We start from the raw sequence: 288,358 nt of genomic DNA on the forward strand, positions 1-288,358 counted from the left end.
CACCGAGATCCATTGGGGAATTCTCTGACATCCCTACATCATGTTTGCACGTGTGAAAATTCATATGCATTTTTGTACACAGTTTCCCCTAACGTACACATTTTGGCAAGTGGTTTTCCCTAATAGATGCCCTTTTATATACAATTTTCCCTACTGCACACATATTTTTATCAGATAATTTCTTGAAAGAATAATTATTCTCCAAAGAATAATTGATCCAAATGAATTTCACCAGCATCCCTACTTCTAGGAGCACATACCCTCCAACATGTCACAGATGATAATAGGCAGACATTTGTGATGTTGTTAAGCCTTCTTCAGACAAAAGCTCAGCTGCATATACAATGAGTGACTATGGCAGAACCAGCTAACCATGACCCAAACATCAGCTTACTTCCTTTCCCGTAACTACAACAGTTATGTGTTCAGTCAAAAAGTTAAGAACGTTAAAAAAAATATATGGAGAGCTGTGCTGGATCAGACCAAAGGCCCATCTAGTCCAGCATTCTGTTCACAGAGTGGCCATGGGAAACCCACAAGCAGGACATGAGTGTATCAGCACCTTCCCAGCCATATTCCCCAGAAACTTGAAAGGGGTCCTTACACGCATTTAGTGACATGCCTTATAGAGGCTTCCATACACACAATCAGGAACTCTGCATGATTGGGTTTCTCAATCAAATCGAAGCTGTATGCATGTAGCAACTTCATTTGTGTGTTCAACTGAATGAGTGGATGCTGAGAGCATGTCAGTGTGTCAGTATCACAGGCTGTAGTGCCAATGTCAAGGGCATGGTTAACTGGAGTGACCCCAGGCCCTATGCACATACTGGAATAAATGTGTACACTCTTGTCTGTCAAAGATCACTGACAAAGGCACTGATATTGCTGGGGTGACATGGTTTGCTAGGGATGTACGAAAGTCACTCATCTTTTCACAGATTGTGTTCGTGGGGGGGGAGGCGCTCCGTCCCTCCCCCCGGAATCCTCGACGGGGGGGAGGCTATCCGGTCCTCCCCCCTGGAATCCTGCCCAGCCGGCTCTGCTCTGTGGTGGCTCCGCAGAGCAGCCGGCCAGCCAGGGCCGTCCGCAGCCGGATTTCTGGCCGCGGACTGGCTGGTGCGGATGCAAATGGTGGCCGCCGTAGCAGCTGCCATTTGTCTCCAGCCAGGCAGCCGTGATAGGCTACATAAGAATTTACATAGCTATCATGGCTAATCCCCCCCCAAAACAAAACGGCGTATGCAAATGGCAGCAGCTACAGCGGCCGCCATTTGTGTTCCCTATTTTTCGCCGTTCTAGCTTACGTAAATATTTACATAGGCTTTTATGGTGAAAAAAAGGGAACCACAAATAGCGTAGTGGGCACTATTTGCAGTTCTTTCTTTTTTTGCCGTAAAAGCCTACGTAAATATTTACCTAGGCTTTTATGGTGAAAAAAAGGGAACCGCAAATAGCGTAGTGGGCACTATTTGCATTTCTTTCTTTTTTTTCCGTAAAAGCCTACGTAAATATTTACGTAGGCTAAAACGGCAGGAAAAAAAGAACGCAAATAGCACCCACTACACTATTTGCGGTTCCCTTTTTTTTCCCCGCCGTAATTGCCTACATAAATTCTTACGTAGCCTATCACAGCTGCTAAGACGCCAATGGCGGCCGCAGCAGCCTAGCCGCGGCTGGCCAGGAGACCGCCAGAACCGCTGCCGCCGAATCCATGGTGGAACCATCGCCGCCGTTCTGCCACTGATTCCGGGGGGGTGGATTCTAAAGAATCCGGCCTCACTGGAATCCGTGGTGGAATTCTCTGCCATCCCTAGGTTTGGCTGATGGTAGGACCTGCCGCTTCTCCTGGTGTCATTGCTACAGATGTGTAAGGATGTCTGTTTGCCCTTGTTTCAAGAAGTGACAAGAATGTGAAGAAGAAGAAGAAGAAGAAGAAGAAGAAGAAGAAGAAGAAGAAGAAGAAGAAGAAGAAGAAGAAGACATGTATGAGAATCTCATTTTGTTTCATTTTGTACTCACGTTATTTGTCCTGTTTGTACCTCAAAACATGTAAGGGAGCACATTTTTAAGGAAAAGTTTGCATGTTCCCAAACTTGTGATTGCATTTAAAAAATGTGCACTTTAAAAATACACACACCGCACAAACACACCCCAATACACATTCTCAGGCTTTAGTCTGTGGTGTGTGTGGGGGAAGTGCACACGTGGGTGCACACTTTCAAAAGTGCTTTCTGAAATGCACAATTCCCCCATTCAAATGAAAAGAAAAGGTCATAATCGAAATGAAAGCTAGGGAGACCATTCTTTGAGGAAGAACTCGGAGAAACTGGACAAATGCAAGCCTTTCTGATTCTCCCATCCATCATCATCATCAGAATATGAAACACAACTTCATTATTCTCTCTCTCTCTCTCTCTCTTACACACACACACACACACACACACTTAATGTCATGTCATATTGGAAAGCCTTGCCTGTATTAGCTAGAGTAATAGCCTCTTGGAAAAGATATTATTAGCAGGAAATGTTCCTCTTGGAACAGGTGGCATTAAGATGAGATGCCCTGGCTATTATGCTGTCAATTTGTTTAATGGTTATTAGAGAAGCAGGTGATTTCTATTAAAGAGAACTGACACACTGCCCATTAGATGTAGATGCATGTTTATTAAACTGGAAACTGGGAAAGAACAGAGCTGACTGGGTCATTTGCTTCCAAACTCCTGGCTAACCTCTTTATTTTTTTAATCTAGAAAGTTCAGGTGTCATTTTTTTTTTTTAACAAATTGGGTATGAAGGGAGAGCGCTTAGCCACATTCATTTTATGTCTATATAAATGGATATTGTCAGCAGGTATTTTCTTTATTCTATTTTTCTTCCTGGGCCTGATCAAAACACCTTGGGATCTTTTGCTGTCCCCTTTTCTGGAGTACCACAAAAGTTAGATTATAGGAGGCCTCCAGTCGAAAATGAGATGGGCCATCAGGAAATATCTATGGCTAGGTTTTTGCAAATTCTTGTCCACATGAGTGCACAGTAAATCTGTCATTTATGACAGATAACTGATACAACGTGGCCACTTTCTCTTGCAATTCTTTTATGGTGAAGACTCCCCCGTGTGGGAGCAACTTCCTCTGACCATGGAACAGCATCACTTAGTTCCAGAGGTTTCTTATTACTCCGTGGTTACCGTAGGGAAATGACAAGGGCCTCTGGCCTCTGCACAAACTCAGATAATCTCTGTCATTTACAGAACATGAGCAAAGGCCCATCAGGTGTACAAGGTAGGGGAAGGAAGGACAGACCTAGTCATTTCACCCACCCCACTCACAAGCCACCATCAGCCAAGCTTGACCCTGCCACATGATCAGTCTACTACAGTGGCAATGGCTACAATGAAGATGGAAGCATGAGGTCAGATGGAATAGTTCCTCTTCTACCCATCACCAGTTCTCCCATCCACCAGAGAGGCCATTGCCATGGGCAGAGCAAGGAATGGAGCCAAGCCTGATGTTTCATTACTAGCCTGGCTTCCTCTGGCCCTAAACCAGGAATTCAGAACCTCAGTATTGGGGGCCAAAACCATCCCTCTAGATGTCCCAATCTGGCCCTCCTGGGTTCCCCAAAAGGCCATGAGAGCCAGTGTGGTGTAGTGGTTAGAGTGTTGGACTGGGAGTTGGGAGATCCAGGTTCTAGTCCCCACTTGGCCATAAAGTTCACTGTGTGATTGGGCCAGTCACAGACTCTCAGCCCAACCTACCTCACATAGTTGTTGTTGTGAGGATAAAATGGGGAGGAGGAAGATAATGTAAGTCAACTCGGGTTCCTTGCAAGAGGAAAAAAGGTAGGATATAAATGCAATCAATCAATCAATCAATCAATGTTTCCTGCCCCAGGTCCCACCACCTTCCTCTGATGACTGGTGTATTTTTGTTGTTGGTGGTGTTTTTTGGCAATTCTCCAGGTTTTGTCAGCCCCCTGCCCCTGCATTACGAAAGGCTGCAATGCTTCTGCCAAGGCCTAGTTACTAGCTGTAAGAGCTTTAAATTAAAATATCCTGGTAGTTGTGGTATCCCACCCCCCACCCCTTTTTTTTTGCCTTTGGCCCCAAAGAGCTTCTCTGAAATGGAATTTGGCCTTAGGGATGAAAGCGTTTCTACACCCCTGCCCTAAACCATGCACGTGTCCTGGATGAAGCCACCAAAAAGGGTGGCATGCAGGGGACACTTTCCCCATTCAAACAAGCTGAAAAACAAGTTGAAAACAAAACTGGAGGTGAGCCAAAATGAGCTTCAAAGTGAATTTTGGAGAATTTTGGTAAGTTCAAAACTCACTAGTTCTCCCATCTTTACCCTTGCAGAGTAAAATCAGAGTTGTCTGAGGCACGAATAAATCACGTGCATTTCCCCTTGCCCCCTTCCTCCTTGTGTGTTTGCTTTGTGTCTGTGATTTGTGACTGGCTTATTTGCACTGAAAAAGGAACACTAATGGCATCGGCACGGCACTGAGTAGTATAGGTGGGCATTTGCTGCCATCCGGTGGTGATCTCTATGCATGGCATCCTCCTCCCTCCCTCCAAACAGGCATCCAGATGATCCTTGTGACTAGAAAGTGAGAAGAATGTCCGTATATTGTTATTAAAAGTGGTACTGTGCTGAAAAGTCTTCCACACTTTTTTGACTATTCTCATTCAGTGTGATGGGGGAGAGAGCTGCTTTCCAAAGAAATTCAAAGGAGAAATTATCATGGGATGAGTAAGGGATCCTTGGGCTTTCCTTAATTATGAGGTGGCCAAGGAGTGTGTGCAAGGGTCCTGCCTGCATAACACTGCCCCCATAACACCTGCAACGGGGCTTTCAGGGAAGTAGTAGTATTGTAAGCATCTGCATAAGAGACAAGATGAATCCACGATCACCCTTTTAAATACAAGAGTGTCAACTACGGCTGAGCCAAAATTTCTCAGAAGACATTTTTCTCAGAAAAGTTGTAAGATTTTTTTTTCTTATCCCCCTAGAAACAAAAGGCCATGATGCAGAATTCTCTCCAGAGAGAAATCCACCATTTCAAGTGTGCGCGGTGGTCCCTTCCCTGAAATGATTCTAGGTACGAGGCATTGTGGAGGATCCAAAATGGGGACCAGGTTGCCGACACAGTTGCTGCTCTTCCCACTAGGGATGCAATTTTTTTCTTTTAGGATTGTGGCAAGGATGGAAAGAATTAAGTTCCCCATCCATCCCCTATGATTGTGAATGTCAGGAATGAGTCTGAGCATGTGGAGATGTCTGGCAGCTCAGATTCAGAATGGGAACACCAAGAACAGAAGGAGGCACTCTCTCTAGTGAGGCTAGACATGGTGAGACTTTCTTCCCAAGACCTTAGCACACAGATGGCTCAGGCTGAACTGCTCTTCTATTTTTCTACCATAGGAACTTAAGTGGGGGGGGGAGGAGGAGGGCGAGGGGCATGACTTGAGGGATGCTAGGGTCCATTGCAGAGTGAAGTGGGAAAAGTTAGAGGCAGGGCTCGGATGCTCCACGAGATTGGCCACTTGTGGAAGGCAAAGTTGGAAGGAGCCGCCCTAAGGGAGGGCATCCTTGCAAAGCTTGTCTGGCCATGAAGTTCATGCCCAGACTGCTGGCAACTTCTCTAACTTCCACTTCGTGTCCTCTACTGATATTTGTAGAGGTGTGGAATAGCTAGTTCTATGCAGTCTGAGAGTTTCCTAGAATCTGCATTTGTAAAGAAGCTGGTCATTTACTAATAAAGTAGCATTGGCCTGAAGTGTGTTGACTGTGAAGGGAGAGGAAGAAGGAACGTGACACTGAGGCTGCAGAAGGTGACCTCCAGCTGCTTTTTACATAACAAAACCTGTGCTAAGGATATTGATTGTGCAAAATCTGTTCTGTCTGTGTTTCATGGATTGTCATAGAATCATAGAATACTAGGGTTGGAAGGGGCCTACAAGGCCATCGGGTCCAACCCCCTGCTCAATGCAGGAATCCAAGTCACAGCATTCCTGACAGATGGCTGTCCAGCCTCATCTTGAATGCCTCCATTGTGGGAGATCCCACCACCTCCCTAGGTTGTTGGTTCCATTGCCATATTGTTCTAACAATCAGGACATTTTTCCTGATGTTCAGGCACCTTTCATTCCACTGTCTGCCCATTGCCGGAATAATTAAAAAAAAAAAAAAAAGTTGCCAAATTTGCACATATGTGCATACGCAAAAAACCCACACATTTCCCAAAAATGTGCATTTTCACTCTTAAGCCTATCGGGGAAATACACTCCCCCCCTTTTTCTTCCTATTTTGCCTATTTTCCTACAACAGAACTTGTGCAAAATTTGGGAAAGTCCGTAGAATCTGCCTGACAGAGGAAAAAATGGTCTGCTGCAGAATCCATGAGTCAGATTCATAAAAATGCAAACTCATTTGGTTCTGTTGTGGATTTCTCTGACATCCCTACTTGCCATCTGCAGTGGCAATGCAAACCAAAAACAAAAACCCTTTGGAAAAAAGAAAGAAGCTGTTCTGCGAGGCCTCCTAACAGTGAGCCCTACCTGTGAGAAGTTACAGGAGAATTTCTCCCTGAGCGCCACCTGGAAAAATTTGTTAAAATTGTCCCCTCAGTTCCTCTCCCCACAAATAGGATGGATAATTTTCAGAGGACTTTGGGTACAGGTGCAATTAAAAGGTGAACACTACTGATAGTGGTGGCTGAATAAGCAGAGTTCTGCAAGTTGGAGGGTTGTAAACAGAAGGTTCCTGGTTGTAGGCAATTTATAGGGATTGACAGATCAGTCTATTTGCCATCTGGGTCAATTTCGCATGGGCTCATTTAAAAGTCTGATCCATTCTGATCTTCATGTGCAATGTTTAAGAGAGTGCAGTATGTACAAAAAGTCGTATGTACCTAAATATGTATTTTGAACATACTTTCTCCAAAAATACCCAATGTACTGACGTATTTTGAATCAAGGTACACTTGTTAATATGTATTTTTTCCTAAAATACACATTTTTGAATGCCTTGAATTTTTTGATACATTTTTTTTAACCAAGAACTGCAGTGTAAAATTTGAAAAGTTGCAAACCTGGAAGGATAATTATGTTCCAATCCACACATTAGTCTGGAAGGTAAAGGATCTGTTCAGCTTGCAAAGGAATGTGAAATCGCCACATTCCTCCAGTGTTCCTAGCTGGTTTGCAACATTTCATTAACACTGTGTTGCAACATTTTGATGACACAGGAAGGAATGGTTCTCCTCATATGGTTCTTTTAGGGATGGCGGAGAATTTCTCCACGAATCTCCGGGAGGCTGAATGCCAACACATTCGGCCCCCCGAAATTAGTGGGGAAATTCTCCGCCAGCCCCCCATCCCCCCCCAGGATGGGACTTACCGTGGCCGAATGTCCCTCTCGGCGGCGGGTCCCAGCGGTGTTTCGGAGGCGTTTCGGCGGGGGCGGGGGCAGCGGCTGGTCTCCCGACTGGCTGCCGCCATTACAAAATAGAAAAGTAAAGTTAAAAAACACACACACACACACCCATGATAGGCTATGTAACGATTTACATAGCCTATCATGGCTAGATTTCCAAAGTCAGCCATGATAGGCTACGTAAATCATCACGTAGCCTATCATGGGTGACTTTGGAAAAAAAAACGCGTACGCAAATGGCGGCGCCCATGGGCGCCGCCATTTGCATTCCTTATTTGGACAGGGGTAGTCTACGTAAAGATTTACGTAGACTACGGCGAAAATAAGGGAACGCTATTTGCGTTGCCCTTATTTTCGCCGTAGTCTACGTAAATCTTTACGTAGACTAGACGTTCCCAAATAAGGAACGCAAATGGCGGCGCCCATGGGCGCCGCCATTTGCATACGCACTTTTTTTTTTTCAAAGTCACCCATGATAGGCTATGTAACGATTTACATAGCCTATCACAGCTGACTTTGGAAATCTAGCTGTGATAGGCTACGTAAATCGTCACATAGCCTATCACGGGTGTGTGTGTGCTTTTACTTTACTCTTTTTTTTCGCGGCCGGGGAGACAGGGCGCTCCTCCTCGGCCTGACTTTCGGCAGCGAGGGATGGGGTGCCTTCCCCCCGGCCTGAATTTCAGCCAGGCGGGGCAGGGCGCCTCTCCCCCCTTGCCTGAATTTTGGGGGGAGAACCGAAGCACCTCCCCCCACCGTGAAGCAAGCTTCGAGAACAGGTAAGGGACTTTCGTCCATCCCTAGGTTCTTTATGTTAGGAGTGTTAGTTTAAAAGTTCATTTTACTTCAGAATTATCATATATTCATATGCAAATGTATACATATTTCATTGTAAATTAATCAGTGAAAACCCTTGCTGTATGAACCGACTAAGAGGTTAGCTGTGTGGAATGTTGAGTCCTGAACTATTTCTGTATGAGAATAAAGTCCGTCTCACATCTTTCTTTAAAGCTAAGATGGGAAACACATTCCCCGCAGGGAATACTGCAGCCTTGGGTGTGGCCCTCAGCATGGCAAAACACTTTTTTTTTTTAACTAAAATATGGCTGTGTTGTTGCTATGGGCCACTAAACGGGCTAAATTTAGCTTGTTCAGTAGACACTACTGAGCATGATGTGAGTCAAATTTAGCTTCAAAACAAGCTAAATTTGGCATATTTAGCACTCAGTAGTGCTAATGTGGTCATTTGTTTTGTAAATGTTTGCGGAGTGCCCTGTGGCCCATGGGGTGTATGTGAAAAAATCCCCCCCCCCCAGTAATCCCCTGAAGTTGTCTACCCCTGCTTTAAGAACTGCCTCCCCTTTCATGAATCTGGCTCTGGCTCTGAAGGCAAGGTGGATGTCATGCCGACAGACACTTCCCTTGAAAAGCAAATTTCAGCTTTGAAGAGGTGATTTATTTTCAGGATTGTGGCAAGGGAGGAAAGAATTAAGTTCCCCATACATCCCCCATGATCCTGAGGCTGTAAAAGCTGCCCTTCATCTGCTATTCACATACTGGAATCTGTGCACATTAATTCCACTCATGCAATTAATGGCCTCTCTAGTTTGGCCCTAGGGATGGGTGAACCTATCTTAGCCCGCCTCACGCGATGCTTGCCAGACCCCCGCTGGCACCTGACCCTGCTTGCTGTATGGGGTGAACTGCCGGGTAGTACGCAGGTGCCCAGCAAGCAGTGCAGGACCCCTGGCTCCCTTGCCAAGCTGCCGTTTTCTGTAAAAATGGTGGCTCAGCCTTCTATGTGCAAGGCAATTTTGCACAAATGGTGGCCAAAAAGAGGCCCATTTATGCAAAATTACAGGCAAGTGCTGGGATCTGTGAACTGGTGTTGGGGGGGCAAGGTAGCAAGAGATTGCCAAGCTTTGAGCCCTGACTGGATGCCTGCAACATCCCTATTTGGCCCTAACTCTGGTTGACTGGTTTATTTTGATGCTTCTCTTATGGATGTAGTCTGAAGCATCAGCCAGGACTTGTATATGGAGGGGAGTTGCTGGTCAAGTCCATCTCTCACCTGTATCCCCAGCAGAGGAAAGAGACCCAGCCTTTGACCATGAAACTTGAAATTGGCAGCCTAGAACCTGAAACCTCCTTAGTAGGGCCACCAGAGTGAGCTCCTCCTGAGCCTGACACCCTTGAAGAGCCAACTCCTGTCATGCCAGACACCTCCTTGGAAACAAATGAAAGGCACCAAACATGATCAGCTTTAGCCCAGAAGACTGTTCCTTTAAGAATCTTTACTGTTTACTCCACAGCCATGGGGGGGGGGGGAGCCTGGGAAACATAGATTCTGGAAGTATATATGAATTATTTGGATATAGGGTTCTTATAGAGTGAGTTCCTTGCACCCAGTCATCTGCCCAAGGTGCTGCAGCCCTTATATTTTACCTTCTTGCTTCTCTTGAGTGGGCTGCCTGTCAGGATCCTAGTGGAAAGTCCTCTTCACTAATCCAGATTCTTCTTATCAGCCCAGATGGCTGGCTGGACCCCTTGCCTCCCAGGCCATCTCTGGGGCTGTTCTGCCTCAGAACAAGAAAGCTTTGCATTTTGACTCCATATAATTGCATGTTTGTAATAGTCAATGGGCTTCTAACTATGATTTTGTTCATTTCAATGTCCTTCATTTTAGATTTGATCTTAGGAACATAGGAAGCTGCCTTAGACTGAATCAGATCCTTGGTCCATTTAGCCCAGTATTGTTGACAATGACTGGCAGTGGCTCTCCAGAGTTTCAGGCAGGAATTATCTCCCCCTCTGCCCCGAACTACCGGAGATGCCAGGGATTGAACCTGAGACCTTCAGTATGCAAAGGCTATGCTCTACCACTGAGCCACAGTCCCTCCTAGGGTCTTGATATGTTCTTGTTATACCTTATGGAAAAAATGGGAATATACATATAAAGATAGAAAGGCTAACGATAGAAGTGTGTGCATGTGTGTGTGTGTGTGTGTGTGTGTGTGTGGTGGGTTGGATTCCACCCTCATCAGTAGCTGTGCTGTTAAAATTCATAGCTACTGATAATAATCAGTTGTTCTGTACTCATCAAGGAGAGAAGGGTCAGTTGTTCTTTAGAAACCTGAACAAGCAATCTCTGTGTTGTGTGCTAAACCTCTAGTCATGTTTGTAGTCACACAGTGAAGTATATCTCTTAGTAAATAGCTTTTATTATGCAAGCCAGAGCCAAATCAGCCACACTTCAGGTTACAGAGGAAATCTGCAAACAGCAACACAGAGCTAAGTTCTCTAATCAACTTTGCATAATTCTAATTAGACTACAGGAAGCTACCTTTGATGAATACACTATTTTAGAAAGTTGCAACCAGCTGACAGTATGAAACCTGAGCTTTTCTAGTCCTGCATCTGGGGAGGGTCTTCTTCTAGGAACCTCTTTTGAGTGCCCAACACTTTAGAACAGTTCCCGTCCCAAAGTTGTTCCTCCTTCCTCAGCCAACATCTGATTCTTGGGTCTGTCACTCCCAACTCTTCCCTCACAATAAGACCTCACATGGAGATGTCTCTGGCTGGCTTTGATCCAACCGATTAACCAGCATCTGGAAAGGTTTCTCTCTGCCAGACTGCCACTGTTACTTTGCCCTGTCTCTAGAGACATCGATAGCTCCACCACCCCTTCTCGCTCTTTCTCACCTGACTCTGAATCTGTGTCCATGTCTTCTTGGAGAGCTCCTGAAGAGATATTGAGCCCAATCCTCTCTCTCTCTCTCTCTCTCTCTCTCTCTCTCTCTCTCTCCCCCTCCCCCCCACCGAATCCTTTTGGGGACTGCACTTCCTATATGCAACAACAGTATCATTGAGAAGTACACTGCAAAAACAAGTAAGAATCACATTGCCCAAGTTACAAAATGGATGCCATTGGCACATAGTTGGATTTCCATTCACACTGCAACCCAGATGCACTGACTGCAATTGGACCCCTTTGGCTTTCAGAGGGGGAAGGATGGACATTCAATAATTACAGCACTTACAGGCCACAATACTGCATTCTCTGCTCACCAGCCCACATGCCAGTGAGGTGTTGTTTTGCTACTTAGTTTTCCTGGGCATGTGTTCCCTTTTCAGACAAAATCACCACTCAGCTGTTCTGATTGCATGAAGAGGAACTTGATTGTGTTATTATTCATCCATCAGCTTCATAAAAGATTTTTTTTTTAAAAAAAAAGAAAGAAAAGAAAGAAAAACTCTTGAGGAACCCTAGAGGTTTTGATGAAATTATATTGCAGTGGGGAGTGAACTGTTGAGCTAACTAGCTACATCTGATCACAGCAGCTGCAGACAGTAGTGGGTTGCTTGGCCTGAATGAGGGAAAATGGGCTGTGGTGTTTTAGAGAACAATTTTCAGAATATAGTACACCATTTGTTGTTGTTGTTTTCTTGGTTGCCCTTTCCCTCTGTCCAAAGCCTAGACCAGGAGAGCCAAATTGGATGTGATATAGGAGGTCTGTGGGATCTTTCTTTACTTCTAAGGGGTATAGCTTGACTGGGAAAGTAGAGCTAGGAATTATCCTCCCCCCCATATTATTTTTCAAATGTTGCTATTAGATTGGGATGCATGAGAAATTTGTTTCAGTTCATTTGTTTTTACCCAGTTCTCTCCTTCTGGACTGAACACAGACTCAGACACAAGATGTGGTTGAAGTCCATCCATTTCCAAGCTTGCAAGGTGATTCATGGATGAAAAACATGTGTTTGACAACATGCATGCATTTGGAAAACATGCATGAAAAATGATACTTTTGCAAAATGCACACAAATAACCTTTAATCAATGGGAGAAGAATAGGGATAGGAGAACTTACCACTGTCTGGGTCATGTACCACTCACCAGACATCCGCCGGCTGCCCACAGCTGCTCGCCACACCCTGCAAGTCACCCGGTGGTCTGCGAGCACTGAGTGATCAGCCTGTGGCCACCTAATCCATCACCAAGCTGCCATTTTGCACAAATGCCTTTTTTTGTAAAGGCAGATTTTAAATAAATGGTGGCTGAAAAGCAGCCATGTATGCAAGGTTACAGGCGTAAATGGCCATTGACACCTGTAATCTTGCATAAATGGTCACTTTAAGGCCCCTATTTGCATAAAATCAGCCTTTACAAAAAAGGGCATGCTACCATTTTGCAGCTTGGTGAGGGATCATGTACATGCCAAGTTGGGCAAGCATGGGGATCTGCAGACTGGTGTCCAGGCAGGCGAGCTGGCATTTTCTTTCCCGGCCTTGAGCCCCAGCTGGATGATTGCAACATCCCTAGAGAAGAATGTGTACATTTCAAAGACTGGCACAATTGATGTGTACATTTGGGAAAATACACACAGATTTTCATGCAGAGAGAAACCAAGACAACGAAGCTCGCAAACTGATAGGAACTTGAGTTGGAACGAGTTTTGAGATGGAAGTTTGAGAACATGGATGAGCTTGAGTTTTGCTGTTTTGCACATCCCTACTTTTAGCCACCTTTGGGGTGGAGGTTCTTATTTTCCCACTCTCAAAATGGTAGGCAGGTGGTGAGAAGTAGATTTGCCCCATTCTCTCCTTTTATTGTTCCATGGTTTTGTTCTACCCTGCATTGTTGTTTTAACTGGGAGAATTTCTAAAGTTCCATATTTGAAGCATGACCATTCTCTTCCCCTAACCTGACAAGGACCACTCTCTGCCTTCATCAGGCATTGTTATGCTCCACCCCTTTATCTGCCACAGATCAGTCCTGCATCTCTAGGACTCCTTCCCCTGTATCCCTCTGAATCTTTCCCCTGCATCACCCCCTGCATTCCTGAACCTCAGGAGATCTGCCAGCCCTAGTTAACCTTCTTTCTTCATATTTCTAGGCACAATCAATCCATATTGTTACTACTGTGGTTAAATATCAGAAGGTTTTGAGTTGATTATAGTTTCCTTAAGTGTTTTTCCTTAGCCCTCTGTGGAAATGGTTGAACCTCTGCTCTGGGTTTGGGGTGGGGTGGGGGGATGAAGAAAATAATGATTGGTGATCAGGAAAAGGGGACCAGGGGAATGATATATGGTCATCTGGGAAAACCCAGAGAGCTGGACTTGCCCTCTGAGCCTGAGGTTCTTGTTCTTCACCCTTGATATAGCAACATACTTTCAAAAGAAGAGAGCTGAACATTCATGGGAAATATCTGGAATATCCTTAAAGGAGTTATGTCCCAAATCTAGCCACCATCTAGTTGAGAGACCTGTTTCCTGGTCCTTATACTGAGGAGGAATTTGTTCCTCTCCATCTGCTGTGGGTTCCATGTGAGGTCTGCAGCCTCCAATTCACCACCCACACTAAGAGTGACATCATAGCCTGTATGCTGGCTATGACATCACAAAGATTCTTCAAAGGCATGCTATCTCTTAGAACACCCTAAATGAACAGTAAGAAAGCAGAAGAAACAGACATGAAGGGGGGAGCTCATTCTACTCACATGGATGACTGGATGGAGGAGATTGGAAGCCACTGCACTGATTATGTCCAGCTGGCCTTTATCACCTCCTGTCTGTCCATTTTTGTGGGAGGAATCCTCATCATCTTGATGGTCCGGGTACTCGAGTATGTGCTGTGCTACTGCTTCTTTGAATATGTCAACAGATGTAAGGTAAACCTACAAGGAGGGGCTGGGAAGGGAAGGGTTGTGTACTTTGAACATACAAAGTCTTCAGGTAGGACTACAAATGAAGTTAAAATTTATTGTAAACCTATTGTAAACCTACAAAATCTATTGTAAACCTACAAAGAGGGGCTGGGAAAGGAAGGGTTGTGTACTTGGAACATACAAAGTCTTCAGGTAGGACTATAAATGAAGTTAAAATCTATCTAGATTTATTTTGTTGATGGAGAAGAAGACATCCTGTTTTTACACTGCACAACTCAAGGAGGCTTTAATGCCAAGGTGGGGGTGGGGGTGGGGCTGTGTCAACTGAGGCTTAATTCCATCCCTATGAATTAGGGACTCCTTCAGTCCAACTTGCTGTGAAAGCTGAGACAGTCCTGTTCAAATCAGCTCCTGCTTAGTATATGCTCAAGAAATTAGAGGTGTATATCCATAGAAACATAGAATCATAGGGTTGGAAGGGGCCTGTAAGACCATTGAGTCCAACCCCCTGCTCAGTCCAGGAATCCAAGTCAGAGCATCCCTGACAGGTGGCTGTCCAGCTTTGTCCTGGATGCCTCCAGTGTGGGAGAGCCCACCCTCTCCCTAGGTAATTGGTTCCATTGTCATATTGCTCTAACTGTCAGGACATTTTTCCTGATATTCAGCCAGAATCTGGCTTCCTGTAACTTGAGCCCATAATTCCGTGCCCTGCACTCTGGGAAGATCGAGAAGAGATCGGTTATGCATGGCATGGAGAAAGTGGATAGGGAGGCATTATTCTCCTCAACTTGTTCATGTTAAAACATGGGGTCATCATATAAAGCTGAGTGGTGGGACCTTCAGGAAAGATAAAAGGAAGTACTTCTTCACACAGCAGATAGTTAAACTATGGAATTCACCACCACAAAGTGTAGTGATGGCCACCAGCTGGGATGGCTTTAAAGGGGGATTAGACAAATACCTGGAGGATAAAGCTATCAATGGCTACTAGTTCTGATGGCTATATGCTACTCCCATATCAGAGGCAGTATCCCCAGTTGCTAGGGAACATGGGTGGGAAGGTGTTGCTGCATTCATGTCTGAATTGTGGGTTTCCCATGGGGTCCTGGTTGGCCACTGTGTGAACAAAATGCTGGACTAGATAGACCTTTAGTCTGATCCAGCAGGGCTCTTCTTATGTTCTTAATTTCTTAATTCAGTCTTTACCAATTGATACGTACTGACTTGGTCTGCCCCACATGGACTACTGTGGAGAGCAAAACATATTCATCCATCAACCTTTGCATCTCTTGAATATTCTAACACTGTTCTAGCTAAAATGGGGAAAAAATGTCAGGGGGGCATATCGGAATATGCTTAGAAATGTGTATTTTGAGGGGAAAGATTTTAGAAGTCCATATTTAAATAAATACATAATGCAAAACATAATTATCATGTTTTGCTTTTTAAAATTGGATATTAATGGAGAAATGGGATGGGACTGACTTATTGGTGAACACATGAGAAAGTGAAATGGACCAGAAATAGACTATAATTCACCAGTCCCTATTGATTATTAGCATTATTTTTTTTCTTTATTTGGATTTAAAATCCAGAGGTATGCTGTTCCTTGCTGAAAGGCTCAAGATGCATCACTCTAGAAACTCATCCCCAAAACTGAATCCCCTTGGGTGCAGGCTCCTCTCTCTCCCTTCGTAGTTGATGGACTGGTGGTTTTGCTGCTTTTTGTCACACTGTCCATTTGCTTCCAATAAGCTCTGCCTATATAGTTCTAAATAAAAGAGGCATGACATCCAGTTCCCCAACTTTGCGTGCCCTTTGTTGAAACAAGCCATCTTCATAATCCATGGCTTGAAGTTGGATTGTTTCAAGCAAACCATAGTTAAGAGACACACATTGTGGTTAACTGAAAACAGCAGCAGAAACTTCCGATCTCCTCCTCAAGGCCACACTGGAGAAGAGGAGGAAGCACAGAAGCCAGAGACTCACTGCAGCTTGTTCTTGTCTTGATAAACCATGATGTATCATGTCTGAACCAGCTCTTCGAGTTTTTAATGGATCTACTTCTTCTAGTGAATGCAACAGCTTTTCAGACTTCTTCAAGCACTGCCTCCACAGTCACCAGCAGAAGCTGGCCTGAAAGTTATTACCTTACATTGTCTCCCTTGTATTATGGTGCTAAGTTAACACAACAAATAAGCCTAAACCTATTAAAGCATCATATTAGGATGTTTTTTAGAGACAGGACTGTACACGCAAATATTTTATTTAACGTAATTAAAATAATTTTAGGCCTCCTTTCAGGGCAAAGGCTGCTCCTAGGATTTCACATCACTTAGGATGGAGTGGGTGGGGGGTGGGTGAGGGGAGGATATAACAATAATATGAGAGATAATGGTGTCCTGCTCAACTGCAGTCCCAAACAGAGCTGCACAGTTTTGATCCTGATAAAGGCTACTTTGGGGTCATGTGCAAGATGCACACAGAGGGAAAGGGATTCTCTTACCTCTGACAATGCAGGATAGCAACATAGACTCCAGCAATTTTCAAGGCCTGCATTTTCTTTTACCTTCCATAGCTTTTTACTCTAAGACTCCCCATGCTGAGTCGCTGGAAGGGACACTTCCAAGACTGGGTGGTGATGATGATCTCAGCTCAGACCGCTGTAGGACGTATACTGGTGAGTGGTTTGATGATGCACTGGGGCTGGGAAGAACAAACAATCCATAGGTGCAACCCCAAAACAGGGGAAGCAGCACTGCAAGATGATTGAATCACTCCCTCTGATTCTGAAGTGCAGGCCTGAGTGCCAGTGCTAACATAGCCAAAATGACACCATCCATCTACCCATCTATCCATCTATCCATCTATCCATCCATCCATCCATCCATCCATCCATCCATCTATCCATCCATCCATAAGAGGGGGATATCAGACAGCAGTCCCAGCAGGGCCCTGAGGTTTTGTTTTTTGGTTGGTGTTGTTGTTGTTTTAATTGAAGGGCAGGATGTAAATAGCATTGAATTAATTAAATAAATAATCTGGTGGGAAGAAAAGCAGGGACACCGCCCACCCCACCCCCAGCAGCCAAGCAGCCCAGTGGAGACTGACAGAATGACGACTAGTTGTGGGGGGGGGAGGGAGCTAGGGATGTGCACATCAGAAAAAAAAGAGCTTGCCAAAGTTCTCCGAATTCCATCTCAAAGCTCGTTCCAACTCTAGTCCGTATCAGATTGTGAGCTTTGGTTTTTTGCTTTATGCATGAAAATCCATGCATATTTTTTTATGTATTTCCCCCCCAAATGCTCACATCAATTGTGTGTGTCTTTGATTAAAGCATATTTATGTGCATTTGCAGCATTTCTCAAAAGTTTCATGCACATTTCTCAAATGCAAGCATGTTCTCAAATACATTTTTTTTGGGGGGGGGGGTTCATGAATCACATTACAAGCTCAGAAATGTATGGACGTGGGCTGCAGATTGTGTCTGAACCCATTGTCTGTTCAGATGGTGCAAACTAGGGAAATCCTGATCAAAACCAAGCTGAATGAATTTCTCATACAGAAAACTGAAAACTGGGTGGAAGCAGGAATGGAATGGAGCATCATGCAGGAGTAGATGGCTTGCTGACTGTAACACTAAAAAGGAGCAATCCAGGCAGCAGCTCCTTGTTGCAGCTCTCACTTGTTATTCTAATTAGTGAAAAGCCCTTCTTTCAGATTACCATAACAAGGCCCAGAAGCTTGTACTAGGCATGTCTGAACCAAATGAGTTTGGATTTTTGTGAATCTCACCTGCAGATTCTGCCACAGACTGGCTTTTCCCCTGTCGGGTAGATTCCGCTGACTTGCGGACTGATTTTCTACATTTCCCAATTTTTGCACAAATTTTGTTTTAGAAAAATATGCAAAAGTTTTAAAAAGCCAAAAATGCACATTGTCCCCAAAGGCTAAATTGTGAAAATTTTCATTTTAGCAAATTTGCACATTTTCACATGTGCAAAATTCGTAAACAAAAAAAAATCAGAAACACCCCCCACTTCTGCTGAGTGGTGGATGATGGAACAAAAGCCACCTAACAGTCCACGAAACACAGACGGACTGGATTTTACAGAATCCATTCATCCCTAGCTTGTATGCAGGCCCAAGCCCAGCAAGGGTTGCAAATCTCTAATGACAAAATGAAGTCATCCAAAGTGTTCAAAGGCTACAGCTGCAATGTACATCAGGAGATGGACAGGTCATGCTCACATCCCTGATCCTAAGCATATTTTACTTTGAAAGAAGCTCCACAGATTTTACTTCCAATTTAGTGTTCTCGAGATTGAAGCCTCTGGCCTTACATCTATTTGCTTGGAAGAAAGCTCCATTGATTTCATAGGATCTGGTTTCTATTCTGAATGTTAGGATGTTTTCATGTTAGGATCAGAGGGCAACAGAGTGTTCATGGCCCCCCACCCCCGCACCCAATATATGCCCCACATCCTCAATGGAGTCACTGATTAGTGAACCATTTCCAGCTTCATGGAATTGAGGTCATATTGAGGATCATATCAAGACTGCCTTCGGTTTAGTGTCCTATCAATGCATGCATACAATTGGGAGAGGAGGGAAGAAAGATGCCAAGGATCTGAAGGAACAGAAGTGGGAATCTGTACATGTTCCAGTCTCTTTTAGAAATGCCACTTGTTAAACCAGAATTCAGCAGGAATGCAGGGTAAAGAAAACCAGAGAAACCACAAAGTAATGGAACCAGGGGAAGTCACTCATCCCTCATTTATATTTATTTGTTTATTGGTTTATTTAAAGTATTTTTATCCTGCTCCTCTTCAAAAAGAGGAGAGGCTGGCATATGATCAGTAAAATAAGAAAAGTCCCTGCCTGCAGGTTTACAATCTGAAAAGACATCACATGGGAGGAAAAGGGAATAGGGAGGGAAGAGGAAAACAAATCACGTCTTTCAAAAGGGCCCTGCTTCCCCCTCTCATCTCCTTCAGTACAGCCTGATGGAATAGCTGCTGGTGGTGACAATTATATGAAATGGGTGTTGCATAAAGAGAAGGGCAAGTGCTCATGATGCCTCCACTGGGTGGAAGTTTGCTTCAATTCACCCCAGGAGTTTATCTGCATATGGTTATTGTTAATTATTATTAATATGAATTATTATATTAGGCCATCTATGTCCATGATGCTTGATAAAGAAACAGGTTTGGCAGGTTGTCAAGGTTCCCCTTATGATCTGGACCTCTTGCCTCCTTATGATCTCTTGCCTCCTTAAGAGTCCCACCTTCCTTCTTTTAAACTTCCCCTTCCCAGTAACATGGGGTTTAGTCTGTGGATGTGGAGTGAAACTCCAGACACTTGGGTGTTAACAGTTAACTGGTAACTTAAAGCAAGCAAATAACAACTAAAGCTATTTACAGAATAAAGCTGAGTGATACAAAAGGCAGTAAGAGAAAATAAAGGTTGCAAAATGCAAGTTCCTTTACCCTGTTGTTGTTGTTCAGTCATTAAGTTGTGTCCGACTCTTCGTGACCCCATGGACCATAGCACGCCAGGCCTTCCTGTCCTCTGCACTCTCTCGGAGCGTGCTCAGGTTCATATTCATTGCATCAGTGATGCTATCTAGCCATCTCATCCTCTGCCGTCCCCTTCTCCTTTTGCCTTCAATCTTTCCCAGCAATAGGGTCTTTTCTAGTGAGTTTTCTCTTTGCATTAGGTGGCCAAAATATTTGAGCTTCAGCTTCAGTATCTGTCCTTCCAATGAGCAGTCAGGGTTGATTTCCTTTAGGATTGACTGATTTGACCTCCTTGCAGTCCAGGGGACTTGTAAGAGTCTTCTCCGGCACCACAGTTTCCTTTACCCTAGCTGTACTTAAACTTCTCCAGGCTGCTTCTTCCTGTTCCCTCTTCAGGCTCTGGTCTCCCTGACTCTGCTCTTACTGTTCTCTCTCTTTATATACCCTCCTCCCTCAAAACCAAAAGTACTGTTTCAAACCTGAAGAAATGAAACTTAACTGGGGAAATGAAACTAATTCTCTCAGAGATACCCCTCCCAACAGAAAAAAAACCCTCCAGGCCTCTAGGCCTCACCTTTTTTTCTTTTCCTTGCCTCTGTAGGCCTCAAACCTTCACAGGGGAAAACTGGATATTGGGGGGGGGGCATTCTGATGGGCAGGGAAGTAGTGGCAAAATAATTAGGGGATCCTAACCCTCCCAGCCCCTGATCATGCCCCTGATCCAGGAAAACATTTTGATGTACTCAAGAGCTTCTGCTCCTTCTTCTTGCTTTGGTCTTCCTCTCTTGCTCCCCTGGCTCTCTCTCCATTTTTATCTCCCAAAAATGACAGTACAGTAGTGAGTTTCAAACCTGAAGAAATGAAACTTAACTCAGGAAAATGAAACCCAACCAGGGAAATGAAACTACTCTTCTCAGAGTTACCCCTCACAACAACAACAACAACAACAACCAGGCTTCTGACTTTTTCCCTTGCCTTTCTAGGCTTCAAACCTTCACACAGATCCATACCCCAAAGGGCTTACAATAAAACAAGATAGGCACAAGGAAAGCAACAGACTATGGGGATGGACATGTGTGTTGTTTAAGACATTTGTCACGTGGATTATGTCTGATGGGAGCAGCTGCAGCAGTGGAACTGGGAGAGGGCTATTTCCCCTTCCCCTTCTGCTGACCTAGTCCCCCCACACACACATTCAAATTCTGCGGGGAGGGGGGACACCTTCCAGAGCACATTTTCAGCCAGTGCAGAGGGTGGGGTGGCGGGTAGGAGAGACAGAAAGTCCCATGACACTAAAGGATAGATCTGGACAAAAGGAGGTCACAAGTTGGGATGTAAAGATATATATTGCAGGGAAGATGGGGTTGGGGCAAAGCCACAGAGTTTTGAAGGTAAGGATGAGTAGCACTTTCAGGCTCTGGGAATGGACAGGAAGCCATTTAAGGATGGGTGTCACATGGTCAGAGAGATGAAAGAGGAGAGTGATTTTGGCAGCAGAAGTGCAGTAGTCAAGATGAGTGCTGAGGAAGTCTGTAGTAGTCAAAATGAGAGGTGACTGGGGCATGAACCAGTGTTTTTACTGAGAGGCAGTAGGGAAAGTCATACTTTTGTAATATAGTGAAGGCAGAAACAACACAACTGGGCAGCAGGCAAGTGGGGGCAAAGGAGGGAGAGAGAGAAGTCAAAGAGAAAACAAACTCTTTATAGCTGATCAACAGGGTAGATGGTCATATCACCAATGGATGAGGAGAGTGAATGATGCAGGGAACTCAGGCTATTTCTTCCAGAGTGCCTGAAACCTCCAAACAACAGAAAGTCCCCAGATGTATGGGGGGGGGGGGAACCCTCCTGAAACGTGTGATTAACCCCTGCTTGCAGCCAGCAAGCTGCACCCAACATAAAGAAATATAAAGCAGCCTCCATAATAAAAACCAAAATATGTGCCCCCACCCTTCATACTGAGAGATGTTTTAAGGAGATAGCATTGGCTTTGTAGGTTGATACATGAATGGCTTAATATCAGGGCACCAGCTTGATTCTCTGTTGTTCATATCTGTTATCATTGATGCAGCATGCATTTCCGTTATCACTGATGCAGCATGCATTTCTGTTTTAGGTTATACTGGTGTTCCTGTTTAGTATTGGATCGCTCATCATTTACTTTATCAACTGTTACAGGTAATGGAAACCCAGTTGTTTCTCCTAAAGTTTCTCTCTTTTTTCTTGTTGCTTTTTAAATAATTTATGTCTGTATTTCAAATATGTGTATCCCACCTTTTTAGTGAAATAACCGAGGTCGCCAATGATATAATCAGATAATGAACAAACTCAAAATTACAAGAAACATCAGCTTCACAATTCTTAAAACCACTCAGCAATTCATCAACCTCATTTAATCACCAACACTCAAAACATTTTTGGAAGCAGCACCTCGGAAATGTCCACTGAAAATGGTATATCTTAGTTGACTGTTGAAAGGTGAGCAAACAGAAGGCTAGGTGGGCTTCCCTTAGAAGGAGGTTCAAATCCCTCAGGACCACAAGAAAGGCTTCATCTCTTGTATTTTCTTGCTCAATAGCACAATGGTAAATAACATACTTGGCATGCAGAAGGTCACAGGTTCAATCCCCAGCATTTTCAGGTAGGGCTGGCAAGTTCCCTTCTGAAATCCTGCAGAGCCACAACCAGTCAGTGTAGACAATGGACCAACGGTCTGACTTAATATAAGGCATCTTCCTTCATATGTTCCATATTTCGAATGGTGGATTTCCAGTGGTGGAGAGACCTGGAACATGATTCAGAGGTTGACTCATAAGAAATTCCATTATGCTTTGTCAAACCATTGATATGTCTAGCGCCTTTATTGGCTACAGTGATGGGCAGCAGCTCTCTCAGATGTTTTCAGACAGGGCCTGTCCCAGCCCTACCTAGATATGGCAGGGATTGAACCTGAGTGTTTTGCATACAAAGCATGCGTGCTATCAATAGCTTGAACTTGCGCCGTTACTGAGGCAAGTTTGTATACACGAATGTCATTATATAACACCCAAGTGAATATGGGCCCAGGGCCCTACATCTTCTGAGCTGTGCCCTGGATCTTTAGAGCTGACCCAATTGCCATCATCTGCCTTAATACAAGCCTGCTTCTTCTCTCTGAGCTCAGTAGCCTTGCTGAGACTAGATGGTTCTTGGAATACTCTGGTCCTAGGGTGGTTTACAAGAAAGAATTTGGTTTACAAGAAAGAAACAGTTGAAACGCACAAACATGTGTATATATGTTTTATCCATGCATTAAGGCTGCCATACAAAATGTGCTTACTAGGGAATAAGCCCTATTGAATATAGTGAGTTTTTCTTCTAAGTAAACATACATAGGATTGCACTACATGTGAATGTGGATATAGGGCTAAAGTATAAGCACAAAGGAATATCCATGTATTTTAATTTCGTCAATTGAAATGAATGGAGAAGCTGTTGCAGGCAGGATAATTCTGTGAGTATTCCTAGATTTCCAAAGACCTTTTATCACTTGTGGGTCTGGAGCAATGAAATCTGATAATGTTATGTCTTATTTGACTTCTTAAATCCTACATATTTCTTCCTCTGACATACTCCATAGCTTTTTTTAAAAGAAGTATCAATCTATAGAAAGGGAAAATTAAAACCCTTCAATGCAGAATTTTGACAGTACATAAGCACTATATATATATATATATATATATATATATATACATATATATACACACACACACACACACACACATACACACACACAGTATATATATATATATATATATATATATATATATATATATGAGAAGAGAAGACTGAGGAGAGATATGATAGGGCTCTTCAAGTACTTGAAAGGTTGTCACAGAGAGGAAGGCCAGGATCTCTTCTTGATCATCCCAGAGTGCAGGATATGGAATAATGGGCTCAAGTTACAGGAAGCCAGATTCCGGCTGAACATCAGGAAAAACTTCCTGACTGTTAGAGCAATATGACAATGGAACCAATGACCTAGGGAGGTGGTGGGCTCTCCCACACTGGAGGCATTCAAGATGAGGCTGGACAGCCATCTGTCAGGGATGCTCTGACTTGGACTCCTGCATTGAGCAAGGGATGGACTCGATGGCCTTGTAGGCCCCTTGTTGTTGTTGTTCAGTCGTTCAGTCGTGTCCGACTCTTCGTGACCCCATGGACCATAGCATGCCAGGCCTTCCTGTCCTGCGCTCTCTCCCAGAGTGTGCTCAAGTTCATATTCATTGCATTGGTGATGCTATCTAGCCATCTCATCCTCTGCCGTCCCCTTCTCCTTTTGCCTTCAGTCTTTCCCAGCATCAGGGTCTTTTCCAGAGAGTTTTCTCTTCGCATTAGGTGGCCAAAATATTTCAGCTTCAGCTTCACTATCTGTCCTTCCAATGAGCAGTCAGGGTTGATTTCCTTTAGGATTGACTGATTTGACCTCCTTGCAGTCCAGGGGACTCGTAAGAGTCTTCTCCAGCACCACAGTTCGAAAGCATCAATTCTTCGGCACTCAGCCTTCCTTATAGTCCAGCTCTCACAGCCATACATTACTACTGGGAAAACCATAGCTTTGGTTAGACGGACCTTTGTCGGCAAGGTGATGTCTCTGGTTCTTACTATGCTGTCTAGGTTTGCCATAGCTTTCCTCCCAAGGAGCAAGCATCTTTTAATTTCATGGCGACAGTCACTGTCTGTGGTGATCTTGGAGCCCAAGAAAGTAAAATCTGTCACTGCTTCCATTTCTTTCCCTTCTATATGCCAGGAAGTGATGGGGCCAAATGCCATGATCTTCGTTTTTTTAATGTTGAGTTTCAAACCAGCTTTTGCACTCTCCTCTTTCACCCTCAACAAGAGGCTCTTGAGATCCTCTTCGCTTTCTGCCATTAGGGTGGTATCGTCTGCATATCGGAGGTTGTTGATAATTCTCCCAGCAATCCGACCTGTGATTCATCCAACCCGGCGTTTCTCATGATGTACTCTGCATATAAGTTAAATAAGCAGCGTGACAATATGCAGCCTTGTCGTACTCCTTTCCCAATTTTGAACCACTCGGTTGTTCCATGTCTGGTTCTTACTGTTGCTTCTTGACCCTCATACAGGTTTCTCAGGAGACAGGTAAGGTGGTCTGGTATTCCCATCATGTTAAGGATTTGCCACAATTTGTTGTGATCCACACAATCAAAGGCTTTAGTGTAGTCAATGAAGCAGAAATAGATGTTTTTCTGGAATTCTCTTGCTTTCTCCATGATCCAGCAAATGTTGGTGATTTGATCTCTCATTCCTCTGCCTCTTCGAAACCCAGCTTGTACTTCCGGTAGTTCTCGGTTCGCATACTGCTGAAGCCTAGCTTGTAGGATTTTGAGCATCATCTTGCTGGCATGTGAAATGAGCGCAATTGTGCGGTAGTTTGAACACTCTTTGGCATTGCCCTTCTTTGGAACTGGAATGTAAACTGACCTTTTCCAGTCTTGCGGCCATTGTTGAGTGTTCCAAATTTGTTGGCATATTGAATGCAGCACTTTAACAGCATCATCTTTTAGGATTTTAAATAGCTCAGCTGGAATACTGTCATCTCTGCTAGCTTTGTTGTTACTAATGCTTCCTAAGGCCCACTTGACTTCACTCTCTAGGATGCCCGGCTCAAGTTCAGTGACCGCACTGTCATGGCTATCAGGGACATTCAGATCTTTCCTGTATAGTTCTTCTGTGTATTCTTGCCACCTCTTCTTAATCTCATCTGCTTCTTTTAGGTCCCTGCCTTCTTTGTCCTTTATCATGCCCGTCTTTGCACAAAACGTTCCCTTGAGATCTCCAATTTTCTTGAAGAGATCTCTAGTCTTTCCCATTCTGTTGTTTTCCTCGATTTCTTTGCATTGTTCATTTAAGAAGGCCTTCTTGTCTCTCCTTGCTATTCTCTGGAACTCTGCATTCAGTTGGATATATCTTCCCCTTTCTCCTTTGCTTTTTGCTTCCCTTCTTTCCTCAGCTACTTGTAAAGCCTCATCAGACAGCCACTTGGCTTTCTTGCATTTCTTTTTCTTTGGGATGGATTGAGTTGCTGCCTCCTGAACAATGTTACGGACTTCCGTCCATAGTTCCTCAGGCACTCTGCCTATCAGATCTAATCCCTTAAATCTATTTGTCACCTCCACTGTATATTCATAAGGGATATGATTTAGGTCATACCTGAATGGTTTATTGGTTTTCCCTACGTTCTTCAATTTAAGCTGAAATTTTGCAACAAGAAGCTCATGATCTGAGCCACAGTCAGCTCCAGGTCTTGTTTTGACTGACTGTATAGAGCTTCTCCATCTTTGGCTGCAAAGCACATAATCAATCTGATTTCGATATTGACCATCTGGTGATGTCCATGTGTAGAGTCGTCTCTTGTGCTGTTGGAAAAGACTGTTTGCTATGATCAGTGTCTTCTCTTGGCAAAACTCTATTAGCTTTTGTCCTGCTTCATTTTGTTCACCAAGACCATGCCTGCCTGTTATCCCGGTGATTTCTTGACTTCCTACTTTAGCATTCCAATCCCCTATGATGAAGAGGACATCTTTGTTTGGTGTTAGTTCTAGAAGGTGTTGTAGGTCTTCATAGAACCGATCAACCTCAGCTTCTTCGGCATCAGTGTTTGGGGCATAGACTTGAATTACTGTGATGTTGAATGATTTGCCTTGGATTCATACTGAGATCATTCTATCGTTTTTAAGATTGTACCCCAGTACTGCTTTTCCCACCCTTTCATTGACTATGAGTGCTACTCCATTTCTTCTAAGGGATTCTTGCCCACAGTAGTAGATATAATGGTCACCTGAATTAAATTCACCCATGCCTGTCCATTTTTGTTCACTGATTCCCAAGATGTCGATGTTCAATCTTGCCATCTCATGTTTGACCACCTCCAGCTTACCTTGATTCATTGATCTGACATTCCAGGTTCCTAAACAATATTGTTCTTTACAGCACTGGACTTTCTTTTCACCACCAGACACATCCACAGCTGAGTGTCCTTTCGGCTTTGGCCCAGCCGCTTCACTCTTTCTGGCGCTACTTGGAAATACCCTCTGCTCTTCCCCAGTAGCATATTGGACACCTTCCGACCTGAGGGGCTCATCTTCCGGCGTCATCTCTTTTAGCCTTGTGATACGTTCCATGGGGTTTTCTTGGCAAGAATACTGGAGTGGGTTGCCATTTCCTTCTCCAGTGGACCACATTTTGTCAGAACTCTCTGCCATGACCTGTCCATCTTGTGTGGCCCTTCATGGCATAGCTTATGGCTTCACTGTGTTACGCAAGCCCCTTCGCCACAAGAAGGCAGCGATATGATTCTATTTTATTTATTTATATATATATATATATATATATATATATACACACATACACACACACACACACACACACACACACAAATAAAACCCTGCTGGATCAGACCAATGGTTCATTTAGTCCAGCATCCTGTTTCCTACAGTGACCACCCAGATATCTCTGAGTAGGCCACAACCAGGACTTGAAGGCAATAACCTTCTCCCATTGTTGCTTCCAGCAACTGATATTCAGTGGCATACAGCCTCTGTCTAAATATGTTGTATTGTAACCATCATGACTAGTAGCCACTGATTGACCTATCACATCCCATCACCCACATCTTCTGGCAGTGAATTACATAAATTAATTGCATGCTGCGTGAAGAATTCCTTTCCTTTTCCTTGCTGAATTTCTCACCAACCAGTTTCACCGGATGACCTCAAGTTCTAGAATACAACACCACCCTCTGCTTTTTGAATTGAATTGTGACTCAGCAACATTGTTCTGTAAATTTTAAAAAATCAAATAGCTTTCTTTTAATGAATTGCCACATGCTGATTTCAATGATTATGTCAAAAGTAATATCTCACTATAAATGATGGATCATTTTCTACCCTCTCCAGTGTTAAACAGTTCTGTCTCTCCTTTGAAGACCAGACAATTATGATTGACCTGTTCTTCAATATATTCTTTCTCCTTTACTTTGGATTGCGGGTAAGAGATCTTTGCAATAATTAAAACACATGGAAAGATATGACCATTTAGAGACAAGCCTGTAGCCAATGGTATGTTATTGGGCAGAACTGAGGAGAAATATATTTCCCCAGCACAATGGCATAGTTCACATAAACAGCAGGTGAATTGGTAAACCTGTCTTGGTAGTATCACTTCAGACTGTAGCCCAATCTACACATATAGCAGAATGAGTTGATAGAATGGACTGTATCATTTCAGATTGTAGGGCAGGGGACACACAACACACACTGTTGAATATCTATGGGAGGGAAACCTTGCAAGAAGAAAACGAATGTAGTCAAGAATGTGCTGTGGAAGTAGCCATCTCAATGACTTTTCTTTCTTTCTTTCTTTCTTTCTTTCTTTCTTTCTTTCTTTCTTTCTTTCTTCCTTCCTTCCTTCCTTCCTTCCTTCCTTTTTTTGTCTTTTCTTTTTTCTTTTGAAGGGGGGGGGGTATTTGGGAGAACATCCAAAAAGTGGCACCCCGGCCTGTGGACTGAAGTGGTACAAACTATTCATATCACCTCTAGATTACACACCTCATTCTGGTGCGACTGTAGATCATCTTTGAGCACTAGGCCTAGAAATGGGAGGATATGATCAGCTTTATACCTTCTTACTCATTTGGGGGGATATCACATCATCTCATCTGCTTCTAAATATATTTCTGTGTGTGCAAGAAAGAGAGAGAAGGAGGCAAGCTCTTTTTCAGGGAAGAGATTCAGAGAAGGGTGTTCAGTTTGGGGAGTTAAGACATTTATCAGCTTTTTGTTTTGCCCATCAATGAATTTGCTATTGAAGTGGTTGGGCTGTTCCCATGATACAAAAGGCTCCTGTCAAATGATCACTCATGAATGGTAAACCATAAGTGTCCAATTGAAGGCACTTCCTTTCTTCTCCCAGTACTGCAGATACTAGAGTGGCCATGTGTCCTATTTTACTGAGGATAGTCCTCCATTTGAAGGAAGGGCTGTTAACGGGACAGTTCTCTGTTCAAAGGTGTCTTCTATTTGTTGGGCTGTCCAGTCCAATTCCCATTAAAGATAAGGAACCATAAGGAGTGAGAGCAGGGCTTTTGTTTGTTTTTTTGAAGTTGCCCATCAGCAGTTAGCCCCTGGACAGCCGACTGAGCAGATACACAGATCACGTGGTCACAGTCTTCCCTGCTGTGGTGAGATGTGTTGTATTTCTATTTAAACTATAGTAATTGTTATTAAATATGCATCAAATACATATACGTAGAAAACGTAATGCAAATCGGTGTCCTTCTTTGTCCTTTGATGATGATGAAGATGAGTGGTCGCTCTAGCAGATACTCTGGGATAAATTTTACTTGCGAATGAGACCACACTAGTTTTATGTTTTGAGCCAAAATGCCCCATTCCAACTCAATCTCGCTCTTCACAAGCTGAGAAAGTGTGTGTGTGCGCGCGTCCACACATGTGTGCACACGTATATGTGTTGGGGGTTGTTGTCAGCAATTTAGGGGTGCACAGACAGGCAAAATATGGAGGAAATGTCTGATGGAGGCCATCATACTCACAACATACTGGGCACCATTTTGTTTTTTGATGATGATGATGATGATTAAAGTCCAGAAGCAAGGCCATCATAGAGGGTAGGCATGGTTGGCATCTGCTGAGAGCCCACACCCCAGCAGGGGCCCACTTAAAAGAGCCCCCGAATCTGCTTCTCCCCTTCACCATTGAAATCTGATTGTTCATCTGTCTCTCACTACCTGGCCCAGACAATGGAGGTGGCGAGAAGGAGGAGCAGTAGATGCCCCAGCCTATTTGCTCACTGGCTCTCTGCATCATAAACAAGCAAGTGTTAGCAATGATGAGAAAGAGGAGGAGAGCAATAGCAGCTGGTGGCACTCATGTTCAGAAGGTCGACACGCTGAGGGAGGGGAGCATTGAAGGGATCTTGCCCTAAGGCCCCCCAAAGCTTGGAGCCAGCACTATCCACATGCATATGTAATGAGGACAGGAAACCTTATCTTCACTCTAGAGTCATGTGGGTAAAAGAAGGAAAAGGAGTTTGGTGATGAGGGGGAAAAAGGCAGCCAGCAGCCAGGATATGATATAACCATATCTCCAAAGGTTAACAAAACAGGTGGTTTCATGAAACTATTAATGTCCTTCCTCACAACCTGCTGAGCCCCCATCTTCAAGCTGCAGAAGTTTGTTTGTTTGTTTGTTTGTTTGTTTGTTTCATTTCTATACCACCAATAGCCAAAGCTCTCTGGGCAGTTCACAAAAATTAAAACCACAAAGCAAGCACACAGTAAAACAATATAAAATAGTTCTAAAACAAACTTTCAGCTCAGTGTACTGGTTTGTTGTCCTGAAATGGATTCTGTGAAGACCATGTCAGGGCCTGAAGCTGGTCAGGGGTGACCCTGCCATATGGTAAGGGGAATCACAAACAACTGCCAGATTCCTTTCATCTTTACAAAGACACCAAGGGCCAAAACAGGCATTACTTTCAATGAGTGTCTAGCAGCTATGTGCCACCTCCATTTTTACTCTAGAGTAGGTGCAGGGTCCCATTCCAGATTGGGACTCTAACATGGGGATTAGGGCAGGAGAGTAAGGTCTGGACTGGCACACTGAACTTACTCTAGAGTAAAAATGGGGCAGAGGAGGCATAGCTGTGAGACACACATTGACAGTAATGTTTGTTTTGGCCCTATGATATGTTCTATTAGATTCTTGCTCACACAACTGCCCTGTCCATCCATTAGCTGAGTGAAAGGCTAATGGATGAATAAGGTCTGCAGGGACACTGCTCGCCCAGCCTCAATGTCACACATGCTCACACAGCTAGGGATGTCAGACGATTCCACCATGGATCTCAGTGAGCCCGAATGCCAGTGCATTCGGCCCCCCAAAATCTGTGGTGGAACGAAGCCCACCCGCACCACCACCCCACAAAAGGTGTGAGAAATGGAGCACCTACCTGGTGCCGTTTGCACTGTTTTGCGAATGGCGCTTCCTCATTTTTGCCGTGATAGGCTACGTAAATACGTAGCCTATCACAGCAAAAAAAGGGAACACAAATGGCGGCAGCTACGGCAGCTGCCATTTGCATTCCTGTTTTTTTTGCCGTGATAGTCTATGTAAATATTTACGTAGCCTATCATGGCAAAAAAACAGGAACGCAAATGGCGGCCACCGTAGCCGCCGCCATTTGCGTCTGCAGGCTCCTCTCGCCTGGGAATGCATTTGGCCGGTGGCTCCGCAGAATTGCCGCAGAGCGGAGCTGGCCAGGTTAGGATTTTGGGGGGAGGTGCGGAGCTCCTCCCCCCCACCGCAAATCACTCCTTCGAAAAGGTAAGTGACTTTTGCACATTGCTACACACAGCTCCAAACCCCTGACCTCTTCACATTAGCAAAGGTCTGGGGAGAGGGGGGCAGAGGGGCTTTCTACTTGAATAGGCTTCTCAATGTGATTTGCTTGGTGAAGCCTCCACAGACTTCCCCCTTCAGACCTGCCAAAGTATGTGGGGGGGGGGTATACCAATGTGCTGAAGTGGTTAGAATGTTAGACCAAGACTGGGGAGACTCCGGTTCTAATCCCCTCTTGGCCATGAAACTCATTGGGTGACATCAGGCCAATCACTGACTCTCAGCCTAACCTACCTCACAGGGTGGTTGTGAGGATAAAATGGAGAGGAGAAGTTCATGTATACCACCATGGGCTCCTTGGAGGAAAGGCAGGATATAAATTTTACAAATAATATAAATAAATAGAGCTGGGCTGACATGCAATGTTGGTGATGGAGATGGAAGGCATGGTCCCACCAAACTAATGACAGGATGGGGATATTGTTTTAAAGGGAAATGGTGTGTAAGTAACCAGGGTGGAAGGGAGGGGAGGGGAGGGAAGTTAGACAGATATGGTTCTTGTGTCATCTGATTTTGTGTAGTTTTCCTAGTTCTTGGCAGCAAGTGACAAGCTGACATTTTGGCTTGAGCTGAATTCCATCGTGGATTTCTTCACCATCACTCCAGTCTGTGTATCCTTCTATATAGGAAGAAACTGGCTTGGTGAGTCCACACAGAACTCATACTGTTGCTCAGGATGGGGGGAGAAACTCATTTAGTTCACATTTTAATGTGAACCTACCTAACTTCACACTTTCAAGCCACTATGCAAACCAAAACCTTGTCCTTTGAAACTTGACTTCTCTTCCTTTTCCTTCAATGATAACCACAATTTCTCCAGTTATTCCTACGCTGTCCAATATATCATGATATTTGTATAGGGGTGTACATATTAATAAAATGGGTATAGTTTTTATTAAAAGGGTGTTGATGACTGGAGGAATCTTTGGCTATTATCACTGAAGAACTAGATGCATCTCAACTTGGCAACCTCTGTCAGTCCCCCACCCCACCCCACCCCACCCCACACCACCCCACCCCCATACACACACACACACACACACACACACTTTGAACTTCTTTGTACAGCAACTTTTTGAAGACTCTGCATAGCTGAAACAGAATTTTACCTGTACTTTGTCATTATTGGAGTCTGAGACATGGGTTTCTATTGTGCATTTTCACCTATATATATTGATGTATTCTGATACAGTATTTGTATGTGTATTTTCACTTTTTTATTAATCCATGTCTCTATATATTCAGTAGAGAAAGTAAATATATTGTGTATGCATATTGGGTCTTTGTTTTGGTTGGATTCAAATTAGTGCTGAACCAAAGATACTCAAGCAAGAACTCTCACCTTGAATTTTGCCATGGGGAAAGGGGGGATCAAAATCCACTGACAAATTTCAGAGACAAGGGTGGAACACCCCATCACCAGACCTCTTCTCCCAATGGCTGCTAGGACATACTTCTATTTGTGTCTAATTCAGAAATAAATGCCAGCGGCCAGCAGTGAGTTCCCTTCACCAGTTCCCTCAAACTTCACCCCCACCCCCAATGGCCTTCAAATGGGTTATCAACATGAAGAAACATTTGGGGTCATCTCAGTAAATACTAAATACCTCTGGAATGCTCCTCAATACACAATATGTTCAGATACTCATAGAAACATAGAATAGTAGGGTTGGAAAGGGCCTATAAAACCATTGAGTCCACCCCCCCCTCGATTCCAACCCCTACGAAACAACATTACACATCAGCCACGCAGCACTACCAAACACCCATGCATACCAACCATCAAATATTGCCAACCAGCATTTGGCTGCTCCATTCCCAGAAGTGCTTCCATTAACAGTCATTGCACCATTTTATTGGGGGAGGGGGGGTTTGAAGCTGCTGTCAAAAACAATTAATGGTGGACACTTATTTTTGTCAATTCAAATTCATTTAATGAATTCATCTAATTGATTAATACATTAGCAGAGCAATCCTTTATGTGTCTATTCAAAAGTAAGCCCAACTGAGTTAAATGGGACTTACTCCCAAATATGTGAGCATATTGGACTGCAGCCTAAAGGTTGCAGCCTTAATGATAAGAGGAATATACACACACATGATCAATAGTGCAGGAACATTTATCTCTCTGTCTCACCTCATTCTCTCACCTGCCACAGGTTTACGGTTCTTGAGAGCACTCCGACTGATGGAGCTTCCCAAAATATTACAGTTCCTCCACATCACCACAAGTGGGTAAGCCAAATTTGCATGGTATCATTTTTCTCATGAACAATCTGTCTCCCTACTCTCACTCCCCATTGAGTGTTTGTTGGGGAAGCAGGCAATTTGTTTGATCTGATGTTCTGTACATTGGGATGGGGGGAAATCCATAGAGTCTGCATTTGAATTAGTGCTGTGCTGAAATTTGTGTCCTACTTTCCCCCCAGCCATTTGAAGGGGTAGGGGGAAATGACAAGTCATGTCAAAAGAAAATGCATGAGAAAATCATGGGAAAGGTGTGAGAATGCATAGGGTGCACTGGCTATAGTTGGTTCACGTGCACTTGCAAAGCTCCTTCTTTCCCTGCTCAGGCATGGAGGTGGCTGATGCCCCTACCCTCCTGACCAGGGAGATTGCTTTGCAAGCACAAGGCATGCTGGCTGTAGCTAGCATCCCTGAGCTTCCAAAGGTCCTTCACTCCCTGCTCAGGCAGAGAACAGCAGCAGCTCTCACACACCACATACTGTAGTTAAACTATGGAATTTGCTACCACAGGATGTAGTAATGGCCACCAACTTGGATGGCTTTAGCAGGGGGTTAGATAAATCCCTGGAGGAAAGGGTTATCAATGGCTACTAGTCCTGATGGCTAGGTGCTACCTCCAGTATCAGAGGCAGTATGCCTACGTACACCAGTTGCTAGAGAATATGGATGGGAGCATGCTGTTGCGCTCGTGTCCTGCTTGTGGGTTTTCCATGGGCAGCTGGTTGGCCACCGCATAAACAGAATGCTGGATTAGATGGACCTTTGGTCTGATCCAGCATGGCTCTTCTTATGTTCTTATACCTGACCAGGGAGAGAATGCTTCAACCAAGAGTTTCCAATAGGAATGTAGGAGAATTTCATTTTACTAATCATGTGAGGATATCCTGTTCAAAGCTCCAAACATGAATGTGAGCATATGTCCGCCAACACCCCCCCCCCATAGAATGTTAAACATGTGCTCATGTTCATCTCTTTCCTGATTTCCAGTTTGATTTGCACAAATTTCCTCTGTGGACTGAATCATCCCCACTGTGCACATTAGGAACTTTGAGCAAATCTCCTGTTTGATTGCTCCTTGGTTTGTGCAAGTTTCCCATTCATGCACAGTGAGCAGCAATTGCAAATAGGGATGTACGAATTGTGTATTTTGCCTGCCGCTTGACTTCCACAGTTTGCGGCCAGTGCTCTGTTCCACTGTTCACAAGCCCCTGGAATTCTCCTCTTTTTTTCCACTCCAAAAATTTCAAAGAGAAATCTGTACCAACAACCATAATTTCGGTGCCCAGCTGTCTCCGTGAGTCTGCATAACTTCTGTAAGGATAACTATTTTTCATAAATATTTACTTAAAAAAAAAATTGAAATCCTCCATCTCCGTTTACTTTCAGACAAAACTTAGGGTGTACGAAACCCCACTTACCTTGCTCTGCTGGGGTCTGCGAGGGGGAGGAGATCTGGTCCTCCCCCTGGAATCCTCAACGTGGGGGAGAGGCAATCCGTTCCTCCCCCCTGGAATCCTGCCTGGCTGGCTCTGCTTCGCGGCCAGTCTGCAGAGCCACCAGCTGGGCCGATCCACAGCAGGGCCTCCATCCACTGCCAGGCTGCTGCAGATGCAAATAGCGTTCTGCATAGGGGATGCCAATTGCATCCCTACACTAGGCCATGATAGGCTACATATTTATTTACGTAGCCTATCACGGCTAAAACAGGGACGCAAATGGCATAGGGGATGCCATTTGCGTCCCTGCTTTAGCCATGATAGGCTACGTAAATAAATATGTAGCCTATCATGGCCTAGCGTAGGGACACAAATGGTGGCTGCTACGCCGGCCAACATTTGTGGCCGCAACAGCCCAAGTGGATGGACCGGTCGGCCAACACAAGGTAGGTCCGTTCCGGGGGGATTTCGGGGGTGGGGGGTAGTCCTCTCCACCACGGACTCCAGGGGGCCGGATTCTTTAGAATCCAGCCTTACTGGAGTCCGTGGCAGATTTCTCCACCATCCCTTGCCAAAACACTTCCTCTTCCTTAGGGATGGTGGAGAATTCTGCCACGGATCTCAGTGAGGCTGAATGTCAGTGCATTCGGCTCCCCGAAACCCATGGCGGAACGAAGCCCCCCACCCCCCCACCCCATGAAAGATGCACGAAACGGAGCATTCACCTGCTTCACCATTTTACCTGTGATAGGCTACATAGATACTTATGTAGCCTATCACGGCTAACACAGGGACACCATTTTCATCCCTGCAGAGGTGGTGATAGGCTACATAAATATTTACGTAGCCTATCACAGCAAAAAAAAGGGACGCAAATGGTGGTGGCTACGGTGGCCGCCCTTTGTGTCCCTGCACAGCCCAGCAGCGGCCAGATGTCGCTGTGGGCTGCCCCGGCTGGCGGCTCCATGGGGTCATCACGGAACAGAGCCGGCCATCGAGGATTTCGGGGGGAGGGACAGAGTGCCTCCCCCCCCACCGCAGATGTACGAAACGAAACAGGTAAGTCGTTTCATACATCCCTATTCTTCCTAGGGGCTTCCCAAAGGAAGGCTGTCTTATGTGTGCCTGAGCGATAAATTATTTGTTTAAAGCAACACTGTTTTAAAGAAAGAAAAAGTCTTTTAAAATGGCCATGCTGCTTCAGGACTGGCATGGTCATTTTAAAAGGTTTTTTCTTTCTTTAAAACAGTGTTGCTTTAAACAAATAGTTTATCACTGAGGCACACCAAAGACAGCCTTCTTTTGGGAAGCCCCTAAGAAGAGGAAGTGTTTTGGCTGAAAGTAAAAGGAGATGGAGGATTTCAATTTTAAAAGAAAACCCACAAACAAGGCGGTGAGCACAATTCATTTTTTTTTTAAAAAAAACTTAAGTACTTATTATCGGAATATACTACACTGCGTTTTTATTTAAGAAAATTTCATGACTCTTTGTGGATGACGAAAAAAAAGCCGCATGACTGCTGGCTCCGCAGGACCTCGTGGTGCCATTCCGCAGAGGATTCTGTGGCACGGACTGAAGGGAATTCAATCCCATTTCAGTCTGTGGTGGAATTCTCTGATATCCCTAATCGCAAATGGGAATCTGGCATTAGTAGAGATGTCAGAGAATTCCATGACAGATCTCAGTGAGGCTGAATGTCAGTGCATTCGGCCCCCCAAAACCCGTTGCGGAACGAAGCCCCACCCCCCAACCCACGAAAGGCATGCAGGATGAAGTGCCCACTGCCCCCACCCCATGAAAGGCGCATGAAACGGAGCACCTACCTGCTCCCGTCTGCGCTGCTGTGTGAATGGTGGCCATCCTGCAGCCGCCATTCGCTTCCTCCTTCTTCAGCCGTGATAGGCTACGTAAATACTTTAAATATTACGTAGCTGTGATAGGCTACGTAAATACCATTTGCATCCCTGCGGAGGCCATGATAGGCTACGTAAGTATTTATGTAGCCTATCACGGTGGGGGGGGAAACCCGAGCGTACGCAAATGGTGGTGGCTACCGCCATTTACGTACGCTCAGGTCCCCCCCCCCCCACCGTGATAGGCTACGTAAATACTTATGTAGCCTATCATGGCAGGGGGAAAAAAAACCAGCGTACGCAAATGGCGGCGGCTCCGACAGCCGCCATTTGTGTCCCTGCAGGGCTGCCCAGCGGCCGGATGTCTGGCTGTGGGCAGCCGGAGCCGGCCGGCAGCTCCGCAGCTTGGCCGCGGAGCCAGCCGGCCAGGATTCCAGGGGGAGGGACAGAGCGCCTCCCCCTCCAGTGGAACCTGGCGGAGCCAGGTAAGCGTCATTTCGTACACCCCTGGGCATTAGTCAAGTGGTGAGAAGATGTTTAGGGAATGTTGGCAATTTTGAACATTGCTCATTCATACATCCCTAGGGATGTATGAGAAATTTATTTCACTTTGTTTTTGATCAGGAGTTTATCCAATGTGCACCTTCTAGATGGAAAACAGACTCAAACACAATATGCGGTCAAAGTCCATACATTTGCAAGCTTGCTATGTGATTCATGGATAAACAAAAACAACAACAAAACAAAATAACAACCATGTATTCAACCATGTGTTCAACCATGTGTATATTTCAAAATGAGTATATTTCAAAATGAGTATATTTCAAAAATATCCACAAATACATTTTTATCATGGGAAAAGAATGTGTACATTTCAAAAATGCACACAATTGATGAGTACAGTTTTGAAATACGCATGGATTTTCATGTAAAAAGAAAGAAAAAAGCAAAGCTTGCAATCTGATGGACTCAAGTTGGAATGAGCTTCAAGATGGAATTCAGAGAATTTTGGCAAGCTTGAGTTTTGCTGATTTGCACATCTCTACCTATCCCTAGTTTCCAATGCTGCAAGCAGGAAAATTACTTTTCTAAAGTTCTAAGTGGTTTACAAAAGGTTCGTTCTTGCTTGCAGCAGCAAAGGCCCTTCCCAACATAGGCTTTCAGCCCTGAGGCAGTTCATGAAATGCCCATGTGACCACACAGCATTAGCCATTCCAGAACTGTTGTGGTGCTGAAAGCCTGTCATGAAGTCTTGCAAGTAAGGAAGTGGGGTGCGGGGCCATTTAAAAGTAAAAAAAAATGGGTGGAAGACTCTCCAGCCACCACATCCACTGGATAAGGTAAACAGTTATGGAACTCTTGTCTCCATACTCCTCATTAGACATTTCTTTGAAATTTCCCCCCTTCCTGTGAAGGAGGCAGAAAAACAATGATTCTTTTACAGGGAGGAAAAAAATTCATGGAAGTATGGGACAGGATTTGGCACAGCACTAATTTAATGTGACCTTACGTACTTTAACACTATTATACAAACTGAAACTGAGTTCTCTTTTGAAATTCACAAGATAGCTCATACCTTAGAACAGAGGTGGGCAACATGAGGCCAGGAGCATTCATGCCCCCCCCACCATGGCCTTAAGTGTGGTCCCCACCAACCCTGCTCTGCCCTCGCAATACTAAAATGTTGCATGCAGTAGCAAAGAAACCATGATATGTTTGTGTTCAAGCAGCATGTGGATGTTTTGAGTCTCCATTGTGGTTTTGTTTGTTGCTGCTGCTGTGGGTGGTGTAGCAAGGGGCTTGGCCCACGACCGTGTCCAGCAACTAGGGATGTCAGAGAATTCTGCCACGGATCTTGGTGAGGCCGAATGCCAGTGCATTTGGCCCCACGAACTCCGTGGTGGAACGGCCTGCCACCCCCCCACCCCCCCGCAGATTCCCCCTGGGATGAGACTTACCTGGGGTGGATCATCCGGGTGGCAGCAGCTCCGGCGGCGGCAGCAGTGGCGGCTGGTCTTCCAACCGGCTGCCGTGGCCGCCATTTCCAGTGTTGTTTAAAAAAAAAAAAGTGATAGGCTACGTAAAGATTTATGTAGTCTATCATGGCTAGGTTTAAAAAAACACACACAACGTGATAAGCTACGTAAATCTCTATATAGCGTATCATAGCTGGGTGGGTTTTAAAAAAAAACTGCGTATGCAAATGGCGGCAGCTACGGCCGCCGCCATTTGCGTTCCTCATTTTTCGCCGTCTTAGTCTACGTAAAGATTTACGTAAAGATTTACGTAGGCTAAAACGGTGAATCAAAAAGGGACGCAAATAGCGCCCGCTACGCTATTTACATTCCCCTTTATTTTCGCTGCCATAGTCTATGTAAATATTTACGTAGATTCAGACGGCGAAAAATAATGAACACAAATGGCGGCGGCCGTAGCTGCCGCCATTTGCGTACGCAGTTTGTTTTTTTCCCAGAGCCCTCCACGGCCGGAAATCTGGCTGCGGATGGCTCTGGGCTGGGCTGGGCTGGGCCTGGCCGGCTGCTCCGCAGAGCTGTCGCGGAGCACAGCCGGCCATCGAGGATTCCTGGGGGGAGGAATGAATCGCCTCCCCCCTGTCGAGGATTCCAGGGGGAGGACGGAACGCCTCCCTCCCACCATCAACATAACCCGTGAAAGGTAAGTCACTTTCGTACATCCCTACCAGGAACTGGAAATTCACTCCCGGATCACCTGAAGTTGGCCACCCCAACCTTATAAGAGAAGCAAAATTTTAAATGATTTTGATAGGTTGGAAAGCTGGGCAGAAAATAACAGCATTAAATTTAACCATGACAAATGAAAAGTTCTTCATTTGGAAAAAAAAAAACCAATCAAATGTACAGTTATAAGATGAGGATATCTGGCTTGCCAGTACTGTACATGTGAAAAGGATCTTGGAGCGGTATCATAGAATCATAGAGTTGGAAGGGGCCTATAAGACCATTGAGTCCAACCCCCTGCTCAATGCAGGAATCTAAGTCAAAGCATCAGCTAGTTTATCACAAGCTGAATGTGAGTCAGCAGAGTGATGTGGCAAATGCAATTTCAGGTTGCATCAACAGAAGTATAGTTCCCCCAAACACAGGAAGTAATAGTTCCCCTCTGCCCTGGTCAGACCTCACCTCAAATACTGTGTCCAGTTCTGTACACCACACTTTAAGAAGGATTCATGTAAACTGGAACGAGTTCAGAGAAGGGCAGCAAAGATGATCAGGGGACCAGAAACGAAGTCCCATGAGGAAAGATTGAAGGAACTGGGTATGTTTAGCCTTGAGAAGAGAAGACTTGGGCAGAGTGCTGGTGGTGGTGGTGGAATAGGATAGCACTTTTCAAGTACCTAAAGGGTTGTCACACAGAAGAGTGCCACAACCTGTTTTCTATCATCCAACACTGTAGGACATGCAATAATGGGCTTAAACTACAGGAAGGCAGATTTTGGTTGAACATCAGGAAAAACAACAACAATAACAACAACAACAACAACAGCAACAACATCCTAACTATGAGAGCAGTTAGGCAATGGAACCAACTGCCTAGGGAGGTGGTGAGCTCTCTGTCATGATGGGAGGTATTCAGGCAAAGACTGGACAGTCATCTGCCAGGGATGCTTTAAATAAATGATATCCCTGCACTGATCAGTGGGTTGGACTCAGGGGCCTAAATGGTCCCTTCCAACTCTATGATTCAGTGATTCTATGAATATCTAAGAGCACAATCCTATGGATTTTTAGACAGAAAAAAAGTCCTACAACTCCCAGCATTCCCTACCCAGGGAGTTCCAGGACTTTTTTCTGTCTAAACATGCATAGGATTGCACCCTAAATGCATTAGATTCATTTTAGATGGACGGGCAGGAAACGGGGAAATCCAAAATCTGGGGAGGGATTAGAATGAACAGCATTTTGGAAGCATCTCTCAATATTATTAGAAATGGTATACATACGTTACAATTATCATGTATTAGTCATTTTGGGGAGCTACAAAGCAGGATGGGAAATATAACAAAAAAATGAATCCACATCTATTTCTAATCAGACTAACGATGACAACAAATTAGCAATCCACAGACCAACTGGGAGCCAGGTAATTGAGAGAGGTGATCTGGGCACTTGTCACTGTTTCATTACTCTTACCATGTCTTTCCCTGCCTGCTCAGTACTGCAATCAAGCTGTCCAAACTGCTGGCTGTCTTTGTCAGTACCTGGCTCACTGCGGCAGGATTTCTTCATTGGGTAGGTACGGTGAGGCCTTAAGCAAATGTCAGTGGGAGCTAGTGTCTTGTAGTGTAGTGGCTAGGATAGATTTCCCTTTAACATTACTGGCTAACAGTTGTTTGGGGCGCAATTCAGACTGCTATTTTGACTTTGAAAGCCCTCCATGGTCTAGGATCAAGATAGCTTTTATGGCTAATTAAGGGTGCAATCCTATGGGAATAGGCGGCCGCCTCCGAACTCGAAGGCGACCACCTATCCAATGCAGGGCAGGAGAAGCATGGAGGGGATCATTCCTGCCATGATTCTCCTGCCCTGAATTTGTGGCTAGACAGCTGATTTTGGGAAGGTGGAGTGGGGGAGGAGGCTGCCAGATGACACAGAGGATGTGTCATACCGGCCTTTCCACCTTCTCCACCCCAGAACGCCCCCTGGAATGCCCCATTTTGGCCACTACATGCTCATCTTGTGAGTGCAGACCATGGGGCTGTTCCACGCTGCCTGTGAGGCAGCATGGAACAGGGCGAGGTCAGTTCTCTGGGAACTGACCTTGGAGTGCAGGCTCCAAGGTTAGTTCCCAGAAACCCACATATCCTATGGCTGTCTAGCCACTGACTAGCGGCCACACGAATGCTCCTAGGGATGTACAGATTCCCCACCATCCGTTCCAGTGGGGAATCCATTCCCCCCCCCCGGAATCGACATGGAGCGGCTCCACTCAATGAGGATTCCGCAGAGCCGAGGCCTGCTTATCTGAATCAACCGGAGCCCTTCGCCTCCGCGCCAATCGCCATTTCTTTTTTAAAAAATGGCAATCGGCAGGATGTCCCCATAGACTTATACACAAAATAGATCCATGAATCTTGTGTAGAAGCCTCTGGACACATAGACCTATATGCAACATTCATGGCTCCATTTTGTGTATAAGTCTATGGGGACATCCTGCCGATCGCCATTTTTAAAGAAAGAAATGGTGATTGGCGTGGAGACGAATGGCTCCCGGTGCAACAAGCAGCTATGCCATCCTGTGTGGAATCCTCCAGGAGAGGAGGTAAGTGGGGCCAATCCTCCGTGGATTCCTGAGGCCAGATTCCAAAGAATCTGGCCTCATTTGAATTCGCGGCGGATTTCTCTAACTTCCCTAAATGCTTCCTCCATGTGTTCATTATATAAAAGCAAAAATGCAACTATCATACAAATACCAAAGGAAAATGTGTATATAGTATACTAATAAGTATTGACAAACAGAGAAAAGATTTAATCTTACATGAATATGGAATATCATTATTATTATGTTTGTTTATTATATAAATATTAGTAATATTAAAAAATACCAAAAATACAAATACGAACAGAAAATACTTATATAATAATAACATATATTAATGGAAAGATTATGATGATGATGATGATGATGATGATGATCATTGCAAGAGGACATTTACAATAGACATCCCAATAGTGGAGAAATGATTCTTTCCCATTTTTTTTTTTAACTTCTTAGAATTAATACTTCCTTCCAAGATTTGCACTTTCAGATCAGTAGGGGTGGACGAAAGTCACTTACCTTTTCTCGCAGCTTGTTCGCGGTGGGGGGGAGCGCTTCGCTGCTCCCCCCGCGAAATTCAGGCCGGGGGGGGAGGCTTCCCGCCTCGCCCGGCCGAAATTCAGGCCGGGGAGGAGGCGCCTCGCCTCGCCCGGCCGCGAACGCGAAAGTAAAAAAAAAACACCCCCTGACAGGCTACGTGACGATTCACGTAGCCTATCACGGCTAGATCTGCAAAGTCAGCCATGATAGGCTACGTGAATCGTCACGTAGTCTATCACGGGTGACTTAAAAAAAAAAAAAGCGCGTACGCGAATGGCGGCCCCCATAGGGAGCCGCCATTTGCGTTCCTTATTTAGTTGCTGTAATCTATGTAAATGTTTACGTAGACTACGGCGAAAATAAGGGCAACGCAAATAGCGTTGCCCTTATTTTCGCCATAGTCTACGTAAACATTTACGTAGACTACAGCGACCAAATAAGGAACGGGAATGGCGGCTCCCTATGGGGGCCGCCATTATCCGTACACACTTTTTTTTTTTTTAAGTCACCTGTGATAGGCTACGTGATGATTCACATAGCCTATGACGGCTGACTTTGCAAATCTAGCCGTGATAGGCTACGTGAATCGTCACGTAGCCTATCAGGGGACTTTTTTTTTTTTATTGCAATGGCGGCGGCGGCAGCCGGTCAAAAGACCGGCTGCCGCTTCCGCCCCGCTCGAACACCCGACGAACACCGCCACCGGGAGGGACATTCAGGGAAGGTAAGTCCCGTCCCGGGGGGGGGGTGCGGAGGATTTCTCCCCGAAACTTGTTTGGGGGGCCGAACACGTTGGCGCTCGGCCCCCCGAAGTTTCGGGGAGAAATTCTCCGCCATCCCTACAGATCAGGGCCAGGAGGCATTGGAGATCAGGAAGATAGCAACTCAAGCTGCCTCATCCAATCTTGTAAAGAAAAGCACTAGGTGAAGGAGGTAGCAGTAACTCTTGCCCTTGTCTTCCTGGTCTCCAATGCCTTCAGGTCACATCTGAACATGCACACTGGGAGTGGGGACCGGAAAAGTGTGGTGGGGTGAGGTGTGTGAGTGTGGTGGGGGAAGGGGAAACGGAGAGACCAGGACTGCAGCAGAAAGCACATAGTAATCAATAAAGCATACACACAGACTTCACTTTTCCACAGGATCTGGAAAAAAGTCAGATCAAGTCAATTTAAAACAGGTCTTCTAAGATTTATTTTAATGATGTGTGTGTGTGTGTGTATTCTATGTAAAAAAAAATCATGCAGAATCAGGAGGATCTATTTTTCATTAATGAGATCCGACTTCTACCTTCCTGCCATTTTGTGACTAGACAGACATCCCACAGCAACCATTTTGTGACTGGCCATACTCCAATAGCAGCCATTTTGTACCAGCATCCAATGTGTTTTCTCCAAATTCCAAATGTTCCCATAAGCCCAGAAAAGATTGGTGGCCCTTGCTGTGCCACATTGGACATAACCATTGTGATCCATCCTGAATTGTGATAGCTGCTTCCATTCTCACATGTATAATATATAATACTGTATAATACACACGGACAATGAAAATTGCATGCATGTGTGGAGGGGAGTATCTTGGCATCTTGGCTGTGAACACAATCACAGGGAAGGAAGATTAATTCATTTCAATAGAACTCTCATTTGCACTGTTATTGTCCATCTCCATGCAAGTGGGCCAAAAGGGAGATGTGAATTCTCTACTGTTACCCCTCTCTACTTTACCAGTGAGTACTAGGGATGGCGGAGAATTTCTCCATGAATCTTCGGGAGGCTGAGTGCCGACGCATTCAGCCCCCTGAAAGTGTTGGGGAAATTCTCCGCCGGCCCCCCACTCCCCCCGGGATGGGACTTACCTTCGGCGAATGTCCCTCTCGGTGGTGGGTCCTGGCGGCGGTTCGGTGGCGTTTCGGTGGGGGCGGGGGTAGCGGCCGGTCTCCCGACTGGCTGCCACCACTACCATTACATTACAAAATAAAAAAGTACAGTAAAAAAAACAGACACACACACCCGTGATAGGCTACGTGACGATTTACGTAGCCTATCACGGCTAGATTTCCAAAGTCAGCCGTGATAGGCTACGTAAATCATCACGTAGCCTATCACGGGTGACTTTGGAAAAAAAAAAAAAGCGCATACACAAATGGCGGCACCCCATGGGTGCCGCCATTTGCGTTCCTTATTTGGACAGGGGTAGTCTACGTAAAGTTTTACGTAGACTACGGCGAAAATAAGGGAACGCTATTTGCGTTGCCCTTATTTTCACCGTAGTCTACGTAAACCTTTACGTAGACTAGACGTGCCAAAATAAGGAATGCAAATGGCGGCGCCCATGGGGCACCATTTGTGTACGCGCTTCCCCCCCCCCAAAGTCACCCGTGATAGGCTACGTGACGATTTACGTAGCCTATCACGGCTGACTTTGGAAATCTAGCCGTGATAGGCTATGCAAATCGTTACGTAGCCTATCAAGGGTGTGTGTTTTCGTTTTTTTTTTACTTCTCTTTTTCGCGGCCGGGGAGACGGGGCGCTCCTCCCCGGCCTGAATTTCGGCCGGGCGAGGCGGGGCACCTCCCCCCCTCGCCTGAACTTTGGGGGGAGAACCGAAGCGCCTCCCCCCCACTGCGAAGCAAGCTGCGAGACAAGTTAAGTCCCTTTCGTCCATCTCTAGTGAGCACTGGTTCCTTCTGTGGTGGTGTTTGCTGCTGCTGTTTGTACTACAGTGGCTTTTTTGCACTTTTTCTGCAAATACACATTGCTGATGTAAAAGTGGGGGTGGGATTTAGAACTCAGAAGTCCAATGGGAAATTTGAATGAGGACAATTTCAGGAGCACCAATATTCTGCCCGTGGGATGAGGAGGTCAATATAGGACTCAATAGAGCCCTACTGCTTCCCCCTCCCTCTTAGGCTGCACAAGTGGTCACAGTGGGTTGGCCACTGCAGTGCTCAGGATCTATAACCAGCAGCCCATTTCTCTGTTCTCCATGGCTTCACCTGGAAGTGATTTCATAGGAATATTCCTATTTGATGGCCAGCGCTCTGTAATCCATATGCATCTGTGCATGAAATGGTGTGATGTGTGTGCTGATTAGTGTGCCAGACTAAGACTGGGTAGACCCAGGTTCAAATCCTATTCAGCCAGGAAGGTTACTCTTTCTCATGCTCACCTATCTCAGGGGGATGGGAAGATCAACTGCAACCATGTATTAGTTGAACCATGTATTTATTTATGTAAAATGTTTATATATTAAGGTCAACTACAGAGGCCCTCCTCAGATGCCCACAAGTATGGTCAATTTAGTTGGCAGTCACGATAAATAGAAACTACTCAATGGTGGCCCTATGGTTGTGGAACTCCTTTCCAATGTTGTCTATTTGTTCCAGTCTGCTTTCTTTAACAACACGTTTATGCTGCTAACTCCTGAGACTTGGTGCTTCCTTATGATACCAGATTCCAGTGTTTTTGACCATTTAAATGCATCTCAAGTGGATTCCCTTTTATTCTATGCTGAAACAGCATTTATATACTTTAAATGAATACTAATTACACTTCCTGCTGTTTATCAATGATTTTAAGGCATTTTTATACCATCTTGCACACTTTAGAGAAAAAAAATGAGATATAAATGTGATAAATAAATCCAATGCATGTATGGACAGGGACAGGAGTGGCTTCCTTTAAGTGCTACACCCACTTAGGAATGGATTCTGTCCTTAGCATTTCCCTCATTCTGCTTCAGCAACTATTAGGTATAACTGATTGGTAAACACAGCCTGATGTTCCTGTTTTCTAGGGGGAAATAATTTACAACTCAATATATTTGATTTTACCAAGGATTCCTTTCAGCAGTGCCAGTTTTATATCTTACATTGTGTCTGCTGTTTTTATTTTATTTTATTGCTTTTCGGCCAGATGGAGAATTCTGGAGATCCCTGGATCCAACAGAAAAATTACCAAAACTTGACTTACTTTGAGTGCTTGTATCTGATCATGGTGACGATGTCTACAGTTGGGTATGGAGATGTGGTGGTCAAAACCAGCTTAGGACGTGCATTCATCCTTTTCTTCATAGTTGGTGGCTTGGTAAGAAACTATATTAAGATTTGTATGAAAGCACAGCACTTTTAAATCTGCTTTACTTGACACATTTCCTTTGTCCTCTCCAGAATCCTATGTCTGAGATTGTTAATCCCATTTAGTATGGAGGTTGGGGAGTGAAACTGAGAGAGCAGATTGCTTAGGACTTCCTAGTTGTCAAGACTGACAGACCCAAGGCATTCACAGTGTAATGTATTGATAAGGCCCATCAAGAATAGTTTGTGTTTGCATGGGGTTTTAACTATTCAGGATTGATCACATTTTAAGTGCATTTCTGGACACTAAATATATTTACATGTTTTGAAGACAGGCTTCCTTATCTTAAAAAAAAACCACTTTGGATGTCATTCATGTGTGTGTGTGTGTGTGTGTGTGTGTGTGTGATTTATTTGCAAGACAAAGAGCATTAATAAAAACTATGTAAAATTACAAAATGTATGATAGGAACTAAACAGATTAAAAATACCTCATTGAATCCGAACCAAAATACATCTATGGCTTTACATCAAAGAATCAGATTCACAGTTAACTGTGATGAAAGTTAGAGCTTTAGCATGAATTTTTGAAGGTGCTAAGCAGGGTCACTATATATCCTGCCAGATGGTGCCTAAAGAAGCAAACCAAAATAATTTAAAAGCGATAAATCAAAAACAATATAATGCATTATAATGCTCCTCATCATGACACAATGGGTGTTCTGGAGGAAGAGCCTATGCATCGGAGATTCGGAGTGAGCCCAGCACATGGACACATTGCACCTTCTTTTGGCTCCTTGTTAGTGAATACTAAGCTACCCACACTTGCAGGTGGTAAGGGTTTTTTTCCCTACTGGAACATTGTCATCAGATTAGGGAGGTTGGAGAAATCCACAACTGCAACAAATGAGTTTGGAGTTCTATGAATCTGACCCATGGATTCTGTAGCAGACCAACGTTTCCCAAGACACATGGATTCCATGGACTTGGAGACCATTTTGTTTATTTTCCAGAATTTTACACAAATATAGTCGTAGAAAAATACATAAACTAATTTAAAAACAAACAAACAAATCATCAGCTGAAAATGTGCATTTCCTCCACAGGCTAAAGCATGAACATGTGCATTTTGGGGAGATTTGCACATTCAATTAGGAATCCAGTTCCACCAATGAGCTCATGATGGAACAAAAGACACCTGACAATCCACAAAATGCAGGCCGAATGGATTTTACACAATCCATACATCCCTGCTTCAGATGCCTATCTTTGTTACATTGTGCTGACTTTTTCTAGCTAATTATTTTTGACTATTGGTTGAGAGGAGGGGTGAAAAGTAATTGCATCCAAAAATTGTGGGAAGGGGTGAGAATTTCAGATAATTGTTTCAGTGTGCAGGGCTTCAGTGCTTGCCTTACTCTGATGAGGTTGCTGGCGTGTGTATGTGTGCTCTTTATTTAACAACTTGTGATCAATTATCCAGTCCTTTGCAACCTCCCTGGCTTTGCAGTCCTTGGAAAGCCCCCTAGACAGCTTAACTATGACTTCATCACTTGACTCTCATGACTTCCTCCACTGCTGTTATCTGCTCATATTCTGAAAGTGGAGCGAGGTTTGTTGTTGTTTTCATTGCCCTGAAAAGCACAGGATGATGGGATGTAAGTCATAAAATAAGGAGTACCCCTTTCAGCCCCTTATTACAGTGAGATAGGGATTAGGGTAGAGGTGGTGCAGGCATCCAGGAATCTGGAAGATCTGTCCCTGCCTGCAACCCCAAGCCCCACTCACCAAGCCCTTGCCTCTGCTTGGCCCCTTCCCATGCTTGGTGAATTGCTTGCACTCACCCTGGTGGCCTTGTTGAGCTTTTTGAGAAATAAAATGCTGATAGCAAAAATGCTCATTTTTGCAAATGTGCATATTTGCATATGTGAAAATGCTCATTTGTGTGAATTCACGTATTTATGTATATGCAAAAATTTGCACTTTTACACATATGCAAATATGTGCATTTTGCGATCCCCATTTTATTTATTTATTTTTTTAAAAATGGCAACCACAGACAGAGCTCAATGAAGATGCTGGCTGAGTGTGGGATGTTCACTGAGTGCAGGAGGGGCTCGAGCATGGTCCTGGGAGTGGTGAGTAGCGGCCGGGGCTGGGCAGGCACCCGGGGAACTCAGATGGGGGGATTTGCACATCCCTACTTTAGAGAGAAATTAATTCAGTTTGCATTTTTATGTGAACTTACCTAATTTTGCACTTTCAAACCACTATGCGAACCAGTACTCAGTTACCCTTTGAAAGTTGGACTTCTCTGAATTTTTCAATCTTAAAAATGTATAAAAATCTGTATATTTGGGAAAGTAGTGTCAAAAAGCATTACGTTGGGAAACTTCCTTGAAAACATATGTATATTAGCAAGACTACATACAATTGTTTTTTTATATTTTTGCTATCAGCATTTTTGCTATCATTATTTTATTTCTCAAAAAGCTCAACAAGGCCACCGGGGTGAGTGCAAGCAAAGTGAACTTTAAAAACCCCTGAAAATTCAGGATGAAGCAAAGTTGAGGCTGTAGAAATTCTCAAATTTAGTTCAGAGAGAGAGGAAAAAAACTGAGAGAAATCAAAAATTGACAGATGTTCCATTCTTATAGTAAGGCAAGCAGTGAACCCTGCATGTAAAGAAATGTCCCTGAAGTTCTCAAAAATCCTTGCAAAGGAAGCAGAAAAATGATCACCTCTTTTGCAGGGAAGTAAAGAGGCTGAGAAAGGGCAGGAGATGATTTGGCATGGTGCTTATGCAGTTTTTGCAAAATGGTCCTTTCAGGGAATGTGTTGAGGTGGAAGCTCAATCTTGTGTCATCCTTGGCATCCATGACCATCGAAAGTGTAACAGTGACCCTGTTGAGATTAGGGATATATAAGAATATCATGTTTTGCTTGCAAAAAAATGTGAGCATGCCCCACTCAAATATCCAAATGTGAGGGGGAGCACATGTCCACTGGAAATATTCACAAATTGTCCATCACATGCTCAGACTTGTCTCATTCCCTATTACCAGTTTGATTTGTGCAAATCTCCTTATTTGCACAAATCTCCTCAATGGACTGATTCAGCATCACTTTAATCTATGGAGAAAATTTGCACAAATTGGAAAATTTGCACACATTTGTTCACTGCTTGATTTGCACAATTTTCCCATTCACACAGAGTGAGGAGCGATCACAAGCATGAATAGGAATCAGGTATGAGATGAATGGTGAGATGATATTTAGAGAATCCTAACAGAACAACTTGGTTGTTCAGGCAGGCATCTGGGGTGGGTTAGTATATTTTTAAACAATGTTTTAATGTGTAATTCTACTGTTTTAAATTGTACTGTTGTACATCACCCAGAGGGGCCGAGTGACCAGCCAGACGGGTGATTAAGAAATTAAATAAATAAATAAATAAATAGCAGTCTAGAACATCGCCTGTTCACCCAACCCTAACCAAGATGTAACAACAAGCCATGTTTTTTTGTTATATGAATGAACTGGCATATAAGCATCAGGCCTGTGTGCTCCTTCTTTCCTTTATGTGCAAAGGGAGGAACTGTAAACCTTCCATATTATTTGCCAGTGAAAAGAGCTACATTTTGATTTTTTTTTGCCAAATTTTAGTTTATCTTCAATTGGATTTGCTCTTACCTTTGTTTGTCTTACAAACAAACAAACAAACAAACAAACCATAATGATGTAGGCAGTGCCTTTCCTGAATTTCTACATAGGCTGTAAAGGGTATTGTTAAACCTGGGAAATTAATTGAGCTTGTATATCCATTACCCTAGATCCTCTTTGCAAATCTGGTGCCTGAAATAGTAGACATTGTTGGAAGCACTAAGATCTACAAGGGTTCCTATATGTCTGTGAAAGGAAGAAAGTGAGTGGTTTTGATTTCATATTCATTGCAGATTTGGTGTTGTTGTTTTTAAATAACTTTGAATGTGAAAATTTGCCGTAATTCGCATCACTTGATTATCTCATATGAGAGAGAGAGAGAGACTATATCAATCTGTTTTTCATGATCAAATGTACCCCAAATGTACCCCAATCCCCTATCACGGCTAAAGACATGGACGCAAATGGTGGCAGCTACGGCGGCAGCCATTTGCATTCCTTCCTATTGCTGTGATAGGCTATGTATATATTTACATAGCCTATCACAGCAAAAGACAGGGGCGCAAATGGTGGCCGCTATACCATTTGCGCCCATGTCTTTTGCCATGATAGGCTGCGTAAATATATATGTAGCCTATCACGGCTAAAGACACAGATGCAAATGGCAGCGGCTATGCCATTTGCGTCCCTGCTCTGAGCTGTGATAGGCCACGTAGATACTTATGTAGCCTATCACGGCTTGCCAGGGACGCAGATGGTGGCCGCTGAAGTGGCCGCCATTTGCGGCCGCAGCCCAGCAACGGCTGGAGCCGCTGGAGCTGCCGCTGCTGCCGGCCGCCGCCGGAGCTGCCGCCACTGTCAGTGCCACTGCCGCCACCACTGAAGCCACCACTGCCGGAGCCACAGCTATGTAGGCTCCGTTTCGCAGGGCTTCCGTGGGGTAGTGAGGTGGGTTGCTCTGTTCTGCCATGGATTCCGGGGGGCCGAATTCACTGGAATTCAGCCTCCCTGGGATCCGTGGCGGAATTCTCTAACATCCCTAGGCACTGCCTTCTTCCCCTCTCTTTGCTGAGGGAGCAGGTGCCTGAGCTCTTGCCTGACTCAGCACGCTGCGAGTTGGGCAAGAGCTCAGGTCCATGAACTGGTGTCTGGGGGACCGAATTGGCAACTTCTCACTGGGCTTCGAGCCCCAACCAGATGCTCGCACCATCCCTACACACTACCGAGCTGTCTGCTGAAGCAATATCCACAGCCCTTAGCCAATTGCCTCAGTCTGTGACTTTTAAACATAAAATATGGTTTTAGAACATCATGCTGGCTGTTATGACCATCAGGTTTGTAATGGGGTGACTGTGCTACATTTGTCAAACAAAGAAAATGACTGTTGGGCTTTTTGTTTTCTTTCCCTAGGTATATTGTTGTTTGTGGTGATATCAATCTGAACAGTGTAACTGCTTTCCTAAGGGACTTCCTAGCCCAGGCTACAGGAGGAGTTGCCACTGAGATCCTGTTTCTGGGAGAGTAAGTATTATCTGTTGTCTGTGATATATCATATTGATGTCCATTGATAAATATTACATACCACCCAAATTTCAAGAGTAGAGACTAGGGACTGATGGACCATTTTGTTTCTTGTTCTGGACAATTTTGTGTTCATTCATGATTCTGTTCCACCCTGTTTCTCCATTAATCTAAAATTATTATTATTATTATTATTATTATTATTATTATTATTATTTACATTTCTATACTGCCCAATAGCCGGAGCTCTCTGGGAGGTTTACAAAGATTAAAAACATTAAAACTACAATATACGGAGATTAAAAACCATTTACATAAAAAACACATGAACAGACAATATACAAAAAAGAAACATATATCTAAAACAACTTCAAACAACAATCTCAAAAACAAACAACCATAAGACATTCCAGGATTGATTAAACACTTATACTGCCAAATGCCTGGGAAAAAGGTCTTAACCAGGCCCTGAAAAGATAACAGTGTTGGTGCCAGGCAGGCCTTGTCGAGGAGATCATAATTTGGGGGCCACCACCAAAAAGGCCCTCTCCCTTGTTGCTGCCTTCCAAGCTTCCCTTGGTTAAACGCACACACACTCCACTGCATGAGAATTTATATTTGAATATGTATTTTTGAATGTGTATTCTCACAAAGTACTCACAAGCATATTTCATCTCAAGTTGTTGTTGTTGTTGTTATCATTTCTATACTGCCCAATAGCCAAAGCTCTCTCAGGGCGGTTCACAGCAATTCATAAAAAACACAACAACATTATACAACATTACAAGCATGTATTTCTTAACATAGCTTACCCTAACACAGGCATTTTTAAAATGCATTTTGAAATATTTTTGAGCTGAGAACTGCACTGCAACATCCAGAGAAGTGCACACTCTAAAGATAATTATGTTCCAATCTGCACGGTCGTCAAGGAGGTATAGATCAGGTTCATTCACACTGGAATTTGCAAAGATCAAGTTCCTCAAGCATCCAAAATGATGACCGCAAGTTTCATTTTGTTTATTTTATTTCTATACCACCCAATAACCAAAACTCTCTGGGCAGTTCACAGAGAAGTTCTTGTAGCTGCTGCTATCATTCTAAAATCCTTTGCATTGTGTAAATATGTGCAATAATGTGGGATATGAACATTGGTTTAGGGCTGCACTAAATGTTCAGGGGGCCAACATTTTTGGCATGGAAAAGCACTGACACACTGAACCTTCACTGACCCTTTCCTAAAGTTTATCTTTGCCATGGACATTGTCCATACTGGCAGTTTCTTTGGAACTACCACTTTTAAAGCAATGAGTTGGATCCAGACATAGTTAGGCTTAGAGGAGAACCATTGAAATCAATGGGACTTGTTAGATTTGGGTCTGTGTCCAGTGCTGGGAGGTGCAAATTGGGTAAATTCTGGTCAAAAACAAACTGAAATTAATTTCTCATAGATCGCTACATCTGCCGAATGGATTGACTGCCCAGAGAGCCAAATGAGGTGTTTTTAAAACCCAGGCCATTAACTAATACACTACCCTGGTTTACATTAGTGTATGACAGGGGGAGGAAATGAATTGCCCAGGGGCACCAATGTGCCCCTGGACACCTTTCTTGCTGCTCAGCAAGGTCCAATTACTACCATTTTCATTTGCCATGAATGCCTCTGGACTAAATAATGGGGCTCAGAAACATTCTTATAAATTGAAGATGGCGGGGGGGGGGGATAGATGTGTGTGTATGTGAGTAAGAGCGTGCAGCTATGAGTGGTGATCCAGAGCGAGAGAGAAAAAGAGACCAGGAGGAGACTATGTTGGCTGGCAGAGCAAAGGGGTGGGGGGAAGAAAAAAAAAGTTTGCCTGCTGTGAAATAGATTTCTGTTGGTGCTGAGAACTGTGGGTCCAAAGGAGTTGGTTAGTGTGTTCTTGCTCAGACCCTGTCTCTGCTTTGTTCACAGTAATTTGGGAAGGTTGCTTGTTCTTTGTGACTAGCTACACCATTCATGACAGCCATTTTGTGCTGGTGCCCATGACAGTTTCTCATATTGCCAAATGTGCCCATGGACCAAAAAGGTTGACTACTCCTAGTCTACAAGGTAGCTGAGGATTGTTTCTCTCCTTGTCATCATCATCCTCGTCCTGCTTCTCCCTCCTCCTTCAGACTGTGAGACATTCCACAACCACCATTCCCATGGCCATTCTTACCCCTCCCTGCTCAAGAAACACATCCAGCAGCTGTGCTGTTGTCATGAGTGGCCACGAAAGAGAGACACAGAGAGAGAGAGCACTAAGGGCTGGATGTGCCTGATCTTGTCTGATCTCAGAAGCTAAGCAGGTTCAGCCCTGATTAGTACTTGGAGGGGAGACTGCTTGGGAATCAGGCTTCCTGCATTCAGCAGGGGGTTGGACTCGATGGTCTTGTAGGCCCCTTCCAAACCTATGATTCTATGATTCTCAGAGAGGCAAAGACAGAGACAGAGAGGCTAGTGTAAAATATCACAACAGCAAGACAACAAGGAGGCTTTGGATCCACTGTGGAGGAAGTCAGTCTTTAGGTAAAATGGAAGACCATCAACAGAGTATTCAAAAATATATATTTTTAAGCTAAACATTGTAGCTTCCACCTGTGCTACAATGTAGCTGTGCTTTTAAAGGATGAATGAGGGCAGAAGCCAAAACGTTTTAGCTTAAAATATATATTTTTGAATACCCTGTTGTTAGTCCTTCTATCAGCAAAGTTCCTGACTCTCCTTCCCAGGGAGGGGCCTGAAAGGCACATGGGATCAATGTTATATGATGTGTAGTATAGTTCCCATGGAAATTCTGGCTCATTTTTCCCCTCCAGCAAATGCAGCTGGGAAGCCTGTAGAAAGCCTCCCTTCTTTCTTTCTTTCTTTCTTTCTTTCTTTCTTTCTTTCTTTCCTTTTACACAAGGAGGAGGAATAGGAAGGGGAGGAGGAGGAAGAGGAGGTGGAGGGGAAGGAAACACATGCCTTATTTTATTTTGTCTTATTTAGAAATCCCCCCAGCCTGGAACTGGAAACTATATTCAGATGTTATGCTGCCTATACCAGTTTCTTCCAAGGTACTGTCATGAAGAGTGAAGATCTGCACAGAGTTCAGGTGAGACTCCCATGCCATCTCTAAGGGCAGGCTTTAATATGGCATTGGCTCAGCTATGAATTTGCTTCTGTGGAAACAAAAGAATGGCAGGAGGCTGCCTTAAACCAAGACCAAGCTAAGCCATTAGTCCATCTAGCTCATCATTGTCTAACTGGACTGGCAGTGTTCCTACCTGGAGATGCTGGGGATGCAAGATGTTTTGCATGCAAAACACAGGCTCTACCATTAAACAACAGTCTGTCCCTCCTGTTAGCAGGGAGGCTGGCAAAGTTCAAATTGCAGAGGCCCATGAAATGTGAACTTCCCACATTTGGAACGGCGCAGTCTATTTCAGGTTGAGCACAAGCCCTTTGAGCAGGGCCAGCATCAATGGTAGATAGGGATGGATGGACTCACCTCCGTTGGTCCCTGCCAGGTGCTCGCTAAACCCCTGCCAACACCTTCTTGCCATGTTGTGCAAGCTGCTGAACAGCCTGGCAAGCACCCAGTGGCCATCCATCCCCTTAGCAAGCCTCCATTTTGTGTAAAAATGGAGGCTCGGAGTTTTCCATAAAAGTAACATTGTATAAACAGCAGCTGTAAAGGGGCCATTTATACAACATTACAGGCATAAATGGATGATTTATGCCTGTAATGTTGCATAAATGGCTCCTTTACAACCGCCATTTACGTAAGTAATGTTACGGAAAACCTTGAGCTGCTTGGTAGGCATGAGGTGGTTTGGCAAGTGGGGTCTAGGAGGCTGGGGAGTCCACCAGACTCCAACCCCCTCTTGGACTCCTGCAACATCCCTTAGGGTAGGCATAGTTGAGCTCATCAACAGTTAGCACCTGGACAGAAGGCTAAACAGGCAGACACACAGGTCAGCTAGTCACAATCTTCCAAAGTATGATGAGATGTACTGCATTTCCATATATATTACAGTAATTCCTTCTGAATTTGCATCCATCCATACAAATTAGCATGTGCACATTCTGTACAAATCTGTATCCTTTGGCCTCTTTTTTGGTGGGGCATATCCTCAGGGTAGGCTTGGTTGGGCAGCTGTCAAGGACCCATGGTCCAGCTTGGGGCCATGGACAAGAGCCCTGTGGACATGTTCTTCCTCTTTGCCATTGCAATCTGCTTGTTTACCCACTTCTTGCACTGGCCCAGACAACAGTGATGGCAAGAAGAAAGAGCAGCAGATGTGACTACCTATTTGCTCACTGTCTCTCTGCCTGTCAAGCAAACAAGTGGTAGCAATGATGAGAAAGAGGATGAGAAGCCACAGCAGTTGATGACAATAGCAATGAGAACTGGACTCACTGAGAGACTGGGGCCATTGAGGGTGTTTTAATCAGTGGCCCTCAAATGCCTGGAACCAGCCTTACCTTTGAGTCTTGTGCCAAGTTGAAAGAAGGTTCCATTCAGACACAGTTCAGAAAGGTCTTTTTCCAAGTTTCTCTAAGGAAACTTGGGTGGTAACTACACAAACAGCCAGTAACAATGGGTTTATTAGAACCAAGACACAGTATCAGCTGTTAGAACTTCTCTTGGTTCCTGTCTGTACATAAGTAACAACTTTTAACAACAAAAATGGAAACTGTAACTACACTTAAGCAAGTGTTTTGCCCCCTAATGGGCAATATCAAAATAAGTATATAGTTATAATAGCTCTACAATTGTTTGTGGTGGTAGCTTTCTAAACTTTCCCCCTTTTTTAAGGAAAGGGTGGGGTCATAGTTAGGGATGGTCATTGCTGGGAAATCCAGCCTCTTTTTTAAGGAAGGGGAGGGGTCACAGCTAGGGATGGTCATCACTGGGAAACCTGACCCTTTTTGTGCTCACCAGATTTCCATGGTGCCCATGGCTCAGCATGCATTTGGAAGCCGAGATCCAGGTTTCTTCCCGAAATCCAGGCATTTGGGGGGAAAAGGTGTTAAAAGCAAATTGCACAAATTGCAGCCACAATGTGTGCAATTATGTGAATTATGGCTACAATTTGCACAAATTACAGTCACAAATTTGCATGATTTGTGCAAATTGCTATCTATGTATTTTTTTAAAGAAAATCTATGAACTGGCCTGACTCGATGCAGACAGGGATGGGCGAACTCACCATTTCTCACCCTGCATGCCACTCGCTAGAGCCCCGCAGTGCAAAACAGCCATTTATGCAACATTACAGGTGTAAATGGTCGATTTACACCTGCAGTGTTGCGTAAATGGCTGCTTTACAACCACCATTTGCACAAATGATAATTTAAGAAAAAGGCCAAGCTTCCATTTTTATGCAAAATCTCAGTTTGGTGAGGGAGGCAGCGGCTGCGCGCTTGCCCAACTCAGTGCATGCTAAGCTGGTGAGAAATCGCTGAGCATCTAGCCCAAACCAGATGCCCACGCCATCCCTAGATGCAGGTCAAGTCAGGTCAGCTTGTGTGACAGGAAGTCAAAGCTGGAGTGGGGGGAGGCAAGCTGATAAAAGCTCGGCGAGCTTCACTGGATGGATCTCTAGTCATGGCTCAGTGGTAGAGAACATGTTTTTCATGCAGGGTTCAGTCTCTGGCATCTGCTGCCAGTCAGTATAGACCTTACTGTGTCAGATGGACAAATGGTCTGACCTGGCATAAGGCAGCTTCTTTTATTCAGTAAGGGAACATCCCCCAATCCCCCATTTTCTAACAATGATAATTGAACAACAGTGAACAATTTTGGTTGTATAGGCTTCTTTTTTCCAGAAGTGAGATGACTTTGGATCTTGGGAACTGACTGAGTGTTTTGGGAAAGGGGGGAATTGCAGTCCTCACAACCCCCCTCCCCCCAGCAGCTGCATTTCTCCCAGAATGCCATGAAACACTACTAAATTGTCCAGAGCATTTTGGGAAGGGGGTAATAGGGGCCAACTGATGGTAGCTACTGAGATGGTAGACACAGCAGTGAAGCTTTAAAAAAGGGGTGGGGGAGAGTTTTAAAACAAAAAGATGACAAGCAATATCACCAAGCCTCCCTACCCACAATGCTTTGAATAATTTCATCCCTCGTGAAAAAAGAAATCAGCAAATGTCCCCCTCCTTTGCTTCATGTTCATGGGATTTTACATTTGGGACAGATTTCTTTCTTTTTTTCCTGTTTTTTTTTATTCTCAGCCATTTCTTTGTGAAAGGTGGTGGGGTTATTAGTGAGGGGTGGGTAGTAACAGAAGCATAGTTCCCATCCTGCCTCAAGTCAGACCCACCTCAAAGGGGGCTGGACATGAATCGAAAAGGGCCCAGACTTTGGGGGAAAGGGTGAGGAAGTTTTTATTTCCACCCCCTCAAAGCCTTGTACCTAGGGATGTACAAATCCCTTACCTTCTTCCGGTCCAGGGCATCCGTGGGGGGGGGAAGTGATCCGTCCCTCCCTCTGGAATCCTCCCCACCTGACTCCACTCCATGGCAAGGATGTGGAGCCACCGGCCAGGGCCAGCTGCAGCCGGACTTCCGGCCACTGCCAGGCTGCTGTGGCCGCAAATGGCGGCCATCGTAGCAGCCACAATTTGCGTCCTTGCATTAGGCCATGATAGGCTTCTTAAGTATTTACGTAGCCTATCATGGCCTAATGCAGGCATGCCAATGGCAGTTGCTATGATGGCCGCCATTTGCTGCCGCAGCAGCCCGGCAGCGGCCAGAAGACAAGCCAGAGCTGCCGCTGCCTCATCCACCACAGCATCTGCCGCCAGGTAAGTCCATTCCGGGGGGGATTTCAGGGGGTGACGGGGGGGAGGCCGTTCCGCCATGGACTCCGGGGGTCCACTGGCGTCCGTGGAGGAATTCTCCAACATCCCTACTTGTACCATGATTATTAATAAAGACTCAATTGCTTTGGAAACTAAATGTGTCAGAGGAGGAATTAACAGTAATACATATGAAACTCTGAGACTGTTCAGGTTTCTTTGGGAGCTTGCCCAACTGAACACAGATAGTCTTATTGCTGAGTAAATATGCACCAGATTGGATTGCCAACTTACTCCCAATATTCCCCCCCCCCTTTCTCTCTCTCCCCTTGGGAAATAGATGGGTAATGCTGAAGCATGTCTCATCTTAGCTGACACGTGTTCTGCTCAGCCTTACATTGAGGATACTTCAAACATCATGAGGTAAGGCAGGAACTGACAAGTAGTTTTTCAGCCCTGGATTTGTCTGTTCAATCAATGAGGACACTTAGAACCCAGCCAGGAAATAAAATGGCTTTGCCCTGGTGCCCCCTTACAAATTTCTCTGTTGGTGGAACTGGCAGGTAAGGTTATGTAATTCTAGATGCTTTCATGGAGGATAAAGCTATCAGTGGCTACTGGTCATGATGTCTATATATTACCTCCAGTATCAGGGCAGTATGCCTCTGTATGCCAGTTGCTGGGAACGCACATGGGTGGGTCCTGTTGCATTCATGCCCTGCCTGTGGGCTTCCTATTGGGATGTCTGGTTGGCCATTGTGCAAACCGAATGCTGGACTAGATGTTCCTTTGGTCTGATCCAGCATGGCCCTTCTTATGTTTATATTCAAAGGATGGAGGGTAAGGGGGAAATTGGGATTGCATCCACTATCAAAGCTCCCAATTGACGTATGTTTGCCTGAATACTGTCTACAAGTTATGCAACCAAATAGGAAACCTGCAGTCACAAGTGCAACACCTCCAGATGTTCAGATGAACACATGGAGCTCTGGATCTTGGAGAGCAGGCATGACTCCAATTCCACCAAAAAAAAAAAAACAACACAGAGGCCCAATCACAGCCATCGAGAGGGGTGAAGACACTAAACAGAAAGACAGATGCACACGTTTACAAAATTTCCGATGTGCTTAATGTGCAATGTGCATAATTCTTAATATATGCTTGGAGCAAAATGGGATGTTGCAGCATTAGGGATATCACTAGCACCTGACTGGGTCTGGGAATCTTTCAGACTCCCCCTCCCCAACACACACACACTGCTCACCTCCCTCAACCCCACTCAGCAAGCCACCAGCCCTGCCCACCAAGCTGTGTGAGCTGCCAGGACTTACTGGACCCATCTGCTCACACCTGGGAGCGTCCCTTCCTCCATGCGAGCCACCATTTTAATGAACGATGGGGGTGCTAGTTTTTCGTATATGTTGCACACAACGGTGGCTGTAAAGGGCTATTTCTGCAATGTTAGAGGCCTTGAGGACACAGAATGCGACCCATCTCATTAACGAAATTCATACATTTCCAAGGCTTGAAATAAAATGCTGCCTTTTTTGGTGGAAAGGCGGGATATCAATGTAAGAATAATAAATAACACTGGGTTTGGGGGTGGGGATGGGTACAAAAGGAATGTGTATGTTGCAGTTGTGCATACAAACAACATGTGCATATGAAAAAAAAACTGCACACAAAATTGCTTTTTTTTGTTCAGTGGGAAAATGCATAAATTTAAAAAACATGTACAAACATGGCCCTACCATTAGACAGAGTGATGTGGTCATTTCAGGTTGCAGATGCTGGGAGACAGCGGCAGGGTGTTGGAGGAAAGAACTATGGGCCAAGCAACCTGCCCTGTACTCCCTAAGTTAGCCAGCTGCTTTCAGGGGTAGTGGATGCTGTGGAGTGTTGAACAAAGATTCAACTGCCAGTCCAGTCACTTTTTGTAAATGGAATAGGAGGGGGTACCATCTTGGCATCTTGTTATTTGCATCAGGCAGCAAAATGTCTTGGGCCAGCCCTGTGTACATATAATGCATACATTAAGAAATAAAATGAGCAAGAAAATCCACATGGATTTCCATGCAGAGGAAAACAAAAAGGGGTGTGTGTGTGTGTGTGTGTGTGTGTGGTGGGAAGCTTACAATACAATGTTGACCCAGGTCAGAAGAACCTTGGCAGTGGAAAAAATGAGCACCCTGATGTGATCAAGCTTGACAGATTCACCCAGCCCTGGTAGGGACATTTCCTCATGGTCCACAGATGCCCCCTATAGCTCCCTGTAACATCTGCTACCTCTTGGTGCAAGCTGCAGTTGGTCATCATAATGAATGCTTGCTGCTGTCAGAATGGATCTCAGAACCAAAAAAGAAAAGAAATTAAAAAAAAATGTGTTATACAGAACATCATTAGTTCCTTTTGGACAGTCTTTGGATGTAGAAAAAAAAAAAGCAAGGTTTTCTATTACACATTTGCTCAGGAAAAAAAAGGGGCAGCTGTTTTCAGCTGTATTGAGTGCAAGACTATTGAATGAAAATACTATGATGGGTCACTTTAGGCAGCTAGCGTTGTTAATGTCTTCTAATTGTCTGGCTGCAAAATGCATACCGCTCAATAGCTTTATGTTTTATGCAGGGTGCTCTCCATCAAGAATCACTTCCCACACACTAGAGTCATAATACAGATCATCCAGTCTTCTAACAAGGTTGGGATTTATTTGTTTGTTTCTTTCTTTGAGGATACATTATAGCAGAGTTGGAGTTTTGAGGCTTGGATCTAAAGGCATTACAACTGTGTGAGTAGAAGGCACTTCTGCTCATGGAAGGGTTGTGTCTTCCATTTTCACTCATCCCTTCTTCCTGCTAAATTGCCCTGCACCATATTCCCCGCTGTTCTGTAGGGTGCCCTAACAACGAAGAGTGTTCTCTAGGAGGGCATATGAGGTTGCAAAGGGAAGGTGGAGGTGGGAATGTCACATTGAGGGTGCAATCCTATAGCTGCTAGATGGTGTTTAGATGGCCATAGGATTTTTCGGTTTCTGGGAACTGAGCTCAGAGCCAGGGCTCCCAGAAATCTCCCTCCCCTCTCCTTCCTCTGCTGCCTTGTAGGCAGCATAGTTCATCCCTGGCTCTGCACTTGAAGGAACAGCATGGAGCGGGTGAAAAGCAGGTATCCCTGGGGGCAGGGAGGGGAGGAGAATGCAGAATTGTCATTACAATGCTTCCTATATGCCATCCGGCCTCCCCCCCTGGACTCTAATATGCCCCAGCTGGACAGCCAAAATCATACATCTAGCCACAAATGCAGGGTGACTGGAGCGTGGAGGAGAGGATCCCTTCTGTGCTCTGATCACCCTACATTTAGGATCTTGGGGAGGCCGAATGCCAGTGCATTTGGCCCCCTGAACTCCATGGCAAAATGGCCTGCCACCCCCTGCCCCCAGCGGATCCCTCCCGGGATGAGACTTACCTGGGGCGTATGTTCCGGACAGCGGCAGCTCCAGCAGCGGCTTCGGCGGAGGTGGCGGCGGCGGCGGCTGGTCTTCCGAATGGCTGCCGCTGCCGCCATTTGCAGTCTGTTGGTTTTTTTCTTTCCCCATTCATGATAGGCTACATAAAGACTTACGTAGCCTATCACGTCTGGCTTAAAAACAAACAAACAAACAAACGCGTACGCAAATGGACGCGGCTACGGCCGCCGCCACTTGCGTTCCTTATTTTTGGCCTTATTTTTGGCAAATAATATTCCTTATTTTGGGCAAAAATAGTGGACGCTATTTGCGTTCCCCCTTATTTTCGCCGTCTTAGTCTACGTAAATATTTACGTAGACTAAGACGGCCAAAAATAAGGAATGCAAATGGCGGCGGCTGTAGCCGCCGCCATTTGCCTACGCTTTTTTTTTTTTTAAAACCAGACATGATAGGCTATTTAAGTCTTTATGTAGCCTATCACAGGTGACTACAGGGACACAAACAGCGGCTGCTATGGCCGCCACCATTTGCGTCCCTGCTAGCCAGCGGCCGGATGTCCGGCTGCTGGCGGAGCTGGCTGGTGGCTCCGCGGAATCCCCGTGGAGAGGAGCCAGCCAGCGAGGATTCCGGGGGGAGGGATGGAGTGCCTCCCCCCCCAGCGGAACCCGGCGGAGCCAGGTAAGGGGGGTTTCGTACATCCCTACCTGCATTGGATCGTCAGCTGCCTCCAAATTTGGAAGTGGCCAACTATCCCCATGGGATTGCACCCTCCATGACTGGAAAGTTTACAAATGTTAGAATTACTTCCTCCAATAGAAACATCAGGTGGTGAGCACCAATAGAAAAGGAAGCAAAGCAGAGTAGGGATGTGTGATACTGGGAATCCCATTCTGTTCTGTTTCAGCCCGATGGGTTTTCTCAGTGTTTCCTTTCTGATAAGTGGTGGTGGAGTGTAACAGATTTTTTTTTCTGATTCTAGAAATGTTTGTATGGTTTTCCACACATTAAACAGACACTTTTTTTTTTAGCTCCAGTGATTTCCATAAATGGGATAGCGGGTGGTTGTTGTTGTTGTTGTTAGGGTCCATTGATTTGTGCAAATGGGATATTTTTCTCTCTTGGGGGGTCTTTGAATTTGTGCAAATGGGAATATATATATATATATATATATATATGGGGTCTTGTGCAAGTGCACACTTGTGCAAGTCTGTCTGTCCACTCTGTAGATCCACAGAGGCATATTTCCTTTCTAAATTCTTGTCAGTGTCATGATCTCCACATTCTACTTCATTTACTCCACCAGACCCATATTCCATACTTCTCAAGTGATTTTATTCTGACAAATCTGTTCTACAGACAGAAGAACTTGATGGTTAAAAAACAAACAAAACCCATGGATCTGTTTAAGCAAAATCAGTTTCTTCCCTATATCATCCACTTTAAATTATCTCTACTTGTAGCTGCTCCTGGTGGGGGGGGGGCGAGAGCAGACAAGACACTTGAGGGATATATTAAGCCATCTTCTTTGAGTGGTCTCTGCAAGACAGAACTTGCAGAGACAAAAACAGTCACAAGAAGTTGCAAAGGGGGAAAGTGTTCCCAGTTTAAGGCAAGAATGGTATTAGTTCAGGATAATGCTGCTCCTAGGAAGGGGGTGGGAGCAAGAAGGTATTTGTGGGAGGGGGATCCCCTTTGGGTATGGAGTTGCCTGTTGCAAGGGGATGTCCGGTTGGCCCTCCTGTTTCTCCTCTGGATAGTTCTCCTCTGGACATTTGTGCAAAGTTAAAGACTCGAAAAAAATCCCCTTTGTGCAAATTGCCGCCATTAAAAGCAAACTTAAATCTGCATATTGGATCAATTCACTAGAGATTGAGTCAATGCTAGCAGGGGGAAACGGAACAACATCAGGGCTGAACTGGTAAAATCCATTGAGATTTCACTTCAGAATGGGATTCTTATACATCCCTAAAGCAGAGCCACTGAGAAATAGGAGGAAAGTACCATCAGGATAACCTCAGTGTTTGCAGAAGTACAAAAAGACATTGAGCAACAACAAACACACCCAAACATAGCCCACAGAATGTATCAATTGATTTTTTTTTTAAAAAAAAGGAAAACCAGTTGGGGGAATGGAATGGAATCACATGAAGGAAGACATGAATGGCAAGCTGGAATCCTGAACAGAGCATTCCTATCAGATGGTTAAGACACACTGCAACATTTTGCTGCAAGCTCCAATTGTCCAAGACTTCCTCAGCTTTTAGGCCAGTTGCATTGCCTTCTCTGTGACTGTGCAAGATCAAATAGCTTAGGAATCAAAATGTGGAGTGATCTAGAAGACTACTCCCCCATTACATAAATATTTCAGAACCTTGAAATAATGGGTAATTATCCTCCCATAATAAACCAGACTTCGCGGGGAGTAAAGTCTTCTCTGCTGGCTGGGTGTGTCGCTGTTGCTGTTGTTTTAACCGGAGACTTATTATTCTGCAATTTCTCATCTTTTTGTATCACCCCCTACCCCATTTTCTCCTGAAACAGGTCTACCTACCAAAACTCCCCAATTGGGACTGGAGGAGAGGGGACAGTATTATCTGCTTTGCTGAACTCAAGCTTGGGTTAATAGCTCAGAGTTGTGTGGTGCCAGGTTTGACCACACTGTTGACCAGTCTGTTTGTTAGGGAGGATGTTCAGGTAATTCTATATTTCTCCTATTTTGGGGCCTGTTGCTGTAATCAGAGTCTTCCTTGATGCAGAGTTATTAATGCAGCTGTTCCATCTGCTTAGAGTTAAAGAAATATACACACACTGGGTTGGACTGAGAGTTGGATTCAGAAGAATCTGGAAGTCAAGAATTGTAGAAGCATCCTTAATGTGTGTGTGTGTGTGTGTGTATCTATCTATCTATCTATCTATCTATCTATCTATCTATCTATCTATCTAATCTTCCTTTACCCTCCCAGAGTTTTCCCTAGTCATAGCTAGATATTAATTCTTTGGTCCCTAGACAGTAACCCAGTGGCCATAGGATTGTTCAGAACCCTGCCCCCCTCCAAGGCTGTAAGAAGAGCTACAACCACAGAAGTTTTTTCCCCCATGCTGGGGCCTTCTTTTTGACTCCTCCCAGCCTCTCTGGTGGCTTCCTCTACAAGGTTCAAACTCTATTTTGTAGAGAGGGATGTCAGGGTTCCCCTTATGACCTGGATCCCCTGAGCAACTCCTTAAGGATCTCTTGCCTCTTTAAGAGTCCCACCTTCCTTCTTTTAAAATTCCCCTTCCAAATAACATGGGGTTTAGGCTGTAGGTGTGGGGTGATTGGCATTTCAGACACCTGGGTATTAACCACAACAGTTTACTGGTAAATTAAAGCAAGCAAATCACAACTAAAGGTATTTACACAATAGAGCCGAGTGATACAAAAGGCATTAAGAGAAAATAAAAGTTGCAAAATGCAAGTTCCTTTACCTTAGTTCTACTTAGACTTCTCCAGGGTCCTTCTTCCTGTTCCCTCTTCAGGCTCTGGTCTCTCCGACTCTGCTCTTACTGTTGTCTCTCTCTCTCTTTATATACCCTCCTCCCTCAAAACCAAAAGTACTGTTTCAAACCTGAAGAAATTAAACTTAACTGGGGAAATGAAACCACTCCTCTCAGAGATACCCCCTTCCCCCTTCAAATAAACCTCCAGGCCTCTAGGCCTGACCTTTTTCTTTTCCTTGCCTCTGTAGGCCTCATAGGAGGAAGGAAACTGGAGGAAACTGGATATCTGAGGGCATTCTGATGAGCAGGGAAGTAGTGGCCAAGGAATTAGGGGATCCTAACCCTCCCAGTCCCTGACCATGTCCTTGATCCAGGAAAACATTTTGATGTGTTCAAGAGCACATCTAAGTGTTTACCTTCCACTGCTGGCTGTAGGAGACAGATTTTTCTTCTGTCAATGGATGGAAGGAAAATACAAGAAGCCCTGCCTCACTCTTGACTTCTGCCCTCTTAGCAAGGGCCAATAGGGCATGCAAAGAAAGGAGCCTTCAGTATGACAGGCTCTGCTCTGGGAACATAGGATTGCTATCTTGGGATGTAGCCCTATGACTTACTCCCTTAAGAGCGTCCAGTGCAGAGCAGGAGGAGTGGCGCAGGTGATCGCCACCTCTGCCAGTCCTCCCACTGCATTTTCTTTGCCCATCTAGCTGGGGCATTCTGGGGGGCAGGGAGGCTGGAGAGGCCTTGGGATAGCTCATATCCCAGCCTCCCCAGTCCCCTCTTCTCCCTGCCCACTGGAACACCCCCTTTACTCCATTTCCAAGGTTGAGTTCCTGACCTTGGAGAGGCAGCCAGCATGGTTCTTTCCATGCTGGCTGTGAAGAAGGAGGGTGGGGGAGAGCACAGATTCCCAGATCTGAGGTCAGAGCACTATCTCCAAGCTTGGACTCAGGAATCCAAAGTATTCTATTCCCACCCACCCACCTCTGCTGTCTAGGGAGCCATAGGAATGTCCCCTTAGTAAAGCAATCTCAGTAGTGAAAGAAATAAGCACAATATATATCAGTAAAACTGAGAGGGTATTTTTAAATTTAATCTAATGCATCTCCACTGCATCCACTGGAGAGTTAAGCATACATGACGTTAATGACTTTAAGGAACTTATAATTAGCTGCTGTACAGGCATTATATTGCAGTTCATTTCCATTGCATTTCCCAGTGTACCAAATACCTCACAGTTATTTTCTCATTTATCCTTGCTATGAATCTGGGGGGGAGAGAGAGAGAGAGAGAGAGAGCATATTATCCTATTCAGCTTTTATGACCAGATTGGGCTTTGATTCTGAACCTTGCATATTCAGTTCCCGTTGTCCATTGCACCACAGAAGGGAAATGGGAGAGGTCAAAAATAAAGATCCTTTGGTAGTGAACATTGCTCTGTGTGTGCATGTCCTGGAGGCAATAGACCCTTGAAGCTTATGAAACCCCAACCTTGTCTGGAGAAGCCTATATGAGTCAATATAACTCCCAGTTCCACTTTCAGCTTCACAGTGCTTGCCGTTGTTCTCGTTGCTGCTTCTGCTGTTGCTGCTGCAAAGCAACATGGAACTAGAGATGGGCAATCTCTCACGTCAGATTCACTCCGGATAGGGATAGATGGATGCCACTGTGTCTGTGCTCAGTGGGTGCTCCAGCCACCATCATGCTGGAGGGCTGTGTGAGCCTCTGGAGGGCTGGAGGGCTTTCTGCCCGTGTCCCGGCCTGGCTCGCCCGTGACTTTCCTCCACCCGCGCTCCTTTGCAGCTGCCATTGTAACGCAAGATGGGGGCTCTTGTTTTTCATAAGTCTATTGTCGCACACATCAGTGGCTCTGTAGGGCCTTTTCTACAACAACGGACCTACAAAAAACAAGAGCCCCAATCTTGCATTAAAATGGTGGCTGCAAAGGAGGACAGGTGAGGAAGGCTGTGCATGAGCGGCTGGGCCCAGTAAGTCCTCTTGCCTTGCCAGCACTGCTGCCACCATGGTAGCATGGGGTGGGGGGAGGAGAAAGGAGTGCCGCTCACCCCTCCTCTTTCCTCCATCCCAGCTACCACAGCAGCACCAGCTCTGTAGAAGGATGACGAGAGAGATGGCCCTCTTGTCATTGAACTGGGAGGGGGAGAAGGAAGCAGCGGTGCTGGCAGCACAGCTTGGCAGTTTGCAGTGAGGGGCAAGCTGATCCCTGGTGCTGCCAAGGCCTGGGGTGCTCAGTGGCCAGGGCTGTCAGCGCCCCACCCAGGGGGCCAAGCACAGGAGAGTCCGCAAGCCTCCCAGATTCAGTTGGGCACCTGCAACAACCGTCTCAGGAATAATGCATTTTCTTGGGGGGGGGGAAATATGGAGGAAATGGTTTTATCTTCCTGAGATAATCTGAGAGCTCAGAACCCCTGCCATTCCTTGCCATTGCTGATCCCCCCACCCCCCCCAAAAAACAGCTCCCATGGTGCAGCCTTCTGGAGAACTACATCTCCCTTGGTTCTTGCTGAAGGGAGGAAAGGGGTTACTCTGGCTCCCAGCAGTGACGGAAGGGACTGGTGGTCCTCTTGTCAAACACCAGTCCAGCAAAGGAGGCTGCCACAACCCCTTAGATCCACCTCAGCTTGAGCCAGGGGACTCAAAGACTTTACAACAGGACACTCCTAGTACTCAGGAATGGGAGGTCAATCTGGCTACCTCTATTTCAAGCCATAGTCCTGGAACTTCAAACAGTATCAGTGAACTCAGCAGAAGGCTCTGGCTTTAGTGCAAAGACTTACTTGTAAGGAAGCACACACAACTTTCAAGGTAGAGGTGAAGTTTATTAACAGAAGGGGAAAGGGAGTGAAAAGAAATACAGGAATTGGGATAACCTTTGTAAACAATACTTCAGGCAAAAAATAACAAAGAAATACCTAAGCTGCCCTAGACATTATCTAAGTATGGGCCTTCCAATAGGACAGGGCCCAGTCCCTAAACCAAAGACTCACAAGCCTGAAAGTAAGTTGCAGTATAATGATACTGATGAAGATGAAGACAAGCCTCCTGTTTTATGCTCAGCCTCCTCACAACATAAGGAATATTTTAGCCAGTCACCATCCAGCTAACACAGTGTTCCCCACCCGAGAGGAAAGTGGGAGGTTCCCACAAGAATGTAGCTGAGATCATTCAATCCAATTAACTGAATACAGCTCTGGCATTAAAAGCCGAGGCCTCTTGAGATAATAGGCATGCAGATATTTGCAACCCTACATGCCACTCCAGCCTGTTCAGATGGCACACATGACATGGAAAAAGATGGAGTTCCAATCCTGACAGTCCCCCAGGGGCTTTGTACCCCAGCATGCAGCTAATCCATGTGTGAGAGTGAAGGAGAAGGAGCGGAGACAACATCCCTCTTCTCCTTAGGGATGGACGAAAGTCCCTTATCTTATCCTGCAGCTTGCTTCGCAGTGGGGGGGGAGGTGCTCCATCCCTCCCTCCGAAATTCTGGCTGGGGGGGAGGCGCCCCATCCCTCCGGCCGCGAATCTCATCTCCTGCTGGGACGCAAATGACGGCGGCCGTAGCCACCGCCGTTTGCATCCCTGCAGTCAGCCGTGATAGGCTACGTAAATCCTTACGTAGGCTATCATGGCTGACTTTGGGGGGGAAAAAAAAAAGCGCATACGCAAATGGTGGTGCCCATGGGTGCCGCCATTTGCATTCCTTATTTGGGCACGTGTAGTCTACGTAAACATTTATGTAGACTACGGCGAAAATAAGGGCAACGCTATTTGTGTTGCCCTTATTTTCACCATAGTTTACATGTTTACATAAACATTTACGTAGACTACACGTGCCCAAATAAGGAATGCAAATGGTGGCGCCCATGGGAGCTGCCATTTGCGTATGAGCTTCCCCCCCCCCCAAGTCAGCCGTGATAGGCTACGTAAGGATTTACGTAGCCTATCACGGTGTTTTTTGAAAATCTAGCCGTGATAGGCTACGTAAATCTTTACGTAGCCTATCACGTTTGTTGTTGTTGTTGTTTTTTACTGGGAAATGGCGGCGGCCGGTCAGAAGACCGGCTGCCGCCTCTGCTGCACCACCGCCGGGAGCCACCGGGAGCTGCCAGAGCCAGGGACATTCGCGCAAGGTAAGTCCCATCCCGGGGGGTGGCGGGGGGTGGCGGCGGACCATTTCTCCACCAATTTCAGGGGGCCGAATGCGTTGGCATTCGGCCTCCCAGAGATTCGTGGAGAAATTCTCCAACATCCCTACTTCTCCTCCCCTATCTGCCTGCTGGTCCTGCTACTGTCAAGAAAAGGCATAAGGAAATGTAATTGGGGGTGGGGGTGGGGAGAATGACAACAGTGGGGCATGGTGGGATGGAGAAGGGAAGTTGGCAGTTATTCTATAGCTCCAAGCTAGAGAAGAATCTGGGGGCTTGTAAAACAAACCTCTCCTTTGAGGAGAGCTTTTTGTTTCCCCAACATTCTTCTCCTGGTTACCAATGTGGAGAAATACACCAGCATCCCTAGATGAAACCATCCTTCAAAAGAAGTCTACCAGAACTAGGAGCTCAGTCTATTTAAGTGGGCCTTCAAAGCCTTTACAAAAATCATATTAGCTTTTGTCTGCTGGATATGTCGGTTAGAGCTGCAATTACCGTTTGCCACTCCTGTTGGAAATCATTTGATTGCCTTTGCTATTTATTTGACATCTTTATTGATTTTATGATTGCTACTTGATTGATTATGTTCTTGCTTCCTACTTCAGGGTGATTTTCTTGAAAGGCAGGTTAAACATGTTCAGTGCAATCCTAGATGTCTCTACTCAGAAGTAAGTCTCATTGAGTTCAGTGGGGCTTACTGCCAGGTAGCTGGGGGCTAGATTATATTAGATAGGAATTGAAACCTAGATGAATAAAATGAAGTGTAGTATTGCAGCTAAGAGATTAAGCATTTCCTGTGCTTTTAAATCCCATCCTCAGAATTATTTGCAGATTTGGGGTCTTCTGCAAATCTGATGAATTGTATTCTTTATTCCAGAGGTGGGTAACTTCTAGCCCTCCAGAGGTTTTGGCCTACAACTAAGGAAGTTGAAGAAATCCACAATGGAATCAAATGAGTTCAGATTTCTATGAATCTGACCTTTGAATTCTGCAGTGGACTTGCTTTTCCTGACTCGCACCTATTCCACAGACTTGTGGACTGCGGTTTTGTGTTTTTTTTCTAACTTTCTGGAATTTTACACCACTTTGGTCGTAGGAATATATATATATATATATATACACAGACATATACATATATATAAAAACTGGCTGAAAATTTGCATTTTCCCCATAGGCTAAAGCATAAAAATGAACATTTGGGAGGGGAGGTTGCACATTTTCACAAGTGCAAATGTGCAGAAATGTGAATTTGCACAAATCCAGCAACCTGGACAAAATCTAATTTCATCAATGAGTAGACAATGTAATGAAAGGCACCTGACAATCCACAGAACACAGATGGTAGGGATTTTACAAAATCCATACATCCCTAGCCACAACTCCCATGATCCCTCACCATTGGCTATGCTGGCATGGGCTGATGGGAGCTGTAGGCCAAAACCTCTGGAGGGCCACAAGTTGTCCAGCCCTGCTTTATTCAAGGCTTTCATTATAATGTCAAACATATGCAGTATCAGGACTACCCCAGCAGAACATCACTTGCCACTCAATGTTTATTTGTTCCCAATTAATCTTTGGGTGGATGTGTAAGACATCTCCAACGCTCTAGCTTTTCTGGGAGAATGGTAGGTTTGCATCTCACAGTCCTCTCACAGCAAGAGGGGAAATACATGTGCAATTCAACACTTTGGGTGATACTTTTTCCAAAAAGTAAATAAATATGAGTATGTTTAATAGTAGTTCCTTGTAGCCAACAAATGTTGTATTCACTCATGAAGCCATTATATGGAACCATATTTTAAATAAAACCCTCCCCAAATCAAGGAGAATCAGCATGATGTAGTGGTCTAAATGTTGAGTTCAGATCCCCTGTTGGCTTTGAAATCTACTAGGTTATCTTGGCCTAGTCTCTTTTAGCCCAACCTACATTGCAGCCTTGAAGGTAAAAGGGAGATAGGAAAACTATGTGCACTATCCTGAGCTCTTTCCTGGAAGGGCACAATGAAAATGTAATAAAATAAAGATAAATTATAGCTTACTTTGGAGGGGGGGGAGGTCCCCACCAGTTTTATTTGTATTTATTTTCCCTTTTATTAAGTGCTCATAGTAATGCTCTCAAAGCAATTAAACAAAACAATAAAATAGCATTACAAAACCATCATAAAATGACATGTAACATCCAAGAAAAAGACAGATTAAAACAACAAGCAAATGACAACAACAGCTGAACCAAAAGTTCTGACTTCTGAGGCATCATTTTCCTCAGAACATTTCAGAGATATCTATTTTTCTCACCCCCACAGAAAAAAGGAAAAGAAGACCCTTTTCCTGAATTTACTCGAAATATGCTCCACTGTATTTTAGGGTAGCCACCATTTTCTCCCTACAATGCTTTGAAACAAAGATAGATATGGGGCATTGTGAATGAGGTGAAATGATGGCCAGGCAGGCTTCAGCATCAATAGACAACAACAAAACCACAAACACTTAGTGCGGGGCTGGGGTGTTAGAAAGAAGCTGCAGTGTTGCCACTGCTAATGGTGAGCCTCACTCAGAGCAACTTTTGGATAATTTCTAGGGATGTCAGAGAATTTTACCACGAATCTTGGGGAGGCCGAATGCCAGCGCATTCGGCCCCCCAAAATCGGTGGCAAAATGGTCTGCCCCCCCCGCCCCCCCCGGGACAGGACTTACCTTGGGCAAATCTTCCTGGCGGCGGCGGTTCGGCTGCGGCGGCCAGTCTTCCGACTAGGGATGTATGAAAGTCACTTACCTTTTCGCAGCTTGGCTTCGTGGTGGGGGGTAGGCACTTCCCTTCTCCCCCCAAAGTTCAGGCGAGGGGGGGGAGGCTTCCCACCTCGCCCGGCCGAAATTCAGGCCAGGGAGAAGCGCCCCATCTCCCCGGCCGCGAAACAAAAAGTTAAAAAAAAGACCCCTTGATAGGCTAAATGACGATTTACATAGCCTATCATGGCTAGATTTCCAAAGTCAGCCATGATAGGCTACGTAAATCGTCATGTAGCCTGTCACAGGTGACTTTGGGGGGAAAAAAGCGCGTACGCAAATGGTGGCTCCCATGGGGACCGCCATTTGCGTTCCTTATTTTGGCACGTCTAGTCTACGTAAAGATTTACGTAGACTACGGCGAAAATATGGGCACGCTATTTGCGTTGCCCTTATTTTCACCGTAGTCTATATAAATCTTTACGTAGACTAGACGTGCCAAAATAAGGAACACAAATGGCGGTCCCCATGGGAGCCGCCATTTGCGTACACGCTTTTTTTTTTTTCCAAAGTCACCCATGATAGGCTACGTGACGATTTACGTAGCCTATCACAGCTGACTTTGGAAATCTAGCCGTGATAGGCTACGTAAATAGTTACGTAGCCTATGCACAGGTGTGTGGGGTTTTTTTTACTTTAGTTTTTTTTTTTTGCAATGGCGGCGGCGGCAGCCGGTCGGGAGACCGGCCGCTGCCCCCGCCCGCGCCGAACCACCGCCAAACCGCCGCCGGGACCCGCCACCGGGAGGGACATTCACCAAAGGTAAGTCCCGTCCCAGGGGGGCGGGGGGGCAGAGAATTTCACCGCCAATTTCGGGGGGGCGAATGTGTTGGCGCTTGGCCCCCCAAAGATTCGGGGAGAAATTCTCCACCATCCCTACTTCTGACCAGCTGCCGCTGCCGCCATTTCCTGTAAAAAAAACAAAAAAACGTGATAGGCTATGTAAAGATTTAAGTAGCCTATCATGGCTAGATTTTTAAAAAATCCCGTGATAGGCTATGTAAATGTTTACGTAGCCTATCATGGCTGATTTAAAAGAAAAAAAAAACACGCGCGTATGCAAATGGTGGCGCCCATGGGCCTTTCCTTATTTTGACATGTCTTAGTCTACGTAAACATTTACATAGACTACAGGAAAAATAAGGGGAATGCAAATAGTGTAGACGCTACGTTATTTGCGTTCCCCTTATTTTCGCCATCTTAGTCTACGTAAATGTTTACGTAGAGTAAGACATGTCAAAATAAGGAACGCAAATGGTGGCGCCCATGGGTGCTGCCATTTGCGTACGCGCATTTTTTTTCTTTTAAATCAGCTGTGATAGGCTACGTAAACATTTATGTAGCCTATCGCAGCTGACTGCAGGGACGCAAATGGCGGCGGCTACGGCCACCGCCACTTGCGGACCCGGCCAGCCAGGATTCAGGGAGTGAGGGACAGAGCGCCTCCCCCCCCCCGCCAGCATTTCAGGGGAAGGGGCAGAGTGCCTCCCCCCCACTGCAAATCAATTTCATTAAAAGGTAAGTGACTTTCATACATCCCTAATTAATTTCTCCTCTGGAGAAATTTGGTAAAATGGTCCCCTCACATTCTTCTGCTTGCAAATACGGTGGAGAAATTTGAGAAGCTATTTGCATATAGAATAATAATAATAATAATAATAATAATAATAATAATAGCAGCCAGTGTGGTGTAGTGGCTAGAGAGTTGGACTGGGAGCTGGGAGATCCGGGTTCTAGTCCCCACTCGGCCATGGAAGCTCACTGGGTGATTTTGGGCCAGTCACAGACTCTCAGCCCAACCCACCTCACAGGCTGGTTGTTGTGAGGCTAAAATGGAGAGGGGGAGGATCATGTAAGCCTTGGGTTCCTTGCAAGAGGAAAGGAGGTGGGATATAAATGCAATAAATAAATGAGTGAGTGAGTGAGTGAGTGAGTGAGTGAATCTGTGTGGAAGATTCGATGCTTTCTTTGAACACCTAAGTAATTGAATCCAGGGAGACAACATATTTTTCAAGAGGTTAGTAAATTAGTAGCAATTCAAATCACAAGAGAGTAGGGTCTTATGGCTGAACTAATCCAGACTGAGTACAACACACACACGCACCATGTAGAGATTTTTTTTCCCCTGAATTTGGCTTGAACATGAACCAATAACATACAGCGTGGTCTTATCCATAAGGACTGGCCTCTGAGGACCAACTGTGATGTGACAGATTGACTCCATGAATCAAACCTAGGGATGTGCAAATAATAGGGGTGCATGAAAGTCACTTACCTGGTCTCTCAGCTTTTCGTGGTGGGGGGGAGGCGCTTTGCTGCTCTCCCCCCGAAGTTCAGGCCGGGTGGGGAGGCTTCCCGCCTCGCCCGGCCGAAATTCAGGCCAGGGGGGAGGCTTCCCGCCTCGCCCGGCCGAAGTTCAGGCCAGGGAGGAGGCGCCTCGCCTCGCCCAGCCGCGAACTAAAAAGTTAAAAAAAAAACGCCCCCGTGATAGGCTATGTGACGATTAATGTAGCCTATCACGGCTAGATTTGCAAAGTCAGCCGTGATAGGCTACGTAAATCGTCACGTAGCCTATCACGGGTGACTTTAAAAAAAAAAAAAGCACGTACGGCTAATGGCGGTCCCCATAGGGAGCCGCCATTCACGTTCCTTATTTGGTTGCTGTAGTCTACGTAAAGATTACATAGACTACGGCTAAACTAAGGGCAACGCTATATTTGGAATGGCGGCGGCGGCAGCCGGTCGAAAGATTGGCTGCCGCCCCTGCCCCTGACGAAGACCCAACGAACCGCCTCCGGGACCCGCTGCCGGGAGGGACATTCGGGAAAGTTAAGTCCCGTCCCGGGGGGGTGCGGGGGGAGTGCCGAAAATTTCTCCCCGAAACTTCTGCGGGGGGCCGAACACATTGGCGCTCGGCCCCCCGAAGTTTCGGGGAGAAATTCTCCGCCAACCCTAGCAAATAAGCAAAACTTGGCCACACCTAAGTTCTCTGAATTCCATCTCGAAGCCCGTTCTGACTTGAGTCCAAGCTTTGTAGGTTTTTCCCCCTCGTGAAAAATAAACCCATGTGTGTTTTCATGTGTGTATGTGTGATTATATATATTAATGTATGCTTCAGTTGTGCGTATCTTGAAATGTATGCATTCTCCCACTTATTAAAGTGTATGTGTGTGCATTTTTCAAAAGTACGTATTTTTCCATGTGCATTTTTCAAATGTAAGAAAAAAAAAAGGAAAGGTTCCTCCTGTGCAAGCACCGGGTCATTACTGACCCCTAGAGGGACGCCGCTTGCGCTGGCGTTTTCATGGCAGACTATAGTGGGGTGGTTTGCCATTGCCTTCCAAATGCCTTTTGGGGTGTTCCACAAATCACAGTGTAAGCTCAGAAATGTACAGACTTCGGCCGCAGATGGCGTCTGAGTTCATATTCAGTCTGGAAGTTGCGAACTGGGTAAATCCTGATCAAAAACAATCGGAAACAAATTTCTCATACATCCTTAGTCAAGCTTGATGTGACAGACAAATTAATTCTGAGGGTCAAACCTGAGGTGTACAAGCATGTAGAAAGCACAGAGGAGCATGAATTGTTAACAGCGAAAAGGGTGAGTAAATGAGGATATCAGAACCCTCTCCTGGCCTGCAGCTTAACTCCCCATAGTTTTTTACTCCACAAGTACTTTCCCCTCTGCTCAGGCCCTAGAGCCCAGCTGGGAGAAAGCACTCACTCAGGATACCACTTGCAAGGAGGTAAACAGTTGGGAATATTCTGCATTCCTTACCCTTCTTAATTTTAGACCCCACCTCTTGCTGTTATGTGGCAGGGGCAGATCTGTGCTTAAGTACCAGATCTGCTGCCATAACTTCTTTTTTGGCTCTGGTCCCTCAAATATGGGGCCATGAACCTCCAGGGCTCCTGATTCAAGCAGAAGCTACAGCCTGAAGTCTCCAAATAGGACTGAACTCATAACTATATTTGTTACAGAAAGTGAACACTTTGAATAAGCACCAAGAAGAAATAGAAGGCCAGGAGTATAAAGTGATGACTCAGCTTCTCTCCAATACTTTCATTGACATGACCTTCAAAGATGTTTGCAGGTATGTAATCCCCCTCCCCGCTGCCCAATTCCTTAGCCCCCACTCAACCCTACCTCTGTCAATTGCTTACATAGCCCCTCTTACCTGGATGACTTTGTCTGGCTTTTCAACGCCTGGGACACTTGCTGGTCCAGACTTGTTAGTTCAGGACCAAGTCCACCCAGGGATGTCAGAGAAATCTGAAACAGATTCAAATGACTTCAGATTTCTATGAATTCAACCTGCAGATTCCATAATGGACCAACATCTTCTGAATTGCATGGATTCTGCAGACTTGCAGCCTGGTCATTTTCGTCGCAGCCTGGTGATTTGTTTTGTTTTGTTTTAATTTTCTGGTACTAAATGAAAATTAGGGATGTCTGTTGCTGGGAAAGCTGGCCTCTTGGGGCTTGGTGGAGTTCCATGGCTTGCCCAACTTGGCTTGCATCCACGAGCCAAGCCGCCAGTTTCACCTGAACTCCAGAAACTTTTGCATATACTGTTGTGTGCATCAGCCGTAATTCGCGCAAATACAGATTTGTGCAAATTATGCTTGCAAATTGTGCAAATCACAGCTGCAATTTGCATAATTTGCACAAATTATGGCCAGAAGGTGGGTAATGTGCACAAATTATAGCCAAAATTTGCATAATTTGTGCGAATTAAAATCCACTAGCTGGCACGTTTTCCTGCAGGCTGAGTCAGCCTGAACTAAAGGTGGGGGGCGAGCTGCTGAAAGCTTGCCGAGCTCCACCTCCAGCTGTATTCCTCTGACATCCCTAATACAAATTTAGTCATACAGACATTGGGCATCAAAACTCCAGCAGGGTTAAGGACTGTTTAGTTTTCAACAAGGTGGTGCCCTGAATAGGGACATCAGAGAAATTCATTGCAGATTCAAATAAGGCCAGATTCTTTGGAATCTGGCCTCTGGAATCCATGGCGGAATGGCTCCACTTACCTCTACTCCATGAGGATTCCTCGCGGAACGGCACTTGGCTTTAGGCTTAACTGGATCCGTTCACCTCCGCACCGATCGCCATGTTGCTTAAAAAAATGGAAACCAGCAGGATGTGCCCATAGACTTATATGCAAAATAGTGCCATGAATCTTGTGTATAAGTCTATGGGCACATCCTGCCGATCGCCATTTTTTAAAGACTTATATGCAAGATTCATGGCTCTATTTTGCATATAAGTCTATGGGCATATCCTGCTGATTGCCATTTTTTTAAGCAACATGGCGATCAGCGTGGAGGCGAATGGGTCCAGGGAAGTGGCCCTCAAGCCGGGCGGCTCCACGGAATCCTTGCAGAGCTGAGCAGCTCCAGAGGATTCCGGGGGGGGGGGGAGGAATGGATTGCCTCCCCCCCCCCGGTGGATTCCCCACCGGTATGGATGGTGGGGAATCCGTACATCCCTAGCCCTAATCCCCTGGCTTTCCCTTTACATTTGTTTTCGTGTTTCCTATGTTTTTAACAGGCACTCCTCCTCTCTTTCCTTAGATTGTGCTTTGTGAAGCTGAATCTCATACTGCTTGCTATCGAATTTCGATCTGGCATTCATGGAAATAGGTGATCAACCACAATTTGAACACTTCCATCTATCAGGATTAACAAAGATAATAACACACATACCCCCTTAAACCCCCTTTGGTTGAAATTAGGTATGCACGCAGAACCCTTGCTTTGACTTTGATCCCAAGTCAGTGCTTCAGAAAATGGCCCATGTCTTCTCAGACCAATTCAGAGTTGGTCCTCTTCGACCTAGTACTGAATCTGAGAAGATGTTCAGAAATCTGATGCTTCATGCTACCATGGGCAATCCATAAACAGCTTTAACCGTTGTTCTCTTGGTCATGATTGGATGACTTTTGCAAGGAGCTCCTAAAGAAGTTTACTCTTGCCAAATGTCAGAAAAATAGGTTTAGGAGGTTTTGTGTTACATGCCTTTATATTGGGGGGGGGGCTGCCAATAAGTTAAAACAAATTGTTTGCATAATTGGATGAAAATTTTAGAGATAGGTGCCCCTTCTGAAGGGATCGTTCCTACCGAATTTCAAAGCAATCACTGCAGAGGTTTTTGCACAAGAGCAGCCTTGACATGCTGATGATCTCCAAAAAAAAAAAAAGAAAAAAGGATGTGATTATCCCTCTTTGTTCCTTGCAGAACATTCTTCTAAAAATGACAGAAATCCCAGAGTTGTCCCTAAGGAAGAATCCTGCAAAGTTTCAGAAGGATAGAGGTGGTTGTTGATGTGGAAGGCGGGCTCTCCAATTTTGTGTGGCAGGAATTAATTCACTTCCCTGACACACACACATCATGTTTTGGGGGTGATTTGTATGAAAATGGCACACCCCTTGGAGGTGTCCACAGGCAAGAAACCTGACAAGTTTCATAGAATCATAGAATAGTAGGGTTGGAAGGGGCCTACAAGTCCACCGAGTCCAACCCCCTGCTCAATGCAGAAGGACAGGTGCAAGGGCTAGGCAGTTAGGATGACTGAAAACCAATTTAAGGGCTTTTTTCATTATGAAGCCTTGTGGCATTGGAATGGCCATCTCATGGTCCCATCCTTGCCCTCCTTCAAAGCACAGTTATTGGAGCCCATGGTAAAATGGTGACCTAGGATTAGAAGGGGGACATGTCAGTCATTCAACTGCACTGCTTCCCACCTCCCCTGCAGCGTTTACAGAAATGAAAGCAAGACATGCTATTTGGAGACATAAAGTCCCGTGCATCTCTGAACATGAGGTGCTGATGAAGCTTCATTCCTGGGCAGCTTCAGTTCTGTTGGCTTCAGAAGGAAATCTGCTTTACCTTGCGAACCAACAGAGCTGGAACAAAGCCGCCCACTTCTTTTCAGGCTTCTGAATTTGTCTGAAACCAATCCACATCCCTAGTGGAAATGTACCTGTGGCCAGAGCAATCTGTAAGGAATCTGAGCTGGACAGATTAACAATACTGACCACTATATGTTTCTAAAGATGCTTTTGCATGGGACCTGTTTCTGCTCCACTCAAGCCCTAAGCAGTGCCCTGCACACAGGTGTAGTGCAATGCATGAGGCCCCACACCCCCACATTGTTGTTGTGGGACATGGCACTTCTCCTTTGGCATTGCCATGTTGTATTAACATATCAAGCTGCCTTATACAGAATCAGACCAATAGTTCACCTAGCCCAGTTTTTGCTACTCCGGTTGGGAACAACTCTGCAGGTTTCTCATAGAGGTGTTTCCCAGCCCTGTCACCCAGGATCATTTAGGTGAAGGTGCCAGGGATTGAACCTGGCATCCTCTGCATGTAAAGCAGGAGCTCTAACCATTGAGCAATGACCTATCACATCTGCATTAAAGGGCTTACAATAAAGGGCTGTCAAATCTTCATTTAGAAGTATTTGGTACTACCCATCTAAGACAGCACTTTCAAGAAGGAACTGAAGCTATTCCCTGGGTTAACAAAGGGAGAATGCCCTTACTTGCCAATAAACCTTTTTATGGCCTTCAACTAGAGGTGGGGGTCAACACAAATTAATTAGCATCTCCTCCTCCTCCTCCTCCTCCTCCTCCTCCTCCTGACATAGCTAGAACTCCAGGCCAGAATCATTTCAGGGTTGTCCTCAGTGGTCTCGCTATTCCCACCACCATTCATCAGGAAATCTCCAAATTCTCCTTCTCTTTGGTTATTTTTTCCTTCCCTCTTGTCCTAAGCCAGTGGTAGATCGTGGTCTACTAATAGATCTCTGGGTTATTTGCAGTAATTACCAGTGGTTCTACCTTTCCCATTGCCTATCAAGTATCGATACCAACAACTAAAAAGCTCCCCCACACAACACACACACACACACACACAAATTAGATTGCTGAAAAAGAATGTGTGTGGGGGAAACGAGGAATGGATTTTTTTTGTGTTAAAGGACTTATTTATTTATTTACAATATTTATATTCTGCTACATATCTAGAACAAATTTTGGAGTGGTGAACACAAAAGATAAAACAGTAAGAGAATAAAAAAATTAAAACACCACATTAAAATTATACTTCTTTAAACACACATGCAGTGCCAATAAAAACCATAACTGGCCAATTAAGGAATGCCTCCTGGAAGAGTGCTGTTTTCAGGAGGTGCCGGAAAGTACACCACAGTGTTGGCGCCTGCCTGATCTCCAGGGGCAGGGTATTCCAAAGAAAAGGGGCTGACACACTGAAAGCTCTTCTCCTGGTGGACTCTAATCGGGCCATAGGTCCATCTGGAACCACCACAACCAACCCCTCCAATGACCTCAGTGACTGTGCACGTTGGTAAGGGAGAAAGTGCTCTCTCTCAGCTATTCTAGTCTCAAGTTGTTTAGGGCTTTGACACTAGTGCTAAAACCTTAAGCCTGGCCCAGTAGCGAATAGGCAGCTAACTTGTGAGCTTCTAGTACTGAACACACATTCCTGGGCTGAGCATGTACTCAGAAGCACCCCTGATTTCACCCACTCATTCCTTTTGCTCTAAAGATCAGTCTGCCCCATCACCACCTGTTTTCTACATGGAATAGATATCTCAGTAGCTATTTTTAGACAGTGAACTAAGGGAGCCTAAACATACATTTATTGTTATTTTCAAACTATTTAACAATAGCATCCTGATCAACCCAACCTCGACAATAAGACTCCATTTCAACACAATGGGTTTCTTCATTGCCAAATCGACAAAGGAACTGAGAAGGTAATTTCTTTAACTATTTGGATTCAAGATTGAATATTTGGATTACATTCCAAATGGTTAATCTTTGGGGTGGATTTCAGCCTTAGGGCTTCCATGTGTGCGTTTGTGTCTGCGTCCATGTCTCTGTGTGTGTGTGTGTGATGCAAGCAAGTTTCATCCCCCCCCCCCAAAAAAAAAAGAAGAGGGAGAAGAGACCCTTGAATTGTCAGAGGTCTAGTTATACTAGTGATGACTCCAAAGACGGTGTAATGGTCGGAAGAGGGAAGGGAAAAAGTATGAGAAGGGAAGAGGGTGAAAAAGAGGAAGGAAGCTTATCCTCTCCCCACCACCATCTGCCTTTCCTCTTATGCAGGAGTAGGCAATGCGGTGCATGTGAGCACCAAAGCACCCCTCGAAAGCTTTCTTGGTGCCCACCCACGCTTAAACAACAACAGCTATTATTATTATTATTGCTGTTGTTGTTGTTGTTGTTGAGCCAGTGTGGTGTAGTGATTGAGGTATTGGATGGGAGGTCCAGGTTCTAGTCCTGACTTGGCCATGGAAGCTCACTAGGTGACTTTGCACAAGTCACAGATTCTCAGTCCAATCTACCTCACAGGGTTGCTGTTGTGAGGATAAAGTGGAGAGGGGGAGGATTATGTACACCACCTTGGGTTCCTTAAAGAGTAAAATAGGCAGGATATAAATGTAATAAATAAATAAATAAATAAATAAATAAATAAATAAATAAATAAATTTCTTGCCGGCAGCTGTGATTACTGTGGAATGGGATTTCACTGGTATTCATTGTGTTTAATGTGTTTGGGCTCAGACACCACCTCTGCTTTGTAGTCGGACTTTTGGGCATGTTACTTGTCCCTTGCCATGCCTCCTATGGCAGCCATTTTGTGGTGGTGCCCAGGATAGTTTCTCAAATTGCCAAACGTGCCCACCACCCAAAAAGCATGCCTACCCTACTCTGAAGTCACCTTCTGTCACATAATTAAATGTGTTTCCACAGATGCACTCACAAATTCACATCACTTTCTCACATGTACCCTCACATCTTCAATAAATACATACCCCATCAGAATTCAGAACACACATACGTACACACTACAGTGTGTTAGAGTGGCCACTTCAGTATACAGATGTACAGATAGTGTAAAATCCACTCTTTCTGTGTTTCACAGATTGTCAGGCACCTTTTCTTCCATCATTCACTCACAGACAGATGTGAATTATTATTTTTTGTCATGCAGAAAAATACACTAATAATTACATAAGAGGTTTCATAACAATTTATATAATTTACCTTAAGATGTAGCATTTAACATATTGTCTCCTAGTCTATTCAACTTTTCTTCAGCAGAAACTTGCATATTTTTCTATGAATAAATATGCATAAATTATGGGAAAGTAAAACAACAACAACAACACATACACATCCAAAAGTCCACTGCCTCCGTGCGGCCTGAGGCGGTAACTCCGCAGTGGATTCCATAGGCTGGATTCTTAGAAATCTGAGCTCATTTTAGTCCATCTCGGATTTCCCCCCCATCTAAGGATGGGGGAGAAATCCTCCATGGACCCCAGTGAGGCTGGATTCAAAAGAATCCGCCCCCCTGGAGTCCGTGGAGGATCAGAAGACTTATTTCCACCTTCTGGAGGAATCCTCGCTGGCCAGATCCTCCCTGCTGGCCAGCCCCAGAGCGCCAGCGATATAGTCGCCATTGCCATATCGCTGGCTGGGTGAATTGACTGCGGACGCAAATGGTGTCCACTATGCCATTTGCGTCCCTGTTTTTTCACACAACAGGCTACGCAAATAGGCTATCACGTGAAAAAGCAGGGATTCAAATGGTGTCCACTATGCCATTTGCAGCCGTAAAGGTCTTAGTTAAGCTAAATGCAGCCATTTGCGGCTGCATTTAGCTTAAACTAAGACCTTTATGGCCACAAATGGCATAGTGGATGCCATTTGCATCCACAGTCAATCCACCTAGCCAGCGATACAGCAATCAATGGCGGCCATATCGCTAGTGCTCCGGAGCCAGCTGGTGGCTCCATGGAATCGCCGCAGAGCGGAGCTGGCCAGCTAGGATTTCAGTGGGGGGAAGGATAGATCGCCCCCCCCCCCGTAGACACCTCCTGGACCTGAAGGTAAGTGATCCGCCCATCCCTACACCATATCCCTACTTGGGAATCCTCCAAAAGAGGACAAAAAGGTTACAGATTTGCATAAATATGCATATTCTAATGTATATGTATAGATACGTATGGGAGGGAAAGTGGGGGGAAATTCTGCTTGATCAACCCCCCCTCCCCCAACCACACACCTGCTGCCTGGCCAGTGCAAGCCAGCAGGACGTTGGAAATGGTACATATTCAACTACTTACCCCCGCTATGCACACATACACACACCACAATACAGACCCCACTTAGGATTGCTGGGCCCACTATTTTTGTCATATTTCTTTACTGTTAAGTGTAATTCAATCATTTTGCCTCTATTTTTGTTGTCCAGGGCCCGTTATTATTGTAAACAGTGCCACAGTGACATCAAGAATCCGGACCAAATTGGAAAGTGCCGTTGCAAAGGGAATGTGAAAAAAACATTTTCGGTTTCCGGTAATTTTACTCTTTGTTTTAGAGGGGCCTAGGGTCAGAGATGGAACACAACGCTGGCATTTTGGCCCATTACCTCTCAACCCAGTGCACATTACTGAGGGGCAAATTGTAGGAGTGGCTGAAGCCAAGCATGGGAAAAAGGACTCACCGTTTTTATGATCTTAGATACTTGTGCTCTCATAGGTGCAAACTTTAGCAATGTCAACAGGCATGGCAAAAGGCAGTTTATACTGGTACTGCCAACGCTATGCTCTTGAGTGATGTACATGTGGATCATAGTTCCAGAGGATAAGCCATGATAGTCTCTTCCAGCAAAGGGTCTTGTGGGACATTAAAGTTTAGATTAACATTTATTGTGGCATAAGCTTTCACGGATATATACACTAGAGATGCTGGAGAAATTCGTGACAGACTAAAAGGAGGCCGGATTTCTAAGAATCCAACCTGCAGAATCTGCTGTGGAACAACCTCCTCAGGCTGTGCAGAGTCCGTGGACTTCCGGATGATTTTTTTTACTTTCCTGAAATTTACGTATAGAAATTTGTAGGAAAATACGTAAGTTGCTGCTGAGGAAATGTTGAATGGAATGGGGGACAATATGCTAAATGTTACGTACTAAGGTAAATTATGTAAATTCTTATGAAACCTCTTACATAACTATTTGCGTATTTTTCCGCATGACGGAAAAAAATATTCGCATCTGTCTGTGGGTGGACGATGGAACAAAAGGCACCTAGCAATCCATGAAACACAGACGGATAGGGATGTACGAAAGTCACTTACCTTTTGCAGATTATGTTGATGGTGGGGGGGAGGCGCTCTGTCCCTCCCCCCGGAATCCTGGATGGGGGGAGGTGCTCCATTCCTCCCCCCCGGAATCCTGGCCGGCCGGCTGTGCTCCGCAAGGATTTTGTGGAGCCACCAGCCGGCTCCGCCAGGAGCCCGACATCCGAACAGCAAATAGCGTTCCCCTTATTTTCGCCGTAGTCTATGTAAATATTTGCGTAGACTACACGTGAGAAAATAAGGAACGCAAATGGGGCAGCCATGGGCGCCACCATTTGTGTACGTGCAGTTTTTTTTTTCTTTTCACTCAGCCGTGATAGGCTACGTAAATATTTACACGGTGTTTTTTTTAAATCTAGCCATGATAGGCTACGTAAATCTTTACGTAGCCTATCACATTTTGTTTTTTTTTAACTTGGAAATGGCGGCAGCGGCAGCCGGTCGGAAGACCGGCCTCTGCAGCCACTGCCGCCGCACCGCTGCAGCACCGCCGCCAGAGCCGCCGCCGCCAGGGACATTCGCACAAGGTAAGTTCCGTCCCGGGGGGTCAGGGGGGCAGACCGCTTCTCCACCAATTTCGGGGGGCCGAATGCGCTGGCATTTGGCCTCCCCGAGATTCGTGGTGAAATTCTCTGACATCCCTACATTACATGCATATGATGAAGTGGGTTCTGATTCATGAGAGGTTATGCCACAAGCAAACCTGGTTTAGGCCCATAATCACAGGCTTTAAAACAATGATGTTGCCCAGCAAACAGAAAACAGAAATATATGTTCTAAGGCATTACTTTGCACCACCAAAAGAAAGTAAAAGGTAGAAACAAAAACAGAATGAGAAGCATTGCATAGCATCACAAAACGGATGCCAAACATGGGCCTCAATTCATTAATTAAAGCAAGGATGATAGAAGATAAAAACAGGCCCAGATTTAAAAGAAGTTCAACCTACCAACCACCAACCACCCCCATTTATCCAGAATAGCCACACAGAGAAAGCAATTTCTGGTAGAGGCCACTTAAGAAAGATTGGAAGGGTGGCGGGATCTCTTTCTCTCTGTCTGTCTGTCTGTCTGTCTGTCTGTCTGTCTTTCTGTCTCAAACACACACACACATACACACACCAGTTTCTAAAGCATATGTACACAGAGAAAGCCCTTTGTTGAAAAGCCCATTTCTCTAAGATAGCAAGCAAAGGGGTGGGGGAGAACAATACACCCATTCTACACTCAGGACAACTGAAGCATCAGGCAATCAAAGTCAGCCCTGAGTTTGGGTTATATAATCACAGCCGAACTAAGACAAAGCAGTTTTTAAAAAATAGCCCATGTGTTTTTCTACACAACCCCCCCCCCCTTGCAGAATTGAGGTTGGAGGGCTTGAGACACACGGGGGAGGGGGGAATGTTAGGAAAAAGACTCCAGACACAGGCCAAAATGAATTATTTTTTTCCGCACAACCTAGTTGCTTTTTTCCAGTCTTTGAGGGGAAGGGGGGGAGAGAGATGGTTTAAACAAGATGGGAACAAAGAATTTTCTTGCATTTTACACCCTAGCATCACCTATGAATTTCTCCAAACATCTGGAGGGCACCAGGTTGGGAAAGGCTGCACTATTGTGTATAGGGAGGGTCCAGTGTCCCTTGGCATCTCCAGATAAAAGGCATGTCAAGTAGCAAGCAAGGGAAAGTCCTGTCCCAGAGACCTTGGAGGGCCACTTCCAGTCAGCATAGACGAGTGTTCTCCAATCATCCAAAAAGCCGAGAGCCAAACTAGACATGACGTTAACATGCCTTGCATTTAAATATATAAAAAGCATTTCCTGTCATGAGGAGCTGAGCATTATTGGAAGCACAGCAGGAGTGGAATATAACCTTTTCCTTCCCTGCTGTGGCCCTGAGGAAAATATCTCCAAATTCTCCTCCCCCTGGAGAAATTCTCCCCCTGCCCAATTTCTAGGGATGTACGAAAGTTCCGCCACAGATCTCGGGGAGGCTGAATGCCAGCACATTCGGCCCCCTGAAATCGGTGGCAGAACGGCCCGCCATCCCCCCCCGGGACGAGACTTACCTTGGGTGGATCTTCCTGGCGGCAGTTTGGCAGCGGCGGCTGCGGCAGCCGGTCTTCCGACTGGCTGCCGCTGCCGCCATTCCAGTTAAAAAAAAAAAAAACGTGATAGGCTACGTAAAGATTTACGTAGCCTATCATGGCTAGGTTTAAAAAAAAAAACGTGATAGGCTACGTAAATGTTTACGTAGCCTATCACAGCTGACTTTTAAAAAAACCAAAAATAGCGCGTGCGCAAATGGCGGCGGCCATGGCCGCCGCCATTTGTGTTCCTTATTTTGGCACGTCTTAGTCTATGTAAACATTTACGTAGACTAAGATGGCGAAAATAAGGGGAACGCAAATAGCGTAGCATCTACGCTATTTGTGTTCCCCTTATTTTCGCCGTCGTAGTCTATGTAAATGTTTACGTAGACTAAGATGTGCCAAAATAAGGAACACAAAAGACGGTGGCCTTGGCCGCCGCCATTTGTGTATGCGCTTTTTTTTTTTTTTAAGTCAGCCGTGATAGGCTATGTAAACATTTACGTAGCCTATCACAGCTGACTGCGGGGACGCAAACGGCGGCGGATACGGCCACCGCCATTTGCATCCCTGCTAGCCAGCGGCCGGATGTCCGGCTGCTGGCGGAGCCGGCTGGCAGCTCCGCAGAATTGCTGCAGAGCACAGCCGGCTGGCCAGGATTCCGGGGGGGGGAGGAATGGAGCGCCTTCCCCCCCATCCAGGATTCCGGGGGGAGGGACGGAGTGCCTCCTCCCTCACCATCAGCATAATCCGTGAAAGGTAAGTGATTTTCGTACATCCCTACCAATTTCTCTGCTCACAAATAGGGTGGAGAATCCCGAGAAGCCCTTTGCACACAGCTCTCTCACCCAAGTACCCTTTGCCTCCAGCACTGTCTCCTGGTAGTGAGAAGTATGAGAATTCTCCTCCTGATGGTTACTGGGAATTCCCCTCTCCTGCTGAATCAGCCCTAAGCGTCAGCCGATAGTTCTCATTACTGAACCACTTCAGCAGCAACTGGGCTAGGCATGTGGCCAGTTGTGTCTTCCTTCCTTCTGCCAGTGAGACCCATGATACATGAGCTGCTGTATCAACATCGAGGCCCACCAAATAGGGACTTATATCTCCTACACCATTTGAAGTTATAGGAAAGGACCACTTCGCTGTGTAGAGAACTGTTGCTCTGCAGTACTGGCTATATAGTCCTTCAGCCATACACTTTTCAGTTTATTATTCTGAAATTTATCTTGATCTCTCATCTGAACAGCAGATGGCAGGCAAGCCCCACTGCCAACTTGGCTGTGCTAATGTCTCCTTTGTAAATTGCACAGAGCCCGAACAACAGAAGCATGCGTCAGCTAGTGAGATCTCAGAACCACTCTCTGGTGGACTTGTTCCCACATCACATTCATGACAGATATCTTGATGGCCTTCTGAAGAATGTAGCTGTGGTTATTTCTCTCTAGTGTTCACACAATGTGTTTGTTTATATCAATTATGGTTAAACAACATGACACAAACATCCTTAGGAATGTTGTGGCCCATGGGTGCCTGACTGGGCCTGGGAGTCCATTGGACTCCACTTGCTTGTGCCCCCAAACCCAAGCTCAGTGAGCAGTCACCCCCACCTTGCTGAGTCACACAAGTAGCCAGGACTTAATGGACTTGTCCGCTCGAGTCTGGGAGCTGCCCGTCCTCTGTGTGAGCCGCCATTTTAATGCAAGACCAGGGCTCTAGTTTTTTGTATCTACTGTTGCGCACAGCGGTGGCCGTAAAGGGCCATTTCCACAACCTTAGAGGCCTCTAAAGTTGTAGAAATGGCCCTTTGTGGCCACCATTGAATGCAACATTAGATATATGAAAAACTAGAGCCCCCATATTGCATTAAAATGGCAGCTCACATGGAAGATGGGCAGCTGCAGAGTGCTCCCAGACTGCTCCCTGAGCCTTTCAGGGGCTCCCGCAGCCCAGCTTGCATGGGTGGGCAGCAGCAGTGGCTCCTTGAGTGCCTGCCGATCTTGGACATGGGTGAGTCCATCTATCCCTAAACATCCTCCATGTAATTACACAGAATGCAACTGAAGGTCATATGAACATCAGAAGATCCATGCTGAATGAGACCAACGGTCAATCTGGTCCAGCATTCTGCTCACACAGTGGTCAACAAGGTGCCTGTCAAAAGCCCACATGTAGGAAAGGAGTGCAATAGTGCCTTCCCGCTCATGTTCCCCAGCACCTGGTGTGTATAGGCATGCCACCTCTGATACTGGAGGTCGTATAGAGCCATCATGACTATTCACCATGGATAGTCTTCTCCAGCATGAATTTGCCGAATCCCCCTTTGAAGCCATCAAAAATGGTGGCTATCACTACATGTTGTGGTAGCAAATTCCATGGTTATGGGTTTGTCAGATATTACATGAGGAATACAAAGCATATAGTCTACGTGAAGTACCAGATTGTGTCCTATGCAAGCTAACTGGAGGGACGTTACCACAAAACTCTGTCAGTCAAAGACTGTGGGGTTCATCATTTGAAAATATTTGATGTTTTGTTTTCTACCATACTGTATAAAACAACCCAAGCTATATTGGAAAATGTTTTAGTTGATTTGGTGAATACCAGTGTTCTATATTAAGTGTGTTTAATTGTTCTCCAACTATGGCAAGTTTGCTGCTTATACTGCTGCAAAATTTGTTGTGGCAGTTCGGGAACATTTTCTGTCTGTCTGTCTGTCTGTCTGTCTGAGTGTGTTCATACCAATTAACCTTTAATCTTTTCTTACTCTATCAAATTGGAACGATGTTGCTAGGGATGTCTGAGAATTTCATTTTTGCTCGCAAAACATGTGAACATGCCTGTTCGAAGCCCCAAACATGAGTGCAAGCGCATAACCCTTGAACATATACACAAATTGTCAAACACACACTCGCGTTCTTCTCATTCCCAATTCCCAGTTTGATTTGCACAAATCTCCTCATTATATTAAATCAGCCCTGCTTTAGTTTATGGAGGGAATTTGCACAAATTAGGAGATGTGTGCAAATTTGAGGACATTTCCATACATTTGGGGAGATTTCCACAGATCTCCCATTCAATCACTGCTCAATTTGTGCAAGTTTCCCATTCATGCAAAGTGAGCAGTGATTGTAAATGGGAATCGGGCATGAGATGAGTGGTGAGACGATGTTCAGAGAATCCTAGCGATCTCCAACATCACTCATTCACCCATCCCTAGATGTTACCATTACAAGCAGTGATCAGCTGTAATACTGTAGTGTTCTTTTCTAATATTTGAATGGAATTTTGCGATGGTGACCTCAGCCATAGGAGCATAAGAAGCTACTTCATAAAGAGTCAGGTCATTGGTCCCTCTAGCTTGATATTGTCTACATCAAGGGTAGGGAATTAAGTGGTTGGACTGCAACCCCTGCCATCCCTCACCATTGGCTATGCTAGCTTGGGCTGATGGGAGTTGCAGTCTACCAACATCTGTAGGGCCACATATCACCCACTTCTTGTTTATTCGACACTGACTGGCAGTGACTTTCCAGGATCTCAGACAGGAGTCTTATGCAGCTCTAGCTGAAGATGCCAGGGACTGAACCTAGTAGATGCAAAATATGTCCTCAGCCACTGAAGTACTGGTGCTCCCTCTCAGTAGGTCTACCTCTCCCATACCATCATTATCACCAGTTGCTGAGGCTCTTCCTACTCCTCCTCGCCACTGTAACTGCCTGCTTGTGTGCCAGTAGAAAGCTATTGAGCAACAAGGCAAGGGTACCTGCTGCTTTTTCTCCTCACCAGTGCCGTCATCTGCTTGTGGATCCTTTTTGGCCCAGAGTACAGTAGGTGAGAAAGAAGGTGTAGCAATGGTGGTGGTGGTGGTGAGGAGGAAACTGAAGTCTAGAGAGCTCTTGTCAGTGGGTCCATTGATGGAGTCTGGGCCTCACCTCAGTAGATGCCTGACCATGTCAGACCTTAATGCCAACCTGAGATGATCTAAGCAGTTGAACAATAACATTTCACTTGACTTGGCTGCCACCATGAGCTGCTTCATGGAATTGCTTGCTTGAATGGGGAGGTGACCTTCAATTCACTCTAGGCTATTGAAACTGGGCAACTGAGAAAATTAAGAGCGAGAAAAATGCCTTGTTAATTATTATTATTATTATTATTTCAGATAAGTTGAAAGAATATCTGAGCCTTCGGGAACAACATCCAGTAAGTTCACGGTCCCTTGGGATTCTCCCTCTCTTGCATTTGCCTGCAGATAGTGAAAGGTAGGACAGTCTGAGCTCTGCATATGTTGCACACACATTTCCTGGTCTGGATTTTGTGGACAATTTGGGTGGGAGGAAAATAAAAGAAGGGTGGTTCTCTTGCATATGTTGCACACACATTTCCTGGTCTGGATTTTGTGGACAATTTGGGTGGGAGGAAAATAAAAGAAGGGTGGTTGTCTTTCTCTAAGGCTATCAATTTAAAGCTCTTTGGTGTCTTGCTTCAAAAGGGGGTGGATTTGTCTAGAAGACCTTTATCATTAGCGATAAAGAAGATGAAAATGTAGGAATTCCATACCATATTACAGGCTGAGGCCAGATCAAACTGAGAATGAGTAACTGGAACATGGTCACCCATTTAGAGATGCGATGTTCAAGCTCATTGATGTTCTCCAGATTCCTCTTCAAAGCTTTGGGGGGGGGGCTTGTTTGCATTCCTAAATGTGTGTTTTCCTTCTTCTTTTTTCCAAACTGGAAAAATTCACATTTTTAGTAAGAAAAATGCATTAAAAAAAAAGTACGCATTCGAAGTGTGCATCCCCACCCCACAGTAACCTAAAGTATGAAAATGTGGATTGGGGGAGGGGGGATTTTCAGAAGAGCACACTTGCATGAGCGTGCACTTCTGAATACTAACACAACTTCGGGGAACTGCAAAAATCTCTTGAGAACTGCGCTTCCGCTTGCATTCACAACTGGGGTGGACGAAAGTGACTTACCTGTCCTCGAAGGTTGTTCGCGGTGGGGGGGAGGTGCGTCGCTGCTCCCCCCGTGAAGTTCAGGCCGGGGGGGAGGCTTCCCGCCTCACCCGGCCGAAATTCAGGCCGGGGAGGAGGCGCCTCGCCTCGCCCGGCCGTGAACTCCAAAGTTTAAAAAAACAAAACAAAACGCCCCCGTGACAGGCTACGTGACGATTAACGTAGCCTATCACAGCTAAATCTGCAAAGTCAGCCGTGATAGGCTACGTTAATCGTCACGTAGCCTATCACGCGTGACTTTAAAAAAAAAAAGCGCGTACGCTAATAGCGGCCCCCATAGGGAGCCGCCATTCGCGTTCCTTATTTGGTCGCTGTAGTCTACGTAAAGATTTACGTAGACTACGGCGAAAATAAGGGCAACGCAAATAGCGTTGCCCTTATTTTCACCATAGTCTACGTAAATCTTTACATAGACTACAGCGACCAAATAAGGAATGGGAATGGCGGCTCCCTATGGGGGCCGCCATTATCCGTACGTGCTTTTTTTTTTTAAAGTCACCCGTGATAGGCTACGTGACGATTTACGTAGCCTATCACGGCTGACTTTGCAAATCTAGCCATGATAGGCTACGTTAATCGTCACGTAGCCTATCACGGGGGTGTTTTTGTTTTTTTTTTCTTTTCTTGGAATGGCGGCGGAAGCAGCCGGTCGAAAGACCGTCTGCCACTCCCGCCCCGCACGAACACCCGCCGAACCGCCGGCCGGACCCGCCGCCAGGAAGGACATTCGGCAAAGGTAAGTCCTGTCCCGGGGGGGGGTGCGGGGGCGGGGGGGCGGAGAATTTCTCCCTGAAACTTGTTCAAGGGGCTGAACACGTTGGCTCTCGGCCCCCCAAAGTTTCGGGGAGAAATTCTCCGCCATCCCTATTCACAACAGGGATTCTGGACAGCATGATTTGTGAACTAGAATAAAATTCTCATACATCCCTACCCCCAGTGATCATGTATGGCTGTGTGGGGACTGGAACCTGGGTCTCTGTCATGCTAGTCCAGCCCTTCAAGCGCTGTGACATATTGGGCTGTTGTTGGTGGTGTGAGTGTGTATATGTTTTAAGGAATACCTTCATACTCTCACAAAACTCAGCAAAATATATCCCAATGAAAACTGTAGACCCTTCCTCCTATGAGGAGATGGCAATCTCTGTAATCCTGAACACAAATAGGGCTTGAGCAGCCTAACAGAGTAAAGGATTGCAGCTGGAGTATGTAATGTTATACACATTTACTTGGGACACCATCTCATTGGACTCAGTAGAGACTGCTTCTGAGTTAAAGGAAATAAAGTTTACAGGTCTGGGTAATATTACTGCATCCCAGGAGTCAAGACAACTGCTGACCTCAGCTAGGAACCCGGGACTGTGTGGGTTGCTTTTCAGGTTTCTGAAACATGTGTGTGAAATTAGGGACACAGTCCACAGGGAATTTGAGCTGCACAGGCCTCCATAGCCAACAAATGATGGCCCAGACACAACAAGATGGCAAAAGATCAGTGAAGAGATTTCCTGTGGTCCTTTTTTAATAGCAAATGCAGTCACGGGAAGGGACCGTGGTGCTGGAGGAAGAGCCTTAACACTTTCACCTTGGGATGATTTCCCAGTTGAAAGCCAATCCCAGAAAGTTGCTGTTTGCCCCAAGGGGCAAAACATGCAAGTATTGTATAGGTATCTTTCAACATTCATTTAGATCTGTGTTAAATAATGGGGTGGCCACGTGAATGGGGTGGCCTTCAGTAATGGGGTGGCCTTCAGTGATAAATATCGGGGTGGCCATGTAAATACACCCTCAGTGGTAAATGTCAGGGTGGCCAGATAAATACTCCCTCAGTGATAAATATAGGGGTAGCCAGATAACTACACCCTCAGCAGTAAATACTGGAGAAGTCTTGTGAATACAGCCTGAGTGGTAAATATTGGGGCAGCCATGTGAACACACCATCAGTGATAAATATTGGGGCAGCTACATACACTTTCAATGGTAAATATATGGGTGGGCATATAAATATACCAGCAGTGGTAAATACTGGACTGGCCACATTAATATACTCTCAGTAGTAAATAGTGGGGTGGCTCTGTAACTACACCTTCACACATGCATGCAAACACACACACACACACACGCCATTGCACTATGCTGATTCCTTCAGAAGGGAAATCATCATTAAGTTTATGACAGTGTCTTTCCCCTCCTCCCTTTGCCCATAACATGATTTGGAGAAGAAGGGCGGGGGGAGGTCCTCTCTCAACCTGCTGAAATATCATTATTAAAATGTGCATGAAAAGTCAATTATGCCAGAGGGAGGTATTTAAGAGAAGCGAGTTTCCATACTGTGGGATTACACCTTGGGGATTGCAGATAACTGCTGAAATCTTTGCAGCTGTTTAACTTAAAAGAGGAGAGGATTTTCACTGTCAGATGTTCTATAGCCCTCACAAGAGGAGGGCAAACACAGAGGGAAGTCATTCTTCCTTTGGCCCTTGAAGATAAGTCCCATCACCACACCAAATGGCGGTGAAGGAGATTACTCCACTGAGGGTTGTCTACTAGGGATATTGTTGTTTTTTCCCTTGTGAGGAACCTTGCAGGACTTTTAGGTATGACACAGAAGAACTGGTAGCATTTGGGCAGTCTAGAGAATCCAGAGTTTCTTGTTGTTGTTGTTTAAAATATAAAGTTTGTAGTCCCCATGATCCTAGCAGTTGGAAATTATTGAAAATATATGGGCAGCATTGTAATTAATAAAAAAGGGCTTCTAGAGATCAGTGGTCATATTTTATGCATACTATTTTTAGAGTGTATGCAATTTATTTCATTTAGGCTACAGTCCTATTATACACAGAGAGCCTCGTGTGGCGCAGGTGGCAGTATTGCAACCGAAACTCTCCCCACGACCTGAGTTCGATCCCAGCAGAAGCCGGGTTTCAGGTAGCCGGCTTAGGTCGACTCAGCCCTCCATCCTTCCGAGGTTGGTAAAATGAGTACCCAGCTTGCTGGGGGAAAGGTAGGGTTGGCGGAGAATTTCTCCCCGAAACTTCGGGGGGCCAAGCGCCAACGTGTTCGGCCCCCCGAACAAGTTTCGGGGAGAAATCCTCCAAACACCCCCGCCCCCCGCACCCCCCCCGGGACGGGACTTACCTTCGCCGAATGTCCCTCCTGGCGGCAGGTCAGGCCGGCAGTTCGGCGGGTGTTCGAGCGGGGTGGGAGCGGCAGCTGGTCTTTCGACCGGCTGCCACCACCGCCATTGCAATAAAAGAAAAAAAAAACACCCCCTGATAGGCTACATGACGATTCACGTAGCCTATCACGGCTAGATCTGCAAAGTCAGCCATGATAGGCTACGTCAATCGTCACGTAGCCTATCACGGGTGACTTTAAAAAAAAAAAGTGTGTACGGATAATGGCGGCCCCCATAGGGAGCCGCCATTCCCGTTCCTTATTTGGTCGCTGTAGTCTACGTAAATGTTTATGTAGACTACAGCGACTAAATAAGGAACGCGAATGGCGGCTCCCTATGGGGGCCGCCATTAGCGTATGCGCTTTTTTTTTTTTTTTTAAGTCACCCGTGATAGGCTACGTGACGATTGACGTAGCTTATCACGGCTGACTTTGCAGATCTAGCCGTGATAGGCTACGTGAATCGTCACGTAGCCTATCAGGGGGCGTTTTTTGTGTTTTTTTTAACTTTCGCGTTCGCGGCCGGGCGAGGCGGGAAGCCTCCTCCCCGGCCTGAATTTCAGCCGGGCCAAGGCGGGAAGCCTCCCCCCCGGCCTGAATTTTGGCCGGGCCGAGGTGGGAAGCCTCCCCCCCGGCCTGAACTTCACGGGGGGAGCAGCGAAGCGCCTCCCCCCCACCGCGAACGTCCTTCGAGGACAGGTAAGGGACTTTCGTCCACCCCTAGGGAAAGGTAGTCATGACTGGGGAAGGCAATGGCAAACCACCCCGCTACAGTCTGCCAAGAAAACGCCAGCGCAAGCAGCATCCCTCTAGGGGTCAGTAATGACCTGGTGCATGCACAGGAGGAACCTTCCTTTTCCTATTATACACACTTACCTGGGAGAAGGCTCATTGAGTACAGCAGGATTTATTTCTGAGTAAACATGCATATGGTTATACTCTTATATCCTGCTTTTCCTCCAAGGAACTCAAGGCAGTGTACATGATCTCTCTCTCTCCCTCTCCCTCTCCCTCTCTCCCCCACATGCTTTGTCCTCACAACAACCCTGTGAGCTTTATTAATCTAAGATAGTTGCTGATTCACAATCATCCTGTGAGTTTAATGGATGAGTGGGGATTTGAAACTGGGTCCTGCTGTTCCTAGGACATCACTCTAACTAACTACTACAACACACTACTTCTCTGTACCTTAAAACTAGGGCTGTGTACCACTTCAGCCCAAGGCCTAAAGCCCGAGTTGAAGCGGGCTGCTTCAGGCCGCTTCCAGACCCTTCTGAAGTGAAGCGGAGGGGGCACAAAGCGACCCATGGTGGGTCCAGGACTCTCTGAAGTGCCTTGGTGTGCTTCAGAGCTTCAGCATCCCCATCCCAGCCGCACCAGCATCTCCAGGTCCTTACCAGAGCTGCCCATCACTGTCGCCATCACCGCCGCCTCCATCGCTGCTACCGCCTTGGTCCCAGAGTCTACTGCCATTATTGCCATTGCCACCATTGCTGTCTCTGCTGCCACTGCCACCACCTCCACTGCCACCACCTCCACCACCACCGATCGCTGCTGCCATCATCGCTGCTGCCACCTCCTGAGGCCTTGACGCGCGCTGGCTCTCATTGTAGGGAGCTGCCATTTTTAAAATGGCAACTTCCAGGAAGTTGCCATTTTAAAGATGGTGGCTTTCTGCAATGAGAGCTGGTGTGCGTCCAGGCCTCAGGAGCTGATGGTAGTGGCGGCAATGGAGGCGGCGGTGGCAGTGGCAGAGGAGGAGGCGGCAGGGGAGGAGGAGGTGTCACGGGAGGAGGAGGAGGCCTTGGTGGAGGAGGAGGTGGCAGGGGCAATGGTGGAGATGGAGGAGAAGGCAGCAGAGGAGGAAGAGGAGGAGGTGGTGGCAGTGGCCTGGATAAGGAACTGGAGGGTTGCATGGGGGCCTCGGGGGGCCCCTGAGGTGGGATTCAGCCATCCGAATCCCAATTTGGGTTCAGGGCCGAGTCATGTCGGGGGCCCTCTGAATCAGCCCGAGCCGAATAGGGCCCACCCCCAAAGCCACAAAGCAGCTTCCGAGTCAGATCGGGGAGGGGGGGCCCCTGCAAAGCTGTACTTAAAACAGCCTTCCCGAACTTGGTCCTTTCCAGATGTCTTGGACTTCCGTTCCCATCAGCTCTTGCTCTTTACCAAAGTACTTTTGAGTGAACAGAATGCTGATGGAATAATTTGTCTTGCTTTTGCTCCTTTCTCTCCCTTCCACCAGGAGTCAGCTTGAGGAAGGTTGCTTGCACTTTTAAAATATTTTAAAGTGCAGCTAGCAAGTTTACCTCAGGAGGAAGGGGTCCATGATATCACAAGCCAATCAGTGCTGTGCACAGCCATTTTCTACCCCCAACATGCAGAACTTGTTTTCCTTGAGCTTGATTCTGGGAAAGAAGATTGTAGGAACAAACCAAACACAGCAGCTGTGCTTCCATAGCAGCTCTCCAAAATTCTCACCCCTTCCCACAATTTTGGGGAGCATTTTCTTTTCACCCCTCAACTCAATGAACGGTCAAAAACAAATGCGTCAAAAATTATTACTTATCCTTTTTAATTCCCTTCGTTTTTATTATTATTACTATCATTATTATGAGACTTTGATTAGTAATATTTTTGGCTGGTTAAATTGTTAAGCTTTACTATTATATGTTAACTGAAGGGCAATATATGGTTATTGGAAATGAACTGTAGGCTTACAGCAATACGACTGATGATATGATATTGAAATGTAAGGTTGATTATCTATGCCGTACTGAATTGTAATATTGGCAATGTTATAGGTATAACTTTTAAGTAGAATGATATTTTATTATTTATTTATTTATTTATTTACCGCCCAATAGCTGAAGCTCTCTGATATTTGAAGTTTGTGTGTAATGGAGTTTAAATTTAATCTTTTTAAGTAACTTTTAAAATATTTTTCTTTTTTCTTTCTTGCTTTCTTCTTCCTTTTCCTTCTTCTGTTTTTTTTCTTTCTTTCTTTCTTTCTTTCTTTTTTGTTATTGCTGTGTCCTCCTATGAATACTGTATTGTTGGAAACTGTAGATAATGACTAGGTTGTTGGTACTGTTTATTTCATTTCTAAAGATAAAAAAATAGAATAAAAAGTATTTTCAAGTTTCAAGAAAAATTTGGCACAGTGCTATTTATCTTATTTTAAGGTAGGGATGTACAAAAGTCACTTACCTTTTCGCAGGGGTGATTCGCGGTGGGGGGGAGGTGCTCCGTCCCTCCCCCTGGAATCCTCCCTGGCTGGCTCTGCTCCTTGGCGGCTCTGTGGAGCTGCCGGCCAGGGCCATCCGCAGCCGGCATTCCGGCCACAGCCAGGCTGCTGCAGCCACAAATGGCGGCCACCATAGTGGCCGCCATTTGCGTCCTGCCAGGCTGCTGTGATAGGCTACGTAAGTATTTACATAGCCTATCGCGGCAAAGAGCAGGAACACAAACGGCAGCCGCTACGTCGTTCGCGCTGCTGCTGTTTGCCGTGATAGGCTACGTAAATACTTACGTAGCCTATCATGGCAGCCTGGCAGGATGCAAATGGTGGCCGCTATGGCAGCCGCCATTTGCGGCTGCAGCAGCCAGCCGAAAGACCAGCTGCCACCACCGGAGCTGCCCCCACCGCCACCCCGGGTAAGTTTCATTCCGGGGGGATTCCACGGGGTGGCGGGGGGTGGGAGGCCATTCCGCCATGGGTTTCGGGGAGCTGAATGCCAGTGCATTCAGCCTCACTAAAATCCATGGCGGAATTCTCCGCCATCCCTATTTTAAGGTAAGTTTTCCCAGGTTAGTTTTCACAAAGGGCGTTACAATGTACTGTATGATATGCTACATTTTGCTCCAAGACATGTTAATGCAGCAGCTCCCTGAACTCTTAGGGCACAAATGCTATCCTCCAGACCTGTCCACTAATGGGCTTTAGGAAGTTGTGGGAGCCCTGCTATACCAGTGAATCTGGGACAATGCTTTCGCCATGACATTTGCACCAGGGAAACTATCCTAGGACTAGGTATGGGATGAATCTATCCATTTCTTCTCTCACTTTCTCCTTTTCCCCCCAATCTTATTTATTTATTCAGTATTCCCACCTTGGAAGGATGCTAGCATGCACGGACATGGTGTCCTGTCCAGAGGCACTCTGGGTAGAAGGAATGGTGGTGATGGCAGCAGATAGAGTTTTTAAAAAGGGAAAAAGCAGGGGGAGATCAAAAATGGTTAAAAAAACACCCTCCGCCTGCCAAAATTCTAAGCCCCCTGAATCACTCTGCCCCCCTCCCCCTCCCCCTCCCCCTTCCCTTTCATTTCGCTTCGGGATTTGGGCTGAAATACCACCTCGAATTCAGCACACACACCCAAAGTGAATCAAAATGACCCTCATAGATATGCAAGACCAACCTTCCCTCTTAAGTCAGTGTCATTACTCTTACATTTAAAACGTCAACCCGATAAAGATCCTGGCAGCAATCATGAAAGGCTGCAAATCTTGTTTTTCTCCAATTAATCCAGATGTCAGCTGCCTTCAGCTTCTCCTTCTTGAAATCTCCCTTATGCTGCAATCTTGTGCACGTACTCCCAAGTCAGCGTGATGCCCAAGCCCTTTGGAATGTTGGTGGGGAGTTGATTGCGACTGCATTTCAAGGCAGTTAGAGGGACTTGGAGCCAAACTACATATGACTTCGAAGATGTAGCTAGCAGCTAGGGACGGCACAGGAGTCCAAAACAGGGGTGGAGTCCGATAGACTCCCCATGTCTGTTTGGCCTCCCTGACCCCACTTGCCGTGCCCTGGGGCACTGACAGACCCAGTCACCAAGTACCCCGGAGCTCAGTGAGCGGCTGGGAGCACTGTGACACCCCAGTGCTCTCACTCTGGCCTCCTCTCGAGGAGACCAGGGTGAGATCTGGGGGCTGTCCTGCCTCCACCAGCTGTCAAGGCCTTCCTTAGCAGCCGGTGCAGGGAGGAAGGGCCTCAGCAGCACCCCAGCGCTCTCACCCTGGCCTCCTTTTGAACAGGCCAGGGCGAGAGCACTGTGGGCTGGCCACACTGAGGACTCGGCAGTCAAGCCCTTGTGCACATAAAGCACAAAGGCTTGACTGCCGAAGTCCTTGGTTTGGAGAGGAGGGGTAGCTCACATGGCTTGGCAGGTGGGCAGGAAGAGCAGGAAAGCTTGCTGAGCACATCTGGACCATGTGAGCTGGGGAGGCAGCCCGTCAAGCTCCCCCCACCCTGGACAGAGATGGATCCATCCATCCCTCCTAGCAGCTATGTCTCTTAGTTTTGTTTTACACAAAAAATGTTCAGGGGACCCAATACAGATTGGGACCCTCGTGTGGTAAGGGGGGGAGTGGGCGTTAACTCTTTGCCACCTGCTGCATTTGCACTCTGGATTGCAGGAGTCACACCTGTGATTTACATTGCCAGAAAGGGGTCTGCTTCATCTGATCTTTTTGGAAATGCATGTTACAGGTATAGAGCCTTCCATCTGGTAGCTGAGGGCAAATTATTAAAGCCCCACTTCCTCCCAGACTAGAATTCTAATCTGTAGAGAGCCCCAATCCATATAGTGTCCCTGTGCTTAATTTTGAGGGAAGGGGATGCATAGTTGCTAGGGTGTAGTTTAACCCTTAGGGAGTATAGTGAATAGTGCCTGTGAGGAAAGATAGATATGAATAGAATGAGGGATGTCTTAGTTCCTTTTTGTCCCAAGATTTATAGCGAGTTATAGTTGGTTGGTTGGTTGGCTGGTTGGTTGGTTGGTTACTATTAATATGTTATAGGAATTATTGTTGAAATCTTCAATAATTATGTGCAGGTTTTATTTTGTTTTGTTTGCTTGCTTTTAACAACTGTTTCTGCCTCTTCCATGAGTGACATTTCTATCATAAACTGCCTGGGCTGAGGCACCACCTACGCTCTACTTGCATTCAGTGGGACTTACTTTCAAGGTAGTTTCCATAGAATTGCCTTGCACATGAGGTTACATTTTGAACATTTTTATCAAACACCCAAACTACATGTTATGGGAAGATCTGTGAGTGCTGCAACCAGTCTCCCCAACACACACCACACATAATGTGCACTTGGAAAAGAAAAGAAAAGAAAAGAAAAATGACACATATCATTGTGTTAGCATTTCTTAGCACCACCAGTTTTCCTCAGCATCATTAGCTGCCAATTGGGAGGGGAGCAGAAACATTAGCATAAATATGTTATATATGATCGATCAGTAGTGTTGTGGAGGGGGGAAACACAGGGCAATGCAGCTCTGAGACTACCCTGCCCAACCAGGAACATAAGAAGAACCATGCTGGATCAGACCAAGGGTCCATCTAGTCCAGCATTCTGTTCACACAGTGGCCAGCCAGGTGCCCAGAAACCAACAAGCAGGACATCAGTGAAACAGCACCCTCCTGCCCATGTTCCCCAGCAACTGGTGTACATAGGCATACTGCCTCTGATACTGGAGATAGCGTATAGCCATCAGGACTAGCATCCACTGATAGCCTCATCCTCCAGGAATTTGTCTAAGCCCCTTTTAAAGCCATCCTAATTGGTGCCCATCACTACATCTTGTGTTAGCAAATTTTATAGTTTAACTATGTGCTTTGTGAAGAAGTACTTCCTTTTATCTGTCCCAAATCTCCCACCCATCAGCTTCATGGGATGACCCTGGGTTCTAGTATTATGAGAGAGGGAGAAATGTGTCTCCCTCTCCACTTTCCCAACACCATACATCCTTTTGTACACCCCTATCATGTCTCCCCTTACTCACCCTTTTTCTAAGCTAAACAATCCCAGCTGTTATAAACCTTCCTCAAAGGGGAGATGCTCCAGCCCCTTGATCATTTTAGTTGCCCTTTTCTGCACTTTTTCCAGCTCTGCAATGCCCCCTTTTTAAAAAGTGTGGTGATCAGAACTGTACACAGTATTCTAAGTCTGGTTGCACCATTGATTTGTATAAATGGAGTATGGTCTTGGCAGTTTTATTTTCAGTTCCCCTTTCCTAATGATGCCTAACATGGAATTTGCCTTTTTTTCACAGCAGCTGCACACTGAGTAGATATTTCCATTGAGCTGCCCACCACAACCCCAAGATCTCTTTCTTAGATCACTGCTAGGGGTGTACAAAACCCCCTTAACTTTGGTCCACGGGAGTCCGCGGGGGGGGGGAGAGAAATCAGTTTCCCCCCCCCAGAATCCTCACTGGCCCTGGCCAGTTCCGCTCCACAGTGAGTCCGCAGAGCTGCCTGCCGGCTCCGGCCACTGGGACGCAAATGGCATCCACATAGTGGGTGCCATTTGCGTCCCTGTTCTTTGCAGTAATAGGCTATGTAAATATTTACGTAGCCAATCATGGCAGGGACTCAACTGGCAGCCACTACGACGGCCACCATTTCATTCCGCAGTCCGGCTGCGGAAGGAAGACAATGACCCGACCCAAAGCAGCCGCTGCCGCCAGGTAAGGTGCATCCCAGCAGGATTTCGGGGGGGGGGTAGTCCGGCCTAAAGAATCTGGCCTCACTGGAATCTGTGGCGGATTTCTCCGCCATCCCTAGTCACTGCTAGCTCAGATCTTCTGTGTGATGGGAGCTAAGATTATGCCATTTGCTAGAGTGCTAGTGTAACTGATGGACCCGCCTTGCTCTGGCAAGTGAATGAGGTGGTAACGAAGCATTCAAGTTTTACTATTATTTGTGACAAATTAGCATAAAGGAAGTCAGAGATTGAGGAAAATGAACAATCTGAGGTTGGATTCTTCTTTCTTTTTGTTTGATCTGAGGTTGGATACTTCTTTCCTTGCAAGATGATTTGCATTTTAAATGAAAAGCATCTTCCTTTCCCACTGTTCAAGAAGCAAGGAAGTCTGCACTTTCTTCTGCATTCAGTCCTCCTCTTTTTTACTGAATCCATCAAGACTTGTATTTCATTTTTGTTATGTTTTGAATTTCAGCAGTAGAGGTACTGTTTCATACATAAGAGTAGACGCAACCTGGGTTCAACGACACATGCTGATTTCTATCCTATGAGTTTAAAAACAAAACAACAATGGAGGGAGCAATCCTATGTTCTCTAGTTAGTGGCTAGACGGCCATAGGATATCTGGTTTTCTGGGAACCGACCTCGGAGCCTGTGCTCTGAGGTCAGTTCCCAGAGAACTGACCTCCCCCCACTTCCGTGCTGCCTTGGAGGCAGCGTGGAACAGCCCCATCCTCTGCGCTCGCAAGAGGAGCACGGAGCAGCCGAAAAGGGGCATTCCTGAAGGGCATTCCAGGGCAGGGAGGGCAGAAATGCCAGGACGACACATCCAATGTGTCATATGGCAGCCTCCTCCCCTGCTCTGCCCTCCCGCAACTAGGCAGCCACAATCAACTCTCTAGCAATAATGCAGGGCAGGAGAAGCGCGGAGGGAATGATCCCCTCCGTGCTTCTCCTCCCCTGCTTTGGATAGGTGGTCCCCTCCGAGTCCAGAGGCAGCCACCTATCTGAATAGGATTGTGCCCTGAATCTTTTAACCAAGCCAAACATTCATTAAAACAAAATAGAGTTAGATGAAAGAGAAATCTCAGTCTAAATGCAGGGGGGGGGGAGCACACACCAATTTGTGTTCCTTCTTAATTGAAAATTATCTAACATCTGGATAATTGCTTATAAATACCTGTTGAGCTGCTGGGGTGCAGTTATGGCATGTCAGCCTTTTTCATAAATCTCCTGGACTTAAGATCTTACTCTTTGATGCTACCCATCACATCCTGGTCCAAAGGCAAGTTGGGTTGGGTTGTGGGGGGAGAACGCCATAATATGAAGCACTTCTGCATTCACTTAATCTGGCAGAATGCATTGCACTCTTTATGAATGCGTAGGAGAGGCTGTGCAGGAGTCTGCCAAAAGGTCACTGATATTTTTGGAGCGATAAATCACGGAAGGGGGGGAAAAGATTTGCATGTTGGCTGTATAACATTCGGGGACGGATTAGAGAGAGAGAGAGAGAGGAGAGAATTCTTTGAAGTAATATTTCTCCGCTGACTTGTTTTATTAGCTCCCTTTTAACATGTTACATTATTGCTTATAGAATTTCATTTACTTGGATTGGCAGCTTGATAAATATGTCTATTGGCGATGATTTGGATTGCTCTGGGCATTAATATTATTAAAACCTGTCACAAGGAAATGTCTGAAAGATGACTTACTGTAAAGATTACAGCACAAAATAAATCACACAGTGGTATTTGTTACCGTTTATGGCCTCTTGGAGCCAAGTCAATCCCTTTTTATGTTGCATTATTTTTCAAGTTTTTATAGCTTTACATTATATATCGCTGTCAGAAATGAACAGATGGGGTGTCAAACATGAGCTTTCTGAATAATTCCCACCCTCGGGTTATTTGTGTGAAGGACAAGTGTAAAACTCTGTTCTCCAGAAAAGGGAGACAGGCAGGGGTGGGTGAATGTGTTGTTACATTAAAGCAAGTGCCCCTTTTTTGTCAGCTTGGACAGGGTGGTTTTAACTTCTGACCTCACCTGGCTTTTACCCCACAGTGGGGTTCTGAGAAATTCTAGCTGCCTATTTTTTTTTATTTTTTTTATTTTTCTGGAGGAAAATCCTTCTTTCAAGCTAAACAAGCCAGAAGGCAGCACCTGGCCCAACAGAAATGACACTTGCCACTTTTTTTCTTTCTAGATGAATGGGGAAACCTGTCCACCAAATCATGGATGTCTTTCTCAGTAGCACTGGTACATTTCTCTGATGCATGCTGGAAATGCAACGCGTGTGCCTTTTCTCCAAACGTAATTGTTTTGTGGTATGCTCGTTAGCTGAAAAAAATAATATTTACAGTCTGACTTCTTTATTTTGTGACTGTTTCTGTTGTATTTTTCATATTCATCTCAGTGGCTGATTCACTAAGATGTAGCAGCAAGTTCTCAAGGACTGACTTTATTTGATAGTCAGTCTTGCTGACTCTTGTTGGTGAACATTAATAGAGGGAATGGGACAGGTCTCAGGATGCTTTGGCTTCATCTCGAACAGGGGCAGGGCGTGTGGCCCATTGGCAAAGCCCATTGGCAGGTGAAGCCACGGGTGTATGGACTGTGTAAAATCCACTCCATCTGTGTTTCACAGATTGTTAGGTGCCTTTTGGTCTGTCATCCATCCACAGACAGATGTGATTTTTTTTTTTTTCCTGCCATGCGGAAAAATAAGCAAATAATTACGTGAGTATTTACGTAAGTATTTATATCAGTTACCTCAGTATGTAACATTTAGTCTATTGTCCCCCATTCCATTCAATGTTTCCTCAGTAGAAATGTATGTATTTTCCTACGAATTTATATGTGCAAATTTCAGGAAAGTAAAAAAAAAAAAGGAAAATCATCCGAAAGTCCACAGACTCCACGTGGCCTGAGGGAGTCGCTCTGCAGCAGATTCTGCAGATCAGATTCTTAGAAATCTGAGCTCATTTTAGTCCATCTTGAATTTCCCCAGCATCCCTACTGGTGGGTGAAGTTGCTGGTGGGTGGAGCCATATCTAATGGTGGGTGGAGTCAGAGCCAAAAGTGGGCAGAGTTTGCAGCATTGCGGGATTGCATAGTGCTATCTATCCATCCATCCATCCATCCATCCATCGGAAATTAGGCTGAGGGTTGCATGTGGCCTGCAGACTTCAGGTTCCCAACCCCAGAGCTAAAGGGAAGGGGGGTCAACTGTGCTTCACTTCAGTTTAACCATGGACAACCACTGAAGTTCTTCTTTCTCAACCTCTCCTTTTCTCTGTGTCTCACCAGCCCCATTTATTTCCTGGTTCACTTGGTTTGCTCATGAGTATGCATTTACTCAATAGGAGTATTCCTCAACTATTCGATCAAGGGAACCAGCCTACGGCAGGGAGGAAGCCAACTTCCTGCTGCCTCCACATGCCTCTGCCTCTGCACAGTCTCCTGGGCTGGGCCTTCCTCCCCTTTTCCCATCATTGATCTGCCCACAAGCTGATGGTTATGACCTGGATTGAACAAATCGTATGTAGATTGCTGGTAGTTTGACAATTTTGATTTGAATTTGAATTAGGAAGAAATGCAAACATCTGAAAATGGGTGGGTATAAGTAAATACTTCATAGATCTAGTTTTCACTGAGATGGTAAACCCGAGTCTGTTCCATTGTATATCAGACTTCAGCTGAGGGTTCAAATGGCTGAATGCTCTTCCATACAAAAATATCCCGTGTGTGTGTGTGTGTGTGTGTATACACATATACATACATACATATATGTAAAAGGTGTTTCCAACCAGTCGTGTCCAACTCTAGGGGGTGGTGCTCATCTCCATTTCTAAGCCGATACACACACACACACACACACACACACACCAAGTGCTAGAATTTCTTGAGAAGTCTAGGCTAGAACTAAGGCTGGGCCAAATTTTTGACAGTTTCAGGGGCTAAACTACTGTCATGCTCACCTCCTCCCCCTCTGTGAGTTGCTGGGTTCCCATGGTTGGTCTTTGATCTTATTTTATTTATTATTTATTTATTTCATTTCTATGCCACCCAATAGCCAAAGCTCTCTGGGAGGTTCACAAAAATTAAAACCAAATGGCACACAATAAAACAATATAAAATATATAGAACATTAAAACCACAATATAACAATACAACCACAATAAAACCTAGCAGCAGTGCAGGAATTTAAAATACAGATTTTAAGCTTTAAAATACAGATTTAAAGCTTTAAAATACAGATTTAAAGCATCATTTACAGCTGATCTAACTGATTAGCCTGCCCTTGGGAAGATTCTTCCATGCCTCTGTCTCCTTGAGCTCCTTGAGACTCAGGTTTCTCCCCCTCACCCTATTCATCATCAGACTCTGAGTCCTCTTCCACAGTCTCTGCAGGGAATCTGGGCCCAATCCTAACAGCAGATGAACCATTGGTCATGTGAGCTTAGAGCACCTTTCCATCTATGGTGTCTTACTGATCAGGCCTGGACTGTGTCTATCCTGCTGCCTGTGGTAGAATGCCCTCCTGCACAGTTTTCATTCTGTGTCTCTTTGTGGGCGAACTATGACCATATTAAGGATAAGAAATGACACAACCTAAAGTTATCTGGCATAGTACAGTGATAGTTGCTCCCATGCCATCCTATGTCAGTAGTTACTTTATGAATGTACGTGATTGAGGGTAGATTATTATTATTTGTTTCTAAGTAGGGCCCACATTGCACTTTGATTCCCTTCAGACAACTCAATGTATTTCCATGACTCTTAGACTAGATGCACTTGGGAGATCCTTGTATTTCTTTTCTGGGTCATGTGCATGCCTTAGCATATCATGAGCTATGAATGAAGTACACTGGAGTGTGTGTGTGAGGGAGATATGATGTGATGTGACGTGGCAGATGTGGGCTTCTTGCATGCCAACATTGGTATAGTTTGCACAACCCATATATAACCTGCAATTCCCCACATACATTGTGTGGAAAGATAGGGGATCTGTGCATCTGAGACCTAATCAAATCCCTGGATGGAATCTTCCCACCAAGTATCCATGCACTGGGGAAAAGCTGGTTATCTGAATCCACCCTGCCTAATCCAAGTGCAGAAGGATGAGCTGGCTAATTAGTTTTTCCCTGTGAACTTGTGTAAACCAGTCTATTTATAATCTGGTCAGGTCCTGATCTTGTGTTGAGGATGTGGAGAATGACTGGACCCCCTAGCAATACTCACTTTATATTTTAATTACCACAGTAATTCTAACCATTACACATATATCATAAATCACATCATAATGGCCCTTATTTAATTGCTCGATGGGGACTTGAGTTAAACAGGTATGAAGGGGATTAATATGGTGGCCCAGGCACTAAGGATAACAGATTTGCAACATACTGGATTTAGGTTGTGAAAAGGGAAATTATGCCTCTTTGGAAGGACTGCATCCAGAATGCTTTAGTGTGAACACCATGTGCCCCATTCTGTAAACTAACATTAAACCTGCTAATCACATCTTTATCCATTTTATTCCTTCTGTAAGGGACGTCACAAAGCTGTATCCACCCTATAGCTTGGATCCGAAGCACTTGTCAGGAGGTGCCCTAGCAGCCTCTTTCAGTAGACTCCAATAGCCAACTCAAGACACAGACGAAAGGATTCTTTTCAAGGCTTTAATCCTTTTACAACTTAATTACTCTTTCAGATGCTAATCACCAGCGACTAAGCAAGGAACAGCAGAGTGGCCTATGCGCCGAGTAGGCAGTTGAGCCCCATTTGAAGGAGAGTCACTTGAAGACCCTGAACTTATGGGTTAGGGAGAGATCCTCCCTCTTTCCCTTGGGTCCATGGGAGGCGGCTGTTGCTTGCGTGCCAAACGGGTGCTACGCCTCCTTTCCGCGCCCTCCATCACTCGTCGCTCCCTGCATCTGCGTCAAGCGTCTAGCAAGCCCCGTTCCCACACTTTCTCACTGCTAGGATCACTATCTATCTCAGGAATGCTGGCAGGAGGAATCTCTGCCAGCTGCTGTGCCTGTGACGGATGAGCTGGCTCCTCTCCCACGGATTGCTGGTCCTCCTCAGAACTGTTCTGGGGCTCTATTGGCTCGCTTTCCACCCTGACAGCACTATGAGCTATCTACCACATACACAGGGGGACTCTTAGATGTGAGCATGCGTAGAATTTCCTAACATGAAAAATGAAGAAGACTCCATTGCCCTATACAGACCCCCACCAGCCTGTAGACATGCAATACTTATAATTAATTTAACCAAGTAAACGAACCAGCTGATAAGCAGTGACCAAATGAGATAAAGTACTGTCAGGAAGGTCTCATAAATGACAATGTTGTCAGTCAAGATTATTTTTCTTCTCTTCTGTTTTGTAAAGGTTCTGCATCCCCCCACTCTCCCTATTGGAATAATGATAGTGAGAAATTAATTCCATTTTTTAAAAAATTACCAAATCCGTACACCTCAAACCAATAAGTAGACCAGAACTCAGCTGCTCAGCAAAATTCGCACATCTCTGAATTTTGCAGTACACTTCTCCAATCAAGAAATGTTCACATTAGGGGAAGCTGTGTGTAGAAATGCATATACTGGGGGAAGGTGCACACAAAATGCGCACCATTATGAAAAATAAACACAGAAATGAATCATAATAGGGAAACTATTGGTTTTAATAGTTTCTATATAGTTTCTATTGTTTTACTGTGTGCCGTTTGGTTTTAATTTTTGTGAACCGCCCAGAGAGCTTCGGCTATTGGGTGGTATAGAAATGAAATGAAATGAATAAATAAATAAATAAATAGATAAACAAACAAACAAACTAGCTTGCAGAAATGTGTACATTAGCAAAAAGTTTTCACAAAAATGCATGCATTGGGGAAAATTGCATATAAACATGCAAATATTAGTAGAAACCCACACAACAATGTATATGAATTTCCATGCAAATCAGGCAGCAGTTGGAAAAATTAGCGAAACTGAACTCATTTGTTGCCAGTGCCACTGTCATACAATCCAGACCCATCATCCCTAGTCTTGAGCCTTCAGCTTATGTTCCAGCTGTACCTATTTTCCTCTCTGTGGTGCATTTTCAACAGAGTTTCCTATGACTCTGTCATATGTCATTTGGCTTATTTATTTATTTATTTATTTATTTATATCCTGCCTTTTTTCCTCTTGTAAGGAGCCCAAGGCAGCTTACATTTTCCTCCTCCTCTCCATTTTATCCTCACAACAACAACCCTGTGAGGTAGGCTGGGCTGAGAGTTTGTGACAGGCCCAAAGTCACCCACTCCATGGGCGAGTGGGGACTAGAACCTGGATCTCCCAGCTCCCAGTCCAACACTCTAGCCACTACACCACACTGGCTGTCATGACATTAACACACAAACAGCAATGCAGAGGAAACAGACCCTGAGAAGGAAGTCTGCACATTTAGAACCAGAACCAAAGAAGTACCTCAGATGATCTCAATGAATGGGCAGGTTTATATGGGAGAAGGTGGCCCATTTGAATGGGTATCACCTACTGCAAAGGAAGAATAAAAATCTTTCACCAACAGTCATTTCCCCAGATGCTACACTGTACAGAAGTATGTTGATACATAGAAATGAGTTGGTCATGCTGCTAATTCCTCCTGGCCATTTCATGACAGGATAATGTGGTATGTCCCCTCCAGTCACTTTCACATTTATAGCTGTTTCATATGGGCAATGGCACCACCAAAGCTACTCCACAGGATGGGATGAAATTCACATGCATCCTTACTCACATGGAGGAAACAAACAGACCATCAACTGGAATTAGCCATGCACACCATTACAAATGATAGCAAAGATGGATAGCTGCACATGAGACTATATATATATTTGTAGCCACTATGATTGCGGGTGTCATTAAACTGGGGGGGTCCTCTGGATGTTGTTGGACTCCAACTTCCATCAGCCCCAGAAAGCATGGCCAAGGTTTAGGGATGATGGTATTTGTAGTCCAACAACAATTGGAGGGACACACACACCATGCATGAATGGGCAATGGTATAAGGGGTGGAGTAAACAGTGGAGGGTGAGAGAGGCCACAGTAATGGAGCTACATGATAGAAGACCTGGAGACTGTAGATGACTCATTAAGTGATTTTTTTTAGTCCTGTTTACTAACAGGAATAACATCTTATTCACTAAGATTATGTAGCCAAAATGGCAACATCAACACACAAAAGGGTGGTATAAGAAATATTGCGGAACCCCCAAGTCTGCAGAAGTAAGTATCAAAAACAAAAGCCCTTGAGGAAAAAAAAATATGAAAGGACAAAAACACAAAACAGCCCATTGAGGATTGAGCATGCTCAGTGGTCACAGAGTACTGGGGAGTGGGGAGGGAAGAAAACTCCAAGCTTGTGCATGAAAGAAACAGCGAGTGTAACGATGGACCGTAGCCAACTTTGGCCTGCCCCACCTCCACATAGAATTTTCTCTCACGGATGTGGTCAGGACAAATCTGTCAACTTTAATTCTGCTCAGTCTCTCATTTTTCCAACATTAAATTCATTCTATCTCATTTCCGCATCAGTTTGTTATTTTTTCCTTAAAGCATTGGCCTGAAAAATCATATGTACATCCATGCACATTTCTCAAAATGTACACATTTTGATACATGTGCTTTTTTCCAAATATACACATTTAATACACTTTTCCAAATATAAGCATTTTCTCCAAGTGATTCCCCCTAATATAATTCTTATGTCCTCATTCTGCAAATTTATGCATTTTTTGTGTGCACTTTATCTCTTGTATGCATTTTTGCATACATCGTTTTCATTTACAAACTGTATCACATAATTCTAAACAGTGAGAATACTGCCTTTTAACTTCATTCCAGTCCGTATATGCAGGTTTGGGAAGTGTGGATTTGGTACATTAAAAGGTAAACCCAATGGATTTCTCACTCATCCCTAGTCTGAATATACCTTTCGAAAAATAGATGATCCAAATTAAGTGTTAGTCTGAGCAGAAGAAGTCTTGATTAACTTTATAGGCTGTTACTATTATATCTGTGTCATATATTACTACACAGCACAGGTAGAATCATATGGTATTCACTAGGATTCAATCTGGCTACTAAGGGAATGGGTTGATTTGGTGGAAATCATGATCGAAAGATTAAATCTTATTTGGTGATTGGCTTTACCTGTCCACAGTGGCTTTTTGCTGACTAGTGGTTGGAATAGTATAAATAATTATCCTTTTTTCAGTTACAAACAATGCCTCTACATATGTGTTGATTTATTAAGGGTGCAATCCTATCCAAAGCAAGGCAGGAGAGGCATGGGGTTATTGTTCCCTCTGCGCTTCTCCTGCCCTGCTATTTTCTGCTAGATAGCCGTTTTCAGCTGTCTAGCTGCAGGGGGCTGACCAGGAGAGGAGGCTGCATGTACGACACATAGAATGTGTCGTACATGCAATTGCACTCTCCCCGCCTGGGAACGCCCCCAGCCCAGCCCCTTTTCAGTCACTCTGCGCTCCTCTTCTGAGCATGGAGGATGAGGCTTCTCCGTGCTGCCTCCAAGGCAGTGCGGACATCTAGGGAGGTCAGTTTTACGGGGACCAACCTCACAGCATGGGCTCCAAGGTTGGTTCCTGGAAAAGAGAATATCCTATGGCCCTCTGGAGTCTGGACAGTGTCTAGTGGCCATAGGATTGCTCCCTAAGTTTCACTTGATGGTAAGAAAAACACTTGGTTGAGTTGTTATGAATCAACTAGTGGTGTTAATTCGTGGCAATGAAGTGTGGGGGTGGGAGAGGAGGCACTGATTTCCCAAAAGCATAATATTAAAGGAGCAAAAGAATCTTCTGTACCATTTGTTAAAGAAGGATTCATACATTTATTCCTACTGCTTGTTTTTGGTTTTTGGTTTTTAATGTGAAAATATTACTAATACGGTGGAGTGAGAAACAATGGGATGTAGCAGTTGGAGCCAGGTTCAGAACCTTGTTCCGCTCTGAACCTCATTGAATGATCTGCCTTGTTTACCAGGAAGTAAGCTCCTTTGAACTGAGTGGTGCTTACTTCTGAACCACATGGGTTCAATTTGTAAAACACATTGAGCTTTAACTAGCAATCTTTAGCCAGCCAAAATGCAATCTTTTAGCTTTCAATTAGAAATGCAAACAGTCTTGCAAATAATTGTTACCATTTACACCACTAATGTGAAGTAGGTACCACATCAAAGAAAAAGAAATACATGTTCAGCCTCTACTTTATTATTTTCCCCATTCTCTGACTTTCTATGGGGCAGTATCTAATGCTACTGTTCTGCTTATGCAACTGATCTACTGCTAATAGAATAAAACTCTAGCACAATGCCAGTAGTGTATGCTGACATGGTGGGTTTCCTGGGGACAGCATACACTGCCAGCATACATACTTGGTGTCACAGTAGAAGTCACTTACACTAATACTGTCTTAATGGCATAAGTGGGGTGGCAGCATTGGGATCTGTCCTATATGCTAATCTGTCCCAAATAATAGTGAAACTTGAAAGCCTCATTATCAACTCATTCACGTGCCAGAGCAAGGCAAATACATCAGTTAGGAAGATAGCATCACACCTGAAAATGTCTTGGAGTTGTGTTCCCCTGGGTTACTTCTCCACCTCACCCCTGTCCACAGGGTTGTTGTGAGGAGAAAGTGGGGAGGGGCATGCAAATTGCCAAGCAAAGGAGAGAGAAGCAGCCCTTTACCAGAATCTAGTATTTTTTGTAAACCATGCAAGACTTTTCTATAGGGGTTAGCTTCTGATGGACATTGTTAAATGAGTATTAGGGAGTCGTAGTTGATAGATGCGAGTCATTTCATTATAACTAGTAATTTTTAATATGGAATTGATTTTGCCACATCATACATCTTCTGATGTATGATTGCTTGAACTCCAAATATGTAAGTAAAATAGGTTTGTTCATATTTCACTCATCTCCAACTTGTTGCTAGCAACAGGCTCAAATGGCCACTCCAAATTTGCAACCTCATTCTCAGCCAGAAACCATAGAGAGCTGCTGCAATGAGAGCAGAGAATGCTGGACTAGAAGAAAACAGAGTTTGATCTGGGGAAACAGTTGGTCCCAGGGAGGCATTACTGGGCATCTGCTGATGCCCACACTCCAATAGAGGGCACAGCATCAACTTCTGGGACCTCCTGGCCTCATTGCTTCTCCTAGCTGTCTCTGCGTGTTCACTTGTTCATGAGCAGTAGCAACAGTGGTCAGTGGACTACTTGTCATGCCCTTCCCCTCTAGGCAGCTGTGTGGGTTGTGCCCAATGACAGCATGCAAGTCAGGGCCAGCATCAAGGGTAGGCATGGTTGGGCACCTGCTGAAGGCCCACATTCCAGCAGTGAGCTACTCACAAGAGTCCCCTGGAGCTGCTTCTCCTCTTCACCATCGTAACCTGCTTGTTCACCTGCCTCTTGCTCTGGCCCATGAGAGAGAAGAACAGGAGATGCCTCTGCCCACTTGCTCACTGATTCTGCCTATCAAGCAAGCAGGGCACAAATGAGGAAGTGGATGAAGAGCAATAGCAGCTGAGGGAAATAGTGGTGAGAAGGGCACTGAGAGTGTCTTGCCCAAGGGCCCTCCAAAACTCGGAGCCAGCACTGGAGCAGGTGAACAGCCAGTGGTGACAACAGCGATGAGGATGTGGACCACTCAAGGAAGGAATCTTTCTCCCCCTCCCCCCCAAAAAACCCTGCATCCAGTATTGGCTGATGGAAGACAGTTTCCTATGTTCCTATTTCCAAAGCTAGATTTCACAAAGGATCTTATCCTTTAACTTGTGGCCCTCCAGATTTCTTGGACTACAATTCCCATCAGCCCTAACCAGCCCAGCCAATGGTGAGGGAGTTGTAGGCCAAAACATCTGGAGGACCACAAGCTGCCCACAGCTGCTTTGACTTGCTTTGGCAGGCAGAACTGAAAAGAAACATGACCAGGGTTGTGAAATTTCTTTGGAACACTGGGCCTCTCATTCATCCCTTACCCTATATGTCTGTGGTTATTTTCTGTCAAGCCTCTCTTCTCCCTGCTTCATGTTCCTGGAGATCCCAGCTGCATTCACTAGAATGATTCACTGGCCTTCCAAGAAAAGTAGATTCCTGAACGGCTCACATCATTTGCAGAGAATATGGCAGATGGGGAACATTAGTTAAGGCACCAAGAGATAGATGAGCATCCACCCCCCACACTTTTTTCTTTTTTGCTTTCACAATGATATCTGGAGAAGGATGCCTTTGTGATGAAGTGTGTTTCAAGCAGCCTTGCCTTTTTATTTCCCTACCCAGGGCTCTGACAGGTGTTCCCTCTGGGGCATAGATGCTTCCTCTACTGTTTGAGTGAAGGGAGATATCATCTGTGACAGCTTGTGTACATAGATCATGGTTTTATGATGATGGAAAAGTGTGCACTGATTGATTTGCTGAGCTGGGCTGAGTTAAAAGAGCTTGCCACAAGATAGCTTACCTCTTGCCAAAACACAATTTAATTAGCAGCTGACCGATCCATCATACGGGCAGAAGGGAGGCGGTTTCAAATGCTGGGGAGGTGCCATATGACTAATGGACAGAAACGTCTATTCTTGGCGTAGGCGTACTGAGATACACTGGCTAACTTATCCTCCCATATTAGCCACTAATATTAGCAATCCCATTTAACGAAGCCTGTATGACATGGCAAAGAACACGGCCCTGTACTGTGTTTTGCTTCCCGCTGCATAAATTCAAACCCAAACATACATTTGAACACCAGCTATTCATTGAAGGCCAGAAAGGTATTTGGCAAGGAAGGCACCACAATTAATTTCTTGCTTCGCTAAGAGATCAACTCTCTCTGTGGTGTGTATGCCTTATGCTGATGTCATGATGACAATCAATTTGTAAATCCTGGCAGTCATTAAGGCAGGGGTGGACATCTACTTTGTTTCTTACTGGAATCCTGAGGTCCACCAAGCAGAGCCAGGTGCAAAAAAGTGGCTTGGGTGGGCGGGCATACACAAATAATTAAGTACTGGGGTGTTTTTAGGCACATGGTCATCCCAGGAAATTGTGATCAGTACCAGAATCAAGCTCACAAGTCCTGTTGTTACACAAAAATCCACCCCTGGTTTTAAATGTTCTTTTTCAATGTTGTTGTTGTTGTTGTTGTTTGGAGGCAGGTGATTTTTAAGTTGTTGCTATTGTTAGACTGTTGGGAGTCAGAAACCCTTGCTGATCTAATGCTAATCACCCAGAGATCTACCAGTAGATCCCAATCGACTTTCTGCCCACCTCTGACTTGAGGCACTATGTACATCTTCATGTACTTCCCTCGAAATTGAATGTGCAGCCTCAATCCCATGCAGATTTATTTAGAAGTGAGCCCCACAATGCTAAATGAGGCCTACTCTCCAGTAAGCATGGATAGGATTGCAGCCTTAGGAACAAAGGAATCTGCCTTCTATTATGTCAGACACCTAGCCCAGCATTTTCAGTGGCTCTGACTGGCAATGAGCCTCAGGGAGAGGTCTTTAAGGACATCTGCTACCTGATCCTTTTAAACTAGGGACTGAAACAGGAAACTTCTGCATGCAAAGCAGGTGTTCTACCACTAAGCTGTCGTTCCTCCTCCCCAAATGCTCCCCAGACCTCCACAGTTTGCTGGCATACATCTTTGTGACATCTGAAGAGGACTTTGCATGGGGAAGTTTATTTATTATTTATTTATTACATTTATATCTCACCTTTTTTTCCTCCTTGAGGAACCCAAGGCGGCATACATATTCCTCCTCCATTTTATCCTCACAACAACAACCCTGTGAGGTGGGTTGAGCTGAGAGTCTGTGACTGGCCCAAAGTCACCCAGTGAGCTTCCATGGCCAAGTAGGGACTAGAACCTGGATCTCACGACTCCCAGTCCAACACTCTAGCCACTACCTTTGTGCACAACCTTTGTGCTCAACCTTTGTGCAACACCTTCTTTGCCACTTCATTGACTGAGCAAAGAAAAGACTTTGTTTTTCATCCAGCATTCTGCTGGCTTTTGTTTTTGGAAGGGAAGATGTGTAGCTTTGCATTCAGAAACTCCCAGGTTCAGCCCAAGGCTTTTCCATTCAAAAGGCTGTTGGATAGCAGAGCTGGGAGACACCTCTACCAAGTCTAGCCCTAGGTTAAGTAGCACCCTGGCTGAGGAACTCCTTCAGTGTAGGGATGGCACGGGCTCCCGATTCAGTCTGGGAATCCAGCAGACCTGTTCCTGCCTGCACCTCACAGCCCTGCTCACTGAGCCCCTGCCACCACTTGCCCCCTGCCCGCACTCAGCGAATGGCCTGCACTCACCCCAGCAACCTTGTCAAGCTTCGCAGTCGCCATTTTCTGAGAAATAAAATAGCGACCACAAAAATGCGCAAATTTGTGCACATGTGAAAATGCGCATTTTACGAATGCGCATAGTCACGTATGCAAAAACACATTTTGCGAATGCCCAAATTTGCGTATGATCGAAAATGCATATTTTACAAAAAATGCACATTTTCATGCACACACTAATGTGTGCCTTAGCAAAAATGCACATTTCACACATGAGAATATGCACATCAGCAAAATGTGCATTTCGCGCATACAGAAACATGTGCGTTTTTGTGATTACCTTTTTTTTTTTTTAAGAAATGGTGGCCGCAGAGCTCAACAAGGCTGCTGGGGTGAGTGCAGGCTGCTCGCCAAGAGTCGGAGGGGCTTGAGTGCAGTCCAGGGACCGGTGAGCTTGGGCTTGGGCTGGGCAGGAGTATGGAGAACCCAGACAGGGCACAGGGGTGAGTTTGCACATCCCTCCTTCAGTGCCCTCCCTAGTCAGTTTTGCAGTGTTGCCACATTGTGTGGCTTGTGCAGCATTGCAAAACCTAGTGAAGTAAAGCTGTGTTCTGCTGATTTTTATTTAGACCAAATTACATCAAACTGACAATCATTTAAAGGTTAATGATAGACATTCATTTTTGTAGTTAGTATGATTTATTTCATTTCATTTTTATACCACCCAGTAGCCAATGCTCTCTGAGTGGATTACAACAATTAGTACCCAAACAACTGTAGAATTTTGAAAATAAGTTTAGGAACACATAGTGATTGTTGTTCTTGTTGTTGTTGTTGTTCTACCTCACTGCAGACAGCACACTCAACAAACACTGAACCACCAGGCTTAGCTCAGCACCCCCTTCAGCTCAGTACCCAAGAGAAACACACAGCTCCTCACCCCTAAGCCCTACCCTGCCTCTGAGAACCCCCCCCCATACACACACACATTGTTGCCAGTCTTAGTAGAACTATTAAGATAAATGGGCCAATGATTTGACTCTGTATAAGGTGGCTTCATATCTGCCCAACTGTTTGTGATGTTGTAAATCTGTCAACCATTGAGATAGTGGGATGAAAACTGCTTCACTACTCCTGTTTAAGGCTTAATGTGAGATTTCAAGTTTGAGGCCCAGCCCAGCCACCAAACCTCCTTTCAAAGGGCTGTGGAAGGAAAATGCAAAAGTAAATGCAATGTGGCATTTCCCTTGAAGAGCTCTCACTTGTGATTATTACATTTATCACTGAATCTGCTTTGCTGGAGAAGTCTGTGTTGATGAGATAAGTTGATGTTAGCCAGGCCACATTTGTTTCCTGTAACATCACTGTCTGCCCTGTTGATCAGGCATGCAGCTTTAGTTTTCTCTTTCCGCTCCTCTCTCTTCTTTGCCCCCCGCCCCCCATATTCAGTCTGTCACCAAATCGTGTCACTTCTCCGATCACACACACAAAGAAACAGCATTTCCTTCCATCCCATCAGAAAAAAATTCTGGTCCACACCCCAGTCATCTCTTCTCTTGCCTTCTGCAATTTTCTCCTTTCTGGTCTTCTAGTGTTTCACCTGCTCCCCTCTCTCCAGCACTCCATTGCCCTGACTATGTGATGCCATTCCTTAAGCTGGCTTCCTTGTGGACTCCTGGATCGTGAAAACATTATTAATCTTACCTTCAAAACCCTCCATGGCCACCTTTTCTACTGTCTTATCTCTGTTCTTATATCCCTACCTGTAACCTTTGCTCATCCAGCTCCACCACCCTAAGCCATTTCAAGGTCTCCTGCTCCCTGAAACAACTCCCTTCCAACCCCATATTCCTGGAACTGCCACCCAGAATGCATCTGTGTGACCATCTTGGTTACTTCCTCCAAATCACTCCTCAAAACTCTCCTTTTCTATTAAAACTTTAGAACAATTCCCTAGTCCCAATACTCTATTATAACTAACTCTAAGTACTTGTAATATATATATATATATATATATATATATATAGAGAGAGAGAGAGAGAGAGAGAGAGAGAGATGTATAGATTGTGTAAAATCTGTTCCATCTGTGTTATGTGGATTGTTAGGTGCCTTTCTCATTCCATCATCCACCCATTGGCAGACCTGGATAGTTTAGTTTCTGAATTTGCGTAATTGTGCATTTGCACAAAGTCTCCACAAATGCACAAAAATCCCCCCAAATCTGAATTTTCATACCTTAGGCTATGGGGGAAATGCACATTTTTGGCTTTTTTAAAAAAGAATTGCATATTTTTCTATGACAGAATGTGAACAAAATCAGGAAATTTAGAAAAATGGTATGTGAATCTGTGGAATCCGCTGGAAAGGGGAGTGGACACTCTGCTGCAGAATCCGCTAGTGGGATTCCTCAAAATCCAAACTCATTTGGTTCCATTGCAGATTTCTCTGGCATCCGTAATTCTCCCCCTGTTTACATTTGTCACCATTTCCTAGTCCATTTTTATTGCTCCCATTGTGTTCAACTCCCTAGGGAAAGAACAAAGCTAGGGATGGCATGGGTGCACAATCCTGTCCAGGAATCCAGTGGAAACCCTCCCCACCTACACCCCCAAATTGCACTCGCTGAGCCCCTGCTTGCATTCACCTGGGCAGAGGCATCAAGCTCCATGACTGCAATATTTTTTTTGGGGGGAAATGATGATCACAAAGTAGGGATGTACGAAAGTCACTTACCTTTTCGCAGAAGTGATTTGCGGTGGGGGGGAGGCTCTCCGTCCCTCCCCCCAGAATCCTCCCTGGCCAGCTCCGCTCCATGGCGGCTCCGCAGAGCCACCGGCCAGGGCCATCCGCAGCTGGAGTTCCAGCTGTGGACGGGCTGCTGCGGATGCAAATGGCGGCCACCATAGCAGCTGCCATTTGAGTCCTGCGAAGCTGCCGTGATAGGCTATGTAAGTATTTACGTAGCCTATCATGGCAAGCCAAAAAAAAAAAACAGCGTATGCAAATGGTGGGGGCTACGGTGGCCAGCATTTGCATTCCCTATTTTTAGCCATTTTAGCCTACGTAAATATTTACGTAGGCTATTATGGCGGGAAAAAAAAGAAAGCAAATAGCTCCCACTACGCTATTTGCGTTCCCCTTTTATTTGCTGTAATAGCCTATGTAAATAGGCTATTTATGGCCTCCCCCCCCCCGCGGAATCCCCCCTGGGATGAAGCTTACCTGGGGCAGATGTTCCAGCAGCGGCAGCTCCGGTAGCAGCTCTGGCACCGGCAGCTGGTCTCTCGGCCGGCTACTGCAGATGCAAATGGCGGCCGCCATAGCGGCCGCCATTGGCGTCAGGGCAGGCTGCCATGATAGGCTACGTAAGTATTTACGTAGCCTATCACGGCAAAGAGCAGGGGCTCAAATGGCGGCCGCTACACCGTTTGCGCTGCTGCTCTTTCCTTGATAGGCGACGTAAGTATTTACGTAGCCTATCACGGGAAAGTCAGCCATGCAAACAGTAGCCACTATGCCATTTGTGTGGCTGCCTTTACCATGATAGGCTATGTAAATACTTACGTAGCCTATCACGGCAGCCTGGCCAGACGCAAAACTGCTCCGCCGTGAAGCTGAGCTGGCCAGGGAGGATTCCGGGGGGAGGGACAGAGTGCCTCCCCCCCCACCGCAAATCACACCGGCAAAAAGGTAAGTGACTTTCATACATCCCTAGTATTTACGTAGCCTATCACGGCTATGATGAGGAAGCGAATGATGAGGAAGCAAATGATTCCCATCATGAGGAAGCGACATTCGCAAGTCAGCACAGATGGCAGCAGGTAAGTGCTCTGTTTTGCGTGCCTTTCATGGGGGGGGGCTCGTTCCACCACAGATTTTGGGGGCCCGAATGCACTGGCATTTGGCCTCACCAAGATCTGTGGTGGAATTCTCTGACATCCCTACAAAAAAGTCCATATTCGTGTATATGCAAATTGGGGCCATAAATAGCCCAAATATGCCAGATGACATCCAGCAAACACCTGTTGACATCCAGCAAACTCATGGGCCCATTGTGCCTATATGCAAATATTAGCATTTGCAAAAATGTGCACATTCTCATATATGGAAAATGGGCCATGAATGGCCCATATACGCAAGATTACAGGCAAGCAAGTACCTGTAATCTTTTGTATATAGGTGATCCATGGCCCCATTTTGTGCATATGAAAATATGCATATTCTTGCGATCACCTTCCCCCCCACACATAAAAATGGCAATCGCAGAGCTCAACAAGGCTGCCTGGGTGATTATTATTACTATATTTAGTAATAATTGTTGTCTTTTCATCCTCATCTTCACCCTCACCTAGGGATGGCGGAGAATTTCTCCACAAATCTCCAGGAGGCCGAATGCCAACGCATTCGGCCCCCTGAAATTGGTGGGGAAATTCTCTGCCGCCCCCCCCCCCCCCCCGGATGAGACTTACCTCGGGCGAATGTCCCTCTCGGCAGCAGGTCCCGGCGGTGGTTTGGCGGCGGTTCAGCGGGGGCAGCGGCGGCGGCCGTTCTTCTGACCAGGTCCTGCCGCCACCATTGCAAAATAAAAAAGGAAAGTACAAAAAAACACACACACACCCGTGATAGGCTACGTAATGATTTACAGAGCCTATCATAGCTAGATTTCCAAAGTCAGCCGTGATAAGCTACGTAAATTGTCACGTAGCCTATCACGGGTGACTTTGAAAAAAAAAAGCGTGAACTCAAATGGCGGTGCCCATGGGGCGCCGCCATTTGCGTTCCTTAGTTTGGCACGTCTAGTCTACGTAAAGATTTACGTAGACTACGGCGAAAATAAGGGCAACGCAAATAGCGTTCCCTTATTTTCGCTGTAGTCTACATAAATCTTTACGTAGACTACACGTGCCAAACTAAGGAATGCAAATGGCGGCGCCCCATGGGTGCCGCCATTTGCGTATGCGCTTTTTTTTTTCCAAAGTCACCCGTGATAGGCTACGTGACAATTTACGTAGCTTATCACGGCTGACTTTGGAAATCTAGCCGTGATAGGCTACGTAAATCGTTACGTAGCCTATCATAGGTGTGTGTTGTTGTTTTTTACTTTACTTCTTTTTTTGCAGCCGGGTAGATTGGGCTCTCCTCCCTGGCCTGAATTTCGGCAGCGAGGGATGGGTCACCTCCCCCCTGGCCTGAATTTTGGCCGGGTGAGGCGGGGCGCCTCCCCCCCTCGCCTGAACTTCGGGGGGAGAAGTGAAGCGCCTCCCCCCCACCGCGAAGCAAGCTGCGGGACCAGGTAAGTCCCTCTCGTCCATCTCTACCCTCATCCATTGTTTTGTCTGTTTAGACTTCCAGAACTCTTGGAAGAACAGCTGAGTGAAACTGCACTAGACTCTACAGGAATGTTCCATTGGTGTGAAGCGGTTCCTTTTGAACAGGCCCTCTTGGTAGGTACTTTCTTCTTCTTCTTCTTCTTCTTCTTCTTCTTCTTCTTCTTCTTCTTCCTCTTCCTCTTCCTCTTCCTCTTCCTCTTCCTCTTCCTTTTCTTCTTCTACCAAAACTTTTGTCCATTCAGCACCTTCATGGATGGATCAGTCTATTTCCAGTCCATTTCAATTGTGCATATGGTCACTCTTAAATCCACATTAATCTGTGTTATTAAATATTAGGGATGTCAGAGAATTCCACCACGGATCTCGGTGAGGCCGAATGCGAGTGCATTCAGCTCCCCGAATTCCGTGGCGGAATGGCCTGCCACCCCCCGCCCACCCGTGGATTCCCCCCCCAGGACGAGACTTACCTGGGTCGGATCTTCCGGGTGGTGGCGGCTCCAGCGGCAGCGGCAGCTGCGGCTGCGGCGGCTGGTCTTCTGACCGGCTGCCACCGCTGCCATTTCCAGTCTTGTTAAAAAAAAAAAGGACATGATAGGGTACGTAAAGATTTACATAGCCTATCATGGCTGGGTTTAAAAAAAAACAAGAACGACGTGATAGGCTACGTAAATCTTTACGTACCCTATCATGGCAGGTTGGATTTAAAAAACAGCAACAACAACCGCGTACGTAAATGGCGGCGGCTACGGCCACCGCCATTTGCGTTCCTTATTTTTGGCCGTCTTATTCTACATAAATATTTACGTAGACTATGACGGCGAAAATAAAGGGGAATGGAAATAGCATAGTGGGCGCTATTTGCATCCCTTTTTGATTCGCCGTTTTAGCCTACGTAAAGATTTACATAGGCTAAAACGGTGAATCAAAAAGGGACACAAATAGCGCCCGCTACGCTATTTGCGTTCCCCTTTATTTTCGCCATCATAGTCTACGTAAATATTTACGTAGAGTCAGACGGCCAAAAATAAGAAACGCAAATGGCAGCGGCCGTAGGCGCCGCCATTTGCGTACGCAGTTGTTGTTGTTGTTTTTTCCCAGAGCCCACCGTGGCCAGAAATCCAGCTGCGGATGGCTCTGGGCTGGGCTGAGCCTGGTTAGCTGCTCCGCAGAGCTGCCATGGAGCACAGCTGGCCATCAAGGATTCCGGGGGGGAGGAACGGATCGCCTCTCCCCTGTTGAGGATTCCAGGGGGAGGGACGGAACACCTCCCCCTCCACCATCAACATAATCCGCGAAATTAAGTCACTTTCGTACATCCCTATTAAATATATTTTAAATATCAGTATGAAAGTTCACATTTAAATATGTATTGAAAATACATATTTGAACTTGTTTTGTCTTTTAAAACACATTTCCGAATGTATTTATCACAAAATACACATTTTAAAGACTTTTTTTACAGCCAACACTGTCGTCTTTTCAGCTCCAGGTTAAATCAGCCCTCTTCTCTCAGGCGTTTGGCAGCATATGATGAGTCTCTTGATTGTCCCTGGCTGATGGATTTAAATCATTTTAGATATATCTTGTTGTTGTTAGGGATGTACGAAAGTCACTTACCTTTTCGCAGCTTGGCTTCGCGGTGGGGGGGAGGCACTTCGCTTTCCCCCCCAAAGTTCATGCAAAGGGGAAGAGGCTTCCCGCCTCGCCCGGCCGAAATTCAGGCCGGGGGGGAGGCTTCCCGCCTCGCCCGGCCGAAATTCAGGACGGGGAGAAGCGCCCCGTCTCCCCAGCCGTGAAAGAAAAAGTGAAAAAAAAAGACCCCGTGATAGGCTACGTGACGATTTACGTAGCCTATCATGGCTAGATTTCCAAAGTCAGCTGTGATAGGCTACGTAAATCGTCACGTAGCCTTACACGGGTGACTTTGAAAAAAAAAAGCGCGTACGCAAATGGCGGCAGCCCATGGGCGCCGCCATTTGCGTTCCTTATTTTGGCACATCTAGGCTACGTAAACATTTACGTAGACTATGGCGAAAATAAGGGCAACGCAAATAGCGTGCCCTTATTTTCGCCGTAGTCTATGTAAATCTTACGTAGACTAGACATGCCAAAATAAGGAACGCAAATGGTGGTGCCCATGGGCCACCGCCATTTGCGTACGTGCTTTTTTTTTTTTTCAAAGTCACCCATGATAGGCTATGTGATGATTTACGTAGCCTGTCACGGCTGTCTTTGGAAATCTAGCCATAATAGGCTACGTAAATCGTTACATAGCCTATCACGGGTGTGGTTTGTTTTTTTTTACTTTAGTTTTTTTTTTGCAATGGCGGCGGTGGCAGCCGGTCGAGAGACCGCGCCGAACCGCCGCCAAACCGCCGCCGGGACCCACCGCCGGGAGGGACATTCGCCAAAGGTAAGTCCCGTCCGGGGGGGTGGGGGGGCGGAGAATTTCACCGCCGATTTCGGGGGGCCGAATGCATTGGCGCTCAGCCCCCCGAAGATTCAGGGAGAAATTCTCCGCCATCCCTAGTTGTTGTGTGTACTATTCATTCTATGTCATTGTGTGAATGGTTCTTTATATTTTATATAATGTATTTTAATGGGTTGTTATTAATATTGTTGTTGTTGTTGTTGTGAACCACCAAGAGAGCTTCGGCTATGGGCTGGTATAGAAATATAATAAATGAAATGAAACTGAGACATGTGTCGCAACATTCAGATAATTCTGAAATCTGACAGAGAGGTGTATTCCATTCCGTACTTCAGTGCTGCAGGTCACATCAATTCATATGGGAATTTACAAAGGACAATTGATTAACTGTATTTTACAAATATAGAAAAGATAGTTCCTGTTCAGAATATGAAAAAGCAAAAGCAAACAGGAGGATAAAAGAGAAATTCAGAAATAAGAAAGGTAGGAAATAATTAATAGCAGTAAAACAGGCCATAAATGCCTCATTTCTACTCAGGCCAATTAAGAGTTGGTCCATTTCAACTAGGGATGTATGAAACCCCCCCTTACCTGCCTCCGACGGGTTCCGTTTGGGGGGGGAGGTGCTTCGTCCTTCCCCCTGGAATCCTGACCAGCCGGCTCCGCTCCGCGGGGATTCCACGGAGCCACCGGCCAGTTCCGCCAGCAGCCGGACATCCGGCCGCTGGCTAGCAGGGATGCAAATGGTGGTGGCTGTAGCCACCGCCGTTTGCGTTCCTGTATTCAGCCATGACAGGCTACATAAAAACTTACGTAGCCTATCACATCAGGGTTAAAAAAAAAAATTGCGTATGCAAATGGCGGTGGCTATGGCCGCCGCCATTTGCACTCCTTATTTTTGGCCATCTTAGTCTATGGAAATATTTACGTAGACTAAGATGGCGAAAATAAGGGGGAACTCAAATAGCGTCCGCTACGCTATTTGCGTTCCCCCTTAGTTTTGCCATCTTAGTCTATGTAAATATTTACGTAGACTAAGACACCCAAAAATAGGGAACGCAAATGGCAGCGGCCATAGCCACTGCCATTTGCGTATGCAATTTTTTTTTTAACCCAGACATGATAGGCTACGTAAGTCTTTACGTAGCCTATCTTGAATGGGGGGGAGACTGCAAATGGCGGTGGTGGCGGCAGCCAGTCGGAAGACCAGCCGCCGCTGACTCTGCCGAAGCCGCTGCTGGAGCCGCTGCCATCCGGAACATCCGCCCCAGGTAAGTCTCATCCCTGGGGGAATTCGCGGGGGGCGGTGGGGTGGCAGGCCATTCCGCCATGGAGTTCAGGGGTCCAAATGCACTGGCATTCGGCCTCACCGAGATCCGTGGCGGAATTCTCTGACATCCCTAATTTCAACCCAAGCCAAGGTTTGGAAAACTGAAACGTCATGCTTGTCATTGATGAGCATGAGATAGAGAGAGAGAGGGTGGGGAAAAAATGCTATAACTTTTTTCTCTTAGTCAGAATTGGATGAAAGTTGCAGGCTGTGACTGTTCTGCCCTGGGTTCTACTATCCACAGCTTCCGCCTGATGAACTTGAGAAGATAACCAACTCAAGACGTCTGCCTCCACTTTGGTCAGTTGCCTTCACTGACCCACACTGCTTCAGCCTCTTTACTCTTTGGGTTAAAGAGACCCCCAATATGCCTAATTGGTCCCCCTCTACCCAATACAGGAGATATAACGAGGAAATGGTAGTGCAATAAGCCAAACACATAGGATTTTGTATGTTGTTAAAAAAAAACACCTGTTATTAAACACAAAAATAAAATAATATACTGTTATCAATAAATCTATATGTGATAGGGATGGGTGGATTCCCTACCTGCCAGTATGTAGGGAATCTGCCCACAGGGGGGAGGTGATCCGTTCCTCCCCCCGGAATCCTCTTTGGCCAGCTCCACTCCGCAGCAATTCCGCAGAGCCACCGGCCGGATCTGAAGTGCCAGCGATACAGCCGCCATGCCGTATCGCTGGCTGAGGGGTATTGACTGTGGAAAACTGTGAAAAAACAGGGCCACAAATGGGGTCCAGGAATGGCATCTATTTGCGTCCCTGTTTGACGTGATAGGCTACGCAAATTTTTGCGTAGCGTATCGCATGAATGAAAAGCAGGGACACAAATGGCATCTAGGACGCCATTTGCGGCCATAAAGGTCTTAGTTTAAGCTAAATGCAGCCATTTATGGCTGCATTTACCTTAAACTAAGACCTTTACGGCTGCAAATGGCACCTGGATGCCATTTGCGTCTTCAGTCAATCCCCTTCAGCCAGTGAAATGGCATGGTGGCCATATCGCTGGCAATCCGGAGCCAGAGGATCTGGCCAAAGAGGATTCTGCGGGGAGGTGGAGGTAAGTGTTCCATTCCACCACAGACTCCCGGGGGGCGGGGATGGATGGATTCTTTAGAATCCGGCCTCATTGGAGTCCATGACGGAATTATCCACCATCCCTAATATGTTATCCTACCTTACCTACTCTACACTAGGGATGGCAGAGAATTCCGCCACGGATCTTGGTGAGGCCGAATGCCAGTGCATTCAGCCCCCCGAACACCGTGGCGGAATGGCCTGCCACCCCCCTGCCCCCTGCAGATCCCGCCGGAACGAGACTTACCTGGGGCAGATGTTCTGGGCAGTGGTGGCTCCAGAGGTGGCTGCAGCAGCAGCAACTGCGGCAGCTGGTCTTCCAACTGGCTGCCGCCACTGCCATTTGCAGTCTTGTAAAAAAAAAAATGACGTGATAGGCTACATGAAGATTTACGTAGCCTATCATGGCTGGGTTTTAAAAAAACAACGACGTGATAGGCTACATAAAGATTTACGTAGCCTATCATGGCTGGGTTTAAAAAATAAATAAAAAACCGTGTACACAAATGGCAGCGGCTATGGCCGCCGCCATTTGCGTTCCTTATTTTGGCCCATCTTAGTCTACATAAATATTTACGTAGACTAAGACTGACCAAAATAAGGAACGCAAATGGTGGCGGCCATAGCCGCCGCCATTTGTGTATGCTTTTTTTTTCCCCAGAGCCCTCCACGGCCAGAAATCCGGCTGCGGACAGCTCTGGCCTGGCTGGGCCTGGCCGGCTGCTCCATGGAGCTGCCGCGGAGCACAGCCGGTCATGGAGGATTCCGGGGGGAGGGACGTAACGCCTCCCCCCACCACCATCAACATAATCCATGGAAAGGTAAGTGACTTTCGTACATCCCTACTCTACACCTTCTAAATTCTGGTTCCCAAACCCCACTAACTAGATCTAAATTCTTCAGCCCCTAAGGCCCTATCTGACTAACTGTCAGCTCTCTCCTTTTAAAACCTCAGAAATACACACACACACACACACGCCCCTCCCACCATTCACTTAATCTCTAACACTTTATTAACCCTATATTACCTGTGTTACACTTAACAATGCAAGCATATACATTCATATAACAAGCAAATGATACATAGGCATAGTAGCCCCAGAGAAGGGAATGATGCCTGCCCAACGTCAGAAAAAGTAGGTGCAGGGGAGTTTCTTTTGCTTAATGCATCTTTATATATAGATTTCTATTTCTTTAAAAAGGGAACTGGGAATATTTTATTATTATTATTATTATTTCTTGGTAGAATTAAATGAAAATTATGGAGATAGATCCCCCTTCTGAGAGGAGCAACCTTGCCAAATTTTGGAAAACAATAGCCAAAGGGGATTTTGTTCAGGAGCAGGCTTGTGCTTGATTTGTGCTTCATTAGGGTTGCCACCTCTTTTCTGATAGGCCTCTCATCTTTAACAGCTATATGGCAGGAAAATACATCATAACCATCTCCATGCTCGGAATACCTGTACCTATTGGATTTTGCTGATGCAGATGGATGATCATTTCAGTTTATTTTGGATAAAATTAAACAAAACTCAAAAAAATTCTTCATATTCAGGAGAGAAAGAACTAGAGATTTTTTTAAAAAAATGAATGAAGAAGAAAACAAAATTGACAGATTTGCCCATCTCTACTTGTAATCAACCTTCTTTTGCATTACAAAAAAATATTATAATTCATCTGATTGAAGCTCATTACACATTTGGGAAGTATGAACCCTTAGATTCGACCACAAAAAAGACCCATTTCAAGTTTTGTGGCAACCCTACTTCTAAGTAGACATGTTTAGATTTCACTATAAAAGCAGCAGTGATCACCTACTAATAGCTTTGGAGAATAAAAAGGTCTTAACTGTTCACTATTCACATTTTTCACACTAATGTTTTTATCAACCTCCACCATACCCCACTTCAAACACACACACACACACACACACACACACACACACAGAGAGAGAGAGAGAGAGAGAGAGATGATATTTATGGTTCAGCTTCCAGTCTCACCTCTTCTGCCCCCTTCTTTAAAGGAAATAGAAAATTGTGAGTAGGGATGTATGAGAATGTCATTTCGGTTTACAAATCTGTCCAAAATGCTCTGTTTGCAACTGTCCATGTGAATGTGAAAATGTTTGCAAATTCCCAAACTTGCATTTGAAAAATCTCCACTTTAAAAGTGCGCACATTAAGAAATGCACTCTTTAAAATTTCTATTTATTTATTTATTTTTAAATCACATTGTTATGCTTTAGTTAATGGGGGGAAAGTGTGCATCTTTGAAAAATGCACACTCTTTCCATTTGAACGACCAAAAAAACCAGGTTGCAAATAAGAATGGGAGCAAGCTGAACCGAGCCTTGAAGTTAGGGATGGATGGATTCCCTGCCTGCCAGTCTGTGCAGAATCTGCCCACGGGGGAGGCGATCCATTCCTCCCCCGGAATCCTCGTCAGCCTGCTCTGCTCTGCGGTAATTCCGCAGAGCTGCTGGCTGGCTCTGAAGCGCCAGTGATATGGTGGCCATGCCATATCACTGGCTGACAGGTAGTGACTGCGGACACAAATGGCATCCAGGCATGTGTCTGCAGTCAATCCCCTTCAGCCAGTGATAAAGCATGGCAGCTGTATCGCTGGCGCTCCAGAGCCAGAGGACCCAGCCGAAGAAGATTCCGCAGGGAGGGGGAGTGTTCCGTTCTGCCACAGACTCCGGTGGGCTGGATTCTTTAGAGTCCGGCCTCATTGGGGTCCGTAGCAGAATTCTCCACCATCCCTACTTGAAGTAAAGTTCAAGGAATTATGGTGAGCTCAAGCATCTCTGGTTATCCCATCCCTAGTTCTGAGAGTGCACTTACATTTTGTTTTCCTTTTGGTCTCTGATGTACAAAAGTTCAGCAGTGTCTGCTTCCAATACTCGGTCCTGAATTTTGGTGTAAGGAGGAGAAGTTCTACAAATTAATTCTATACCTGGGAGCATATGCAGTTGTTTGCCCCAGCCCTCAGTTTCTTTCGTTCATTTGCATCTTTCTTTTTTCCTCTTCTACGTTACCAACGCATTAAGGGTTCTTTTTGTTTGGTTCTTTAGCTCATACTTCAGATGCAAGACTCCTGCATATTGGTAAAATTCCACACAAAAAGAATATTGATGCAATTATGAGTGCAAGCCAGCAGGCACAAATGCTCATTAGTAACACAGAGAGTGGAAAGTCAGGAAAGAACCAGAAGCACCATCAAATATAGTTCACTGGCATAGGCTCAGGGAAACCAGAAATGTGTTCAAGCTCCACCATGGGGCATGGTAAAAATAAAGCTCTACTACTTTTTCTTATGCTCTTTTTATGGGATTAGGACAAATTCATGGAGGATACAGTGATATATCAATGGCTGCCAGTCATGATGGCTACATGCTACCTCCAGGATCAGAAGTAACATACATCTGAATACCAGTCAATGGGAAGCAACAGCAGGAAAAACAAAACACCAAACACCACACAATCCCCCTTATGTCCTACTTATGTCCTACGTATAGGCTTCCCATAGGAATCTGGTTCCTCACTGTGGGAAACAGGATGCAGGACTAGATTAGGCATTTGGTCTGATCTAGCAAGGTACGTCTTACGTTCTCATGGGTTCCATCAAATGTCACATCAGTAGACCTCCATTTGTTGAACAAGACTTTCTCATCCTTTCCTCTCCTTTGCACCCTCCTGTGTCTCCCAAATCTTATCTGGATGGTCTTCCAAAGTTGCAGAGATGATTTAGGGTGTGTGGGCAGGAGGAGGGGTAATTTGTTCTGCCAGCAGTGTCTGTCTTGCTGGCAGATGGACACAGTTGAAAGCAATCCTGTGTTCTTAACTCTGCATGCATTGTACTCTGTACAAAATTCAGAATTTCCAAAAGAAGAAGAAGGGGTGGTGGGGGAGAGAATTCCTAAAGCACTGGTTCTAGTATGGGGAAAAAACTCTAAAGTTGCTAAAATACTCCTTTCTCCTGAGTACTCAGGAGAAATCTCAGGAGAAATTAGTATTTTAGAAATTTCTCTTGTTCAAGACAGTACATGTGCGTTCAAAACAATCTAATGACTCTTAACATTTGCATCATTCTTGACCTTCAATATATGCAGCACATTTTTTTCTCATATCTTAGTCCTCATCCCCTAATAGTTCCTATTAAAGGGTTATAGAATGGATCATTTCCATTGTTTAGCACCACTTGACAGACTAATAATTGGATTTAAGGCACGTTCCACTAAATACAGCTTGAGGTTTCATTATTCAATTTAGCCTAATCCAATTAGTTAGAGATGATCATTTAATTTGGCTATGATTCTAATCACTCATCAGCAAAGTTCCCCTGACATGAATCTTTTATTTCTCTCCAAAGAAAAAAACCATTGCGGAGAGAGTGTTTTATGAATGTACTAGCTCCACAACCCTTGATTGGGAATGTGGACATATACCATGTACCAATCATCTAAAGATTTCCACAGTCACACCTAATTAATTGTCACCTTGTCATGTCAGATGCATCCTAATCATTCAAAAAAGAGTGTTGTGTATGATGACACAACATGACATTGTCAGGTGCCCAGAAATCCAGAACTAATTAGGGATGGTAGAGAATTCCGCCATGGATTCCAGTGAGAATTCCAACAGAATGGCCTCCTTGCCCCCCCCCCGTGGAATCCCCCCAGGATGGAACTTATCTGGGGCGGATGCGGCGGATTCAGCGGTGGCGGCTCTGGTAGCGGCGGCGGCGGCAGATCTGGCGGCTGGTCTCCTGGCCGGCCGCGGCCGGGCTGCTGCAGCCACCATTGGTGTCCTTGCAGTTGTGATAGGCTACGTAAGTATTTATGTAGGCTATCACAGCTAACCCCCCCCCCAAAAAAAAAAACACCAGCGTACACAAATGGTGGTGGCTATGGTGGCCGCCATTTAAGTTCCCTATTTTTCACCGTTCTAGCCTATGTAAATATTTACGGAGGCTTTTACGGCAAAAAAAAGGGGAACACAAATAGCGTAGTGGGTGCTATTTGCATTCCTTTTTTTTTTTTTTTTTTGCCGTTTTGCTGAGATCCATTGCGGAATTCTCTGACATCCCTAGCATGTGCTCACTGCTCACATTGTTTTAAAGGGAAAAATGTGTCTTTTTTCTTCCACCACACTGAAGTGGCACTTTGAGGGTGGCAGGGGCTACAAAACAATTCAGGAGCTGCAAAACAGTTCAGGAGAATATGCAGCCCATGGGCCATGTTTTGCCCAGCTCTGTTCTGAAGCAGACATTAAGGAACACTAGGGATGGGCATACAAGCAAACCCTGAAGTCATCAACGTTCTCCAAGTTCCACTTAGAAACTCATTCCATCTTCAGTCTATTTCGGGGAGGGGGGGCAGTTCTTCTCACATGAACATTTGTAGGTATTTTGTCTGTATTTTTCTGAATATATACATCAGTTGTGTACATCTTTGAAATGTATGCATTCTTTTCCCATTGATTAATACATGTTTGTGAGCACTTTTTCAAAAGTATGCAGTTTTCCATGCACATTTTTCAAATGTACACATGCTGTCAAACACATTTCTTTTGGTCTGTGAATCACATTGCAAGCTCAGAAATGTATGGACTTCAACTGCAGTTTGCATGTGCAGTTCAGGAGATGTGAATTGAGTAAATCTTGATTAAAAAATGAACTGAAACCAATTTCTTATACATCCCTGTGGAATACTGGAGAACATGGACATTCCCTAGCCTGAGGGCTCAATCCCCCAGGGACCTTAGCATCTCACTGCATCTCACTGTTGGACCTTGAAGTGGGCTTTGGGACAGTGTTGCACATGCCTGAGTCAAATATTGGAACCAACTAGGGATGCTACAAGAGTCTAGGTGGGTGGGTGGAGTCCAATGGACTCCCCCTCTCTCGCACTCCCAGAGCCCGCTCACTGAGCCGTGGGGCACTCGTGGACCCACTTGTTGAACTCCCTGTGCCTCAGCAAGCACCCAGAAGCTGTCCAACCTCATAGTGAGCAACCATTTTGTGCAAGAATGGCAGCTCAGGCTCTTCTGGGAAGGTAATATTACATAGTTGATGGCTTTAGAGGGACCATTCATGCAACGTTACAAGCATGAATGGAGCATTCATACCTCTAATGTTGCTAGGGATGTCAGAGAATTCCACCACGGATCTCAGTGAGGCCGAATGCCAGTGCATTCAGCCCCCCGAACTCCGTGGCAGAATGGCTTGCCACCCCCCGCCCCCTGCGGATCCCCCCCAGGACGAGACTTACCTGGGGCGGATGTTCTGGACGGCGGCTCCAGCGGCGGCTTCAGCAGCGGCAGCAGCAGCTGGTCTTCTGACCGGCTGCCACCGCCTCCACCATTTGCAGTCTGTTCCCCTCCCATTCATGATAGGCTATGTAAAGACTTATGTAGCCTATTACGTTTGGGTTAAAAAACAAAATGCGTACGCAAATGGCGGCGGCTACGGCCGCTGTCATTTGCGTTCCTTATTTTTGGCCGTCTTAGTCTACGTAAATATTTACATAGACTAAGACAGCAAAACTAAGGGGGAATGCAAATAGCGTAGTGGATGCTATTTGCGTTCCCCTTTATTTTTGCCGTCTTAGTCTATGTAAACATTTACGTAGACTAAGATGGCCAAAAATAAGGAATGCAAATGGCAGCGGCCGTAGCAGCCTCCATTTGCGTACACGTTTTGTGTTTTAACCCAAACATGATAGGCTACGTAAGTATTTACATAGCCTATCACGGCTGACTACAGGGACACAAATGGCGGTGGCTATGGCTGCCGCCATTTGTGTCCCTGCTAGCCAGCAGCCAGATGTGCGGCTGCTGGCGGAGCTGGCCAGTGGCTCCGCGAAATCCCCACAGAGCGGAACCGGCCAGCCAGGATTCTGAGGGGAGGCGTGGAGCGCCTCCCACCCCAGCGAGGATTCCAGGGGGAGGGATGGAGTGCCTCCCCCCCAGCAGAACCCGGCGGAGTCAGGTAAGGGGGGTTTCGTACACCCCTAGATGTTGCACAAATGGACGGAACGTACCAGAGCCACAGGATCCGGCGCCAGGTACGGGACGGAACGTACCTGGTGCCGGATCCTGTGGCTCTGGCGGATGCGGCGGTGGCAGGTGCAGCGGCGGCTCCAGCTGGTCTCCCAGCACTGCTGGGCTGCTGCAGCTGCAAATGGCAGCCAACATAGCAGCTACCATTTGCATCCTTGCAGTAAGCCGTGATAGGCTACATAAGTATTTATGTAGCCTATCACAGCAAACGGCAGCCACGCAAATGGCAGCTACCATTTGCGTGGCTGCCTTTTGCCATGATAGGCTATGTAAATACTTATGTAGCCTATCACGGCTTACTGCAAGGACGCAAATAGCGGCTACTATGGTGGCCGCCATTTGCGGCTGCAGCAGCCCAGCTGCGGATGGAACTCCGGCTGAGGCTGGCCCCAGCTGGCAGCTCTGCGGAGCCACCACGGAGCGGAGTGGGCCAGGGAAGATTCCGGGGGGAGGGACGGAGTGCCTCCCCACCACCATGGATTGACTGGAACGGAGGCAGGTAGGGATTTCGTACATCCCTATCGACACTGCCACAAACGGATGGGCAGCAGTTGGGTGAGCGCCCAAGAAAGCTGGGTGTGAATGCATCCATCCATCCCTAGAACCAACAGGGGAGTCATAAAAAGCTTTCAAAAGACAACATTCCTCTTATACTTGCCCTCAGTGAAAATAATTGGGACCTGGTGTACTACTGTACTGTAGAAGGGCTGGAAAGTAGGGATGCTTGAGGGATTCATTCCTTGAGCATTCCAGCCCAAATTGACCTGATCTGTATGTACTGACCTAGTGTGGGTTTTGTGATGTTGTTCTTGGTGCAAAAACGTACAAAAACACATCCAAATTGTGTATTTTATGTTGAAATATGTTTAGGAATCTGTACTTTGAAATAAAATATGTTCAGAAATGGGTGAGAAAAGAGGTTCAAAATGTGGGAGAAAATATGTTCAAAATGCATATTTAAATAATATATACGTAGAAATCTTCATTTTTTTAATTGCATATTTTATGCAGAAATGGGAAGAAATGGATTTATACAGGAACATATATGGAACTGACAGAGGCCAAAAATAAACTGTTTTTTTAATCCCTAATGGAAAGAGAATTTGGTTCCCCCTCCTCCTAGGGATGTACGAAAGTCACTTACCTTTTAACGAAATTGATTCAAGGTGGGGGGGAGGCGCTCCGTCCCTCCCCCCTGAAATTCTGGCCGGGAGGGGAGGTGCTCCATCCCTCCCCCCCCGAAATTCTGGCCGGCCGGGTCCGCAAATGGTGGCGGCCATAGCCGCTGCCGTTTGCGTCCCTGCAGTCAGCCGTGATAGGCTACGTAAATGTTTACGTAGCCTATCACGGACGAGTAAAAAAAATAAAATAACACGCTACACAAATGGCGGCGCCCATGGGCGCCGCCATTTGCATTCCTTATTTTGGCACGTCTTAGTCTACGCTATTTGCGTTCCCCTTATTTTCGCCGTAGTCTACGTAAATGTTTACATAGACTAGGATGTTCCAAAATAAGGAACGCAATAAGGAACGCATTTGCGTACGTACATTTTTGTTTTTGTTTTACTCAGCCGTGATAGGCTACGTAAACATTTACATAGCCTATCATGGTGTTTTTTTAAAATTTAGCCATGATAGGCTACGTAAATCTTTACGTAGGCTATCACTTTTTATTTTCTTGGAAATGGCGGCAGCGGCAGCCTGTCAGAAGACAGGCTGCCGCAGCCACCCCCACTGAACCGCTGCGGGAGCCGCCTCCGGAGCCGCCGCCGCCAGGAAGTTTCGCCGAAGGTAAGTCCCGTCCCAGGGGGGGCGGGGGGCAGACCGTTTCGCCACCAATTTCGGGGGGCCAAATGCACTGGCATTCGGCCTCCCCAAGATTCATGGCGAAATTCTCTGACATCCCTACTCACACCAGTTGATTATCATTTGTGCATGCTTCCTTGAAACAGCAGCTGAAATGAAATTACAGAGAATTTCAAAATTTGATAGGTCCTGGAAAATGTGATAGTTGATTTTAGCACTATTTTAAATACCAGACTATAGCGAATCACATTCCAAATTACTGCCAAATTCTTCTGGCACACACATATGGAAAGTAATGACATAACAGAAGAGGTCAATTTCCCATTCTGTTTCTGGGCATATTTCGGTGGGTTGGTTTTGAACTTTGGTATTTGAAGGATTGCCTCTTCTGATATGTGCCTATCTGAGCTTTGAGATAATGCTGAGGACGTTCTCCGCATGCTCCTTCCAACTGAGATTAGGGATGGGGGAGAATTTCACCTCTGCCTCCTCCCAGAATCCATGCAGGTCAGCTCCCTCGTCATGTTGATCCTGTGGAGCTGGCCGCTGGCTCCGCTCCGCTGGCGATATGGCTGGCCGCCATTGCTGTGCTGTATCTGGGGTAGGGTAAGTGAGTCTCCGGACGCAAATGGCATAGTGTGGACACCATTTGTGGCCGTAAAGCTGGTAGATTAGCCTAAATGCAGCCATTTATGCATTAAATGCATAAATTAGATTAGATTAGATTAGATAAATTAGATAGATTAGATTAGATTAGCCCATTTAGGCTAATCTACCAGCTTTATGGCTGCAAATGGCATCCACTACGCCATTTGCGTGCCTGTTTTTCCCCACGATAGGCTATGCAAATATTTGCATAACCTATCATGTCAAAAAACAGGGATGCAAATGGCATAGTGAGCACCATTTGTGGCTCTAAAGCTGGTATATTAGCCTAAATGCAGCCGTAAATGGTGTGCGGAGACTCACTTACCCTACCCCAACAATACGGCATGGCAACGGTGGCCGGCCGTATAGCCAGCGGAGTGGAACTGGCGGCCAGCTCCGCAGGATTGCCACAGAGCAGACCCAGCCCGGATGGATTCCAGGCGGAGGGACAGATCGCCTCCCCCCCTGTGGACCCCCCCCCCCAGAACAGGGTAAGCATTCCACCCATCCCTAGTTCAGACACGGTGTGTGGCTGTGTGAGAGAGGGCTTTTTCAGCACTGGTCTTTCCGTCATGGAATACCCGCCTTTAATGTTGTTTTGGCACTAGATGGACCTTTCCATGTGTCCTCTTCAAACAAATGAGCAGTGTCAGGAGCTCACTTTACTCCTTCCCTCTGGATGGTGGTGTACATTGAGCCCTGAGGGAGAAACTAAGCAAATGGGCAGCAGTTACAGTTATCATGATGAAAGGACATCTTGCTGAAGGGTAGGGATGGAGGAAAATTGGTTCAAGTTTGCATTTTAATGGAAACTAGGGATGTACGAAAGTTCCGCCATGGATCTCGGGGAGGCCGAATGCCAGCGCATTTGGCCCCCCGAAATCAGTGGTGGAATGGCCTGCCACCCCCCCACCCCCCCGGGATGGGACTTACCTGGGGCGGATCTTCCTGGCGGCGGCGGCTCCAGCGGTGGCTCCGGCGGAGGTTCGGCGGTGGCGGCTGCAGCAGCTGGTCTTCCGACCAGCTGCCGCTGCCGCCATTTCCAGGTTTTAAAAAAAAAAAAAACGTGATAGGCTACGTAAAGATTTATGTAGCCTATCATGGCTAGATTTAAAAAACAACAACACCGTGATAGGCTACGTAAATCTTTACGTAGCCTATCATGGCTGACTTAAAAAAAAACCAAAAAACACGCGTACGCAAATGGCGGCTACGCTATTTGCGTTCCCCTTATTTTCGCCGTCTTAGTCTACGTAAATGTTTACGTAGACTAAGACGTGCCAAAATAAGGAACGCAAATGGCGGCGGCCATGGCCGCTGCCATTTGTATATGTGCATTTTTTTTTTTTTAATCAGCCGTGATAGGCTACGTAAAGATTTACGTAGCCTATCATGGCTGACTGCAGGGACTCAAACAGCGGCAGCTATGGCCGCCACCATTTGCATCCCTGCTAGGCAGCGGCTGGATGTCCGGCTGCTGGCGGAGCTGGCCGGCGGCTCCACAGAATCACTGCGGAGCACAGCCAGCCAGGATTCCAGGGGGGGAGGAACGGAGCGCCTCCCCCTCGGCGAGGATTCCGGGGGGAGGGACGGAACACCTCCCCCTGCACCATCAGCATAATCCCTGAAAGATAAGTACCTTTTGTACATCCCTAATGGAAACTTAGGTGATTTCACACTTTTAAACTAATACGGAATGCCTCCCCCTGCACCATCAGCATAATCCCCGAAAGATAAGTACCTTTTGTACATCCCTAATGGAAACTTAGCTGATTTCACACTTTTAAACTAATATGTGAACTGAAAGTCAATTATCCTTCAATATTCATACTTCTATGAATGTTGCAATGGAGTTCCCCCCTAAAACTGTGTACAGAAATATATATATTAGGGGGAAATGCACAAAAAAGTATTTTAGAGAAAATAATGTTAAAATGCATGATATTGGGAAAATGGTTTGCAAAACATGTATATTAGGCAGAATTGCATTAAAATGTATGCATTAGAGAAATGCATATACATTTTCATGCAAATGTAAAGAAAAAAAGAATTCTCAAAGTTAGGGACAAACTGAAATTAAGAATGGAAAAGTAAGAAACCAGGAGAAAACAAAATTGACACATTCATTAGTTCCTATTGAAGGGCTCCCTAAAACCTGGTCTCAGTACCAATTATGCACAAGCACTGTTGTTAACATTTTAGCCAGGGTCCAAGGCCCATGAAAGTGGCATGTTTGATTTTATGTAGTGTATGATCTTCTATCAGGTATCTGTTTCCAAGCCTAAGAATGGTTCAAGTTTTCCTGAATCCTTGAAGAAAATAATAATAATAATAACAACAACAACAACATCAACTCAGTTCTATGGATGGCGGAGAATTTCTCCCCGAATCTTCAGGGAGACGAGCGCCAATGCATGCGGCCCCCCGAAATCGGCGGTGAAATTCTCCGCCACCCCCCTGCCCCCCCCCGGGATGGGACTTACCTTTGGCGAATGTCCCTCCCGGCGGCGGGTCCCGGGGGCAGTTCAGCGGCACTTCATCGCGGGCGGGGGCGGCGGCCGGTCTCCTGACCAGCTGCCGCTGCTGCCATTGCAAAAAAAAAAAAAACTAAAGTAAAAAAAACCCACACACCCGTGATAGGCTACATAACGATTTACGTAGCCTGTCACGGCTAGATTTCCAAAGACAGCCATGATAGGCTACGTAAATTGTCACGTAGCCTATCACGGGTGACTTTGGAAAAAAAAAGTGCGTACGCAAATAGCGGCGGCCCATGGGTGCCGCCATTTGCGTTCCTTATTTTGGCACGTCTAGTCTACATAAAGATTTACGTAGACTACGGCGAAAATAAGGGAACACTATTTGCGTTGCCCTTATTTTCGCTGTAGTCTACGTAAATCTTTACGTAGACTAGACGTGCCAAAATAAGGAACGCAAATGGCGGCGCCCATGGGCCGCCGCCATTTGCGTACGTGCTTTTTTTTTTTCAAAGTCACCCGTGATAGGCTACGTGACGATTTACGTAGCCTATCATGGCTGACTTTGGAAATCTAACCATGATAGGCTACATAAATCGTCACGTAGCCTATCACGGGGTCTTTTTTTTTTTTTTTACTTCTTGTTTTGCGGCCAGGGAGACGGGATGCTTCTCGCTGGCCTGAATTTCGGCTGGGCGAGGCGGGAAGCCTCCCCCCCAGCCTGAATTTTGGCCGGACGAGGCAGGAAGCCTCCCCCCCTTCACCTGAACTTCGGGGGGGAAAGTGAAGCGCCTCCCCCCCACCGCGAAGCCAAGCTGCGAAAAGGTAAGTGACTTTCGTACATCCCTACTCAGTTCTATGCATAATTCTGTTTGTCCTCTTCAGAGGCGCAACAAGAAGCTTTTCAGTAGTCTGCGTGATCACATTGTTGTCTGCGTTTTTGGAGATGCTACCTCAACACTGATTGGACTACGTAACTTCGTGATGCCTCTACGAGCCAGTAACTTCACACTCAATGAACTGAAATATATTGTCTTTGTTGGATCTCTTGAATATCTCCAGAGAGAATGGGAATTCATCCAAAATTTCCCCAAACTAGCCTTACTGAAGGTATACATCTCCTTTATGTATGACACTTCTCCTTGATCTTCTTTCCTGACAATTTCTTTTATTTTAGAAGCATGGAAATAATATGGAACTCAACCCTTACTCAAAGTAACTATAATGAGATGAGATCTTCAATATCCAACACTCCCCAAGGGATGACCTCACAAGATATGACCTCATGTTAGTAGGGATGGACAGACCACCCTGTGCCTGCCCCATGCAGCGCTCACCAAACTCCCAGCACTTACTCAACTGAGGCGAGCAGCATGGGGCGAGCTGCAGGGCAGTTCATGGGGTGCTTGGCAGTGGTGTCCAGGCATCTGCTCCCTCTTGGAGCACCATTTGCCACTCAAATGTCTGCTCGTTCTTTTCCTTAAGTATGCCATCTACACAAATGGGAGCCTTAAAGGGGCAATTTATGTCTGTAACGTTGTGGACATTCCCCTTTTAAGGTGCCTATTTGCGTAGATGGCATACTTATGGAAAAGAATAAGCAGCCATTTGAGTGGAAAATGGTGCTTGTTGAGGGAGTGGATGCCCGTGTACTTGCACAGCTCTGTGCATGCCGAGCTTGGCTGGTGCTGGGGTCCATGGACTGGCATTTGGGGAGGGGGACAAGCAGGTAATTTCTCACTGGGCTTTGAGCCCCAACCAGGCACCCTCACCATCCCTACACATTAATTATACATTTAATATAACTGTTGTCTACTGAAGTGAAGACGGTTTTCCACATTTGAACATGATTTTTCTCTTTCCTTTGGGGGCATCTGGGATTTCCACAAGTAATAGAAACAGGATTCTGAGCTGAACTGATCAAGAAGAAGAGTTACAATATGCCTGGGGCATAACTTAAGGAGGTTATTGGGAACTAAATCTCTGCCAAAAATTGAGGAACCCCCCTCCCCCCCCATGATGGTCAACATGGGTGGCTCCGCTATTGTCTTCCATAGTCCTCCCAAAAGAAGATATATTTCATGGGATGAGAGAAGAGCTCTGATCTCCCTTGACATCTGTCTGCAGTATGGTCGCTGCTTGGCTTTCAGTCCAATGAACATGTTCAGCCAGCCTCGTGCAGGGTGTCTTTTACACTGGACTGACCGTGCTTTTTTGTGTCATTTGATGGAGAGCTTGCATAAGAAAGGTGCACAGGCTGCATGTGCACCACAAGTGGATCCTGCCCAGCATTCTTGCCAAAGGTATCACGACCCAAGTGCCACTCCAGTATAAACTGAGCACAGATTGGTCTGGCTGTGCTTGTTCTTCATGTCTGAAGAAAGAAAGTACATCCTAGATGGCTTTGATCTCATCCACCAGGGATGGCCATCCTTGGATTTCTCTTTGGAACTTGAGTTTTCATTCTGAAGCTGTTGCATGAAGTGCCAAGAAAAACCTCACAAATCCTTTGACTCCCACTTGAACCTGGCAGTGGAACACATCCCACACCTGGGGGAAAAAAAATAAATCTCATGTTCTCTATTTATTTCATAGAAGCATAGAATAGTAGGGTTGGAAGGGGCCTATATGACCATCGAGTCCAACCCCCTGCTCAATGCAGGAATCGAAGTCAAGTTTCCCTTTTCTATGGGGAAGTTCTCCACTATCTTGGTTTTCTGGTCAAAAGTTCTGATGGCCTCTTGCTAGGCTAGAGTCGTAAGCCTTTCCTTAATCTGAAATCTGCCCCTTGTTCTGAAGCATTACCATTTTCATATTTCCAATAGGGATGTTAGGAATTTGTGGCAGTGTCTCTAGTTATGGGCTGAGCTATGTTTATGGGACTCAAGAAACCTTGAAAAGGTTTCATGGTTTCTGCATGCATTACTTTTTTCAAAGCTTGACTTTTTTCAGTGCTCCTAGTCCAATGACTTGTGCCCCCCAACTTTTTCTTGCCAGGGCAGTGGACTTTCCTGTGCAGATCTGAAGGCAGCCAACATCAAGTACTGTAGTATGTGTGCCATTGTCTCAGCCCATGCCAGAGGTCCTGGTGATCAAACCCTAGTTGATACAAAATCAATCCTGGCTACTCTGAACATACGTTCCTTGCAGTTTAAGCTAAGTCCATCAACAGGTAAGTGGGGGAAGCAGCTAAAAGCACCCCAGTGAAATGAATAAGGCAGACCTCATATCTCACATAGCAGAACTAGAGATGAGCCAGAACACCTCTCTACTCACAGGTCGAGAATATGAACTGGGGCAAAGTGTTTGCTCCACTTCTCAGCTTAGGCATTCATGCTCCCCACTGCCACTGGGAGCTATTATCCTTCAAAGTCATCCACTCATTGACAGAATCGGATTTTTGTTTTTACAATTTTTACAGTTTTCTGAATTTGTGCAAATTCGCATATGCAGAAATTTGCACTTGCAGAAATGTGCAAATCCAGCCCAAAATTCCACACCCCCCCCCATGCACATTTTCATGCTTTAGCCTACAGGGGAAATACACATTTCCAGCTGTTTTTTTTATTATGTGTATTTTTTTATTATGTGTATTTTTTGCATATAATTCTGGAAAGGTTTTTTTTGCGGGGGGGTAAGTCCCAAAGTTGGCAGAATCTGTGTGACTTGGGAAAAGCTGGTCTGCTGTGAAATCCACAAGTCAGATTCATAGAAATCCAGACTAATTTGATTCTGTTGCAGATTTCTCCAACATCCCTAGCCCCCAACCCATACCTCTATTCAAGTGCAATCTTAGACCTTGTCCCCTGAAGACATTCAGAATATTTCCTGCTGAATCAGAGACTAGGTGTTGGGATAGGGACAGGGGAGAAATCTGTTCTGTTCACATATTAATGCAATTTTTCCTAATTTCACTTTTAAACAAACATGCGAACCAAAATGCAGTTATCCTTCAAAACCCGCACTTCTCCAAATCTTGGAATGGAGTTCTCCTGTCAAAGAATGCATACAAAAATGCACATATCAAGGGAATATATACACAAAAATACATATGTCAGTGAAAATACTATTTCAAAAGGCATTATGTTAAGAAAATAGAAGCAAATATTAACTGACAGGGACAATATTGTGAATGACTGTACAATGGAAATGTTTATTAAACACAAATAAACAAATAAATAACATAAATAACATAAAAATAACAATTTGAACCAAAATTCTATTAGGAAGTTTGCTTGCAAGAAAAATGTGTATATTAAGAAAATGTGGTACAAAAATGCATGTATTAGGAGAAATGTGCAAAAAAATGCATATTATTTTTTATACATTAAAAAGAAAAGGTTCACGATGAACCAAACTTAAGATTGGAAAAAACAAAAACTGAGAGAAACCAGAACGGACAGATTCATCCATCCAAAGGTTGGGATTTCTGTAGGCAGGCTGGGATTATACTTTAGACCTGCCTTTAAAATTACCTTCAGTATGACAAAGTTCTTATAATTCGAGCCTCTCCTCCTCCACCTTTAATTTTGTGAAAGAGTCAAGATTTGTCCTACTCTCGGGAAAGATTAATATTAATTACCTGAAAATAGGGATGTACGAAAATTCCGCCATGGATATTGGGGAGGCCAAATGCCAGCGCATTTGGCCCCCCAAAATCGGTGGTGGAACGGCCTGCCACCCCCCCACCACCCCCCTGGGACGAGACTTACCTTGGGTGGATCTTCCTGGTGGCAGCGGCTCCAGCGGCGGCTCCGGCAGTGGTTCAGTGGCGGTGGCTGAGGCGGCCGGTCTTCCGACCGGCTGCCACTGCCACCAATTCCAGTTTTTTTTAAAAAAAAAAAGTGATAGGCTACGTAAAGATTTACATAGCCTACCATGGCTAGGTTTTTTAAAAAAACGTGATAGGCTACATAAATCTTTACGTAGCCTATCACGGCTGACTTAAAAAACAACAACAACACGCGTACACAAATGGCGGCGGCCATGGCCGCCGCCATTTGCGTTCCTTATTTTGGCACGTCTTAGTCTACATAAACATTTACGTAGTGTCTGCTACGCTATTTGCATTCCCCTTATTTTCGCCATCTTAGTCTACGTAAATGTTTACGTGGACTAAGACGTGCCAAAATAAGGAACACAAATGGCGGCGGCCATGGCCGCTGCCATTTGCGTATGCGCGTTGTTGTTGTTTTTTAAGTCAGCCGTGATAGGCTATGTAAACATTTACATAGCCTATCATGGCTGACTGCAGGGACGCAAACGGCAGCAGCTACGGCCGCTGCCATTTGCATCCCTGCTAGCCAGTGGCCAGATGTCCGGCTGCTGGTGGAGCACAGCCAGCCGGCCAGGATTCCGGGGGGGGGGGAGGAACGGAGTGCCTCCCCCCCAACCATAAACATAATCTGCGAAAAGTAAGTGCCTTTCGTACATCTCTACCTGAGAATGAGTTGGGAACGGACTGCTTTCCTAAATGGCCTGCCCGTTTCTTCATTATCATTCAGGAGATTTTATACCACACTGGTTGTGCCAAAACAAAGATTAGGGGGAGAAGGGGACTCTGAAAAGAATCTGACTACATCAGGGAAGTCCAGATTTTGTGAAATCCATTCTGTGTGTTTTTCATGGATTGCTCAGTGTCACTCATTCTAGTGTCTGTTCACAGACAGATTCCATTTTTCCCGTTATGCAGAAAAATATGATGAAAAATCCATAAGAGGGTTCACAACAATTTCTGTAATTTATGTTAGTACATAACATTTAGCATATTGGCCCCCATCCCATTAAACTTTTCCCCACATAGATTTTCCAGAATGGCATATGTCTCAGCAGAAACGTGCATATTGCCCTACAAATAAATTTGTGTAAATTTTGGGAAACGGGGGCGGGGGGGGGGGTTGATCCCAAAGACCACAGACTCTGCACAGCTTGAGGAGGCCAGTTCGCAGCAGATTCCACAGGTTGGATTCTTAGAAATCTGAACTCATTTCAGTCTGTCTCAACTTTCTCCAGCAACCCTACACTACACTGATAGCTGTACAGTTAATCCTGGGGACTGGGAGAATGACCAAAAAAGAGGGCACTGTTACTATGATAGGAATCCGTTTCTTAGGGCAAAAAATTCTGGAAAGGCCTCCATTTTACCAGGGCCAGCCCTATCACTAAGGAGAAGGAAGTGGCCATGTCAGGCATCACATGATGTGGAGCAGGGAACTGGCCAGGAAACAGGAACCAGTAGCAAGATGGCGTGTGCTACATGGCTTGGCCTGTACCCCCAAGGTTAGTCTCTTGTGCTCAGGAATGGTGAATGATACTGTCCTGTCAGCAGTGTTGAAGTGAGATTCAACTACCCAACCTGTTGCTTCTCTATGTGGAATGGAGGGCACCATCTTGTCCTTCACCTCAACCAGCAAAATGCCTTATAGTTTTCTAAAAGTTCCATAGAGTGCCCAGCCAAGAAAACTTGCTGCCTGAAGTGGAACCCAAATCATGCCCTCCACCGATGCTCATGAGGGACATCACTTTAAAAGCTCTTGTTCCTCCATTGAGTCACTGATTACCACCTTCAACTATCTCCTCTTCATGGAGCCACCCAAAACAGTTTGCTTCCTCCTAGCAGGGCTGACCCTCAGTCCATTTCAAAGTGTCATTAAAATAAGAATAAGAATGAGGAGAATGACTTCAGACATAAAAATTAGGGCTGTGCAGGAACCCCCCAATAGGCCTCAGAGACCACTTCAGGGCTTCCAGGGCAGGCCCAATTTGCTTTGGGCTGATTCGGGGGGGCTGCTTTGCCCCCCACACCCTGGATGTGCCATATGAGCCCCCAGCTCCTTACCTGGGCCTCGGGATGTGCGCTAGCAGCCGTATTCTTGTTCCAGGGAACCGCCGCCGTTATCACTGTCAGCTCCAGGGCCTTCAGGATGCAAGTTGGCAGCCATCTTCTTGCTCCAGGGAGTCACCATTTTAAAAATGGTGACTCCCTGGAACAAGAAGATGGCTGCCAGTGCACATTCCAAGGGCCCAGGTAAGGAGCCGGGGGTTGGGTGGTGGCCATGTGGCTGGGCTTCCAGGGAGCTCCAAAGAATGCCAAAGCACATTGGAGCAATCCAATCTGCTCTGTGCCTCCTCATGGCCCCTCTGCCTCACCTTGGAAGCAGCCGAAACACCCCATTTTGGCTCACAGTTTAGGCTTTGGGCCAAAGCGGTGCACAGCCCTAATAAAAAAAAAGTCTGACACAGGCACTTGGTGCAGAAATTTAATTGTTTCTCCTGGTGGAGGAATGCTATCTAAGAGGCAGAGAAAGAACTTGGAAGAAATAATTATTTTCATAGATAAAGGAAGGAGGTTGCTTCTGAAGGTGCCATCAGATGGTTCCATGGATAATTTACCACATTTTTGAAATAGCTTTGTAGTGTGTGGTGAATAATAAATCTGACAATGTGGAAGGGGGCACCTTCCTGAGAAAGCTTTAGCCGTACATGAATGGCACAGAACAATCAATGTGAGGTGACATCTTCCTGTCAAAAATGATTCCATAAAGTCACCCACAGAGACGGTTAAACTGTGATATGAAAGGGAACACATTCAATAAACTCGATTCTTCAGTCTTGAATCCAGCATAATAGTTCCATGAGCAAAAACAGATTTAGACTGCAATTCTAGGCACACTTCCCTGGGAGTAAGCCCCATTAAACACAGTAGGACTTCCATCAAAGTAAACATCCATAGGATTGCATTGTTAACATGCTTTTTAATTATATTCGTGTCTATTTTTTAAAAAATAAAGACAATAAAAACCCTGCTTTTTAAATGCAACGGTTCTCAGTTGCTGACAGACCAGTTTTTGAGTTGTTTTGACATACTGCCACCCTACTGGTCCTATTCAGTTGTTATTTTAATCTTTGCAACAGTAGATAAAATCTCTTTGTTTCACATCAAAAAACTTTGCCAAAACTGATTTTTGTTTTAATTTATTTTTTGTCAAGGAAGTGATGTATACTCAGGAAGCGACTCCCTTTAATAATTCAGAGTGGAGTAGGATCAGGAAATGTTCGGTCTACATTCTGGAGATGATAATGATTAAGCAGGAATAATGTTCTGCATAGGTCCAGATTGCATGGCATTTAAGAGGTCACTTGGACTTTCAAGAAACCCCTTTCAAGAGGGGACATAGGTGTGTGTGACAGAGCCCCTGCTTTGCATGCAGAAGGTCCCAGGTTCGATCCCCGGCTTCTCCAGGTAGGGTGAGGAAAGAATCCTGCCTGAAGCCCTGAATAGCTGCTGCCTGTCAGTGCCGACAATACCGGGCTAGATGGGCCAATGGTCTGACTCAATATGAGGTAGCTTCCTATGTTCCTATGTTCTCCACACTTAAGGTCTGAGACTCCCTGGGGCTCAAACCACACATGGTGGCACCAGAGCCATAGCTTCAAATGAGGAAGTGACTCCCAATCACACTTAAAACAGAAAATGGAAGGCGTGGTTTAAAACAGGAGTGCAGAACCTCAGGCCTGGAGGCCAAATCTATCCATCCTGGGCGTCCCAATCAATCTCTCTGGGATTTCTCAGAAAGCCATACACCTGGGCCTCCCCCTTTCTCCTGACCGCTGATCATCGGGTGGTTTCCCAGCTTTTGGGCAGGGTTTTTTTCCATTCTAAAAGGTTGAAAAAATCATCTGAGGGCTTGCTCCTGGTGGTTCCACATGGACCTATGGCCCAATTGGAGTCCACCAGGAGAAAAGCCTTCAGTGTGGCATCCCCCTTTCTTTGGAACTCCCCGCCCCTGGAGGTCAGGCAGGTGCCAACACTGTGTTGTTTCTGGTGCCTCCTGAAAACAGCACTGTTCCAGGAAGCATTCTTTAATTGACCAGTCACGGTTTCTATTGGCATTCTGTGTGTGTGTGTATGTGTGTGTGTGTGTAAGCATGATTTTAATCTAGTGTTTTAATCTTTTTTTATCCTTTTACTGTTTTATCTCTTGTGTTCACTGCTCTGAAATCTGTTCTAGATACGAACCACTATACAAATATTGCAAATAAATGAATGGATGGATGGATGGCTCTCTTAAGGCTTAGTTACTGGCAGTAAGATCTTGAAGCTAAAATATTCTGGTATTTTAGTTATCTTGGCTCCACCCCTATTGCCTTTGACCTCCCCAACCTCTGGAAGGTGGTCCCCAAGAGCTTCTCAAAAATGGAATTTGGCCCTCAGGCTCAAAGATGTTCAAACTTCCCTGGTTTAAAGTATCAAAGGGCAGTGCTGAATCTTTGCTCTTACCCTCCAAAGTCCCTTTTTTTCTCCCACCAGCCAGACACTGATATTAGATGTGAGGCCAGATGGGATGAATGTGCCCATGAGAGAGGCAACAGAGGGAAAGATGGTGGTAGGAGAAAAGGTTCAGGCCAAAGGTCCATCTGTCCCAGCATTCTTTTTCCAGCAGTTGTTGGACAGATGCTGCAGTGAAGCACATAAGGAGGCTGAGATGGTAATAGTCATCATGATGATGGCTGGCCACTGATAGATCTCTCCTCAATGTATTTATCCTGAAAAGTCTGTTTTTCTAGAGGTTAGCGGAAGCCCCAAATTCGCTCCTCTCCCTTCTACATCACTTGTCTCAAAAGGCAAGAGATTTTAAATGTAAACGGAATCGTTATATGGTAATAGTGACTTACACACACACACACACACACACAGCATTTCCTAGGGTCAAGGTAACTGTTTGAGACTACAAGTTTTCCCATGAAAAAAGTTAGACTTCTCAGTATTGCTCTAATTAGTAGCCTGTCACGTTACGTCGCAAACAGGTTGGCAAACCTAGGTACTGAACTAAATAATCTATGGCATAATCTAAACATACAACAGTAATTAAACCTGACAACTTAATATGCTACTGCAATTCAAATATACAGTAGAAATGTGCAATTAAGTAATCTTTTGTAATAGCACCCTGCCAAGATGAGATATTTCAGGTATAGGGCTGTGTACAGTTTCGGAGCCAAAATATTGACATAGGGAAAATGTAGCTAGGCTATGAGTGGTTGTATAGTCAAAATGAACAGAGTCATATCTGAACAGGGTAATACTGAAATTCTCTTTGTCTGAATTTCTGCCCGGATTTCAGACTGAAACACACACACACAAACACACACACACGTCAGTTTCACTTTCCCCTACAAGTTATTTATTTTCATCTCAAGTTCTTTCCATCCCAAATATGAAGAAAGTTGCACATGTTCTTATCAAAACTGAATTGAAACAAAATCCTCACCCATTTGCATGGGCCAAATTCAATAGATCAAGCTAATGCCAACATGGAGAGGACCATGTTGTACCTGCCTGACATATTTCTGTTAAACATGAGGAGCCTGGCAGAATAAAGAGGTGGCAACTGGCAAAAGTAATTCAGCATGGTTATAGGGATGTACGAAACTCACTTACCTTTTCGCGGAATCTTTCGCAGTGGGGGGGAGGTGCTCCGTCCCTCCCCCCGGAATCCTTGACGGGGGGGAAGCGATCCGGTCCTCCCCCCTGGAATCCTGCCAGGCCGTGGAGCAGATGGCCTGGTGCGGACGCAAATGGCGGCCACCGTAGCGGCCACCATTTGTGTCCAGCCAGACAGCCGTGATAGGCTACATAAGAATTTACGTAGCCTATCACGGCTAATGTCAAACAAAACAAAACACGCAGCATACACGAATGGCGGCAGCTACTGCAGTCACCATTTGCATTCCCTTTTTTTTAGGGATGTACGGAAGGGACTTACCTCGTCCCGCAGCTTTTTTCGCGATGGGGGGGAGGCGCTTCGCTTCTCCCCCCGAAGTTCATGTGAGCGGGGGGTGTCTTCTCGCCTCGCCCGGCTGAAGTTCAGGCCGGGGAGAAGAGCCCCGTCTCCCCAGCCGTGAACTTCAACAGAAAAAAAAAAAAACGCCCCATGATAGGCTACGTAACGATTTACGTAGCCTATCATGGCTAGATCTGCAAAGTCAGCCGTGATAGGCTACGTTAATCGTCACGTAGCCTATCACGGGTGATTTTTTTTTAAAAAGCGCGTACGCAAATGGCGGCCCCCATAGGGAGCTGCCATTCGCGTTCCTTATTTGGTCGCTGTAGTCTACGTAAATCTTTACGTAGACTATGGAGAAAATAAGGGCAACGCAAATAGCGTTGCCCTTATTTTCGCCGTAGTCTACGTAATCTTTACGTAGACTACAGTGACCAAATAAGGAATGCGAATGGCGGCTCCCTATGGGGGCCGCCATTAGCCGTACGCGCTTTTTTTTTTTAAGTCACCCGTGAAAGGCTACTTGACAATTTACGTAGCCTATCGCGGCTGACTTTGCAAATCTAGCCATGATAGGCTACGTTAATCGTCACGTAGCCTATCACGGGGGCGTTGTTTTTTTTTTTTTACTTTTCTTGGAATGGTGGCGGCGGCAGCCTGTCGAAAGACCAGCTGCCGCCCCCGTCCCTGTCAAAGGCCTGCCAAACCGCCGCTGCGACCCGCCACCGGGAGCGGCATTCGGGAAAGGTAAGTCCCATCCCGGGGGGGTGGGCGGGGGGGGAGAATTTCTCCCCGAAACTACTTCGGGGGGACGAATACGTTGGCACTCGGCCCCCCGAAGTTTCGGCGAGAAATTCTCAGACACCCCTACTTTTTTTCACTGTTTTAGCCTACGTAAATATTTATGTAAGATAAAATGGCGAAAAAAAGGGGAACGCAAATAGCGTAGTGGACGCTATTTGAGTTCCCCTTTTTTTGCCATTCTATCTTATGTAAATGTTTACATAAGATAAATCGGTGAAAAATAGGGAACGGAAATGGCAGCCGCCATAGCTGCTGCCATTTGCGTATGCTGCATTTGGGGGGGATAGCCATGATAGCCTACATAAATTCGTACATAGCCTATCACGGCTGCAAGGACGGCAATGGTGGCGGCAGCAGTCCTGCCACGGCTGGCCAGGAGACCAGCCGCCAGAGCCGCCACTGCCGGAACCGCCTCCAGAACCACCACCACCGAATCTGCCGCATCTGCCCCAGGTAAGTGCCATCCCGGGGGGATTCCGCGGGGGGCCGGAGGGGCAGGAGGCTGTTCCGCCACGGATTCCGGGGGGCTGGATTCTAAAGAATCCAGCTTCACTGGAATCCATGGCGGAATTCTCTGCCATCCCTAAGCATGAACATGCTTGAATCCATAGGAATTCAAACCCAGACATTTATGAGCTAAGCACTCAAAACCCTGGGTCTGAATGGATGAATCTGTCACTTTTGGTTTCTCCCACAGCCATAAAAACACAAACAAGCAAAAACAAGAAACAAAAAAAGCAAAACAAAACACACACACACCTCAAATTCTTTTCATCTGAAATATAATTTTTGCAAATTTGGGGTACATTCTGATCAAAAACTAACGGAAATGAGATTCTCACTACATTATATGAGAATTTCATATTCAGCTTCAACTACATCCCTGCCTATAAGTGACTTCCTTATACCAGGTCAGACTCTTTGAGTATCTCTACACCAGACTAAAATCCTGCATTCAAAATGGGTCTTTCTGCTTCTGTTTTAAAAGCAGGATCATGATGACTCCCTTTGTCATGTGCTTCCTTTCCCCTCTCTCCTTTCCCCCTCCTCCTCCTCCTCCCTGTATCCAAGTCTTCCATTATCTTTTATTGACCTCACTCCTCTTCTTGCAGCTTTTCCCCTTTTCACTGAGGGAACTCAAGCGGAACATAATGGGGTAATTTGATAACTCATTATCTGTGATCTATTTAAAAAATGGAACAAAGGGCATTTAGTGCAGATAATGAGGAGATGTCTTGGAGGTTTACGGAGTCATCTAAGGAGCCCGCAAACTTCCATGATTGAGCCATCTCAACAGCAGAATAAAAGCTGCATGTGAATGAGCCCTTTGTCTATCTAACCCAGCAATGACTAGTCTGGCTGGCAGGAGGTTGAGATGTTGTTGTTGTTGTTCTTTTGGGGGAGATGTGTTCAAATTTTATTTTGTATATTTGAAATGTGAACACAAAGTATGTGTACATTTGAAAGCTGTGCACAAAATTGTAGTTGTCAATAGGAAGAACACGTACATTGTAAGAAACTAATACAAATACTGCAGGCATTTAGAAAAAAATGCACAAGGAAATACCCTAACATTTCCATGCAGAAGAAAGAAGTCTCATCATCTGATGCAGACCTGAGTCAGAGTGACCTTGGTGGTAGAAAAAAGAAAGAAAGAAAGAAAGAGGATGAGCTTGACAGATTTTCTCACCCTTACCAAATTCTAAGGCTGAAGAGTGGGTTGCCCATCAACTGTTTCTTGATTCCTTTAATTGGAGATGCTGAGACTTGAACCTGGGACTTTCTGCATACAAAGCAAGTGCTCCACCATCTATTACATCTGACTCTGACATCAGCTGGGATGACTCATCAGACAAAGAGCTTGACCCAGCAAAGCATACACTTCTTGCATAAGTGGTGACCTTAAAGGAGCCATTTATGCAACATTGCATGTGTAAATGGACCATTTGCACCTGTAATGTTGTGTAAATGGCCCGTTTACAGCAGCCATTGATGTAACATTTCATTTCTGGAAAACTCTGAGCAGCTAGTTCTATGCAAAATGATGGCTCACTAAGGGGACGGGCAGCGGCCAAGTGCTTGTGGATCACTTGGCGAATGGGTCTGGTAAGTGAGCAGCAGCTCAGCGAACAGGGCCCAGGAAGCCAAGTGTGAGTGGGCGGTAGACCGCTGGACTCCACCCCCCTCTCAGACTCCTGCAACATCTCTATTTCATTTTTGATTGCAAAACATGCAAGCATTCCTCATATGAATCTCCAAATATGATCACGGGCACGTCCACCCAAAATATTCATAAGTTGTCAAGCACATGCCCGCGTTCATCTCGCTCCCGATTCCCAGTTCAATTTGTGCAAATTTCCTTTGTAGACTGAATCAGCCCTGCTTTATCCTATGGAGGAAAGCTGTGCAAATCTCCCAATTGATCACTGCTCAATTTGCACAAGTTTCCTGTTCATGCAGAATGAGCAGTGATCGCAAACGCGAGCGGGAATCAGGCATGAGACAGGTGATGAGACAATGTTTGGGGAATCCTGGTGATCTCCAACATCATCCATCTCTAGGTCTAATCCTAGCTCTAATCTCTAGCTCTAATCCTAGCTCATTTGTCCATCCCTAGCTCTAATCGAGTGGGTGTGCAAGTGCTTCAGCTTTTCGGTGATCCATGTTGACTTGTCCATATTTTAGACCCTACTTTATTACCTTCCTTCCTTAACAAGATAATACTTGACTCTCTTGGATCCCTTGCTGCATTTCCCCTCTTCTATTGGGCCTCTTCCATATCCACTTCTGTTCTCTTACCCACCTAGCCACCCCATGTGAAGAAGTAGCTTGGTGGTAGCTACTTTGCATACATATGCTTTGCATACAGAAAGTCCAAAGTTTTATCTCTGGCACCTTTAATTAAAAGAACCCAGTAGCGACTGATGGGAAAGACCCTGTGCCTGAGACCCTGGCCAGCCACTGCCAGTTAGACTGTCCTGGCCTATAGACAAGCAGCAGCTTCTTCCTCCTCCTTTCCTAGTCCATGAAGCTCATTGCTGTGGGTAGTCAGCTACTGAAACAATTCAATACAAAAAACAAACAAAAACATATTCCAAATGAAACTCTGAAAAGTTATCCAATGAAACTCAATTGCAAAGCTGTCTAAAAAATGTACCAAATGTTATCATTGCCATATTTTCCCCCTATAGCTTTCAAGGAATAGATTTACTCATCAAGGCTATTTGTAGCAAGAATGCTGTTCCTCTGAAACATGCAGGTTGAGTCCAGTTATGTCCTTCCATTTGTGAAAGGGCTTTGGATCCAGATGGCACCTCTGCTGAGAGAAGAGGTGGGGAGGTGAAACCTGAAAATTCCCTCTTGCCCTGTAGCCCCTGAGCCCCACCACCACCACGGCTACTCCGGAGGGGTGTAGGACCCTCCCGAACAACATAGAAGGTCATGCAAGGGCTGCAGGGGCAAGGGAGGATCTACAAAAATCACCTCTCCTCTTCCATTAGCAGAGCTTTCCACTAGATCAATGGCTTTTCTGCAAATGGAAGTATGTCCATTCATGGAAGTGAACCATTGGATACAACTAGGGATGTACGGATTTTGTAAAATCCATTCCATCTGCATTTCATGGTTTGTCAGGTGCCTTTCATTCCCTTGTTGGGTCATAGATGGAATTGGGTGTTTTCCAATTTCCTGAATTTGCACCAATTCACACTTGCAAAAATGTGCAAATCCCACCCACCAACCCCACCCAAATGCATGCTTTTCATGCTTTAGCCTATGGAGGAAATGCACATTTTCAAACATTGATTATTTATTTTTCCATATTTTTCTATGACTAAATTTGCCTAAAATTCTGGCATGTTAAAAAGAAAAGAAAAGAAAGATCCACAAGTCTGTATCATGCAACTTGGGAAAAGCCGGTCCGCGGTGGAATCTGCAGGTCAGATTCAAAGATATCCAAACTTATTTGATGCTGTTGTGTATTTCTCCGACATCCCTAGATACAACTCTCAAGTTTTTTTCTTTCATCCCATTTGCTGGGCTGTAACTAGGGATGGCGGAGAATTTCTCCCCGAAACTTCGGGGGGCCGAGCGCCAACGTGTTCGGCCCCCCGAACAAGTTTCGGGGAGAAATCCTCCGAACCCCCCCCGCCCCCTGCACCGCCCCCGGGACGGGACTAACCTTCACCGAATGTCCCTTCTGGTGGCGGGTCCGGCCGGCGGTTCGGCGGTTGTTCGAGCGGGGCGGGAGCGGCAGCCGGTCATTCGACCGGCTGCCACCACCGCCATTGCAATCAAAGAAAAGAAAAAAAACGCCCCCTGATAGGCTACGTGACGATTCACGTAGCCTATCACGGCTAGATCTGCAAAGTCAGCCATGATAGGCTACGTCAATCATCACGTAGCCTATCACGGGTGACTTTAAAAAAAAAAAAAAGCACGTACGGATAATGGCGGCCCCCATAGGGAGCCGCCATTCGCGTTCCTTATTTAGTCGCTGTAGTCTACGTAAATGTTTACGTAGACTACGGCGAAAATAAGGGCAACGCTATTTGCGTTGCCCTTATTTTTGCCTTAGTCTACATAAACATTTACGTAGACTACAGCGACTAAATAAGGAACGCGAATGGCGGCTCCCTATGGGGGCCGCCATTATCCGTACGCGCTTTTTTTTTTTTTTTAAGTCACCCGTGATAGGCTACATGACGATTGACGTAGCCTATCACGGCTGACTTTGCAGATCTAGCCATGATAGGCTACGTGAATCGTCACGTAGCCTATCAGGGGGCGTTGTTTTTTTTTTTGTAAAACTTTCACGTTCGCGGCCGGGCGAGGCGGGAATCCTCCCCCCCGGCCTGAATTTCAGCCGGGGCAAGGCGGGAAGCCTCCCCCCCGGCCTGAATTTCGGCCGGGACGAGGCGGGAAGCCTCCCCCCCTGGCCTGAACTTCGCGGGGGGACCAGCGAAGCACCTCCCCCCCACCACAAACGTCCTTCGACGACAGGTAAGGGACATTCGTCCACCCTTAGCTGTAACGTTTGATCACTTATCTGGACATTCTGACATAACTAAAATAAAGCCAGTAAAATAGCTAAAAATGAGTTCTGTGATACTTAATTGATAATTTTCTACACTTGAGCAGTCTGGATCTCCTCTATAAGACACTGAGAATTTCATTGTCTTAGGTAGGAGCATCTTATAGCATGTTTAAAACACTTTTGTTGTCTTGGACCATTTCACAATTTGCTGAGTGACTGATATAGGCTTAATTGACGTATAAATTGGATTAAGTGCTGCACAGAAGTTCCCCCTGTATTTTATAGGATTGTATTTGTCTCTGTGTGCTCCAAAATATGCTTTTTAATTCCTTTATCTCGTGACATAAATATCCCACCAACATGTTTAATACCACCCAAATTCCTGCTTACACAGCCAATTCAGGTTTTAATCCAATTTATTACCACCTTGGTAGTGTGACCTTGTTTTCTTCATTAACATATTGGAGGGGGAATGAAATGCAGCAAATGCTTTCCTGGATTTGAAACACAAAGTTAGAAATTCAATTCTTGGATTGTTTTGCTTATTCACAGCCAGTGAGAACTTTATGACACCTTCAACAATCAGAAGAGATTGTGCAGATATTTGCACTGTTCCCACATCCCCTATTTCATATAATGCAGTCTAGGATCCAAGTTTTCAAAGGAATTTCTTTTGCAGTAGGGTGAAAAGATTAGCAGATTTCCAATAACTTACATATTTAACAGGACATTTCGAGTGGAATTTGGAGGTTAAGAACATAAGAGCCATGCTGGATCAGACCAAGGATCCATCTAGTCCAGTATTCTGCTCTCACAGTGGCCAACCAGCTACATCCTGGTTGCAGGTTCCTACATGCAGAAACTTCTGAAAACTTTAAAGGGAGTGGAGGGTATTGGTATTGGGACTACCTAAATGTCCCAGAGGTGGTGGTTGCACAGTCCTATTTGTGACCAACAGAAAACATTAACATTTAGGCTGTAATGCTATGGTCTCTGAGGTGGTATCCCAAGGGCCATAGCATGTTGTGGTTTTCCCCTTCCAAGAGCAGTGAGAGAGAAGGGTCCAACATTGAAGAGAGAGATCCAACCTCACAAGACCCCTTACGGCCACCACAGAAACTTTCACAGCCCTTGCCTCTCTGCTGTCAGAGCTCCAATGTCACTAGAAGTAAAAACAGGAGCATTCTGTGGACATGTCAGAGAAGGCTGTGGATCTACAGGATCTGTTCCTCTGACACATCCCAGGAATTGTTGGAAATGTATGCCAGCCTGCTCGTGTACATAATTGTAGGGATGGCGGAAAATTCTGCCACGTATTTCAGTGAGGCCAAATGCACTGGCATTCGACCCCCCGAACCTGTGGTGGAATGGCCTCTCACTACACGCCCCCCCCGGGGAATCCCCCCCAGGACAAAGCTTACCTGGGGTGGATGTTCTGGAGGTGGCGGCTCCTGTAGCAGCAGCTTGTCTCTCGGCCGGCCGCTGCGGACTCAAATGGCGGCCACAGTAGAGGCCACCATTTGCGTCTGGCCAGGCTGCCATGATAGGCTATGTAAGTGTTTATGTGGCCTATCACGGCAAAGGCAGCCATGCAAATGGTGGCCACCATGCCATTTGCATAGCTGCCTTTGCCATGATAGGCTACGTAAATATTTACGTAGCCTATCACAGCAAGCTTACCAAAAAAAACACACCAGCATACGCAAATGGCGGCGGCCACGGCAGCCACCATTTGCGTTTCCTTTTTTTCGCTGTTTTAGCCTGCGTAAATATTTACGTAAGCTATTATGGCGAAAAAAAGGGGAACACAAATAGCGTAGCGGGCGCTATTTGCGTTCCCCTTTTTTTGCCGTAATAGCTTACGTAAATATTTACGTAGGCGAAAACAGTGAAAAAAAGGGAAAGCAAATGGCGGTCGCCGTAGCCGCCACCATTTGTGTACGTGGGGGGGTTTTTCTAGAAGGCTGCCCAGCGGCCGGATGTCTGGCTGCAGGTGGCCCTGGCCAGCAGCTTTGCAGAATCTCCGCGGAGCGGAGCCGGCTGGATTAGGATTTCGGGGGAAGGTGTGGAGTGCTCCTCCCCACCATGAATCACCTCGTCAAAAAGGTAAGTGACTTTCGTACATCCCTACATAATTTCCCCCCTCATTGCAGCTAGGGACGTACGAAAGTCACTTACCTTTTTGACAGGGTGATTCGCGGTGGGGGGGAGGTGCTCTGTCCCTCCCCCAAAAAAAAATTCTGGCCGGGGGGGGGAGGTGCTCCATACCTTCCCCCCGAAATTCTGGCTGGCTGGCTCCACTCCGCAGGGTTTCTGCAGAGCCGCCGGCCGGCTTCGCCAGTGGCCGGACATCCGGCCGCTGGCTAGCAGGGATGCAAATGGAGGTGGCCATAGCCGCTGCCATTTGCGTCCCTGCAGTCAGCCATGATAGGTTATGTAAATGTTTACGTAGCCTATCACAGCTGATTTAAAAGGAAAAAAACGCGCGTACGCAAATGGCGGCGCCCATGGGAGCCACCATTTGCATTCCGCTTATTTTCGCTGTCTTAGTCTACGTAAATGTTTACGTAGACTAAGACGTGCCAAAATAAGGAGCGCAAATGACGGCGCCCATGGGCACCGCCATTTGTGTACGCACATTGGTTTTTTTTTCTTTTAAATAAGCCGTGATAGGCTACGTAAACATTTACGTAGTAATGTAAATGATGTTTTTTAAAAATCTAGCCATGATAGGCTAAGTAAATCTTTACTTAGGCTATCACATTTTTTTTTGTTTTTTAATTGGAAATGGCGGCAGCGGCAGCCGGTCGGAAGACCGGCGGCTGCAGCAGCCACCGCCAAACCACCGCCTCCAGGATGATCCACCCATGGTAAGTCCCGTCCCGGGGGGGGGGCGGGGGGCAGACCATTCTGCCACCGATTTCGGGGAGCCGAATGCGCTGGCATTCGGCCTCCCCGAGATTCGTGGCTGAATTCTCTGACACCCCTAATTGCAACTAATGGGAGAGAAATCATGAAAGTAAACCAACACAACAAAAAAGGAATAAAGAAAAATACCACTCATCTGTCCTTTCTGCTCTGTAGGGATGGTGGAGAAATCCGCCATGGAGTTCTTTAGCATCCACCCCCCCTCGTCTGCTACGCCATTTGTGTCCCTGCTCTTTGCCATGATAGGTTACGTAAATATTTGCGTAGCCTATCATGGCCAAGGGCAGGGATGCAAATGGCGTCCGCTACACCGGACGCCATTTGCGTTGCAGTAGATGGAAGTCCAGCTGTGGACGGGCCCAGCTGGTGGCTCTGCGGACTCGCTGCAGAGCAGAGCCAACCAGGGAGGATTCCGGGGGGAGGGACGGATCGCCTCCCCCCCCCACGGACCCCTTCAGTGGACAGGTAATTCAGTTTTGTACACCCATACTGCTCTGTTCTCAGATATCCCCCCACCTAGTAGGATTACACTGCCAATTGATTAATCCACTAGATTGCCAGCACATTCCTATACATATCTGCTCAGACGTTTGAGTTTAGTTTGGCCCATTGAGTTTAGTTGGGCTTACTCCCAAATAGGTCTGTATATGAGTGCAGCCTTAATCATCATCACCACCACCACCACCACTAAAAAGGTAGCTGCTAATGCTTGACAGCGATAGGGATGGCGGAGAATTTCTCCCCAAATCTTCGGGAGGCCGAATGCCAACGCATTCGGCCCCCCGAAATTGGTGGGGAAATTCTCCGCCGGCCCCCCGCCCCCTCTGGGATGGGACTTACCGTGGCTGAATGTCCCTCTTGGCAGTGGTTCCCGGCAGCGGTTCGGCGGCGGTTCGTCAGGGGCGGGGGCGGTGGCTGGTCTCCCAACCGGCTGCCGCCGCCGCCATTGCAAAAAAAAAAAGTAAAGTGAAAAAAAACCCACACACCCGTGATAGGCAATGTAACGATTTACGTAGCCTATCACAGCTAGATTTCCAAAGTCAGCCGTGATAGGCTATGTTAATCATCACGTAGCCTATCACAGGTGACTTTAAAAAAAAAAAGCGCGTATGCAAATAGCGGCCCCCATAGGGAGCCACCATTCGCGTTCCTTATTTGGTCCCTGTAGTCTACGTAAAGATTTACGTCGACTACGGTGAAAATAAGGGCAACGCAAATAGCATTACAAATAGCATTACATTTCTTGTAATGGCAGCGGCGGCATCCGGTGGAAAGACCGGCTGCCGCCCTCGCCCCTGATGAAGACCTGCCGAACCGCCGCCGGGATCCGCCGCCAGAAGCGACATTCGTAAAAGGTAAGTCCCATCCCGGGGGGGGGCGGGGGGGCAGAGAATTTCTCCCCGAACCTTCAGGGAACCGAATGCGTTGGCACTCGGCCCCCCGAAGTTTCGGGGAGAAATTCTCCCCCATCCCTAATCACGTGTGTGTGTGTGTGTGTTTACTTTTTTTTCATGGCTGGATAGACGGGGCGCTTCTACCCGGCCTGAATTTCGCTGGCGAGGGATGGGGCGCCTCCCCCCCGGCCTGAATTTTGGCCAGGCGAGGCGGGGCGCCTCCCCCCTTCGCCTGAACTTTGGGGGGAGAACCGAAGCACCTCCCCCCCACTGCGAAGCAAGCTTCGAGAACAGGTAAGGGACTTTCGTCGATCCCTAGGCAGCGATTCCGATGGCTGCCGGTAATTGGCCAGTAAACTGGAATGTGGGACCAGGTTTACTTCTTAGTGAGCAATTTGGCAGAATATCGTCCATATGCTTGCCTCCACAAGTAAAAGGGTATTCTCAATTAAAACTGAGAGTGGTTGTGTGGAATATTCCTAGGGATATATGGAAATTTCATTTTTGCTTGCAAAACATGTAAATGTTCCCTGCTCAAAGCCCCAAATGCAATCAGGAGCATGTGTCCCCTGAAAATGTTCATGAATTGCCAGACATGTGCTTGCGTTCAACTTATGCAACTTCCTACTTCAATTTTGGGCAAATTGTGTAATTTGTGCACATTTCCCCTGCAGACTGAATTAGCCCCACTTTAGTCTATCGAGGAAAGTTATGCAAATTTCATGTTCAATCACTGCTCAATTGGCACAAGTTTCCCATTTGAATGATCAGCAATCACAAACATGAACAGCACTCATTCACCCATCCCTAAATATTCCCGATGGAGGATAGACTCCTACAAGCCACTGTGGCTACAGCCTGATGCAAACCATCTCTCCTTAAAATAGTGGGGGGGGGATGGCTCATCATGCTGATTGGCTTTGAGCCTCATCAAATAATTAAAAGGACCATCAGTAATTTATTGATTGACTAATTGATAAATTGATAGTTAAAAACATCAGTTAGCTGCATTTCATATGCAAAGACATAAATAAGTAATATCAGTAAAACATAAGAAACCTGAAAACAAACTCAAGGCAGCAAACAGACTAACCAGCCAGCTGAAGTGAAGACTACACAGAAGAGATGTGTATGCACCATCTCGAGAAGACCATTAGAGAAGGGGAATTACATACTTTGGGGATGGGGATAATTTTGTAGCCTCAGGACAACTGATTAGGGATGGAACACTTTATTTCCTAGGGATGTACGAAAGTCACTTACCTGTTCGCGGATTATGCTGATACTGGGGGGGAGGCGCTCCGTTCCTCCCCCCGAAATTCTGGCCGGGCCACCGACTGGCTCCACCAGCGGACGGACATCCGGCCGCTGGCTAGTAGGGACACAAATGGCGGCAGCCGTAGCCACCGCCGTTTGCGTCCCTGCAGTCAGCCATGATAGGCTACATAAATGTTTACGTAGCCTATCACAGCTGATTAAAAACAAAACGCGCGTATGCAAATGGCGGTGCCCATGGGCGCCGCCATTTGCATTCCTTATTTTGGCACGTCTAGTCTACGTAAACATTTACGTAGACTACGGCAAAAATAAGAGAACGCTATTTGCGTTGCCCTTATTTTCGCCGTAGTCTACGTAAATCTTTACGTAGACTAGACGTGTCAAAATAAGGAATGCAAATGGCGGTCCCCATGGGAGCTGCCATTTGCATACGCGCTTTTTTTTTTTTTTCAAAGTCACCCGTGGTAGGCTACGTGACAATTTACATAGCGTATCACGGCTGACTTTGGAAATCTAGCCGTGATAGGCTACGTAAATCGTTACGTAGCCTATCACTGGTGTGTGTTTGTGTTTGTTTTTTACTATTTTTTTCACGGCCAGGTAGACGGGGCGCTCCTACCCGGCCTGAATTTCTCTGGCGAGGGATGGGGCGCCTCCCCCCTCTTGCCTGAACTTCGGGGGCAGAACCGAAGCGCCTCCCCCCCACCACGAAGCAAGCTTCGAGAACAGATAAGGGACTTCCGTCCATCCCTATTAAATACACACAAACATTTGCACTTTAATTTGTATGCATTTTCTCCTAAATGACACTTTTTCCCCCTAAGCATTTCCATACCCCCACCACAGACTTATGGCTCAGAACAACTGCTTGGGGTAAAAGAGACAGAGCTTTATAACGACATCAACTTCCTCAAACTGGCAAATAACTGCATGCTTAGTGTGAGCACCTGCTAAAAATGGGAGTCTTCAGTTCACATATTGCCTCCACCTGGGCAACACCACCTTGGCTGCAAGTACTAGCCACTTTGTCCACCCTGGCTCCAAGCACTGGTCATTTGTAGGGATGGCATGGGTGCCTGATCTGGTCTGGGAGTCCAGTGGACAACTCCCTGCCCGCTGCCCTGAGCTGCACCGGCAAGCCCCCTGCCCAGCTGAAGCTCCACCCATGCTTGCTGAACCGTCCACACCCTGGGCACGTCCAGTGAGCTCTGTGATCACCATTTTGCAAAAACAAACAAACAAACAAATATGGCAATTGCAAAAATGTGCACATTTGATCTTACATAAAATGGGGGCATGAATGGCCAACATATGTAAGATTACAGGTGCAAATGCCCATTTGCACCTGTAATGTTGCATCTATCAGTCATTCATTGCCCCATTGTACGTAAGATCAAATGCGCACATTTTTGCGATTGCCATTATTTTTTTCACAAAATGGAGATAGCAGTGGTCGTCGGACAGGACCTGGGTGAGTGCAGGTGGCTCAGTGAGTGTGGAGGGCTCAGGTCTGGGGAAGTGTGAGAGGGGGCAGGAGCTCAGCGGGCACCCAGGGAACCTGGACCAGGGGAGGGTGACGTCCATCCCTAGTCACTTGGTTGGTGCTCCTGGCTTTTCATTACCTGTTCACCATGAAGGTGAACAAAGAGGTCTGTGAGTACTCCAACCCATTGCTGCTGGTTAATGATCAATGAGCTAGATGTTGTATGGGCCAAAGGCAATGAGAAGTCAGTTGGGTTAACAGACCATTACCTTCCTAGTACCTCAGGGTGCTCACCAGGATAGCTTCTCTAACTTCCCTCAGTGCCCATGCTCCCCACCAGTTGTGACCAATAAAAGGCATAGCCAATTACCCCCCCCCCAAAGCCTCACCTCCAGATGCAGACAATGTGGAATAGGTTGAAAAGGTGTGTCCTCAAACAACCTGGTCACACCCAAAAAATCCCACTCAGTCTCCATAAAGTGCAGCTGCATAATGCCATGCTATCAAAAAGGGTGACACGAGGCAGCGGAACTTTTAGGGCCGCGGTGGCTTAGTGGTTAAGACGCTGAACTGCAGACCGGAAGGTCGGCAGGACAGCAGTTCGAGACCCGAATGCCGCGTGACGGAGTGAGCTCCTGTCTTCAGTCCCAGCTCCTGCCAACCTAGCAGCTCGAAAGCAAGAAATTGCAAGTAGATAAATAGGTGCCACTTCGGCGGGAAAGGTAACAGCGTTCCGTGCACCTCGGTGTTCAGTCATGCCGGCCACATGACCACGGAAGCGTCTTCGGACAGCGCTGGCTCTTCAGCTTAGAAATGGAGATAAGCACCACACCCTAGAGTCGGACACGACTGGTTGGGGACACCTTTTTATCTAAAAGGGAGGGTAGCTGCATTGAGTGAAAGTGGTTGAGGAGAGGGTGGAGCCACCTTATATAGGAGCACCCATACCTCTGCAGCTGCCCCAACATCCTGACACAGTGTGAGGATGCTACAGCCCAGGACATCACTCCTCTATGCAAAGGAGCAGCATTTCCCCTAAAATATACATGTGTGTGCGTATTCTCCCTAATCCTGTTGTTCTATGCATGACCCCCTAACATACACATGTTTGTACATGTTGATACAAGAACTGGACCACAACATTTGGAGCAATGCACAGTCAGAAAGATAACTGCATTCCAGTCCACACATGAGTCTGGCAAGTGTGAATTGGGTTGGTTTTCTTAAAAATGCAGACTGAACAAAATTCTCCAGTATTGCTACAGCTGCTGCATAGGGATGTCAGTTGAATTGTGGTGTTAATAAACAGCTTTAGGGAGAGCTTCCCATTTGTAATGTCTCAAACCTCTTAACATAATGAAGCTTGGAAAAACAATATGGGACAAAAGGAGGTGTATTATTTTATTTTATTTTTTGCATAACAATAAGATCCAGTAAGTGCTTTTTGACAGTCTCAAAGCTTGTTCTCTTCATTCCTGACTTTATCTTTTTCTTTCTTTTCCCCACATTGTCATCAAAAGCGACTACACATGGAGCCAGTCAAGATACAATGGGGAATCAATCGCTGCGTATTTTTTCCAAAAGGATCCCCATCATCACCGAACTGAGTAAGTTCTTCTTTGGGGACAAATTTATTTCACCAAAGGAATATGCCTGCTCCTTTATTTATTTACTCCCAGTCTTCTTTAAAATTCAAAGGCAGAAAGTGACAGCATACCATGTCCAAAGCACATTAAAAGGTTTGACTTAAATGTTAATGCAGTGGCGTTGAAGAAGTCTGGGTAACTTATGGGGAGAATAAATATAACAAAGTGTTACGAAGACCCAGCATGGAACTAAAACAAAACTTGAGCATCTTTGGAAGGATTACTTCCCCCTCCCCCACTCAAGGGTAGAAACATCCACAGGGATGTTTCTGGAGGCTTTGGAAATGTGTGTGTGTGTGTGTGTGTGTGTGTGTGTGTGTTAGGGATGTACAAAAGTCACTTACCTGGTCCCGCAGCTTGCTTCGCAGTGGGGGGGAGGCGCTTCGGTTCTCCCTCCGAAGTTCAGGCCGGGGAGAAGCGCCCCGTCTCCCCGGCTGCGAATAAAAAAGTGAATGTAAAAAAAAACCACACACACACACATGATAGGCTACGTAACGATTTACGTAGATTTCCAAAGTCAGCCATGATAGGTTATGTAAATCGTTACGTAGCCTATCACGGGTGACTTTGGAAAAAAAAAAAAGTGCGTACGCAAATGGCGGTGCCCATCAGCACCGCCATTTGCGTTCCTTATTTGGGCACATGTAGTCTACATAAAGATTTACGTAGACTACGGCGAAAATAAGGGCAACGCAAATAGTGTTCCCCTTATTTTGGCCGTAGTCTACGTAAATGTTTACGTAGACTACATGTGCCAAAATAAGGAACGTAAATGGCAGTGCCCATGGGCGCCTCCATTTGCGTACACGTGGTTTTTTTTTTTCACTCAGCCGTGATAGGCTACGTAAATGTTTACGTAGCCTATCACGGCTGACTGCAGGGACGCAAACGGCGGCGGCTATGGCTGCCGCCATTTGCGTCCCGGCCGGCAAGGATTCGTGGCGGGAGGGACGGGGCGCTTCCCCCCTGGCCAGAATTTCGGGGGGATGGACGGAGCACCTCCCCCCCACCGCAAATCAAGTTTCGTGAAAGGTAAGGGACTTTTGTACATCCCTAGACCTCATGAGCCTACCATATTCCCTTTCACCCTACTGTATCTTACATCAACTGGGTCGATATTAAAGCCCTGGAAAACTACCTTTCGCAGGCATGTTTCTTTTGGTAGGACTTTTGTTTCCAATAAAGGCCTGAAGAGAAATCCTCCCCTGCACTCTCCACATTCAGTTGCTGCTCCTGAAATATAGGTTTTGGGGTGCCCCCAAAGGAAAGAGAGGTGCCCCCAAGGTTGAAAGAGGATAAAAACTGGTTGCAGGGAAGGCTGGAGGCAGTAGAAGGTTGGCAGGGAGAACTTTGGGATGGTTGAAGCCTGTGGAGATATCACAGAACTCTAGGAAAAAGCTCAAGCCAATAAACAGTTCAAGTATGAGTGGACTGCCTGTTATCATGAAAAACACCCCATTGCAAGTATGAGAAGAATGATGGGTCAGCATTTGCTCAGCAGATCAGACTGCAGGAAGGTGGTTTTTAGTAAGCCTTAGTTCTTAGTTATTAAGCCTAGTTAACTAGTTCCTAGTTCCTAGGTTCCAACTCTGATGCTGTTCAGTGGTGGCAGAACCCTCTTATTTCACCACAAATTCTGGCTTTGTTGGTATTTGGCAGCCACCCTGGTTACAATGCCTGAAGGCAGCAGTCCATTCATGTGTTACAGTTTCCCCATGTAGCTATGATTAGAGCATTTAGTCTCATTGTGCATTAGAATCATAGAATAGTAGGGTTGGAAGGGGCCTACAAGTCCATCGAGTCCAACCCGCTGCTCAGTGCATTAAATCAGGGTGGAGAAGGAGTGCAGGTAGTACAGTCCATATCAACCCAGGAATAATGTTTTTTTGGATGGACTCATTCTTATGTTTTCCTGAGTGGTGTCATTCTCATTCTCATGTGGTCCTGTCCTTCTTCTACCCCACTCAGTAACTTTTAAGTAGGAGTTCCCAGGTAGACCGGGGGAGGGCCCTAGCTCAGTGGCAGAGCACACTGTTTGTGTACTGAAGGCCCAGATTCAATCCCCCTCGTCTCCAGATTGGGCTGGGAAAGACCCCTGCCTGAAAGTCTGGAGAGCCACTGCTAGTCAATGTGGACCAGGGGTGCAGAACCTCAGGTTCAAGGGCCAAATCCAGACTTCCTGGTGTCCCAATCTGGTCCTCCAGGGTTCTCCAGAGAGCCGCAAGCTTTTCCCCAACCACTGACCTTGTTGGTGGATTCCTGGCTTTTTTGTAATTTTTTCCCCCATTCTAAAAGGTTGAATTGCCTCCCCTAAGGCTTAGTTACTACTGGCAAAAAGAGCTTTAAGCTAAAATATCCTGGTATTTTTCATATTTTGACTTTGACCGTTTTTCTTCACCCTCATTTTTGCCATCCACCACTGGGGATGTGGCCCCCAAAATGGACCAACCTTCTCCAAAATGGAATTTGACCCTTGGGCTGAAAGAGGTTCAACACCCCTGGTGTAGAAATGTTAAGCTAAATGGACCAATGATCTGATTCAATATAAAGCAGCTTTCTGTGTTCCATAGGATAGGGGTGAATGACATGGTTATTATCCATGCAATCATTGCCCCTTGTTGGGTGGGTACTGATAAAAATAACCACATAATACACTCCCATTATATGGTCTCACTCTTGGAATGTTACCAGAACACTATGGGAAGTAACCACATGAGGAAGCACTTTGTGGGGTATGAAGGCCACATTATCCCTACTTTGTTTGCTGGGGCGCTGGGGTGGGTGGGGGGCTTTGTTAATGGCAGTTAAGGCTAAATTGCCAAAATGGTAGAGCAGGGAACTCACATGAAGGTGAATTCTTCTATGACTTCTGCTAAAATGAAAAACAAAATAACACTTTATCTTGGTGAACGTACCAAAATATGGTGAATCTTGGTACATTTGTGGGCAGAATTACAAGATCCTTACGTGAAAAATGCAAATAAAACTCACCATGTGATGACTCTTCCTTGCCAGGAATGATCATGTAAATTGAACTTTACTTCATTCAACTTTCTTTACCTCAGTAAAGTCACTTTCTGTATATTCTATACCTTACATTATGGTATATACTTTCTACATTGCTAGGTATAAAGTGGGACATACATATAATAATAAATAAATTTTAATTGCAGCCCAAGATGGGTTTAGTTGGGTGAAGAAAATGGAATTAGACATATTTTGGTTTGGCAAACCTGTTAGTCTTGGAGCTCAGACTTGTCAAAAGGCCCAAATGACCTCTTGATCTCTCACCTACCCTAAACAATGGAGCCAACTTAGGGATATCAGAGAATTCCGCCATGGATCTCGGTGAGGCCGAATGCCAGTGCATTCGGCCCCCTGAACTCCATGGCGGAACAGCCTGCCACCCCCCCGCAGATCCCCCCCGGGACGAGACTTACCTGGGGTGGATCTTCCGGGCGGCGGTGGCTCCGGCAGCGGCTGCGGCGGCGGCAGCGGCGGCGGCTGCGGCAGCTGGTCTTCCGACCAGCTGCTGCCGCCACCATTTGCAGTCTTGTTAAAAAATAATAATAAAAAACAACGTGATAGGCTACGTAAATATTTACGTAGCCTATCATGGCTGGGTTAAAAAAAAAAAAACGCGTACGCAAATGGCGGCGGCTATGGCCACCGCCATTTATGTTCCTTATTTTTGGCCGTCTTATTCTACGTAAATATTTACGTAGACTATGACGGCGAAAATAAAGGGGAACGCAAATAGCATAGCGGGCTATTCAGCTGCGGATGGCTCTGGCCTGGCTGGGCCTGGCCGGCTGCTCTGCGGAGCTGCCGCGGAGCACAGCCGGCCATGGAGGATTCCGGGAGGGAGGACCGGATCGCCTCCCCCCCATCGAGGATTCTGGGGGGAGGGACAAAACGCCTCCCCCCCACCATCAACATAATCCGCAGAAAGGTAAGTGACTTTCGTACATCCCTAAAACTGCCACTGGATGTAGAGGCCCCTTGCTTGCTTATTCCTCCTCCTCTCCCCCCTCCTCCAGTGACACAAAAGCTTATTTCTTGATTGATCTTAACTGTTGGCCTCAGTAAATAATTTGGACATAGAAGTCGAGTAAACCCTCTACACATAAACACTATCCTTTTGGCAGCTTGCCCCATGCTGGCAGGGGATGATGGGAGTTGTAGTCTAGCACATCTGGAGAGCACCAGATTGGGGAACATGGTTTTACAGCAATGGGAATTGTTGCGTTTTATTATTGATATTTTCCACTGATTATGGACAACCCTGGTGTTTGCAAGTAGTTAAACTTCTGTTTGTCTGTTTGTTTGTGTTTTGTCCTCTTACAGAGATAGCTTCAAATGCACAGTTCTTTGAACAGAGTGGTGCAGATGAATCTGAGTATTTGAACCAGAATGTCTCACAACATTTTTCTAGAGGGACAATATTTTCTGACAGCTTTTTGGATTCTCTCCTGTGCACTGTAAGTCTCACAGACATGTCAACTTGAGTCTTTTTACTACATTGAAATGCAAATTTACCATTAATTTTCATGGGTAATTTATTTGACTTATTTATAAAACATGTAAGTTGCATCTCCAACCTAACCAAGAGATCTGACCAACCTAACTTAACAAAGAATGTACCCCACATCATCTCAAATGAAACAAAACAAAATTATTTACATTAAAACCGGGGATTATTTATCTGGCATTTGCTGGCATTTGTAACAAGGGCGTTTTGCAGTGTTTCATCAACATGTGCATGGTGCATGTACATCAATCAGGTTAAGGTGAACAGCTTTTCTCTAACCCAACACAGTATTAACATTGCTGTGAGAATGTGATTCTTCTTGTTCAGTAAGCCTGGAGCTGAATGTACTAAAGTCCCACATACATTGTAAGGATATTATTATACAAATATCTCTCTCTTTGGTTGTCTTTCTTTCCACTCTGCAAACTCCCAACAGTGTATAACTCGGCAAATAACATACAGAATCCAGGTGACACACAAATCCTATTATTTCACACAAGTACGTAAATGTAATCCTTACAATGTAAAAATGATAATGATAATGACAGTGACAATGACAATGATGATAACAACAGCAACAACAGTGGTGGTACTGTGAAGAGTTCAGGACCAAGCACCAAGCAGCTAAGTATGTAAAACGCTGATTCCTTCTGAGTAAGATAAGCTTGGCCGGGAGCACAGGATAACCCTGGATAATGTTCCCCTCAAAAAGGCTGAAGGGGCTTCTAGAAATATTGGGGCACAATTCCCTGACATGACTTATATGTTCACAGACAAAAGCAAAAATGGCTGCTTTGTGTGTGCCCTGGTTATTTTCATTAGAAAGTAATAAGTCTATTTTTATTTTTTAAATATTTTACTACTAGCCATGGCTTTCTAAACAGCTGGAGAAGAGATTAGACCACTTGCAGTTAAGGGGCAACAACAAAGCAAATAATGTGCAATGGCTTTAACTTCTTAATTGCCACAAAGACAGAGCAGTATTTTAGAGGCTATATTCTGGTATGTCTGGTATGAACTGATCAGTTCTAGAACTGCAAAGGAAATTTGCTGGAAAGTTTCGAAGAGCATATTGCTCAGGCTAAAATTCTCCGAAACAGCTTGCTTTGGGTAACATTGTCATAAAACTACCACATACACATTGTCGTATGGATCTATCCTTGGGCCTTAATAGTCATGTTTGTGACATCTAAACAGGTTGTAGGGAAGAAAAACAAAACAAAACAAAACAGAATAGGCTTGCCATTCATTTTCTGGAATAATCAGTGACCTACTGATGGTCCGCATCCCAAACCTGGTCACCATTTTGCTTTGCTGTTCTTGTTCATAATCTCAGCTGGGGATGGGAGAACCAGGGATGCTCAACCTCGCTGAAATTCCCCAAGCTTTACTTCAAAGCTCAGTTTGGCTTTCTCCCATGGTTGTTTATGACCTGGGTTTCTCTTGCTTTTTTTTTTTTTTTTGCTTCTTCAAATGGGAAAAGTGCGCATTTTTCAAAAGTGCACACTTTCCCCCCATTAACTAAAGTGAACTAATTAATTGTTTATTATGGTCACAGACCAATACAATATTTTTTGTACAAAAGAAAGATAGAGCTAATTAAGATCAATTAAATAAAACCAATACATTTTAAAATGGGGCCAACGTAATTCTTTCCCTTGTTTGCACTGAAATAAGGAAGAACCTAGCAACCTTCCCAGTGACATATGGATCATTCTTCAAACAGAACATCACCAGCTCTTCAGAAGGTCACCATGGGAGAGTTCTTAATAAGGAGGAAATCAGCTTCTCTCTGCAGTCTTGCAAATTTCCTCCCACCTCCCATTAAAATGTGATATGTGTTGTTGTTTTTTTAAAAAAATGCATGCTTTAAAAATGCACACTTTAAATTGTACTTTTTTAAAAAGAAACTTACACATTTTTAAAGTTGCACATTTTTAATGTGTGCATTTTTCAAATGCAAGTTTGGGAATTTGCAAACAGTTTTGGAGAACATGCGCTCCTGTTAGGCATGTCAGAGTATTCCACTAGGGATGGACGAAAGTCACTTACCTGGTCCCGCAGCTTGCTTCGCGGTGGGGGGGAGGCACCCTGACCCTCTGGCTGAAATTCTGGCCGGGGGGGAGGCGCCCCATCCCTCCAGCCAAAATTCTGGCCGGTGGGGAGGCGCCCCATCCCTCCGGCCACGAATCCTGCTGGCCGGCCAGGAGGCAAATGGTGGCGGCCATAGCCACCACCATTTGCGTCCCTGCAGTCAGCCACATGATAGGCTACGTAAATCCTTATGTAGCCTATCATGGCTGACTTTGGGGGGGGGGAAGCGCATACGCAAATGGCGGCGCCCATGGGCGCTGCCATTTGCATACGCACTTTTTTTTCCCCAAAAAGTCAGCCGTGATAGGCTACGTAAGGATTTACATAGCCTATCACAGTGTTTTTGGAAACTTTAGCCGTGATAGGCTACGTAAATCTTTACATAGCCTATCACATTTGTTGTTGTTGTTGTTTTTTACTGGGAAATGGTGGCGGTGGCAGCTGGTAGGAAGACCGGCCGCCACCGCCGCCAAACCACCACCAAACCATCGCCAGCACCAGGGACATTTGACAGAGGTAAGTCCCATTCTGGGGGGGGGGCGGAGAATTTCTCCAGCAATTTCGGGGGGCCGAATGCGTTGGCATTCAGCCTTCCAGAGATTCATGGAGAAATTCTCCGCCATCCCTAAATTCCACCCAGATTTTAAATGGGCTTGAATTCTGACAAATCTGGTCTGTGGAATCCTCCTCGGAATGAGGCGGCCAGGTTAACCCGGACCGGAGCTCACATGGACCCTTTTTTTTTCTCTGCCAAAGGGTGGATTTTTCGAAAATAATTACAAAAATAAAAATGTAAATCGGAAATGGAGGAAGAAAGACCATGAGCGGCTTTACCCTTTTTATGAGGCATTTTCCGGAGGCTTTCTTTTGCTGGGGCTGAGTCATCCACGGAAATCTTCTATCTTTTCTGTTTATTGTCTGTGGAGGTCAGGCGAGGTGAGATGAGGTCAGGTGAGGTGAGGTCAGGTGAGGTGAGGTGAGGTCAGGACAGCTCCGGTGAGGTGAGGTGAGGTCAGGTCAGGTGACTGGAAGTTACGCGGGGAATCTCCGCCAAGGGCTTTACTCTTACAGAGACCAAGGACACGCGGAAAGAATTTTTTGGCAGGAATTACGAAAGTATTTACGTAATTTCCGGAGCTGGGAAAAAACCGGGGGGGGATCTGGGACAGGTGGATGGGGGAATGGGGTGGCCCTTGGCTCTGTGGCATCCTCGGCTCTGTGGCATCCTCGCGGAGCAGCTCCACTACGCGAGGATTCTGGGGGGGAGGAACGGATTGCCTCCCCCCCATGGATTCCCCACCAGAACGGACAGTGGGGAATGCGTACACCCCTCGCTCCTGTTCATATTCAGAGTTGCGAGTGATTTGTGAACTGACTGAAATTCTCATACATCCCTAATCTCAATGTTGGTCTAGAGAATTCCAGCTTCAGACCCCTCAGTCTTTGGGTTCATGGTGTACATGGTCAGTAGAAAATGGCTCATTTTCTACGCAATGAAGATCATATTGGAGACATTTTTTAGAGCAGTGGTCAAACTGTGTTTGAATGAATTCTGTTATTCTCCAAAATGTGTCACAGGCTCCTCATTCCACAATACCAGAGAAGTTGCCTGGCAGATACATTGTCCATCATGATCCATCTTCCCCTGCAATTGATAGCTTTGAAAAGTCACAATGATATTCTAAGGCATCCTCTCAATTTGTGTTGGGGACAAGACCCAAGAAGCCCTGAACAACTCCCCGACTATGTTAATTTCTGAGAATGCACATCAGATTCCTCTGAAATGGATATGGATTCCACAGAAGATACACAATTCCTTGGTAGACAGGTCAATGGGAAAAGGATTACCTGACGATTGGAACTTTGAAAGCCATTGTATTTCCCAGAGGGCCACAAACAGTTATTTCAGATTTAATAGGAGTTGGCTATCTTTCAACTCATCTGATAGCAATAAGTATTTTTTCTCTGTCTTCTATACCTTTCCATTGCAGACCTACCATAATCACCATGTGCTGGCTTTGCTCCAAACACTGGTGACGGGCGGGACCAGCCCAGAACTGGAAGAATATTTGGCAGAGGAGACTTCACTGATGGGTAGTACTAGCAACTTAGTGTACGTTGGACCTAGGAACAGATGTAAGCTGGCACTTTTAGCACTGACAGACAACTTAACTATAACAGAAGGACTATTGGTGAGTTGTGTTAGATGTCAGCTGATTTTATTCAAGTGCTCCCTTTTGGTTTCATTGGTGGTGGCTTAAAGTGATGTGAGCAAAAGTATTAGGAAGCTAGCATCTGCATTTAATGTGCTTCTGAATTAACTAAATACATTTAGTTCTGAATCACACGTATGAGCTTTGTTGAGCTGTTTTTAATAGGGATGGATGAAAGTCCCTTACCTGTCCTCGAAGCTTGCTTCGCGGTGGGGGGGAGGCGCTTCGCTTCTCCCCCCGAAGTTCATGTGAGGGGGGGGAGGCGCCCCGCCTCGCCCGGCCGAAATTCAGGCCGGGCGGGAGGCGCCCCATCCCTCGCCAGCGAAATTCAGGCCGGGTAGAAGCGCCCCGTCTAAACCACCGCCATGATAGGCTACGTAACGATTAATGTAGCCTATCACGGCTAGATTTCCAAAGTCAGCCATGATAGGCTACGTAAATCGTTATGTAGCCTATCACGGGTGACTTTGGAAAAAAAAAAAAGCATGTACGCAAATGGTGGCCCCCATAGGGAGCCACCATTTGCGTTCCTTATTTGGTCCCTGTAGTCTACGTAAAAATTTACGTAGACAACGGCGAAAATAAGGGCAAGGCAAATAGCATGCCCTTATTTTCGCCGTAGTCTACATAAATCTTTACGTAGACTACAGGGACCAAATAAGGAACGCAAATGGCGGCTCCCTATGGGGGCTGCCATTTGCGTACTCGCTTTTTTTTTTTCAAAGTCACCCGTGATAGGCTACATGACGATTAACGTAGCCTATCACGGCTGACTTTGGAGATCTAGCCGTGATAGGCTATGTTAATCGTTACATAGCCTATCACGGGTTTTTTTTTTTTTTTTTACTGCACTTGTAATGGCGGCAGCGACAGCTGGTCGAAAGACCGGCTGCCGCCCCCGCCCCTGACGAAGACCCGACGAACTGCCGCCAGGACCCGCCGACAGGAGGGACATTCGTGAAAGGTAAGTCCCATCCCGGTGGGGTGGGGGGGCGGAGAATTTCACCGCCGATTTCGGGGTGCCGAATGCGTTGGCACTCGGCCCCCTGAAGTTTCGGGGAGAAATTCTCCCCCATCCCTAGTTTTTAAAAGCAGTATTCATATCAGTACCCTCATTTAGAAAGCTCCACTGGAACCAACGAACAATGCCTATGCAAGTGAGGTCAATGGGATATGAGTAGAGGCAGGGAAGAAATTCATTTGGTTCTCATTTTATGTGAACTTACCTAATTTTATACTTTCAAACCAATGCGCAAACTGAAGCTCAGTTATCATTCAAAATTTGCAGTTCTTTGAATTTTGCAATGGAGTTCCTCCATCAAAACAAGTCATATGAAAATGTGCGTATTAGGGAAAATAACATTAAAATGTGATGGCCTTTCTATTTTAAAACCATTCAGCATTCAATAAATGAACTGGGTTTGCATTAATTGAACCAGGAATTCATAGTAGTGTGTGTGTGTGTGTGTGTGTGTGTGTGTGAGGGGGAGTATTCAAATCCAGTGAGTGAGTCATTATCACGAGACTGACTGAGTGCAATGAAATTTAGGGTTGTTGTACCCAATTGGTGTGCAAATTGCTTTGCTGATGTATACAACTGCTCCTGCATGCTGTTCAATAATACTCTCTCTCTCTCTCTCTCTGAGCCTGTTCACATGTGCAGTGAGAGAGGCTGGTTAGGGTAACTACAGGGGGGGTAGTGAAACCATGGTGCATCTGCCTGTCACATGACTGGGAACCATACGGTGCTGCGTGCTTCTGCTACCCACCCCCATTCATAGTTAGCAATCTACCTGGCATGGTTACTGAGCAACCTATCATCCTCCACGGTGCAGACAGGCTCTCAGCAGCTGCTCTGGGATCTGAAATGGCCATGCATCCATACAGAAAGTCTGTGGCAGCTAGAGTGTTGCCCGCAGCAGCAGACACTTTAGCTGGCAGACTCTATGGTCACAGCCTGGGAGTCCTCTGGAGCCCATTTTAACCACCAGGGAGCCCATAAGACAACACAGTAAGCCACCCGGGGGGCCCTTAACCCTTTTACAGAGGGGAGGTAGTTAACAGGAGTGGCTTACTAACCATGGGGAGCGTGGTTTTCTCCCCCCACATGACACACTATGCCACCATGGTTAGCAAAAGAACAACAACCCCTAACTGTCATAGCTTAGTGTTACATGTGAACAGGGCCTCTCTCTCTCTCTCTCTCTCTGTATGCAATGTTTTATTAATATGAATGACTACATATGTCCATCAGTAAAACACTGCACAAAAAGAAACATTATGCAATCGTATGGAACACCACATCAAGATTGCTTTTTAGTTTTGTTTTATCAATGCACACATCAGCATTGTTTATACTAGGGAGTGACGGATCCCCTTACCTGGGGTCCGTGGGGGGAGTGTCCGCGGGTGGGGGGAGGTGATCTGGTCCTCCCCCTGGAATCCTCCCCGGCTGGCTCTGCTCTGTGGGGAGTCCACAGAGCCACCGGCCGGCTCCGGCCATTGCTGGACTTCCAGCCACGGCTGGTCTGCTGACGCAAATGGCGTCCAGTGTAGGGGACGCCATTTGCGTCCCTGCTGTTGTCCGTGATTGGCTACGTAAATATTTATGTAGCCTATCACGGCCAACAGCAGGGACATAAATGGCGTAGTGGATGCCATTTGCATCCCTGCCATTCGCCGTGATTGGCTACCTAAATATTTACGTAGCCAATGATGGCCAACGTCAGGGATGCAAATGGCATCCACTACGCTGGACACCATTTTGTTCCGCAGCCCGGCAGTGGATGAAGATGGCGACCCAGACCAGCCGCTGCCAGGTAGGTTCAATCTGGGTAAGGATTTTTGGGGGGTGGCGGGGGGGTTAGTCCGTTCCACCACGGACTCCAGGGGGGCGGATTCCAAAGAATCCGGCCTCATTGGAGTCCATGGTGGATTTCTCTGCCACCCCTAGTTAATACAGGGACAAAACAAAACACAAATGAACAAAAGGAGTTGGAAGCTGTGGCGAGCTACATACATGCAAAAAGCAGAACAATTGAGAAATCCTAATGCATCAGTTCCACTTTAGAAGGAACTTTAGAATCTGGAAAGAAATATGGATGAGAAGAGTTTCCAAAGCAGCTCTAACTTTCAACATTCTCAAGGAGGATAGTACGTTAGAAAACCTCTGTTTTAAACCATGGTTTCCAACCAATATGGGACATTCTGCTTATCAAGAAATGGTGATATAGATAGGGATGGCAGAGAATTTCTCCCCGAAACTTCGGGGGGCCGAGCGCCAACGTGTTCGTCCCCCCGAATGGGGAGAAATCCTCCGAACCCCCCCACCCCCCGCACCCCCCCGGGACGGGATTTACCTTCGCTGAATGTCCCTCCCAGCGGTGGGTCCAGCCGGTGGTTCGGCGGGTGTTCGAGCGGGGTGGGAGCGGCAGCCGGTCTTTTGACCGGCTGCCGCCGCCGCCATTGCAATAAAAGAAAAAAAAACACCCCCTGATAGGCTACGTGACGATTAATGTAGCCTATCACGGCTAGATTTGCAAAGTCAGCCGTGATAGGCTACGTCAATCGTCACGTAGCCTATCACGGGTGACTTAAAAAAAAAAAAAAAAAAGCGCGTACGGATAATGGCAGCCCCCATAGGGAGCCGCCATTCCCATTCCTTATTTGGTCGCTACGTAGACTACGGCAAAAATAAGGGCAACACTATTTGCGTTGCCCTTATTTTTGCTGTAGTCTACGTAAAGATTTACGTAGACTACAGCGACCAAATAAGGAACGCGAATGGCGGCTCCCTATGTGGGCCGCCATTAGCGTACGCGCTTTTTTTTTTAAAGTCACCTGTGATAGGGTACGTGACGATTGACGTAGCCTATCATGGCTGACTTTGCAGATCTAGCCGTGATAGGCTACGTTAATCATCACGTAGCCTATCAGGGGGCGTTTTTGTTTTTTTTTTAAACTTTCACGTTCGCGGCCGGGCGAGGCGGGAAGCCTCCCCCCCGGCCTGAATTTCGGCCGGGGTGAGGCGGGAAGCCTCCCCCCCTGGCCTGAACTTCGCGGGGGGAGCAGCGAAGCGCCTCCTCCCCACCGCGAACGTCCTTCAAGGACAGGTAAGGGACTTTCGTCCACCCCTAGATATAGAGTCAATATCTTATTTTTGTTTTTCTTTGCAGCTCTTCTTTGGGGATGTGTTCACTAGAGCACTTGACATGTTTGGTATCCTTTGCTTTGGTCTCTACCGCCTGAAAGATGATCCCAATCCCTATGAAAATAGGCAAGTATAGTGTAATTGAAGCTTCCTCATATATGCAGGGCCTTTGACTGGATCAGTTAAAAACAACAACTAAAGGCTCAATCCTATCTAGATAGTCACCAGCCTCTGAAGTCATAAGGTGGTGATTATCCTATGTAGGTCAGGTGGAGCACGTACATCTAGCCTGCATTCTTGGCTAGATGTATGATTTTGGGCATCTAGCTGGAGCTTTGGAGAGGGGGCAGGAATGGACCTGGAGACCCCATAGGAAGCAGCGTAAAAAGGAGCTTCCATGGTCTCCTTCCCTCCCTGCCCCTGGAAACACCCCCTTTTTGCCCTTTCCAAACTCCATTTTATGAGCATGGAGAGGCAGCCATGGTTCTCTCCAGTCTCCACTCAGGCTATGAGAGGGAGGGGGTGGGAAGCATGGTTTCCTGGCTCCGAGGTTAAAGTGCTATCTTTGAGTTCAGAGCCAGGAAACCAAAAAATCCTATGGCCCTCTAGACAGTGTCTAGAGGACATAAGATTGCTCTCTAACGTTGATATCCATATGGATCAATACTGATCCAAATAATCTAGTTTGCATTTTTGTAAAGAGGGATATCATACATATATGGCACATTTCAAACAGATCATTAAATAGTAGAAGCAACAAAAATTATGAGAAGGAAAAATCTTCTCTGTACTAGACATACATGAGAAATTCATTCAGTTGAATTTTTGACCAAAATTTACACAATTTGCATCTGCTGGACTCAAACACAGACGTGAACACAAACTGTGGTTGAAATACATATATTATTTCTGAGCTTGCAATGCAATTCATGGGGGGGGGACCCCAATGTGTTAAAAATGTGTATATTTGAAAAAATGTGCATGAGAAAAAACATACTTTTGAAAAATCAATGGGTATGTACATTTGGGAAAATGGGCATGAAGATACACACAAATCTTCATGGAAGAAGCAGAAGCAGAAGAAGAAGAAGAAGAATTTCACAATCTGATGCAGACATGAATGTGCCTGGAACATGCTTCGAGGTGGAATTTGGAGAACCTTAGCAAGTTTGAGTTTGCTGATTCACTCTACCCAATGAAATTCATTGTTCCTTCTTTTTCTCTTGTTGTTGTTGTTCAGTCATTCAGTCATGTCCAACTCTTCGTGACCCCATGGACCATAGCACGCCAGGCCTTCCTGTCCTGCACTCTCTCCCTGAGTGTGCTCAAGTCCATATTCATTGCATCAGTGATGCTATCTAGCCATCTCATCCTCTGCCGTCCCCTTCTCCTTTTGCCCTCAGTCTTTCCCAGCATCAGGGTATTTTCCAGTCTTTTTCTCTAGTCCCCTTTTAAACCCAACTCAGCCAGCAGCCATCATCACATCATATAGCAACAAACCCTGTAAATTATATTATTAGAAAGAATTCTAATTATTATATTATCACCACTCTGGAATATATTTAGATATGGAGCGCTATGTAAATGCTGTAAATAAGTAGACAAATAAATACGTGGAATTCACTGCCACATGGTTTGGTGATGGCCGCTGGCTTAAATGACTTTAGGAAAGGAAAAGACAAATTTGTTGTCAATGGTTATTAGCCATGATAACTATAATGGCTAATAAGATAATCCCCCATGTTCTGAGGCAGTCTGTTGCTGGGGAGCAACAGAAGGAAAGGATACTTGATGCCTCACTTAGCTTTCTGGAGGCAATCGAGTTGGCTACTGTGACAAAGAGGCTGCTGGATAACCTGGCAATATACTGTAGGAACCTTCCTTATACCACATCTGACCATTAATCCATATAGCTTAGTATTGCCTACAATGACTATCAGAACCTCTCCCAGATTTCAGACGGAGTGTTTCCCAACGTTACCTGGAGATGCCAGGGTTTGCATCTGTGACCTCCTGCATACAAAGAACATGCTGTACCATGCTACCACCTTTGGTCTGGTCCAACAGTGATGTTCTTAAGTTTCTTTCCATCCCTATAGGATTCTCACAGTTCTGAAATGATGCAGTCTTATCTTTTAGCTCTGCAAAATACTACTACTTTGTGGGGAGGATATCTCCAGATGTTCCTATCTGAGCTAAGCAAATATATTTGTGAAATATTCATTTTCCTCCACCTGCATCACTGACTGGCATTCATGACTCAAAATGTGTTTGTCATTCATAAACCATGACACTACTATCCAACCAAATCTTTCCCATCTTTGACATCTCATAAGAGTAACAGTCCTTTCCAATAGGTCCAGTGCAATAAGTTATTGGAGGGTGCAATCATAAGGGGATGGTCAGCCACCTCCGAACTCTGCACTTGGAGGTGGCCAACTATCCAATGCAGGGGGCAGGAGAAACAACAAGAGGATCCTCTCCTCCATGCTCCGGCCACCCTGTGTTTGCAGCTAGATGGCCGATTTTGGCTGTATAGTGGTGGCATGTCAGAGCAGGGGGAGGGAAAGCTGGACAGTGCATAGGAAGTGTTGTAATGGCACTTCCCAGGAACTCCCCCTTTTCACCCACCCCGTGCTGCTCTTACAGGTGCGGAGCTGGGGACAAACCATGCTAGCTATGGGTGGTGGGGGAGGGGGAGGGGCATCAGGTTTCTGGCTCCGAGCTCAATTCTGAGAAACTGAAAAATCTTATGGCCATCTAGACACTGTCTAGTAGCCATAGGATTGTTCCCTAACTTATGTAGTTGATGACTGTTACACCATCAGATGCTATAAATAAATAAATAAATAAATAAATAAATACGTTAAGTCATTCCTTGTGAGCACTTTTCTTTTTGCATAAATGTTCAGATCTTTGACATGCTCAAAACCTCTTAATTTTCTTTGTAAACGTTCCTTTTCATATTCTGATATTGCTGACTTTTCCCTAAAACAGGTATGTGATTGCTCGTCCACCCACCAATTTTGAGATCCTCAGTTCTGATCAGCTCTTTTGCCTTGTTCCATTCAACATTTTATCAAATGACCTGTCAGTTGTGGTAAAGTCTATTCCACCAATCAGACGAAAGGATGCCTTGCAGAGAGAAGATACTGTGGTTCTGCAATAAAAGACCTCAAAATCTCCCTCAAATAAAGACTTTATTCTTTATGAATAAATGGCAACCTTTATTATTCTTTGGGTAACCATTTCTTCTCCCCCACCCCTTTTACCCCTGGAATATGATTTAAGGATTAATAAGAATCCTGCTGGGTCAAACTTGGTGAGCATTTCAGGATCTGAATCTATTGTTTGATCCTATCACGTTCTTACTAAATATAGTTTAAAAACAAAATTAAAAAAGCCGTTCCCTGAGTTTACCTGATCACTGCTACCCTCTCAGGTTATATGCACCCCAGCGAAACTCCCCTGCCTGCACCTCCTGATCTGAAAAAGGCCTTATGGGAGGAATTACCTCATGATTAAGGATGGACAGGTGCCCCCCTGTCCGAGTTCTCCCTTGCTCTCACGCCCCTAGACCCATGCTCAACCCCCTCCTCATCCTTGCCGAGCTGCCCACACTCACCCAGGACCCATCCATGAGCAATGAGGGCACCATTTTGCAAAAAAGTAACATAAAAATGGTATCCATTAAATATGCACACATCTAGTCTTATGCAAAATGGTGCCATGAATGGCCCATATACGCAAGATTACAGGCATAAATGGCCCATTTACATCTATAATCTTGCATATATGGGCCGTTCACAGGGCAATTTTGCATAACACTAGGTGTGTACATATTTTGCATGGGGGGATCAAGCAGGGGCTTGGTGGGTGTGGCTTGGGGGCATGGGCAGGAGGGCATCCACTGGACTCCCAGACCCAATTTGGCACCTGCACCATCCGTATTCATGATGCCTTCCACTGGGCTTGAACTGAAGTGAAGGAAGCTGAGGAGGCTACAGGCTGCCACAGAGATGACCGAACAATGAAAAACAGGACATTTTCACTCCTCACCTCCTCCTAAGTAAGGTAAGTCCAAGAAACCCAAACCTAAACCATGAGAATTTCTCAGAAATTTCTCCCTTCACCATTGAATTTCTTTTTGAAAGCAATTTATTTTCTATCAAATTGAATGAGAATGGTTGAAAACCATGCGGGATAAATATTTGGCACAGCACTCCTAACAATATGTTAAAAAGGCATATCCCCCCCCCCGCAGGCAAAAATAGGTGCGGGGGGGGGGACAGACAGTGATTAGCCAGGACAAATACCAGAAAATTGGGACTGTCCCTGGTAAATTGAGGACATTTCGAGTTTATGCTAAACTGTGGCTGCATTCAGACAATCATATTTCACCTTATTAACCTGAGAAATGTACAAGTCAAGTGCCCACACAGGCAGCCCCTTTGCAGCCCATTGCTCCTCCCTTCACCAGAAGCCATGATCAAATCAGGAAGCCTGTCCCATAATTTTCCATTTCATCTTGTCTGAAATTGGCTTAATATATCCTGGCTTGTTTCAAAGCTGGTAACCACTGTTTCCCAGGCCAGATGGGACAGGAAATTATGGTTAATTAGAAGCTTCCCAGTTTAATCACGGCTTGTGGAGAATTAAGAAGCAAAGGGCCTGCATGTGTGTAAAAGGCTCATGCATATCTAGATTTATAAACTGAGATTTGTAAGTTGATCGTCTGATCCAGGCCTATATGTTTTCTGGCACAGCGCTGCTCATCTTGAGGTTTAAAGACTCAAATCTGCAAGCACAGCCAAAGGTCTTTCTGTACGATCAAAACCCCCTACAGATCTGTAACATATCTTGAATACAGCCTTGGCCTTGTTTTACAGAACCAATCAGGGGTAAAAGGAAAGGAGGGTTGGTTTTGTTTTGTTTTTGTTTCCCCTAACACTAATTAGGTTTGAAAGACTGCAGCTTGAGTCCAGCCACCGCATACTGAGAAGAAAGGAGCCCAAGCAGCTGATGCAGAGTTCAGACTAAACTAACTGCAAACTCCCTGGAGATGTCCCAAGGTAAATCTGATAGTCTCTGTCATTTATAATCATTATCAGGCAACCCAGCTCACTGCATTTTTATTGGGGAGCCAATTAAGTGATCCCTGAGGCTGGAGACAAAGGTCTTCACTTTCTTTTCTGCTTTAAAGGGAAAGTGTCATGCTTTGCTTCAACTAAAGAGGGTAGACCTAAGTACGGAATGTCATACAGAAATTGGATGTGGCAGGGGCTAAGTTGGGACAGAGGAGAGCAAGCCATCCCATTCTTCAACAGGCCAATGGCTTAAACATCTAATGGGGTGGGAAAGTGTTAGATCACAACCTCACCTTTCTAGGGTCTCAGGCACAGGTCTCTCCCTGGCCTGCAACAGGATCTTTCTTTTAACAGGAAATACTCGTACTGAATCTCAAGGGTAGAGGAACTGCCCTTCTGGTAAATGACCCCACCCACATTTATTAGTTACATTTTTATACTGTTAAGGGCGCAATCCTATGTATGTTTAGACAGAGAAAAGGCCTACAACTACCAGCATTCCCTAGCCAGCAAGGGAAATGCTGGGAGTTGTAGGCCTTTTCACTGTCTAAACATACATAGGATTGTGCCCTAAGGTGCTCAAGGCATCATACATGGTTCTCCTTCCCCCATCACTTTTTAATGAATATTTTATTATCACAAAATGAGGATAGAAAAAGTAAAGAAATACATAGCCACATAATGTTATATTGAAAAGAACACATATGGTTATAAACTCTCTTGAAAATTATTATCGCAATATATAAGCCATTTTTCAACAAACTTAGTGTGATTCCTAAAATAACTTCTTGAAAAAGAAGTCACCTTGATTAAATAAGAAATGTCTAAAATGTGCTTTAGCCATGTCAAGACCGACAGCACTTGTGTGTGTATGTGTTTTCTAATAAGCTGTTATACAGATTCTACTAATCATTTCAGTATCAAATCTAAATAGGGATGTTGGAGGAATCCATTTGGGGAGTAGAACTCAATGAGCTTTCATCAGCTCGGTCCCCTGGACTTTGTTCTGTCTTCCACTAACTGGCCTGACTCAGCCTTAGGGGTGAACGAAAGTCACTTACCTTTTCTCGCAGCTTTTTCGCGGTGGGGGGGAGCGCTTCGCTGCTCCCCCCGCGAAGTTCAGGCCGGGGGGGGGAGGCTTCCCGCCTCGCCCGGCCGAAATTCAGGCCGGGGAGGAGGCCTCCCGCCTTGCCCGGCCGCGAACACGAAAGTAACAAAAAAAAAAAAAAAGTCCCCTGATAGGCTACGTGACGATTCACGTAGCCTATCACGGCTAGATCTGCAAAGTCAGCCGTGATAGGCTACGTGAATCGTCACATAGCCTATCACGGGTGACTTTAAAAAAAAAAAAAGCGCGTACGCGAATGGCGGCCCCCATAGGGAGCCGCCATTCGCGTTCCTTATTTAGTTGCTGTAGTCTACGTCAATGTTTACGTAGACTACGGCGAAAATAAGGGCAACGCAAATAGCGTTGCCCTTATTTTCGCCGTAGTCTATGTAAACATTGACGTAGACTACAGCGACCAAATAAGGAACGCGAATGGCGGCTCCCTATGGGGGCCGCCATTATCCGTACACACTTTTTTTTTTTTTTTAAGTCACCCGTGATAGGCTACGTGACGATTCACGTAGCCTATCACGGCTGACTTTGCAAATCTAGCCGTGATAGGCTATGTGAATCGTCACGTAGCCTATCAGGGGACGTGTTTGTTTTTTTTTTCTTTCATAGCAATGGCGGGGGCGGCAGCCGGTCGAAAGACCGGCTGCCGCTCCTGCCCCGCTCGAACACCGGACGAACCGCCAGCCGGACCCGCCGCCGGGAGGGACATTCAGGGAAGGTAAGTCCCGTCCCGGGGGGCGGGGCGGGGGGCGGGGGGGGGCGGAGGATTTCTCCCCGAAACTTGTTCTGAGGGCCGAACACCTCCAGCAAATCAGGCCACCTTGTGGATTTTCAGTGTGTGTGTGTTTCTTTTCTTTTAAGTTATGCAAATTACAGTCACAATTTCTATAATTTGCACAAGTTTTGCAAAGTATGGCCATAATTTGTGCAAATTACACAGATATGCACACTTTGCACCCGCAATTTGTGCAAATTTATATCGGCACAAATTAGAGCTGAGACTATGTGTGTGTGTGTGTGTGTGTGTCCCCACAGAAGTTGGGGGGAAATGCGCTGCTCAACACGTAAACGTAAGTGAAGTCGGGTATAATGCCACAGAAGTTCAGCAAGCCAGGGTCCACTGCTGGCTGGCTCTGAAACACTTTGAAAAATGGAGACGAAGAAAGGAAAGAGACTGTGCGTGTGTGTGTGCACACGCACACGCACACACGCACGCACGTGCGCTTGGTTACTCAGGTTTTTTTTTCCGTTTTGAGGAGCCAGCCCAGTACAATTCCACAATAGTTTTAATGGGTTATATAATTCATTTGGGAATCTGGAAAAATCATAAAATGGCTCATAATGCATGTGTTAGTCTGAAGAAATCATAAAAATGGCTTATAATGGATATGTTAGTCTAGAGGAATCATAAAATGGCTTATAATGTTTTTTGCCAGGTTAGAGAAATCATGGGATGGCTTATACAGCTTTTGTCAGATTGCAGAAATCATAAAGTGGCTTATAATACATTTGCAAAATATTATCTCTTTAAAAACCCCTACGTTGGATGGATGGCCGGCCAACTTTTTTATTATTATTTTAAAAGCTCCTCTGCACAAAGTTGGCCTTGCCTCCAGTGACCTCTTGGCTGACCTGCTTCCCACCTCACCAGTCCGATTGGCCCTGAACGGCCATTGGCTGCTTTCTCTTTGGTTTGAAGTGCAGCAGCCAACACAGTTCAAACAGAAGAGAAAGTGAGCAGTGGCGGCTGCCCAGGAAGATATTCCATGGCTGCCAGCATCTGGCTGGGCAGTCAGCTGGAGCACCTAACTGGGCAATAGCTGCCCACAGACTGAGACTCACAAGATGTTGTCAAGTCTCATAAGAAGTCACCAGGTCTCATGAGACTTCGGATATCTCTGTGGCACCAGCAACTTGGGAAGACGAAATGAATGAATAGCAGCTGCCAGCAGTGTCTGATGCAAGGGAGAGATCAGCAGCAATGGGCTGTTCCTCTGCTCTAGCCATTTTCTCAAAGAAGGCTGTATAAATTTCCAGCTTCAGTTCATAATTCGGGAGAATATTTCGGATTTTCCTTACATAGTGAGTAGGCCCTTATCAAATGTGGTAAACCTGCTGGAGCTAAAAACACAATTGTTATATTTATTCGGATTCAAAGAGGAATGTGAAACTGATAGTATTAGGGCGGAAAGCTAAAAGAAAAAAAAAGCTGATTTCACTTTCCCTACAAGCAGGTGGATTGTCTGGCATCGAAAGCACCTTCTAGCACCTCTGAAGGAGTCTTGTCACTGATGTGTTGGAGCTCATGATATTTCCAGAGAAGAGAGACTTCCTTGTGAACAACAACACACGGCCCCTCCCTAATTACATAATAGCTGTGCAAAATGCAAACGTCCCAGGTGGAGTCTTGCTTGAGACAGAGAAGTGAGTGATGACAGAAATGAGATGTAAAACTATTTTTTGAAGAAGTGCCCAACTGTAACAGATCTAATCTGTACTCAGGGGAAAGGAACCTAAGATCATCTGTCACTCAGGGATTAGAAGTTGTTTTTTGGGGAATTTCCAGTCCTTCTGGCAAGGTGGGTGGCTTGACTGTTTGCTTATCAAGGTAGATTTTTTTTTCTATTTTTCTGGATGTGTTTGGCTTGATTTATCCAATGATTCTAAGGCCAGAGGAGTCATCACCTTCTAGGTTTTTCATTTCCAGTCACTCTTCAATGAGCTGTTGCTGATCCATGGAGGCAGTGACAGAAAACACATTGTTAATGTCTTTAAGCTGCAATCCTATGCATGCATAGGGAGAGAAAAGTCCTACAACTCCCTGCATCCCTCCACCCTGCCATGAAGGCTAAGGCATGCTGGGAACTGTAGGACTTATTTGCTCTCTAAACATGTATAGGATTGCACCCTTACTGTGTTTACTGTGCACTGCAAGCCTACTAGCAGACAATGAAGCTTAATGCTGAAAAGGCTAAACAGATTGAAGGGTTTAATGAGTCAGGTCAACATGCAAGGGCACAACCAAATATCACAGCCACCAAGCTTGCCATCAATGGGTTGAAACATTGGGCACCTGCTCAGGCAAAGGGGTGCCTGAGGAATTCAACCAGATGTATGTATGTGTTTGTTTGTTTGTTACATTTTTAACCTACCAAATAACCGATGCTCTTTAGAATATCCCTAACGCATCAGTGTCATTCTGAAACAAGACCAGGTCATTCAGAACTCCTAAGTCTGGGAAGAAATTCTGGTGAAAGTTTCAGAAGGATCCCTAGTTTGATTGGTCAGTCAAAGAAAGGTCAAGGCAGCAGATCAGTAGCTACTGATGTGACAGCAATCCCTGCAACATTGATTGCATTGCATTGATTGCATTGCATTTTTTGTACCCGGCCTTTTTTCCTCTTGCAAGGAACCCAAGGCGGCTTACATTATCCTCCTCCTCTCCATTTTATCCTCACAACAACAACCCTGTGAGGTGGGTTGGGCTGAGAGTCTGTGACTGGCCCAAAGTCACCCAGTGAGCTTCCAGGACCGAGTGGGGACTAGAACCTGGATCTCCCAGCTCCTAGTCCAACACTCTTGCCACTACACCACACTCATCAGCTCATGAAAGACAGGATAGAATGTAGATTGTCTTGTACTATAACGACACAAGGTGGGGGTTTTTTGGCCAGGAATATATGAATAATAGGAATCCTGTGCTGTGGCGGGTGGGCATTAACACAAGACACTGTATGTTTTTCCTGTTGTATGTAACATTTACCAAGGCCCAGAGGATATATTTGTTGTTTTGCTCCCCTGCATGGCCTACTTCTAGATAGTCTAGGTGTGGTCTTCGGTTCTCTTCCTTTCATTTGTAGAGGATGGAACATTTTAATGTTTCACTTATTCCATCTTCTTGTCTGGGTGCCCTTTATTTGCAAATGTGTTTCTGCTTCACAGGAGATGAAAACTGGGGGAACACTCCTTAAGAAAGCTAAAAACATTATTGGGTCAAGGTATTTCTTGCATAATGCTATTGTCACCCCAGAGGACTTGGAAAGAATCTCATTATGTATGTGCTGTGGAGCATCAAAATGAACTGTCTTACCTTACTTTTTGATGTTGGAAAGGTTTAAGTTCTTCACAAGGACAAGGAACTCAGACAGCTGATCAAGACATAATGGGCCTGATGGAGCAAAGCATAGGTGAAATAATTATAATATAAAGAAACCCTGCAAAAGGGGTTCTTCTGTCTCAAGGAAAGAGTTTTGAATCACCTGCAAACAGTGAGCAATGCCTGTGTTATTTAAAGGTAACTACTCAGTAAAGGCACATTTCTTTTCCTAAAAGTTTTTGGTGAGGTTCTGCATCTACCTTGTTGTGGTTTTCAAATGCTTGTGGGCGTGCCGCACCATACAAAATAAAGCAGCAGTGCACAACACCAGACTAATCCATCAATCATAATCCCTGAGCTGCCAGAAGTCATGTAACTGCTTAAAGAACTCAGCAGCCCTCTGGCGCTTATTGGGGGAGAAAACCCCATCTAATTAATCACAGGTGAAACACCTTGGCCTTACTCCAAAAAGCTTGGAATATCTGCCAAGCTTTGATGCTAATTTTCTTTCTAAATAAACCCCTACAGAAATTTATGATTAAGTAATTAAACAGATGAAGAAAGAGATGCTTAGTAAATGGAGGAAAGATGGGTGGGGGGACTAAGATAAAAAGGGCCAATCTACCTTCTCCCTTCCAGAATGAAGCACATTCCTCCTATATACATATATGTTAGCTATGGGAATCATATACTAGTGTTGTGCCGAAAATTCCTCCCACATTTTTTTCCCATTCTCATTCAATTTGATAGAACAGAAATTGCTTTTGAAAAGAAATTCAGTGGTGAATACGTAGACAAAAAGACAGACAGACAGAGATTGATCTGGAAATGGGATATGGCAGACTTCTGAATTAATGCATATGAAACTGATGTGGGCTGGAAACAGAGTGCTCCATCCATCCCAAATCTTGACCCTCAATAGAACAGTATAATCAGAAAAATACAAATTAGAACATACTGACCTGATATTTAAGCTTCAGCCTTGCTCTGATCTTTGTTGGAGCAACATACAGACAACTCTGTCTGGCTTCCAGCCTCAGCCCCATTCAGAGCTTTTTGTGGTGCTGATTGCTTTCTATCTTGTTTCCTGTAAAACCTGACCCAACTTGACCCCTGCTCCAGATCCGATTCATAGCAGAACAGTGCAACCCAACAGAGCATCATCAGCAACCACAGCTTGAAATGGTACAGGTGGCACCCAGTTCTAAAGCAAACAAACAATAAGACTGAAGATCACTGATTTGTGTGGAAATAGGACAAGTGGAGATTATTGGATTGTCTAAGCTGAAAAATAGCAACAAGTCCTGGAGGTTATATAGGATGAAGTGGAAATGCGTATTCCCTATGATCACTCTAACTAAGATGGTTGAGTTTTCTACTAGTTAGTCTGACGTGTTTGTAGTTTCCTCTTCCAACCAGCTGGTAGAGTGAGCAAGGAGAGGAGAATGGAGAAAAGATTCCTAGAGTGTACCATTCTACTGAGGACCAAAAGGAAATAACATAATACATTCATTAAAAAAAGAAAAGAAAACTCATTAGAGCTATGAGGAATCGTAAACCTGGTGATAATACAAAACCAAGGTGCACGCTTATTACTCGCAAATAATCTCCATTGAACACAGTCAGAATTTCATCTGAATAAACATGCATAGGATTGCACTGTGAGAACCATAATTTTGACATGGATATAAAGCTAATAAAACAAACAAACAAATGTCAACATTTCCAGCTGAAAGAAATAACTTACCATATTGAGTTTAGCTGCATGCTACTAATTACAGGAGATTGGGGGGGGGGGAAACAAAACCCACACCTCAGGTAAGGGTTACAAAACTAGACAGATGAAAAGCAATTATGTGAATGCATCACACCCCTATTGCATCCTTATAGAAAAATCACAGTGCATGCAAAATATTCCCACGGAGAAGCAGTCAAGTCGTTGAGAGAAAAACAATGATGAAGAAGGAACCATCCAAATAGTTTATCCATGTGCAAAAATCCTACTTGTTCCCAGAGCATAATATTTTACTAAAGATAATTTTTAAAAATACGAGTAAAATGTAGGGGAAAAATTGAACTGAAGCTGAAAGTTCAGTGAATAATTTGAAGCCCCAGCAAAGGTTCACTTCACAATTTATTTATTTTTTGATACATGGTAATGCAAAACACCCATGTTTTACATTGTCATGATTTTTCTACATATTCTACAGCATATTCTATGTAGGCAGCCTACAGCCTGTGAGATGCATGCAGCCCTCAGAGGCCTTCTCTCCAGTCTCCAGTGGGTGCTCAAGCTGCCTCCTCCACTCCAACACCTAATTCCAGCCATGGCACAATTGCACTGGAAAAGATGGTCCATGAGGAGAAGAATCCCAATGCACCTCTTTCCCAGCACAATCTTGCTCCCACTGGTTTGCCAATGACCCCTTGCCATTGGCTATCCTGACTAGGGCTGATGGGAGTTGCATGTCCAAATAACTGGCGGGCCACAAATTGCACACCCCTGCTTTAAGCTTTTGGTGTCGAGGCTTTTGCTCTTCAGTAGAATCTTGAGGTTTACCACCAAGAGCCAGGTACAGAACAGTGGCTCAAGATGGTCGGCATAGAATTAAGGATCAGGGTGCCTCTGAACACATGCTCAGCCCAGTCAGTTCTTTTCAGTTCCATAACTGGAGTTGGCAAATCTACTGTTCTTTCCCCCAAAACTCTCTTGGTTGCAGCAGCCTAATTTAGGAGAGAAAAGGGGGCTTTTTCTTGTCACTGTTGTTAAACTATTGGGAGTCAGGTACCCATGCTGATCCACTGCAAATCACGCCAAGATGGAGCAGTAGATCTCAATTGACCTTCAGCCTTCCCCTGCTGCTCAATAGTTATACAACCAGTATGCTAGTTTGACTTTGGTACTCAACATCGGCTCAGTAATTGTACTGTTGCCAGCAGTCTAGGATAATGTCTCTATTTGTATTTTCATTGTTTCTCTGCATGGAGCTCAGGATATCATCCATGCCCCTCTGCTCATATTACCCAGGGAGTTTCATGGCCGAGCAGGGTCTCTTCATCCACTGCACCATGCTGGCTCTCCAGAGAAGCTGCTACCAAATAGATTGGACTTTATTAAAAACATAATACAGTCCATCAGTTGGAAAGTATTACGACTGAAAAAGCTAACTTTAAACATTTTGCCAAATAGCACTTCTGCTGAAGTTTAGCATCTCTGAGAATGCTGGTCTCCCCAGTCTTTAAAAATATACTACTTGCTGAGGATACATATATGATTCAAAATGTAGAGAAACCATTTACTGCTTTGTTGGTTTTACTAACAATTCTACAGCTAGTCAAATGCTCTTGTGTAGATCAGAATCTGACCTTGAGCAGATGTTTGGCCAGCAGCCTAACTTATCCAGGGATAGGCAGCTGCAGTGCCAGTGAGGATCATTAAGATGTGTCTCATAGCTGGGATGTGTCTCATAGCTTAAATGGGAATGACACACAAAGGATGACTTGGCCGAGTTAGTGTCTTTAGTAGGGATGTAAGAGAATTCTGCCATGGACTCCAGTGAGGTCGGATTCTTGAGAATCCATCCCCCCTGAATCCGTGGTGGAACGGCCTTCCCCCCCGCCACCCCACAGAATCACCCCGGGACGGAACTTACCTGGCGGCGGATGCAGCGGCGGCTCTGGCTGGTCTTCCGGCCACTGCCGGGCTGTTGCAGCCGCAAATGGTATTTACGTAGTATTTATGTAGCCTAGGGATGTAGGAAACCCACTTACCTTTTTGCGGAATCTTTCGTGGTGGGGGGAGATGGGGGGGAGGTGATCTGGTCCTCCCCCCCCCGGAATCCTCGACGGCCGGCTCCACTCCGCAGCCAGGCCGCAGATAGGGATGGATGAAAGTCCCTTACCTGTTCTCGAAGCTTGCTTCGCGGTGGGGGGGAGGCGCTTCAGTTCTCCCCCCAAAGTTCAGGCGAGGGGGAGAGGCGCCCCGCCTCGCCCGGCCGAAATTCAGGCTGGGGGGGAGGCGCCCCATCCCTCGCCGGCGACATTCAGGCCGGGTAGGAGCGCCCCGTCTACCCGGCCACGAAAAAAAAAGTAAAAACACACACACACACACACACCCGTGATAGGCTACGTAACGATTTACATAGCCTATCATGGCTAGATTTCCAAAGTCAGCCGTGATAGGCTACGTAAATCGTCATGTAGCCTATCACGGGTGACTGTGAAAAAAAAAAAAAAGCGCGTACGCAAATGGCGGCGGCCCATGGGTGCCGCCATTTGCGTTCCTTATTTTGGCACGTCTAGTCTACGTAAACATTTACGTAGACTACGGCGAAAATAAGGGCAACGCAAATAGCGTCTGGGTAAAAAAGAAAAAACAGCGTACGCAAATGGCAGCGGCTATGGCGGCCACCATTTGCGTTGCCTATTTTTCGCCAATTTATCTTACGTAAATATTTACATAAGATAAAAAGGCGAAAAAAAGGGGAACGCAGATAGCGTAGTGGATGCTATTTGCGTTCCTTCATTTTTCGCTGTTCTAGCCTATGTAAATATTTACATAGGCTAAAACGGCAAATAAAAAAGGAACGCAAATAGTGCCCACCACGAAAGACCTGCTGCCGCCACTGCCACCGAAGCCACCGAAGCCGCCACTGGAGCCGCCGCCATCTGGAACATCCGCCCCAGGTAAGTGTCATCCCAGGGGGGATGCGCGGGGTGGCGGGGGGGGTGGCAGGCCATTCCATCACGGATTTCATTGGGCCGAATGCCAGTGCATTTGGCCTCACTGAAATCCATGGCGGAATTCTCCGCCATCCCTAATGTAGCCTATCACAGTAAAGGCAGCTAAGCAAATGGCGTAGCGGCTGCCATTTGCATGGCTGCCTTTACCGTGATAGGCTACGTAAATATTTACATAGCCTATCACAGCAAATACCAGGGGCGCAAATGGCGTAGTGGCCGCCATTTGCGTCCCTGCTCTTTGCCGTGATAGGCTACATAAATACTTACGTAGCCTATCACAGCTGACTGCAAGGATGCAAATGGCGGCCGCTATGACGGCCGCCATTTGTGGCCTCAGCAGCCCGGCAATGGCCGGAACTCCAGCTGCGGCCGGCCCAAGCCGGCGGCTCCATGGAGCTGCTGGAGAGGATTCTGGGGGGAGGGACGGAGTGCCTCCCCCCACCGTGGATTGCCTGGTGTGGAGCCAGGTAAGACTTTCATACATCCCTAGTCTAGGGATGGGTGAGAAATTCGCTCCATTGAGTCCTCCACCTCCTCTTCCTCCTCCTCCTCCCCCTCCTCCTCCTCCTCCTCGTTTTTACAGATTTACCGAATTTGCACCTCCCAAGCCTTTCACTTAGCTGAGACAGAGCTGCATACTGAAATCAGCATTTTGTGTCCTTTTCTGATGCAGCTCATCAGGAAAAAGTCACATGAAAAATGTGCACATTAGGAAAATGTGCACACAAAATGCATGTATTTGAGAAATATGCACACAAAACTGCACTTCAGCAGAATAAAGTTTGTGGGTGGGAAATGTGTATGTTTAAAAAAATGCAGACAAAATGCAGATGACAAAAATGCATACATTCGGAAAAATGGGCACACAGTTACAAGCTCATGCAGAGATAGAACAGAATGAACTACCTTAAAAACCCAATGATTTTGGCAAGACTGCAGTTGACAGATCCATCCATCCCTACATCAATCCCATGCTTTAAAAGTAACTTCCACAGAACAGAACTAGAAAAGGCCAATCTTTTTTTTGGGGGGTGAGGGGGCAAAGACATCAAAAAACTTTTTTTAAAAAAATGTTGACTTTGGAACATATTCTTGAATATATTCAAGATGCTTGCCATATGCCCTCCAATCAGCACTTGGTCTAGAAGATGCCATTTAACTTTCCCATGATTCCTGGAGTGACACTCTGTCCAGAGTCCTAGAACTTACCTGGGCCTTTAGCCACCCCTAAATATATCATTTCTGTTAGGTCCCTGCCTTCTTTGTCCTTTATCATGCCCGTCTTTGCACAAAACGTTCCCTTGAGATCTCCAATTTTCTTGAAGAGATCTCTAGTCTTTCCCATTCTGTTGTTTTCCTCGATTTCTTTGCATTGTTCATTTAAGAAGGCCTTCTTGTCTCTCCTTGCTATTCTCTGGAACTCTGCATTCAGTTGGGTATATCTTCCCCTTTCTCCTTTGCTTTTCACTTCCCTTCTTTCGTGAGCTACTTGTAAAGCCTCATCAGACAGCCACTTGGCTTTCTTGCATTTCTTTTTCTTTGGGACGGATTTCGTTGCTGCCTCCTGAACAATGTTACGGACCTCCGTCCATAGTTCCTCAGGCACTCTGTCTATCAGGTCTAATCCCTGAAATCTATTCCTCACCTCCACTGTATATTCATCAGGGATATGATTTAGGTCATACCTGAACGGTTTAGTGGTTTTCCCGACGTTCTTCAATTTAAGCCGAAATTTTGCAAGAAGCAGCTCATGATCTGAGCCACAGTCAGCTCCAGGTCTTGTTTTTACTGACTGTATGGAGCTTCTCCATCTTTGGCTGCAAAGGACATAATCAATCTGATTTCGATATTGACCATCTGGTGACGTCCATGTGTAGAGTCGCCTCTTGTGCTGTTGGAAAAGAGTGTTTGCTATGATCAGCGTGTTCTCTTGGCAAAACTCTATTAGCTTTTGTCCTGCTTCATTTTGTACACCAAGGCCATGCCTGCCTGTTATCCCAGTGATTTCTTGACTTCCTACTTTAGCATTCCAATCCCCTATGATGAAGAGGACATCTTTTTTTGGTGTTAGTTCTAGAAGGTGTTGTAGGTCTTCATAGAACCGATCAACCTCAGCTTCTTCGGCCTCAGTGGTTGGGGCATAGACTTGAATTACTGTGATGTTGAATGAAATTAAAAGACGCTTGCTCCTTGGGAGGAAAGCTATGGCAAACCTAGACAGCATAGTAAGAAGCAGAGACATCACCTTGCCGACAAAGGTCCGTCTAATCAAAGCTATGGTTTTCCCAGTAGTAATGTATGGCTGTGAGAGCTGGACTATAAGGAAGGCTGAGCGCCGAAGAATTGATGCTTTCGAACTGTGGTGCTGGAGAAGACTCTTACGAGTCCCCTGGACTGCAAGGAGGTCAAATCAGTCCATCCTAAAGGAAATCAACCCTGACTGCTCATTGGAAGGACAGATAATGAAGCTGAAGCTCCAATATTTTGGCCACCTAATGCGAAGAGAAAACTCCCTGGAAAAGACCCTGATGCTGGGAAAGACTGAAGGCAAAAGGAGAAGGGGACGGCAGAGGATGAGATGGCTAGATAGCATCACGGATGCAATGAATATGAACTTGAGCACGCTCCGGGAGAGAGCGCAGGACAGGAAGGCCTGGCGTGCTATGGTCCATGGGGTCACGAAGAGTCGGACACGACTGAACGACTGAACAACAACAACAACAAATATATCATGTTCTGATTGTGTATTTATGGATTGTGGAATAGTTGGGCCAAAAGATCTTGATTTTTCTAACTGAATGGACTAGGCCTAGGCTACTTCATTCAGTTCATTTCATTTCTGTATGGCCTAATAGACGAAGCTGTCTGGGTGGTTCACAACAACAACTGCATCAAGAAATACAATAAATAGCTTTTCAGACATTATTTTGTTATATGTTTCTCCCACCTTTCCTCCAAGCACCTCAAGGTAGTGCACATGCCCCCCTTTATCTTTACAACCCCATGAGTCTGCTTAGGTTGAAAGTGTGACTTGCATATAGCCATCCAGTAAACTTCATGGCTGTTGGAGATTAACATTAAGTTCAACACTCTAATCTAGGCATAAGTGATTCTAGTGCCCTCCAGATGTTTGGGACTACAACTCCCATTATCCTTGACAATTGGCCATGCTGGCTGGGGATAATGGAAGATGCCATCTAAAATATCTGGAGGACACCAGTTTGCCTACCTCTGCTTTAAGCACTATACCATACTGCTCATTATGACATAAAGGCTACTTCAAAAGCATTGCCATACCAGAAGTATCCTATGTTGTTGTTGTTGTTGTTCAGTCGTTCAGTCGTGTCCGACTCTTCATGACCCCATGGACCATAGAACGCCAGGCCTTCCTGTCCTCCGCTCTCTCATTTTATCAAATCCCGATATAGCTATTGTAAGACATGAAACATCCCTGCAATGGGAATTCAAGAGGTGAGAGATGGTTGTCCAGTTTATCTGCCAGGCTTCCACTAGTGAGAGTGATTTTTCTAACTGGCTTGCTTTTGGAGTAGTAGGAGATCTAAAATAATAATGGAGCTATTAGAAGTGCAAAGGGTTATCCAGTCTTCTTCTACAACTTCTCCCTCTCTTGATTTTTAATGGCCTTGTAGTTTATAGTTTTAATAACAGCAATTATAATTTGAGTCGGTCACTTCTGGGGCCTTAACTGTAGCTCAAGATAAAGAGCAACCTAAGTCACTCTCTTGCCTGCTAATGAAGCGGTACCCCCTGCCGTGGAACGCAGCAAGCTACATGTTCCTTGAAAAGGGTCAATTAGCTCTTGGTGGAATCTGATCACCTAGGGAAAGGATATAGAAAATGTAAGGATTTAAATTTTCTTCCTGCACAACACATTTCTCTGCTGTTGTCCAGCTTTCTCTGCCCCAACCACTGTTTTATCTTTGTTTTATTTTCTTTTTAACGACTCCTTACTGATTAGTTTGAACCTTTGTGATTCATGCACCACAAGGGGGAGAAGAGCAACTACTATGTCTGGGTGCTGTAGTATGCTAGAAGGTTTCTTGTCCAAGTCAGTGTTAAGAAAATGCCCTGAAACACAACCAATTTCAAATATACACATGGGCAACCTTACTCTTATGAATGGGATCAGAGCAGATTATCCAGAATTCTTTCGACAGCATAGGAACATGCCTTTTAAGAGGTCAATGGATTTGTCCATCTAGCCTGACATAATCTAGGTATTTAATGCTACAGTTCTTCCCTGAAAAAGAAAAAAAGAGATGTGCACATTGGGGGTAAGTTTACACAAAACTCCATATACTACAGAAAAGTGTGCCCCCAAATGCACACAATGGTGAAAATAACGCACCAGAGAAAGAGATCTTGGGGTTGTGTGGTGGACAGCTCAATGGAAATGTCAACCCAGTGTGCAGCCACTGTAAAAAAAAAAAAAGGGGGGGGGAACTCCATGTTAGGCATAATTAGAAAAGGAATTGAGAATAAAACTGCCAATATCACACTGCCCTAATACAAATCTATGGTGCGACCACACTTGGAATACAGTGTACAGTTCTGGTCACCACACCTAAAAACAGATTTTTAGAGCTGGAAAAAGTGCAGAAAAGGCAACTAAAATGATCAAGGGGCTGGAGCATCTCTCCTACGAGGGAAGGTTACAACAGCTGGGATTGTTTAGCTTGGAAAAAAGGAGGGTAAGGGGAGCCCCCCTTCATGGATCACTGCCTTGTTGTGGCGAAGGGGCTTGCGTAACTCAGTGAAGCCATAAGCTATGCCGTGCAGGGCCACCCAAGACGGACAGGTCATGGCAGAGAGTTCTGACAAAATGTGGTCCACTGGAGAAGGAAATGGCAACCCACTCCAGTATTCTTGCCAAGAAAACCCCATGGAACGTATCACAAGGCTAAAAGATATTACGCCGGAAGATGAGCCCCTCAGGTCGGAAGGTGTCCAATATGCTACTGGGGAAGAGCAGAGGGTATTTCCAAGTAGCGCCAGAAAGAGTGAAGCGGCTGGGCCAAACCCGAAAGGACACTCAGCTGTGGATGTGTCTGGTGGAGAAAAGAAAATCCGATGCTGTAAAGAACAATATTGTTTAGGAACCTGGAATGTCAGATCAATGAATCAAGGTAAGCTGGAGGTGGTCAAACATGAGATGGCAAGATTGAACATCGACATCTTGGGAATCAGCGAACTAAAATGGACAGGCATGGGCGAATTTAATTCAGGTGACCATCATATCTACTATTGTGGGCAAGAATCCCTTAGAAGAAATGGAGTAGCACTCATAGTCAACAAAAGGGTGGGAAAAGCAGTACTGGGGTACAATCTTAAAAATGATAGAATGATCTCAGTACGAATCCAAGGCAAACCATTCAACATCACAGTAATTCAAGTCTATGCCCCAACCACTGAGGCCGAAGAAGCTGAGGTTGATAGGTTCTATGAAGACCTACAACACCTTCTAGAACTAACACCAAAAAAAGATGTCCTCTTCATCATAGGGGATTGGAATGCTAAAGTAGGAAGTCAAGAAATCACCGGGATAACAGGCAGGCATGGCCTTGGTGTACAAAATGAAGCAGGACAAAAGCTAATAGAGTTTTGCCAAGAGAACACGCTGATCATAGCAAACACTCTTTTCCAACAGCACAAGAGGCGACTCTACACATGGACGTCTCCAGATGGTCAATATCGAAATCAGATTGATTATGTCCTTTGCAGCCAAAGACTGAGAAGCTCCATACAGTCAGTAAAAACAAGACCTGGAGCTGACTGTGGCTCAGATCATGAGCTGCTTCTTGCAAAATTTCGGCTTAAATTGAAGAACGTCGGGAAAACCACTAAACCGTTCAGGTATGACCTAAATCATATCCCTGATGAATATACAGTGGAGGTGAGGAATAGATTTCAGGGATTAGACCTGATAGACAGAGTGCCTGAGGAACAAGCTGGGTTTAGAAGAGGCAGAGGAACTAGAGATCAAATCGCCAACATTTGCTGCATCATGGAGAAAGCAAGAGAATTCCAGAAAAACGTCTATTTCTGCTTCATTGACTACGCTAAAGCCTTTGATTGTGTGGATCACAACAAACTGTGGCAAGTTCTTAAAGTGATGGGAGTACCAGACCACCTTACCTGTCTCCTGAGAAACCTGTACGAGGGTCAAGAAGCAACAGTAAGAACCAGACATGGAACAACCGATTGGTTCCAAATTGGGAAAGGAGTACGACAAGGCTGCATATTGTCACCCTGCTTATTTAACTTATATGCAGAGTACATCATGAGAAATGCCGGGTTGGATGAATCAGAGGTCGGAATTAAGATTGCTGGGAGAATTATCAACAACCTCTGATATGCAGACGATACCACCCTAATGGCAGAAAGCGAAGAGGATCTCAAGAGCCTCTTGTTGAGGGTGAAAGAGGAGAGTGCAAAAGCTGGTTTGAAACTCAACATTAAAAAAACGAAGATCATGGCATCTGGCCCCATCACTTCCTGGCATATAGAAGGGGAAGAAATGGAAGCAGTGACAGATTTTACTTTCTTGGGCTCCAAGATCACTGCAGATGGTGACTGTAGCCATGAAATTAAAAGACGCTTGCTCCTTGGGAGGAAAGCTATGGCCAACCTAGACAGCATAATAAGAAGCAGAGACATCACCTTGCCGACAAAGGTCCGTCTAATCAAAGCTATGGTTTTCCCAGTAGTAATGTATGGCTGTGAGAGTTGGACTATAAGGAAGGCTGAGCGCCGAAGAATTGATGCTTTCGAACTGTGGTGCTGGAGAAGACTCTTACGAGTCCCCTGGACTTCAAGGAGGTCAAATCAGTCCATCCTAAAGGAAATCAACCCTGAGTGCTCATTGGAAGGACAGATAATGAAGCTGAAGCTCCAATATTTTGGCCACCTAATGCGAAGAGAAAACTCCCTGGAAAAGACCCTGATGCTGGGAAAGACTGAAGGCAAAAGGAGAAGGGGACGGCAGAGGATGAGATGGCTAGATAGCATCACCGATGCAATGAATATGAACTTGAGCACGCTCCGGGAGAGAGCGCAGGACAGGAAGGCCTGGCGTGCTATGGTCCATGGGGTCACGAAGAGTCGGACACGACTGAACGACTGAACAACAACAAAAGGGGAGCCATGATAGAGGTGTACAAAATTATACATGGTGTGGAGAATGTGGATAGGGAGACATTTTTCTCCATCTCTCAAAATACTAGAACCTGGGGTCATCCCATGAAACTGATTGGCGGAAGATTCAGGACAGATAAAAGGAAGTACTTCTTCACTAGGGCAAACCCACCCCCATCCAGGTTCTCTGGGCACCCACCCAGCCCCTGCCCCCTCTCGCCATTCCCTGGACCACATTTGAGTCCCTCCCATATTCGGTGAGCAGCCTCTGCGTTGCCCTTATTTTCGCCATAGTCTACGTAAATCTTTACATAGACTACAGGGACCAAATAAGGAACGCAAATGGCGGCTCCCTATGGGGGCCGCCATTTGCGTACGCACTTTTTTTTTTTTTTCAAAGTCACCCGTGATAGGCTACATGATGATTAACGTAGCCTATCACAGCTGACTTTGCAGATCTAGCTGTGATAGGCTACGTTAATCGTTACGTAGCCTACCACAGGGGCGTTTTTTCTTTTTTTTCTTTTGAAGTTCACGGCCGGGGAGACGGGGCGCTTCTTCCCGGCCTGAATTTTGGCCGGGTGAGGCGGGAAGCCTCCTCCCTGGCCTGAATTTCAGCCAGGTGAGGCGGGAAGCCTCCCCCCCCGGCCTGAACTTCAGGGGGAGCAGCGAAGCGCCTCCCCCCCACCGCGAAGCAAGCTGCGAGACCAGGTAAGTGACTTTCATGCATCCCTAAAAAAATGGCAGATTTGAGACCTGGCAAAGTTTGTCTCTTCTTTAACCCATCTCCGCTCTCAATGAAGAAATTTGTGAATATATATTCACAAGAATGAAATCAAGAATGAAATGAAACTTTTTTTTCCCCACTCATGCCTAGTTGTGATTGATGCATGCATACTCCTGGCTCAGAGGGTATTCCACTGGGGAGCAACAACAGGAAAGTGCCAGTTCCTGCTTGAGGGATTACCAAGGGGAACTAGTTGGCCACTGCGGGAAATAGGATGCTGGACTAGATGGACCTTTAGTTCCCTAGGGATGGGTGAGAAATGTGTTTGGTTCACATTTCCTGAACCTACACACACAAACCAGAAGGCAGTGATACAGCAATATTCACACTTTCCCAAATTTACCCACCAACAATCCTGTATACAAAGTACAAGTAGTGTTCAACAAATCCAGTTTTTAATTGATGAAAGGCTCATCTAATGGAGCAAACAGCAGCATCGATAAAAGCAGGGGGAGGGAGGGAGGGAGCAAAAGGGAAATCCACATTATAGACACTGCCGTGAGAGAGCTGCAGTGTGAACTCATATCTTTCCTTTGAGGACCACTGCAAAATCCCACAAACCATTTTGATGTGCAGCTCCAGTGATGACAGATGTTCCCCAAGGAGTTTGCAGGAAGCAAACAAATGCATCATTCACACCGTCAACTCACCATTGAAAGGTGACATCAGAAACCAACAATTGGTCTCATTTGTTACTGTCAATCAGTGGCTGTGTTCTTCAGATTGGTTATCAAAAGGAAGGCAGGGCTGAGTTTGCAACATCAGAGATGAAAAACCAAGATCCTGTCCATGTGCTCTGAGTGAACGTTGTTCCTCTAGAGATGAACAAACAATGAGTTGATCTTCTTGCAATGCGGACCAGGCCAGCCTTAGGCATCCTAAATGAAATATGGAAAAACCAAGGGCCAAAGTACATGCTATGTTAAATGTATGATTGCATTTAAAGTGGATTGTTGTTGTTCTAGAAGCAGTTCTTGTGTGTTTTAAAAATAGCAGCCATGGGTTGGGGATCAGGACCATGGCACATGGGGATGGGGCTGTTAACCCTTTCCCAGATACTGTATTTCTGATAAAATTGCTCCCAGAAAAAAATGCTATTTTAGGGATATCTGTCATTGGGAAATCTGGTTCTTTTTTGACCCCATGGAGTTCTGTGGCATGCACAACTTGATTTGTGTTTGCGAGCTGAGCTGTGCGCTTTTCCCCAAACTCTGGAAACTACTTTTCCCCGCAGGTTTCAAAATTTGTGCAAATTTCTGACCAACTTGCGCAAATTATGGCTGAATTTGTGTAACTTGCTCAGAAATCTGCACAAATTGCTCAGAGATTTGCACAAAGTGCAGGACCTCCAAAAAGAAAAAATGTGCAAAATGCCTGGAAAATCTGCAAACTGGCTCGACTTGCTGCAGATAGGGATGTTAGAGAATTCCGCCACAGATCCTGGGGGGGCGAATTCCAGTGAATTTGGCCCCTGGAATCTGTGGCGGGACAGAGCCCCCCACCCCCCCACCCAGCAAAAGCCCCGTGAAATGGAGCCTACCTGGCTGCAGCTCCACCGGCGGATCCAGCTGTTGCCGGGCTGCTGTGGACGCAAATGGTGTCCTGAGTAGGGGACGCCATTTGCGTCCCTATGGTAGCCCGTGATAGGCTATGTAAATATTTACGTAGCCTATCATGGCTAAAGCAGGGATGCAAATGGCGTCCCCTACACCATTTGCATTCCCTGCTTTAGCCGTGATAGGCTACGTAAATATTTACATAGCCTATCACGGGCTACCATAGGGACGCAAATGGCATCCCCTACTCAGGATGCCATTTGCGTCCGCACCAGCCCAGCAGTGGCTGGGGGCCCCACTGCGGGTTGGCCAAGCCGGCAGCTCTGTGGCCTGGCCGCGGAGCAGAGCCAGCCAGGCAGGATTCCGGGGGGGAGGAACAGATCGCCTCCCCCCCCGTCAAGGATTCCGGGGGGAGGAATGGATCACCTCCCCCCACCTGCGGAACCCAGCGGAGCCAGGTAAGCGGGGTTTTGTACACCCCTAGCTGCAGACCAAGTTGGACACCAGAGCAGGAGCAGGAACTAAGTCCAGAGGGGCAAACTTTGGAAAATGTATCAAACTCCACTCTCCAAATGGATTTCTCTGACATCCCTAGCTATTTTCCCAGGGAGGGAAGCTACGACTTAATTCTAATAGGGGTGTGCATCAGCTTTGAACTAGGTCCACATACTTAACCAAAGTCAGCTGCTGAGGTACTCAGATCGCCTTCAAAGTGAAATGGGTTTTGCCCTAAGCAAAGTGGTCTGCTCCCAGAGCTTCAGGTCTGCTTCAGAAGGTTATTTTTACAGGGTTGTTTTCCTGGCTAATGGATATACTTCTAAACCTCCCCCAAGTTCTCAACAAGATGAAAATGGCAGGAGTGAGAGGAGTGCAATTTTGTGACTGGGCAGCTGTAGCTTCCAAACAGGGAATTACTTTACTGAGAGGTTTCAGTACTTTTAAGAGGAACATTGAAATAACGTATCAGAAGTTGTTCCAGTTGTTCCATTTTACACTTGTCTCTCCTGGGAGCAACATATTGAAAGAGGTGTTGTTGATTATTGTGTTTTGCTTGTGTGACCTTATTCCAAACCAGGCCAATCCTTTCCCCCAATCCTTTCCTAAAATCCAGTCCATTTCCCCCTGATTCTAATTTGTTTTTGCTGTTGTCTATGTCCATCTTGAGTGTTAGTTATTAGGTAAGAGGCGGCAAGATCAGTTCTCTCCCACCAATCAACTTTCTAGCACAGTAACCCCTGCCCCCTATCTGTCTGTAATTTGGCAGGCTTCATCTCCTCAGAAGGGGATACTATGCCTGTAAATTTCATGGAATCAGGCAAATAAATAAAGTAATAACCATTTCTTGATATCTCCATTATACTTAATGGAGAGACATCCAAAACTTTGGAAAACTGAAACGAAGCTCCTGGATCTGCAACAAAGTAGGTCTTGTAAGAAGCAGTCCAAAGCTAATTTGCTCCCTGTCTGACACAACAAAGCAGGTTTGGAAGGATTTTGTTTTTGTCTGCACGGGCCAGTTCCCATGCACAATTCAAAGTGCTGTGCCTTGTCATTTATATCCCCTATCAGCTCGGAACCTAAGTAGGGGTGCTTGAGGAATTCTATCTTCATAAATTCCTATACAAAATTACCTGATTCTGACCTCTCACATAGATTGGAAGTTAGGTGTCTGGCAGATTTTTCACATCTCTCCATGAGGCAATGCCCATATCAGTTATTTAAACATATCAAAATAAGCATGCAAATATGCATTTTGAGAAAGAATGCATATTTAAATAGGTATGTTGAGAGGAAAAAATTTGGCTTTCACTAACTTAAGAGCCACCAGGGAATTGTTCTGACTATTGAGAGCATCCTCAGGCATACTTCTCCATGTTTCTCTGCCATATAAAGTGAAGTAGGTGATGAATGGAGATAGGGACTTTTCAGTTGTGGCATCCCTTGTTTTGAAATGCCCTCTTGCGGGGGCGGGTGTGCTTGGCACAAAATCTGATTACGTTTCCAGCAGCTAGATCGGGGATGGGGAACCGCTTTCAGGGCTTAATTCAATTTTGGAGAAGTTTCACATTCCAGTGGTGGGTGTGGTGAAGGCAAGAGGGGTGGAGCCAAAAAAAATGTTTAGTTTAAAGCACTGCCAATAATTAAGCTTTAGGAGAGGGATTTCAACCTTTTAAAATGGGGGGGGGACTGCACAAAAGCCAGAAAACCACCAAATGATGGTTGATGGAAGGGGGGGCTGTGGAGAAGGGTCTGAAGCCATGTGGGGAACCTTGGAGGGTTAGATCGTGGCCCAGGAGGGCAGGATTTGTTCCCCCAGGCCTGAGGCTTCTCACCCACGAGTGAAAACTCTTCTTCTTCTTCTTCTTCTTCTTCTTCTTCTTCTTCTTCTTCTTCTTCTTCTTCTTCATTTGCCCAGGCCTTTTGTTACTGTGCTGTTTTGTCTGTATGATGTTGCACTGCTGCCTGTTAGTAATTATATGAATTGTTTTTGTTTGTTTGTTTTTAATTATGTATTACATGAGCCTTCAGGCGGAAGAGCAGCCTATTACATTTCTGTAACAAAATAGTCCCCCCTAGTTCAAGGAGCTTAGAACATTAGCTTAGAACCATTCTCCTTGACATTTTCATTTTCTATGAGCCCAGAAATCTTTACTCAAAGGGAAACATTCCAAGATATGGCTCCCACACTGGCATGCAGGCCTAGGGAATGAATGAAGGAAGGAAGGAAGGAAGGAAGGAAGGAATAAATAAATAAATAAATAAAGTGTTATTCTAGCGCATGAGGAGACTGGCTGTTAGAATCATAGCAAAATTATATCTGAGGACAGCTCCCTAAATATGAAAAAAATGTCTAGGATGGTGCAGAAAAACAACACAACCTTATTTCATTTTGGGGGGAGAACATTATTTGTAGGCTCGGTTCCCAGAGCTCACAATCAATGGAAGGTGGAGGACACCAAGTACCTTTGAGTTTTTGTTTTTTGTTTTTTTAAACTAAATTAGCCATCCAACCATCTCACTCCGAGACATTGTTACCATTCCTCATTCCTTTCAGCTATCCAGGGCATCTCTTGTAACTGAACGGTGCCATTTACAAAGTGGAACTCCCTTAATCCCTGGAGCATGTTGTTCCACTCTGACATTTCAAGGACATCTGCTCTGCAAGAGTTATGCAGAAGTAATGGATTAGAGTTTAAAATAGAAGCATTTTATCCTTGAGATTGTGATTGTTTTGGAGAAATAACAGTTGAGCAGGATACTATCTCCGTACTTTTTCCTTTTTGGAAAACACGATTGATGTGGCATATTCATGCCAACCACATCTCAGCATCTTAAATAAAGGTCAGTATGTATCTGGGCATGGGTTCCACTACCTGCTTAAAAACCATTTAGAAATTACATTTGTTCAAAGGTAGGCATAATTCCAGGGGCTGCAGACCATGTTCCTCACACTGAAAGGCATATTTTTGGAGACAGGCTTTTTACTGTTTCACAGCATAGCCATCCTAAGATACCTGCTCTTTGAAAATGAAGCTGACATACTAAATAAGACCACTGATCCATCTCTAGTCAAGTATTGTCTACTCTGACTGCCAGTGGCTCTCACATCATCTGTTCCTTGCTCTTTTAAAAGCTGGGGATGCTAGGAACTGGGACCTTTTGCAGCATGAGATCCATCACAGAGCTATGGGTTCTCCCCCTGGAATTCCCAGAAAGTATAATGGAGTGACCATTCCAAATGTAATTATGCCCATGCAATGTTCAGACATATGGGTGTGCTCTTGGATCCAGCTTCCCTACTTGATGTTTAAGTAGGTGAACCGCCCAGAGAGCTATGGCTATTGGGCAGTATAGAAATGAAATGAATGAATGAATGAATGAATGAGTGGCAGCCATGGCTTGAGGGGCGTTCTATTGGCTACATCATATATATGACTGTACCCCTTCCTTTTGGTTGCAAAACTTGCTGTTGTCATTCATGCTTTGTTCGGTGATGTTGCATTTGGATTGTTGTGACACACTCTACTGGGGTGGGCAGGCCAAGGCTACTTGAGCTCACTTCTCTGAACTCCACTTTGAAGCTCAGTTCATGTAGCTCCCATTTTGATTTGTGGCCTGTTTTTCTTTTCGTGCAAACATGGAAAGTACACATTTTGAACAGAAAAAGTGTGCATTTCTGTGAACAGTTTTCAAAAGTGTTGCCTCATTGGCTAAAGTGCAAAAATCCATTTTATAAAATATAAGCATTTCTCAAATGTGAATGCAAGTTTGGGAATGTGCAAGCTTCTTCTGAAAAATGTGCTCCTGTTCATGTTTGGGATTGCAAACGGGGCAAGATTTTATTATTTGCAAACTGAAATGAAAATCTTGTACATCTCTACATGCCGTATGAATGGAGCTTGTTTGGCAGGTGGTTCAGAATCTTGGAGCCTGCCTTGCAAGTTGCAGAGAGCACCTGCACATAGATTACCCCTCTTCTTGCTCATCTGTACTGATTGCTGATTAGTTTCCAATGTCTAATTCAAAGTGCTGGCTTTGACATTTCAGGCTATAACTGGTGTCAGCTCTGCATACCTGAAAAGATCTCTTCATCCCAGTCCCTTGAGATCACCTGTGATAAGGATGGACGAAAGTCACTTACCTGGACCCGCAGCTTGCTTCGCGGTGGGGGGGAGGCACTTCGGTTCTCCCCCCGAAGTTCAGGCCGGGGGGGGAGGCGCCCCGCCTCGCCCGGCTGAAATTCAGGTCGGGGAGAAGCGTCCCGTCTCCCCGGCTGCGAAATAAAAAAGTAAATGTAAAACACACACACACGTGATAGGCTACGTAACGATTTACATAGCCTATCACGGCTGACTTTGGAAATCTAGCCGTGATAGGCTATGTAAATCGTTACGTAGCCTATCACGTGTGTGTGTGTGTTTTTTACATTTACTTTGTCATGGCGGCAGCGGCAGCCAGTCGGAAGACCGGCCGCTGCTGCCGCCGAAACGCCACCGAAACGCCGCCGGGACCCGCCGCCGAGAGGGACATTCACAGGAGGTAAGTCCCATCCCGGGGGGGGTGGGGGGGCGGAGAATTTGACCGCCAATTTCGGGGGGGCTGAATGTGTTGGCATTCGGCCTCCCCGAGATTCGTGGAGAAATTCTCCGCCTTCCCTACCTGTGGAGGTTGTGCTTTGGATCCCATTCTTCTAGGAGATTAGGTCAGAGTGGGTCTGTGGCACAGCATTTTCAATGGTTGCACTAAAGTTGAGGCACTCCCTGCCTTGGGATAACTATTTGGCCACCTCCATCTTTTCCACCATGCCCCCTCTTTAATGAGCTTCCGCCACACATTAAAAACGTGGTTGTTCAGGCAGGCATTTGGGGTGGGCTAGGGTAATTTTAGAAATGTGATGTTTTTAATGTTGAATTTTATTGTATGAACTGTTTTTAGTGTTGTACATCGCCCAGAGTGGCTGGGTGACCAGCCAGATGGGCGATTAATAAATTTAATAAATTTAATAAATAAATAAACAAACAAACAAACAAGCAAATGAGCAATGGAATGCTCTGACTTGGATACCTGCCTTGAGCAGGGGGTTGGATTCGCTGGTCTTATAGGCTCCTTCCAACCCTGCTATTCTATGATTCTATGAAATGTACATATTCGTCTCTCAATTGATTGGAGCATGTTTGTGCATATTTTTTAAAAGTACACGTTTTTTTCATGTACATTCTTCAAATGTAAGCGTGCTGTCCAACAATTTTTGGGGTTATTTTTTTGATCCAGGAATCACATTGTGAGCTTAGAAATGTATGGATTTCGACCACACATTGTGCTCAAATCCATGTTTGGTCTGGAAGGTGTTAAGTGGGTAAATTCTGATCAAAACGAACTGAAACAAATGTCTCATATATCCCTAATATAGAGGCACATTTGGAAATAATTGCTATAATTTAAATAGAAATACAATATATCCCACCATAGTGGGAAAGACTACAGCTAAGTGACCTGTGTGCTTTCTCAGTCTACTGTCCCACTGCTAACTGTGGATGGGCAACTTCAAAGCCCCTGCTCTCCTTCCTTATGGACCTTTATCTTTAAACTGGACAGGCCTTCAAATACAAGTAGAGGACTACCCTGAGACAACCCTTCAATTAGAGGACTATCCTCTGCAGAGTAGAACACATGACTCCCCTAACAGTCAGTGAGACCTTTGGTGCACATTACTGATATGAAGATGTTCAATTTTCAGCTCCCCAGTTCCAAAGACAATGTGGCAGCATCTCCCTCTTGTCAGCAGGAAGCATCCGATGGATTTACCGCCCCCGGTGTTGTAGTTTGCAATAAAGTTCTCAGCAACTGCATCTGGCATCCTCCGCCACCCTGCATGCACACACACACACACACACACCTCCCCATTTGCTTTGTTCTGCTTACGCATAATGTCAACTCATAAACCTTTCATCAAGTCAACCAGGTGGAAAAATCCCATTACTGAAAGAAGTGTTCATTCAGGTTCTGGGGCAGAGAAGAATGGGGCCAAAGGAGGCTGAGAATGCTCCCCCCGATGGTTAAAAAAGAATAGCTGTGTGTGCTCTTAGCTGAAAAGCCGGCTTTGCTCTGCCCCTCAGGTGCTGCTGGGCCTCTGAGAAGCCTGACACATCAGTCATCCTAGTGACAGGACCTGGAATGTGCTGTGTACATAACCAAAGAGGCAGCACTTTCAGCTTAATATGGGGTGATGAAAGGAAGGATTCAGCACAAGAAGGCTCTGCCAGTTCGAGCACAAACACTTGTACATTTATGGAGAAGCGTCGAGATGGGGAGGGTAGCCCTTCCCGGCAAAAGCAATGTGTTCAAGTTCCTTTGGCACAAGCCCACCTGTTGACAGATAATGTGAGTTACCTGAACTGGCCTATTTCAGCAGGTTCTGATAAATGGGCCAGGGGTGAGACTGCAAAGTGGGAAGAGAAGGGAGGGGCAGTGTAAAAGCTGTTTGCCCATGCTCTCCAACTGTTCCTATTTAACAGCCCCTATCTATTTTCTTTCCCCCAGGAAATCCCTGTCCTCATTTGCCTTTCTTTCTTTCTTTCTTTCTTTCTTTCTTTCTTTCTTTCTTTCTTTCCAGGATGACTTATTTCAAAATATTAGGACTAACTTTTCTTCCACCGAGTCACAAAGCGGACACAAAAGAAAACTGCTATTATCAGTGTTTGTGAACATTCCTTGCTTCACATGCCCCTGTAAAACCAGCTACTACAGAGCCAAGGAATAGGTATGGCTGGGATTGCAAGTGCCCTCCGCAGGTGTGTGATCCGCAGCAGCAGACAATAGCAGAGGTTCTAACTACAGTGAAAGGCTGAGCAGGAAAGGCTGGTCTAAAAACCTAGCAGCCCTACACACAGCATACAGGGGCAGGATCCCTGGGTTGGACTGTCGTCTTCTCCACCCACCCTGACCACCTTGCTGTTGCCACTGCCCATCCACTTGCCTCTCTTTCTGGGCACAATCAGTGGCACTTCCCATAGATCAGGGGTGTTGAACCTCATCCGGCCTACCTGGTTTCCCAGCTCTCTGGGGTTCCGCAGAAGGCTACACCCTGTTCCCCCCACCTGCCAATCATTTGGCTGTTTCCCAGCTTTTGAACACTCGCCCCTCTCATTCTAAAAGGTTGACATGCCTCTCCTAAGACTTGTTTAATGGCAGTAAGAGGATTAGGCGAAAATATGCTGGCATTTTTGGCATGTGGGCCCCACCCATTTCGCTGCCCACCACTGGAATGTAGCCCCCATGAGCTTCTACAAAATTGAATTCATCCCTCAGGCTGAAAGAGGTCTGACATACCCGCCATGAAGGGAGGGCAAGGTGAGTGGAGGCTATTGCTCCTTCTCCTCAGTTCTCTCACTGCTTGCTTGATGGTTCACTCAGAGGAACAGGCAGCCACAGCAATGAGGAGAAGCAGGGCCCAGAAGCGTCAGTGGTTGGCCATGGGGCCCCTGCTGAGTGGGTGACCATTGGCTTGTGTCTGATGTTGCTGACCCCTGATGCCAGCCCTAGAAGGGGAGGTGATCCCTGGCGAGGGTGAGAGAAGAGGGGTCTTAAAAGTAGACAAGGGTAACTGGAGTTGAGTATGATTCTGGTTTAAGGAATATTGATTTAGCAATATGCAAATTTAATTTTTATTTATTTATTTACTTAATTAATCGATTTATACACCACTTATCATATTTAAATATTTATATCTGTGTCTGAATGAAGTTGTAGTGTAGACATCTTTAAAAAAGAGAGAGAGAGAAGAGTAATTGACTGAAGCTCCTATGATTGATTGAATTGAATTACATTCCTGTAATCAGGCTGAAGCCTTAATTAACACAGATTCAGAATCCCACTAACTCATAAATATGCACCAGAGAGTGAGGAGGCAAGAAAACCGACATTTTTTTTTACCACTCCAGATCATGAGTACACCAGTGGGATTAAAATGTAATGTGCATGTACCAGAGCAAGAATATGAAGCATAGCAAGCTTGTCCTGGTTCCAGATTCTTCATTCTAATGATCAGACTGCACCATAAAAAGTTCTGAGTCTAGATGGCCAGTATTTATAGCCCTTTATGGGCTTTCTTGTTCCTGGTTTCAGTGAACACATGAGGAGAGACACACTCCTGCCTGGTCACCCCTCCTTGCGCATTTCCTTCACCCTGTATGCATGGAAGGTGATGATCTGAACAGGAGACCCTCCAGACCCATGAAGGCTCTCCACATGATCCACATAAGCCTGAACATGGCTTAATTGTCCCCAATATTCTATGAGCCCATGAACATTCTCTCACAAAATAGCAAGGCAGAAGGGAGGAAAGAGATGTGTCTCTTCTGATCAATAATGAAATCAAATCAGCCAATGTTTGCTGATGCCATCCTGAGTTCAAGTCTAGCAAGGCTGCAGTGATTTCCACATAAATTCACGTATCTCATTTTTAACTCACATGGGATAAGAACGAAGCCACCTGACCCTTGGTTTTAGGTGTCAGAACCACTCACAAAACCAAATGCTGAACGATGTAATCTGACTGGTGGTATTAACGTCTCCTTTCTCTCTGCCTCCCAGAAAACAAATTCAGATGTTGCAATCCTATTACAGGCCAGGCAGTTACACAATCAAGAGGAGGAGTAGCAATATATGATCTGGCCCAAAACTGCCACAGAAAGTTGTCAGCAACTATAGGCAAAAGGATAACTGAGTCACTCTCTCCCTTGGTGTGATTCATTTGTGGAGTTCAGCTTGAATGGGGGCGTTGTTTCAGGGAAGCATGCATATGGATAATAAAGGCAATCTCTGCTCTATGGATCTTACAATATGCATTGTCCGGATGTGAAAAACCCTAGAAAGGTTTTAAAGTGTCTGTCTGCAGCTCCAACACATTTATCAGTGATCTGTCACTGAAAATAACACAAGGAGCAGATGCTGTCCATATCTTACCCTGTGTTCTGTCTCTGATTATCCATCATCCATGTTTGTTCATATGGAAGTTACTATATTAAAGTGGTACTAATTATCCTGCTGTTTACCTTATACTTGGACAAATGGTCTCCAAATAACTCTCATCCCATCACATCGAAATATCTCTTCCCTCATTACTATAACCTTTTTTCCTCTATCAACCCCCCCCCCCAATCTGTGCATATCAACCTGTTCACGTCCTCATTACTCAGTTCTTCACCTGTTGGAATTAGATCCATGCATATCCACCCCACCCTGATCCTTCATTGCTGGAGTGTATTTTCTTCCTTTCAAACTGGATTTACACATATCCACCTGTTCGTACTGCTCCTCTTTCTTGATCAGAGCCTTGACACAGTCTTGTGCCTTAACAAAAATGAAGCTGATTTTGCACATATCCACCCAATCATGGATGCATTAATACTTTCAGTGGCTACCTTCTTTGGAGGCAGCAGAGAGGGGTTTGTTTCTCAACTTCTCAGTCAACCCTAGTTACTTTATGACCATATCTCAGCACATCACCCAGCTGAATGTGTAATCAAACTTTGACTGCCTTTTTAAAGAGCAAAACTGCTCTGGGAGGGGGCAATTGAGAAATAATGCTCAGAGGCAGGGAGGTTTAATCCTTCCCTTACCTGCTACTTGTCCACTCCAGATTGCACCCTCCATTCCTTATTTTCCCATGGGTTCCAAATAGTCATGGACAAATCGGTCTGTTTTGGTATACAGTTTTGCTAATGGATGCATTCCTGTACACAGCCCTGCTCGTGTATACATTTTTGTACACATTTCTCTGAGTATGTGCCATTCTGTATGCATTTCTCCTAATCTATGAGTTTTTGTGTACATTTTTCAAATTGAAGAACTGCATCACAAAATTTGGAGAGCTGTGAAAACTGAAAGATAACTGTGTTCTGATTTGCATATTAGTTGGCAAAGTGCAAATTAGGTTGGTTCATCTTACTTTATGAACCAAACTAGTTTCTGCCCCTTTCCTAATTCCAAATGCCTTTAATATTACAAACACACACTTGGGAGCTGGGGGAGGGGAGATGATTCATTCATTCATTCATTCATTCATTCATTTCTATACCACCCATTTGCCGAAGCTCTCTGGGCAGTTCTTTAAAATTAAAACCACAAAGTACAACATAAAACAATGTAAAATACAAAAGGTTAAGACTACAATATAAAAATATAATCAGAATAAAACCTAGCAGCAATACAGAGATTTAAAATACAGATTTAAAACAGCAGAGCTAAAAGACTGGAATGCTAAAATGCCGGAGAAATAAAAAAGATCTTCACCTGGCATTGAAAGTACAATGTAGGTGCCAGGCAAACCTCTCTAGGGAGCTCATTCCATAGCCAGGGTGCCATAGCAGAAAAGGCCCTCTTCCTGGTAGCAGTTTGGAGCTGACTTGGACACAAAAAGTGGCAGGAGGTAAAAGAATTAAGCACACCCCACCCCACGTCTACTTCTGATGGCAGCCTCCAAGGCAGCTCCCCCCCCCCCGGCATTTTCCTTATTTGGAGAGCTTGCAGAAAAATATATCCAGTTTCATAGACACATTGTCTATGTCTCTAGCCATGTTCGGATGTAATGGCAGAATCTAGCAGCAAAATGTGGGCTAATTAACCCACAAATTCCTATTTACATTAACAGCCCTTGAATGCTGCAATCGAGGGTTGTTTCTCTCACATCCAAACAGGGTTAGTTGGGGTTGTTCATGGGTTAAACAACCAGAAGTTGATCCATGGCTTCTTCTTGGGTTAACTTGAGTTGTTTAGTCCACAAAGAACCCCAAGTACCCCTGTTCAGACGTCATGGAAACAACCATCAAATGTGACATTTGGGGGTTGTTAATGGAAATAAGAAGTGGCTTGGGAATGGCTCAAGCATGGTGCATGTCCCTGATATTCATGGGTTAATTAACCCACGATTTGCCACCAAACAGCACTGTTTCATCTGAATAGGGCCATTGTGTCCAAATCCTCAAATGGTTCCTGATTCTACAGGAGGACCCAGATTTGCTTTGTGGCAATTTTGAGGAACGTTTCTTTGCTTTTGACAAATCCCAAGCCCGTCCAAATTGGTCCAAATTGGCTCAGGATTTGAGATTCATCTTAATCTGGTGCACGCTCCCTGCTAGTTACTACATGTAACACTGTCCTAGAAGAGGACCACTGTTCATCTCTAAACTTAGTGGTCCAGTCTCTGTATTAGCCCTATTTCATATAGGCCTGAAAAAAAGACCTGGATCTACTTAATGCATTGACGGTTAAACAAAGCATTTCAAACCTGCTTAAATGAAATGTTTTGACATTAAAAAAAAATCATGTTCCTTCATACAGTCCTCAAACATGTGCTTCAAGTCTGACATTTTCAAAATATTTTGCTTCGGAAATGTTGAAAAATTCAGTTTTGTCACAAAGTAATGACAGTTATGTCAAAATTCAATCTGTAGATGATTTTAAAATATTGTATATTTGGGAAACTTTAAATCCCGCCCCCCCTTCTCTCTTTGTCTCAGACCACCGGATACACTTATGTTCACATACAAATGCTACACACAAAGGAAGCTGGAGATTAAGAGCCAAGGGAACAGAAAGACACCAGATCCATACAGACATTGCTGCTCAGGCAAGGTCTCAGCCAAAACAGGGAGTGTTTTAAAGCTCTTACAGTCCACAAGGACTGAATGGTTAGCTTGGGTGGGTGGAACCATTCCAGAGCCTGAATGTACTACATTACCAGGAAAAAAAAACCAAGCTGCATTTCCAGTGGCGTACCACATGGACACTCCCACACAGAACAAGTGATGCTGGTGAAACTTGAAATTAGGTGGCTCGTAAGTTGATTCTGCTAAGTTCGTAATGCTTGTAGATGTACGGAGCTGGGATAACTATCTGATGAAATTAGTTATTCAAATCGAGACTGATCATGAGTGCCTGCACAGTCTGCATGACTTCTTTCTCTAACCTTTCTGCCAGAAAGCAGCTTTTCTAGAGTTCTTACTACTTTAGAAAGCCTCATTTCATGTTTGTAGCAGTGCATTTGTCCCTTTATTTATTTCATTTATTATTACATTTATATCCTACCTTTCTTGCACTGAGGAACTCAAGGTGGCTACCTGCAGTTCCCAGGCGGTCTCCCCTCCATGTTCTGGCCAGACCCAGACCTGCTTAGACAAGCTGGCTGCCTTATGTGCCTTCACTCAGACCATGTGAGTTTTCGTTTTTCAAAAGGAAACAAGTGTTTCAGCTTGACAGACACTTTGTGGAATGGGTCATATGACCAGGTCATGTGAAGCGCCCTGATGTAGTCACATGATCATTCCAGGAAGTGCTGCCAGGCTGAAACGCTATCCCTGAAGACAATGGTGCATGTGGCATTAGTGCTACAGTTTGCTCACCATGTATGTATGTACGTTTATATACACAAACACACACACACGTAACATTTTCTCCAAACATCTGGTATGACCCCCTGTTGTTGTTGTTGTTGTTGTTGTTCAGTCGTTCAGTCGTGTCCGACTCTTCGTGACCCCATGGACCATAGCACGCCAGGCCTTCCCGTCCTGCGCTCTCTCCCTGAGTGTGCTCAAGTCCATATTCATTGCATCGGTGATGCTATCTAGCCATCTCATCCTCTGCCGTCCCCTTCTCCTTTTGCCTTCAGTCTTTCCCAGCATCAGGGTCTTTTCCAGAGAGTTTTCTCTTCGCATTAGGTGGCCAAAATATTTGAGCTTCAGCTTCAGTATCTGTCCTTCCAATGAGCACTCGGGGTTGATTTCCTTTAGTATGGACTGATTTGACCTCCTTGCAGTCCAGGGGACTCGTAAGAGTCTTCTCCAGCACCACAGTTCGAAAGCATCAATTCTTCGGCGCTCAGCCTTCCTTATAGTCCAGCTCTCACAGCCATACATTACTACTGGGAAAACCATAGCTTTGATTAGACGGACCTTTGTCAGCAAGGTGATGTCTCTGCTTCTTACTATGCTGTCTAGGTTGGCCATAGCTTTCCTCCCAAGGAGCAAGCATCTTTTAATTTCATGGCTACAGTCACCATCTGCAGTGATCTTGGAGCCCAAGAAAGTAAAATCTGTCACTGCTTCCATTTCTTCCCCTTCTATATGTCAGGAAGTAATGGGGCCAGATGCCATGATCTTCATTTTTTTAATGTTGAGTTTCAATCCAGTTTTTGCACTCTCCTCTTTCACCCTCAACAAGAGGCTCTTGAGATCCTCTTCCCTTTCTGCCATTAGGGTGGTATCGTCTGCATATCGGAGGTTGTTGATAATTCTCCCAGCAATCTTAATTCCGACCTCTGATTCATCCAACCCGGCATTTCTCATGATGTACTCTGCATATAAGTTAAATAAGCAGGGTGACAATATGCAGCCTTGTCGTACTCCTTTCCCAATTTGGAACCAATCGGTTGTTCCATGTCTGGTTCTTACTGTTGCTTCTTGACTCTCGTACAGGTTTCTCAGGAGACAGGTAAGGTGGTCTGGTACTCCCATCACTTTAAGAATTTGCCACAGTTTGTTGTGATCCACACAATCAAAGGCTTTAGCGTAGTCAATGAAGCAGAAATAGACGTTTTTCTGGAATTCTCTTGCTTTCTCCATGATGCAGCGAATGTTGGCGATTTGATCTCTAGTTCCTCTGCCTCTTCGAAACCCAGCTTGTACTTCCGGTAGTTTTCGGTTCGCATACTGCTGAAGCCTAGCTTGTAGGATTTTGAGCATCATCTTGCTGGCATGTGAAATGAGCGCAATTGTGCGGTAGTTTGAACACTCTTTGACGTTGCCCTTCTTTGGAATTGGAATGTAAACTGACCTTTTCCAGTCTTGCAGCCATTGTTGAGTGTTCCAAATTTGTTGGCATATTGAATGCAGCACTTCAACAGCATCATCTTTTAGGATTTTAAATAGCTCAGCTGGAATACTGTCATCTCTGCTGGCTTTGTTGTTACTAATGCTTCCTAAGGCCCACTTGACTTCACTCTCGAGGATGTCCGGCTCAAGTTCAGTGAGCGCACTATCATGGCTATCAGGGACATTCAGATCTTTCCTGTATAGTTCTTCTGTGTATTCTTGCCACCTCTTCTTAATCTCATCTGCTTCTGTTAGGTCCCTGCCTTCTTTGTCCTTTATCATGCCCGTCTTTGCACAAAACGTTCCCTTGAGATCTCCGATTTTCTTGAAGAGATCTCTAGTCTTTCCCATTCTGTTGTTTTCCTCGATTTCTTTGCATTGTTCATTTAAGAAGGCCTTCTTGTCTCTCCTTGCTATTCTCAGGAACTCTGCATTCAGTTGGATATATCTTCCCCTTTCTCCCTTGCTTTTCGCTTCCTTTCTTTCGTGAGCTACTTGTAAAGCCTCATCAGACAGCCACTTGGCTTTCTTGCATTTCTTTTTCTTTGGGATGGATTTCGTTGCTGCCTCCTGAACAATGTTACGGACCTCCGTCCATAGTTCCTCAGGCACTCTGTCTATCAGGTCTATTCCCTGAAATCTATTCCTCACCTCCACTGTGTATTCATCAGGGATATGATTTAGGTCATACCTGAATGGTTTAGTGGTTTTCCCTACATTCTTCAATTTAAGCCGAAATTTTGCAACAAGAAGCTCATGATCGAGTAAATACGTCCAAGAATTTAAATTGGTGGAAGTCAGGCAATTGCAGAGGAAATGAATATATAAGGCAAAGTGGATGATTCAGTGACATCTAGTAGAAGGTGAGAGGCTTGTGTTGTGATCTTTGGTATGAGAATTGGAATGTTACAAGTAGAGATGGACGGATCTGTCATGCTTGATTTCACTCAGTTTCTCATTGCTTCAGTGTTAAGTTTGCTTCCTTCTTTAAAAAAAAAAAAGTTCTCACAAATAATTATATGCATTTTCAGGCATGTTTCTCAAAACATACAAATTTTTGCATGCATTTTTCCAGATACAGTATATACGTTTTTGCAGGCAATTCCACCCCCCCACCAAATAAAGCCTTTTATGCACTGCCTATAAGATATACATGTTTCTGCACACTTTATTGCAATATATCCTTTTTTTTTTTGCATACTTTATTGCAATATATACATTTTGCATGCATTCTTTTTAATTTGTGAACAGCCTCACCAAATTCTGAAAAGTGTGAATATCACCAGAATATCAGTCTTCTGGTTCATGTGTAGGTTTTGGAAGTGTGGATTTGGTAAGTTTGGATTAAATGCGAACCAAATGAATTTCTTATCCATATACCTAGTTACAACTCTGGGTCCCTAACTTTGTCCAAAAAATGTTGGAGGGTCTCTCTCTCACACACACACATACACACACACAGGCTTTTGGTGTATGTTGGCAGAGTATTATGCTGGCAGTTTTATTTTAGATTCCTTTCCTAATTTTGCCTAATATGGAATCCGGCTTCCACACACACTGGGTTGACAATAACATATGTCCATCCTGGCTCTACACTACTGCCACTACCACCACCACCTCACACACAATAGTTTGGCCTCCCTAACTGCAGTTCAGAGACCAATGCATGTTGAACAGACAGAGTTCAAACAGGTGCTTGGATTCTTCAGTCAATATGAGAAAGAAATACCTGAGCATTTTCCCCATATTTCATATGAGCATTTTCCCCATATTTCAATGAAAACCTGACAACAATCATACTGGATCAAAACAGTATCCTGGCTCCAACAATCATCCCAACATATCTCCAGTAGTAGAACAATTTAAATAAGCCATATGCCAGGGTCAAATTAAGCCTAACTCCAGAGAATTGCAGTATTATGAGGGTTGAGATACATATTGCACTGAAGTGTACTTAATCTATCAAATAATCCTGCCCCATTCATTGCTCATGCTGGAACAATCCTAAACCATTAAGCTATAGGTAGCATGGGAGTGCAACAACTAGGAGATTTCCTTGGCAATTACACTTCAATCTCATGGACAGGAATTGTCATGGTTGCTGTGGGTTTTGCAGCTGTTGTGGAGATTAAATACAGATTAAATACTCTGCAGAAGGGAACTTGGGAGTGCACCTGGGATAGAAGAATGAAACAAGCTTGAATTAATGAAAAACAAATTGTTGGCTGTTGGGGTCAGATGAAGCAGGTGTTTGTAAAAATAGCCACTGCTGGGTGTGTTAAAAAGCAGGAAGTTCTCTTTAATGAGGGGGTAAAAAAAATATGTATTGCTTTTGTTTCAAGTTGCCTGGGTCAGTGCTATGGTGATGCACTGATCAAAATATTTCTGGTGTAGGATGTATCGTCTTCGAAGACATACGTACACACAACACTCTACCAATCAGTCTCATTGTCCTTCCTTTGTGGAGCAGATTTTTGTTTGCAAAAATCCCAATCATATCCTCTCAACATTTGTGGAATTATTCTCTCAATATGCCAATATTTACAAATATCTCCATGTGTTCAATGGGTGTGTTCACACTAGGGACGTACAAAACTCTTACCTGGCTCCACGCCGGGCAATCCGCGGTGGGGGGGAGGCGCCCCGTCCCTCCCCCCGGAATCCTCCCCGGCTGGCTCCGCTCCGTGGCGACTCCGCAGAGCCGCTGGCCGGGGCCGCCCACAGATGGACATCTGGCCGCTGGGCTGCACAGGGATGCAAATGGCGGCTGCCATAGCCATCGCCATTTGCGTTCATGTATTTAGCCATGATAGGCTATGTATATATTTACGTAGCCTATCACGGCAAAAGACAGGGGCTCAAATGGCGGCCGCTACAGCAGCCGCCATTGGCATTCCTTCCTATGGCCGTGATAGTCTACGTATATATTTACGTAGCCTATCACGGCCTCTGCAGGGACGCAAATGACATCCCTGCATTAGCTGTGATAGGCTATATAAATACTTACGTAGTCTATCACGGCCTTTTGAAAGAGGCGAATGGCGGCCGCAGATGCGGCCACCATTCGAGGAGCACCGGAACGGCCGACAAAGATAGGCTCCGTTCCAGGCCCATTTTGCAGGGTGGTGGGGTGGGTGGATTTGTTCCTCCATGGATTCGAGGGGGGGCGAATGCGCTGGCATTCGGCCTCCCTGGAATCCATGGCAGAATTCTCCAATATCCCTAGTTCACACAGATACTGTGTGTCTACGCCCCATACATGTCAACCATGTCCATACCCTTCTGTTTCAGTGTGTCTAAGAGCACAATCCTATGTATCTTTAGACAGAAAAAAAGTCATACATGTCCCAGCATTCCTCAACCAACATCTCTGGCTGGGGAATGCTGGGACTTGTAGGACTCCCCCCCCATCTAAACGTGCATAAGATTGTGCCCTAAGCCTGTTACACTTACAGAAGCCTATGCATATTTGGGTGTACACATGTAGGACTAATATCAGTGATGGAAGTCAGCATCAGGGGCAGAGGGCACAACTCAGAACTTCCTCCCAACTTCCATACTTTCATTTTGACATGGATGGACACCTGAAAAGGGCTTTTGTCTCCACAGGAGATTACAGCGGAGGTTAGGCATAAGCCACTTCATCAACCCCTGCAGGGTACTGCCTCTTGCTTTCTGGCAGGACTTCAGAGTATAGTCAGCAGCTAAGGTAGGGTTTCCTCTTTAATGTATCACCATTAAAGGCTGCAGAGCAATGGAAAGATATGTAACAGAGAGAGAAAACACACACAGCACCCTCGGCCACCTGAGGCCAATAACTAATGTTCTCTGGGCAGATTACAAACAGTTAAAAAGCTAAAATAGCACAAAACAGTTAAAATATAAAATACAATATAAATATTTAAAAGAATACAATTCAATACAATGCAAAACTATAAACTTCACGGGAATTGATAAAACAGCCATAAAACAGCTCCCATGAATGTTAGAGTCCTAGGACTAGGTTTCTAAAATGCCTGGAAGAAAAGAAAGGTCTTTGCCTGGCATCAAAAAGATAACAACGTCAGTGCCAGGCAAACCTCTTTGGGGAATTTATTCTATAAATAGAGTGACAACACTAAGAAGGCCTTCTGTCTTGTAGCCACCCACCTAACTTCTTTTGGTGAGGGCAACCCCCACAGGAGATCCTCTGAAGATGACCTAAGGATGACCTAAGGATGACCTAAGGATCCAAACAGGTACATGTATCTAACGTGCCATTAGATACTTAGGCAAAACCCTCTTTTTTGCCCCCCTTAGGGGTCCCCCCTAAAGTAGGGTTCCCCCAAGCCTGCTCATACCTCCTTTTTTTGTGTGGATGGTGCTATTTTTGTTACATAAGGATTGGCACTTGGATAGTATATTTGCTATTAGTAGACATGATATGTAATATATATATATATATATATATATATGTGTGTGTGTGTGTGTGTGTGTGTTTGTGTGTGTGTGTGTGTGTGTGTATGTATATATATGATAGCATCACTGATGCAATGAATATGGACTTGAGCACGCTCCGGGAGAGAGCGCAGGACAGGAAGGCCTGGCATGCTATGGTCCATGGGGTCACGAAGAGTTGGACACGACTGAACGACTGAACAACAACAGTGTATATATATGCAGTGAACCTACTTGATGCCACCTTTCTTCTGTGTCCAGCAGTCACACCATGCCAGCATTAAGGCTGAGGGCATACAAAATATTTCCTGTGGTGGACCAAACCATAAACGATCCACATGTGGGAATTCTGGCTTATCTTATCTTATCTTATCTTATCTTATCTTGGGACTGCATCTTTGGATAGCTCCAGGAAGAAGCAGCCTGGTGGTGCTTGGTTTCCTTTTTCCTGGTCTCTAACCTATGGTTTGTGGTGCTGGAGAAGACTCTTACGAATCCCCTGGACTGCAAGGAGGTCAAATCAGTCAATCCTAAAGGAAATCAACCCTGACTGCTTATTGGAAGGACAGATACTGAAGCTGAAGCTCAAATATTTTGGCCACCTAATGCGAAGAGAAAACTCCCTGGAAAAGACCCTGATGCTGGGAAAGATTGAAGGCAAAAGGAGAAAGGGACGGCAGAGGATGAGATGGCTAGATAGCATCACCGATGCAATGAATATGGACTTGAGCACACTCTGGGAGAGAGCAGAGGACTCTCTTTTCCAGAGAGTTTTCTCTTCGCATTAGGTGGCCAAAATATTTGAGCTTCAGCTTCAGTATCTGTCCTTCCAATGAGCAGTCAGGGTTGATTTCTTTTAGGATTGACTGATTTGACCTCCTTGCAGTCCAGGGGACTCATACCTGTAAAAAAACAATCACCCAGTGTGTGTTCATGTGTGTTCAGTAGTATAGCATATCCTTTGCATGCAGAAAGTCCCACGTGAAATTTGCTGTCCTACTAACATCTCCAATTCAAAAGACAGACAGCAGATGCTCAGAAAAACAAAGCAAAAAGAAAATACCCCACCTGTTCGTCCACCAACAACAACCAAAGCAGCTAATAGTAGGCTAATGGTTGAACACAGTATAAGATAATTCCAGCCATACTGATGGTACTACATAAACGAATACATAAATATCTAACTTTGAAAGTAGAGGAGGCTGTATATCTGGGGTTATTAGCATTGATTTGAAATCAATTTAACTATCATGGCTTCCCTCCCTAAGACGTCCGAGAACTGTGACTTTATGCAGGGAGTGCGGTTTTTTGTTTGTTTCAGATCCCTAGCTCCTTTACTGGACTACACATTTCAATGTTTCTCAGTTAGGGAGGATACATTTAGGGCGCAATCCTATGCATGTTTAGACAGATGAAAGTCCTACAACTCCCAGCATTCCCCAGCCAGCATAGCTGGTTGGAGAATGCTGGGAGTTGTAGGACTTTCTTCTGTCTAAACATGCATAGGATTGTGCCCTTAAAGTGGTCTAAAACTGGTTTAAACATCTGTAGTGAAGACACAACCCTATTCTTCCTTGAAAAGGCTGAGCGCTGGGGTGCCCTGTAGCTTTTACGATGTTGCGACCTAGGGCATTCTCAGGCCATTCACTTTGCCTCGGGCCTACACCATCACCCCTGTGTGACCCTCTGCAAAGACACTCTTGTGTTAACATTTCACAGCCATGAAAAACATGAAGCATATCCTCCCCAACCTTTTGGCTTGATAGGCTACCCAGTCCAGTCTCTCTTGATCTCTGGCCTCTGTTCTTCCAAATTAAATTTCAACATTTTCTTTTTTTCAAATATGCAGCCAAGTGACAAGCCAGGGCCGAAGCTGTCTTTTAATACACAAAAGCATAAATAATGCCATCCATCACAACTGTCACTCTGAAAGATAGATTGCTCATTGTCCAGACACTGGAATGACATACAAGTGAAAGTTAGAAAGTGTCTTTCCCCTCTTTTTTTGGCGTTGTGGTCCTCCCCCCACCCTCTATTTTTTCTTTCTTTCTTTCTTAAGTTGCCAGGCTGTTTGATTCTGATTAATGGTGCTGTCAGGGTGGGATTCCGCTTGCCCGGGTAATGAGTTAGGAATGTATTCCCTGTCACAAACACACCAGATGTCAGGAGCAGAAGGGCCCGGGAATGCCAGAAACAATATATAGTTTCTTCCCAGTCCCCTGACAGGCCAATATGCTACACAAGGCCTAATTTATGTAGACAAAATGCAGGCAAGGGGCCGCAGTGGCACAAGACTATGCCAAAAAAAGGAAAAGGAGGGAAAAAAGTACTGCAATGTAGAAGAGGGGGAGAAGTGAAAGGAGGCAGAATGTTAGCTGGGACTCTATATAGCATTGCTCACATCAAACGGTCTTAACAAGAATGGCCTCAGACCGATTTGACTTCATTAACCTGTGCTTTACATCATTAGGGGAAGAAATCAAAGCTGGCAGAGAGCTTCTCTTGCTTTAAATAGCTCAGCTGGATCTCTACCCCATTGCTATTGGCCATCACTATTCCTGTGTGGTGTTCACTGCCCCAGAGGTGCAAAGCTGCACAGAGCAGCATGCATTCCAAAGCACATGGGTCTCAGGATCCAGCATACCATGTCTGAGTTGTCTGAAAACAGTAATAACAATACAGTTATAAGGTGGTGTCTGGTGTGTGTGTGGAAGGGGGGAATCAGGAGGAAGAAGGAAGATTCTTGTGTGTGTGGAAGGGGGGAATCAGGAGGAAGAAGGAAGATTTATGGGAGGGGGGTATTGCTTTAGCACTGAGAAGGTTGTGCATGCTAGTAGGTTGTGCATAGCAGCTAGAGTTCATATCTTCATCCAATCATGAAGTTACACACAAATGAAGCACTTTTTACCTTGATCCACCTAGCCCAATATTGTCTACTCTGCCTACTGTTAGTTCTCCATGATCTAAGGATGGGCACCCAACCCAACCCTGCAGTTTGAGACCAGAACCTTGTGCATGCAAACCATGTTGCTACCAATGAGCTATGGCCCTTCCCAACATTAGGATCCCCATATTTCAGGTGGGTGGGGTAAGAACATAAGGAGAGCCCTGCAGGATCGGACCAAAGGGCTATCCAGTCCAGTATCATGTTTCCCACAGTAGCCAACTAGATATTTATGGAAAGCCTACAGTCAGGACATGAGTGGCAATAGAGATCGTGACTTGCCTTAGGCGACCTAATGAATGAGCTAGAAAAAGTTCAGAAAAGGGCAACTAAAATTATCAAGGCGCTGGAGCATCTCCCCTCTGAGGGAAGGTTACAACAGCTGGACTTGTTTAGCTTGGAATAAAGGAGGGTAAGGGGAGACATGATAGAGGTGTAAAAAATTATGCATGGTGTGGAGAATGTGGATAGGGAGACATTTTTCTCCCTCTTTCATAGTACTAGAATCCGAGGTCATCCCACGAAGCTGAATGGTGGGAGATTCAGGACAGATAAAAGGAAGGACTTCTTCCCACAGCACATCATTAAACTATGGAATTGCTACCACACGATGCAGCGATGGCCACCAATTTGGATGGCTTTAAAAGGGGGTTAGATAAATACCTGGAGGAGAAGGCTATCAATGCCTACAAGTCCTGATGGATATGTGCGACCTCCAGTACCACCAGAGGCAATATGCCGTATACACCAGTTGCTAGGGATGTTAGAGGATTCCGCCATGGACTCCAGTGAGGCCAGACTCTTTAGAATCCGGCTCCCCGGAGTCCGTGGCGGAACGGAGCTTTCCCCCCCTCCACCCCACGAAATGTACACCGAACGGAGCCTATCTTTGTCGGCCATCCGCTGCCCTGTGAATGGCTGCCACAGTCTGAGGCCGCCATTTCCTGTTTACTTTAGCCATGATAGGCTACGTAAGTATTTACGTAGCCTATCACGGCCTCCTGCCATTTGTGTCCCTGGCCCAAAAAACTCTGAGACAGACCCAGTGTAGTTTGTTGATTTTTGTTGCAGCGCACTTTGATGCAATTGAAGCTTCTTCCAGCTCCACTCCCCTACAGGTCTTGGGCCCAGTTCCTTCTTCAGCTTTCGAGGGATCAAGCCATCCTGTCTCATCGTCAAGTATAGCATTGGGATCAGCAGTATCTGTGCTGGCTTTTGAGCCCTCTAAGTCAGTAATTATAGACTCAGTGCACCTTGGTGCTATTTAAACTTTTATGGTTTTATACTTACCCAGTGCTGGGCCAACTTCAGTGCATCTGTGGGATCAATACCACCCCCACCCCCATACCAGCCATCTCCTAGGTGTCTGCAGTAGCGGAACTATGCCAGGCTCATGATGCCATTGTCACAGTTGCTTAGGATTAGGGTGAGAAGGGGCATGTGCTTGCATTACCTAGGACTGAGGTGGCCTGTACTCCACTGGGGAGCATTACTTGGGGCTGGGGTATAGGAGAGGTGGATATGCCTTGGCCCAATGGCACACTCCCACTCAGCTTTTGTAGGGATGACCTGTACGACTGATAAATATGCAATTCCAGCTGGCAGTACTACCAGCTATCTGATACTATCCACTGCCAGTTACTGCCAGTAACTACCAGAGAAGTTACTAGGGATGACGGAGAATTCCGCCACGGATTTCAGTGAGGCCGAATGCACTGGCATTTGCCCCCCCCCGAAATCTGTGGTGGAATGGCCTCCCACCCCCCACCCCCCCACAGAACCCCCCTGGAACAAAGCTTACCTGGGGCTCCGGCGGCGCCGGCGGCTCCGGTGGCAGCAGCGGCTGTGGCTGGTCTTTCGGCCAGCTGCTGTGGCCACCATTTGTGTCCTGCCAGGCTGCCGTGATAGGCTACGTAAGTATTAGGCTACCATTTGTGTAGCTGCCTTTACCGTGTTAGGCTACGGAAATACTTACATAGCCTATCACGGAAAGAGCAGTGGTGCAAATGGCGTAGCGTAATACTTAAAATGGCGTAAATACTTACGTAGCCTATCTCGACAGCCAGGCAGGATGCAAATGGCAGCCGTGGCTGGAACTCCAGCTGCAGGTGGCCCTGGCCAGCAGCTCCGTGGAGCCGCCACGGACCAGACCCAGCCCAGGGAGGATTCCAGGGGGAGGGACGGAGCGTCTCCCCCCACTGCGAATCCAAGCTGTGAAAAGGTAAGTGACTTTTGTACATCCCTAGAAGTTACAGAGGGGTGAGTTGGTAGATGCATGTCTCCCCCTGTTCTGCGAACAGAAATGAAAGGATTACACAAGCTGGGGGATAGTGAACAGAACAGGGCAAGACTAGGTATGGTGGAGAATTTCTCCCCGAATCTTCGGGAGGCCGAGCGCCGAGGCATTCGGCCCCCCAAAGTTGGTTGGGAAATTCTCCGCCGGCCCCCTGCCCCCCCCAGGACGGGACTTACCTCCTGCGAATATCCCTCTCGGTGGCAGGTGCCGGCGGCAGTATGGCGACGTTTCGTCGCGGGCGGGGGCGGCGGCCGGTCTCCCAACCGGCTGCCGCTGCCGCCATTACAAAAAAAAAAAAACCTAAAGTAAAAAAAAAAAAAACTAAAGTAAAAAAAAAAAAACCACCCGTGATAGGCTACGTGACAATTTACATAGCCTATCACGGCTAGATTTCCAAAGTCAGCTGTGATAGGCTACGTAAATCGTCACGTAGCCTATCACGGGTGACTTTGAAAAAAAAAAAGCACGTACGCAAATGGCAGCACCCATGGGGCGCCGTCATTTGCGTTCCTTATTTTGGCACATCTAGTCTACATAAAGATTTACGTAGACTACGGCGAAAATAAGGGCATGCTATTTGCGTTGCCCTTATTTTCGCCGTAGTCTACGTAAATCTTTACGTGGACTAGACGTGCCAAAATAAGGAACGCAAATGGCGGCGCGCCATGGGCGCCGCCATTTGCGTACACGTGTTTTTTTTTCCTAAAGTCACCCGTGATAGGCTACGTGACAATTTACATAGCCTATCATGGCTGACTTTGGAAATCTAGCCGTGATAGGCTACATAAATCGTCACGTAGCCTATCACGGGGCTTTTTTTTTTTTTTTTTACTTTTTGTTTCGCGGCCAGGGAAACGGGGCGCCTCCCCCCCCCGGCCTGAATTTCGGCCGGGCGAGGCGGGACGCCTCCCCCCCTCGCCTGAACTTCGGGGGGGGAAGCGAAGCACCTCCCCCCCACTGCGAAGCCAAGCTGCGAAAAGGTAAGTGACTTTCGTACATCCCTAGGCAAGACAGAAGACTGTTACACACAAGCTACTGTGTGCATGGTTTCATTATTTTGCTGGTGTCTTCAACAGAACTTTCTGTAAAGGGGTTGGATTGGCCTTTGACTCCTTCCTTCAATGGCATCCACCTCAGCTGGGGACTTATTCACATGTCCCTGTGCTCAGACCTGCTTATTCTCCTAAGAAGGCTCAATTGGAAGTGGATTATTTACTTGCTCCAGCCACCCCCAGGAGTTAAGGGTCGCAGGGCTAGGGATGTACGAAACTCACTTACCTTTTCGCGGATTGATTCACGGTGGGGGGGAGGCGCTCTGTCCCTCCTCCCGGAATCCTCGATGTGGGGGGAGGCAATCCGGTCCTCCCCCCCGGAATCCTGCTCAGCCGGTTCCGCTCTGCGGCGGCTCTGCGGAGCAGCTGGCCAGGGCTGTCTGCAGCCGGATTTTTGGCCACGGACAGGCTGGTGCAGACGCAAACGGGGGCCGCCACAGCGGCCACCATTTGCGTCCAGCCAGGCTGCCGTGATAGGCTATGTAAGTATTTATGTAGCCTATCACAGCTAACCCCCCCAAAAAAAACCAGCGTATGCAAATGGCGGCGGCTATGGTGGCCGCCATTGGCGTTCCCTATTTTTCACCATTCTAGCCTACGTAAATATTTACGTAGGTTATTACGGCGAAAAAAAGGGGAACACAAATAGCATAGTGGGTGCTATTTGCATTCCTTTATTTTTTGCCGTTCTAGCCTATGTAAATATTTATGTAGGCTAGAACGGCGAAAAATAAAGGAACGGAAATAGCGCCCACTATGCTATTTGCGTTCCCCTTTTTTTTCATCGTAATAGCCTACGTAAATATTTATGTAGGCTAGAATGGCAAAAATAGGGAACACAAATGGTGGCCGCCGTAGCCGCCTCCATTTGCGTACGCCGTTTTTTTGTTTTTGTTTTTGTTTTTGATTGGCTTGCCATGATAGGCTGCATAAATACTTACGTAGCCTATCACGGCAAAGATCAGGACGACAATGGCGGCCACGGCAGCCGGTCAAAAACCCAGCCACCACCAGAGCCAGAGCCGCTGCCGGAGCTGCCGCCATCCGGAACATCTGCCCCAGGTAAGCCTTGTCCCAGGGGGAATCCATGGGGGGGCAGGCCATTCTGCCACAGATTTCAGGGGCATTCAGTGGCATTCAGCCTCACTCAATGCACTCGCATTCGGCCTCACTGAAATCCACCATGGATTTCGGGGGCATTCGGTGAATGCACTGGCGTTCGGCCTCACTGAAATCCATGGCGGAATTCTCCACCATCCCTACGCAGGGCCTTAATCTTGATAATCTGGGGCAGGAAGGCTGGCGTGGGGCAATAGACCTATCTAAAGGGGCCCTCCCCAGTTAGAACCGAGCCCATCATATGACCGTTGTGGTGGTCCGGTGGCAGGAGGATGCACTGTGCTTAGGAAGGGGAATTTTTAGAAGAGTTCTGGGGTTTGTTTCAGGGCCAGTGTTAGGCCCACTTTTCTCTGCATCAGAAAGTTATCCATGGCAGGGACATTTGGTCAAATTCAATATTGATAAGGAGGTGCAGCACGCAGGATGCTATGCCTGCTTGCGGCCTTGGCTGTTCTGAATCCGAGCGTGTCTTCCTATGTGATAGTGCCTAAAGGGCACCCATCAGGACACAGATTGACCTATGATCCTTTTGACTCAGCAGTGGGCACCTTTTTGAATGGGGGTGAGAGACAGGATGGGCTTGCAGAGTATAGTCCATGATTCAGGTGAGTTTTCTGTTATGTGCCCTGGGGGTCGCTGCCCGGGCCTCTCATTTAATCTAAGGGTTCTGAACAGTGATCAGTGCCGTGAAATCCCAAGGGATGAGGTCCAGGCATTGAAAGAGAAGATCTTGGTGATCAGGCACTCCCATAATGTCTCACTTCATGCCCTCTGGGAAGTGGCGGACTCCTTATTTTGCCAGTAGGGCTGTTGTCCTGTGCTGGCCTTTCGGTTAGGGGTGTACGAACTCCACTCGCCAGTCCACCTGGGGGTCCGCAGGGAGGGGGCGGCAATCCTTTCCTCCCCCATCCCTAGTTGGGATATTCAATTTTCTCAGCAGGTCATACATATCTGGCTGTCAGCCCAGGATCAACCTGTGGGGTACAGGTGTAAGAGTGTCCTTATTTCCCATACAGGTTATGGAACTGGGCTCAGTGGAGGCTGTGGCAGCTTCCGTTTGTGTTATGGGGTGGGGAAAGCCCCCCCCCTTTTCTTCACGATGGTTCTCCCCTTAACTAAAGTATTCATTTGGTGATCATGTGGGTGACCTGGGAGGTGGGAGGCCCTGGAGCCTTTGCATTCCTTTCTTACCTGGACTGGCTCCTCGGCCATCTCTCTTAGTCTGTACATGACAAAGTCCAGGTGGGGACACAGGTGGTGCTCGCTAGGGGTGCACAAAAGTCACTTACCTGGTCTCGCAGCTTTTTGTGGTGGGGGGGAGGCGCTTCGCTGCTCTCCCCCCAAAGTTCAGGCCGGGGGGGGGGAGGCTTCCTGCCTCGCCCGGCCGAAATTCAGGCCGGGGAGGAGGCGCCTCGCCTCGCCTGGCCGTGAAATTAAAAGTTAAAAAAAAAAAACGACCCCGTGATAGGCTACGTGACGATTAACGTAGCCTATCACAGCTAGATCTACAAAGTCAGCCGTGATAGGCTACGTAACTCGTCACGTAGCCTATCACGGGTGACTTTTTTTTAAAAAAAGGCGCGTACGCAAATGGCAGCCCCCATAGGGAGCCGCCATTCGCGTTCCTTATTTGGTCGCTGTAGTCTACGTAAATCTTTACGTAGACTACAGCGAAAATAAGGGCAACGCAAATAGCGTTGCCCTTATTTTTGCCGTAGTCTACGTAATCTTTACGTAGACTACAGCGACCAAATAAGGAACATGAATGGCAGCTCCCTATGGGGGCCGCCATTAGCTGTACGCGCCTTTTTTTTTTTTTTTTAAGTCACCCGTGATAGGCTACATGACGATTTACGATTTACGTAGCCTATCACGGCTGACTTTGCAAATCTAGCCGTGATAGGCTACGTTAATCGTCACATAGCCTATCACGGGGGCGTTTTTTTAATTATTTACTTTTATTGGAATGGCGGCGGCGGCAGCCAGTCGAAAGATCAGCTGCCGCCCCCGGCCCTGACGAAGACCCGACGAACCGCCGCCGGGACCCGCCGCCGGGAGGGACATTCGGGAAAGGTAAGTCCCATCCCGGGGGGGGGGGGGGGTGCGGGAGGCGGGGGGCGGAGAATTTCTCCCCAAAACTTTTTGGGGGGGCCGAACACGTTGGCGCTCGGCCCCCCGAAGTTTCGGGGAGAAATTCTCCGCCAACCCTAGGTGCTCCAAGGCCTTTCAATTTATACATGCAGTCATTCCCAGGGCAATAAAGATGCAACATTAAGTAGTGTCCAAGCTCACCTGTTGATTTCCTTCCCTTAGATCATTGGATTGTTGGGAACCAGTGCATGTGCACACACACGGACACAGCACTATGTTTGGGGCAGACAGGGCATTTCCATGTCAAGCTGTGGAGCCAGCTTTGACTCAGCCAGTGTGCCAACATTCCATTGCTGGACAGGAGTGAAATGGGCCAGATGGAGGGCTTCCAGATCGAGCTGAGGAGCCATCGTGGATGTAGATGGTGCCAACATTCAGTTGTTGGGGTGACGCACAGTGGGGCTGGACAGAGGGTTCCCAGGTCAAGTGGTGGTGCCAGCTTGGACTTTCCTGGTTCGCCAACAGTCAAGTGTTGGGCTGACACAGCTTGTGGTGGAAGAGCTCAGTTTGATTCCAGGGCGCAATGGCGGACCGGCTGTGGCCAGCGAGCCTTGGAGTAGACCCTGCAGGAAGGCCAACCAGGAAATAACTGTGGTGGGGCTATCTCTGCATGGGGATGTGTGTATCCCTCATACTGATCTAGGGGGAGACGACCTTGATTGTGAAAAGCAAGGACCTCACCCTGTGGGCCTTGGCCAATTTCCAGGTTATCCGATACAGTTGGCCAGGGATAATGATCATTTGGTCTTGTTTGCTTCCTCAAATTAATTGGAAGAATGTTTGTAACCAGAGGGCCATGAAAAGGGCCCATCAGAAATGAACCGGGAGATAGCCTTAGGGCTATATCTGAAGGGCGATGGGATCATCTCATCTGGAAATTATTAGGACACGGGGGAGCTTTAAAGACAGGACAGCATGCACCTGTACAATTTGGCAACAACATATTTCTGTTGGATCTGCAAAGGTGAGAAGTGCTTCTGTGCAGGTGGGAGCAATTTGACAAAGAAATAGGCTTGTCACTCCCAGTGGTGGTTAGGATGGGCAATGGGGACAAGAATAGGGATGGTGAGCATTCAGAGGAACTGTTCTGGTGACTGGTGATGCCTGTGGCCTCCACTCTGGGTTTCACAGCCCATCAGGGGATAAGGATTACTTGTGAGGCTGACTCACCTCATCCACACTGTGTTTTTCAGCCCAGGGCTGGTGATAGGAGGTGGTCTACCTCCCCCTAAGGGGTAGCCCTGTGGGGTGGTGATGTTGACACTCCACTCCACAGGCTATGAATGTTTTTCACCCATTGCAGTGTCAGCTGGCACTGGCAGCCAGCACAGTTTAGTGCCTGTTCTGGGTTCCCCCTTTGCAGATATTCCAATAAATGTGGCTCAATTTGTATCCAAACACACGTGTCCATCTCTGTATTACCCATCTCTGCTTGCAAGTGCCCAAACCTGTCTCTTGCTTGCCTGGCCATAGGGGGGCCCATTGTGGGCAGGTGGGGAGAGGATACGTGCCTGGCAGCCATTGGCGAGACGTGCCTGGCAACCAGAGGTGGGAGGGGACAGAGAGGCCTCCTTTAGCCCTCCGTGCCCCTCCCAAACACCTCTTTGATGTGCGGCTCCCCCCCGCCCTCCCTTATGCAGTGTGGGTTTTATCTGGTTGCCCTTTTGGGGGCCAAGTAGGAATTTTTGGCTCATAGTCTGATTGGCAGGGGATATATATGTTTTTGCCTACTTCACACTGTAAGTGGGTCAGGTGAGTCCTTAGGTGAATTTGATCTAATCCTTCTAGTTGTGGTCACATTTTAAATAGTGGTTAGGATGGGCAATGGGGATGAGAATAGGGATGGTGAGCATTCAGAGGCACTGTTCTGGTGACAGGTGACGCCTGAGACCTCCACTCTGGGTTTCACGGCCCATCGGGGGATAAGGGTTACTTGTGAGGCCGACTCACCTCACCCACCTGGTGTTTTGCGACCCAACGGGCAGTGATAGGGGAAGGTCTACCTCCCCCTAAGGGGTAGCCCTGTGGGGTGGTGATGTTGACACTCCGCTCCACAGGCCGTGAATGTTTTTCACCCATTGCAGTGTCAGCTGGCAGCCGGCACAGTTTAGTGCCCGTCCTGGGTCCTCTCTTTGCAGATATTCCAATAAATGTGGCCCAATTTGTATCCAAGCACACGTGTCCGTCTCTTTATTACCCATCTCCGCTTGCAGTTGTCCTCAAATTCACTTGCACCCAGGAGAAGTTCCAGATTTATTCTGAACCTAGGTCCCCATTCCATCAAATGCATTCTGTAACAATAGCACTTTCACAAGTAACTCGTAAGATCACAATGGGTTAGGAAACACGCACTTGAATACATTCCAAGTCCAGAATAGAAGCAAATTATAATTACAAACATCAGATTTATTAGGCAAATGCTGTATACCATAACATTTGGCTTTTAGGAAATAGGTCTGAAAAATGCAATGCTTTTCTCTTATCTAGTATTTTCTCTAGCACTGTGCTGAAAACTGTCCTCCACTTTCAAATATTTCCTTCCCCATAAAAGAAGTTTCTGTTTTTCTGCCTCATTCTCAGGACACTTTATTAATACTTTAGGTGCTGTTTTTGAGGTTACCTTATCATTGTGAGATGGCCGAAGGTGCTGTGTGTCCTTTCTTTCTTTCTTTCTTTCTTTCTTTCTTTCTTTCTTTTACTTTCTTCCACACACCTCTCCATTGGCAGCTTCTCTAGCTGCCTGCACGTCCTGGTCTGAAAACATTATATCATAACATTTGGCTTTTAGGAAACAGGACCAAAATGCTATTTTTTTTCTCTTATTTAGTATTTCTCTAGTGCTCTGCCATGGGAGGAGTTACCTCAGTGTATCTTCCCTTGAACTTTAATTGTAGTATGGGCAGCCAGGGAGGCTACAGATTGCCAGAGAGATCATTTTACAATGAAGGACATGACATTCACACACACCCCTCAACCACCTTGTGACTAAGTTAAGTACAAGAACCCTGCAGCCCACTCATGACAATTTTGCAGACGCTTTTATCCTCCTTGATTTTTTTCCTAAACAAATTTCTCTTAAATTGAATGAGAATGGCTATTGATTTCAAGAGGTCTTCTCTAAATATGACTAAATCTGGAAACAGCCCATGGAAACACAAGCATGGACTAAATCACTTATAGGCACTTGTTTCATTCACATGCCCATATACCTAGCTATCCCCATTTCCCTCAGCCTCCCTCAACCTCCTGACCCCATTCTCTCTATTCCTCTGCTCTTTGGATTCCTATTGTCACTGTCCTCTTGAACTTCTGCCAATCCACCCTACACCTTTTTGCTCCTATCCCTTACTTTGGTCTCCAGGTTTTGGCAGTGCGCTACATAATAGCTGCATTTTGAGCCACTTCGCATTAAAACTTGCACTAAGGGTATGTGCAGCAAATCCCATCCATGCTTTCTCAGACACAAGTCTTACTGTGGTTCACCACCCCATCCCATATACTGAGTCAGGCCATTGGTCCATCTAGATCTGTATTTTCTGCACTGAGTCTTGTGGCGGTTCTCCAGCATTTCTGGCAGGGATCTTTCTGAGACCTCCATGGAGATACTGGGGATTAACCCTGGGACCTTGTGGATGCTCTCCTACTGGGTTACAGCCCTTTCTCGATCAATGGGGCTTCACTGAGTCATATTCTCTGGCAAGTGTGGTTAGGATTGCAGCATTAATCTTTCTCTTAATAACCGAACAGGCGTCCAAAGATAGTTAATGGCTGAGGACTGAAACATGCGTAGACAGACACATAGAAAGTTGTTTTATTCATACACCCAAAGACCTAGCTGTCCCCAGCTTCCAGCCATTATTTCAACCATTCAACCCTCCAAATACCAAAGGCAAGATGGTCCCCAAAACGTCAGGTAGAAGCAATATAGTCTTTTCTATAAACTTCCAGCTGCCGGCAGGCTTGCATCGACAATGCCTTTTCTCCTAAATCATTAGCTCTTTTTCTCTCCCCCTGACACAGAATGTTCTCATTTAAAATGGGTTCATTCCTTCGCAGAAAGCCGCTAATCAGAACCAGAGCCTAAGAGGCTGAAATAAAGGAAATACAATGATATATTGCTGTGGCTTTCCTTGTATAAGCCTGAGGCCTAAGCAGGTCGGTGTAGGAAGGGGCTTTTGTTTTGGTAATATTAGTTTCGCTTGTATTCCACTGATCAAAGGGGCCCATTACTAAGTACACACACAGACCAACATGTTACAAAATGGCGGCAGTCTAGCCATAGTCAATACTGAAATGACAAACATGTACACCCCCCCAAGATGTCCATTTTCTATCATGTTGACTCCACTTTCCTTTTTTTCAGGGGCAATCCCTGTGTTTCTGTTAGCCACATTTCTGGTGAAACACTACCTATTTTATCCCAGTTTTCCCCCTGGGAGAAATTAAATATCGGTTGGTTCTGTAGATGTTAAATCTCTGATTGGGTGTAGGTGCATGCTGACACTAGAGTAGGGCTGAGCAGACTTTAAGCTTATGGGATCTATATTGTTTTTCACTAGAAGCCAAGCAAAAAAGGAAACTTCTGCGGCTCCACCTGGCTGAGGGGCAACATTTCCAAACTGTCACACCCACTGCTTACTCCTCCTTACCATGGCACACAATGTAGGGTGAGCGAAAAACCCTGTCCAACCAGGCCAATACATGGATAAGCGATAAAATTCCTATATAGCCCCAAAGCAACCAGATGATCCTACACCAAGACCAGAGGAGGGTGGGATGGGTGCCAGTAATCCAAGAGGCCAGGGCTGAAGCACTCTTAAACAGCCCCATAGTCTTCCCCCCTCTTGAACTTGATGTGATATGCTTCTGCATGTCTATGTTGTGAGTAGTACCCCAGAAACATCAATTAGATTAGTGCAGAACAGAGCAGCAAGGCTGCCGCTGATGACTGGCCATTTCAAACATATCACTCCAGTGCTGTGTCAGCTGCACTAGTCGCCAGTCAGTTGGAGCTCACCTTGAAAGTCCTAAATGGCTTAGGATCCACCTAGCTGAAGGAGGGCCTTCTCCCCTATGTTCCTGCCTGACTGCTGAGATCTTCAGAGGTGCTTCTCTGGGCGCACCATCCACTACAATGTGATGGGTGGCTACCAGGGAAAGAGCCTTCTCCATAGTGATCTACTATCTGTGGAATGGGCTTCTCAGGGAGGTCTACCTGACATCCTCATTGTATGCATTGAGATGCCAGACCTTCCTCTTCCAGCAGGCATTTAATCTTTAATCTGTTGCTCTGGTTAGTAACTTTAGTGCTGGCTCTTTAATATTTTTAATGTTTTAATATTTTGATCTTTCCATGGTTGCATTTAATCGTTTGGCTGTTATTTCATTGTTGTTTGGTGTTTGGTGTTTTTTATTATTGTTAACTGTCCCAAGGGCATCAGCCATTGGGCAGCATATAAATTTGATGAATAGATAGATGGATAGATAGATAGATGATAGACAGACAGACAGATAGATGATCAATAGATAGATGCTCCACTTCTCTCTCCAGTTCTGGATGCAACTCTATTCTAATCAGGAGCTCTGATTGTTAAGCTGTCTCTGTAATATTTTTTGACATTTTTGATTTTTAATATTTTAATATTTTCATGGTTGTATTTATTGTTTTAGTTGTTATTTTGTTGTTGTTTATTGAGACATCTGCAAGTTGGGCGGTATATCAATTTAATAAATATTTAGATGCCCTGCCTCTCTCCCCGGTCCCGGATGCAACTCTGTCCCTGCATAAAGCCCATCGGGATCAGGTGGCAGAAAAGCTACCCTGAAGAATGACAACAGCTCTAGCAACTCACACTAAAATGTGTTAACAAGGGATCTCCAGCAGGTAAAACTGAAGACATAATGAGGGCAGTGATTTACTAGGCACAGGTGCCTGGGAACAGGGACAGTGGGAATGTGTGCTGAGTAGGGGTGCCTTCCCTCTTTGCTTATAACTAGTATGTCCGTTGTCAGCATGCTGAATTATTTAAGATAGAGCCTTCTGAACTTTCCAGACTCCCTCAGTATGAAAGATTTATGTTTATCACAGCAAGCCCATGGCCTTTATAACCGGAGTTCCTGTCAAACTGGGTCAAAACCTGGTCAGCATTCAATCATGCCTTCACCTCTGCCAGTCCTGCTGCTAGCCAAGGATTGTATTTCAAACAATCCCCAAAACACAATTTGATAAAAGCTCACGAAATGGATAAATGGCATCCACTGACCAGGCCCTCATCTCTGAAAGAGAGAAAAGCAACTCTAGTCTCTACTCAAAGGCCTCTCTGGTTGCTTTGCTTGAAACGTGTCCCTTAGGAGCATGGAGGAAAAGACCAATTTTCACAGGTTCTAGCACCCAGAAATAGGCACTTGGATGAATGTTAGAAAAATGGCAGATTCAGCCATGCTGCAGCTGCAGTCTGCCAAGCTACAGAAAAGTGTAATTTATTATCCCAAGGTTCAGGGAACTCATCGAGAACTTGCCTTCATAAACAGGCCTAAGTCTCTATGAGGATTCATGGAACAAGGACTAATCTAGATGGGTATTCCCTGGACACCACCTGAGATTTTCATGCATTATGTTTCCCAAACATGCCAAGATATGTGGCATTCCCTGAGGGGTGGTTACTGAATGGTTAGAGCAAACCCTAATACAGAGTAAGATTTATTTTATTAAATATTAGTTGTGGACAACACAGAAGTTAAATGAGGCCTACCTAAAATCTAAGGGCACTTATTTATTCTTTATCACATTTCTTTGGATGCCAAGAAAGCATCCAAAGCAAAAATAAAAGAAAGAAAAGAAAGTAAATAAATAAATAAATGAATGAATAAAAATGTGGCTGTCAGGCAGCAAAGCTTTAAAAAAACACATGCTCACATATGTGCGCGCGCGCACACACACACACACATTTTGTGTTAAAAAGATTTTTTAAAGGGCCACTATTTTGTGCTGTCAATAGAAAAGCCCCCCCCTCGTCACATACATTTCACAACCTCCCCCCCTCTCCAATTTTCCACCTGAAAATGGGTCTGAATTTGAGACATTTTCATTCAGTACTTCTACACAGTTTGTGACATTGACAGGGCCTCACTGACATACATTAGTTCATTTAAAATTATGTTAGGCTTCCTTTAGGGGGGAACCCCTTCAAGATGGCATATACAATAGAAACAATATAAGACAATGACTTCCAATAAAAACAGTGAGAATAAAGAAAACCAGCAGCCCTCAAATTAAGAAAAGGCCAGCCAAAATGGGGGGGGGGGTCTTCAGAGCTTTCCCAAAGACCTGCAAAGAAGGGGCTTGACAAGCTCATTCCAGATATATGGGGCTACTACCGAAAAAGCTCTTTCCCTTGTACTCACCATACCTTGAATGCATGTGGGCTACAGGTGGGCAGATCTGTCAAGTCCATTTCCACCGTGTTCCTCCTTTTCCCACCTCCTGGTCTATTTTATGCCAGTTCCTTCCATGTTCAATTATGCATTTGTGTGCGTTTTTTTCAAATGGATGCATGAATGGACACATGTCCTCATTGACTAAAACATGTCTGTGCACATTTTAGAAATGTATGCAGTCTTTTTTCCTCACATTTTAAAAATGGACACATGTTGTCAAGCAGTTCTTTTTTTTTTTTTTTTTTCTTTCATGGGATGCCTGGAAATGTATGGATTCCAACCACAAATTCTGTCCATTTCCCTGTTTGGTTCCAGGAGGCTCAGATTGGGTAAATCCATTAAAAAAAAAAAAGTGGACAACTTTCTCATCCCTCTGTAATGTGGGCTGTGAAGAGTATGGAGCAGTTATATCATGGTTATGTTGGCTGGAGCTGCAGAGCCAAAAAAGGCAAAGAGTGGGAGATGCCACCTCCTGTCTTTCACCTTGGTAGTAGAAATACTGAGTAAATAGAAGTAGGGATGGATGAATCAGTCTTTTTCCTGTCCATGCCACTTCCTCATGTGTTCACTCATAAATCAGTTATATTTTAAGCCTACATTGATCAGTGAGTTTTAAAACTTAAAATGTGCACAAAAATTCATATTACAATAGTAATTATATACCCTTCTCCCCTACCAACCTGCCTGGTCCCTGAGGTCATCAGAGTGCTTGCTCCTAGTGGTTCCACATGGACCTATGGCCTGATTGGAGTCTACCAGGAGAAGAGCCTTCAGTGTGGTGGCCCCCTTTCTTTTGAATTCCCTGCCCCTGGAGGTCAGGCAGGCACCAACACAGTGTATTACTTCTGGTGCCTCCTGACAATAGCTCTCTTCCAGGAAGCATTCCTTAACTGACCAGCCACATTTTTGTTGTTATTCTGTTTTAAAAGAATAATTTTAATATGGTGCTTTAATTCTTTTTATCTTTTTATCATTTTACCATTCATGTTCACCACTCTGGAATATGTTTTAGATGGGCAGTGCTATACAAATGTTGTTGTTGCTGTTGATGATGATGATGATGATAAACATTTCTGAAGGGATTTTCTATGAAAATACACATTTCTAAATTATTTTCTCCACAAATATTCTTTATCAAATATATTTTCTCTTGGAATACACCTTTTAGAGGCATTTTGCTCCATTATATTTTGATACTTTTATTGCATTATGTGTATTTTTTAAAATGTAAACAGCTTAAAGATCCTAGGATATCCTAGAAAATCAAACAGTATTGAAGTAGTTTAACTTAATAATAAATGAAAATAATAAATTTGTGCACAGAGAATGCATTGGAACATTCATGAAATGTGAAATCCAATGAACAACAATGTTCCAATCCACTCACTGGTCCTGGAGGTATAGATCAGGTCATCATTTCATATTGGAATTCACAAAGATCAAATTCTTCAATCATCCTTAAGTAGAGGTTTGGTTATGCTGGTTAAGTATGTTTCAGATAGAGCTGTGTGCAAATGGCTTCTTGAAATTCTCCACCTTACTTGGGGTGTATTATTTGGGATACGATTTCACCAAATTTCTCCAGGGGGAGGAGAAATTCTCAACAGTTTCTCACAGGGAGGGCTCCCCACTGACAGGGCTTATAGCGCAGCTTCTGTTTTTTCCTAAGGGTTTTGGAGGTTTTCATGCTGCAACAGCATCATCTATTCTGGCAGGCCGTCCCCCAATTTGCACCCACCACAATGCAGGTGGGGGCAGGGTTATGTCTAGGGGTGTACGAACCCCACTCACCGTTCCGGTCTTGGGCGTCCGCGGGGGAGGGGAGGCGATCCGTCCCTCCCCCCGGAATCCTCCCCAGCCAGCTCTGCTCCACGGCAAGTCCGTGGAGCCACTGGCCGGGCCTGTCCGCAGCCAGACTTCCGTCCGCTGCTGGTCTGCGGCCCCAAATGGTGTCCGGCATAGTGGACACCATTTGCATCCCTGCTTTAGCCATGATAGGCTATGTAAATATTTACGTAGCCTATCACGGCTAAGGCAGGGACGCAAATGGCATCTGCTACGCCGGACAGATCATCCTGATCTGAAAAAAGCTCTAAGGGAGGTATTACCTCATGGTCCCTTAAACTGGGCTTTAATTGAAGTGTGGGAAGCTGAGGAGGCTACAGGCTTCCAGAGAGATGATTGTACAATGAAAAACAGGATACTTGTGCTCACTCTTCAGCCACCTCCTAAGTAAGGTAAGCCCAAGAAACCCAAACCCAACCCATGAGAATTCCTTCGAAATTTCTTCACCATTTCGAAAGCAGTTTCTCATCTGTCAGATTGAATGAGAATGGTCAAACAAAAATGTGAGAGAAATTTTTGGCACAGCACTAGTTTTGGATCAGGCATGTAAAGTGATATAGTGGTGGCCCAAGGTGTGCCTTCATGGGGACAAACACAAGATGAGCTTTTAGTAACAGTGTGTCTGAAGGTGAGTTCCCACATGCAAATGTCTAGTGATGACATATATGTGGGAAACATTAAAAAAAAAAGTTGGGTGGAGCTTTCAGATCATCTGAAATGCCCCAAACACAACTGGAAGCAGCTAACAAATTCAGACATTCAGTTGTGGTATCAAGTGATGAATGGTAATGTGTGAATGTCCCTTGAATGAAATGAGGACAATGGATTGTCAAACCCACAAATGTTTTGAGGGTTATTCAGTGAACATTGTGGGGATGCTTAGCTCTTTTGAGTACTTTGTACTTAAAAGTTGGATTCTCTATATATTCAGCCATGTTAACACTAAACTAGGGTGGCTTTCCACCTCTCTCTTTTTTCCTTTTCCTTTTTTTTCTTTTCTGACAAGGCTCCTCATCTTTAACTATGATTTCTCAGGCAGGTGTAACATGGCCCTCTCCATGCTGGGAATAGCTGTACGTATTGAATTTGGCCAAGGAAGATGGGTGAGATTTTTGTTCAGTTTGTTTTTGATAAGAATTTTCCAAATATTGCAAATTTCTTCATAATTGGAATGGAAAAGAGTTGACATTAAACAACAACAACAACATGTGAATGTGGGAGAAAATGCAACTGACAAATTAGCCCATCTTTACTTGGTGCTAAAGCTTCAGATTTATGACACTGCAAAATAATCCACTGAATTGTGGTGTAGCTCCAGTCGATGGTACCCCTCAGGTCCCATAAGCCCAAGGGTACATGTGCGTATGTTTGCATTTGAGAGGGTGTGTAGAGCAAGGCCAAACAAATGAGTAATGCTAACCTGCACGTCAGTGGCAGAACATATTGCAAAGATCAACCCCATTCCAGCTTGTGTTCAATTTGGAAATGCCAAAGATTGTTTCATAGTCTTCTGCAATGTTCATTATAAAAGTCCCCAGATGGCAGATGGCTATTAGCTCACCGTGACCTATATAAATGTCAAATGCAGAGCTATTGCCCCAGTGAAAATCTCAAAATAAATAACAACAGGAGGGATGCTATGCTGCTGTCACTGGGATTTAAGGCTTATGAATTTATGCTAATTTATCCCAAAGTCAGCTATGGAATGAATCTTGTCCTTTCAGAGGGGTACACTTAGCACCTGTTTGCAGATGAAGTTAAACCCCATGTGCTTCATGCTCTTCTCGTCTCTCTCTCTTTCTCTCTCTCTCCTGCACTGCATATCCTGGACAGCTACCCCAGGAGGAACCAGCAGCATCTCTGACATTGCAGGCTATATGCTAGTTGGTATCGATTAGTACCAAACAATACCAGTGTCAGCTCTCACTGATGGAACAGGCCAGCCTTTGTTTGCCAGCATTATCCAGCACTCACACATTAACAATGATCTCAAATTGTCTGCTCTTACTGGTATCGATCACTCCATCTCCTCAAATTCCCAGCAAGGTCCCGGCTCGTTAAGGGCTGTTCAAGAGTGATGTGTCTCGACGAATCTGTTTCATCTACATCAGGCTTAACAGAACTGACATCATTGCTTTCGCTTTCCTTGAATTCTATGATGTGGAGACTGACCTGCAGTGCAGCAACAGCAAGCCTGCCATGATCAGTAGGACAAGAATCACCCCCACACATATATTTTGCACATTCATTACATTTATAATATCCACCTATCCTCCAAGGAGATCTCAGTGGTGTATATAGTAATCCCTCACCACCCCTCGATTCATCACAACATGAACTCAGAAGTTTATGGCCACCCTAAGCAAAGCGGGAGGCATGGCGGAGGCCATCTTCACCTCCACACTCCTCCCACTCTGTATTTTCGCTGGATGGGCTTTTTCATAGAATCATGGAATCATAGGGTTGGAAGGGGCCTACAAGGCCATCGAGCCCAACCCCCTGCTCAGTGCAGGAAGCCTGATTCCCAGGCGGTCTCCCATCCAAGTAGTAACTAGTAACCAGGGCTGACCCTGCTTAGCTTCCAAGATCATTGGGTTCAAATGAGTGGTTTTGTGTTTTTACCCATCTAGCTGTGTCCTTGGGGAGGGGGAGAAAAGGAGGCTGGGGATGCCTGGGGATATGGTGTAAGCTGCCTCCTCCACACTCACCAGCACACCCTCTTTCCCTTTCCTCCCTCCTTTCCCTTTTCCCTTTCCTATGGCCCCCCAGATACCTTCTTGGGGGGTATACAATTGCTCTCTATGTCTGGATCCATCCAACCCTCTGTTGATGTTCTATAAAACTACCCTGTAAATATGAATATGAATATTAAAGGGTGCGTAGAAATCCATCAAAGAAACAAACAACCACCACCAATAAATGCAATGCCACAATCAGTCTAGGCTTCTGGTATATAGTGTGTATACCACATACATGTATAGCGATAGCCATGGTTGCCCAAAGGATGAGGGAGACATGAGACATCTTTGGGCAACGTAACTATGTAGAATGAGCGTGTGGAGCCAGGGTCAGGATCACCTCCATCCCCCGGTTCAGCACAATCCTTCACATGTTCATCACAGCTTCTGAACAGAGCCTACCCAAGTACAAGTTGTACATGGGAGTTGTACCATGTGTGAAGGTAGGCCTGACTAGGGCTTGTAAGTAGTTTGGTTCAGGCTACGTGCCTGATTGGATTGTGTGTGCATGTGTGACCATGAGAAGGTAATTGTAACTTTCTCATAAGCAAGAAATTCCTATCCACCAAAGTAACTAAAGATAAGAAGGCTTCTGTGCTGATAAGACTGTGCTGAGTACTAATTGGTTTCTGAGCATGCATAGTGTGTTTTTCTTTCTTCTCCAACTTTCAGTCTGTATAAATACATCCTGTTTTCTTTTTGGGGGGTGAGGCACTGTTTCCTCTGTCTCTCCCATGGCTGTTATGTGCTTTAATAAATTTCCAACTGTTCAACCTAACCTGACTTGGATATTTCCTTAACACATGCATGCGGGGACTCTGAGTCTGGAAAAGAATGAGAATCGAGTTATCCAAAAAGAACAAAATTGTTGGTAAGCAAGTGCCTTCGCCAACTTAGTTTGGGGTACCAATGGTGGCCCCTCTTGGACACAGATACTATGCTTATCTATGCTGCAGTAATGCCTAGATTAATTACTGTGTTATATCTGGCAGGTGCATTGTAAAACTGTTTGGAAGTTTGTGTTGCTTTAGAAGATGGTGACAAAGTGAACTGGGACACACACACACACACACACTCGTTGGATCAGAATATATTATGCTGGTGTTAAAAGGTCAACACTGGCTTCCCAACTGTTTTTAGGTATAATTCAAAGTGCTGGCTTTGACCTTTAAGACCATTTGACCTATAACACTACATGACCACAGTATCTGAAGGACATCTCCTGCATGAACCTGCTCAGCTCTTCAGCTCTTGCTCATCCCTGGGTGTCCCCATTGTCAGAAAATTCTCCACCTTGGGTTCCTTAGGAGGAAAAAAGCTGATATATAAATGTCATACATACATGCATACATACATACATACATATTACAATTGAGGGGAGGGCCTTTCCTCTGGTGGCACCCTGCTTATGGAATGATCTCCCCAGACAGATTTACCAGGCAATTTCATAATGGCTTTTAGGTACCAAGTTAAAACGGCCCTGTTCTCTGAGGCAATTGATGGATGAATTCTTTTATAGCTTTGTTTCTGGTTATTTGAAGGTTTCTGTGCTGGTACTGCTGCTATTTGATGATACTACTATTTTAATTTTTGTGTTTCACTGTTGATGATCATGTAATGCTTCTGTCTTATTTATGGTGTGTATGTGTATTGGTTTTCATACTGTTGTTGTAAGCCACCTTGGAAATTGTCCTGAAAGGCGGTATATAAACCTTTTAAGTAAATAAATAAAATGCACTGGAGATGTGGTTATGTGTGTGGACAGCACATGATGGAAGAATGTTCAAGTCCACTTCCATCCATTGCTGACCTGCTCTAAATCAACTCGCTATTGAAATTGCACTTGAAAATTAATTTCCAGCACGGCCTTTGCTGACAGCTGACAGATTGCTGTAATGCAGTGTATATTTTGTTCATGCCCTCCTCTGAAATGGAGGTCTTTGAACAAAGCTTTTCAATTTCCCCCCTTACTTTTTTTAACGCGTGCAGTTTCACAGCCCCATCAAAACAGCATTAGCACCATCTCAGTCAGCAGAGTTGTCAAGGCCTCTATTTCTTGGGTTTGGGTTCTACCTTCATCCCCACGCTGACTGCAGTTCTTGCCAAACTACCAAAGGAATAGCTGATGGTACATACAACACTAATTGGCAAAGTACACATTACCTGGGATGTCCGATTGCCACCAAGTGACATTGCCTTCCTCCTGGTTTCCTGGTAATTGTTGGTTAAAATGTATAATATGATGTCATCTCACTCCATGTTTTCCTACCTCCTTGACCGCACAGCTCATGACACTTGGCAGCCACATGAATGGGCTTATGATATGAATGAATGAATGAATGAATATATAATTTCACAGAGTATGATCTGTTGTACTCTGGCAGAACACCACACAATACTGCTCCTGTGAATATCAGGAGGGAGCAATATTGCACCCACCTACCCCTTTGCAGTGTATGGATGAGTATCCCACAAATACCCATGATGCTTGGTGTTTGCCCAAGGGGGAGGGTCTAAGTGCATCTTTATCACCAACACTACCTCAAACCCACTGTCTGTGGGTCTAGCACAGCACCCCACTTGTCCACCTCAGTTCACAGTATAGAATTTCCCAGATGCCCATTGGGGACTGAGTAGGATTTGGGGGGGGGGTAGTTTCTTCAATTGGCTCTAGGATCATCATTTTCACTGCCTTCATACTGTTGTCATTGTGGGATCATTGGTACATAGGAACACAAGAACAGATGAAGCTACGTTATACGCAGTCAGACCTCTAGTCCATCTAAACCAGTATTGTCAACGCTGACTGGCAGCAGCCCTCCAGGGTTTCAAGCAGGAATTTTTCCAGCCCTACCTGGAGATGCTGGGAATTGAACCTGGGATCATCTGCATGCAAAGTGTGTGCTCTACCACTGAGCTACAGCCCCTCCCAATTTTGATTTGGCTGATGATTTCAAATTAGTGACAAGTGGCAGGTTGTTCGGGCATGTCAGGTGGTAAGCTAGGCTACCCATGTGAGTTCCCTGAGGCAACTGGAGGGAGAATGTGTGCTGTGCCAATCCACATGCTGGCCAGATCAAGAAGATGTGAGTAAGGGGTACTTTGGGGGCTCTGTGGGGTTTTAGCCCATCAAAATCTAACCAGTGACGTGGGATGGAGCAGATAGGGATGTGGGATGGAGCAGATATTGGCTCATCTTTAAGGTGAGCTGATCTTGATCTGGTGCCTTGGGCCATGGTGTTGTCACCCAAATTGGTAAGACGATTGGAGTCCCCCCGTTGTTGTTTTTTTCTAGAGTGCCTGCACTAGAGTTATGCATGTTAAGTTAAATTCAGTGCTCATTTCAGATCCCTGTTAGCTAATAAAGTTGTGTGGCCCTTACATCTAAGTATTGTCTCATGTCTTCATTAGTTGGTGAGGATGGGAAATGAATCTTGATACAACCATTCATGCAATCACATGAAGTTAGCATTTTTATGGCATTTTACCAGTGCATAGAACTTCGTATGCACATCGGGGAAAACCCTCATAGAAATAATCTTGACGTAATTGCATTCATGATAACATCTAGATTGGATATTGTTCAGTTTGTTTGTTTTGCAGTGCGTTATCAATATGTGCACACATATGTTTTGGACTACTGCTCCCATAAACCCTTTGCTAATGCTGGCTGGGGCTGATGGGAGTTGTAATCTAAAACATCTAGAGGGCACCAGTTTGCCTAATCTTGATGTAGAAGGTGTACACATGACAGGGAGATAGACAAATGAACTGGAGGAACTAAAGCTTCAGCAAAGTGCATATATGCAGAGCTCTGCATAAAATCTGGAAATAGAAAATCAGCATATTAGATAATTCAGATTGCATCAGTTCCACTTTGGAAACAATCCTGCAAGCTACTTGTGTAACAACAAACATGCATAGGTCACCTCACAGTAGGATTCCTCTAGCAATACAATAAAGCTCAGTTGCTTCATAATGCAATACAGGAGCAGGACAACATGGCGTATCTTTGCTGGTCCTAGGCACGCCATCTTCCCAGTCTGGATTTGGGACTGAAAGACCAAGGAAAAGTGTGGGTGCATGGAGGGTAAGTTGTAAGCAAGCACAATTTCTGACATTGCACAACATCATGACTGATCACGGGGCACATCAGATGAGGCATCAGCCTTAGCTTCCAATTTCCTGGCTTTGTGGAGTTTGGACCAATGTGAGATAGCCTTTTCGTCTGTTCTTTTAAACTGGCAGGTTTTTTGATGATTGAATATGTATGTATTAACTGTGATTACCAAGGAGTAGAGGAAAGGCATGACTAAGCTGTGGTGCTCAAAACAGGTTCTGAATCTGAGCATGGCTCAGTTGAGTCATGGCTCAAATGAACTCACCGCAATTGCCTTTCCTACATGACGGATGGGACGTTTCTTCTGCAGCCCAGCAAAAATGGAGTTAATTCGTCTTCAATGCAGAAACAAAACAGGCTTTTCCCCTTGCATTCTCTGGCATGCCTATTACTTTATTTGCACGGCCATAAATTTGGAGCTCTGGAGGATAAAGCCAGCCAAGGGCTGCATGTGCAGGATACCATAATGTAAACTGCATATGTTGTGCAAAGTTGTTAAAGGGAACTAGCGGATGATAATATGCCCAGAGTTGCTGTTAATATCAGTTGATTTCCTCCCTTCATTTGTAAAGAGCAAGGCCTCCCTCCCAATCCATTCTAGCTTTCTGCTGGGCCTTTAAATACCAAAAAGGGATGATTCTTGGCTACCAAGTCCCTAGTAGGAACTGGCCTGGGTTTCAGAGGTAGGGCAAGCTTCAGAATATGACTGGAGCACACATGGGTAGCATCTGTACATTCCCATTTTTGCTTATTGCTTAGCAGGCAATGACATACGCTGGGAAAGTCTGACAAAATCCAATACATCTGTCATCTTTCCAAGCTCTCATTTCTCCTCCCCTTCTCAATCGCTCTCCCTCCCTCCCTCTGATTCTGTCTTTCCAGCTTGCTTCATATCTTACCATTCCCCCTAAACATGAGCGTACCAGTGAAGGAACTGAAGTTCCATAATATCTGGCTCACAATGCAAATTTGCCTAGCTCGGAATATGCAGATGTATTCAGAGGTGAGCTCCCTATGTATTCTGAGGTGAGCTGCTTTGCTCCTGACAATAGCCTTCTACTTGCAGTTTAAGCTGAGAGTATTATGAGTTTATGTGGTTAGTTTGCACCTGCACAGTCTCCTCAAGTGCTCCCCAAAGGCAGAGCATGCATCATACATCATGTAAATGTGACCTTTAGAAAAAGCAAATCACAGAAGACTGGCTGCTGGAAAACAAAATGCTCTAGCTGTTGGGGGAAACTCCCTTGCTTCATGAAGAACAAACCAACCAATTTACCATTTTCCCAATCCCAGTTTTTGAATCAACCATCACACACACACACACACACACACACCAGTGACTCCCATCCTGCTGTGAACCACATGATTATTTCCTGCAAGGGTGGATAACTTCTGGGAATTGGGGGCCACATTGCCCCTTTGACCCCATAAGGGTTGCATCCCTGCCCCCTGCTCTGTGCTGAAAGTGGGCCAGTTTTCTGTCCAGAAGCAAAATCATGCCCCCAGGAAGATTCCAGGAACATGATTCTGCTTCAAGAGGTGTACAGTCCCTGCACACACCTTTATTTCAAGAAAAATTGCCCAGGCAGATCAAACATGTACTATGGGGCTGATCTTCTTTCTACTTTGAAATTTGATTTTGGTTTTGTTCTGGTAAGTTTCCCAGTCCCTGAGGGTTCCTAACCAATGGGTATGTCAATTTTGCTATCCAAAAGCTGTGATTACTAGAATAAAGCAAAGACACTTCTCAGTGTAGATGTCCTCTTTGCAAGCTTTGTACTTCTGTGACACAGTCCATATCCTTCATGATCCAAATAGTCATGTTTTCTTGATTTTGCATTTATCAAAATCAACGTGGCCAAATAGTGCGTCTCAGTTCATGGGAGAAGCCTACCTGCCCGAACCTATGCATGCTTGCTTACTGGAATGTTAGTCCAATTGAATTAATTTAGATGTACTCCCAAATAAATCTGCATAGGGTAGGACTATAGCCTAAACGCCCCCTCCCTCTGCCACCTTCCTGAAGACTACACCACTACAGGGAGGCAAGATGTAAAGCTAGATGGACCGAACTAAATTAGGGATGTACAAAACACTTACTTGGTTTTGTCCAAGGACATCTGCGGTGGGGGGGAGGTGCTCCGTCCCTCCCCCTGAAATCCTACCCTGGCCAGCTCCACTCTGCGGCAACTCCGCGGAGCTGCTGGCCGGGTGCATCCGCACGGCAGGTCTGCGGATGCAAATGGTGGCCGGCATAGCGGCCGCCATTTGCATCCCTTTGTTGAGCCGAGATAGGCTATGTAAATATTTACATAGCCTATCACGGCAAAAGCAGGGATGCAAATAGCAGCCGCTATGCCATTTGCATCCCCGCTTTTACCGTGATAGGCTATGTAAATATTTGTGTAGCCTATCACGGCTCAGCGAAGGGACGCAAATGCCGTAGCGGCCACCATTTGCATCCCCACTATTGCTGTGATTGGCTACATAAATATTTATGTAGCCTATCACGGCAAAAGTGGGGATGCAAATGGTGGCTGCGATGCCATTTGTGTCCCTGCTCTGAGCTGTGATAGGCTACGTAGGTACTTACGTAGCCTGTCATGGCTTGCCAGGGATGCAAATGGTGGCCGGCGTAGCGGCCGCCATTTGCGGCCACAGCCCAGCAGCAGCTGGAGCCTCCAGAGCTGCCGCCGCCGCCATAGCCACCACCACCACCACTGGAGCTGCTGCTGCCGCTGGAGCCGCAACCAGGTAGGCTCTGTTTCGTGGGACTTTCACGGGGTGGTGGGGAGGGTTGCTCCATTCCACCATGGATTCCGGGGGCCTGAATTCACTGGAATTCGGCCTCCCTGGGATCCGTGGCAGAATTCTCTAACATCCCTACTAAGGATAGATGGATCAGTCTATTCCTTGTCCATGTTACTTTCACATATTACTCTATTTCATCCAGTTTATGCATTTATCTGTATTTTTTTTTAATCAGCACAAAAAAGTGTATTTAAATAGTATTTAAGTATGGATTTTGAACACAAACTCAGTCCACACATTACTCCAAAAGAACCTCAGCAGTTTCATTCAACATTTTGAAATAAAATACTAGAAAGCTACCTGAAGGATTGTGTCCTCCCATATTTACCTACCCAGACCCTAAGATTTTCTTCAGAGCGCTTTCTCTGTGCGCTCCTCCCAAATGAGGTACCAGAGAAAAGGGCCTTGTCAGTGGCATCCTGGTTACGGCATGCCCTTCCCAGAGAAGCTCCCCTGGCACCCATGTTATAGTATTTTTGGCAACAGGTGAAGTCTTCGTCTTCTTCTCCTTCTTCTTCTCTTTCTCCTTCCTCTTCCTCTTCCTCTTTAATTCACCTGGGAGTTTTAGGATCATTTTAAGATTTCCAGCATTCTCTTCTCTTCTCTTCTCTTCTCTTCTCTTCTCTTCTCTCTCTCTGTCTCTGCTGTTTCAATGTTTTACTGTTAATTGGATGACATAAATGATGTGAATGAATGAATGAATGAGGCACTGTGATTGGAAGTTTTGTGTAGTAGAGAACCTTTCTCATTTTTCTCAGTGGAAAAGCATCTCTCATAAGAACGTAAGAATGTTGGTCCTTGCTGGATCAGACCAACATCCATCTAGTCCAGCATTCTGTTCACAGTGGCCAACCAGCTGCCCACAGGAAACCCACAAGCAGGATGTGAGTGCAACAGCACCCCCCCCACACACACCACCGCCCATGTTCCCCAGCCACTGGTGTACATAGGCATGCTGGCTCTGATACTGGAGGTAGCACCTAGCCATCAAGACTAGTAGCCATGGATAGCCTTCTCCTCCAGGAATGTGTCCAATCCCCCTTTAAAGCTATCCAAATTGATGGTCAGGAAGTACTTCCTTGTGTTTGTCCTGAATCTCCCACCAATCAGCTTTATGGTTCTAGTATTATGAGAGAGGGAGAAAAATGTCTCCATATCCACCTTCTCCACACCATGCATAATTTTGTACACCTCTATCATGCCTTTCCTTACTTGCCTTTCTCTCCCCCAACCCCACACACATACAATTAAGAGGAGATCTGCTACAAAAGGAATAATACCCAGCTCCTGTCTCCTTTATCCTGTCTGAAGTGGCTTCTTCTTATCCTGCATTGCCAGTTCTCAATGACTGAAATTTGAAAGCATGTTAGCTGTTCATCTGAGAGTGATTAAAGAGTCTCATTTCTTGGAAGAGTCAGTACTCATCATCTGCCATGATGAATGAGTGTCTAACATCCCCTGATCCCATTATATTGTGATTAATTGTGCCAGTTTAAGTCAATAATTCATTTGTTAAAAATAGGTTTGCAAAGTATCATTTGTCTCTTGGGAGCAATCAGAATATTAAAAAAAAATCATTTGCTACTTCTCATTAAATTAGTGTTGGGAGTCCTACTGAAGGATTCTGTTCATCAAACATTTATTGCACGCTTATTTGATAAGAAGTTGTATTTGTCTAAAATTATGTCTGCTAACAGACATAACGGCTTGCATTTTCCCAACATTAATGAAAGCATTCTTTTAAAGAACAGTTTAAATAGGTGTGTGACAGAGGGGGATAGGCTGGGGCAACCATAAGAATGATTTCTGAATGCTTGTTTTAGGAAATGGGAAGGAATAATGCCCTCATCTCTCAAAATGAACTGGGGGCTTCTTCCCTCTCCTTGGCATGACAGCCTGTTAATAGTAGGTTGTGCATCTGTGGTGAGAGATGCACGGACCCCAAAGTCTCATATTTATAAATGGTTGTAAATGTGGCATTCATATTCATTGAGCCATTAAAAAAAATGTTCAACTGTAAATAGCTCTAAGAGGAATGTATTGGGAATATCACCTAGTGTGCTGCTAATGACCGTAGCCATAACTGAGGAAGACGTCTGCTTAATACTGCCATAAGAACATAAGAAGAGCCATGCTGGATCAGACCAAGGGTCCATCTAGTCCAGCTTTATGTTCACACAGTAGCCAACCAACTGTTGACCAGGAACCCACAAGCAGGGCATGAGCGCAACAGCACCCTCCTGCCCATGTTCCCCAGCAACTGGTGTACATAGGCTCCCTGCCTCTGGTACTGGAGGTAGCACATATCCATCAAGGCTAGAAGCCATTGATAGCCTTTTCCACCAGGAATTTGTCCAACCCCCTCCTAAAGCCATCCAAATTGGTGCCCATCACTACATCCTGTGGTAGCGAGTTCCATAGTTTAACGATGTATCGGGTGAAGAAGTATTTCCTTTTATCTGTCCCGAATCTCCCATCGATCAGCTTCATGGGATGACCCCAGGTTCTAGTATTTTGAGAGAGGGAGAAAAAAGTCTCCCTATCCACATTCTCCACACCATGCATAATTTTGTACACCTCTATCTCTCTGCTTCTCTAGTCCATGCCTATTTGCACTTTTGCAATGTCACTGAGAGATGTGTTGATGCACAGAGATGATGTGGTCCCACTCAAAGAGCCTAAAGCAGGGTGTTGAACCTCTTTCAGCTGGAGGGCCAAATCCAATTTTGAAGAAGCTCTTGGAGGCTGCGTTAAAGTGGTGGGTGGGGCCAAATGCCAAAGGGGCGTGGGTGAATTAAAAAGGGGCAGGGCCAAAAATATCAGCATATTTTAGCTCTTACTGCCAGTAATTAAGCCTTAGGAGAGGTATCACAACCTTTTAGAACAGGGGGCTGCACAAAAGTTGGGAAACCACTAAATGACTGGAGGTAATGGGGAAAGGGTGGGGCCAGGGGAAAGGGGGTGGGACACTTCTGGTTACCACATCTAAAAAAAGTTATTATAGAGCTGGAGAAGGTGCAGAGAAGGGCAACTAAAATGGTCAAGGGGCTGGAGCATCTCCCCTGTGAGAGAAGGTTACAACAGCTGGGATTATTATTTAGCTTGGAAAAAAAGGAGGATAATGGGAGACATGATAGAGGCCTACAAAATTATCCATGGGGTAGAGAATGTGGATAGGGAGACATTTTTCTCCCTCTCTCAAAATACTAGAACCTGGAGTCATCCGATGAAGCTGGTGGGAGATTCAGGACAGATAAAAGGAAGGACTTCTTCACACAGCACATCGTTAATCTATGGAATTTGCTACGACAGGATGTAGTGATGACCACCAATTAGGTGGTCTGGTACTCCCATCTCTTTAAGAATTTGCCACAGTTTGTTGTGATCCACACAATCAAAGCTTTAGCATAGTCCATCAAGCAGAAATAGACGTTTTTCTGGAATTCTCTTGCTTTCTCCATGATCCAGCGAATGTTGTAGGGGTGTACGAAACCCCGCTTACCTGGCTCCGCTGGGTTCCACTGGGGGGGAGGTGCTCCATCCCTCCCCCCAGAATCCTCATTGGGGGGGAGGCGATCCGGTCCTCCCCCCCAGAATCCTCGGAAGCCGGTTGTGCTCTGCGGTGGCTCCGCAGAGCAGCCGGCCAGGCCCAGGCCAGGGCCGTCCGCAGCTGGATGTCCGGCCTCAGAGGGCTCTGGGTAAGGGGAAAAAAAAATACAAATGCAAATGGCAGTGACTACAGCCGCCGCCATTTGCATTCCTTATTTTTCTTCATCTTTTTTTTTTTTTTACAGAGACGTGATAGGCTACGTAAAAACTTATGTAGCCTATCACATCTTTGTAAAAAAAAAAAAAGACAAAACTGCAAATGGCGGCGGTGGCAGCTGGTCGGAAGACCAGCTGCTGCCGCCACCACCGCCGCAGCTGCCGCTGCCCGGAACATCTGCCCCAGGTAAGTCCCGTCCCGGGGGGGATCCGCGGGGGGGGGCGGAGGGGGCAGGCCTTCCGCCACGGAGTTCGGGGGGCCGAATGCACTGGCATTCGGCCTCACCAAGATCCATGGCAGAATTCTCTGACATCCCTAGAATGTTGGCGATTTGATCTCTAGTTGCTCTGCCTCTTCGAAACCCAGCTTGTACTTCCAGTAGTTCTCGGTTCACATATTGCTGAAGCCTAGCTTGTAGGATTTTGAGCATCACCTTGCTGGCATGAAATGAGTGCAATTGTATGGTAGTTTGAACACTCTTTGGCATTGCCCTTCTTTGGAATTGGAATGTAAACTGACCTTTTCCAGTCTTGTGGCCGCTGTTGAGTGTTCCAAATTTGTTGGCATATTGAGTGCAGCACTTTAACAGCATCATCTTTTAGGATTTTAAATAGCTCAGCTGCAATACTGTCATCTCTGCTAGCTTTGTTGTTAGTAATGCTTCCTAAGGCCCACTTGACTTCACTCTCTAGGATGTCCGGCTCAAGTTCAGTGACCGCACTATCATGGCTATCAGGGACATTAAGATCTTTTCTGTATAGTTCTTCTGTGTATTCTTTCCACCTCTTCTTAATCTCATCTGCTTCTGTTCGGCTTTGGCCCTGCCGCTTCACTCTTTCTGGCGCTACTTGGAAATTCCCTCTGCTCTTCCCCAGTAGTATATTGGACACCTTCCGACCTGAGGGGCTCATCTTCCGGCTTCATATCTTTTAGCCTTGTGATATGTTCCATGGGGTTTTCTTGGCAAGAATACTGGAGTGGGTCGCCATTTCCTTCTCCAGTAGACCACATTTTGTCAGAACTCTCTGCCATGACCTGTCCATCTTGGCATAGCTTATGGCTTCACTGAGTTACGCAAGCTGCCACTAGGCTTCTATTCCTCACTAATCAACTGAGCATTGTTGTCATAAGTGCCAGAGATACAAGGAGTCACACATCTCAGTTCTGGAACTTCTTCCCAGAGTAAAGGTGGGTTCTGAAGAGATTGATCTAACACATGTGCATTTTAATGACAAATAATCTCTCCTGGACTCAATTCTGAATCAGTGTTTATGAGCTTTCTCAGGGAGCATCCGTAAAAGAATACCTATTTTCTCATTTTTCTCTTGGCTTGTAATACTGGAGCACATATGTACTCCATGGTGATGCTTCCATGTGCCTTATCATATAGCACCCCTGGGAACACTACCTCCCAGAACCAGCCATGGAATAGATAATATCTTGAGTAGGGATGTCGTGAGCACCTGACTGGGTCTGGGAGTCTGCCACCCCCCCCCCACAACTCCTGGACTGCACTCGCCATGATGCTGTCCTCACTTGGCCCCCCTGCATGCACCCGCTTGTGCCCTGCTTGCATCCTCCAGGACTCACCGCGATCCTGCTTTGTATGGAAATATATATTGTCTGCTTTGTATATACAGTCTGCTTTGTATGGAAATATATATTGATGTTACTATTTCAAACACCCTTTGACAGGATATACTTCCAGGCTTGTTGGAAGTAGTTTATTCATTTTTCTTGTTCACTGTTATGTTATGTTATAAACTTGAGGTTCACATTTAGTATAAAAGCGATGTATCTATTGCCTCCTGACAAACGTTGGAGAAAAGTTATGTAGGGCTGAGCCAAAACAAAAAAAGAATATAGCAGTGAACTTTTTCAGCTTGAGAGGAGGCCTTAGGGGGCAAACGTTTTAATGACACCCACACACACGCACACCTTTTTTGTTGCCTTTCGACACCAATGAGAGCTAGTGTGGTGTAGTAGTTAGAGTGTTGGACAAGGACTCAGGAAAGCTGGGTCAGCTCAGCCATGAAGCTCACAAGGTGACTTTGGACCAGTCACTGGCTCTCAGTCTAACCAGCCTCAAAGTGTTGTTGTGAGGATAAAATGGCAAGGAGGAGGATCATGAAAGCTGCCTTGGGTTTCTTGCAAGAGGGAAAAAAGGGGGGATATCAATGCAATAAATAAATAGCCATGATCCTGGCAGCATTGGCATTTGTTTTCCTTTTTTACTAATGACCCTCCCCCCCACATAAGGACTGGAAGCATTATCCCCACTCTGATTCAGCTTCAAATATCATCATGTAACCATATCACATTGGCTATATTGCATCCCGTGAAGCCAAATGGGATACGCTGAGGGCAGAACCAGCACGCTTGCTCTGATTTGCTAATGGAATGTTTCTGCGTGATGACATTTGAAACCAAATCAGAGGGAAGGGAATGCTTCCTCTCTTTCTTCTGGTTGTCCTGTGGGTATAAACATAGAAGAAAAAATGGTTCCTAGCAAGAGCAGAGAGTACAGTTACCTCTATGGCAATGGGTGAATACTTCACCCCTGTTCACAACCACCTCAAATAACCCAAACTGTTGAAGAGAGCCCAGTTCATAGCCTGCACACTTGGGGAGGTGGGTTTCTCTCAGCTGTATGTATTGGGTCAAACAACACACATGTTTGTGTTTCTAGCTGGGTAAATGACAGCTTGGGGAGGTGCCTCTGTCTGGATTTCACTCCCCACCCCCAGCCCCATGGCTGCTATCTGCAAATGTTTGAGAGATGCGAGATGTATTCTCACATCTAATGTGGACCTTCACACACAATCCTATACATATCTACTTAAAAGTAAGCCCCATTACATTCAGTGGGGCTTACTCCTGGGAAATTTTTTTGTTTTGTTTTACAAGTTGACTTATTTCCACAGTTCCAGATACAAAATATGTAGCAAGATCCTCCACAATGGGCGTATCATTTTGTTTCGGGCTGAAGTTAATTTAACCCTGGTGCAGGGAGAGGAAGGGGTAAGGTTGCTCTGTTAAGGGCAGCAGAACCTCATTCATAATTTGTCCCTGAGTGAAGGATGAAATAAAATATAAAAGAAAAGAACTTGTTTGGGGACCAAGAAGAAAACATGGCATTCTTTAAGGAAATGTACACATTAAGGATTGGAAAGTAAATGAAGTCCACGATTAGGCAAGCCAGCGCTGAAACCCAGACATAGCTACCAACTACAAGTTTCTTTACAAGATTAGCCTCAGTCATATTACTTGTGCCTCCTTGATACCTTATAGGCCTCGTATCTGGTTTCTTGGGAATCTGCCCATCAGCCAAACTGAGCTCTGCACAATCCCTCCATTGTTTGCAAAGCTCCAGGTTTGACAGCAAGTTCTATTAATGTGACAAGCTTGACCAAAAAATGTGTCAGTGCTACAGCGGAGCTTGTTGAGCCAGGCGGGGGAGAAGACAACTTTGATGTCTGAGTGATCGGTTTCATGTGTCTGCATAAGATGCAGGAATGCAATCTTAAGCAACAGCCTAAGGAGAGGAAAACCAGAGGTGGTTTTGATAATCTCCACTAACAGAGGTGGGAGTGGTGTGTCGGTTGGCTATCTCAATAGCTCTTGCTTGTTCCCTATTACGGAAGTCTCATTTCTACAGTTTATTGTCTTATGCCCAAGATTTGATTGAAATATTCAAGTGGGGGGATCACAGCTCTGGGATGAATGTACTATTTCCTGGTGGAGTTTTGCTGTTTAACATCTAGCCCGCGCGCACATACATGGAAAACTAGCACAGCAGTGCTACCATTTGCAGCACTGGGCAGCCAGCACTAATGACTGGAAAGTGGAGGTATGACATTGCCACCTGCTATCACATGTGGGACAAGAGAGGCACAGACCATTTCAGATGTTCTCCTCCTGAAGAAAAGCGTTCATATTTGCTGTTGTGGTGGATAAATGTATGAAATGTACAGGGCCAGCCCTACTACTAGGCAGAGTGATGCAGCCGCCTCGGACAGCAGATGCTGGGCAGTGGTGAGGGGTAGCAAGGAGTTGGAGGACAGAGTTGTGGTGGGCCATGTGGCTTGCCCAGTGTTCCCTAAGCTAACCTATTGTCCTCCATGTGCAAAGGAGAATGCTGCTCTTTACCAATAGTGAAGGTAGATTCAACTGCCAAGTCAGTTGGCTTTTATACATGGAATGGGAACAGGACATCTTTGCCTCTGGCAGCAAAATGTCTGGGGCTGGCCCTGCAAATAATCCATGAGTTTGAGAAAGAATTCAAGGGTGGAGGAAGGCCAGTAGCTACCTTACAATGACACGCATCCATCCAAAGTGCAGTGTGAATGTAAGGAGAATGAACAAGGATACAACATCTTTTTCCTGATCAGGGCTACTGCCAGGGGCAAGGAGAGGATGGAGGGTATGAGTAGGCATGATACTCCCTGCTCCCTCTTCTTGCTTTGGGCCACTTCACATGATCACAGAGTGGTTAATAAGCCACAGTGGCTTGTTAACCACCCTGCACATGTCAGTCAGAGTTGCATAATTATCCCTCACCGATGCAGTTTGTTGTGATGTCTGAACCATCAAGGGTCGGTGTTTGGGGTGGTGAACAAACCACCCAGATCCCATGGACTGGTTTTTTTGGTTGTTGGGTGATTTGTTAACCACCCTAATGATTCACCTTTACCAGTTTCCATTTCATCAGATACATGGAATATCATCCTGAGGAGCGGTGGTGGTGGTGTGTGTGTATGTATATATGTGTAAGGAGAATGTATATATGCATACGGAGAAGAACAACAGCAAAAAGTTAGCAGTGAGGTCAGAGGAGAATGCAATGCAAAAAAATAATAGTACAGTGTTACTTATGTTACGGATGTATGTAAAATAACTGCAGTGACCATTGAGAAAGTAGTGTTTCGTACACACAGAGAGAATATTGGTGAATGGACAGTTATAAGTACAGTAAGTAAGTAAATAAATAAATATATAATATTTATTTTTAAAAATCCTGGTATCAATAAGTTAATTTGATTAGAGTATGTGCTTCTATTTCACTTAAATCAAAATCCCAAACAAACGTGGAAGTTCCTTTTCTACTGAAACATTTGATGAAGAGAAAAATGTGTTTTGATTCCTGTGGTTGCAAAATTTCATAATTCACTTGGTTTGGGATGCAAATTTGTCTGAGCTGTATCCTGAATCAAGCATCATTTCCCTGAGAAGGTCTTCTCTTGACTGGAATGTAAAATAAGAGTCTCTGCATTCATGGTCAGCTGCCTTGTCTTCTTCTCCTTCTCCTTCTCCTTCTCCTTCTCCTTCTTCTTCTCCTTCTCCAGTGCATATCCTACCTTTCAATGGCCAATCAACATTCCCAGAAAAACTTACAAAAAAACTAAAAGACACCAATATTACAAAACAAATAAAATGATTGCACAGCTGTAGCTGCATGCACAAACATTCTTTGATTTTCAACCCTTCCAAACCCGTTATTTTCACTTAAACTTGCACTGTTTGTTGCAGGGGAAGGGCTGCAGTATAGTGGTAGAGTACATCTCCTTCTGCATGCAAAAGATCCTAAATCCAATCCCTGGCTTCTCCAGGTAGAGCAGGGAAAGACACTTGTCTGAGTCTCTGGAGACCCACCTCCAGTCAGTGTCAACAATCCTGAGATTGATGGACTCAGTATCAGGCAACTTCCTCTGTGTACCTACACCAGACCACTCAAGCAAGTGTCATTTTCTTTGGTGAGTATCTTCTCTATTTGGTCAGGTATCTTGGCTGCTCTTTGCAAATGTTTGAGGTTGTTGTCCCCCATCCAGATCTAAAGATCATGTTCCCGTTCATGTTTGTTTTGGCAGGGTGGGTAGTTGCATTTCCAAGTGGCTTTGAGCCATGGCTGCTATTGGGAAGTACAATCCCCAGGGGGCAATGTGGTGAGATGCATGCACCTCGCAGCAGCATCAGAGTGCACAAGACAACAGTACCAGCCTGAAGAGAATGCTTGGAAACAGAACCCTGAGAATCCTCCTCCTCCTCCTCCACCACCTCCTCCTCCGCCTCCTCCTCCGCCTCCTCCTCCTCCGCCTCCTCCTCCTCCGCCTCCGCCTCCCCCTCCGCCTCTGCCTCCTCCTCCTCCGCCGCCTCCTCCTCTGCCTCCTCCTCCTCCTCCTCCTCCTCCTCTTCTTCTTCTTCTTCTTCTTCTTCTTCTTCTTCTTCTTCTGAATGTTCAGTGAGAAAACCCATAATGACCTTTTCTGATTCTGAATTGACCCAAGGAAAGTTCACCTCTCACCAGTTTTGATCTGACTAGCCAAATCTCAGGGGAGGTTTTGCAAAAGTTCATACATACATAAGCATCAGAAGCAGAAGAGTCACCTCCAGCTTTGAGTAGGAAAGTCTCAAGAGTCTGTGGGGTGGGGTGGGGTGGGGTGGGGTGAGGTGGAGTCTGATGGTGAGTGCCCTATGGCTCAGCGAGTGTCCGGCAGCTGCCCTGTCCTTCTTGCCAGTTGCCATTGTCTGCAGCAATGGCAGCTCAGGCGCTTCTAGGTCTAGGTAGGTAACGTTGCATAATTGGCAACTGTAAAGGACCCATTTATGCCACATTACAGGTGTCAAGCATTCATGCCTGTAATGTTGCATAAATGGGCCCTTTATGGCAGCCAGTTATGCTGCTATGCAGCATTACCTACTCAGAAGTGCCCAAGCCACCACTGTAGCACACAATGGTGGCTCGCTAGGATGGGCAGGCCCATGGCTTTATCGGGCGCTCACTGGACCATGATGAGGGGTTCACTGTCAAAGTGCAACCCCCTCCCCCCCCATCCACAAGTTCATCCTGGGATAAGGGGCCATGGCACATGCTTTGCATGCAGAAGGTCCCAGCTTCAGTCGCTGGGATCTCCAGGTAGGGCTGGACGAATTCCTGCCTGAAAGCCTGCAGAGCCATTGCCAATCAGTGTGGATAACACTGGGCAGGATGGATCAAGAGTCTGACTCCGTATGAGACAGCTTCCTATGTCATCTGGTGACAGTGGACAGGTCTGGAAATTTACCTGCTGTTTTGCTTTCCACGGGTTCCACAGAAGGTTTTGCCCTGGAATGATGCTACACTGAGTGCTCCAGGGCTTTGTGGAAAAGCAAAATGGCGGACCGTTTGCCAGACCCATCCACTGCACTAGATAAGCTAAGGAGATACGGAAAAGGTGGGGAAGGAAACTAGTGAGCAATGTGGGGCTGCTTGGGGACCAGGAGGTGCTGGAGGCTCATGACAGCGGCCTTCATAGGCAGAATAAATATGCCAGCTAAGGAATCATTTGCATGATTCACAGCATTGACACAGCTCACCAAATTTAGCTTTGCGTGGTGTGAAATTTTGATCTGATTTTTTAAAAAGTGTACACAGCCTTGTCCTAAATCATTTGAATAAGTTCCTTTTCACACTTGGCATAGTATAGCTGAATCAATCACTGTTTATGAGCTCAATAATTCACATGCAGGTGCTGGTGAAGACACGCTGTAGGCTGCTGAAGAACACACTTTGGGGTGATTTATTGCACAATAACTTATGCGCTGTCAGGTCTCATTGTTTAACCCCATAAAAATGCCATTAGTACAAAGTTTCACATTTTATCCTCTTATTTGTTCTTTGACAGAGGCCCCATTCAACCACATCAGAGAAAAGATTCATTGGAGGGAAGAAGAAAAAAACAGAAGAATCAACCACTGCTAAGGCCAGAGGTCTTATGCTAAACCACATTTTAGGACCCCCTTGCAACTAAGGCATAAGCCACATCTTCTTCAAACCAGTATTTTAGATATTATTCAGACAAAAGTACTGGCTATTCTCTCTATCCACAGTCCCACACTTTACATTTCCTTGCCATATCCCCTCACTATACTATTACTGCTGGCTGTTCTCCTTTGTGTGACCCCCCCCAAACAACAACAACAACAACATTGTGCCCATTCACATACATATGTGGGGAGGGTGTTTAGGGTAACTATGGAGGAGGGTAGCAGAACCACGACACGCTGGCCCATCACACGACTGGGAACCATGTAGCACCGTGTGGTTCCGCTACCCCCCCCCCCGTAATTACCTGGAGAGCTTACCAGAGTGTTTTGTGCACATTCCAACATCCTCTGTGGCACGAACAGGCTCCCGGCGGCCACCCCAGCTTCCCAAATGGCTGCACAGCCCTAGAGAAAGTCTGTGGCAGCTAATACATCACCTGTAGTGGTGGGCGCTCTAGCCAGCAGACTCTATGGTCACAGCCTGGAAGTCTTCCAGAGCCCTTTTAAACCACCGGGGAGCCCACCAGATGACACGGTGTTCCCCCCCGGGCCTTTAACCCTTTTGCCGGGGGGGGGTTAGTGGCAGGGGGGGTTAGTAACCACAGGGAACTTGGTTTTCTCCTCCCACATGACACACTTAGCCACCGTGGTTACCGGACATTCCCCAACCACCATGGCTTAGCGTGATATCTGAGCAGACGCATCGTGTCCCAGCCTATGGACATTCTACAATGCTATGACATTTTAAAGGATTCAGTGAAAGAGTCAAGTACCACTTCTGGGAGCTCCAGTACAATAAAAGCAAAGGTGGTCTGCAGTTCATATCCATGTCATCCTATAGTCTACTTTGGGTGTAGTCCTATGCATGTTTAGCTCATCTTTGCAGTGGACATAATTGTGGGTGAAGGGAGAGGCCAGGCAATCGAGGTGGGTAACATGTGGGATGAACATGTTCTTGTTGCTTCGGGGGTCGCATTGATTGATGTCCCATTTAACCAGAGTTATATTCTTGTAGAGTTGGACCAGTTTATTAAAACAATTGTACTGCCTCCTTAGAGTTAGGATATTTCCAGACATCAGCTTTTCCCACTGATCACATCACAGTGTTTTTGTGAGTGACTGTTATGGGGAATCAGTGTGGCTGCCAACCCACACTTCAGGATGTTGCTGACTCTTATACTAATTACTACTAGTGAAAAGAAAAGGAAAAAAAAGATTAGAACAATCAGCACAGGTGATATAAGGCTAGTGAAAGTAGCTTCAAACTCACTTGAAAGCATTTACCTCTTCTATGAGGTATTTCCTGTTTCAGTTTCTGACTTGGTATCATAGTTCTTGGGAATCAGATACTTGAAATTGCCCTGCATTTCAATAAAAGATTAAATAAAATACACAATGCATTTCAGTGTACTTTAGAACTGCTCAGTTACCTTAAATGCATTTCAGTGAAGACATACTTTCTATGCAGATGGTCCCAGGTTCAATTCTAGCATCTCCACTCAAACTGATAACAGGTGGTGGGAAAGACCCCTGACCCATAGACCCTTGGATAGGTGCTGTTAACTAGAATAAGCAATATGAGGCTGGGTGGGCCAGTGTTCTCAAAGGTGGTGAAAATGCCTGCCGTGGATATTATATTGTAAGTTAGAAGAAATAAAATATTCAGTAAGCAGAATGAATGGCTGACTGGATATCTCTGTACTGCAGTGAGAGAGGAAGTGTACACCTGCCAGCCATGAAGATGCTTCACCATGGTAGATTTAAGTTGGTGCTGATCTGCCCCCTTCAATATCTGATCTTATTTGACTTTTGGCTGACCTTGTGCAATATTTGTCTTGCTGGTCTTGCTCGACTAAGAGCAAATGTCTCAGAAAAAGTTTAGCTGCTCAAGTTTTGCAAAGAACATAAGAAGAGCCATGCTGGATCAAGCCAAGGGTCCAGCTAGTCCAGCACTCTGTTCACACTGTGGCCAACCAGCTGTTGACCAGGAACCCACAAGCAAGGCATGAGTGCAACAGCATCCCCACCCCCCGCCGCCCATGTCCCCCAGCATAGATTATCCTTCAAAGGAGTGTCTTTGGCAGGTCTTGACACACTCTTAGGGCTGGCATCAGGGGTTGGCATTGTTGGGCAACTGCCAAGGCCCGCACCCTTACACATGGGCCAACTTTGGGAGCCTCCTGGCCCTCCTCCTCCTCATGTTCCTACCTGTTCACCTGCTCTCTCCAAGTATGCAAGTAGTAACAAGGACAAGGAGTCAGAGCAGAAGGCCCCACTTACCTTGCACTCTCGTTCAATGCAGTTGTACAGATTGGGCTCAGAGACAGAAAGAGAGGGAGAGAGAGAGAGAGAGAGAGAGAGAGAGAGAGGACAATTGAACAGGCAGCAGTGACAGGGGCAAGGAGCCAGAGACTCACTCAGAGTGGAGAACCCAGGAATCTTACCCAAGGGCCCCACAAACTTGTCATTGGCACTGACAATGCAGTGCCACCTGGCACATGGTGATGTCTACTCCTGGAAAGTGTAGACTAGGGATGGGCAGATCCATCAAGTCCATTTTCATGGACCTCCTCCTTTTCCCCACCCCTGCATCCATTCCATGCCAGTTCCAGCCAAGTCTGTTTCTTTGCTCTTAATTGAAAAAAAAAAAAAATCATGTTCAGTGTATTTTTGTGGACGTTTTTCAAACAGATGCATAATGGACACATTGTTGGATGCATTCCCCCATTGACTAAAGCACGTGTGTGCACATTTAGAGATACGCACAGTATTCTTGTGCATTTTCAAATGTGCACATGTTGTCGAGTGCATTTCTTTTTTCTTTAAAGGATGCATCACAAGCCTGGAAATGTACAAATTTTGTGCCACGAATTGCATCTGTTCCTGCTGGAAGGTGTGGGGTTAGATATATCTAAAAACAAAACAAAACCCTCAACTGAGCGCGTTTCTCATGCATCCCTAGTGTAAACTGACATCTGACCACAGCAGAGCATGACAACAAAACAAGACTGAAAAGCAACCAGGATTCAAAATATAGTGGTTCTCTTAACAACCCTGTTAGAGAAGACAAAGTATTCCCATTTCCTTTCCACTTTATGCAGTTTTTATCAAGTCCTAAGTTGTCTCTAAAAGGAAGGAGGGGAGGGGAAGAAAAACACTCCCCAAGTTTTTACTACTTTTTTTTTCCTTCTTAAGAAAAAAAAGATTTTGTTCAGTTACTAATTCCTCACAGACTCTCCTCTGAGCAGAGACCCAACTGTATCCCTATTAAATGATATAGAGCGAGTCCAGTCCTTGGCTGTCAGCAGGGCCCATCAGTCCTAATTTATCGCCCCAGGAAACACAGTACAATTATGGTAATAAATAATAATAGGATTCAGTACATGACAACATGAGTGATGGAGCCTCTCCGAACTCATTTACATTGCTTTGTGTTGCAATCACCCTGCCTCTAATGTAATGCCAGGCAAATGAGCCTTTTTGAATATTGTGCAATCTATTGCAAGTCAACTGGCACAAAACTCACTCAATAAATCTTGTTCAAACACATGCCTTTAATGACAGGTAAATCAACAATGAAGTAATTGCATTTAATGTAGTGAAAGACTGGACAAAAACAGTGACCTCAAAGTGACTTTTTGTAAAAGGTATGATCTAGTTGCTGTGGTGTGTGGGATGTATTTTGTGCTTTTTGTTTTTTCCCCCCGTTTCCTTTTTTTTAAAAAAAGCAGGAACTTTTTGCTCAGATGCACGCCGTAGAACTAATGACAGTGTTCCCTTCATAGCCTTTGATTTCATGGTTGGCCTCTCCAGTAACCAGTGACCCCAGATGAGCCGGTTTAGGCCACATGGTTCTTAGAGTAGACCCACCAACTGAATTTACAGTTCCACAGATTAAATGGATTGTCGAGTGGAACATATCATGGAAGTACCTCCCACTTCTCTTTCCTTCATTTCCTCCCCCAGTACAATTGAGGTTGTTAAAGAAAATAATTTGCTCACAAAGGAGACAGTCTATGACTGGATTTCCCACATATTTAACCGAAAGTAATGCTGAATCAGAGGTCGGAATTGAGATTGCTGGGAGAATTATCAACAACCTCCGATATGCAGACGATACCACCCTAATGGCAGAAAGCGAAGAGGATCTAAAGAGCCTCTTGTTGAGGGTGAAAGAGGAGAGTGCAAAAGCTGGTTTGAAACTCAACATTAAAAAAACTAAGATCATGGCATCTGGCCCCATCACTTCCTGGCATATAGAAGGGGAAGAAATGGCAGCAGTGACAGATTTTACTTTCTTGGGCTCCAAGATCACCGCAGACGGTGACTGTAGCCATGACATTAAAAGACGCTTGCTCCTTGGGAGGAAAGCTATGGCCAACCTAGACAGCATAGTAAGAAGCAGAGACATCACCTTGCCGACAAAGGTCCGTCTAATCAAAGCTATGGTTTTCCCAGTAGTAATGTATGGCTGTGAGAGCGGGACTATAACGAAGGCTGAGCGCCGAAGAATTGATGCTTTCAAACTGTGGTGCTGGAGAAGACTCTTACGAGTGCCCTGGACTGCAAGGAGGTCAAATCAGTCCATCCTAAAGGAAATCAACCCTGAGTGCTCATTGGAAGGACAGATAATGAAGCTGAAGCTCCAATATTTTGGCCACCTAATGCGAAGAGAAAACTCCCTGGAAAAGACCCTGATGCTGGGAAAGACTGAAGGCAAAAGGAGAAGGGGACGGCAGAGGATGAGATGGCTAGATGGCATCACGGATGCAATTAATATGAACTTGGGCACGCTCCGGGAGAGAGCGCAGGACAGGGAGGCCTGGCGTGCTGTGGTCCATGGGGTCACGAAGAGTCGGACACGACTGAACGACTGAACAACAACAACAACAACAATGCAGCTGTGTTGGGGTATGTGATTTAGATCAGGGCCACAGCACTGGAGGGGGTGGGATTTAATTCTCTCCCCCCCCCACACACACACACTTTTCCCATTTCAAATTGCCTAATGCTGAAGATTCTTCTTCTGATTCTTCTTCTTCTTCTTCTTCTTCTTCTTCTTCTTCTTCTTCTTCTTCTTCTTCTTCTTCTTCTTCACCTCCTCCTCCTCCTCCTCTCCCCCCGCATTGGGACAAAATACACAGGTACAATGAACTATCTTGTATTGTCTGCCCCTCATAGAAGTCTGAAGAGTGGGGGAAAGGTTTGAGCTTCACAAATTCCAAACAAATGTAGTTGTTTCCTCTCTCAGAGAGAAAGACATCTGAGAATGTATTCAGAAACTACCATGATCCATATAAAATGAAGAGCAAATTCTGCAAGGGGTTGCACCTATGTAAATGGAACAGTGCAAGGAGGGTTTAATTTTCAAGGAATAGTTGTTTTGATGTAACACCCCAAGCAAGAATATGCTAACTCAAGTTGCTTTGTTGAGGAATGAGGAATACAAGGTTGAATGGATCTGATAAATTGGACCCAAAACTCATTAGGAAGAAATTGACAGGGAAAGCAAAGTATACTATAATTTGCCAGACACAATGATACTTTTCTGCTTTACTCCTGTACTACATCTGTATGCCCTTTGACTCTGCATTTGGATATCCTTGTGGTGAATAATCAGGAAGGTACAAATCTAGGTTACAGGAGGGGTGTCTAAAATCTTTAGGGACATTTAGGAAGAGATTTTCTCTGCACGCTCCCTTCAGTTCTGTTGCCTCTGAGTATAACCAGATCCTGGAATCTGTATAGTCAAATAGACTTCTTTTTTTCAAAAACAAATGTGATGTAAAGCATATTGTTGGAAACTTTGATTAAATGTTCCCAGCCTCATCATCTCACAGACGGGAAGCGGAGACACAAAAAAATATGTTGCATTTATTTACTGGTGTGCTGTATATTAGAAATGCTGGGCAGTTATGTCTTTACATCAATTCTACAATATGCATCGGTATTATTCACATTTCTACAAAAAGGAAATTAAGGATGAGACAAAGAATACAATTCCCAAAGATACCTCATGGACCTAGTGCCGAGACCGCATTGGACAGAGCCTTTTGTTCAGTCCAGACTAATGGGCTGTGAATGTGTGTAGGGCTCCAATTAGTAGCCCTATTCAGGCATTATCTTACAGGGTACAGTGAACACCAAAGGAAAGGGAGAATTACACACACACACACATTTATTGTCACAATTGTCACCCTGTACTTGTGGAGGGCCACTTAATGCGAAGAGAAAACTGACTGGAAAAGACCCTGGTGCTGGGAAAGATTGAAGGCAAAAGGAGAAGGGGACGGGAGAGGATGAGATGGCTAGATAGCATCACCGATGCAATGAACATGAACTTGAGCACACACCGGGAGAGAGCAGAGGACAGGAAGGCCTGGTGTGCTATGGTCCATGGGGTCACGAAGAGTCGGACACGACTTAACGACTGAACAACAACTTGTGGAGGGCAAATGTCTGAAGAGGAGAGCCTCCTATTTCTGTGGAGAGACTCTCCACAGAAGCCAGCATGCAGACATGTGTCAAGAGCTCTATGGATACAGGAGGCTCCCTTCTTCAGTTGCCATCCACACATACATGGTGGCAAACACGATGATATCGGGGTTGGGGTGGAGTGCTCCCTCTCCTTGTGTGTTTGCTGCACCCAGTAAGAGAAAGCCTGAATAGGGCTAGTATGAATCCAGGCTCTATCACATGAATGTAAGGTTGGCCCCAAAGTTCTCAATTGCAAACAGAGGGGAAGAAACAACTACCACTTCTGTGTCAGAGGGTGAGGGGGGGATCATTTTTATTTCTCCAGAATGCTTGTAACAACACACTTTAAGCATATACGAAAATAACGTTATTGGTTGCCTCCTCAGACTGAACTACTTCTGAACACAGGTAGGGGATGACCTATTTGGGGAGGGGAGTATGGATGGTGATGCTGTCAAATGTCATAATTATTCTGCTTGCAGTTGAACCTCAGCTATTCATAATGCTCCCCTTTTAATTAGCCTGAATGGCAGTTTACGAATTCACTACTGAGTTCCGTATTGATCATGAGCTTCTGAGCATACACCATCTGTATCTATTTATTTTATTTTATTTTATTTTATTGCATTTATATCCCACCTTTTTTTAACTCTTGCAAGGAACCCAAGGCAGCTATCTGATCAATGCCATTTCTGTGCATGTATTGTGTTGGTTGGATTAACCCTTTCCTTACTTTATCTGGCATTCCTGTACATGTACTGTGTTGGTTAGATTAATCCTTTCCTTGCCTTAGCTGGCATTCCTGTGCATGCGCTGTGTTGGTTGGAGCAACCCCTTCCTTGCCTTATCTGGCATCCCTGTGCATGCGCCGTGTTGGTTGGAGCAACCCCTTCCTTGCCTTAGCTGGCATTCCTGTGCATGCGCTGTGTTGGCTGGATTAACCCCTTCCTTGCCTTATCTGGCATCCCTGTGCATGCGCTGTGTTGGTTGGAGCAACCCCTTCCTTGCCTTAGCTGGCATTCCTGTGCATGCACTGTGTTGGCTGGATTAACCCTTTCCTTGCCTAGTCCGATGCTGCTTCGCTGCTCGCTGCTTCAACTTTGGCTCCACGAGGAGCAGGACTTGGCAGTGCCCCCCACCCTCAATTTTTTTGAAGTAATCCTACAGCCTCCTAAGCAGCTTCTCTCATCATTGTGGCCACCACCACTGCAGCTCCAGCTCCAAAGAAGCACTACATGATTCCAAGCAACAGCTTCCAAGATGCACTTTGATATCATGCATGTGCAACAGCTTGTCTACATGGAATTAGAGTTTGGTTTGAGGGAGAACTCTTGTCCAAGGCTACATTGATGAGTTTGTTATTTTCCAAGTAAATAATGGGCTCATTTGGGGTAAGTTCACCCATCACTGAGCATGAATAAGCAGATTCAGCTCCTTCTTCTATTTTTGTTCTATAATTCCACTCTGCTGTGCAGTCATCTCTACCTGCCTTAAGGTTTAACTTGGAAAATGTCTGAAATTAGTTTTGAAACTGGTATGTGCACAGTTTGCCACAGTTTTCAGTTCAGAACATTTTTCTTCCTTTTGGGTTACCAGCGCAAAACACCAGCACATATGCAGTTAGATCAAGATTCCTTTTTTTATTATTTTATTTGTGCTTGTGCTGTGATTTAATTGATTTTCATATGCACTGATGTGCATCTGTAATTGGTGAATAGGAGAGGAGGAAGTCAAGGACTGGAAATGGTGGCACATACTCAGCAGTCTGAATGAAGTCTGGCAATCAAAACCAGATGGCTGATGGAACATTAATGTACTGATACCAGTTTGGAAATATTTAAGATCATGTAACTTTGAAATCCAATGTTCTGGGAAATATATGGGGAGAATTATGTAAGTATCACTAAAATATTTTCCCTAGCCATATATATATATATACACACACACACTTCAAGGAGAAAGCTAGGTCCAAATAACTCTTCTACAACTATGCTCACGATGGGCAAGTTTTTGACATGGAGGAGCATTCAAAGATGTGACTTCCCCTCCACCTACTTTTTGAAGTGACTGTACTACATGTGTGTGTTGGGGGGGGGGTTGTGTGTGTTTTTGGAATGTGCAAATCTGGATTCAGTCAATGATTCCAGCACTATGTTATGACTTGTTTATGGCCATCCCAAACCAAAGACAACAGACAAAACTTTTATAGTGCTTCACACACCAACTCAAATGAAGTACCTCACAACCACTTCTTGGTTTTGGCTATGGTCCCAGGTTTGAAGGCATATGATACACCAACCTTGCAGAAGCTAAAGAGTTCTGGGCCTGGCCAGTGCTTGGATGGGTGACTCCCTGGGATCCCTTATGGATACTGCCTTCAGTTCCATCATGGAGGTAAGAAGGATATAAATGTATAGACATTCCATTCAAGGAAGGATGGAATGTGTGGTTTATCCCCCATAAAAAAGATTGTAAAGCCTTTCCCAAACCAACGTGCTAAATAAAGACATTGCCCATCCCTAGTGAAGAATGTTCAAATGTTATTGCTTTCAGTGGGAAAGTTAACAGCGAGCACAACTTTCCCATGTAAGCATCTGAGACAAATACTACACATGTTTCCTCAAAAATAAAGCCCTAACCAGCAATTTGCTTGAATGCATGAGGGCTTAGTATGTGTATTGAGAGAAGACCATGCACACTGGCCCTGATCCCTATGTCTCTGGGCACACTGGCTCCACCCCCTCACATCAGGCCTGGCTGTGCTGAACCATCAACGTCTGAACAGAAGTTCTACTTGCATACTCTTGAAAGTGAGTCAAAGTGAGGGTTCCCAGTCAGGCGAAGAGTCCTACTCATGTTCAAGCACACCTGAGTAGAACTCCTTTTCAGATCTTGTTGGTTCAACACAGCAAGCTGTGAACTGAGGGGTGGGGGAGCCTAGCATTTATGGTCCCACCCCAGTAGATATTTTAAGCCCCCATGCATTTCTTGAATGCATGAACAGGGCTTCAGTCCCTCTGAGTTTGATGAGACTTACTACAAAGTAAATGTGCATAGAACATTTGCAGCCTCAAACATGTTTAGCTCAGGCTAGATAGTGCCCCAAATGAAATTATCACCATCACTTCACTTGGACTTTTTGACAACTGCGTTCTGGTTTGTGCCTTGCTAGACAGGCATTTTCTGTCATACCTAAATCATCACCACCATCATCATCATCGTCATCATCATATCCCGCATTTCTCCCAATACTGGGACTCAAGGTGGCTTTACAGCATTAAAACTTGTACAATTAAAACCTATAAATAGAAGTCTACAAAAGTTAAAATATAATTAAATCATCAATAATATTAGAATTGTATAAAATATCACAACTTTAAAAGACAACAAGAAATATAGAATCCATCCATCCTATTCTTACAGGTCCAAACTAGCTCTCCCCAAAGGCCTGGTGGAACAAAAAAGTTTCTACATGCTTGCAAAAGCCTATCAAGGAGGGTGCCACTCTCACCTCCCTGGGAAAGGAGTTCCAGAGCCTTGGGGCAGCCACTGAGAAGGCCCTCTCCTGTTTTCCCACCAGACGTGCCTGTGATGGTGGCAGGATGGCGAGAAGGGCCTCCCCTGAAGATCTCAGGGCATGAGCAGGCTCATAGGGGAAAATACGGTATTTCAGATAACCTGGACCTGAGCCATATAGGGCATTATAGGACATGAACAGCACTTTGAACCATGAAAGTTTAGGAAAACAGTTCATAGGAGGCTGTAGTGTCTCCTCCCCATTCTGAGCAGCCTCTAGTTTTTTTAAGCACTAACCATTACCTCCTCCCTCTTTGCTTTGCTTTTCACAACTATGGCATTTGGGGAAATATCTGAGGTCAGTGTGAAACCATTAAAGTTCGCCAATCTCCCAGGGCTCTCATCGTTGATGGCTCCCATCTGACGTCAACTGATTAGTAGGATGGTTAGAGGCAGCACCAGAAGAGTCATTAAGCAAGGAAGAGCAAAGAACAACAAAATCCCCTAATTTTAGAAAATTGTTACCAGTTGTTTGCACCACAGAGCTTGCTCATCCGTGCTGAAAATGTCAGGCCAGGATCACACAGCTTTCCCAGTTGGCCTAGGCACAAGGCCTCTGGGACTCTGATTACAAATCTATCTTCAGTGTTGATTGTGGTTCTTTTTGCTTCATTCTGTGTTATATCTGTATCTTTCTTAGGAGCATGACAGATATTTGGCACCAGGGCATTTCCCCAGCAGGAGCACCAGACATCCGTCACCAGGTGCAAAATCTTATTATAGACTATGGTGCTGCAAGCGGGGTGGGGCTGGTGATGGGGTGGGGGGAGCACTTTGGCTGAGGTTGTCTGGTTCACTGCTGTTTGCTTCGTGGATCAAAATTCAAAACAGGCCTTGGATTTAGAGGCTCCTTGAGCAGGCAGAGGTAGATGCTTCTTGGAGTCCCATTTAGGCCAAGTGCTGCTTTCCAAAAGTGCCAAGGCCCTAAGCCTCTGAAATGATGACAGACTGATCTGAAATCAAACCCTGAAGAAGGGCCAGCAGAGAAATGTGAATACAGGTCTGCATTCTTCCAATCCCAAAGGAACCAAGGAGAATGGGGGCCTGCAATTTGGGCTCTGGGCCATGTAGAGCTGCCAGATGTCACATGGATCAGTGATTCACAAATGATGATAGGGTCATAGGTGACATGTGGGTAGGTCACCAGGCTGCTAGAAACAAATGAAGGAGCGAATGCAGCAGAAAAGGGAGTGGGAGAAGGTTTCACTTCCAGGTTAAAGGTTGGAAGCAGCAGATGGCCCTAAAGAAATCTAGTCAGAAGGTTTCTCTAGCTGGATGAAGATGGAGTTTTGCCAAAATTTGTTATTGAGTAGCATCCCAATGACCCAGGTTGGAGTGGACCACTAAGACTTGAACAGCCTTTTCAACAGCAGTAATTAGCAGACTGAAATGTTTACATAGATTCAACAACATTGTCATGCTTTTAATATGCAATTTCAAATGTTAAAAGGCATTTTATGTGACTTTGCCCATCTAGCCCAGTATTGTCCTTGCTGGGGATGAACACAGCTGCCAATTTCAGTTTCCTTCAGTTTCTCATTTCTCAAGTCTAACATACGGTCTGTCCCTCCCAAACATTGATAGTTTTTTAAAAAGTTTGCATGAAAATTCACAAGCATTTTTGTGCACATTTGTCCAAATACATACCATTCGGGATGCCCACCATTTGAAAATCCAGCCCTTTGGGGGCCCAATGGTTCCCTGCTGCCCACCTGACTCAGCTTGCATTAGCAAGCCGAGCCATAGTTTTTTCTTGAAATTCAGGAACCTTTCTCAGGGTCCATCCCCCTGACATAAATAGAAATTTGTGCAATTGCAGCTGCAATTTGTGCAAATTATGGTCACAATTTGTGCAAATTTATATTTACAGGGGGGGAAAAACAAAAATGCACAAGCTGGAATGACTTGATGAAGACAGAGGCAGGCCAACTCACAGGAAAGTGAGCTGTAGGTACGTTCACATTAAAATGTGACCTGAATGCATACACACACACACACACACACCACACACACACACACACACACACACACTTTCCTATCCTCTACTTGGACTGGCAGAGGCTCTCCACGTTGCTAGATAGGGAACTTTCCCATCACCTGATCCCTTCAACTAGAGATGGCAGGAATTGAACCAGAGACCTTCTGTTTGCAAAGCATGTGCTGTACCACTGAATTATAGTTCCATTCCATTGAAACTGCCAATGTTTGATTTTGAAGGGTCTCACAACTCAAGGAGCAGCCAGGATTCTGACACTGTGGGTAGTATACAATGTTAGTCCTATGTAGAACAGACTTAAGTCCCATTCATTTGAATGGTTCAAATCTACATAGAACCAAGACTGGATACTGCCCTATGTATATATGTATGTATGTATGTATGTAAGCCGTGGTGGCTTAGTGGTTAAGATGCTGAATTGCAGACCGGAAGGTCAGCAGGACAGCAGTTCGAGACCCGAGTGCTGCGTGACGGAGTGAGCTCCCGTCTTCAGTCCCAGCTCCTGCCAACCTAGCAGTTCGAAAGCAAGAAATTGCAAGTAGATAAATAGGTACCACTTTGGCAGGAAAGGTAACAGCGTTCCGTGCACCTCGGTGTTCAGTCATGCCGGCCACATGACCACGGAAGCGTCTTCGGACAGCGCTGGCTCTTCGGCTTAGAAATGGAGATGAGCACCACACCCTAGAGTTGGACACAACTAGTTTGGGACACCAATGTATTTATGCATGCATTTATATAAAATATGTCTAGGCCACATTTAAGGTAACAAGCCTGCTCAAGACAGCTTACATAGTAAAAACCCCATGCTGGGGCAGAGTGAGGCAGTCTCCTCAGGGGGCAGATGCTGGGAGGCAGCAGCAAGGTGTTGGAGAAGAGAGCTGAGTGCTAAGCCCCCTAGGCTAACCTACTACCTTCAGGTGTAGTGGAAGATGCAGTTCAATTGTTAGTGTTGAAAAAACAGTCCAGTCAGCTTTTGTATATGGAACAGGAGAGGGTGCCATCTTGTTCTTTGGCTCAGGTAGAAAAATGTCTTTGGTTGGCCCTTCCCCACATGCCATTATAAAACAGCAAGTATTCATCAAATCAATAAACACTCGGCAATTATGATAAACATCCAGTCCAGACTGTGCTAAAATCACAACATCCCACCCACCTCCCCATATCACTAAAAAAAAAGGGGGGGGAAGGCCAAAGAAAACAGGTGGGTCTTTAGCGCTTCCTTAAAAGTCTGTAATGATGGGATCTGATAGACTGCTGATAGCAACTCATTTCAGAAATGTGAGGCCACTGTGGAAAAGCCTCTCTCCTGTAGTTACCAGCCTAACTGCCCTCAAAGGAGGATGCTAGTGGGTTGGACCCAGATCCAGGCATCAAGCTTGATACCTCCTTGAACCAGAGATCCTTGAATGGAGACTTCCTGAGCCTGGTTCCCCCAGGACTAGTCCAAACCAAGATCCTCATCCTCCCCAGTGGACAATTTACTGTTAGCAGAGAGCTGATGCAGTGCTGGTCTCCAGGGTAGAGGACAATCCCTTAAGGGTTCTCCTCTCCTGTGGCAGAGACTGGGAGGAATAATCAAGCCCAAGTGGAATATAAAGCTTCAATTGCAATTTATAACCTGTCAGAACAACTTGTCTGCCCCCTAGGGGTGAACGAAAGTCACTTACCTTTTCTCACAGCTTTTTCGCGGTGGGGGGGAGCGCTTCGCTGCTCCCCCCGCGAAGTTCAGGCCGGGAGGGGGAGGCTTCCCGCCTCGCCCGGCCGAAATTCAGGCCGGGGGGGGAGGCTTCCCGCCTCGCCCGGCCGAAATTCAGGCCGGGGAGGAGGCTTCCCGCCTCGCCCGGCCGCGAACACGAAAGTAAAAAAAAAAAGTCCCCTATCACGGCTAGATCTGCAAAGTCAGCCGTGATAGGCTACGTGAATCGTCACGTAGCCTATCACGGGTGACTTTAAAAAAAAAAAAGCGCGTACGCGAATGGCGGCCCCCATAGGGAGCCGCCATTCGCGTTCCTTATTTAGTTGCTGTAGTCTACTTCAATGTTTACGTAGACTACGGCAAAAATAAGGGCAACGCAAATAGAGTTGCCCTTATTTTCGCCGTAGTCTATGTAAACATTGACGTAGACTACAGCGACCAAATAAGGAACGGGAATGGCGGCTCCCTATGGGGGCCGCCATTATCCGTACACACTTTTTTTTTTTTTTTTAAGTCACCCGTGATAGGCTACGTGACGATTCATGTAGCCTATCACGGCTGACTTTGCAAATCTTGCCGTGATAGGCTACGTGAATCGTCACGTAGCCTATCAGGGGACGGTTTGTTTTTTTTTCTTTCATTGCAATGGCGGGGGCGGCAGCCGCTCGAAAGACCGGCTGCCGCTCCCGCCCCGCTCGAACACCGGACGAACCGCCAGCCGGACCCGCCGACGGGAGGGACATTCAGGGAAGGTAAGTCCCGTCCCGGGGGGGGGGCGGGGGGCAGGGGGGGGCGGAGGATTTCTCCCCGAAACTTGTTCGGGGGGCCGAACATGTTGGCGCTCTGCCCCCCGAAGTTTCGGGGAGAAATTCTCCGCCATCCCTACCCCTATAGCATGCCAAGGGGGTTGAAGGACCTTCTCGGATTGCTCTCGGTCCACTCCAGAAATCAAGAGTTCTCTCAATCTTGTGGCTACCCAGTCCCTGCCTTCTGGTTTCCTGCTCTTGCAATCAGCCCAAGACTATTTGCTAGGTCTGCTCCCTTCCAGCTCTGGTCTGGACTCATCCTTGGCAGGGCTGAACAAAAATGCATTTTTATAAACGAGAACTGTTGTGAATACATTTTAAAGTGTGCTACGTTTTAGGGATGGGTGACTCTGTCAATTTGGGTCCAGTTTCTCATTTTTCCAACCTTAATTTCAGTTCACCCTGATTCCAAATCAATGTCTAAATTTCACATGCATTTTCCTATACACTTCTAATGGACGTATTTTTGTGCATTTTTCCCAAATGTGCACAGTTTTGTGCACACTTCTTGCTCATCTATGCACTTTTGCAATCTATTTCCCCTATAGTAATGTGTTTTATGCATTATTTTCTGTACGGTGCACATTTTGTATGCATTTTTCCATAGCATGTGGATTTTTGTGTGCACATTTTCATTGTGTGCATTGTTTTGAATGGAGAGCTGTAGGGCTACATTTCTGAAAGTGCACATTCTGGTGTGCAACTCTTTCACTCATCTGTTTGGCAAGGGTGGATTGGGTAAATTTGCATAACAATTCAGACAGAACAAATTTCTCAGCCATCCCTAATAATGTTAAGTGTTGACTTGGACAATTCAGTTATGTTAAAGCCTGCTTCTCAAAATGAAAAGCTAACTATAAGCTGGATGAATGGTTACATCAATATGAATAAATGGAACACAGTCCGTAGTCCTGATAATGCCTTTATTAGATTACTGCAATATGCTTTACATGGGACTGCGTCTGAAGACTGTTCAGACACTCAAATGCATTCAGAACATAGGCTATAAATTGGTACTGACAATATGGAAAATGTCTTGCTCATACTTAAGAAGTTTCAATGACTTTAATTTTGTTTTTGGACACAATTCAAATTGCTGGCATTGACCTATAAAGCACTAAACATCTTGGCATCTAAAGGACTATGTACTTCCATAGCAATCTGCCTATGAAGGTCACCTGAGGAAAGGTAAGTGGCAATGAGTGACGAGCCTTCCTCAGGTGTGACATCCCCATTCTCTGCCCATTTGCTTGGAGTCCACTGATGGCTCTTAGATGCCTGTTTTAAAATGTGTTGTTTGTGTACAGGTTTTTAATGGGATTTAGTACTCCATGAGTTTTTTTGTTAATTGCTGGTGCTACTTGCTACTTGTTTTATGCTGTTGACATTTATGTTTAATTTGTTTTTGATGGTGCTGTTTCTTGATTTTTAGGGTGTGGTTTTTTTAGTTAGTACATGTGTGCCATTGCTTTCACTATGTTGTAAAAATATCAAAAACTGAGATTGAGAGGCACAATATGTTTTCTAAAAATAAATTAAGAAACCTAAAACTGTGAATGTGTTGAAAAGTTTACATTAGGAGAACCTGTATTTGAATGTGCACAAGTCATCTGTGATTTGCTTGAGGTATCCCATCTCACCCCCCACCTCCAAATCCAGATCTAGAGGTAACTTAATCCCGTACAAAATTATCTCATGGTAAATCACTACGTGATACCATCAGAAATGTCATACGATGATTGTTGTTATGTGAATGTCAAAAAATTTAGAATTAAGATTGCCTACTGACCAGAAGAAAATACTCCAGATGTCGCTGTTTTTTCCACCTCTGAGCTAATTGCCAGAGGTGTGTGTGTGTGCGTGCGCGCATGCATCCCCCACACACATGCACATAATAGCCTGAAAATTGGACTGGTAGCAAGAAATGTTGAGTTTAAGCTCAGCGCCACCACCAGGGGACATGTAGTGAATAACCCTTCCCATTTCCGCACTAGGGATGTACGAGAGTCACTTAACTTTCCACGGATTCTGTTCATGGTGGGGGGGGAGGCATTCCGTCCCTCCCCCAGGAATGCTCGACGGGGGGGTAGGCGATCTGGTCCTCCCCCCCAGAATCCTCGATGGCCGGCTGTGCTCTGCGGCGGCTCCGCGGAGCAGCCAGCCAGGCCCAGGCCAGAGCTGTCCGCAGCCAGATTTCCAGCCGCGGAGGGCTTTGGGTAAAAAAACAACCAAAAAAACCCGCTTACGCAAACGGCGGTGGCTACGGCCGCCGCCATTTGCGTTCCTTATTTTTGCCGTCTTAATCTACATAAATATTTATGTAGACTATGACGGCGAAAATAAAGGGGAACGCAAATAGCGTAGCGGGCGCTATTTGCGTCCCTTTTTGATTCGCCGTTTTAGCCTACGTAAATATTTATGCAGGCTAAAATGGTGAATCAAAAAGGGACACAAATAGCACCTGCTACGCTATTTGCGTTCCCCTTTATTTTCGCTGTAATAGTCTACGTAAATATTTACGTAGACTAAGACGGTGAAAAATAAAGAATGCAAATGGCTGCGGCCGTAGCCGCCGCCATTTGCATATGCGGTTTGTTTGTTTTTTAACCCAGCCATGATAGGCTACATAAATCTTTACGTAGCCTATCACGTCTCTGTAAAAAAAATAAAAAAATAAAAAACAACCCCTCCAAACTGCAAATGGCTGCAGCGGCAGCCGGTCGGAAGACCAGCCGCCGCTGCCACTGCCGCGGCCGCCGCCGGAGCTGCCACCGCCTGGAACATCCGCCCCAGGTAAGTCTCATCCGGGGGGGATCCGCGGGAGGGCACGAAGGGCAGGCCGTTCCACCACAGATTTCAGGGGGCCGAATGCACTGGCATTCGGCCTCACCAAGATCCATGGCAGAATTCTCTGACATCCCTATTCCTCACACACACAAAGGTGGAGGATTTGGGGAGGACATTTTCACTGAGTTCCAAATTGTCTACTCTGACTGACATTAGCTCTCCAGAGTCTTAGGCAGAGGTCTTTTCCAGGCCTCCTTCCCTAGATCCTTTTAATTGGCAGTACACAAATGGCCTCTCAGAATTCTCACTGAATTTATCCAGGCAAAGGAGCAAATCTCCAACACTTTCTCAGGGGTGGGGCTCACCATGAGCTGTGACAGACAGAAGCTCAGCATTTCTCCCCCACCTTTTTTTCTTACTGTTTTACTTTGTGCTTCTGCTCCAAGTGGCAGTATCACCCCAGCTACCATTTGGCATCCCTCACAATGCCTCAGACCTAGCATCATTCTGGGGCATTTGGGGAGGAAATGTCACACACTGTCAGGGTGGACACTGAGCCCATAGAATCCCAGAGTAGTTCTGATTCTGAGGAAGAGCAGTCGCTCCTGGGAGGGGAGTGCACTCCTCTTTCCCAGGGCCAACAGCTGACGGAGATTCCTCCCACCAACATTCCTAGCTTAGATAGCAGTCCAGGGAGTAACAGAGAGCGGATAGCAAACTTGGTGGACGTGTGACGCCAACGCAGAGAGTGGCGCCAGATGGAGGGCGCGGAAAGGAGGCGGAGTGCCCGGTTGGCGCACAAACAACGGCTGCACCCAGAGGATCCAAGGGAAAAGGGGAGGGACTCTCCCTAGTCCTTAAATTCAGGGGTCTGCCAGTAATTCCCTTTCAAACGGGGACCAACTGTTCCAACTTAGGGCATAGGTTCGGTGCTGCTCAGATCTAGTTGCAAACGGTATAGTTGTTAAGTTGTAAAAGAAGAATAAAGCTTTGAAAAGAATCCCTTCGTCTGTGTCTGGACTTGGCTACTGGATTAGACTGAGAGAGGCCTCCAAGGAGCCCTTGACACCCCCCCCCCCAATGGTGGATAAATATTGGGAGAAAATTCTGTAAGATGGCCTTCTTTTTCTATGGAGTGAGAAAATCTCAGACATTTTTTCAGGAAAATGCAACTGGGAATTGAACTTGAGCCTGTATCACCTTCCCTTACAATGCCCAGTGAGGTTAGGCGGGGTGGGAGTGAGAATATACTCTTAGGTCCCCCCCCCCTTAGGTTTTCCCTTACTGAGGCTCCTCCTCCTGTTCAGATCTCCATCCTTCTGAAGGCAACAGGACATGCTGTTCAATGTTATTAAACACCCAGCTATGGAATAATGAGCAAGGGCATGACTGCTCTGTGATCACATTTTACTAGAGACCTTGCAAACAATGCAGTCCACTTAAAAACACATTAATCACCCAAGCTTCACATTTTACTACTCAGCTAATATCATCTGTTAGCTCAAACATGGTTCCAAGTGCTGGGCTATTCCTGTTTGATATTATATGGAGGAGAGGGAGGCCCCTGGTCTTTACAAGGTAACACACCCTTGGTTCCACCAAGGAAAATGGCTCACATCTGGAACAAACTTGGTCCAGAAATGTCATGCCAGGAAATTGAGTTTGTTCAAACAAACCTCCTGGTGATCAGCTGTAGCAGCCCCTGGCATGCAGCCATATCCTTTGCATGCACAGACACCTCAACACACACACACACACACACACACACCTGGGCAAAAGCAGTATTGGGGTAGGAACAATAGCTGGTGATACGTGTATGAGATCTCAAGGTTATCTTTTTCTTTTTTTTATCTCATTTTTAGCACTTTTCTTTCCCACATTTCTTCAATCATGGAACTCAAGGCAAGGAAATGTAGGTGTGGTTTCCTGGAGGTTTTCCATTTAGGCATTGAGAAAATCAAAATCTGCTTAGCAAGGTTGCTGTATTGTGGGACTTGAGACCATGCCCTGGAACCACAGCCAAAGACAAGAAACAGTTCATGTTTGGATGGATCTAGGAAGGAAACACAGCAAAAGCATTTGCATTACTTGACGAACGGATGTGCAGGATTAATCTTATAGCCTGAACTATGTGAGTCTGAAGCCCTTTTGAAACATTCATGAAGGTATGCATGCACATGTGGGTCTCATGCCTGTTCAGTGGTGCAGCTAGGCCTGGTGTGCAGAGAGTGGATAGGGAGGCATTTTTCTTCCTCTCACAATATGAGAACCCAGGGCCATCCCATGAAGCTGATGGGTGGGAGGTTCAGGACAGATAAAAGGGACGACTTCTTCATACAGCGCATACTTAAAACTATGAAATTCAATTCCACAAGATGTAGTGTTGCCCACCACTTTGGGTGGCGTTAAAAGGGGATTGGACAAATTTCTGGAGGAGAAGGCTATCAATGGCTTCTAGTCCTGATGGCTATATGCTATCGCCAGTATTGGAGGCAGTGAGCCTATGTACACCAGTTGCTGGGGAACATGGGCTGGAGTTTGCTGTTGCACTCTTGTCCTGCTTGTGGGTTTCCCGTAGGCAGCTGGTTGTCCACTGTGTGAACAGAATTTTGGACTAGAAAGACCCTTGGTCTGATCTAGCATGGCTCTTCTTATGTTCTTTGGTCTGGACCCTGGAGCCAAAGCCCTGCAGCCCAGCCCCTCCCCACAAAATAATAATAAAATGACTACCCAGAGAGCAGCAGGTGATGAGGGCAGCAGGAAGAAATCCCATTTTATTCCTCTAGTCATAATGATGCTAGTATTTAAGTGAGACTAAAATGCAAAACAACACATGCTCAGATTATATATATATATATATATATATATATATATATATATATATGGGATGTCAGAGAATTCCACCACGGATCCCAGGGAGGCCGAATTGCAGTGAATTCGGCCCCCCGGAATCCGTGGTGGAACGGAGCAACCCGCCCCACCACCCCACGAAAGCCCCGTGAAACGGAGCCTACCGGACTGTGGCTCTGGAGGCGACGGCAGCTCCGGCGGCGGTGGCGGCTCTGGCTGCTGCCGGGCTGCGGCCACAAATGGCAGCTGCTACACCAGCCACCATTTGCATCCCTTCGCTTTTGTCGTGATAGGCTACGTAAATATTTACGTAGCCTATCATGGCAAAGAGTGGGAACACAAATGGCGTCTGCTGCGCCATTTGCATCCCCGCTCTTTGCCTTGATAGGCTATGTAAATATTTACGTAGCCTATCATGGCTCAGCGAAGGGACACAAATGGCAGCTGCTATGCTGGCTGCCATTTGCATCTGCAGACCTGCCGCAGCCAGTTGTCCAGCTGCAGATGGACCTGGCCGGCGGCTCTGTGGAGTCGCCGCAGAGCGGAGCTGGCCGGGGACAATTCCGGGGGAGGAATGGAGCACCTCCCCCCACACGGATGTAGGGATGGTGGAGAATTCCACCCCTGATTCCAGTGAGGCCGAATGCACTGGCATTCAGCCCCCCGGAATCCGAGGCAGAACGGCCTCCTGCCCCCCCGCCCGCCCCGCGGAATCCCCCGGGACGGCACTTACCTGGGGCAGATGCGGCAGATGCGGCAGATGTCGCAGTGGCTTCGGTGGCGGGCGTGGTGGTGGCAGTGCGGCGGTGGCAGTGTGGCAGCAGAAGGTGTGACAGCGGGGTCGACGGAAGATACGGCAGCGGCGGAAGGTGCGGCGGTGGTGGGGGTGGCAGGGGCGACGGCGACAGGGGCGGAGGCGGCAGGTGTGGTGGCAGGGGCAGCAGGGGCGGCGGCAGGGGCGGCATCGGGGGCAGGGGCAGCATCGGGGGCGGGTGCAGCTGGTCTCCTGGCCGGCTGCGGCTGGGCACAGCGTACGCAAATGGCGGCGGCTCTGGTGGCCGCCATTTGTGTTCACTATTTTTCACCGTTCTAGCCTACATAAATATTTACGTAGGCTAGAACGGCGAAAAATAGCGAACGCAAATGGCGGCCGCCATAGCCGCCAGCATTTGCATGCGCGTTTTTTATTTTACTTTTCTGTGATAGGCTACATAAATATTTACGTAGCCTATCATGGTTAAGTACAGGGACGCAAACGGCGGCAGCTATGGCCGCCGCCATTTGCGTCCCTGCTGCCCAGCGGCCGGATGTTCAGCTGCGGGCAGAGCCAGTCGGCGGCTCTGTGGAATCCCCGTGGAGCAGAGCCGGCCAGGCAGGACTCCGGGGGGAGGGACGGAGCACCTCCCCCCCACCAAGAAGCAGATCCGCGAAATGGTAAGTGACTTTCGTACATCCCTACGCGGATGCCACTTACGAAACAGGTAAGTGGTTTCGTACATCATATATATATATATATATATATATATACACACACACACACACACACACACATATATATATATACACACACACACACACACACACACGCACGCACATATAGATAAAGATATAGATATAGATAGTAGAAGCAGATGTAAAGTATGGATTGGTGGGGTACGGTGGGAGAAGAAAGTTTAGTTGTGTGCTTCACAACTGAAATAATGCACATGCCCATCTAAAGCCCCCCCCAGGGGGGGTGTAATCCTATGCATGTTTAGACAGAAGAAACTCCAAGAACTCCCAGCATTCCCCAGCCAGCCATGGGGCAGTGTTGTAGTTAGTTCATTGGAATTTTGACCACGGCTAGCCTTAGGGTATCTATAGTCTATAATGTGGTTTCCTGTGATTTCTTCCTTTTGCTCCTCTCCTTCCTCCTGCCCCCCCTCACTCTCTGACATGTGTTTGCTGTCTCTCCTGCTGGTGTAATGGAACACAAAATGGACTAAACAAATTCTTTTGAAACTCTACGCTGCCCCTGCATTGTACATGGAAGAAGATTTTTGACTTTAACCCTGAACTGTTTACTTCCTTTAACTGAAGAAGAGTGTTGACTCCTTTTATTGTCTGAAGATGGCCTGTGTGCATGTGAGACTGGTAAATGCTCATTCTGTTTTGCTTTTTGTTTTGTTTTTCCTGTGGTAATTGCCTTTCTAGCAGGAGGCATTATTTCTAAATAATCTCATCAAGTTCAAACAGAGCAACAAACTGTGCTTAGTTTAAACTGGGAAGTGGATGCCTCTAATTTGATCTTTGTGGGTGTAGGGATGTACGAAAGTGACTTACCTTTCACGGATTATGTTGATGGTGGGGGGGAGGCGTTCCGTCCCTCCCCCCGGAATCCTCAAGGGGGGGAGGTGCTCCGTTCCTCCCCCTCAGAATCCTCCGCGACCGGCTGTGCTCCGCGGCAGCTCCGTGGAGCAGCTGACCATGCCCAGCCAGGCCAGAGCCATCCGCAGCCGGATTTCCAGCCGCGGAGGGCTCTGGGTAAAAAACAAAACCACGTACGCAAATGGCGGCGGCTACGGCCGCCGCCATTTGTGTTCCTTATTTTTGCCGTCTTAATCTACATAAATATTTACATAGACTAAGACGGCGAAAATAAGGGGAATGAAAATAGTGTAGGGGACGCTATTTGCGTTCCCCTTATTTTCACCATCTTAGTCTACGTAAATATTTACGTAGACTAAGACGGCGAAAATAAGGGGAACGCAAATAGCGTAGCAGACGCTATTTGCGTTCCCCTTATTTTTTCTGTCTTAGTCTATGTAAATATATACATAGACTAAGACGGCCCAAAATAAGGAACACAAATGGCGGCGGCTGTAGCCCCCGCCATTTGCATACGCCTTTTTTTTTTTTTACCCAGACGTTTTAGGCTACGTAAAATCTTATGTAGCCTATCACGTCTCTGTAAAAAAAAAATCCACCCCAGGTAAGATCCGCCCCAGGTAAGTCTCATCCCGGGGGGGATCCGCGGGGGGTGGCAGGCCATTCCGCCACAGATTTTGGGGGGCCGAATGCACTGGCATTCGGCCTCATCGAGATCCGTGGCAGAGTTCTCTGCCATCCCTATGTGTGACTGAGGAGGAGAGGAGAGGGTGAAGTGGACAAGCCCAACATGGGTCCAGGCTCTTTTACATAGTGCTAAACTATGGCTTAGCATTATGTCCAAGCCAGGCCAGTAATCCAATAGAAATATTATTTGATAGCAATTTCTCCCTTACACCGAATCTCCATTTGCAGGCTTCCATTTACTTATTCCATTTGCCATCTTCTTGTCTTTCTTGACATTATTCCTCTTCTTCCACAACCAGAAACCCACTTCACTAATTCTGCAGCTTCTGCTACTCCCTGCTCTGTTGAAACAAAACCCACAACCAATTCTTCCATTTCCTGGCCCTTCTTTCTGAGATGCCGCACTCTGAAGGGGGAACAAGCCATGGGATATACAACTTAGTGCTTCAAAGCAAATGTTGGGGTCATGATCCAGCCCGCTCAACATCAGAGGAAATTAGGTTGCTAGGATCCTGGGATTGTTTATTACATTCTCAGGTTTAATTAGCTGTAAGTAACATCACGTCAGTGTTCTGCCACAAACACTCAACCTGTCAGCGTGATTTTACTGACTCTGACAGTTTAAATCAGAAACAAGAAAGTCAACATATCAATAATGAGACTGGACATGATGGATATATTAAGGGGAAACCTGAAAAGTTCTCCATTTCATTATGCCTTAGAACCGATGTCAGAAAACTCTGCCTCAGTGAAGGGGTGGGGGAGAGAAATACTTGTAGAGATTATCCTGCTTGTTTATTGCTCACCTCTATGCCTATCCTTCTTTCACAGGATCCATTGGAAACAGATCGATTCAAAAGCCGAGGGGGACTTCTGACATGTATCTGGGGCAAACTTCCTCTCTGCCAGCCCAGCAGGAAAACAGGGGAATACCATGTCTGTTTGGGGGAGAACACACCTCCACATAACACATGAGGTATAAGTAGAGCTGTGCACAAATGCCTTCTCAAACTTCTCCAGCCTATTTATGGGCAGAGAAATTAGGGGGACAACTTACTTCACCGACTTTCTCCTAGGATCCATTGGAGATGGATTGTTGGAAATTTTCCAACAGTTTCTTACAGATACAGCTCACTTTTGGCAGGGGCTGTAGCACAGGTTCTTCCTTTTTCCCCAAGGGTTTTTGGTTTATTGCACTGCTTATGTGAGTGGCAACAGCACCAACTGTGTTGAGGCTTCTGCTCTTCTGAGGCAGAGTTTTGAATTTCTTTTGGTGATATTTTTGAGCTTGCCCAATCCCTGTGAGGTGGCTGAGGGTGTTGTGTGTGTTTTCTCTCTATATTACACATCTTTCCATTGCTCTGCAGCCTCCCAGGCCACTTGCACTTCCTGAACGAAAAAAGCCCCATGGCTTTTTCATTGCCTCACGATGTCTTCTTCATGATGGCTTTAACTGAAGCACGAGAATCCTGCATTGAGCAGGGGATTGGACTCGATGGCCTTGTAGGCCCCTTCCAACCCTACTATTCTATGATTCTATGAGAAGCCGAGGAGGCTACAGACTGCCACACAGATGACTGTACAATGAAAGGCGGGACACTCATGCACACTCCTGAGCCACCTCATAAGCACAAGAACCCCGAACCCAGCCCATGAAAGTTTCTCCAAAATTTCCCCTCCTTTGAATTTCTTTTTGAGAGCAATTTATTTTTCCATCAAATTGAATGAGAATGTTCAAAAAAAGTGTGGGAGAAATTTTCAGCATAGCACTAGCTGGAAGCAACCTCATGATAAATGGAGGCCTGTTACTGACATTTTATTATTATTTGTATCCATTTGTTTGCAGAACGGGTGTCGAACCTCTTTCAGCCTGAAAGCTAAATGAAGAAGCTCTCAGGAGCCGCATGCCAGTGGTGGGTGGAGCTGAAGGCAAAATGGGGTGTGGTCAAAGGCAAAGATGGCAGGGTCAAAATACCAAAACTACCAGCTTATTTTATGTCCAAGCTCTTACTGCCAGTAGCTCAGCCTTAGGAGATGCATTTCAACCATTTACAATGTGTGCGGGGGGGGGGGGATACATGAAAATGCCAAGAAACAGGTGAAAGGGGGTGGTCAGGCAAAAGGGGGTGGGGCCTGAGAAAGGGGGCATGACCATCTGGAAAACCCCAAAGGGCCAGACTGGAATACGGATGTGCAAACTCACCCCTGTTTGGGTTCTCTGGGCACCCACCAGCCCCTGCCCCCACTCACTGGTCCCCAGACCACACTCGAGCCCCTCCCATGCTCAGTGAGCAGCCTGCACTCACTCCGGCAGCCTCATTGAGCTCCGTGGTCACCATTTCTTGACAAATAAAATGATGTTCACAAAAATGCAAATATCTGTGTATGCGTGAAAATGCACATTTTACAAAAAATATGCATTTTCTTGCATACGCAAATATGCACATTTGCAAAATGCATATTTCTGCATGCGCAAATATGTGCATATGCTAATATGCACATTTTTATGATTGCCATTTTATTTTTCAAAAAATGTTGACTGTGGAGCTTGACAAGGCCACCAGGGTGAGTGTGGGTCACTCACCAAGTGCAGACAGGGGGTGAGCAGGGGCAGGGGCTCAGAGAAAAGGACTCGGGGGTCCAGGCAGTGGGGGTTCCACCAGATTCCCAGACAGAATCAGGCACCCATGCCATCCCTAGATTGGAACCCTAGGCAGCCCAGCTTTGGCCCACAGGCTTCAGGTTCTGTACCTCTGATTTACAGGGTGTCTTTCTTGGCCTCAAACCCATACTAAGACAACAACAAAATTGTCCCATTCCCTGTCCCATCACACCAAGAGCTATTCAAAGGGATTTTTATATACAACATAGGACTTCAAAGCAAATGGAGGACTGAATCATCCTTGCTTCATTTTGCTTGCCCTCAGCAATGCCATCACATAGCCAAAATGCCATTGGCTATGGGATGACTTCACTGTTTCCAATTCCAGGGAGAGCAGACCAATTCGATAATGCAGCATGCGACTGGGGCTGAGAAGAGGCCTATTTTGGAAGCACCACCACCTTAAGAGATGGGATTACCATTGCTACCGAAGTAAGCAACATGATGCTAAGGACAGGCAACTGCTCAGAAGGCTGCCTCAGTGTGTTGTGGAGGTGAATGGTGGATGAATTGTTCACAAAACGTCTCCTTACCCCGTGCCTCCTATTCAGATCAGCCCTAGGATGGAAAACTTTGGCAAAGCAAGAGGAAATAGCCACTCCAAGGCTATTCTTAGGACCTCAACTCCGGCCCTACCAATAGGCAAAATGAGGCAGCTACCTCATATGACAGAGTTTTGTGTGTGTGTGTGTGTGTGCCCTGAGCCCCCCCCCCCCCCGTGCCCTCGGAGCTAGGCTGCTGCCCTCAGGTGTGGTGGAGGGCATGGTCCCATCACCAGTGTTGAAGTCAGATTCAGCTGCCAGTCCAGTTGGCTTTTGTACATGGAATAGGGGAGGACAATCTCTTTTCCTTTGCCTTGGCAATGAAATCGTTTGGTCTGGCCCTTTTGGTCCCAAATGCCATCTTTCCCCTGTCAGTGCTACTCTAAACATAACATCAACAGGATGGGATGGATGGGGGCAGGGGAGCCGCTTAGACCCAATCAGACCCACCCATCACAGAAATGTAGAGCCCACACCCATAGTGCATAGCAGTGGGGTAGTGGAGCTAGGGATGCTGGAGAAATCTGCAATAGAATCAAACAAGTTTGGATTGGGAAGATTCGCGCAAATGTGAATTTGTGCAAATTCAGGAAATTGGAACTAATCTGATTCTGTCAATGAGTGGATGACAGAACAAAGGACACCTAACAATCCATGAAATGCAGATGGAGTGGGTTTTTACAAAATCAGTACATCCATAAGTGGAACCAGGGTATGTAGGGATGCAGTGTGAGCACTGTTTGATTACCAGCGATGCTGACCTCTTCTGCCACCCTCACGTCTCAATATTTCCTATTCCCTCTGACCATAGCTGCAATCCTCACAATAGCTGGGGGAGAGCGGAGGGGGGATGAATTCTCCCAGCAACAATATATTGTCCTTTGTTATAATGCAAAGTATTTTGGGGTGGTCTGGTCTTGAATGGGAAATGAAGGCTTAGTTTTACAAAAGGCCTGATCCTGGTGGAGATGAAAACTGCCAGAACTGATTTATTGATATGGATCAATGTGACTGCCTGCAATTTTTGGACTCTCCTTGGGGGTGGGGCTGTGGGGACTGTCATGATGAGTGCCTGCACTTTGAAATTTACCTCTACACCACTGGTGCACAGACCTAGTATTCAAGGCCAACATGAAAATCTTTGCCTCACTATAGAAACTACTGACTAAATGTCCCAATAAAACTGATGCTAAAGCCTTTTGACAGCATCATTCTATGCA

General features: G+C 45.6%; 1 protein-coding gene across 1 annotated transcript; it reads left to right on the forward strand.

The window, feature by feature from the left end:
• The first annotated feature begins 13,938 nt into the window (after nt 1-13,938).
• KCNU1 (potassium calcium-activated channel subfamily U member 1) lies at nt 13,939-180,472 on the forward strand. Its single transcript, XM_084807247.1, has 26 exons — nt 13,939-14,109; nt 21,742-21,803; nt 27,584-27,674; nt 31,636-31,747; nt 33,265-33,340; nt 40,838-40,913; nt 46,392-46,562; nt 50,386-50,477; nt 51,626-51,736; nt 54,750-54,855; nt 58,890-58,972; nt 61,175-61,244; nt 64,552-64,704; nt 76,425-76,537; nt 78,021-78,089; nt 81,143-81,229; nt 83,737-83,840; nt 90,875-90,974; nt 122,088-122,187; nt 139,806-140,030; nt 141,918-142,092; nt 164,147-164,233; nt 168,620-168,753; nt 172,889-173,089; nt 177,286-177,386; nt 180,258-180,472. Exons 1-26 carry the CDS (start codon nt 13,939-13,941, stop codon nt 180,427-180,429), a joined length of 3,042 nt encoding a protein of 1,013 aa, XP_084663373.1. The 3' UTR covers nt 180,430-180,472.
• Nucleotides 180,473-288,358: the final 107,886 nt, after the last annotated feature.

Source organism: Heloderma suspectum, chromosome 6 (assembly GCF_057233095.1).
Source record: "Heloderma suspectum isolate Gila_16-S chromosome 6, 16-S_ref, whole genome shotgun sequence".
In the NCBI taxonomy this organism is placed as follows: domain Eukaryota; kingdom Metazoa; phylum Chordata; class Lepidosauria; order Squamata; family Helodermatidae; genus Heloderma; species Heloderma suspectum.

Bases quoted from the DNA above. Each gene is read 5' to 3' on its own strand.
- KCNU1 (XM_084807247.1), top strand. From the start codon at position 13,939: ATGGATGACTGGATGGAGGAGATTGGAAGCCACTGCACTGATTATGTC. The intron at 58,973-61,174 runs GTAAGGCAGGAA...TGTTTTATGCAG, and splicing joins GATACTTCAAACATCATGAG to GGTGCTCTCCATCAAGAATC. The intron at 177,387-180,257 runs GCAAGTATAGTG...TCCCTAAAACAG, and splicing joins CCCAATCCCTATGAAAATAG to GTATGTGATTGCTCGTCCAC.